At 46.0% G+C, this 288,358-nt stretch overlaps 1 protein-coding gene across 2 annotated transcripts; it reads right to left on the reverse strand.

Moving 5' to 3' along the window:
* Positions 1-17,455: 17,455 nt before the first annotated feature.
* Positions 17,456-143,789, reverse strand: CTDSP2 (CTD small phosphatase 2). 2 transcript variants are annotated; one of them, XM_078688831.1, is made up of 8 exons: positions 143,180-143,789; positions 65,361-65,509; positions 47,953-47,991; positions 46,226-46,327; positions 44,029-44,085; positions 40,590-40,682; positions 32,138-32,323; positions 17,456-20,220 (listed from the first exon to the last, which is right to left on the reverse strand). In XM_078688831.1, exons 1-8 carry the CDS (start codon positions 143,241-143,243, stop codon positions 20,095-20,097), a joined length of 816 nt encoding a protein of 271 aa, XP_078544957.1. In that variant the 5' UTR covers positions 143,244-143,789; the 3' UTR covers positions 17,456-20,094. The 2 variants fall into 2 exon arrangements, with proteins under 2 accessions (XP_078544957.1, XP_078544949.1); XM_078688823.1 differs by lacking the exons at positions 65,361-65,509; positions 143,180-143,789 and adding an exon at positions 60,412-60,676.
* Between the last annotated feature and the right edge of the window lie 144,569 nt (positions 143,790-288,358).

Genomic DNA, 288,358 nt, shown 5'->3' on the forward strand with positions numbered 1-288,358 from the left:
TCGGAATCTGTTGCCTTCACTCGCCCGACTTCGGTCGGACGTCGCGGCTTGGAGTATTCTGCCCTTATCCCCCCTGGGACGGGAGGCCCTGTTTAAAATGATGTCTCTTCCCCGGTTCTTATATGCTGTGCAAAATACACTTGATCTAGTGCCGGCTAGCTATTTCCGCGAAATTGAGGGCCTCCAAAGGAAGCTGGTATGGGCTGGCCGGCCTCGTATTGCGTTGGCTAAGCTCACGTTACCCTGGTACGATGGGGGCATTGCGTTACCTGATATACGACGGTATTATTGGGCATCTCAACTGAGTGCTGTGAATCATGCTATGTATGGTCCAGTTCCGAATCCTGCTTATGAAATGGACCGGTGGCTCTTGCCCGGGGGAAATTATTACAGGGCGTTCTATTCTCGGGGTGCTAGGAAGAACTTGACGGGACCCACTGAAGTGGCGGTGCGGGTATGGGGCAGCGCGACCGCGGCTACCGGATGGATAGATAGGCTGACCAGAGCGACCCCTCTGTTTGCCGCGGAGAGGCTGGGTGAGTTGTGGACCTCAAAAGGGTTTGATAGATGGGACCTCATCGGGATCAGTAAGTTGGATGACCTCTGGGTTAAGGACAGGGTTAAGTCCTTCGCTGAATTGCAACAGGAATATGGTTTGACTGATTCGGAGTTTTTCCGGTACCTTCAGGTTCGTCATGCCATTGGGTCGGTTTTTCCGGCTGGGTCTGCCATCCCGGAGAGCTCCCCCCTGGAAGACAGGGTGCTGGACGGACATGTGCCGGACAGCACTATCTCTCTTATATATAAGAAACTTATTAATACTCGGTCGGATTTGCTTCTTCATCTGCGTACTTCCTGTACTGATGATGGACTGGAGCTGGATGATGAGGATTGGCAGGCCGCGATATCCTCTCCTAAGGAGGTTGCGATTCCGGCGCGTCTGCGACTCGTTCAGCTGAAAATTCTACACCGGGTCTATGTCACGGGTCCCAGACTGATGCATATGGGTTTTTCAGAGGATGGATTGTGTCAGCGGGGCTGTGGTATGCTTGCTACCTTCCTCCATATTATATGGGAGTGTCCGGAGGTTGTATCTTTTTGGAATGGAGTGTATGCGGTGATGAGTGAAGTTACGCTTGTTCAGTTGCTGCCTGCAGCCCGGCGTTGTCTTTTGAATGTATGGGAGCCGACTGATTGTAATGTTGCTCAGACTCAATGGGCGACGTTGGGGAACATGGTTGCAAAGAGGGACATTGCACAATTGTGGGGATCTCAGAGGGCTCCATCGGTCTCCGGGTGGGAAGATAGTATGGACTGGTGCATGTTCAAGGAAAAGATTGTGTATGTCTCCCGTGGCAGGCCCAAAAAATGGGGTAGGATATGGGGCCAATGGAACTCGTTCCGTGGGGATGTCTGCGACCCCCCTTTCACTGATCCCCCTGATACTCCTTGTTCCCCTTAGCTGTGTTTCGGCTCTTTCCCGTGCTGTATTTTTGTTAGACCACTGGCGCTGGGTCCCCCCTCTCCCCCCCTCCCTTTTTCTTTTATCCTCTGAAGATTCTCCCGTCTTTCCCTATTGTTCTAGGTCTGACTCGCCCCGCATCTCATGAAACGGACGTACCAACTTGGGCATAGCCTTGTCTTTTTCCTTCTTCGTTTGTTTAGTTGTTTTTAAAAAAATGAAACCTCTTTATATCGTTTTGTGATTGATCGATGTCATGCACCATGGCTGCCGGACCCCTGGTTGTCGGCTGATGAGCTGTGTACCTTACCGTTGTTTTGAGATGCTGCACCGGCCGGCTCAGAGGGTTGTAGGCACATCTTTGTTTTTATTTGTCTCTTGCACATAAAGGTTTTTCAAAAAAAAAAAAAAAAAAGCGTTTAACAAAGATTGTAGACCTTTTTCAGTTCGTGAAATTAAAACTGCATCATCTGCATACAAAAGGATCGGAATTCCCCGCCTTCCAACTCTAGGGCAATCTGCCTGAACTCTCTGAAGCACGTTATCTAGTTCTTTGATGTAAAAATTAAAAAGGAAGGGCGCCGAGATGCATCCTTGGCGGACACCCTTTCCAATATTAAAATTATTCGTTACCCGCAGGTCTTGAGAATATCTCACATTAGCTTTGGTATTGTTGTGCAAATCAGCCAAGAAACCTACCAGGCCATCATCCACCCCCTTCTCCCTCATGGACTGCCACAGCCTTCTCCTGTTTACACAGTCGAAGGCTGAGGACAGGTCCATGAAGGCGAGATGGATGGTGCCCCTTTTCACCACAGTGTAAAAAGATTCAGGCACTGGGTTATTGTAGAACGGCCTTTACAAAATCCGTACTGAGCAATGGACATGATGTTCTGTTCCTCTGCCCAATCAGATAATCTCTGCAGTACCATTTTACCATAGAGTCTATTAATGAGATGGGTCTGTAACAATGTGGGCTTGCCTTGTCCCCCTTTTTGAAGACCGGGACGATTGTAGAAATACCCCATGATTGTGGACAGCCCTCTTTCACAGCAGCATTAAAAACAGACTCTAATATTGGTGCCCAGAAGTTTGGCTCGGACCTGAATAAGTTCGGTGGGATTCCATCAGGTCCAGGGGCTTTCCCAGCTGTTAGTCCAACAATACCCTTGATAACCTCTCCTCTATTGAAACTAGTCATTTCACCACCACTGACTGGGAGGGGTGTATTCTCAGACCAATCTAGCGAGCAACAGTACAATTTCTTAAAATGTTCTTCCCAGTCATCCTTAGAAATGTGACATTCTAGACCGTCACCTTGCACCTGGGACAGGAAAGGTTTCCTCATCAAAGCCCAGAATTTAGTACTACACTGCAGGGTTGAGGGATCAAGGATCTCACTTCAGGCCTCTTTCCTAAGTGAGTCCTTATGTCTGGCAGTAATAATTTTTTCGGCATAGCTGTACATTCGCCTTTATTCTTGGTTTAGCAGCCAGTGCTCCCCCGCTGTAGTGCGGAGAACGCCAATTTGATACACATGTTCTGGGAATGCCCAAAACTGGGCCATTACTGGACGACAATACATAGTGCCCTAGCCAGACTGGTCCCCTCCAAGCCATACACCGCATTGGAATACACATTACTGGGGCTGTGCCCTGTGGAGCGACGGAGGAGTGCTGGCTCCCGCTTCACTGATCTAGCACTGCTACTGGCGAAGCGTACTTTAACAATGAAATGGAAGTCGCCTAGACCACCTGACCCGGAGGTTTGGAGGGCGGAGGTGGTGAGATGGGGGAAAGCCGAAGGCATGACTCTGCAACGGGAGGAGCGTAGAGGGCTACGGAAGAACCCCATATCTTTAGATTGGAACGCATTACTGGGATCTTTCGAGGCAGGAGATGATGATACCTCTGACGACTCTGGGGCATTATTAGGACAGCAGTAGAGTGACATCACCGGATTGCATTGCCCACTATTAAAGTGGGCACCACACGGGGGTTGGAGGCTATACATATATATAGGTGCACAGAATGAACACGATGTACACGGGACTTATGTAGGTATTCCCAGAAAGTTGTAACAGTCACAATGCAAAAATTATGCTCCAAGAAAGTGGAATGTATCGCACGATTACTGAATTATGATCTACCTAGTGCCCAAGGTGGGAGGGAGTGGGGGGGTGGGAAGTTTTACTGGGAATGTTTAAATTACGTCAACTGAAAATATATAACTGATGCAAGAAATGGCAAACGTTTGCTAACCTGTACTGTAACATACACGAATGCGATTGCCATGACATGATACAGCTTACTTAACCTGTTAATAAAAAGATTTTCAAAAAAAAAAAATTGCAGCCAGTGCTAGTTTTAAATTTCTGGCTGCTTTTGAGCATTCCTGGTTAAACCATTTGGGTCCCTCGGTCATCATCTTCTTAGCAGGAGCTGATAACAGCTTTGAGACCTTGACCGTTAGGGTTTGGAAAGCACTAAGAATATTATTTGGCTGTGCGCCATCTTGCATACAGATCATAATCTCATCTGCACATGCAACTTTAATCTCTTTGTACAGAAGATCTGGGGTGATCATAGACCATCTCAGTCGCCTTCTCCCATCTATCGTGATCACCCTACCTGAGGTGTAATTCTGCCCTTCTTTAGCTATCAGCGGGCCCCTCATATGCACAGACAATGGGTTGTGGTCACTAAATTCGCTATCATCAATAATGAAAGAGTCCACAAAGGACTGCATTGGTGATGTTAAAAAAACATAATCGATGAAGGAACCCCCCACGTGACCCTTAAAGGTCGGTGTCTCAAATATCATAGTGGGGTCCACCAGAGCCATTGTCGCTGTTAAATCCAGATCGTTAAGCATATCATTTAAATGTTCCCCCTCGGTGGTGTGTTGAAGGTGAAAACCCTCAAACTGTACACAGTGAAGGTCCCTGATGCATTTAGAGAGAGGGTCTCCCCAAGGGTGAACATTAAAGTCCCCCATAATTAATAGATTGTGCAAACAATTCTTCATAGAGTTGCTAATAAAACCATTCAATGCAACTATCTGACTAGGAACACAGCTAGAATTAATTGCATTATAAAAATTTACCACACCGGTCGTACAATTATCCCCCTTTAGAACTAGACCAATGATGCCAGTATTACAGGTTGGAACTCTGAGAACTTTGCTAGATAAAGCAACAGAGATAAAAGTGACCATTCCCCCCTTTGGTCTACCTCTAGTGGTTGCCATTGCAGGGATGTAAAAAGCCGTGTACCCTTCAAGAAAGTGATTGCATTCAATAGACCAGGTCTCCTGCAGACATATAATTTGGTACTGCTTAATGTACTTGATCCAATTACAATCCCCCATCTTGGGGCCCAGGCCCGCAATATTCCATGAAATTACATTGTTCTCCCTCACTTTTGCACAGGATATCTCTGTACATCCCACTTCCTTCTCCAGTCTATCAATTCCCTGACCCACCGATTCCGATTCCTCAAGTCAATCACAGGCCTCTAAACCTGAGAGTGTATCATATCTATTGTGTTACAATGTTGAACCCATTTCCACACTGGTTACCAACATTGTACTGATATGCTCCATTCGGGGTCAGTGGCTGGTTAGAGACAAATGGACTAAGTGACCCAGGATTCAGTTGAGCTTTGATCAGGTGTGTGTAAAAATAACCAAGCGGACGTACAAATATACTGTTCGCTGTGTAGACTAAAGAAGCAGCTCTTAGTAGGACTGTGGCCACATGTTGTGGGTGTTTAAAGTTGACAATAATACAGTCTCCTTTCATTGTCTTCTTAGAGGTTCCAACCCAGCTGACCCTCCTTGTTGACAAAACTTGATCAGCATATGTGACTGGGAATCCACAGTTTTTGCTCAGCCAGGATACTGTTTTATTTTTTTATGAATCATGTGATTCTTCCTGGGGCTGAAGAAAGTGACACTCATTGGGGGGGACATTTGTAAGGACAACCACATATGGTGCACAATCCGGAGGAAGATTAACATGGCGACTTTTCTTTGCATGCATAGGAGCTGGCGTTCCCTCCAGATCTACGATTGCCTTTATGTTCTGGGTTATTGGAAGAACAGGCAAAGATGGGGGTGGCTCGATTACAGGTAATAGCCGACTAGTTTGCTGTAGGGACACTCTACCAACTCCTTGGCCCTCAGCAACTGGTGTCTTCTCCACCGCTATTGATCTGCCAACAGCGGCAGAGGCCTGTTGCAGAGCCAAAATGCCACCTTATCTCACTACTTCTGAAGCCATGGTGTCTAATTTAGAGATCAGGGGTTTCATCAGCTCTGCCATTTTTTCCTCTATCTTAACTTCCATCCTATGGATTAGTAAGGCAAATTGCTCCGAAATTATATTTGTGCCATCCGCAATTATCCCTTCCTGCTGATCAGTTAAATCTACAGCAGTATTTGCAACTGTGTGTTCTTTCACAGCTCTTCTTTTACTGTTCTTACCCCCCCGTTTGGTTTGCGGCTTTCTGCATGATCTAACTGGCCTAGGAGAAGGCAGTGACTCTTCTACAGTATCAATAGTTATATCAGGTCGGTCATCATTAGGTTCAGCGTGGACCTGTGCATCGACTGATATAATTGTAGTACCACCATTGTCTTGATCCAGATTCTCAATCAATACCAAGTTTGCTGTTAGGGAGGACGACTCCTCACGAGCATCACAATGGTTCCCTCGACCCAGTGAAGCCCTTCGCTCGGTGTTGATTTGGGTCACTTTTTTCACCAGATAATTATCCATTGTCCCAAGAGCAGGTACAGGTTTATTTGACTTCATCATAGACATAGTTCCACACAGCAAATCAGGATACCAGAACAAATAGCCACAGGCACTTTACTAAAATAACTTTAAATGGGACTCACATAAGATAATACTCCATGAAGTTGCAGCCAAAATCCAGAATCCGTGGCCCAGCCCAGCCTCCTCTGGCCTCTGAGGGCCTAAGAGGGCCCGCCCTTTGCCCGGCGTCCCGCGACGCGGAGGTGCGTGCGTCTTTATGCGCCTCCTGGCGCTCCTCGCCCGTCAATGACCCGCGCCGCCGCTGAGGCTGCCGGGCTTTGTGGTCCCGGGGTGGCTGCGGTGATGGCAGCGGTGCTACAGCGTTCCCTGTCAAGGCTGCAGGACTCTTGGCGGTGGATTCGGCAAACCGCAAGTCCCCCTTCACTCAGGTGAGCTCCCCCCGCTCTGCCGAGGTGCGAGCGTCTTTATGCGCCTCCTGGCGCTCCTCGCCCGTCAATGACCCGCGCCGCCGCTGAGGCTGCCGGGCTTCGTGGTCCCGGGGCGGCTGCGGGGATGGCGGCGGTGCTACAGCGTTCCCTGTCAAGGCTGCAGGACTCTTGGCGGTGGATTCGGCAAACCGCAAGTCCCCCTTCACTCAGGTGAGCTCCCCCCGCTCTGCCGAGGTGCGAGCGTCTTTATGCGCCTCCTGGCGCTCCTCGCCCGTCAATGACCCGCGCCGCCGCTGAGGCTGCCGGGCTTTGTGGTCCCGGGGCGGCTGCGGGGATGGCGGCGGTGCTACAGCGTTCCCTGTCAAGGCTGCAGGACTCTTGGCGGTGGATTCGGCAAACCGCAAGTCCCCCCTTCACTCAGGTGAGCTCCCCCTTCAACTACCTTTTTGCCTTCTGTATTTTTTGCTTTAGGCGGTATCTTGAATTGCTTCAAGCTTTTGTCAAAGTCTTTTTTACATTGAAAAATATTAGCCATTTTGGTTTCGAGCCTTTACCTCTATCTCGGCAGCGTGTGTTTCGGCATAGAGATTTTCAGCTTTCCATTTTTCAACTGTTGACGCTGAACCAGTCGTCGACACTTGTTTGGGGCTCTCTTTTTCGACGCCAAGGCATCCTTTTCCAGACTGTCGTTTGTGTCTTTGTCTTTTTGAGGACCTTTGCCGATCCGGAGTCCTTATCCAAGGATCCTACGGTGTGTTTTTGTTTGGATGCGGCTGCGGTCGCCAAATGCTTCGACGCCGAGGCTCCCTTTGTGGTCTAGAGTCTGATTTTCTAGACTTTTCTATCTTTTTCATGGTTGATGACTCTCTTACCTCCTTTGAAGTCTTCTACTCAACCTCCACAATCAAAACATCTCTGTCCACGTCGCCCTCTGGCCCTTCGGCGACATTATCTTCCTTCTCCCGGAAGAAGCCGAGGTCTCGCAGCGAAGTCGGTGGTCCTTTGCCTTGCATGTTGTAGTTGGCTCGTCGCTGCCTGTCTCTCACCAACAACATCTTCGGGGTGAAAACGGAGCAGGCGTTACAGTCATCGCTCTGATAATCCAGTGGCAGGCACAAGTTGCAGACCGGGTGCTGATCCTTCTGTGCGCATTGTGGTGACAGTTCTTGCAAAACTTGACCAGTGTCTTGTCCATTACCATGCACAGGGAGCCCCCTGCATGCACATCTTCCGATTGTCGTCAAAGATCTTGTTTTTCGACCCTTCGTCAAACTCCGGTCGTCTTGGGTTGAAAGTCGAAAAAAAAGTCCTAGCGGTGTTTCTTTTGTTTTTCCTTTATTTTCATCGATTCTTCTCTCCAATCTTGGGAGCTCCTTCCGTATCGATCCAGACCCAATGGCTGAAAAAAAAAATCTGAAGATGGCGACCAAAGGTGAGAGTCTCCAGAGGAAGCACGTCGACGTCACAGAAGGACACCAAATGGTGGTACGTCGACGTCCATCTAAAAAAAGAAAAAAGAAAAAAAAAAAAGAAATACTACAATTCCGGACCCAACCACTAGATAGCGGAATAATGCACAGCATGTGAATCCAGAAAAGATTCACACTGCAAAATTGAAGTTTGTACCTCTTGTTTGAAGCCATATATTTTTAGCCAGGCTTCCCTTCGTAATGTTGTACCTGTGCACATTTGTCTGCTGACTGTATCGGCTGCATCTAGCAAAGATTTTAGGCAGGTATTAGCTATGTTCTTACCCCTTGTATGATGGATTTGGCTCTTTTCTTATCTTCCTCTGGGAGCTTCCTCATGAGTTCCTCAATGTTATCCCATTGTTGGTGGCTAAACCTGTTAAGAAGAGCATTGGAGTTTGTAATGCATTTTGTGCTGGTGCTTCTTTTCCATTTTTCTCCCCACCATGTCCATTCTTTTGAACTCTCGCTCTCCGGAGGCGGGCCAGTGGAAGAGTGGGCATTGCCCCTCTTTCTTGCTGTGGGGACAATGATGGAGTCTGGCACTGTCTCCCTGGATGTATTTAGGATCCTTAGTTGAGGGTTTATATTTATTTTCCACTCTTGGTGTTATCCCTTTAGCTTCCCTGGATGTATTTAGGATCCTTAGTTGAGGGTTTATATTTATTTTACACTCTTGGTTTTATCCCTTTTGCTTAGGCGGGTTCTTTCAAGGGCTCTTTTCCCTGGTACAGGATGCTTGGTAGCATTGGCAGATAATGTGTCCCCCGGAGGATGATGTCAAAGCCTCTAGGAGAAAGAAGGAGTCTCCTTTGTCCTCCTCCAAGGGGACCATGAAGGTGCCAGCTGCTCTCTTGATGAGGCTGTTGTAGAAGGCTATGTCATTTGGTGGTGAAGTCTTCGAGGGATAGCAACAGACTTCTTCTGGGCTTTCTGTGTCGAAGTCGTTCCATTCTTCCTCGAAAGACTCAGAGGTTTCTTCCTCTCCTGGAGCGTCAAGTTCTTCTTCTACGTCTTCTTCGCGAGTTTCGGGGGTTGCCGGCGAATCGAGGATCTCTTCGGAATTCCTTCAGCGCTTCGTCAAACTCCTTTTTTTTCTTTGAAGGAGTGCGGTCATTTCTGCTTTGAGGCATCTCTTCTTTCTCTCCACCTCGAGGGCCCTTTTGGCTTCTTAGGCCGTGGAGATCCTCTTCTTAAGTGTGGTGGTTTCTGGCTTCGAAGGTGATGTATTTTCCTTTGTGGCCTTTCGTTCAGTACTTGCCTTGGGTGTTTTCAACTATCTTCCATCGTCGGTATCTCTGGGGTGGGATCTGTAGGGTTCTTTTGATCGCAGCTCATCCTCAATCGTCGTTTTTGACGTCTGGGGTGCATTTTGTTGTGCCTTCTTTTCGTGGCCCTTGTGTTCCGACAGTTTGGTAGTTTTTTTCCTTGTCCATCTTTTTCTCTGCGTCCTTCATCGCCTTCTTTGCGGTATGCCTTTTCTCTGCATCCCCCTCGAGTATCTCGACGTCGGAGCCTCCGTGTGTTGATTCTGTGGGCACACTCTGGTCGTCCTTGTAGCTTGGGAGGCCTCAACGAAGATTGTTTCTGGCTCCGTTGCATGGCTGCGTGTTGGTCCTCCCTCTGTTTTCGGCGTACCTTGAGTGTCTTTGACACAAATACCGCGCAGGCCTAACAGTCTTTAGCCTTGTGATCCTCTGGCAGGCAGAGGTTACAGATGTCAGCTGGATGGCGCAGGGCAAACATGCAGTGGCACTTTCAAATTCTGCTGTAAGGGGTATTTTCCATGGCCCTTACATTGCCCTCTGTTGATTCATGTGCGTCGCTGTTTCATCGGAGTTACTCAATGAAAAAGTGGTGGCTGGAGGTTTCTTCTATTCTGTGTCTTTGTAGTCGATGATCAATGGTATCTTTAGTCAAATTCTTTGATTCTTTCGGGAATTTCGTCCAAATCTCCAGAGTCTCCCTATGCTTCCAGGCCCAACAGGGGAAAAAAGAACCTGAAGATGGCTCCCACACACAGGAACTTCCGGGGCACCGTCTGATGTCACAAAAGGGATGAACCTACGATCAAATGGTGGTCGACGATGCTCCAAACAAGAAAAAAACAAAGACTATTCAGACCCAACCACTAGATGGCGGAATAATACACAGCATGAGATTCCAGAAAAAGATTCACGCTGCAAACCCCATCTTCCTCAATGTCCTCTGCGCCAGGGGTTTCATCCATTAAGATATTAAGGGTGTCCTCAGTAGAGTCTCTGTACAAATTATGATGGGCCCAGTGCCTGTCCCTCTGGTGATGTAGAGTCTTTTTGGACCTAAACAGCAGGCAGGCTTGGTATTGTCATGCAGCGGAGACACATACAAATTACACACATGGTGGTGGTCAGACCAGGGGAATTTTCGTTACACCCAGGGCAGTGTTGTAACTAGGTCTGTTCCATCATCAGCTGTCCATTCTCGAAAGAGAAAATGGCGAGAAGAGGCTTCAGGCTCCAAAACCTTAGCCGGGTCCAGCAGTGAAAAGTCTGTCAATGCTCAGTGTTGTGGAGGTGTAGGTAGCAAGACGGCAGTAGTATGTTGTTTTCTTCCCTGATCTGTGTTAAAATAAAACTAGGAAAACTAGGAGCATTGGAAGGAATAACTGAAGAAAGGATAAGGTTACTTACCCAGTAAGCATATGTTCTTAGCATGTAGAGCTGTAGATTTACATGCTTTGCACACTCCTGCCATCTAGTGTTGGGTCCAGATATTTGCAAGTTGTTTTTCTTTGAAGAAATTTTTCCTAGTCACAAGGTAAGGTGACTCCTTCTTTTCGGTGATAGTGTGCATGGGCATCGACTCCATTGTTAGATTGTTTTTTTCCACCATCAGGTTAGGACATGTATTGCTGCACTCCAGTTCGAAACAGTTCCTCAGATTTCCCTTGGCGTGCAATCCTCTCTACCCTCGACAGTATTGTTTCCGTACGTGTTTCCACTTCTCCACGTATCGTTTCGAGATCGGAATCGACCTTCCATCGGAAAGCTTTGTGGTCGGCCTTCGAGGCCTAACAGTGGACGGTCAGCTCTCCGTCGATGGATCGGACTCAGTTTAAATTCTGTCTTCGGTGCCAGGCGAAGTATCCGCGCACCATCTCATACGAAGTGTGCAAATTGTGCTTATTTCCCGAGCACAAAGAAGAAAAATGTGATGCTAGCAAATTGTTCCGGTCAAAAAAGACTCTCCGCGACCGTCGGGCTTGATGTTGAGACATACAGCGTCAAAGCATCAAAGACACACCGGACACATCTTCGGTGAAGATTCGAGCCAAGAAGACATCGAGGCATCAGCGGCAGAAGAGGAAGCCTTCTCCGAACAAGACTCAATCTTGTTGCTCAAGATAGATCTTGACGCTGAAGAACTGCCACAGGGACAAGGTAACGTGAGTACCGAAAACCTCTTGCCCCAACAAACACCGAAAAATCACATGGCTTCGTCACCACCTCCACCTTTTGGCCAAGACAGGCACTGAGACGACGTTTACGACGCCACGCCTTAGGGCCCGGCTCTGGAGCAGCCAATCAAGCCTTCCGGCTCCTTACCTGGTCGCCAAAAGTCTTCCTCGGAGCCAAAACCCTCTGGTTCCAAGCATAAGTCAGGCTTGGAGCTGAAATCCTCTGTGCCAAAACCCAAGCAACATTCGGAGCTGAAATCTTCCGCACTGAAAGGCCAGCCTCAGTCGGCACCAAAATAACCGGCACCGAAAATTCCCCATAATCACACAATGACGATGCAGATGATGGGGGGTTGAATATCCCAATAGATCCATGGACAGATTACACGATGAATCCACCAGGTGATATTGATCCAGACCTTTACCCAGCCAAACCATCTCCTCCAGATGACAATTCATCACACCACAAACTCATTGCCATGGATGCACGTTTCCATGGGGTTGAGCTGCACAAAGAATCACTAGAAGAAGATTTTTTGTTTGAGACTTCTACACAAGGTCATCACAGACACTTTCCATGCCTGACTTCTAGGGTGGACAAAAAATATAAGGCCTCTCCTACATATCCTATATTTATAAAGGGACAATTACCGTTAGATTCCACAGTAGTATCTAATGCTCATAAGCGGGCTAATTCTCAAACATCAGGAGATGCTCCTCCGCCAGATAAAGAGTCCAAATTAATTGATGCTTCTGGCAAGCTCATAGCTGCTCAAGCTGCAAATCAATGGCACAGTGTAAATACGCAGGGCCTCTTAGCCAGGTATGACAGGGACACTGGGACGAAATGAAGCAATTGCTCCAATATTGCCCAGATGAGCATAAGGCTAAGGCACAGGACTTAGTAAATGAGGGTAAGTTCATTTCTAAATGCTCTATATGCTGCGCTCTAGATGCTGCTGACACAGCAGCTAGAGAAGTTACCACCAGCATTCTGATCAGGAGACATGCTTGGTTAAGGATTTCAGGGTTTAAACCTTAAGTCCAACAATCAATCTTTAATACACCCTTCGATAAGGAACACCTATTTGGTCCTAACGTCGACCAGGCGTTGGAGAAAATGAAGGACACCGAGGTAGCTAAATCTATGGGAGCACTCCAGACTACCTCCAGCAGTAGTCCTTTTACAGGAGGATCAAAAACACCATCTCCAGATCAAAATACCTCCACTTACAAAGGAAACAACCAGTCCTCTCCCTCCAGAGGGTTTTTTCATGGTGGTTATAGAGGCAACAACTTCAAAAGGTACGGGTAAGGGCAACACACCCCGTAACTTCCCTTCCCCTAAAAAACAGAGACTTGCCCACGCTTCTCCCCGATTAGAGCACACCTGTCGGGGAAGACTTCAACAATTTCTCCCCGTTTAGTAGTCTATAACATCAGACAAATGGGTGCTTGGAATTATCCAAAATGGTTATTGCCTGGAGCTTACCAGCAATCCCCCAAACATTCCACCTCGGTCTCGCAAGTTGTCTCCAGAACACATACACTTGCTGAAACAAGTGGCCCCGTCCCTCTTACTGAAAGGGGCAATAGAACCGGTTCCAATACAGTACCAGGGCTCAGGGGTCTACTCTCTGTAGTTTCTCATCCCCAAAAAGGATGGTTCCCTAAGACCTATTCTAGATCTCAGAGAGCTAAACCGTTATATACTGTCAGAACACTTTCACATGGTGACACTTCAACAGGTACTCCCGCTTTTACAAACAGCATACTTTATGTCTACCCTAAATGTAAAGGACATATATTTTCACGTTCCAATTCATCCAGCTCATCACAAATACCTCAGATTTGTGATAGCGGACAAACATTACTAATTCAAGGAGCTTTCCTTCAGAGTGACTACAGCGCACCAGAGTTTTTACCAAATGTCTGGCGGTAGTCGCTGCTCATCTCGGAAGACAACATATTCACGTCTTCCCCTATCTAGACGACTGGCTTATCAAAGCCAGCTCACACCAGAAATGTCTACAACACACACAGATCACAATAGATCTACTTCATCAACTGGAGTTCACCATCAATGCTCAAAATCCTCACCTGCATCCGTCACAGATGCAGTCTTACCTAGGAGCCTGCCTAGACACAGTCTAAGCTCTAGTTTCTCTCAATGTAGCCAGAATTTGCAATATTCAGGCTATCACTCTACAATTTCAACCCAACCAAGCGTTTACCAGCCAGAGTGTTCATGCATCTGCTGGGAACGATGAAGTCTTGCATCGCAATTGTAACCCATGCAAGGCTTCACATGCGCCCCCTGCAAGAGTGCTTAGAACGTCTGCGGAATCAGTCACAGGGTCAATTAACCGGTCTAGTGTTGGTAGACGGCAGTACCCATTTCTCTCTGCAGTGGCGGAACCCACAAAACTGCAGGCTGGCCTTTTATCGAACCTATTCCACAGATCGTGCTCACAGCAGACGCATCTCTAACAGATTGGGGGCTCATTTCAAGGGTTACACAATATAAGGCCTGTGGAGCAACAAGCACTAGGCTATCGACATCAATTACCTAGCGCTTTAAGCAATTTTATGACACTCAAAGCTTTTCAAACTTACCTCATCAGCAACACTGTCCTTGTCCGAACGGACAGCGTGACAGCAATTTATTATGTGAAAAAGCAACACTCTCTCCAACTGTCAACACTTGCTCAAGCCACATAGCAGTGGGAAATCCATCACAAAATGTATCTTGTGGGAGATGGGAGAACATCTCCCAGGAGTAAACAATCAAATTGCCTACCTCCTCAGCAGAAGGAGACAGCAAATTCATGAGTGGAAAGTTCATCCCCAAGTTCTCCTTCCCTATTTTCAACAATGGGGCTTTCCGGCTTTGAACAAATAGATCTGTTGGCCACAGTCGAAAACGCAAAATGCCCAAGCTTCAGCTCCAGGTTCCCACACCCGCTCTCAAAGGGCAATGCCCTATGGATGAACTGGTCTGGGATATTTACCTACGCTTTTCCGCCCTCCCGTTCATTCTGTGTGTGGTTCGGAAACTCAAGCAAACATTCCTCACACTAATTCTAGTAGCTCCTACCTGGGCCCGTCAACCATGGTACGCCACCCTGTTGGAGCTGTCAATAGTTCCACATCAAAAGCTACACCTCACCTCCAGCCTCCTCACACTGAACCATAGAGAAATCAGACATCCAAATCTCAAGGTACTAAATCTAGCGATCTGGCGCCTGAAGTCATAGAGTTTGGTTATTTAAATTTACCACTAGACTGTATGAATATTCTAAAGGAAGCAAGAAGGCCTACCACCAGAGCTTGATATGCAGCACAATGGAAAATATTTGTTTTATACTGCAATAACAACAAAATCAATCATGTATCTGTTACCGGTTACATTTACACCGAACAGGACTGGCGTATACGTCTATTCGTTTGCACCTTGCAGCAGTAGCTGACTATTTGCAAAATAAGCAACATCAATCACTATTCAGATTTCCAGTAATTAAAGCTTTCATGGAAGGCTTAAAAAGAGTAATACCTTCACTGATTCCTCCTGCCCCAGTGAGGAATCTCAACATTGTTCCCACAAGGCTCATGGGCTCACCTTTTGAACCATTGCACAAGTGCCCTCTGCAATTCATCTCATGGAAAGTTAATTTCCTCAGATTGCCATCACATCACTGAGGAGAGTTGGAGAGCTACAGGCATTAACTTTGGCAGAACCCTTCCTTCAGCTACACAAAGACAGGATAGTTCTCTGCACCAACCCTAAATTCCTTCTCAAAGTTGTTTGTGCCTTTCACATAAACCAATCGGTTGAGTTACCAGTTTTCTTTCCTCAACCTGATTCTGTAGCAGAATGCTCTATTCACACTCTTGACGTTAAAAGAGCTTTACTGTACTACAGATAGGACAAAAGACTTTCGCACAACAAAAGTTGGTTCCCATGCGCAATGCACACATAAGGAGGAATTACTATATACCATATGACTCCAGATAATTTAGAAAAAAAACAAGTTGAAAATGTCTAAGTCCAACACTAGCTGACAGGAGTAAGCAGAGCGTAGCTACAGCACCACATGCTATGCACATGTTGTTATTATGATTAAATATTTCTCGGGAGTCCCCGTGTTCCCCTATCTGGGAGTCCTTTTTGACAGCAGGGGTACCTGGGGCCCACAGATACGGGCTAAAACCCTAGCGGTCACTAGAACATCCATGGCCATCTTAAGTTTCGCTAAAATGCTGGGCCATAGACCTATGAAGGCCATTATCCAGGTTTATAACAGCAAATCCCTTCCCGTGGCTTTGTATGGTGCTTCCTTATGGGGCTACGTACGCCTAGACAAAATCCAGGTAGCTGGGAATAGCTTTTTACGCTCAGTCCTGTCCCTCCCCCAATCCTCCCCGGTTTTTTCCATGCATTCAGAACTTGGTATGGATTATATCCAGGACAAACTGAGACTGGCCCCACTAATATATTGGCTCAAGACCTGGCTAAACCCTGAATTATCGTTAAACCACATGATCATGAGGGATGTGATGAGTCTGGAATATAGCCACATGATACCATGGCTGGCGTATTTGCACAAATGTTTCATTGAACTAGGACGCCCAGATTTATTCACCTCTCCCTCATGTATCACAAAGCAGGATGTGTGTCTTACAAAAAAAACAGTTTATGGCTAGGGCGTACATGTTGCGAGAAGAAGTTGAACTATCTAAACCCTCTGTTCGAATGCACTACTTAACACTTCAGTCACTTGCAATTGAGCCTTATTTATGCTTTGTCACAAATCCCTTCCACAGATTTTTGTTAACAAGATTCAGATTCAACATTATTCATTTTTATTTGGGCAATTTTAACAAATGGATGAAACCTGAGTTAGCACCACCTTGCACCTGTGACAATTTTTCTGTTCAAGACAGTTTACATTTTGTTATGTTTTGTGATTTCTTCTCCGCCCAAAGAAAAAAATACCTGCTACCAGTCCTAAGAGAAGCTGGCTTCTCCCAGGTGAGACCAGCAATGCTATATTTATTATCATTGGGCAACATTTGTATCACCTTCGCCATGGCCAATTTCCTGGTGGCAGCAACCAGAGTCAGAAGGAGCATGAATTTGGAAAACTGATGTACATAACGGGTCTCTTAAATATTTTAAATGCATTTATTTAATCAAATTAACTTGCTGATAAATGAAATTGTTTAATTCCTTTTTAACTGTAAATAATACTGTTTTTATGTACTTTGTATGATTTTATCAAATCGAATAAAGTTAATTTGACTGACTGACTGACTGACTAAATATTTTGGTAAATATTACCACAGCGGCCATCAATCTTTTCTGAACAGGACAACAAAGATGACTGCTCTGAGTGAACTGCTACACAGACTAGGATAGCACCAGATTACATGCTAGACAGCAAAGGAGAAATTTGTGGATTGGTTGGTTCGGAGTGTTGTACCTTTATTCCTGATAAATTGGGGAATATCCATAAAGCGGTAGATAACATCAGGAAAGACGCTGAAGAGTTGCCAGAGGTGTCCATCACAGAACTGGTCCATCTTATTTGGTATTTTGCCAATGCCTAGAAAAAAATTGAGAACTCCCCGTCCCCACCACCCCTCCGGTTAGAAAGTAGACGTTCCTAGTTCATCTGGGGGGCAAGCAAAGGTTATTGTACCTACTGAGGAAACTAATGCAAGACAAAAGCATTGCAGATTACACCAAGAGCAACAGATTTCCTAATCATTTCGTTAGATACAACATTCATTCTTCAGGTCCAAAAAGAAGGCTTTAGTGTAGAGATAAACAGTAAGATTAATACCAATTCTCAATTTAAAAAAAAACACCCCGACTTTATTTTTTTGTGCGTCTTTTACTGGCATATTATTTTTTTCTCAGGAACATAAAAGGTGAACCAATTTTTCAGAATTTCTTTACAGTACTGATGGTTTTAAAACAAAGTCTAAATCACTATCTCAGCCTTTAAAATGCCATTTGAGGCTAGACTTTCCCCAAGAACTTAAAATGGGATCACTCTTGCTGACCTTGGAGATAAAATAATCATTCTCAGAAATGTTGGTGCTTTTCCATTTTTTTAAAATCTCGCCATTGAAAAAGTAAACAATATAATAACGGTGGATGAACAATTCTCACTGCATAGGACAAAAAAACGAGGAAAGGTTGATAGAGTTCCACACTTCAAATTTGCTAAAAATCCAAATCTGGCATGTTGCTAAAAGACTAATTTTACCTACCAAAGCAACTTGAAGATTGCCATTTGAAATAGTCCATCGTAGATCTATATTTTCCAGGTCGTCACTTTGTAAATAACTTTGACTTAGATTTACTTATGTACCTTATATTGATACCTTATATTAATATTGTGAAGATGCCCTAAGGAGGCAGCTCACCAAACCTATAGGGTCCACCTGTAATTCTTAGTCTCTGATGCACCTGGTTCATGGACACACTGTCTAGCCACCATCTAAATAATCTGATCTTCCTGAAGTTTTTATTTCTATTCTTTACCAATATTCAGCAGTGTTGGCATTTTTTTATACACTACACATGCCTTCATTTTAGTTCTGTATACGTTCATACTTCCCCGTACACTTGACCATGGAAGCTTTATTTTTTAAATTCGCCTTGATAGGTTGTAGTACAAGTCTGAGCCATACAGTGTTTTGCTGGTTGAGTCTCAGCAAATCTAGGGCATTTTCCATGCAAGATTATGTAGAATACAAAACATTTCAATGTGAAAAATAAAATACCTATGAGTTTGATAATCTAAAAAAAGCAACAAAAAATGACATTAGAAAATACAGCAACAGTGAAAAAAGACAAATAAGAATTAGGATAGACTACTTGGCCCTGTATTGTTTTCTTTTTATCCCATTCAACACAAAAAGCAGTCAGGTAGGTATCCCAGAATCCGAAATACCAAAAATGCGTTGAATGTCCACTGGGGTCTTCTAAATGTTTAACCATGGCAACTATGGACATTCTGGATAAAGGATAAACATATTCTGATGACTTTAATAGTTCCGATGCACACACCAGTATTTCTTCCACTTTAAAAAGTTCTTTCAAGACATGGTTCACGGCCCATGTTTTTAACCAAAAATATGAAGCAAACGTTTTAAAATGCATCAATTCAGATTGATTTTGGTATGTGGGCGGGTTTAAAGTTCGCAGTATTTGTTAAAATGCAACCAATAGAAGGTATGGTTGCCTTTAGGTACCAGGAAGGAAAACATTTTTGTTTCATTATTATTTATACTTTTTAAAAAAAACAAGCGTTTAGAAAAGGATCTGTGGGACTGGTGAACAATATTCCCAGTTCCTCCATATTTCCCCCCTCCAAATGCGAGAACGTTCTCCGTTTAAAAATGTTAAAGTTTCAAAATAATTCTGGCATACTACGAGACCAAAATGTTATTTTACTGCTGCAGAGCCTCAGTCTGCTTTGCTATCAAATGGAATAAAGTTGTGAAAAATATCCTCAAAAAGTGCAATAAAAAATGTTGCACTTACAAAGAAGACCCTGAGATCTGTCAATGCAAGAGTCCGATTCCTGCAAAAGATGGCTGTTGTCTCGCACACCGAAGGGCCACCTGAGATGGAATTTCTTTGGCCCTAGGCAGCCCTGAAATTCACGGCTGTTAAGTGCTGTCCCTAGGAATCATACAAATTCACTCGAAAACAATGCTAAAATGTTTATCCATACCCATCCTCTCTCAACCCACTCATTCCCACTTTTCAGTGTATTAAAAAAATAAACCTTATAAAATCGAAGCCTTATATCTTTGGACCCTATTTATCTAAGCTGCAGTGCATACAGAAATAGGTCAAGCACCCTCTGCACTAGCAGGGTAGGAGATTGGGGAGAAGGGTAAGACGACCATGGATCACTCAAAACAGCTCTTTTCATACTTTTTCCCTACCATTGTCCTCCAACTCCACAAACATACAGTCACCTTCACTAAGATAGCACTGACCTGCTAGTAAACTGACTGATCTACGGGCCTAGTATTTCAAGCCACCTTCCTCCACTCTAAACATTCCGCCGCTATCTTTGTCTTGTGGCCAGGAGATCTATGATACAGTATCTTGAGAAAAAAAGTCCTTTGGGAACCCCTGGTCATGGCTGTACTCCAGCACACAGAAACAGCAAAATATTTAACTTTTACCATGCAATGCTGATTCCCCGTGTGATCCATAACATATGGTGTCCTATAACCCAGCTAGTAGATGACCAACTAGGAAGAGGTTCCTGGGACATTCCATTCAACATGAACTAATCCCACTCGACCCCTCAAAGCAAGCCCCTGTCTCCATGATGTCACACGCCTTCCCCTCTTTTACAACTTCTCTTCAACGGCTAAAACTTGAAGGCACTGTGAGTGATAAGTAGTCCCAGAAGAAAGGTTGCTTTTGTTGGCCTGGGATGATTCCCCAAAAGAAAGGTTGCCTTTGTTGGCTTGGGAGGGGTTTAGGGTCCGCGTAGCTGTCCAAGGCTGGTATAGATATCCTCAGTCTCGCTGAGATCTTCGAAAATTGGGATCAAGCTGAGCAATTCAGTGTCTGCCATGTCATCGAACCAGGACTGTACAGGCACCTAGAAAGACACCATGAAAAAACACACAGTGAAAAACAGCAAAGAGATGAGATAACACCATACAAAACTTTGATAAAGAACTTCTATTCCTGCCAGAAATGTATGTCAAATGTGTGCAGTCTATGGAAAGGGACCTCAAATCACCCTGCTTAGGATTATTATTATTATTTTTTTTATTTTAGGAGTTTTCTATAGCGCTGGCCAGACCCGAGGGTATCGGAGCTCTTCACATCAGGATGTGTAGAAGTCAAATACAGAGTCAGCGAGTAAAATACAAACAAACATAATCGATCGGAGAGTCCACAGGCGATGAGGGCTGAGGTGTGACGCTGATGAATAGGGCTCAGGGGATCAGAGGTCCTTGTTGAGTTAGAGCGGTCAGGGTGAATTCTTGCTGACGCGGCAAAGTATTATCCTGAGAGATTCTCCTAGTGGTGTAGACCCCATGCGATGGAGAGGATAGAGGGGATGAGGTAGGTTGAGGGTGCGTGCGGTCTGATAGCTGACATGTTAGACCTTGAGAGTTTCGTAATTGGGTTCGGGAAGGCACGGTTGAGGTAGAAGGCTTTTAGGCGGCTTTTGAACTTTAGAAAGGAAGGAATAGTTCTGATGTCCACGGGGATGGCGTTCCAGATTTTTGGAGCATTCCCTGCAAAGGAACGAGTAGCCGTTTTATGTTTGCGTGTTTTCAGGGGGATGAGAAGGAGGGAGTTGGAACTTCTGAGACTTCTAGATTGACCGGCTTTCTTGAGTTTAGAGGCTAGGTATTCTGGTTTCCCTGTGAGCAAGGCTTGCAGGGATAGCGTTGCTGCAATAGGCTGTTCAATGAATGAGGTTACCACACTGACAAGGAATTTTCCCAGTGGGATACCATGTTTCAGTTCCGACAATTGACAAAATTCACCATGGATCAGATCAAGATTATCCGGCATTGAAAGTGAATAAATAACGAACTTCGGGGTTCAGTATGTGATGTTTCTGCTCATTCTCCAAAGGGAAGAGCAGGATGCCAGCAGGTGATACCCGTATATGTTAGAGGAGCTTCAACTTCCACCTCTGCAGAGACACCCTGGAAAGGCTTGGTAACAGCAAGATGCTCCCTCTTCTTTGGGAGGGTCCTTAACAACGGTTTATGCCCATAATCCTAGAAATGGTGAGTTGTCCGCTGTGTAGTACAGAAACACCTCAGTGATGAGTAAGGCTCCCTGTTTTCCATTTTTTTCGGATTTCTACAGATAAATGCAGACAGAAAACAATGTGTTTTCTGTCTGCATTTATTTTTAAAAGTGGGTAATTACATAAAATGGTGCTCTTTTTAAGTGGCTCTCTGTGCTGTCTTTGATGAATTATAGGCCTGCAGCTGAGCATATGGACAGCATGGTAAATTAAAAAACAGGATAATATGAATTTAAATAATGGCATGTCAACATATATTTATAGTATAATGCTCGTATTTACCAGTGGATGTATTGTTATGTAATATTTGACAGCTTAAATCGCTAAAACATGACAGACATCAAAGTATGAGTGCGTGTCTATCAGTTAAATAAATATGGAAATGTCGTTTTCAACTTCATTTATACGCAAAACACAAAATATATATGGATAAATACAGATAAAATGGCCAAAAAATTGATATGGATAAATACAGACGGAAATGTTAAAAAAAATACCATAATACTGGGAGCCCTAGTTATAAGTGTGTGTTGTGCCTTACAGGTTGTTTTCGTACACGGGGGCTATAACATAAGATCATATTGCTATACATCAGTTCAGTAGGATTGCACATCCCTTGTCATCCTGACAGGAAAGGACAAAATCTCAGTGGGACCACAGTGTTACTAATATGACTAGGTTGCTGTAAATATTCACAAGTGAGGGTAAACGTGCTCTGGGGTCATTTAGTCCCCACTCAAGATTCCACCAAGGGGACTAAACTGGTCTTGAGCATAGCTTAAGTATCTATGGAAGAGTGGGTCACTTCTGAAAAAATACGGTGAGCATGGGGTACATTAAGACTGCTACAGAACAAAAGGATAAGGGGATGAGCAGTTTCCCCTAGTCATCGGTGATGCAGCTTGCAACTGGGCATCAGCTTTTAAGGTCAAGTACCTGCTGCTGGAGCTTTGATAAAGAAGGAAAGCTCAACTGGTATATCAAGGGAAGATGAAGAACAACACTTTCATGCATAGGTGAAGCTAATGGTGTAAAATATGAAGGCCACAAGCGTACTTACTTTCTATACCTACCAAGGGTGGCTGCATTGCCACACTGCACGTCACCTCAGAGTCAAACGACCCCAAATGCCAATGATGACCAGAAAGTTTCAGAATGTACAGACGTGACTTAACACTTGTTGAGAAACCAATGAATTTATGATCCCAGCTTTTATTTGTGTTAGTACATTGTTCTTCAGCAGGTTGGTAGAGGCTCTGTCATGTACTCACAGTGGTCACTGTCATGAGTTAGTGACAGACAGACACAAAGGTGCACAGTTTAAGCACCAGTGACCGACATTTAGGCAGAGAATACGCAGCCACCACACAATATTTTCAAAGTTCCTCTTAAATGATTCAAATGACAGAGCGAGCCCGCAAAACAGTCATTTTGGATTTGCCCTCTTCTGCCTATCCTTAAACTTTTGTGTTGTCTAACGTCCCAAAACGTAGGAACAACCTGGTGGAGAATTGATACGCAAAGCGCTATATTGTTTATCATTGTACTTGGATTTTGTTGTTTGCAATGTTAATGAGATCCATACAGTGAGAAGAATGGATTGGAAGGGGGGGAGAGGGGGGATTCCTTTAACAAATATATGATTGAGGATTCAAGCAACTGGTCAACACCCCCACCCAATACGCCGGCCACACGCTTGACCCCGTCTTCTCTTCCAGCAAGTACATCACCTTCAGCCACGCCACCGGACTCCACTGGACCGACCACAGCTGCGTCCACTTCAGCTTCAAAAGATCCACGACTCACCACCACCCGCCACAGGTACCTCACAGGAATTGGAGCAAGATCACCGCAGACCAGCTCACCACCTCCCTCAGCCAGAGCCCACCCGCCAACACAACGGACCCCAACGAAGCAGCCCGCAACTTCACACAGTGGCTGACCGCCTGCGCCGACGACCTCGCGCCACTAAAGAACCCTCCCAGCAGACCCAGAAGCAAGAAGGCATCCTGGTTCACCGACGACCTCAAGGACTCCAAGAAGACCTGCCGCACCCTCGAGAAAGCCTGGCTCCTCGACCGGACCACCGACAACATGACCGCCCTCAAACACGCTACCCGCAAGCACCACCAGCTCATCCGCACCACCAAGAAGAAATCCCTGAAGGAACGACTGGACAACAACGCCCACGACAGCAAAGAGCTCTTCACTATCGTCAAGGAGTTCTCCAACCCCAGCACCGGCACCAACGACATCACTCCGTCACAAGACCTCTGCGACTCCCTCGCCTCGTTCTTCCACCGCAAGATCGCCGACATCCACAACAGCTTCGGCGCCCCACCCACACACCCAACCGTCGAACCAACGCCCCCCACCGCCACTCTTCGCACCTGGACCACGGTGACCACCGAAGACACAGCCCGCACGATGAACACCATCCACTCCGGATCACCGACCGACCCCTGCCCACACCACGTCTTCAACAAGGCCGACTCCACCATCGCACCCCAACTCCGGAACATCATCAACGCCTCCTTCAACACCGCCACCTTCCCGGAGAGCTGGAAGCAAGCCGAGATCAGCGCCCTCCTGAAGAAACCTACAGCGGACCCCACCGATCTCAAAAACTTCCGCCCCATCTCGCTCCTCCCTTTTCCTGCTAAAGTCATCGAGAAGATCGTCAACAGACAGCTGACCGCCTTCCTCGAGACGAACGGATCCCTCGACCCCTCGCAGTCCAGCTTCAGAGCCAACCACAGCACCGAGACCGCCCTCATCGCAGCCACCGACGACATCCGGACCCTGCTCGACAAGGGGGAAACAGTGGCCCTCATCCTCCTGGACCTCTCCGCTGCGTTCGACACAGTCTGCCACCGCACCCTAGTCCAGCGCCTCAGCAACATCGGTATCCAAGAGAAGGCACTGGAGTGGATCATCTCGTTCCTCGCCGGAAGAACACAAAGAGTCCGCCTCCCCCCGTTTCGCTCCGAGGCCACCGAAATCATCTGCGGCGTCCCGCAAGGATCTTCACTCAGCCCCACCCTCTTCAACATCTACATGAAACCTCTCGCAGCCATCGCACGCCAGCACATCCTCAACATCATCTCTTATGCCGACGACACCCAGCTGATCCTCTCCCTCACCAGAGACCCCGACACCGCCAGAACCTGCCTACACGAAGGGATGAAAGACGTCGCCGAGTGGATGAAGGACAGCCGCATGAAACTGAACTCGGACTAGACGGAAGTCCTCATCCTGGGATCTTCGCCCTCCGCCTGGGACGACTCCTGGTGGCCCCCAGCCCTGGGCACCGCACCCAAGCCAACCGACCACGCACGCAACCTGGGCTTCATCCTGGACCCCTCCCTCTCGATGACCAGACAAGTCAACGCCGTCTCCTCATCGTGCTTCAACACCCTGCGTATGCTTCGCAAGATCTTCCGCTGGATCCCGACCGAGACCAGGAAGACTGTCACCCAGGCACTCGTCACCAGCCGACTGGACTACGGAAACGCCCTCTACGCCGGAACCACAGCCAAGCTACAGAAAAGACTCCAGCGCATCCAGAACGCCTCCGCCCGACTCATCCTGGATGTCCCCCGACGCAGCCACATCTCCAGCCACCTGAGGAACCTGCACTGGCTCCCCGTCGACAAGAGGATCACGTTCCGGCTCCTCACCCACGCACACAAGTCTCTCCACGACCTGGGCCCCAAGTACCTCAACGACCGCCTGACCTTCTACACGCCGACCCGCCAGCTACGGTCCACCAGCCTCGCCCTCGCAGCCGTACCACGCATCCGAAGAGCCACCGCCGGAGGAAGATCCTTCTCTTACCTGGCTGCCAAGACTTGGAACTCCCTCCCCATCCACCTTCGGCTGACCCAGGACCATCTCGCCTTCAGGAAACAACTCAAGACCTGGCTGTTCGAGCAGTAGCATACCCCTCCCCCCAAGCGCCTTGAGACCCTCCCGGGTGAGTAGTGCGCTATACAAATGGCATGATTGATTGATTGATTGATTGGTTGTTACTAATTGTAGGAATCCTATTTATGTGCGAAATTTGCTAGTGCTCCTCAACTTTCCCTTTATGAAACAATCCCAAATCACATCTTTGCCTTTAGAATATTTTTATAAGCCGACACGACCAGAAAATAATCCATGTTTACTATCCAAGTCCCATTTTTTTTATCAGCGACTGCCAACCATCTGTTACTGGAAAAAGCTTGCAGCTCATAACAGTTACGAAGCTTCAAAACACCAAGCAGCAGTCAATTGACTTAAGGATTTGTCTGTTGCTGAGTTTCCCGGTAATGAATTCTTAACTTTGACTGTGAAGTTTAAGTCAGATTCTGCCTTTATGATTAAAAATACAAAATATCCTATTGATATCCTAAGGGTCCTATTACGATGTCGTTTGGAAACTGTACCGACTGAATCGGTTCCGTAATCATTTTCGACTGAATCGGGTAGTGCGAGTCCGACTCACCGATTATGTTGCTTCCCAATATCGTTCGGTCGGGCTCGCATTGACCTCACTGGGAGCCTGTTTTCTGAACGAGAACACAGGCTCCCATTGAAAAAACGGGTGGCGAGGGAAAACCGTGCACCCTGTGGCAGGCACCCCATGGTGCCTGCCACATTGTGCATGGTTGGAAAGAGGGTCCCTTGGGTACCCCCACAGGCTCCAACCGGATGCCTTCCGGTGAAGGGGGGCCTGCAACGAGCCCCCAAAGACAGATTCAGACAGCCGGTTCGTGAACGCCTGACCGAATCGGTCATCATAATCGCTTGCTCGGAAACCGTTTCCATAGTGCTGTACGATTCGGCTCCTTAAGACTCGGCCTGTCCAAATTCCTTTCGAACCTAATTGGACAGCCCGAACGGTTTCCAGGCATCGTGATCGGTCGTTGGGAAATGTGTAGGATTTGGTCGGAAACAAGGGTTCTGTATCAGATTCTGAACCAAGAAATCCCATTTGGAGCCTTTCTGAACGACTTCGTAATCGGCCCCCAAGTTGGAACATAGCAGGGATTGCCACCAAACCTATCCCAGCAAAATTGGATATCTTTGACTGATAAACATGATATTATTCTTTTCCAGGAAAGTTGGGCCATTTGTTCCTTGCTATGTAATGGGTTCTCACTTTTTTAGGTCTCGTCTAGCGTTAGCAGCGCGCATGCACTGCCCTCGCCATGCGAGGGCTTTTGCAATCGATACGCTTTGAGAAGGGGACTTTAATCCACGCCCTTCTTTATTAATTGGCTCGCGTCAGCGCTTATGTTTAACGCTGGTACGTGATTGGCAATTGGGCTTACTTGTTTCTGCCTTGTCTTCTTTTAGTACGGCCCATTTCGACAGGCCGACACCATGTTTGTTTCTGTGACGTAGGGGGGGAGTTCCTTTCGGGTGAGTGGCAGCTGTGGGCGCTCTCTGCGAACCCTGTCTCGGACATTCTTTACTGTTTGGCTTGTTATCAGTGCATGTGTATTCCAGCTGTCTCCCTCGCATATGTCTCTTCACCCCTCCTCTGGGCACCATGTTGCTGTCGTCGGAGTGCTTCTACCCTACATACCCTCTGTGTTATGCTTGTCCTTATATGTTTCTCCGCCCACATTGCTTTCTCACCTATTTGCTTCCGCCTGCTCCACATTGCGCTCTCTTTACCCCGTGGGCTTCTGTTTCCCAGCACTCCACTCCACATTCCTATCTCTTACCCGTTTTGTATACTTCTCCTCCTGGCCTCTATGTTGCTTCCAATGTCGTCCTCCATGACCCTTCCCCCATCAGCGCCCTCCTTGTCACTTTCACCCTCACTCTCCTTGTTGCTTCCCTACCCCCACTTTAAATGAAACAAGCTTTGGAATTACCTTTTTTTATATTTTGCAATCCAACTTGCCTCGGTAAATAAGAACCCCCATGCACATTTCGTAGGTGCTGACATGCGTGGTGCATGTGCCAACAAAATGGCACGACTGTTGCGACTTCGGTTATTCTTTACCACTGCATAACTAAAAACCATTGGCAAAGCCAATAGTTGCCAGAGGTAAGACCTATTGGCTATGCCAATGTTAGTTTCCCCATATATAGGAGAGGGTTATAAAGTGTGGCCCCTCAGTTTACCTCTGTTCAGGGGAGGCAGGCAGGCTTGTGCAGTCAATGAGCTGCCTCATAGCACCATTTGCCCCCGAGCGCAGAATAAACACTTGCAGCATCTGGAAACTCCACTGTTGGCCCCTAGGCAGCCGCCTGTTTTTGCCTTTCCCTAGCACTAGCAATGCTTGTGCACAGGGCTGAGAGTGGGCTCTGGCTCCATTTTCACCATTTCTCCACAGTGGTGTAACAAAAGCTTCTGCAGCGCCTGCGGTGTGGAAGAGACCAGAACTCCAGGGGGGCCCTTGCCACTAGTACGAGCAAAGGGCGACTTGCCTGAGAGCTCTTGACTGGGTCCGAAGGTTGAACCCCCCTCTCCTCCCCCCTCCATGTACTTTGCAGGGGACCCCCCTCGGGTTTCGTTACGCCACTGCTTTTCAACTTCCAGTGTATGCCCGTAATGCACGTACTCCGTCACCACCCACTGCAGGCTGAGCTGGGAGCTGTAGCTGTGAACACAGCGTGACGCAGGACAGAGTTATGCTAATGAACTGGCATCTATATGGTGTGCAACTGCCGCTCATGAGGTATTGCTGAAACTCTCCGGAGACAGCCAGACCTTTACTTGTGGTTGGGGTGTGCCAAGTATGTCCGACCTGGGAGCATTAGGGAGTGATGTGCTGACAAGAGAATTCACGCACTGTGTTTATAACTGAGCAATGTTGAACTGTTAATCAGGGGTTTGTGCACCGGATTTTGTTTTCAGTAACTAGTGGAAGAAGTCGTTTTCAGTTGATGAAAATCATGTTCTTGCACCAATGAGTTAGACAAGATGCCATCTTACACTCGCTAGACAGTACCAATTCCTGTGAAAAACAAGCATTGAAAATGCAATAGGTCTCGCCTTTGATTACGTTTAAACCATTTGCTTTGCTAATGGTATTGTATAGCAAAGCAAATGGCTTTAACTTAATGAAAGGCGAGACCTCTTGCATTTTTAATGCTTGTTTTTTATTCCCGTCACAACATCCCCTTTTAGTTCAGGGCGGACAAAATGTGGTCCATCAATCTAGATCAAACATTCTCTAAATGTTAGGATAACCACTTTGGAACCTAGCAGCATAGAGATACAAGTATTTTGGGTGAAGGGTGCACAAAATGTAAGTTTTAACTTCATTTTTACAATAAGTTTGTTAACACAATTAATTAGAAAAGGCATATTACTGTTTAATATAATTGATGATCTAATATTGCCAAAAGACTGACCCCATTGGAATTCAAATTAATCCTCAGTTTATGCGCACAAATGAGCTGGATCTATCAGATAGCTCGTTTTCCGAATCAAGATCATGGTGTACCTCCGATCGTGGGGGCATTTTATTGAGCGGTTATATATTAATACATGACTTAAATAATATCAAATGAGCCAGAATGTAATAATGTGAATAGGATACTCTCATTCCATGGGAGGGGCCGTGCTTCATTTATTGACTACACATTCATTACACAAGGATTGTTAAACTACCTATTGGGGAGGCAATAATCTCACAGTTAATTTTGGAGATCATAATCCATCCAATGTCAATCAACGCAGGAGGGCAAAACACACAAATTTACCTTGGTGACTACAATCTTCATTGGAATGACTGCAGTGACGCAGTAGTTAATAGCATCAAAAATTTCCTTAACGCTTCTGACCTCACTCAAATTTGCAACGCCCCGACACATGACAAAGGCTCTATCCTCGACCTTGTCATCTCCAAAGAAGGCACCATTCAACTTGACTCAATCCAACCCTGTGACTGGTCAGACCATCATATTATCACATTCCTTATCAAGGAAAAAGTAAAACGCATCCCGGTGCAATATTCCATGCCCAAAGTCTGGAAAAGAGACATGAGGAAACTCAATCCAAACTCTCTTCCCCCTAACAGCTGCAATCTCCTACTCCCCCCTACCGACGTTACTGACGTTCAGTACCTAACTGACCACTATCTCAACCCCATGGCCTCAATAATCAATTAGGCCGCCCCATTGCAACTGAAAAGAGTACCCACTAAGATATCCAACCCTTGGTACAACGGGAGTCTCAATGAAGAGTGACGGGCTGTGCGAACAGCAGAGCGCACCTGGAGATCAGTTCCCTCGACATTCCATCTTAAAACTCTGAGGAAAAAGAGAAATGCATACTTCAGGAAAATAAAACGCTCAAAATCAGAGTTCTTCAGACTCCAGCTAGACCAAGCAAAAAACCATCCAAGTAAATTGTTCGAGCTAATCCGAGCACAATCTAAGGAACAACCCCCAGCTGTCGACATGTTGAGCTCTACTCCTTCCTGCGAAGATTTCTCGGTTTTCTTTAACAAAAAAACTGACAATATAAGGAGCGACCTCCTCAATGACGCAAGCCTTTACTCAATACCCAACTGCAGAACACCCAATAAACTAAAAAACAATGCGAATTGGTCATCCTTTGACACCTACTCTGAAGAAGATATTGACAGGATACTCAGCACCCTAAAATCATCCAATCACCTCACTGACCCTCTTCCGGCTAACGCCGTAAAAGACTTCATCCCTTTGCTCCTCCCACTTTGGACTAAAATTATCAATAGCTCACTACAACAAGGAACTATCCCTGACTCCCTCAAAGTTGGACAAGTTACACCTCTACTGAAGAAACCAACAGCCGACCCCACGGATCTAAGCAATTACCGTCCGATTACCAACATTCCCACTCTCGCCAAACTTTTAGAAAAATGCGTCCAACTACAATTGACAAAACACATAGAACAGTTTGATCTCCTCAACCCACATCAATCAGGCTTCCGAGCAGGGCACAGCACTGAAACAGCTATGACTCACATAATTGACGACGCCCTTCAAATCCTAGATCAAAACGATACCTGCCTCCTCCTCATCCTTCTTGATCTCTCTTCAGCATTCGACACAGTGAAACATGAGAACTTACTCGAACTCCTAAAGACAAGAATGGGCTTCTCTGGGACTGTGCTTCGTTGGTTCACCTCCTTTCTACACAACCGATCTCAAAAATTTAAGAGCAAAAACGTGTTGTCATCCCCAATACCGGTATCGTTAGGTGTCCCTCAAGGATCCTGCCTATCCCCTACTTTGTTCAACCTTGTTATGGAACCTCTCACCACCCTACTACAAGCATCCAATGTTCACTTTCACATGTACGCTGATGACACTTAATTATATCTCAAGCTACAATCCCCCAAAGACATCCTGAGTCTGAACTCTACGATCAGAAACACCCAATCTTGGCTGGCCGACAACCACCTCAAACTCAATGCTATGAAGACTGAGTTCCTCCTAATCGCACCTCCCACCAGAATATCCTCCGCACAAACATGGCTTAAGCACCTAACAGCACTCAATGTCCAACCGACCATCGTGAACTCAGCAAAATCCTTAGGCATAACACTTGACACCAACCTCAACATGCAGCAGCATATCAGCAAGGCAACTAAGGGGGCGAACTTCCAAATAAATACCTTGAGGAAACTTAAACCCTTCCTCCCAGCAAAAGACTTCCAAACCGCAGTACAAGCACTAGTCATCCCTCGCATAGACTACGGCAGCGTGGCCCTCTGCGGCCTCCCCCTAACTACAACGGCACCCCTCAGAGCGTCACTAAACGCGGCGGCAAGACTCATCACTGGATCAAAAAAACATTCGCATATCTCCCCTGACTTTAAATACTTGAACTGGCTACCTCTTGAAGCCAGAATTCAGCTGAAAATTGCCTGCATGACGCACAAGGCTATACACCTGAAATCACCCAGCTACCTCACACATAAGTTGACAATTTCCGGCGGGTCCAGAACTACCAGAAGTACAAACAATCTTCTGCTGAAACAGAGAAGATTCCGGAAGGAAAAAACGTACAAACGCTCCTTCTCAGGAATGGCGCCTAGGGTCTGGAACGCACTTCCTCCGGAAACCAGGCTCATCTCCTCCTCCCTTCTTTTCAAGAAAGAAGTCAAAAATATCCTTATGGCTAAATACACTTGAACAACTACGTTTGATTTACAATGCGTCGATCAGTATTGCCAGTATTATATTATTATATAGCCTATATATTCCTATGCACGGGTGTTTTGACTTGTATTAGACTAAAATGCTCAGAGTCCTGATCCCACATATATCTATTTTCCTCTATTTCTGTTTTATTTACATTGTTTTGGATGACCAAGTCCCAACTAGGCCATGCTACCTCATACCTGTACTATTTGTATTATTGTGGCTTTGTACATGAACTTGATGATCTACATCCTTACTATGCTCCCTGTTCCCCTACCCTTCCACCTGCCTCTGTAAAGCGCTGTTATCTGCAAAGATCTTGTTCGCGCTATATAAAACCTTCAAAATAAAATAAATAAAATCTCTAAATTAAATAAGCAGCGCCACCATGTGGCTGACTGTAAGAAAGGCAGTGTTGGCATTGGAAGATCATAATCCATCTCTAAATTAGATAAGCAGCGCCAACCTGTGGCTGACTGTCAGAAATGCAGTGTTGACAATTAAGGGCCGGTGCCAAGCGCCGGGTCAAATTAAGCACTAATTAGTACATTCTGTTCCCACCCATGTCATACTTGGCACACTCTGCGCCACTTGAACTTACTGCATTCTCGGGATGAAAGATGTAAGATGCAGGGGAGTTATCCAGAATGATTGTCTTTTTCAAGTCTCTCCCCAAGCGACTAAGATCTTTGACGTAGCAGCCCTGATGAAAGACACAGGATTCCCTGAAGAGACGCGATCGGAACACCCCACTTTTGTCCAGGAGGTCGGTCACTGGGTCAGCATACTGGGAAGGAAAGAAAAAGACACAATGGGATCTTGGTTAAGTCCTCTAAATAGGCATAGGGTCACTACTAAGAGGCCAGCCCGGAGACTTTTAAGAGCATATTTCTAATTCTACTGCCCTATGAAACACGATCTGTCCAGTGCCTAGACACAATACAATCATTTCCTAAAATAAGCTGGTTTTGCTAGGAAGATGCTGTGAAGGATGCAGGACTATAACCAACTTGGAAATACCTTTATTCGTGTAAATTTGCAACGGTTTTCGTCCAGGGAAGCCTACTACAAAATAAACGTGAATACCTGGAATTATCTGCAATCTTGCAGGAAGCTGGACCCCAAAACAGCAATAAAATCCACACCAGACACATTTGCAAATGTTGACATTCCCCCTTAGTTCAGCTTTTCATCATTTCTAAGACTATACATGTAGACAAAGGTCAACGATAAACTTAGGATCATCAATTCTTTGGGGAGCAGGCTCAAAGATCCTTTTAGAGAACCATATTTGCTAGAATATATGTTTTCAGAATCCATAGAACAATATAGAAAGAACCACGTCAGCGAAATCTGAACAAGCTGACAACCACAAAAACTGTAGCAATTCCACAGCAGGTTGGGGAGAGGATGTGGCCCGACGGCTAGGGCGGTCTACCTGAAACCTGGGAACCGGGTTCTAGTCTCAGCAAGGACGCGCAACTTCCTGTGATTCTGGGTAAATCACCTAGGGGTAGATGTATCAAGCCTTTTGCGAATCGCGAAAGGCTTTTTTGCATGTTTTGATATGTATGAAAAAATCGCAAAATAAGGAATCTCAAAAATTTGCGATTCCTTATTTTGCTTAAGCATTTAAGGAATCGCAAATTTTGCGATCCTTAAATGCGATGTATGTAGGTTTTTGAAATTGCGAATTTGGGTTAAGAAATCGCAAATTACCACCAACTTGTAGTTGGTGGTAATTTGCGATTTCTTTTAAAAAAGCCCTATTTGGCATTTGTGAAGGTGGCATGTGACGCACATACATGCCCATAATAATAATAATAATCCACATTTGTAAAGCGCACAATCACCCGTAAGGGTCTCTAGGCGCTGGGGGCCGTCGGGAAGATTAAGCAAGCTATTGCCCAGAGTCACATGGTGCTGGGCTAACCTGCCGCCGGAGCCGGGGATCGAACCCTGATCCCCAGATTCCAGCGTCAGTCGCCCTGTCCGCGGCGCCACACCTCTCCCACATAGGGCATGTATGTGCGCCATATGCACACACATGTAAATTTCAGGGGTGCAGCAGGGTGTCTTTGAGACACCCCTGCACCCTTGAAATTATTCTCAATTTGCGATTAGCAAATTGCGAATCGCAAATTGAGAATTATTTCACAATCATTCCTATGGGCCTCCTGGCCCATAGGAATGCATGGGAAATTATTCCTTAATTGCGGATTTGCAAATTGCGAATTCGCAAATAAGGAAGACTAAGAAATCGCTAAAAAATAGCAGTTTTCTACATACATTCCATTTTGCGATTTCTAAATAGCGATTCCTTAAAAATCGCTATTTAGAAATCGCAAAATGGAATCTTGATACATCTACCCCCTAATCTCCCTGTGCCTAACAAAAAAATGAATGTCTCCTCATGTAACGCAACTGGTGCTCATGTAAAGCGCTCTGATACCCAATACATTAGTTTCAAGTTTCTGCTATATAAAACTGCAAAAAATAAAAAAGGAATATGCTACTTACCAGTATGCATCTGTTCTTGGCATAGAGGGCTGCAGAGTGGTACATTTATGAATAGATCGCCATCTGGTGTTGGGCTCGGATGATTGCAATTGTTTTACTCTTGGAGAAGTCTTTTGTAGTCACGAGACTGATGACTCCTCCCCTGGGTGCTAGTGCGCATGGGCATCGGCTCCATCCTTAGATTGTTTTGCCATAGTAGGGTTAGATGGAGTAGTATGATATAATACAGAAAGAGATGCCCATGTAAGTGTATCTAAATAGGATAGTGTTGGAACAGACACAGGTTTCCGGGGAGGCAGGGAGGGCATGTACCACTCTGCAGCCCTCTATGCCAAGAACAGATGCATACTGGTAAGTAGCATATTCCGTTCGAGGCATATGGGCTGCAGATGGTACATTTATGAATAGATTATACAGCAGTTACCTCCCTAGCGGTGGTCACCAGTGTCTGTTGCAACAGTTTGAAATAAAGCTTTTAGTACAGCCTGGCCCACTCTTGCTTGTTGTGTTGCCTGCACATCAACACAGTAGTGTTTTGTGAAGGTATGCGGTGTAGACCAAGTTGCTGCTTTGCATATGTCATCTAGGGGAATGTTTCCTAAGAATGCCATAGATGCCCCTAGTTTACGTGTAGAATGAGCTCTAGGAGGAACAGTTAATGTTCTCTTTGCTTTTATGTAACATATCTGTATACATTTTACAATCCACCTGGCAATGCCTGCTTTAGAGATAGGCTTGCCCTTATGTGTTGGGGAAAAAGCTACAAATAGTTGTTTGGTTTTTCTGAAAGTTTGTGTTCTTTCTATGTAATACAATATTGCCCTTTTGACATCTAATGTATGTAGGGCCCTCTCTGCTACCATCTGTGGTTTTGGAAAAAAGACTGGTAGTTCCACTGGCTGATTGATGTGGAATGCTGAAATTACTTTAGGCAAGAATTTTGGGTTTGTTCTAAGAACCACTTTATTTTGGTGTAACTGTAGGAATGGTTCTTGTATTGTCAATGCCTGTAATTCACTCACTCTCCTGAGGGAGGTAATGGCTATAAGGAAGGCTACCTTCCATGTAAGGAATTGTATTTCACACCTATGCATAGGTTCAAAGGGTGGTCCCATTAGTCTGGTGAGTACTATGTTGAGATTCCAGATTGGGGAAGGTGGTAGTCTTGGTGGAATTACTCTTTTAAGGCCTTCCATGAAGGCTTTAATTGCTGGCACTCTAAACAGGGATAGAGGTTGCCTGTTTTGCAGGTACGCTGCTATAGCTGCAAGATGTACTCTAATGGAGGTGTAAGCAAGGTTACATTGCTTTAAGTGTAGTAAGTAGCAAATAATATTTTTTGTGGATGCGTCCAGAGGGTTGATGTTGTTACTGTTACAGTATACAGCAAACCTTTTCCACTTTGCTGCATTGCATGCTCTGGTGGTGGGACGTCTTGCTTGCTTAATGATTTCCATACACTTTGGAGGTAAATCTAAGTATCCAAATTCTAGGACCTCAGGAGCCAGATCGCTAGGTTCATTTGTTTGGGATCTGGGTGTATTATTTCTCCATGGTTCTGTGTAAGGTGCATGGGTAGGATTCTTAGTTATTGATGTGGCACTTGTGAGAGTTGCAGGAGTGTGGTATACCACGGCTGTCGTGCCCACGTGGGTGCTACTAGTATCATGGTCATTGAATGTTGTTGCAGTTTTCGAACCACTAATGGAATTAGTGGGAGAGGGGGAAAAGCGTATGCAAATTTGTTGGACCAATTAATCCATAATGCATTGCCCTGCGACATGTGGTGTGGGTACCTGGATGCGAAGCTTTAGCATTTTGCGTTCTGATGAGTGGCAAAGAGATCTATCTCTGGTTGTCCCCATCTTAGGAAGAATGGCTGCAGTATTTGGTCCTGCAGTTCCCATTTGTGTATTTGTTCTGACTCCCTGCTTAAGATATCTGCTATCTGATTTTGAACTCCTGGAAGGTGTTCGGCTAACAGATAGATGTTTTGAGGAATGGCCCATCTCCAAATTTCCTGCGCTAGCCTGGATAGTTGGAGAGAGTGTGTCCCCCCCCTGTTTTTGTATATAATACATTGCTGTCATGTTGTCTGTTCTGATCAGGACTGCTTTGCTGATAATCTGCATTTGAAAAGCTTTTAATGATAGAAACACTGCTAGTAGTTCTAGATGGTTGATGTGCAGTCTTTTTTGCTGTACACTCCATCTTCCCTGTACTGTATATTTGTCCATATGCGCTCCCCATCCGGTGAGCGATGCATCCGCTGTTAGCACCACTTGTGGAATTGGTTCTAGGAACGACCGCCCCTTGGAAATGTTTGTTGTGTTCCACCACTTCAGAGAGCAATGTGTGCGGTCGTCTACCAACACCAGATCTGTAATCTGACCTTGAGCCTGATTCCACTGTGTTGCTAGACATTCTTGGAGCGGACGCATTTGTAGTCTGGCATATGGTATTAGCAGTATGCAGGATAACATCATTCCTAATAGCTGCATGAACACTCGAGCTGTTAGTGAGTGTTGTGGTTGGAATCTTTGAATCAATGTGAGCATTGTTTGAATCCTGACTGGATTGGGGTATACTTTGGCTTTTTCTATATCTATAGTTAGCCCCTAGATATTGTTGAACCTTGTTTGGTTGCAGGTGGGATTTTGTGTAGTTCACCGTAAACCCTAGCTGGTGCAGCAACTGAATTGTCTTCTGTGTGTTTTGAAGACATTCTTGTTGTGACTTGGCCTTTATTAGCCAGTCGTCCAAGTAAGGGAAGACATGTATTTGTTGTCTTCTTAGGTGTGCTGCCACCACTGCTAGGCATTTTGTGAACACCCTTGGTGCTGTTGTAACCCCAAAAGGAAGGACTTTGAACTGGTAATGTTGTCCTTCTACCACAAACCTTAGGTATTTTCTGTGGGCTTTGTGAATTGGGATATGCAAGTAAGCGTCTTTTAGATCCAGTGTAGAAAGAAAGTCCCCTTTCTTCAGTAAAGGAAGTACTTGTTGGAGCGTGACCATGTGGAAATGTTCCAAATTTATGTATGCATTGAGAGGTCTGAGGTCTAGTATTGGCCTTAGAGACCCGTCTTTTTTGGGAATTAGAAAGTATAGAGAGTATACTCCTGTTCCCTGTTGATGTTGTTGAACCTTCTCTATGGCATGCTTTTGTAGTAGTGATAGTACTTCCTGTTTTAACAATGTTAGATGATCTTGACTCATTGGATGCTGTTTGGGGGGGATGTTTGGTGGGGTAGCTGTCAGTTCTAGGCAATAACCATGTTGGATAATTTGTCGCACCCACCTGTCTGATGTGATGTTTTCCCAGACACGTAGGAACTGTGATAGACGTCCCCCGACCGGTGTTATATGGTCTGGGGGGAGCTGTATGAAGTCACTGTTTTGTGGTAGGAGAGTTGCGGTTGTTGTTATTTCCACGACCTCTACCTTTGTTGTTGTTACCTCTGTAACTGCCTCTAGAATTACCTCTGGGTGATGTTGGTGTAAAAGAGGTTGATTGCTGGCTTGTGCCTGTATTCTTGGATCCGCCTCTATAGGTGGACCTACGAAAGGAACTCCTTTGAGTTGGCTGTTTAAATGCTCCCATTGATTTAGCCGTTTCTGTGTCTTTTTTCATCTTTTCTAAGGCCTCATCTGTCCCTGAGCCAAGAAGTGTTTTCCCATCAAAAGGCTGGTTTAACAAGGAGGTTTGTACCTCTTGTTTGAATCCTGAGACTCTGAGCCATGCATGTCTTCTTAACATGATACTGGTGTTTATAGATCTTGCTGCAGTGTCTGCTGCGTCTAAGGCGCACTTAATGGAAGTGTTAGTTATTATCTTCCCATCTTGTATGAGCTGATCTGCCCTTTTTTAATGTTCTTTAGGGAGATGTGTGATGAGTTTTTCTAACTCATCATAATGAGCTCTATCATAACGTGCAAATAGCGCCTGCGTATTAGCTATACGCCAGCTGTTTGGCGCTTGGGATGCTACTCTTTTTCCAGAGGCATCTGTTAACTTGGACTCCCTGTCAGGAGGAGGAGCTTCTCCCGTAGTTAAGAAATTTGCTCTCTTACGAGCGTTTGTGACTACTAGCGAGTCCAGAGGTTTTGTCCCTTAATAAATATTGGGTCCTTTGGGGCTGCCTTATATTTTTTGTCAATTCTTGGATTTAAAACCCTAGCTCTCACTGGGTCTTTAAATATGTCTGATGTGTGATTAAGGAGACCCTTAAGCATTGGTAGGGTCCCTGAGGTTCTTTGTGCAGCAGGTAGTGTTTCTAAAAGGAAATCCTCTATCTGAGGTTCTGCATGTAAGTCTACCTTGTGGTATTTTGCTGCCCTATTAATTAACTGTGCAAAACCTGTATTATCATCGGGTGGTGAAGGTTTTGAGGGATACAGGTCAGGGTAATTATCATTATCTGATCCTGCATTATAATCTTCCCATGGGTCTGTATCTTCTGGGGTAGTGTCGTTATCATCCCTAGGAAGTTCTCCCTCCCCTGTGTCACCTTCTACATCTGTTTGAGGTGTAGATGGGCGTGGTGTAGCAGGAATAGCTGGCAGAGTGTGAGGAAGAGGAGAAGAGGGTGTGTCTCTAGGTTGTGGAGAAAGGGGAGGAGTTGTATTTGTCCCCATTGTTTTCTTCTTAGGAGGAGGAGCTTTGTCGTCCAACTGTTCATTCTTCCTCTTTTTAGGTAGTTTTGTCACCACCTTGCCAGTTTGCGGATCAATAAACAAAGTCTTTTGTTTTGGATCTGTCTGATGCTCCTGTGTTGGTACCGAAGTTTTTGGTTCCGAAAGGTGCTTTTGCTTTAGACTTTCAGTGTTATATGTTTTCGGCACCGAAAGTTTGTTCGAGTCCGATCTTTTCGGTGTCGAGGAAGTCTTCGACGTCGAAGCTTGTTTCGGTTTCGACATGGAATGTTTCGACTGCGAGCTTTCCTTGTTATGGAGCTTCGGTGTCGATGTCGACCGTTTCTCGGATCCGACATGATGGGAGGCCGAGTGTTTCGGTTTCGGTGCCAAGCCTAAAGGCGGGGCGTCGGAAACTTTTTTCGGTTGTCTGACCGGGCTCGAAGGCGGAGTCGACACCAAACGGGGTCGGTTTTTTGGTAAAGGGACGTCGTCACTCACGGTTTGATGAACGTCGATTTCTTCGACGTCGGACTCGTCCGCTTCCGACCTCGACTCGTCCTCATCTTCTTCTTCCTCTTCTGGATGTTGTGCCTCGAACAACTCCGGGATTGCATCTGACTGCATTCTCGACGCCTCGTGTCTTCGGGCTCGACGGTTTCTAATCGTCGACTTGGAGGAGAATGCCACACAGGCTTCACAGTCCCTGGAAGGCTTCACAGTCCATGGATTCGTGTTCAGGTGAGAAACAGAGGTTGCACACCTCGTGTAAGTCCGTGTGTGGGAACTTAGCACCACACGTTGGACATTTCTTGAATGGAGTCCTTTCCATGGACTCTGGTCGGCGTAGAAGTTGTAAATTTTTGTTGTTGACGTCGAAGCGCGTCGAAATGGAAATGAACTCGCGCTCGATAACAATACCGTCGAATTGGAAAGGGAATATGCGCCGAAATATAACTTTTTTCTCGAAGTCGATCCGGAACGCTTCGATCCTCATCCGAACCCGATGGCGGAAAAAAACAATCTAAGGATGGAGCCGATGCCCATGCGCACTAGCACCCAGGGGAGGAGTCATCAGTCTCGTGACTACAAAAGACTTCTCCAAGAGAAAAACAAGTGCAATCATCCGAGCCCAACACCAGATGGCGATCTATTCATAAATGTACCATCTGCAGCCCATATGCCTCGAACATAAAGATATTTTGATTTGCCGCGGTGGAACCTCGAGAGTCTATGAATACATTCTGCTGCAAAGCGCACTGTGTCACCAAGGTAGCTAGCGCTCTCTTCAAATGAAAGGACACACTCAGATCTAGAATAGGCTTATGAGAAATGGAGACAATTTTGTACTAAGGCCAAGTCTTAAAGCCATTGATGAACCTCAGTCAGGTTGGAGGATTTCCCCTGGCCGCTGAACTAGATACTTGCGGTTCTTCTCTTCTGCTGTCATGAATACTGTAGTTCATGAGAAGCACAGCTAGAGGAACACAAGCTCATCATTTCAAATCTGGCAATAAAAATCAGTTGCTAACAGTAGGGAGCTACTGTACCAGTGGATGGGAAACGAGCAGGGCAAGGAAAGAAGGATCATCAAAGCAGGCACACTACAAGTCATTTGAACGGAGAACCATTACGGAATCGCTTGCACAGCATCTGTTAACGTTTGAGCAGGAATTCTTGACCTGCCTTCTTCTGAAGACCACTAATCCGGGAACTTGGGCCAGCACTTCACACTCGTCTACAGAGTATGGGCTCAGTGACGTACCTAGAAACTCCTGCTTTTACTAGTTTTCAGAAATGTTTCACCACTGGGTGCGGCTATCACGACCCGGCAGGCTCCCCTAAGCATGCACCAACCTCCGCCATGAGACGGACGTTTGTAAATCTCTCCACTTTACCTTTGCTAGGCTGGCAGTGAATAGGACGCACTCGAACAGTTCACCCATCCGTCGCAGGAACTCGTCTACGTAAGGCCTCTTTAAAACGTACACCTGAGGGGAGAAAGAGCACAGCAGGCTTTATAAGGTCTGTTGGGCTATGCAGTGCAATAGCACTGGGCTGCTCAGTGACCGACACCAACATGTGGAGCAGAGTCCAATTTCATACTGAGCAGAAACATTCAAAATCACACATTTGTATGATCTGGCTTGACAGCGCAGCTCACTCAGCCAATTATGTGAGCATCACCAGGGAGGGGTTTTGGCTCCGCCCAAATGTTAGGAGCCAGGCGTACATGTTTTAATTGGGCAAAAGTGTGCTTCCACAAAAAAAGTGCTTGCCCTCCTCACAGCTGTGACGATTTGCTTTATTTAAACAGCTGCCTAAGCTTGAAATTGAAGGGTCACACAGGTGATATGTGAGTGTCTTGGGTAACTAGATCATTTATGCTCTTTTCAGCAGCACAGATGGGAGGAGGCCAGTCATCAACCTACATTTTTTGTGCACCTGTCAACTGATCTTTTAACCTACACCAATATTATTCTACAGTTCTTTGTTTCTGCCCAAATACAGATCTATTCACATGCTTTTTAATTAAAATGCTTAATATTGTAATACAACATTCCTTTAAAGCCAGACATATTAGCTTTGGCAATGCATGCTGTTCCTTTCCATACTTCTCCAAACAGCCTGAGGTTCCCTTCAACAAGCCTATTTCCAGCAATAGAAGGTGCCAAAAGAGGGTCCCACCCGGTCAATCTCTCTAGATTTTGAAAGGCAGTACTACCCCTCAAAAAAACAAATATATATATTTGTTTTACGTATCCGGGCCCCAGCACCATTTTCTTTTTACCTAAACGAGTATTCCCTCCTTAACTTCGTCATTATTTTTTTATTACAGTCACAAAACGGGCCTTCCGTGCTTCACAAAAACATGAGGCTGGCTAAGAAGCAGATTTTTTTTACTTATATCCTCAAAATATGTTTGATGGAGATTAATTTGTGGCAGCAAGTGTTAGATGCTAAAGTTTGAATGCAGAATCATGAATGTGCTGCTACATCACTGCAGCTGAAACCACATATTTGTCCTGCTCACAGGAACAATGCAATATCATACAGTCTAGCAACACACTCGTGCTACGGGGTCATGGAAATTGCACAAGTGTGCTCTACAAGTACAAAGCAACAGACATTTTAGGTGCCTCAGGCCCTGCCTCCTGATCAGTCCTACAAGGAAAGGTATTTCTGCCTGGTGAACATGAGTCTAGACGATTAACAAGTTGGTGCAAGGCTCTGCAGAGACCGCAGCCTGCGTGGCTTCCTCTGAGAGCCCCTGGCCAGGTGCCATGAACCCAAGCAATCAAAAACACTTGTGGAATCCACTAAACATCTAAATTAAATTATTTGTTAAGCTCCCACAGCAAGTCCCAGCCCATCTTTCCACCCATGAGGACTTCATATATTGTGTCTCAAACTGCACCAATGTGTGGGAATGGCAGCAAACAGAGCCACGCGCCTCTGGTTAGTGCCAGAGGGTACCTGTGCTGGAGAAGCAGCATTTGTGCAATGCAACTCCAGCCAGAAAAGCACATTACCGCCACACTGTACTAAAAGTTTACAACACAACCTCGCCTTTTGGGGAACAAGTGCATTTTGACATATTCTGTGAAGATTTTTATACCAGTGACAGCTTGCACAGCAAACAGAAATGCTGTATGGGGTTAATCAATAGCATTAAATAGGACCTTTTCTGGCTTTTGGAATAAAAAAACAAATAAAGGGGTGCATCCCAGACTGGGAGATGGGACAAGACGAAACATCAGATTCTTCAAGTTATCATGAGATGCCGAGCTGAAATGATGGCTTTGGCGGTTGAGTTGATGAAGGAGAACCTTTTGTGATTCACTTTGAGAGCTACTGCAGGGGAGTGGTTGGATATCAGGTGTAGGAAGGCAGGGGGGGGGGGGGGGGGGCCCTTCACTGCGGTAATGAAAGGGAACGTGATCGCAGTTATGAAGTGTTGCAGACAGATTTCTTATTGGTAAGAAGTGCTTGGTTTCCAGCGGAAGGGGGACGACTTCATGTAAAGGGAAACTGCAGGAGTAGGACAGAGGCCAATGGAATGTTTTGACACTGGCACTTACCGGAAAGAAGCTTGCAAGGGAGTGAAGATCTGGAATGTTCAACAGGGTCAATTAAATTGTAATTGGATTTATGTATCCCTTACTACCCCTGAGGTATCTAATCGCTTTTTCGGCAGGTAGCACGCTACTCCGCAAACCAAAAAAGGATTTGTGGTGAATTAGTATAGGGAAATAAGAAATTAATGTGAGCAGTGGACATGTTAGCCAGTTATTTGGATTCAAAAGGAAAGTGGAGGGATAGAAGAGGGAAGGGTTTGTATTTATATAGCGCTTGCTACCCCTGATGAGGTATTTATATTTTAAAAACACAGGACTCACAAAACTGCCCAGCTGCTTCCAGAGACTCCTATTACAGGCTTCTACGTCAAAAGCATAAACCCGTAGTCATAAGAACCTCTTCTTTCTTCATATACCTTCTGAAGTCTTCAAGGCCAACTCCCAACAGCACAACCTTCCATCGTGGCACGGGGCTGCCTCCCGAGACAAGTAATCGAGAATAGGCCACACTGCGAAGAAACAGCCTATCCTGGATTACTTGAAGCGGGCCACAACCACTTTGAGATCACGTGCAGCAGACCAGAGAGAACAGAGCTGCTTCAAGAAGGGGACCGGGAGAAGAAGAGAGACTGGTGGATAACAAAGAGGAGGAAAAGAAAGGAGAGGAATAAGACAATACAAGAAGAAAAGAGAAAAGGACAGAAGAAGAAATGAGGGAGAAGAAGACTAGCAAAGTAATGAAGGTGTTGGGATGAAAGAAGGATGTATCAGGTGACCAGCATCTTATCACATCCATGCAAAAATAAATATTAACATAATTGCAACAGGTGTTCTGTTTTTTAAGCATGCATAACGAGAAGAACTACATTTAGCACGTGACAGGAGGTGCGGGGAGGTACCAGAATATCAAGTCTCAAGAGTTTAGGGTACGCAAAGTGCTGGTGGCTGAAAAAGCTAGGAATGACTGAAGGCAGCATACATGACCGCTATGTGGTGGTCATCGTTGGGGGAGTGTCTAATATTACTAGAGATCACATATTGGGTCACTTGCACCTCATGAAAAGAAGCAGGTGCGGTCTCGCATTTAGATTCGCGTTCTGCTTGAGGGAGCGATGGGCACATAGTGCGACCAGGGCTTCTTAGACTTAAAAAGGAATGCTTGCATACGGCAAGAACCCGACAGTGACCGTTATTGATACATTTCTGCATGCACTACATCTGCACTTAAAACATCCCAGGAAAAAACGTTCATCCTTACCTGATGTGTTGTACCTTCTATCTCTACAGGCACTATAAAGTCAGCATTGCTGATTGGCTGAAAGACAAACATAGCCTATTCAGGGCAAGCATACAGCAGAAAAAGACAAATTCAACAAGAACGCTGCATGGCAGCTGACCCCTAACATCCAATAAGTATTGTCCAGTTGCCTGACAAAACGACTAAATCACTGACGCCATATTGTTTTTTGCCAAAGAAATTACAGGAAGTATTTCAATTTGATGGCTGGGTACAAGCAGAGAGGACTTACATGATTGGATGACCAGTGAGTCACATCAGGCAAGAGATCCCACATTTGGGTTTTTTATCATTATTGTAACTGCCAGCTGACGCAAGTCATAAGAATGCTCTTCTACTAGTCTTGTCATCCACAGCACTGCATTTCTTTAAATTCGCTGGAAATCCAAATGGAATAGCAGCTGATTTCTCAGCCAATGTTGTGTTGACATTTGTGAAATAAGGACTCCTACACCAACCATGATTCTTAACAGGGGTAAACGGGGTTCACCACTATATGCACTATTACACCGCTATTACTTCTAGACATTTGGGGCATAGATTGCATTTTGGCAGCCAGAGCCGTAAACTAGTTATACTGTCCCCAAGAACTCCTTTTGTGTGGGTATATCGAAACAGGTGTCCAGTATGTCATCTGTCTCAACAAAGCCAATGTTTGATCACCAAGAGATGTCATCTGTCTACGTCGTTCCTCAATATCAGTAAAAAGCATTGGCCAAACCAACGTGTCTGACGTGCATGAATATTTGTAATACACAAAAGTGGACACACGGTGGCGCCAGAATTCCATATGTATGAAGAACTACATTACCCGGACATTAAATGGGACATAATGTAAAGTAAAGGGAAACTAAGTCTAATGATAATCTGCAAAATGGTGTGATGCTGTTGCCTTGTACGGATATCATTAGAGCTGCAGAAGACAAGTGAACCTGTCCGCAGCCACGTGCCAAACGGAGAGGAGAACAGGTTCCCAAAGAGGGCAGAGAAACTCTGACCAAGTTTTCAATCAGAAGTGTTTTCAGCTTTAAACCAGATTTTTTGAAGGCGGCATCAGTGACTTTGGGTGAAAGAACGATAAGCTTCGCTCCAGGCGTCTCTCCCATTTATGTGGCTAAGGGAGGTACAAATGCATCCAAATAAAATGATGTGGAGTGCAACATGTGTTTATAAAGGTTTTAGGTGCATTGTAAACTTTAGTTATTCGATCAGAAGAATCAAGCGTTCAAAAGGGAACCAACACTATCTTACTCCACTAGCGTAAGCTTTACACAGGCGACAGATATTTGAAGGCCACCTTGCTGTTTAAGGAATAAGAAAATATAGATACGAGGTGCGAACAGTTTAACTGGTTTTGGAGACATTCTCCCGTTCCCTAAAGTGCATTCTTAGCTCGACACATCGCCCCCACCAGACCAACCAGCATGAGAGCGTTCAGGTTCTCAATGGGGGATGTGCAGATGTTTGCGGCATGAGGGTAGCTGGTGAAGTACATGTGAGTGCACATAGGGTACATCTCTTTGTCTCATTCAGGCCTTTCCACTAAGATGGCCATAGGGAGCACGAAGATTGGGACTACTGCATTTCACAGATGTACACTATAGGGGAAACATCCTTTACAACGCGGTGTTTACACCGCGCGACCTTTACGATGCAGCCATTACAACGCAAGTCATTACTACGACTTGCGTTGGATGGCGCTCTTGCTTAAGGAATAGTTTGATTTTCTATTCCAACACCTTCCCTACTGTTACGTGGGCTGGAGTTGCAATAGAAAATTAAATTAATCCTCAATCCAGCGCCCTCCAACGCAAGTCGTTGTAACGACTTGCGTTGTGAAAACCGTGTTGTAAAGTACCGCAATCAAAATGATCGTGTTGTACTGACGTACATCCCTCTATAGGGCAGCGTCAAAGGATCCAGTCGTCTTTCTTTTGAGACTCTTGTGTCCATGAGTAGGAAGCTTAATGCAAATTTCAACCGACACTGGCCCAGAGCCCTAGCTGTTCTAGTAAGTTCAAATAGATTTCTGTCCTCCTACTATGCTGTTCCAGATCATGCCGGTGAAATAGCCACAGGTTCCCTCCTAACTCAAAAGACGAGACTTGAGCATGTCATCGTTGTTTCTCCACCGCTATCCAGGCGGAGATACACTCACCTTGAAAGAGCTGTGCACTAGCGTCTCGTCGAGGTCGATCACCACACAGATCTTTCCCAGGTCCTGCTGGATCACCTCGGGGAGCAGACAGGTGCCTGGAATCTGAAATAAGACAATGAGTCAAGGGGGCAAATCACCACAAGGGACAAATGCAGCCAACAACAAGCCTTGCATGAAGGCCGCACACTGCGTCACAAGACGTAGAACATTTACCCGAAAATGTGTTAACGATAGTTAGCTAAGTCCACACTGTACATGCGCAAGTCACTTTAATCAGACCGGTTTATATGTAAGGAAAACTCCTCCAGGGAGGTTACTTTTCAGGCACTTTTGCTGGTTTTCATTAAGTCTGAAGTTCACAAGAGACAGACAGAACAGAGAAGCAATGATTCCACTCAGCAAAGAAACATGTTGTTGAGCGCAATGGGGCTACTAAGGACTCACTAGTCCAAAGGAAAGTGCCTGAGATTACAGTACCTTTTAGCTATACTCTCCTCTGAAGGACACGGGCTAGGGTAGTAAAGTATTCCTTATACACCCTTTCGTTTCGTTTGGACTTGCACCGGACCATAAGCATCCCCCTACATCTAGATCTAGCATGTGAAAGACCGCTCCCCAAGAACTGCACACTGGACCCACGAAACACATGTACTGTGTGCTGGAAACGGCACCAGGCCTTCCTGTGTTCTACTAATAAAAGCCCAGTGACTAAGGTATAGATGCATCAACAATGCCATTTGCGATTCCTTATTAGCGAAAAATAAGGATTCGCTAATAAGGAATAGCAAAAGGCTATGCATGTAGGAATCGCAAAACAATAGCGATTTCTAAACATTCCTTACTTGCAACTCGCAAATTGCGAGTCGCAATTAAGGAATACCTCCCCATTCATTCCTATGGGCCTAGAGGCCCATAGGAATCAATGGGAAGACATTCTCAATTTGCGATTCTCAATTAGAGAATCGCAAATTGAGAATGCAATTTCAAGAGTGCCAGGGTGTCAAAAGGACACCCTGTTGCACCCCTGAAATCTGCATATGAGAATATCTTGCACACACACATGCCCCTAGGGCATGTGTGTGTGTGTAAAATAGAACTTTGAAAAATGCACTGTTTTTGCAAATTACCATGAAGTTTAACTTCATGGTAATTTGCTCCCCCTATTAGCGAAATCGCTATTTTTTTTTCTTTGATGCATTGCATTTAAGGAAGCTCAATTTGAGATTCCTTAAATGCAATCGCAATTTAAGTAATCGCAATTTTGCGATTTCTTAAATTGCGATTCTTGCATTTGGGATGATGCATCCCAAATGCAAAAATACTGGTCGCAAAGGGGCAGATTCTGAGAATCTGCCCCTTTGCGACCGGTTTTTCCTTTGATGCATCTATACCTAAGTGCTTTACCACATACGACGATTGTCATTTAACAATTGGGATTCAACAACTCTTCATTCCAAGTTTGAAAATGTCCAAGATATTTAAGGGTTTGCCATGAGCGTGAAGCTGTCCAGTTTACAGACAGTCAATGATGTAAACAAATAATGCCAAGGTACCAAACTCTTGATCACCATAAGACAAGCGCACTGTTCTACACAGCCGGCCTGTACTGGCCCGCCTAAAACACCAGTTCCATGTTTCCTTGACTGACATTCATAAGTCTGGAGTCGCACACCGACAAAGTTGCTTCAAGGTATTGCAGACATTACCAGGTTTGCGGCCATGCTTACCTGGTAAAACTGGTACTGGAGGCACTGCAGCAAGTCAGACTGAGGGGAGAAGAAGAAAAGTAGGAATTAGATGCTTCATCTCGTGAGAAAATTCAAAGTGGAAATGTGAGTGCAGGACTGAAGGAACACAAACACAGGAGCATTATGAAACGTGAGGCCTCCACCTAAGCTCACCCCTTCAACGCTCTCCATCTCAACGCGACCGCGTCACAGACCAATACAGATGTCCGTGTTTCATCACAGGAGAGAACAACCAGTCATTCAAGAAGCCACTACCAACTCTGTAAAGGTGAGAATGAGGAATGGGAGGTCTGGTTGCAGTGGCGTCCATCTACATGCTGGTGAAGGGATCCGTCGGGCCTTCTCTAGCTGTCTGGGCTACCACACTTAGGGTAGAAGCCACAGCAGGAGATCCTGGAGGACCCTGTAACACCCACCCCAGGCTTCTCAAACAAGGCAGATTACCAGTTAATCAGGAAGGGCATTTCATCTCTTTTTTCTTTATATACAAATCCCAGATAACCGTAGACCGGCCAATGCAAGGGTGAAAGAACGCGGATGGTGGTGGCCTCCTCACATTATCATAGCAGTGAGGCCCATCCATGCTTGCATGTCCGAGGGAACAGGCAGCCTTCACCTCTGCACCGCTGCCCTGGGCAGAGTCTGCTTTCCCTGGCTGCCAAAATGCCACAAAGGAAGAAAGAAATAATGAATGCAATGTCAAGGGCGTGTAAACCACTGCAAGGGGAGAAAACCAGAGTCTGGGATGGAATCTTGAAACGGGGCTTATTTATGGATGGCTCTTGATTTGGAAAGAAATCCAGGAGATGGCCGCCCTGACTGACATGAGGGAAGCTTCCGGAAGAAGGGTGGCTGATGCGACGTAAAGAATGCTGGAAAGCGACAAAGGACAAGGACATTTGCTAGACGGTGAGATAGGAAGGTGTAGAAGCGGGAGAAAGACAGAGATGCGAGGAGGAGAGACAGCATCAGACACAGAGTAGAAGAGACAGAGTGAACCAAGCGTATGACACATTAAGACTGGCACAGTGACACCATACTCTGCCATAGGGAGAATGGAGGTAAAATGGAGGTGAGGTGGAGCGGGCCTAGGGACATTTCGAATGAAAGCCAAGACGCGACGAACAAAGGATCAAATAAGTGAAACTGTGGTAATCTGGGGCAAAAGTTCGTCTACAGTTAGAGAATCCTAGGCAGAAAAACTGACACAAACACAAAGGCCCAAGTGAGTCCCTGCGCAAATGTTGTGTGGACACTGACCAAGTGTGAGATCCATATTAATCAATGTTATTATGATCCTCATTGTTAAGTAGGACAATTACAATTAAAGTTCGTATATTTTTTGCTGGGGTCACTGAGAGAGGGTTCAATTATTATAATCAGTGCAGCAATGTTCTCTCATACGATCATTATGCCTTAAACTAGAGATAGGAAAACGCCATGGGAAGCTGATCCCTGGCAGGGTTTGAAGGTGCTTCCATGAAATAAATCAACGACATAGTCAGTGGTTATCCGGATGATCTGGCATGGATCCTGCCTCGTGGACTTCCAGACAAGACACCCCTCTTCCAGAAGAACTCTGGGTGTTGTGTCGTGGCAAGTTCACCATTAGTTCTCTGAATTTAATTTTCGTGGGTGTCGGGTGGCGAATAGCTGCCAGCCTTAGGGGATGAGTAAGCCATCCATAAAATGCACCCAATGACCAGCCCATCAGGACATTCTTTCAGAAGCTCAATTACAAACTGCCTAATCTTTCTAATCCCTCTCCTGCTGCAAATGCAGGCCACCTGTTCCATTGCACTGTACTTCACCATTGTCCGCTCTAATGAAAATGGCATCTCAGAGTACACCACCACTAGCCACAATCACACAAAATGAATCACAACAAACTCTTAGGACTAGAAGGTAGCATGGAATCCCACTTAGCTCTCAAAACAGGTTTCCTTAAACCACATGTGAAGTAGCAGATAGATTAGGATGTCCCTTATTATGGACTAAGCCTGAAGAAGCGTGTAGAGGTCTATCCCGGCGGGAATTGGTTAGCCTGTATTATGATAACAAGCATTGGAAATGCAATAGGTCTCGCATTAGAAAAGTTGGAGCTATTGGTCTTGTAAATGACAAATATTTTATTTATTTGTTGGTTTTTAAAATAGCTAAATTGATAGCTTTGTCATTTACAACGCTAATAGTTATAACTTTCGCGAATGTGACACCTATAGCATTTGGAATGCAACATGTTTTGTATTTACGTGACTTAGATGGCAGCTCTGGTCGTTAGGCCACATCTCTAGAGAGCAGGAGAGTGCAGCCGGGGAGAAAAGCACAGCAATGCAATAGGTCTTGCATTAGGAAATTTTCAGCTATTGGTATTGTAAAGGACACATTTTTTTATTAATGTGCTTGTTTTGAAAGTAGCGAAGAAATTAATAGCTTTGTTATTTACAATGCCACTAGTTTTATCTTTCGCAAATGTGACACCTATTGTAACACAATATGTGTTGTAGCACTGAGTGGTGTGAGGGTGAGGGGTGAGGTTGGGTGAGGTTGTGTGAGGGTGTGTGAGGGTGAGTGAGGGGGTGTGAGAGTGAGGGGGTGTGAGGGTGAGGGTGAGTGAGGGGGTGTGAGGGTGAGGGTGTGTGAGGGTGAGGCTGTGTGAGGGTGTGTGAGGGTGAGGGTGAGTGAGGGGGTGTGAGGCTGAGGGGGTGTGAGGGTGTGTGAGGGTGAGTGAGGGTTAGGGTGTGTGAGGGTGAGGGTGTGAGGGTGACTGAGGGTGTGTGAGGGTGAGGGGATGAGGGTAAGGGAGGGTGAGGGGGGTGATGGTGAGAGGGTGCGAGGGTGAGGGGGTGAGGGTGTGTGAGGATGAGGGTGTGAGGTGGAGTGAGTGTGAGAGGGTTGTGAGGGGGTGAGGGTGTGAGGGGAGCGAGGGTGTGTGAGGGGGTTTGAGGGTGAGGGGGTGTGAGTGTGTGGTGGTGTGAGGGGGTGAGGGTGAGAGGTTTGTGAGGGTGAGGGGGCTGTTGTGTGTGTGTGTTGGTGTGTGTGTGTATATTTGCTATTGTGGAGTTTTAGTTCTATTTTTTTGGGTGTGTGTGTTGTGTATGTGTGTGTGTTTTTATATAAATGTGTGTTGTGTTTATTTTGTGTGTGTGTTGTGTGTGTGTGTATTAAATGAAAATGGCAGATGTGCTAATGTTCCCTAACGTTACTTACGTTTGTTAGTGTAGCGGTCTAGTGTTTTTTTGTGTTTATGTTCTTTTTTTGATTGACGTGTTTCACAGCCAATGAGATTGGTACGTTGTGTTACGTAGCGTCCTAATTGGAGCACGTAACTTTGGAAATCCCCTGATTGTCGACCGCGCCGTTCTTGGAAGGCGTGCCGGGTTTGCTGTCTGTTTGCTGCATCGCCTGACAGGTAATTTTTTTTTAATATTGTTTTGTGTTTTGGTATGTATTTGTTGACTTGTTTTTTTTTCTAGTTTAGTGTTTGTTTCGGTAAAAAAAAAAGTCTTCGTTAAAGTAAATTGTTTATTAGTTGACGGTGTCTCTGCTGCGTATGAACGCAATGTATAGCTTTTGGATGTTCATATTATTAATATTTTTGTTGTTTTGTGAACTATTCTAATGAATATATTGGCAAAGGTTATTATTTTGTCGTAATAGTGCAACATGTTGCATAAGTGCGTGACTTACCTTTTATATAGTTTGCCTGTCCTTAAGTTTATAATCTGTTATTTTTTATCTTGTGCCCTCGACTAGATCTGCTGCAGTAAATTTCCCTATCAGATGATTGTTACATGTATGTGTTTGAGTTTCGCTCAATTTTCTTGCATTTGTGCTCAGCGACGTTTGTTATTTTTCCTCGTACTTTATTTGTTTTTTGATCTGAAAGAAGATATGTGTTGCATTAGGTGAACTAAAGGAAGAGACATATATTGCATTCTCTGCATTAGAGCTGGTCTGTGTGGGTGGGTGAGAGTGGTGCGTGGGTGGTTGAGAGTGCGTGAGTGGGTGGGTGAGTGGGTGAGTGTGTGTGTGTGTGTGTGTGTGTGTGTGTGTGTGTGAGCGTGTGGAAATTGGTGTGTATGTTTTTGTATGCTAAGACATATTTTTTTTTAATCTGCAAATAAACATATTCTTTGCCTGTCCTTAAGTTTATAATCGGTTATTTTTTATCTTGTGCCCTCGACTAGATCTGCTGCAGTAAATTTCCCTATCAGATGATTGTTACATGTATGTGTTTGAGTTTCCCTCAATTTTCTTGCATTTGTGCTCAGCGACGTTTGTTATTTTTCCTCGTACTTTAATTGTTTTTTGATCAGAAAGAAGATATGTGTTGCATTAGGTGAACTAAAGGAAGAGACATATATATTGCATTCTCTGCATTAGAGCTGGTCTGTGTGGGTGGGTGAGAGTGGTGCGTGGGTGGTTGAGAGTGTGTGTGTGTGTGTGTGTGTGCGTGAGAGAGGGAGAGCGCAGCGCGCGCTGGAGAGGGAGGGGGTGGGCTGTCTGGGCAGTTTAATGCGTGTGGCAACAGAGAGAGAGCGTGGCACGCGCCCCGCCGAAAGGATGCAGGATTAAAGGAGGAGTAATGTCTAGTTTGTACTCTCCTGGCTCCGCTGTTCTGTTTACTTCTGACACTTGTTAATTGGCCCATTGTAAGGGAACAGCATGGAAGTGGCGCTATCGGCATGCCTTCACCCAAATGTCGACTTTGTTTTTTATTTACATATACAAACAAGCTTTGCTCTGTTGGTAGTGGTTTGCTCTCGTAGTGTCAACCTGCTCACCGCAGCCGTGAAACTGCAGGGAGAGAGAGGGGAGGTGCTGGCGGCTGGGGAGGGGGAGGAGAAATGCGAGCCTGGCTGTGTGCGGGGAGAGAGAGGGGAGGTGCTGGCGGCTGGAGGCTGGGGAACAGATGGCGAAGGCTGGCATATTTTTTTTTAAAAATAGTCTGTTTCACTGGGAAAAGAAAGAGTTGTGCAGGCTGAGGCGGTGGCGCTTGGAGTCGTGGAGTTTTGCAAGTTGCAGCCCGTTCCTTTCTGCTAAAAGAGTTGTGCAGGCTGAGGCGGTGGTTTTAGTATTCAATGCGAAGATCTCAAATGCAGGTTTAAGACGAGACACGGCCGTGAAACTGCAGGGAGAGAGAGGGGAGGTGCTGGCGGCTGGGGAGGGGGAGGAGAAATGCGAGCCTGGCTGTGTGCGGGGAGAGAGAGGGGAGGTGCTGGCGGCTGGAGGCTGAGGAACATATGGCGAAGGCTGGCGTATTTTTTTTTTTTTAATAGTCTGTTTCACTGGGAAAAAAAAAGAGTTGTGCAGGCTGAGGCGGTGGCGCTTGGAGTCGTGGAGTTTTGCAAGTTGCAGCCTGTTCCTTTCTGCAAAATGAGTTGTGCAGGCTGAGGCGGTGGTTTTAGTATTCAATGCGAAGATCTCAAATGCGAGTTTAAGATGAGACACAGCCGTGAAACTGCAGGGAGAGAGAGGGGAGGTGCTGGCGGCTGGGGAGGGGGAGGAGAAATGCGAGCCTGGCTGTGTGCAGGGAGAGAGAGGGGAGGTGCTGGCGGCTGGGGAGGGGGAGGAGAAATGCGAGCCTGGCTGTGTGCGGGGAGAGCGAGGGGAGGTGCTGGTGGCTGGGGGTGGGGATAGCTGTGGGAGGGAGCCTTGTCGCTTTCATGTGCACGCGCTTTTAATGTCAATGCGCTTGCGCATTGAGCTTAAATTTGACGGGCACTGCAAGGAATCGCCATGGAATCGCAAGTTGGTTAAAGTCTGTTTAAGCCCCTATAGTCTCGCAAGCTCAATGCGCATGCGCATTGACAGGCGAGACCTAAAAATATGTCTGCCTGTCTAACCAATGCCAAAACTGGAACATTGACAAGATCTTTTTGGGGTCAAAAGGACTACTATAAACTGGAGTCTGCTTTTGATATTATCAGCCCTAATGGCCATAGGAAGCTACATTTCCAATGGAGATATGACTCCCTACCGATAAGGGCCTTGACTTCACGCTGGCATCCTAACGCCCCCAGAAATGCCCTGCGTGTGGCGCTGAAATTGAGTCTGAGTTACACATGGTTTTCTTTTTCCCTTCCTATAAGATTTCTAGGAAGAAGTGGATCATTCCTATCTGCAAAAACCTGGGCATTAGGCAGTGTTCTCACTCCTATCGAATATTAAAAACTGATTTGTCGCCAATAATTGTTTTTGCGGTCACGAAATTCCTGGCGGCCATGTGGAATACCAGAAGAAAATATTTGGAAAAATGAGATGCAATATAGTTGTGTAATTGGTCTAGGTGTTCTGGGGTCTGTGATGATATGAGCCCTTTTCTGGGGGATTGCGCTATGATTTGTTGTTTAATAATGTTTTTTACAATAATTTTAACACTAATGGAACTTGTTTTCCTTTGAACAATTGTAATGGTATACGATGTATTTTATTGTGCATTCTTTTATGACATTTTTTATGTCGAAATAAAGATGAAAATGAAATGAAGTAGCAGAGGCTAGAAGAAGTAAAATAGAACGAAATGAAAATGCCAAAATTATCTACTTTCTTCTTTTACCAATAATGTTTTTATATCAACAGACAGTGGCGCACAAGGCTCAAATTATCTCTTGCTTACCTTTGGAAACAAACATTTCTGGAGGATACATAATCTTCCTGCAGATTCCTTGCCTTACGGATTATCCTTTCAGACTTCATTCAAACTTTTGCAGACGTTTTCCTCATCAATAAGTCTCCTTTGCCATCATGTGGTATCATGCGCCTTCAGCTGTGATTTGGATTCCCAAGTATGTCAGGCATCAACAGGTGCACTGGCATTTCCATGCCCCATTCAGGTGTGTGGAGAGGAACCAAAATAGCGCTGGTGACAGCAAGTAGATCACACAACAAGTTTGCAGATCTTGGGATCTTATTAATCAGGGCACTAACAAGGAAGGGAGTCGGGATGGTGGTTAGGAATCTGCAGGAAGATTATGCATCCGCAGAAATATCATTACACAGTGTAAATAACTTTTTCTTCTGATGGATACATCTTCCCATAGATTAAATGGTTGGAGGGGTTCATCCACCAGTTCTGATTGGATGCACCAACTAGAAAATCTGGACTCGAGCCAAGAGGATTCCTTGGTGCTGAAGCCATTGCCTCCTCAGACACCACTGGAGGGCTCTCATCTGCATTCCAGTGTCAGGTACTCACATGATGCCACACATCACAACACACGAGGCCAAAAAAAAACTACAGGACTGGGATCCAAGCTTCAGCCAGCCATCAGAAGTATCTCCCAAACTTGCAGATAAAAAAAAAACTACAGGACTGTGATCCAAGCTTCAGCCAGCCATCAGAAGTATCTCCCAAACTTGCAGATAAAAAAAAAACTACAGGACTGGGATCCAAGCTTCAGCCAGCCATCAGAAGTATCTCCCAAACTTGCAGATAAAAAAAAAACTACAGGACTGGGATCCAAGCTTCAGCCAGCCATCAGAATTATCTCCCAAACATTCATGATTTCTGAGGAAGGGCAAAGGCTTTCATGAGAGTTGCATCAACTATTGGAGCAATAAAGGTCAGCTTCTGTCTGGGAGAGAGATGAGACTTTTGGGTATTGCTGGTAAAGCCCGGGTGGTGATGAGGAGTCCTCATTCTCTGGAAAGGTCTCTGGACCAGCAAAGGGGACTCCACTTTCACCAGCAAGTCATCTATGTAGAGAACTCCATGGGCCCTTGATTGTCACAATGAAGCTGCCACAACCACCCGGGCCTGTAATCAGTACAAATGGTAGGACCAAAAACTGATATCACTGGAATACCACCAAGAACCTCAAGTAGCACCTGTGGGTGCAAAGAGCTGGAAGATGAAAGTAGGCCTGAAGGTCAAGGAACACCAGGTGCTCTGCAGAGTTCAAAACCAACAAAACCTGATTCAAGTATAGCATCCTGACTTTGTCATGTTGGCGAGCAGGTTCAGAAGCCAGAGATCCTTTATAATGTAGGCATCCATTCTAATTGGGAACCAAAAAGTAAAGGGGGTAAAATTCCATGCCCAGCAGAACACCACCTCTTTGACCCCCTTGTTCAGGAAGGTAAGGACTTCCGCCCCTAGGATTGAGCCAGATAGCACACTCTAAAGGATGGGATGGTCTGGAAGGGAGAAGATCGCCAGGAAGGCCAAAGCCCCAGCACATTAGCTGGAAAACCTATTGGTACACCCTCACTCCCACTAGAAGATGTTGTTATGAGGGGAAGGGGTCAGAGGGGTTTGGAAGCAGAGGAGCCTACAGAGAGCAGTGGGGACTGGATTTATGTCAATTGCTCCTGGTAATGGCATCATCTAGCTCCACCCTTGCCTTGAAAGGAGTGATCTAAATGCTTTTGCATTTGGATGGGTTGTTTTTTTTAGATTCCTTTTTTTAAAGTTCATATCGCTAGTTAACCACAAAACGTTCACAATGGCTGGTGGGTCTGCGGTGCTGCAAACACGGTGCTGCAACATTACAGCAGTACTGTTGAGTGAGCACCAGTGTCCGTAGAGTGAAACCCTGACTTTGGGATCTGTTCTGACGCATCCAGCCCATCACCAAGGAGTCTGTAAGCTGATTTTCCCTATAGTCTGGTAGGCTGAAAACTGTAAGCTTTGCCAGTTCCCCCCATGGCATGGGCATATCAGCCTAGAAGGCAGGTGGCATTAGCAGTGAAAAGGGCCAATGGCAGGAGGTAAAACCTTTGCAACACAAGGTATCAAGTATCTTGAATTCCCTGTCCATTTTAACACCAACAACACTCTCCAGTGACTGGCGAGAAGACTGACGGTGTACGTGACCAGAAGCAAATGTATGGTGCCTGGAAATCTCCGTATGAACTGCAGAGCTGGAAAGAATTTCTCCTATGCATCCACGACAGGGTCCAGGACAGCCTCGCGAAACTGAAGCAGGGCACCACTGTTGCTGCAGATGACTGACAAAATGTTTGACTTTACTTCAATTACAAGGCTTCTGCTGCTTTTCAAACAACTGCTGTAAAGGATGAAACCTCCTCCAAAGCTGAGCCAGAGAGGTAGGACATTTCACATTCTGGTGCAGATTCCAGGGCAGGCACATTTTTAGGTCCAATGATATGCCAGGATCAGTATTCTAAGCTGGCAGGAGGTGATCAGATTCAGAGTCATCATCTTTCGAGCAGCTAAGTCTTTATCCTCCATAGCAAAGGCATTGGAAGCTGAACTGAAAATGACCCCCAAATGGACTAACCTCTAAACCTTGGGCAGGTGTTGACTTTAGGGTATATTAAAAGACTGGCACTGACAGTCTCTATTTCCACACGGATGATACTTTCCTCTATTGATTCTTTACATAGTCTGCTCTGTGGTTGGCAATTTTATTGGTCCCTAAGAAGGACCTGAGCAAACACTGAAATCACCTTAGGCAGCTTTGACTTCACCGTAGGCACTAGAGCCTGGGGCGGTGTGGTGTCAGGAGGTATGGTGGTCAGAGGCGCAGTAGCCAAGTGGGCAGGAACAGACTCTTGTTCACTGACCCAGAGTGCTGCAGAGCTGTCCTGAAAAGATCCAGCATTGCTAGCCAGAATACCTGGACATGCATGGGGTTGGATCATAGACCAGAAAACTCCAGTCTTATTTTTGGGTGATGGGAATCTGCCCGACAAAAAGGAAATATCTGGTGTTAGGCAACGGTGTGGAGACCCTGATTTGTTCTGGCAGTGGGACTGTTGGCCAAAGGAAGTTGAAGACTTCTTTCTGGTGAGCTTTTTTTAAGGGTTTTTTGGGGAAAAAGCTCTCAGGAAAATATGTTCTGGATTGTGACCTACCTCAGGGAGAGGATGCTTGCTTTGGGGTCTCTCCCTGCAGGCCTTACACAAAAATATTTCAAGTAAACTTTCTCAGATGCTCTCCGAATGCATGGAGGCGCAGAAGTCAAAGACGGTGGCTCATAATCCAACCCAAGACACCACATACAGTTGTTGTGGGGGTCTGAAAGAGGTATCTATTTGTTGAACCATCGACAAGTTTCAAAGTCTGAGAACTTTTGTGGACACACTTGACCTATTCACTTTTGAAAGCTGCAGAATGTGTCAGTGAGACACTAGGAGACAGCTAACACCCACCATGCCAGTTGGCACTTGAAGTTACATGACATCCAGGGGTGGCAGCCGCAGCTTTCTGAAGCCGCCTGGCAGTGCTGGAGAGTCACTGCTGGAGTAAATGTTTTCAGAAAAGACGTGGCTTGGCAGTTCGGGCTGGACTGTTCCCATGAGGCACAGGGTCAAGGCTGATTTGCATATGGCCATGTCTGACCTGGGGTGGTGTGGAGTGCAAAAAAACGATGGATTTAGGCCCAGATCTCTGTACTGGGGTGAATGTATGACATTGTTCTGCATTCTGTCCATCAATTGTTGTTTTTGCATTTGTCACCCCGAGTGGGATGGGTATGCTCAGACGTGAGTCCCATGCTCTCCACACCACTGGAGTCAAGCTATCCAGGCTGATGAAGGCTGATAGCCAGAAACCGGTCCTTGGATGCTTGATTCCGGTCCAGGAAAGACATGGCTTGGCAGTTCGGGCTGGACTGTTCCCATGAGGCACAGGGTCAAGGCTGATTTGCATATAGCCATGTCTGACCTGGGGTGGTGTGGAGTGCAAAAATACGATGGATTTAGGCCCAGATCTCTGTACTGGGGTGAATGTATGACATTGATCTGCATTCTGTCCATCAATTGTTGTTTATGTAAATGTTTTCAGGACCAGTCTCAAGTAGCGTCTACTGCTACCTAGAATGTTGGCTCGTAGGTGGGTCAAGATGTGAATGCTTGTAAATAAGGCAGGAATACTTCTTTTTAAACTGCAACCTACCCTGTCCTATTTTGGGTGACTAAGTGGTCATATACCTTCCTTACAATAACACGACCACCCCCGACTGACCAACACAATGGTACACAACTGCATCAACTGTAGTTTGGCAGTAGCATGTCCTACTTATTGTACACTGTTCACTGACAAAATTGTGCTACCGCCCAAATAGTCAATGACCAACCTTTACTACACAAAGGGCAACCGCTCAGCAAACTATGTTAAACACCAGTCTAACAACTACTCTGCTCATTATAACCAGAAAATATTTTCATCCTATAAATCATACAGGTTTTAGGTAAGGGTCAGTACCTTCAAAAACACATTTAATGTAGCCACCGAAATGAACATTCACTAGCCATGGCCCTCGAAAATCTATCTGCAGTGTCTAGAACTCCAGGTATTCATATTCTGTAGCGGTTGCACGCACTGAGCTTACTTGTTGGGTGTTTTTATTAAATGCCTATATCAGTTAAGTGAACAACTTTTAACGACCTGTAACAAGTGTTTCACACCTTGAGATGCATTGTAGATTCATATACAATACAAGACGAAGCCCACCACCTATGTATGGTTGGGCTTCGAAAACGTACATTTTTTGGAGATCGAACTGTACTACGGCAAATGGCTGCCCTGTCAGCCTTCCAGTCACCAACTACACTGTGAACATTCACCATTAAAGAAACCTGTTTGCTTATATACCAGCGGCTTCAAAGAGCCCCCATCTCTCATATATTTTCATTAGAAGCCTTAAGACTCTGGTATCGCTTAATGCTCTGACGCGAGGATGTTTATTTCACTCAATGGTCCGGTGTCGCCCAACCAGGTCCTATGGTTTGGGCAATCAAAAATGGAAGAGAAAGGATTCTGCATGCCCCTATTAGAACGGAAAAGGAGAAATAGGACACACGGACATTCACATGGTATGTAACGGACATCAAAGAGGAGACTAAGAAAACATTCACACATGCTTGTTTTCACACCCCTGAGAAGGTTCAAATCGGGTTCAATTTAGGTTCAAGTGTAGCTCCTGTGACTAACATAACCTAAAATACACGACTCCTAAATACTGGGTTTATTTGGGAAAACTGTCCCGCAGTCAGCTACAAACATGAAACAAGCATTTACCATGCAATAGGGTCTTGCATTTACGAGAGTTTGAGCTAATGGGGTTGTAAATGACAATGCCTTTTGTTTATGTGTTGTTTTTAAAAAAGATAAATAAAAGGCATTGTCATTCACAATGCCAATAGCTTAAACGCTCGCAAATGCGAGACCTATTGCATTGCAAATGCGGTCATGGTATAAAAAAAATGTAATGCGCTGGGAGACAGCGTGTCGTGCCTGCTTTAAGCTATTTAAAAAAAGAGGGCTCGGAGGCTATAATTAAAGCCTATCGAGTAACAACACACGTACCGGGGGTGCTGCCATGGGAGGTAATAAAATTAGACAAGGAGGTATGAAGGAAAGACTACTAAGTCTATTGACCAATGAACAGCAAGAGTTTACAGTAGACAATGACACAAGCCAATGAAAAATATGGGCTTAGAGTGGGTGGAGCTTTAAATCCCTACCTGAATACAGCATGCTTCACAGAGCACCAAATGAGCTGCCCAGGCTCGACCTAAAAATATATATGGGCAAACATCAGAAGAATGGTTTGCAGTTTTAAATACTGGAACTATACAGTGAATAAAACAGCATGGAACTCTAGTTGCAACAAAAAAAATGAATATAGGATACAACTGTACATATCTGATGGGGCTACCTAGAAACAAACTGTGCAACATTATGTAATTCAGTTCATGGAGCCAGTACCGCCTGCCGCTGTAACAATTGCAGCAAACAGTGGTTACTCCATTTTTTTGAATTTATTTCTAGATTAAGGTTTCGAGAAGGGCATTCAGAGTATTCCCATGTGTATTTATTTGAGTGTCAAAATAGACTTTTTTGATTTAGCCCATTCTCATTCTTAACAAAACTGTCACCATATCAAACTTGCTGTGACATAAAAAAAACTACAGGAGGGGTTTCCCATTTTTGCAAACAGAAAAGTGTTTGGATCAGGGAGAGGAAAAGAGGGAGAGGAGAAGGGGAACACTCTCAACACACATGATTATCAGAAGCACTTAACTGAATGGAAAAGCATGCCTTATTATGAGAGAGGTGTAGAAAACCCAAGCGACAGACTTTAGAAAGAAAGAAAAGAAGAAAAAAAAAGAAACATTAATATGAACAAAGAAAACAAATACTGTTAACATCAGCAAAGCACAATCAATGGAACCATATAATCAAACAAGACAGCCCCGGAAGTACATTTGAGCAGCCGTCAGAAAAACTGATTTCTGAAGAAAGTACAGTGAATATTCCGTTTTTGAAACACGTAGGATATGTCACTTTGTCTATATATCTATTTTCAGATTTTTCGCTTCCAATGGCATCCATGTCTACAGTCGTGGCTGTTTATATTAGCGACCAATGCAGTCGGTAGTAAGAAATATATGAATATACTAAGCACAAAGCACGCCTTTCATTCTATACCACAACATGTGCGCACGTGGCCACTGTGTAAATGCAAGAAGAACTTCACAAAGAAATTTGGAGACCAAAATCAGACATTTTAGACACTCCTAACCCACTTTATTAGTTCTCTTCATTTCGTATAAGTAAAGGTATTCGCGCTGGGTTCCCAGTAAATAAATCCCCATCATAGAATGTAACAAAACTCTGATGACCAACCCTGCTCAATGGGGGCTGGATCCCCAGAAGGAGTAAACTTAAATGCAATGCATCTATATGAGCAGCATTTTATATAGCCCATGGCTACCCTGAAAATGTGACATGGATGCCTTCTCTTGGAAGCGAAAACTAGGAGCTGTGGAATCCAGAGCATCTGTGTGCCCCATGACCCGGATGCAAACGCTCTTCTTCCAGCCCTCCAGCGGCTCGAGGCTCGACGGCTCCTCCAGACGTGACTAACACCCTCCAATTAATTGACGGAGGTGATAAACCCTCATCGTTAACCGCTGTTAACGCTCCTCTAATTAGAGACGCAATTAGCATGTGTGACACTTTCCAAAGGAGCAGAAAAGCCAGAAGAGCCGGCAACCTAGAATTGTTCATTTACCATTACGGCCCCAATTGCCATTAGTTCACTGTTTGCAGAGTTGTCAGGGTGGAGGTGAAGCATGAATATTTCCACATTATTCTTGGAAAACTATCGCTTTAAAGAAAAAAAAATCTCCATGCACTTATATAATCTAATGTACTAAAACAAAACTCTTCTTCATGTTAATGAAATACACTTTAATTTTGAAGAGATTATCAGATTTTTAAAGTTGCAACAGGTCTTTAAAAACTGAAGGTGTTCCTAAATTTTAAATGGTGCCAGCACCTTAATTACACCCTTTAACTTCAGTTAGGCTGTAAATAAATGTGTGCCGTTTTATTTAACATATTTCTTAACATTAATACTGAGTCGAGACTTAGCAGTTCGGCTGGACTGTTCCCATGAGGCACAGAGTCAAGGCTGATTTGCATATAGCTGGGCTGAACTGAGGTTTGGAAGTGAGCTAAAGAATGATGAGGATTCAACCCAGATCTGTGACTGGGTGTGAGTGTCTTAAAAGTTTCAGCGCTCCAGCCATCATCTCCTTGTGTTTGCTTAGAGCTGCTGTTGACCTGGGGGCCGCATGTTAAGGTCAGGAGGGCCGCATGCAGCCCACGGGCCGTTCTTTGAGAATCAGTGGTTTAGAGAGTTACACATTTTTTCTTTTTTACCTGCGTTTTACCCATGTCATTATTTTGTTACATGTTGAACTCTGCCCTACTCAGTTTATGATCCTCGGCGAACAGCCCTTTTAGGAGCAAAACGATCTGTTTCAAAAGTGGATTTGTGTACTTTCCCTATATATATATAAATCTATTTAGAACATTAATTCCCATCATATATGAATTTTGGGCAGGGAAGTGAAACAGAAGAATGTTTCGATTAAAAAAAGAAATCCTGCATGTTATCTAGCCACAAAAGAAGTTACTTGCCTGTAACACTGACTTTGTAGCTTTGCATCACATGTAGACGCACATGCTTTGCATACTTCTTCTACCTTGTTATGGTAGGCTCAGAAATAATCCTGAAAAGTTGTAAAGACAAACTGCGAGTATCATCGATTAGAAGTTTGTAAAGCTGACTCTCCTGAGTTTGATGTGGTTCTTCTTCCCAGACCTGTGGAAATACTCAAATAAAACACTCTGCTTTATGAGTGGTGAATCTGAGGTCTTAGGGTAAGTCTGGTCAAGAACGTACCTCAGAAACTGCAACTTCTCTTCATTTTAGATAGGAACTGCAGGATGGGTACATATTGCCCACTTTGACACAGCTGGACCTCATCTTATGGGCCCAGTTGATGCTTATGCTTAGTGATTGGTAACAGTGCATCAGGGCTTTTTGTTTATGTTAAATCACCTACCTTGTGCATGCTGCAGCACTGTGCATTAGACCTTTGTAGGTCATTTAAAGTACTTTTCATAACAGAGAATATTTTTTGCCCTGAGATTTGGAATGCGCTCATCACGCATGTAATTTCAGTACATCACTGCCGTTCCCTGGCAGGGTGCTCCTCCACAACAAACACACTTTATTCTGAGAATTTTCAGCGCTAGTTTTCAAATGATTTAAGGGTAAAGTTAACTTGGTGCCTCAAATTATCCTGTCTGTGTCATGACATTATTCTCTTCGGGTTACTCAACATGCTTTAGTTCATTAGAATTCTCCAAATGAGAGGAACCGTGAGCTGTTCAGTAGGTCCTGCACACGTACTCCCAAACGAGAACTAAGTATAACCAGGGCTCGAGTCGGGGTCCCACGCGGGTGGACGGCCCCCCACTTATTTTACCGGGGGGGGGGGGGGCGCCGTCCCCCCTGCCAAAAAGCTGGACTTCACTCTTTAGCCTCTCTGGGACGAGGAGCTCGGCACCGTTCGTGACGTCACTTCCTGTCGTGACGTCACTTCCGGTGACAGCGTCCCCCCACTTCTTTTTTTACGACTTGTGCCCTGAGTATAACCGATTGGTGTGCAGTTCCTAAGTGCAAGTGTTCAGGTCTGTGAAAAAGTGTCCTCACACACCCCAAAGGATGTCATGCTTCATCATTTGGGCCCGCTCCTCGTCGGACTGGAGCTACAATGCCCAACGGGCACCCGCGAAGCGGTTCTTTGCCGGAGATCTTTTTGATGAAGCTGTTTGGTGCGTGTGGGTGTGTGGAATAGGTAGTGTAGTGAGTGCGGAGTGGTGTCTAAAATAGGTTTAAGGAGACCCTATTGCCTGCATTTTATTCCTAGGATTCACTAGCCTAACTAAAAACAAGGCTCCCTACCTGGATGCAATGATCCTAAAGGGCATGTGTGTTGTAAAAGGTTGACATGTTTCTTGCCTGTGGTATCCCGTAACGGGTCTTGTGGCAAATCATAAGGACCGATAGTTTCACACACCCACACGCACCAATAGGCTTCATCAAAAAAACCTCCGCCACAGAGCACCTTTGCGGGTGTCCGTCGGGGATTGCAGCGCCGGCCCGACGAGGAGCAGGCCCAAATGATGAAACATGACATCCTTCGGGGTGTGTGAGGGCATTTTTTCTCAGACCTGAACACTCACACTTGCACTTAGGAACTGTACACCAATCAGTTATACGTAGTTCATTAGAAGCCATTTAGCTGGAAGAAAGTGTCAGCTTTCAGCAGAAAACTTGCAGTAAGTCTTATATTGCACTCAAGGTCTACTGCATACGTAAAAATCCCTAACACCCTTCCAAATCTATGACAAGATCTCAAAGACAGGAGTACTTCTGCTAGTCTTAGGCCAAAAGATATCTGACAATGGAAAGAACTAGGGCTCATTTCAAACAATCCAAATGTGAGCTGGTTTGGTTATATCTAAATGAGGTCCCTGACACTTGCCATAAGTTTCTGGCCTTCTACACCCCGCTCAACCTAGCACACTCTCCTTCCCTTCTAAGTTGCCTCATTAGCAATCCCAGTCTCCAGCTACTCACAATAAACGTACCATCTACCTCACTTGCCTTATTTTCATTTTCACCTACCATGTCAACTTTATCTCCCAGTTTCACTTACGAGATCACCTGCTTCCTCAGCTCCACCAACTGTGCAGGCCTTTTTTCTGATTACACCTAACTCGTCTCCTTGGTTTCTAAACCTACATGTCTGTATTTTTCCACCATGACATTCTCTTACCCTTCCTCCCACCTCAGAAGCCTCTTCCCTAGATACCAGTAGCAACCTGCCTACACCATATCATAATCTATGCATATAATCATATGAATGAAGGAGACCGTCATCCAAACAGGGCAATATAAATATAGACAAACTATTTTACTGTCATTGGCTTGAATTGCTGGGTTGCCAGGCTAGGCAGCAGGCAGAAGTCCTTTGTGGGCTGTAGCTCATCTATGGTCCTATCTAACTTCTTACCACACGTGCATTTTCTTCCCGCACACATTTCTTACCTTGGCAATGGTGTTTGGCTCCTCCTTCTGGACAGCATGGTCACCCCCGCAACCCGACTGGCTGACATTCTGTGCACGGAGGCAACAGAATAGCGCTTTGAAGATATTCCGGCTGCGAGGCTTCTTGGGTGAGGACTTGGATGCTAATCCTAGGACAAGGCAGAAGAAAAAGCGTAAGTCCAAGAACTGTCGGCGTGAACATCAAAGTCTGCATTACAAACAGAACAAGATCCTCACACTCGCTTTGCGAAAAAATTTGACTCCAAGTCTATCATCAATGGTTTATAAACTAGAGGTTCTCTAAAAGATTTCATTTCACTTCAGTTCATATCCAGAATAATCATGAGGTGACTTCTAAGGTGGGACTCATTTAAATGTTTGTCTACAATAGATTTCAACATTCTTTTGACTAGGTTCCAGGTATCTCTTCTCTGGTCCTTGAATGTTGAAGGAGAAGATATGTGCCTGGGGGTCACAAACGAGTGGAACAAACTCAAGAAGCACACAGACACACACTTGTGCTTCTACATGTGACTCGCTGCTCCCTGTGCGTTCACCTCTCGCAAAGGGAAAAACAAAACCAGGAAGAAAATAGTGAAGAATACTTCTAGCATCAGAAAAATGTGCCGAGTTTGTATCACTCGTTTCTGACTCTGGATTCGGAATCTGCAGCGGCAAAAGTCTAAAATGAGAAGAGAGGCTACAAATAGATAAAACAATCTTCACAAGGTGTCCTTGTGACTTAAAACGTGTGTAGGCATTAGGAGTAGGAATCACTAGTCAAAAGAAAAGATAGAACCAATTTCATTCAAAATTTCCGTGAGCGGCACAAGGCACCACATTTTATCGGGAAACATCCTTTACGGCGCACCTTTTACCACGCAGTGCCTTTACAACGCAGGTTTTTCAACACAAGTCATTACAACGAATTGTGCTGGGGGGGCGCTCTAGGATAGGAGATTGGAGTGACTATCATCAACTATGCTGACGATACACAGCTGGTGGTAACGCTATCTCACCCCAAGCAAGAACCCTCCAACCTACATGGCTGTCTCTCCAAAATACACCAATGGATGAACGACTCAGCCCTCAAGCTCAATGGGTCAAAAACAGAGATTTTGCTCCTGGGACAAAAAGGGCTCTCCCTACCCCCGAACATCTGGCCCGTCTGTCTTGGGGAACCTCCTGCCCCCAAGGCGGAGGTCAAGAGCTTGGGAATATGGTTAGAAAAAGATCTCACCTTTAGAACACAGGCAAGGAAGACGGCCGGCGTCTGTTTGGGCCTTCTAAGGTCATGTAGGAAAGTGCTCCCCCTACTTCCTTTTAATTCCAGGAAACTGCTGATCCAAGGCCTGATTGTCTCCAGGCTGGACTACAGTAACGCCATTTATCTGGGAGCCCCCGAAGCTACCTTTCAGACCCTTCAGAAAATTCAGAATGCCGCGGCCCGGATGCTCACGAACACCCCGGCCAGAACATCCGCAAAACCCGCCCTGAAGAAACTGCACTGGCTGCCGGTCAGGGAAAGAGTGGTTTTCAAGGCCCTCTGCCTAGCTCACAAATTGCTCCACAATGAAGGCCCACCAATTCTCAAAAACTGTATTACCCCCTATAGACCCACCAGAGCACTCCGATCGGACCACGAAAACCTCATAGTGGTACCCAGAGTGAAAAAAGCCCGCTCAGGAGGTCGCCGCTTCTCGGTTCACACAGCGAAGCAATGGAACGCGCTCCCTCTGAAACTAAGAACAGAACCGAACCTCCTCCGCTTTAGGAAATCGCTCAAAACTCTTCTCTTCCCATAAGCCATCTATCTCTTCTGCACTCCTTCTCCTCTAAATTATGAGGTATAGCGCTGGGATACTCACGGGTGACTACGCGCTCTATAAAAATTTTAAATAAATAAATAATAAATAGGTAATAGTTTAATTTACTATCCAACACCTTCCCTAGTATCCACGGGGACTGGAGTTGGAATAGTAAATTAAACTATTCACTATCCAGCAACCCCCAACGCAAGTCGTTGTAACGACTTGCGTTGAAAAACCTGCATTGTAAATGCATGCGCGGTAAAAGCATGCGTTGTAACAATGTACATCCCATTTTATCATGTGTGGATTTAAACTGAAATAAACCACCTATATGAGAGTAATTAGTACATTCATTGGGCTGCCAACAAGTTGCCCTAAAGTTATGGTTCGATTTTTTTATGGCAAAGCATGTAGGCCAAGATTTATTTGCCACACACCGGCTTTTAAGACCACTATGCCAGATTGCAAAAGCTTCCAGCACAAGAGTGAAAGGCGTAATTCCAGAATGGCCGATGCAGTTATGCACTTGCACATTTTCCCTAAAGAAGACTTTATATCTCTAGCTTGCCAACTAGTGTTTGAACTGGAAAAAAACAAGTGCAGGTACCCTATACCAGAGTACCTACTTGCTTCTGAGAAATTCCCGTACCCGCCAATTCAAAGTACCACACCTCTGCTGAGAAGTGCAGGTACTCTCGCTGTCAAAATAAAGAAGTGCAGGTACTCAGTACCTGACAGTACTGGGTCATTTAAAGCCCTAGGCAGATAGTGTGGCCTGTCTGTTCAAAGACTATCCAGCAGTGTTTCCACAGGACGATTTTAGTCACTCTCAAGCTCAACACAATTTTTCAGTGGTCTACAAAAGTCAGAAGTCTGCAGTATACTTTAAAGTTCATTCAAAGAGAGAGGACTCGCATAGCAAGGGGAGCATTATCTTTTTTATTTCCAAAAAGAAAATCCCACTTCGGGATTTTCTTTTTGAAAATAAAAAAGAAAACTGTTTGGTGCAGGAATCCATCATGTTGACGGAGCCCTGTATCAGACAGTGAAATGCCTCGACTGGAACCTCTGTGACAGCGGTTCCTGTCAATACCTTATAAATGACCACTCGCCTGGGGGTATTTTTTTATAAATCTGGAGGAAACTAACAGCCTGATTCATCAAGCTTAATTGCGCTCGCAAAGGGCCAGATTCTGAGAATCTGGCCCTTTGCGAGTGCAATTTTTGCATTTGGGATTCATCATCCCAAATGCAAAATTCGCTATTAAAGAATTCGCATATTTGCGAGGAATTGCATTTAAGGAATCTCTATTTGAGATTCCTTAAATGCAATTCATGAACCATTTTAAAATACCGAAATCGCTATTTTGGGCCGCTATTTACAGCGAGGTCAAACCTCGTGGTAAATAGCGAAAATGTAGAAAAATGCATTTAAATGCATTTTTCTAAGTTGCATGTTACACACACACACATGTCCTTTGGACATGTGTGTGCGCAACACCAATGTAGATTACATTTCAGGGGTGCTACAGGGTGTCCTTTGGACACCCCTGGCACCCTTGAAATCGCTATCTTATTTGCGATTAGCAAATTGCTAATCGCAAATAAGGAATAACTCCCCATTCATTCCTATGAGCCTTTAGGCCCATAGGAATGCATGGGGAGTTATTCCTTATTTGCGATTAGCAATTTGCTAATCGCAAATAAGGAATGTGTAGGAATCGCATTTCTTTTTGCAATTTCTACATGAATCCCGTTTTGCAAGTCCTTAATAGCGATTCCTTATGAATCGCTATTAGGGGCTCGCAAAACGGGAGAATGATTAATCAGGCTGAATCTCCACCAGGGCAATGGAGACATTTACTCCGTTGTCCTGGTGGGACAACTAGCCATCCGCCAGGTTATAAACAGATCATTGTGTTTTTTTTGCTCCTAGTAATGCAAGCTCTATTTTTGTCAGTGCATCCCAATACTCCAACTGAGGCCACGAATCGTCCATACTAGACTTAGTTTGCTAAAACTTACACTGTTTCCTCAAATAAAGTTACCAATACAATTGTTTAGCCTCCAATTTGAAATTTCTTCCCATTTACAAAGTGTTTTAATATGTTTATTTTTTTTATTTTTTCATGTATATACTTTCTTCTTCCTCTACTACTATTATTTAATTTTCTAAACAGATACAGACCTTCTGAGTGGTTGTCGTGGACCCCCAGTGCTTTGCTCAACACACCTCGAGAACTATCGAGTTACGGGAAAGAAAGCGATTTTCCCAGGACCACAAATGTGACGAAGTGATGACGACATGTTTCACACCTGTAAAGATTTCTACTGCATCTAATCTGCTCCACCAAACTCAGAATGCTCCCTTCTCACGTCAATGCATTTAGAACCGTAGCCTTGTGATTTTGCCCTCACACTGCTTTATACAAGATTATATGCTCATTTGCTTATGTAGTGTGCATTTACACATGGAAATGAAAATGGAACATTCATTTCTAACAACAATGGCAACCTTAAAGTTTCATGCTATTTGCAAGGTCTTCCATTCATAACAGGTGAACTGCATAAGTAACTGTTACTGGCGACCACGGCAATGTAGGCCACGAGGCGAGGGCGCCCGCAAGGACATCCCTGGCAAGGCCTGTCTGGGACTCCTCAGGAGTCATAACTTTACACGGACCTTTATGAAACGGAGTTGACAGCTCATCTTACAAGAACGCATCTGATTTGACAGCTCAGCTTACAAGAGCACATCGGTCCCTCCCTTTGGTTGTCGCTTAGGGATTTATGTGGCCCAGAGGTAGCGCCCAAAACATGTTAGCACCTATTGCTGGCAACTAAGAGCAAGTATTATTTTTTTCTGCTGATCCGCCGCAGTGTAAAAAGCAGCGAGGCGTGGAGTGGACACTGGACATCGCTGCAACACAGCACGTACAAATGTGAACGAGAAGGGAGGTGAGGAAGAAATGGGGAAAATGGTGCAGGATTGGGGCAAACCGCCACGACTATTCTTCGATATCCGGTTTATTTGATCACCACCAGTTTTAATATTTGCTTCACCAACTACGTAAACGGGATCCAAGCGTCCCATGCGATCGTCGCTAGATGGCGCTAAAGCCTAGGACGTCGAGGAAATGGCAGCAGTGGCAAACACATTAGGTAAAATAAGGCATCACTGCTCGGAGTGAGAAGGCATCGAAGTATACATGTAAGACACGCATAAGCAGGCCTAGCTAGAGAAAATAAGAGTGTTCAATGAGGGAGGGGGGTCTGGCCAACTGAAGGCGGGGGTGGGTCTGAAGCCTCGCTGCTAGCCTAAATGGGTGTCCCAGGCTCTACAACATCCCAACATAAAATCACAAACGTCTCTCCATGAAATGTCACTTTGGGCTAATGAGTAGGTGGAAAGGCCACCGTGTTGGTGGAAAGCGCACCCATGTCACTTCCTGTGTGTATCAAATGCTCCAGAGGCTGGCTCCTCATATCTGAGAACGTAGCCCAAGAGGAATATAAAACGCCCCTCAAGTGGCAACCCATCTGCTGTGTCGCCCCCAACAAGACTGAAAAAAAGTAACTCGGATATCATTTTTATGCAGTGCTTTCCGCCGAGGTCAAAGCAGTGAGCAAACCAACCAGCTGTCTCTCATTCAACAGAAAATCGTCCTGTGCTCTGATCCAACCACCGGACACAGAGGAGGCGTGCTGGTGCCGGCTGATGCAAAACGAAGAAGCTTGGGCTAAAACTCTGGCACTTGCAAAAAGAACAATTGATGGACAGAATGCTTAACAATGTCAAATATTCACCCCAGTACAGAGATCTATCTGGCCCTAAAGCCATCGTTTTTTTGCTCCTCACACCATTCCAGTTTGGACCCAGCCATATGCAAATCAGTCTTGACCCAGCTCCCTAAGGGAACAGGCCAGCCCGAACTGCCAGGCCAGGTCTTCCCTAGACCAGAAGCAAGCTTGATCCTGGTCCAGGGAGGACCTGACCTGGACTGTTCCCATGAGGAGAAGGATCAAGACTGATTTGCACACGGCTGTGTCTAAACTGGGGTGGCATGGGGAGCAAAAGATTAATGGATTTAACCCAGATCTCTTGACTGGGGGAGAATGTTTGATTTGCTCAGCATTCAGCCCATCATTTGTGTGTCTCAAACTCGGACACTGGCCCCCAGTGTGTTTGAGGAACAAGTTCTTAATGTTCAAAGTGTCTTGTGCCGGAGTCAAAAATATCTCCAAAACATACATACCTCAGACCCGATTCAGACTGGAGACTTTTTTTTAAGCAGACATTGCTTTATTTTAGCTGTCTCCCGCCTGAAATGGCTCTGCTTCAATAGAAGTAAATAGGCAGAAGACATCCCATCAACTTTTTTTTTTTTGTAATCTTCCCGGTTCTAAAATATTGGCACGTATGAAAAAAACAGCTCACCACACGCTCAAAGGACACCTGTCCCTGCAATGGTACACCGGACTCTCCTGAGTGCCAATCAAGTGTGGAGGCTGGACCTGGACATCCCAGGGTCTGTGGCTGCCCTGATCCTACCGGAGACAAACTACATCAGGGACCATATTACAGAAAGTGCCCCGGGGGTGCAACTGGTGTTTGCGCCCATTTGCGTACCCCTAGAGGCGGTTTGGTATTACAGAAGGGGCTGCAGACGCTAGTGCTGGCCCTTCTGTAATACTGATAGTTCTGGTGCACTTAAAATGCCAGCATTATCTTCAGGGGGCACTTCCTCATTTGCATGGGGGTGTGCCTCATGCAAATAAGGGAATCCCTTTGCGTCTGCGCCCGCGCCCTATTACAGACGACGGCACAGAGGCAAAGTAGCACTCAGGGGCACACTCCTAGTGCGCCTGAGTGCACCCTCGATAGCAGCCCTCAGCTCACTGACTGCACCCGCCTGCAGGGGGATCTCTAATCCTCTTTAAAAGTGCACGTGGGCTGCCACCAGCACTCTGAAACACAGAGCGGCTACTTTAAAGCCGCTCCGTATTTAACTTGAATGCACTGCCCCCAAGGCAGCCAGCACGAGTTTCCTGGGGGCGGCGCATTGTTATGCAATAGGGCACACTTTCTCATTTTGCACACAACGCACCTATTTTAAAGTGCACCAGGCACAAACAGGGAAAGTGCACCCTAATACATAATATGACCCCAGGTTCGGTAACACATAAAAACAACATTTCTGCAGGTCGCCTGCACGTCAAGTGCGCACAATTGTGGACAGCAGCCGAAGAACACTTCACACACTGGATTCGAACTACCCTCCCTGCCCCCACCGACCTCCCCCCTGACATCGTGTCAGCAATACCAAGCACAGCGCGCTAGAACATGTTACATAACGTGCCAATCGCCGTACAGTGTCAAACACTCCCTCCCAGTTACACTGGCTGCCACTAGATGGCGATAAGGCTTCGCAGAAAGGCCAGCAGCACGCAGGAAGTAAACAAGGCACACCTTCCGCCATTAAGGCTGCCTGCTGTCGAGAGTCGGGGCGCTGAAGACATGTTTAATAAAATGACATTCACGGCAAGCTCTCTGTGCTGTGGGAAGGGGGCGCTCGGGGTAGGAAGGTCCCGCTGAATGTAAGGGAGGGGTTTGAGCCGCAAAGGAAGGGCATGCACAGCTGAAACCAGGAGGCCGATGGGACCTTCCTACAGGAGGCCCCACCCGCGCTTCCCACGGGCAGGCGACAGGAAAGGAAAACCAATGCACAGAGTCATACTAAATCTCTTTACTTCTAAAGCCTCCAGAGTTGTTGGTTTTTTATCCGTCTTCTGCGCCGTGTGCGCAGACCCTCTATTGTTATAACCGTTTGTTTTTCTTGCATGTAAAGCATGAACGGTTGTCACAATGAGCGCGAGGAGGTGCACAGTTTAACGACACTCATTGTGCCAGGCTGGGAAGGATGAAAGTGGGAGGGCGCCCCTCACCCGTCCCCCTGGTCACCCCAGGTTTCCCGCCCCTCTCGCTCTGCCACGGCGCTCAGTCCAAGGAGCTGTCTCACCAGGTAATGCGGAGGCAGCCCGTGCTGCCTTCACATGGAAACAGTACACGTTCAGCACCATCCCGACCGCACCCCGCCTTCAGGGGGAGCTGCGAGTGAGGGGCTCACAAGAAGTATCTACATAGAACAACGTGGGGACATGGCATGGCTGACACGAGGACAGGCCGGGTCTGGTGGCTCAGTGGACTAATGCATGTACTGCAGGGGCCTGTGTTCAACCTCATGGTCACAGGTTCAAACCCCTGCAGGTCCACTCAGCCTATCATCCATCTGGGGTCGATACAATGAGTACCATTGAGTTGGGTAACAACAAACCCATCTGTTATTCAGCGTCAAGATATGTTATGGCATGGCTGACAATAAGGCATGGCTGACACGAGGGCATGGCATGGACACGAGGGCATGGACACGAGGACATGGCTGACGCGAGGACATGGGTGACACCAGGGCATGGCATGGGTGACACGAGGGCATGGCTGACACGGGACATGGCTGGCTGACACGAGGGCATGGCATGGACACGAGGGCATGGGTGACACGAGGGCATGGGTGACACGAGGACATGGCATGGACGCATGGCATGGCTGACACGAGGACATGGCTAACACGGGACATGGCTGAAACGAGGGACATGAATGACACGAGGGACATGAATGACATGAGGGCAGGGCATGGGTGACACGAGGGCATGGCATGGCTGACACGAGGGCATGGGTGACACGAGGGCATGTGACACGAGGACATGGGTGACACGAGGGCATGGCATGGACACGAGGGCATGGCTGACACGAGGACATGGGTGACACGAGGACATGGGTGACACGAGGGCATGGCTGACACGAGGGCATGGGTGACACGAGGACATGGCATGGACGCATGGCATGGCTGACACGAGGACATGGCTAACACGAGGACGTGGCTGACACGGGACATGGCTGAAACGAGGGACATGAATGACACGAGGGACATGAATGACATGAGGGCAGGGCATCGGTGACACGAGGGCATGGCATGGCTGATACGAGGACATGGGTGACACGAGGGCATGGGTGACACGAGGGCATGTGACACGAGGGCATGGCTGACACGAGGGCATGGCTGACACGAGGACATGGCATGGACACGAGGGCATGGCATGGACACGAGGGCATGGCTGACACGAGGACATGGGTGACACGAGGACATGGGTGACACCAGGGCATGGCTGACACGAGGACATGGGTGACACGAGGGCATGGCTGACACGAGGACATGGGTGACACGAGGGCATGGCTGACACGAGGACATGGGTGACACGAGGGCATGGGTGACACGAGGGCATGGCTGACACGAGGGCATGGCTGACACGAGGACATGGGTGACACGAGGGCATGGCTGACACGAGGACATGGCATGGACGCATGGCATGGCTGACACGAGGACGTGGCTGACACGGGACATGGCTGAAACGAGGGACATGAAAGACACGAGGGCATGGCATGGACACGAGGACATGGCTGACACGGGACATGGCTGAAACGAGGGCATGGCTGACACGAGTACATGGCTGATACCAGGGCATGGCATGGGTGACACGAGGACATGGCTGAGTGACCAGGGACGATCACAAACGGCGTGATGAAGGACCAGTCAAAATTTCCTTCTTGTTTGGGCACGTTTCTAGAGACATCTTAACATATAGCTCACTAGATAGCCTCTTATCAATGGTAATAGTCCCAAGTCTGCATCCCAAACACCGTTCTGAAAAAAACTTTGTCAATATCGGGCATCTCAGCAAATATTTGTTGAATGCTATTTCAGGTCATATAACATATTAGTTAAGACGTATTTACAAGTAATCTGTCTAAATTATTTATTTCTGTTTAATGAACTGCGGTTGGAACACTGCGCGAATTAAGCCACACAAACGTAAGCTTGAAAATGTAATTCAAAAAGAAAAAAAACAGCATTCACCCCCCCATCCTGGATATGTCATACAATTTTATGGTGTAAACCTATATCTCGAAATCGTTTACTTTGGGCATACATATATGACTTGTATTTCCTATGGAGGTTAAAAAATATGTTTAAACTACAAATGCATATTTATTCAAACCCCACTCTCTTAAACTGCACGAGGATTCCCAGGCCCAAGCTTTAGATGTACACAGGCAGGCGTGAAACGTACGTTCCTATTTAGATTCAGGACTTTAAGTGAGCCGGGTCCTGCCGGTGTTCAGCACCGATAGTTCTAACAAGCAGGCGCTGAGACGGGTCTCTATGGGGCTCTCCATGTTTGCCCTAGGCCCCGGGGTGAGAAAAAACACAAATCTTAACTCTGAAGAAGTACCACACTTCACTGCCTTTGATGGAGCTTCCAAAATGTGCCCCTCAAATACAATCCTCGAAAAGGGATTCCTGATCCACGGTTTGTCAGGGCCTCAGATGTAAGCCTCCATTTGGAGGACACAAAGGTTTCAACCATTCCGCCTTCAGTTCTCGGGACCGTCTCCTATCCGCAACCATCCTGCTGCAGAGGTACGCTACCCTCTAGTCTAGGGCTTCTTTCACCCACTAAAGAATTCTAGCGCCACATCACACAACCGCTACACGACAATAAAAACCTCTTGTCGTGACACTGACATGGCTCGGGCACCACATATCTAAAACTGACATTAGAAGAATAGTTGTCACGCCCAGGTCTGGTCACCAAAATTGCCATGCTGATTTGGAAGCCTCTTGTACTAATGGTAAAATATATGGTGAAATGTATCCCTCCACAACTGCACAGGACACTTCGAGTGCGGCCTTCGGACCCTTGCACTAATGGGTTACATATGTGGGGAAATATATCCCTCCTCAACTGCACAGGACACTTCCAGTGCGGCCTTCGGACCCTTGCACTAATGGGTTACATATGTGGGGAAATATATCCCTCCTCAACTGCACAGGACACTTCCAGTGCGGCCTTCGGACCCTTGCACTAATGGTTAAATATATGGTGAAATGTATCCCTCCGCAACTGGGGGCACTAAGAGGGCCGCCTTCCGAGTCGTGCACTAATGGTTCATATATGGTGAAATGTATCCCTCCGCAACTTCACAGGGCACTTAAGAGCGCAGCATTAGAAGCCGCACAGGACCCTTCACCAAGGGCCTGTCCAGTAGGTACAAGACAGCCTCCTTTCTTGATTGGCTTGTAAAGTGCCAGCCTGTGCGTGCGAGGCCGCCATTCTGCAGTGCTGATGGCTATGAAGGCAGTTCTCGAGTTAACCATCTTTGCAGGGATGGAAAGTCTGCAACAGCAGAGGGTCGGGGAGGTCACATGAATTTTAAGAACAGATGTCCAGAGAGGCGAACTGTACTCTGAAAGGCCCTGCAGCTCTTTCGGAAAGACGTTTAGTTCCAGTGGTGTCAAAATCGGATGGAAGGGCTTCTTTGAATCGGCTTTTCTTTGTTTTTTTTGTTGAGATCTGCCATGTTTGTTGGATTCCCCAGATCTCCGCCCAGTGTGTTCCCCAACACCCAGATGGACGGCCTGCGTGAATCTGCGGATCTATCTGGTCTGTGCAAGCTGGTGAGCATTGCTGGACCTCGGGTTCTGACTGGTCGTGGAGTCTGGGGATAATGTACGTAGTAGGTCCATGGTCCCTGTGCCTGCACACCCTCGCGGTGATTTGCCACCTTCATAAATCCCGATTGATTGACTGACTTGCCTATCTTTGAAGATGGTGCAGAGAAGTTTGAACTGAAGTTTCTCCACCACTCGGAACCAGTGGATGCCTTCGACAGCCAGAGTGGTATAAGCCGATTTCTCAAGGTTAGGACGTCTGCCTGACTCGTAATGCCGTAACTGGAGGGGAAACGTCGTTTACAACGCGGTGTTTACACCGCACGACCTTTTCCACGCAGCTATTACAACGCAAGTCGTTACTGCGACTTGTGCTGGATGGCGCTGTGGGATAAGGAATGTTGTAATTTTATATTCCAACACCTTCCCTACTGTTACGGGGACTGGCGTAGGAATATAAAATTATAAAATTCCTAAATCCGCGCCCTCCAACGCAAGCCGTTGTAACGACTTGCGTTGTAAAATCTGCGATGTCAAGTACCGCGATCTAAAAGATCGCGTTGTACTGACATACATCCGACTGGAGTGTCACCCTCGCTTTATTTGCGGCACCAGTACAGACGATGCAAATGTATCTATGCCATGAGGTTAGGGAAGCAAGCAGCAGAAGGATCCTTCTCAGGAACAGGAGACAAACGTCAGTGTTCTTAACCCATGTCTTAAGGACAGTTTTGCGTCAACCTCCACTCATAGGATCATTTTTCACTCTCGAGCAGGTGCTAGTCATCTCAGCCACCGAAATGTTTGTGGTTGAGGGTTAAATGAATGTCTTCCTCATAGGAGAAGTCTTGCTTTATAACTGAAAGTTCCACCACTTTGTACTAGAAGGTCAAGTCTTCTTCCATGGAGACCCACCTCAGAACTGTAGGTCCCCAATCGCAGCAGAACATTTACGCTTGTACCCTGAGACCAACCTTGCACCAAACAGGTCCAGTCTCACAAAGAAGTTCCATCTGTATGAAAACAGCAGCTTTTAACCTGGTGACTGTGCTGGGGCCTCCATAGCACAATACAGATTGTGTCCAGGGGAGTAGGGGGGAAAAGGCTCAAGATGGAAGTAAACAGGAGGGCTGGAGATCCCCTTCATGAAATGCATAGCTAAGCCTGCAGAGAGGATACATTTCCTATTTCCATAATTGTGCAAATCTCCAGTTCAGCCTGTGGTGAGACATTTGAAGCGGTGCCCTCTCACAGCCAGCAGCTGAGCATTACATGCAAACAAACAAACAAACAAGAAAGCAAAACAACCACTCCTGGCCTGCTCCGCCCAAACACTGGTTGTGTTGTGTTTGCTGGCAGCCAGCCGGGACTCTTGCTGCTTTTTCTGTGGTGTTCAAACTGCAAAGCAAACACAGCGGCAGGACCACAGGGGCGTTTGGCAGCAGGCAACGCTAGGCCAACAGAGCACAGGATGCACAACCAGTGCTCAGAAATCAATAGCAGCCCATTGATAATGTGTGATGTGGACGCAGACCAGCCTGGCGCAACGTCCCCTTAAGTGACCTCCCCCCCACCTACTCACGGATTACTGCCCACTGTGGCTTTGGACTCAGAACCCAATGAACCTTCCCGCAGAAGCAAAGAGCCAAGAGCCAAATGAGGTTTTTCTGTGACTGAGGTCAGCAGCTAGAAGTTTCGATGCAATTTTTCTGTGCGCTCACCTCTGCCGCCATAGCCATCCAAGCCATGCTGCTCCCCGGTTTGTCACTTGGAGCACAGACTCTTGCACCCGAAATTCAAGCAGAATAATCTGATAAAGAGAAACCTCAGACATAGAAAGCGATTCAAAATAAAGCTAGGATCATTTGCTTGTTTTTCTCTACCAGTGTTGCACATGGTACCGCAAAAAATGTATTTTTAATGGCAATCCAAAAAGTCCTTTGAGGATTTCACCAGGCCCACGTGGAGCACTCAGATGGGAGCGGAAGTAGGTGGGTCTAGTTGCCCATTTTAATATCTTTAATAGACCACAAGGCCCCACTCTTCACACTTTGTAGGATCAGCTGATGAGTTTGTGTTCAAATTAGTCACTTAACATAGAATAATAAAGTTAGCACTGTTAAAAGTTGGAAACGTGCAGTTCGCTTTATCAAATGCTGGCCAATTGACTGACTGTTGTGATGGGTTTCTAAAGACTGTTTTATTTTCCGCCGCAAGTTGTACAGCACACACTGTACACAACACTTTTTCGAGGTGAGTCTCTGTACATGCTACTCTTTCTGTTGGAGTATATCCTGGTGAGGCTCCACAGAAGGGTCAATCAATATAAAGTATTTGGTATCTTGAACCTTTCTACTATTAGCATCTACAATAACTTCTACCGTCTCGCCCATGCTTCTCAATGGTGCCTCTGTCCAAAGCTGGTGTCAAGTGGACTGTATCTCTTTTCAAACAGGATGGTCGTCCTTGCATTTCTTTTGTAGTTGCCTTTACTCTAACTCCTGCTATGTGCAACTGGCAGAGGCAAACGACCACATGTTACTTAATTAAATTCCTTCACAACCACATCCTCGTACAGTTTAAAATGTTCATGATCTGTGGCTTTGTTTTTATTTGTCTGTGCAGTTCATAAACCTGCTAATTCCATCCAAAATATTCAAACTTTGTCAAAGAGATCTGAATAGAAAACATATTAGTGGAAATGTGCTTGTTCTATTTTTTGTCATTAAATATTCAATTTCTTTGCTTCCTCACAGTAACAAGCGTGCTTCTTTTTAGAGGAAGTAGCAGTAGTACTTTTTCTATTCTTGTTTGTTGGGATGATACATTGGTCGGTTCTTCGGGACCATTGCATGTTTGAAAATTGTGTTGGTCTTGAGAGCCAAATGTGTGATGGTGAGCAAGAACTTTGGAGCACCTCGGCCACCAGCACAAACCCTCAGTAGATGATACGAATTAATGTCGTGGACGACTACTGAAGGCCCATGAGCAGCTGTCATGGTTGGGGGGAGAGAAAGGTTGCCAGGGCCTTGCCGGACCCAATCGTGGTGGGTCATGTCCTCATGTGGTAAGGGAGGATGTCCCCAAGCCCAGGAGTTTGGACAGGGAAGCATTTTATTTGTCAAAGACTAACAAGTCCAGATGCTGCTAATAGGTGGATCACTACAAGACCTCATGGGGTAAATTCGTTAAGGGGCCAAGGCTCCAGTGCAGTAGTGTTAGCGAGGAGAGTATGGGCAAATATACATCTAGAATATTCGCAATATAGATGCTATTCAAATCTAACACAGTCCGCAAAAACCAAATCTCCTATAAGCTTTTTTGATTAAGAACACCAGTATGAAGAGAATGAAGGAGCTTCGTAAAGGACCCATGGCTCCTAACCCAGAAACCTGGGAAATTTAATTTCATAAGAACACTCGCGGACACGCCAAAATAAAGCGCTGATGGCAGCGGAAGTCCTTTCTGCTCAGTCTCCTAGGAGTCATGGCTATACCAGGGGATAGAGCTTCCATAAACATCCTTCTGGAGGGCTGGTCTTCTGTACGAGTCATTACTATTGGCCCACGCCAATAGTAATGACTAGTACAGTGACGCCATATGTTTTTACCATAGCATTTAACATGTTAGAGGTGTAGTGTATATCTTGCAACTGGCAGATGAACGTGTAAAATGTCTTATGTAAGGAAGTTTAATTAATGTTTGAAGGGGTGACTCTGGAGCGCAACTCTGCCTTTGTGCGACCAAACTTTCATAGGCCCCAACTTGTCTTCCTCCCATATGCTTTTATAATAATAGCTTTTTGCATAATAAAGGCATTTAATACAATATTTTTCTTAACACTGGGAGGTTTCCAAGAAGCTAAAGGATTTTGGAGCTGTAGTAAGTTTAAGTGGAAAGGGATCACGGCTGGAGTCGAAGGGTGACCCCCTCCTCAGCCTGTTTACTCTCCCCTCTGTCCTTGGGCAGTCACTTGCAGGGTGACACCCTAACAGGACATGGAGCAGGGTGAGTAGAGGGTGAAAACATTGGAGTAGATAAAAAAGGGGGCGGCCTGGAACGCACGTCTCCTTGTACAACCCCAGCAGGCAAAATTAAAATATGAAGGTGACAACGCGACAGCCTGGTCAGTGTGCACTGACGCTCACAGGAGGCTACAGGTGGCTTAGCAAGAGTAGACAAGGCCACTCCCAGGCAGGCTGCAGGCACTGTGGGTCAATGACGCTGTTCTGTGCCTACCTGTGCTTAAGAATCGGTACAAATCTTTCGAAACTGCCATTAAACCCAGAAGTTCCCCGTTTTAGACATGCATACTTCATATTAACCTACAACTCGCTGGCACGGTCACTTGTAAGTTTTCTTAATCTCAGCCCCTAGACACGGGTTTCTCCAACCCGTCATCACCACCATACGCAAGATAATGGTTTTTCGGGACAGACTGCTCATAAAAGTTTATTCCAGAGGCCAAAGAACGGTCAAAGTAACTGCCCTGTGGCCAAGTGGCCCGCGGACTGACGCCTATAGCCCAAAAGTCAACGAATTACTAGCCACTCAAAAAAAAGGAAAAAAAATGTATGGAGGATGTGAAAATGTGTTCGGTTGTTTAACGGGTAAACAAATCGCGTGGCATTTTAAAAGTTTCAACTTTTCATTTAAGTAAAAGAAACGTGCACCCTATACTTTCCCAATAGTGTGACGTCCTACTGCTGTAACTCACTGGCGTCCAATAGTTCACTCGTGGACAGAACTCATTCAACAAGCCCAGAATGATAACAGACTTAGCGGACATACGAAGTCCTGGAAAGGGAGGGGTTGACTCGAATCTCTGCAGCGAGCACATTAACCCACGTCAGTCAGGGTCGTTATCTTTACGTGGCGGTTTCCTAAACTTGCACCCCTTTCCTAAGTCACTGTTAGAGCGCTTAGAAAAACGATTTAACGCACTACGCGCTCAATAAAGCAGGGGATCCACTTTCATTGATGGGAAATTGTAAAAGTGAAATCATTATAAGGGGTAACTGGATGCTCGTTTTAATTTTTTCTTTTTTAAGTCTTGCATCAAAGTGTGCGTCCGCTCAGACCTGCCAGCTGGATCCGCCCTTCTGCAGGAGGAATGCTTGGCGGGAACAGTGTCACCGCCCTGTCGCCGGCACCATAGACGTGGCAATGAAAACACCAGGGCGTCCCTCATCCGAGTCAGATCCGGGGTCAGTCGGGAGGCCAGGCTGCCGACGGTGCAGAAATGTATTTATTTTATTTATTTATTGAATGCTATTTTACATTGCGTGAACATTACCCGAAGGTGTCAGAGCGCTTTACATAAGAACCAGTTGCGATACATAAGGACTTAGGATTACATGAGTTACATAAAAGATACAAACAGAAACAATTGCAAATGTACAAGTTGTAAAGTCACACAAGGTAGGAGATAGAAACAGAAAAAAATTGCAAATGAACAAGTTGTAGAGTCACACAAGGAAGAGATACAAACAGAAAAAAAATTGCAAATGTATAAGTTGTAAAGTCACTCAAGGAAGAGATACAAATGGATACACTCTAAGAGTTACATAGGAATGGTAGAGAGTACAAAGGTCTACCACATATACTAGTGGTTAGAGTTATCTCTATATACATCTATATCTCTCTCTCTCTCTCTCTATCTATATATATATATATATATATATATATATATATATATATATATATATATATATATATATATATATATACAAATAGTAGATTTTCTCAGGTCAAGACCCAAAAAACCAGGAGAGCAGAGTTCCATTAAGTGGGGTTGGAGGGAGGACGCAGTCACAGCACCAAGGGAGGGCAGTAGAATGTCTGCTGTTTCGCAAGATGGTGGACCAAGGACAAGAGCGACAACAGGAGACGGTCCCAAATGGATAATCACACAATGGCGCCATGCTCCCATGGGGACGCCATCTTGTCACAGGCCGGCCCCAGCTGCTCCGTTCTTGGCCTGGCGTTCTCCGGCACCCGGCAAGCCTGCCCCTCACCCGACTGTTTCTTCAATACGACTGTTCCCACAGGTGTGACGCATCTAAATATTTGCAAATAACTCAGCTTAACATTTTCCAGTCTGTCTTTAGCCCCGGGAGAGGATGCCCTCGTCTTTGCTGAATCGTGGCATACCGTCTCCCAAGAGTCCGCTCAGTACGGTGACATTTTCACAAGCCAGGTTCACTCAAGAGAGGCCGCAGGAGAACTGCTGCCATGTTTTCTATGTATTCCTGCAGGTGCCTGTGTGCACGGCCTTTCTCTATTCCTTACTTTACAAACTAAGGGACGGAAGAGGTCAGCACAAGCGTGTAAAACCACTGACCCCTTTCCCAATTGACTTATAGTGCAGGCGAGAGCTCTCTGGGTGAGGTCAGGTGCAAAAGGGCAGAACATTCGCCCAAACTTCCTATAATAAATACCCTGCAATTTACAGAAAAGAGTATGGTGGCATCAGACCGAGGATCACCGCCTGCTAGAGTCAGGAAACCCGTGTTCGCGGGTTGGTTGTCAATTAACAAAAGGGTGAAAAATCATTCACTTTCCCGGCAGTGAATATTGGTGAGAGGCTAAACAAATTGACTGCCCAGAGCATGTACTGACCAGGCTCACCCATCAAGAAAGGTCGAACAAACAAACGGCAATCCCAGTTTGAACACCAAGGGGGTTTCAACAGTGAGGTGGAATGATTTTTGATGTTAGTATTACGTACATTTTCAATAGAAGAGAAAGATCAGTGGTCCCCGTTCATTGTGGCGCGGGGAGGCCGCCATTTACAGGTGCGCAGACATGGCTGCGTCACACAGTGGCACATGTAGGTATGTGCCAATGCCACCAGCATGCGCGAGGCGGGTCTTTAGCAATAAACTACTTTGTTTCCATTGGCTGTATCCAGATTAAGTCACTGGAATTGAAAGCTGGACTACCCTATGCAGGCTTCTACTTTGTGTATTATGTCCTGGAGAAAATAGGGTCTGAAACCTACATACATGTTTGTGACTTTCTGCAGAACCTTTACTTGAGCAAAGGCCGCTGGTGGGACTAGTCTGTGGGCAAGTTGTACTCACTCGCGTTGTAATACCATACATCCGGGAAACATCCTTAACATTGCTGTCAGTACACCGCGATGCTGTTACATCGCCGGTGTTACGACAAACGCGATGTAACCACGCTGTGCCATTACAACGCAAGTCTTTACATCAAATTGAGCTAGATGGCGTGCCAACATTACAAATAGTGTAGTTTACTATCCCAACACCTTCCCTACTGTTAAGTGGACTGGAGTTGGAATAATAAATTACACTTTTCTAATGTTAGCACGCCATCTAGCGCAAGTCGATGTAAAGACTTGCGTTGCAATGGCATAGCATGGTAACATCGCAGTCGTTGTAACAACCGCGATGTAACAGCACGCGTTGTACTCACTTGCGTTGTAACGTCATACATCCCAGCCCTCCGCATCCGGGCTCGGCCACACAACTGCCCTTCTGAGTGGCCTTGGGTAGTGGTGTGGATCGAGCATTCGGGGCCTGAGCGGCCATAAAAGTGAGGTAAACCTTAGGCTGCCACCACTGTCTGCTCTCAAACTGCAAGAAAATGGCAGAAAAATCGACCGTTTTAGAAATTAATGGGGAGTCCAACTGCAACAAAGTTCTGTTTTTGCGAGGCGATGAACATTCTTGCATTGCTCCTGGGATGTGCAGGTTGTATATAACCTGAATCCGGAAGTGTGTTTTGGAGATATGCTTTTATATCCTGAAAGGACTGCCACATAAAAGTCGATGTAAATTACTCAAAGTGTGCAGCTTGGTCTTCTCTTAATTCTGCTGAGCGCCAACAGATCTAGCACAAATATTTTTTTTTATAGGTCAAGCTTATTGTGTGTTGCAAGTAGGGTGACCAGAATTTTAAAGCCAAAAACCAGGACATTTCCCAAGAACAGAAGAAGGACTACAATTTTACTACAACCCAGCACAGAGAATGGCAGTGCTCCTTAGCAGAGAATTACAGAAGAGGCAGTAAGAACATAGATAAAATGCCATTTTTTAAGCCAGTAGCATGCCTGTTAATTAAATTGCTTGCTTATAACAGATGCTAACTATCCCCGCTTTGCAAAACATAAAAAGATACCTCCTAACGTTTTCAGTCGACCCTCTGTAAAAACCGGGACATGAGCTTAAGTTCCCTGAAATCTGCTGGGACAGCTGGTGAAAAACCGGGACTGTCCGGGCAAATCCGGGACGCCTCGTCACCCTAGTTGCAAGGGTATTGTGGATTACCAAGGCCACAGAGGGTCTGGAGCCCGCCCATTGCTTACCACTGGTTGGCTTTCCTTGTCACTCTCATTTGCCTGCTTCCTATTTGCTTCCCAGCTTATTAATCTTCTTCTTGTCCCTCCCAAGGATCATGGCCTCTTTACAATGTCTTTGATTGGCTGGCATTGCTGCTTTCACTTCTTGCTTTCAAGGGAGAGGATGTAGCCTAAGGGCAGAGGGGTCAATCTCGAAGCTGGGGAACTATTTTCGAGCCTCGGCAAGGGACAGATGCTCAACATCCTGCGATTCTCGGCACATAACTTCATCTCCCTGTGCCTAACAAGATGAATGTGTCTTCATGTAACGTAACTGGTGCGCATGTAAAGCGCTCTGATACCTTTGGGTCAAGTTCGAGCTATATAAAACTCCGGGGGAAAAAATACCACTTCTTTTTCTTTTTCGTGAAGTACTCCAGTAGAGAGTGGGTTTTCAAGCCACCTTCCTTGTGTACGTCTTTCCTCTGCACTCAGTGTTGTTCTGTGTTGACTGACAGCTTCTCCCAGCCCCTCACTTTTGTTGTGCTCACCCATCTGCTGTTTCACATCTCCTCACCTGCGCCCTTCCATGTTGCTTTCCCCCAAACCCTGTGTTTCTTTTGCTCCCACACAGTTAAAAAAACACTGGCAAACTCAACAGGTCACAAAAGTGAGACCTACTGACTTTGCCAATGCTTGTATTCATTGTTGCTTTTGCTGAAGGGCATTAGGTCCCGCTGCCCGAGACATATGTAAAGCCAACAGGTTCTACAGGACAGATCCAGGGTTTGGCCAAGAGTCGCAGCTCCAACAGCCTTGATGCATGCGTCACACAGAGAACATCTGGCAGCCCAGCACCACACTTGCTAAACAGCAAAACCCGGGGGAGGATTTACTTGTTTCCAACCCTACCTGGCGTTTGTTTCGGAGATACAAGTACACAAATAGAGGATGAAATGCTGCCCCCTCCAGAGGGTACAGTGGGCTTCTCTTTACAAGCCGGTGCTCCACAGCGGATGTGCTGTAATAATAATAATAATAATCCACATTTGTAAAGCGCACAACCACCCCTAAGGGTCTCTAGGCGCTGGGGCCGTCAGGAAGATTAAGCAAGCTATTGCCCAGAGTCACATGGTGCTGGGCTAATCTGCTGCCGGTGCCGGGGATCGAACCGTGATCCCCAGATTCCGGAGTCAGTCGCCCTAGCAATGTGGTAGTGGGGAGAGCCCCTCAAGAGCAGCTACATGCTCTGCCCCAAGATGTGGTAGGATTTCCACCAGCTGCCGGGTGCTTCCTTTGAGTCTTGTGCGATATCCAAAGAGCACTGGGCAAGTCCTATAGGGTGCATTCCATAGGGACGCTGTGCGTTTTCCCAACTATCAGCGGTCTAGCCTTTAAGGTGCTAACGCATATAGATACAGTCATGCACAAATGAGTGCAGACTATTTGTTCCTCCCATCCGTGCACCCCACCTTTTTTTCTCGTCCAATGGCTGTGCACAGTTTCAGTCCCATGCTTGTGGTGCCATGTGGGAGGTTACTGATATATTTCCAATATCAGCTAATGCAACGGAGGTTACAGAGAGACACTGCACAGAGATGTATGTTATGTTATGTTATGTTATGAGTTTGCTAGAGCGCGACAGCTGCCCCAGCAACGGGGCGTCCCGGCGCTGTGAAACATCACAACGCATGCTTTTACTACGCATGCCTTTACATCGCAGGTTTTACAATGCAAGTCGTTACAACGGCTTGCGTTGGGGGGCGCTGGATAGTGGAATAGTTTAATTTACTATTCCAACTCCAGTCCCCGTGGATAGTAGGGAAGGTTTTGGATAGTAAATTAAACTATTCCCTATCCTACAGCGCCCTCCAGCGCAAGTCGTTGTAATGACTTGCATTATAAATCCTGCGTTGTAATGGTAGTGCGTCGTAAAAGTTGCGTTGTGATGGATGTTTCCCCTGCACAGTCTGTATAATTGGGCACGCATGTTTGCATGTAGTAGGATACTAAGGCCAGACCTACTGTCTGAGTTTTTTAAGTACCAGATAATAATAAGAATATGGCAGCAGTAAGCACTATAAAACAACATATTACAAAACGATTTATCCAGAACCCCGAATGATGCTGGGGGCGACTAGCGCACTCACTCACTCCTTGTGAGAAATACCTGTTAACATGTGGAGATGAAAAACAGGCCCCCTCTCATACTTACAAGCTTCTAACTACAACAGGGGTGGGAGGGAAACTCCCTTTTCTAAAGTCTGAGTTACAGATATCTCTAGACGACAAACAATGCAGACATACTAACTACAACAATGTTGTCACACACCTGGGAGGGAGACCAGGGTACAGTGTTTGCATGAAACTCTTTATTTCTTGTAACAATACATTTTCACTCGGTTGCATTGGTTACACATCTATGTATCTCATTGGGGTACTTGCAATATTGTTGTTATGCGTTGTTATTATTGTCTTTATTGTGGTCTTTGATCATATTTCATATTTGATTTTTTTCTGTTTATATGAAGGTATTTGATTGTTGATCATTATTTGTTTAATTTTGAAAAATGTCATAAAGAATTGAGGTACAAACTACTGTACCGATGGCACTGCACCCCCACACGACTGGTAGCGATGGGACATCAGTGGAGAGAGGTGAGGGCGACTAAGTGGTGAAAGGAGGGCCGTCGCGCATTATCATCTGATCCTGCCTCCAGGTAAAACCTTTTTGGAAGAAGGTGCAGCAAATAACTGAAGAGACTGCAGGTTCTCAGCTGGCTGGCTGCCCGGAAGTGGCCATCCTGGGCACACAGTCGACTCAAATATACCCCTTATATGGGAGAAAAGGACGAGAACTTATTTCCCATCAGCTCTTGGCAGCAAAGCAGGCTATTTTGGCCCTGTGGGGACAGACGACGGCGCCCACTGAGAACAAATGGTTTGACAGACTGCGGTGGGTGTTTCGGATGGATCTGCCCACAGCAAATCATTTGAATTCAGAAAACAATGAGGCTACTCTTGAGCTATTTTAGGAGAGACTTTAAAGAATCATCGCGCCACGAGAGACTTCGATCGCTAAATATCCTTGAGGACTCCAAAACAGGCCACTACTACCACTTGATACAAGGAACAGGCCAATTAAACCACCACCCATGATCTGTACAAGTACCATGTATTGCAGCCTATACAACTGGATAACGAGATTAAGCAACAGGGGTGGGCTGGGCGAGGGCGTGAGTAAGGAAAAGGGAGTGGGTGGGCAGGGAACCTAAGGGCGGGGGTTCTCTTTTTTCATAATTATTGGACATTTGGAAATGTTTGTTACACAAAAGTCAAATAAAATGTATTGAAGCAGAGGCAGACTGAAGACGTTTAGGGCAGCAGTAATGTCAATATATGTTAGTGCCAAAGTCATACTTCAAAGGCAAGGAGAAAGAAACAGAAATGTAATTGTGTCAGTCTTAAGGAAACCATCTAATTAAAGATTGGATTTAGCCCAGATCTCTTGGCTGGGTGTGAATGTTTGATTTATTCAGCATTCAGTATATCATTTGTTGCAGCAGAAGCATAAAGATTATTTTGAGCAGGGAAGTGGAGGATATTACCCCTAAAACGAGGGGATAAAAGTATGCTTGAATAACGTTGATGGTGTCACATCAACAAATCCAGAAAAAAATCTTTTTAACCCCTTCGATGCTGATGACGGAACCGTTCCGTCATCAGTCACGGCTGAGCTGTGCTGATGACGGAACGGTTCCGTCACGACCGCGCCCTGTTCTGGAATGTCCTGCACAGGGCGCGGCTACGGCGCCGCGGTCAAGGTGTTAAACCCGTTTGCTGCTTAGAACGTTCAGCGCCAGTGCTGAACGTTTGAAGAAACGGGTGCGGCCGCTGCGGCCGTTGGACGTGCGCAGCACCAGGGAGCTAGCTTGCGCGACGTCCAACGGCCGACGGCAGCAGCGAACGGGTTAAAGACCCAGAAATTTACTAGGCTTAAGTATAATTACATATATTAATATTTTTCAAATGTGCATAACAAGCTGCAAATATTATTCAAAATATATGTAGCAGTGTTGCAAACAAACACACTAAGGAAGAGAGATTTGTGATTGTCGTTCAAAACGATAACAAAAAGTAGACAAGAAAAGGAAGAGGTGGCGTTTACTATCACAATTAATTAAAAAAAAAAACAATACGAGCCAGAGTGTATAGCTTTACCAACAAAAGTGTTAAGGAAGTCTTATTTGGCAGCTTAACTTTTATCTAGGCAAATGAACAACAAAACAATATAAACAAATTAAAACACAATTCAATACAATTGTGGACTAAAAGTGAACATGAACAATTATCTGGAGGGCTGGCGGCCTAAAAAATAAAGGAAGAAGGGCCTGGGTAAATAAAGACCCAGGACCAAGAGCTCCAGATCATAAGAGGAAGAGAGAGGAAGAAACACCACCGAGACGAGGGGTGGGCGAGGGCAGGCAAAGCTAGGGAAGAATGAAAGAGATCAGAGAGCACAGGGGAAGAGGAGAGATAACAGAGAAGTCAAAGAGCGAAGAACAGAGACGGAAAACAGCAAAGAACACAAGTAATAAGGGGCTGCACTGGAGTATTTTAGTAGCGCTTACAAGCCCTATGTAAGTTGTTCAAGCTCTTGACGGCACGGGTAGCACACTACATCAGGTAGGGTGCGTGGTTAAAAGAGTGCCACACTTTGTTTTGATACTATGAAGAAAGTGTTTCCAAGTTGCACTTAATGACCATTATCGTGTTATAGGACGCAATGATGGAAAGGGCAGGAAGATACACATGCAGTTGTGGTTCAAGGCATGCTGGCAGCTTGGATCAGCTCACTTCATGACCAGTATGAGTTACTTGCATACGCGGTCTAGTTTGCTGGTTACAGCACCAGATCAACCACTAGGATCTTATGGACCGGGGGGGTGGGGGTGGGGGGGGGAGAGAAGGACCAACCCCTCGGATGGAAGCTTTAAAGCCATCCCATAAGAATGCCATCAGTTATCAAGCAGTGATTGGAGGATGTAGCATAGTGCAACATGGTGGCCTATGTTAGTGTCCTCATGTGGTCAGGGGTGTGGAGCAGACTTCTTCAGTCATTATGTGCCTGCCCAGTTGCAATGAATTGATTGCTAATGTTTTTCAGGAACACTGTGGACAAAAACATGGACCTTTTGTTGTCAGCAACAGCTATTCACCGAGCCCAAGCCATGCAGTCCCTTGGTTGGTCCGAAAAGGACATGGCGAGTAGATTTTTCGGAACAGGGGACAACAGATCTTTCATTCCCGCTTTGAGTGTAACTTTTAGATGTAACTAGCGGGAATCTGGAAGAGAGACATCTCTCTAGAGGGCAAAGAACTTAGGAAGAGAGTGAGGCGTCAAAATGTCATTGGAGTTTTTGTCTCACAACTAGAAAGTAAAAAAGTCACGCAAAAAAGGCTTCTGGTGAAGCCGCGCACGGAGCGTCAATGATGTATATAGATGGCCGAAAGTGCGCAATTTACTCAGCAGCTGCTTAAAGAATGCAGAAGATTCCTGCACCAAATAGCACACACTGCATGCACATTACATCAGAAGTTTCACAGAACACTGTAGAACTGTCAAAGAAAACCACAGAAAGCTCACCTAGGATTGTGCAATGAGTTATTCATTGGCAAATGCGAATGACCTCTGGGCAGAAGAGGATTTCCCCTACTACAGTGATGTTGGCCTGCAGCCCCTTGAGGATCCCATTGACGGGAAGCTCTACGTGATGTACCACGGGACCACCGTCGAACAGGCGGAATCCATTATTAAGTCAGGATTCAGAAGCTCGAAGGATGGAATGCTGGGTCCTGGGGTGTACGTCAGCAGAGCGATTGAGAAAGCAAGAAGATATCCAATTGGCATGGAGGGTCGAAACGTCGTTCTGAAACTTCGAGTGAATGTAGGCAGAGTGAAGAAGATTGATCGGCAGGGACACCCTCTCCAGAAATCATGGCGCAGTAACTACGACTGCGTTTGGGTGCCCCCCAACTGTGGCATGGTGCTCAGTGGATTAGAGGAGGATTGCATTGCAAACCCAACCAGAATCAAAGTAATTGATGTGGTATTTGCTCCTTCAAACGACATAGTCCGCCTGAAGCAATTAGTACAAAGTAAAATGAAAAAAAGATAATGAAGAAGGGTAACTGATAGAAAAGAAATCTGACATGGTTTGAGGTAATATTAAAAGTAGTGGAAATCCTCTTCCTGATTAAAGCCATGGTTTTCTTATTAGATATGTCCAGGGCCATTGGAATTATATGATTCTGTGGCTATGGAGATTTCCACATAATTAGAGAATTACTGATCTAGTTCCGTAGATCCCCCTATTGCTGCATAAATTACATTTTTCAACAAAAAAGTTATTTAGAGCTCCAACAGATTAAATATTATTATAATTATAATTATTCTATATAAGTGCCACAGTGGGTGCCATGTTGTGATGTGAAACTTAGTTGCCACCTATTTGTATTAATTGACCTATTGATTTATCTGTTAACCATGCTCCCTCATGTACTTCTCTTTGTAAAGCGCTCTGATATCTGCAAGGATCTTGTCCGCGCTATATAAAACTTTCAAAATAAAATAAAATATATATATATATATATATATATATAGTGCCACCATTAGTCATGGGTGGACAGCATGAGGCCAATGATGCGCCAGACAGTAGAAGAGAAACAACAAGAGCGAGCAAAAACATTAAAAGGGCAAGAAAGAAGTGTATGAGCACTACTCCAACAATCAAGAGTAAGACTGTGCCGACAACAAATGCAAAACCGGAGAGCTCGTGTTCTCGAACACTGGCTTCAGATATATAATGAAGTCTGGAATAGGGGTCTCCTTTCATGCATAACACATTTTTAATAAACCTCTATAAGTAAAGGTATTTTTTTGCAACCTGGATATTGCATTCACTGAGCATTTTATTCAGGGTGTTGTTATACCTTCGCTGTTACACTATATAAAGTCTGATCAACCATATTTATCTTTAAATAAGTAACATAAATCGCTGTGTCGGGGCAACGGATCTATAAATTGCAAGAACACTGTATCAAAATGCCATGGGTCAGATTACTGCAAAAACAACAAGATGAAGGAAGGGATCTCGGTCACTGGCACCAGGCGGGTCTTAGTGTAGAAAGGCACGCACATGGCAAACAAAATATAGTCTGTAATGTGACCTGAGTGAATGCCAGTGGATGAGATTAATTCAATATTCCTTCTATCACCTTGGTGTTTTTCCAGGAGATACCCTAAATGTGACAGGTATACCCAAACATGGGGCCCGTACCCACTGTGCTGTAGGACTAGCGCTATGCATCACTGATGAGGTCCAAGTCAGTTTAAACCAGTTGCCTGGGATTCCATCTAGAGGGGACCTAACCTGCCACTAAGGGCTGGACTGTTCCTATTGGAGCAGGACTAAGACTGAATTGCATATGGCTGGGCTCTGTCTAGAATGGCATAGTCGACTAAAAATTATGGAGTTGGATGCGGCCCAAGGCTTTACTAGCAGCTAGGATTAGTTCAAGCATTCGTTTGATCGCCCTGGTGCTTTGTACCTTGGTTAATACAATGTCCTGCTCAGTTAGCGCATTGGTTATGAGTGGGTGTATGTATGGTACAGTACTGGTTATGCAACTGGCTCGCTTCACAACAGGGCTTTAGTTCATTCTAGAGGATTTGGGTAGGTCAGAGCTCCATTTATGCCACTACTGTTCTTCACCCTGGTTTCCGGGCGATGCAAGCTGGTTTGCTCGAAAGCATGCAGCTTCCACAGTGAACACACCTGTTACACAGATCCAGTGGCTTCAGTAATCAACTGGACAGGGCAGACCACGTGTGCCGCCTCTGGCACAGGCAGATCGAAAGGCTGGACTATCCTGGAGAGGATGTGGTGGAACGGCTAGAGTAGCAGACTCTGAAGCTGGGGAACCAGGTTCGAGTCTGGCGGGTGGCTCAAACATCCTGTGATTCTGGGCAAATCACCAAGTCTCCCCATGCATAAAAAAACATGAATGTGTCTGACTGTAATGCAACTGGTGGTAATACAACTGGTGCATCTGTAAAGCGCTCTGACACCTACAGGGTCGAGTTCATACGATATAAAACTGCAACAAAAAAATATATATGAACCGGCATCTTCCTACCCAGTGAATTTGTAGCGACCTGAATGAATGAGGACACCCACATGCTGTTTTAATCAACAGAAAATTTCAGGACCTGCAAGGGCAGTGGACAGAATCAGGAAAGGCGTTTTCCGCCAGGAACTGCATTTACGGCTGCAAACACAACCCCATAAATGTCTGGGTGTTTTGAAAGGCCCTTCTGAGTGACTAAAACCATCTCGGGGAAGGGATGAATTATGAAGAGAACCCGATTCACTGCTTGCTTGCAACGTACATTATTCAGCAGCAACAACATCTCAGTGTGGGGAAGCGGGCGGAGTCTACTAGTTACATAACATGGCGGCCATCTACCGGCTGGAGTTCGGGGGAGTTCAGCACGCGCGCTATCAATTGTACACTGGGTGCGCCAGGTTTCACTCCTCTCCCAGACCGTGGAAGGCGCGCGGGGAAAGTAATCAGGAACGTGGCCCCTGTGGGGGAGACAAGCACGTAGATGACGTGCGCGAGTGACTGCAAAGCCTGGCGAGGAGCCGGGAGACCCGAGCCCCACCACCAAACGGATGGCATGACTTGAGTTAGTTAGAAGTGTCGGACTACATTACCCAGAAACACATTGACTAAAGTCTATTGCCTCCTACAACTCCATTTAATTGGCTATTTAATTCGTTATTTTTATTTGACAAAAGTATGCATTGGGCAGTAGAACCTTAAAAGTAATAGAAAGTAAAAACGGTTCTGTCAAAAGGTGCCAAAAAGGCATTGAAAAAAAGCACTAAAAACATTAAATGAAATTGTAGAAGAGGGAGGACCCCCAAAGTCTTAATAGCTATCAATCAATCAATTAGGATTTATACAGCACGGAATCGCCTGATAGAGAGTATCCAGGTGCTTGCAGGTCCCTGAGGCTTATTCAAACAGCCGGGTCTTGAGGGCCATTCAGAATTTCTGAAGTGAGGTGATGGTGTGAGGTGATGGTCAGGAGGTGCGTTTGAAGGTTGTTCTAGGACCTTGCTGCAATGTGGGAGAAGGCACGCCCTCCACTGCTGATGATGTGGGGAGTATGGCCAAGTGAAAGGGAGGTGGAGCGTAGTCTTCGACAGTTGGTGGAAGTTCAGGCAGTGGTTAATGTATGCGGGTCCTTGGTTCCTTGTGTGTGTGGGTCAGCTGCTTGAACTGGCATTTCTTCTGTATAGGGAGCCAGTGGAGTTGCCTGAGGTGGGGTGTGATGTGTGTTCATCAGAGAAGGCAGAGGAGTAGTCTATCTGCAGCGTCCTGTATGGTCTGAAGTCTCTGTAGTAGGTGTGCGGCGATTACTACGTAGAGGGTGTTGCTGTAGTCCAGTCAGCTGGTGATGAGGGCCTGTGTCATGGTGCATCTTGTGTGTACCGGTAGCCACCTGAAGATCTTACATAGCATGTGAAGAGTGAGGAAGCAGGCATAGGAGACAACGTTGATCTATAGAACTGCGGACAGACGGATTGTGGAATCTGGAGCACTGTTGTGCTGCAGTCTCTGCTGTGGTTGCCAGTGGTGGGGCTCTGCGGACTGTGGCAGGAGAAGGCTGGGGCTGCTTAGAGACCGGGCTCTTTTGCGTCAGGGGGTTGGGACACAGAGTTGAGGGAGTACCGGCATATGAAGTATTAGCGATGAGTATTCCGGCCTCCCCCCATAAAAGAAGATTGCACCCCGTGGAGGGGGCTTACCACCCTCTTGATCTCTCCCTGGTGCATTGCTGTCTGGTCTTGGACAGTGTGGCTGGGAGAGTGTTGAGGCAGACAGCCTGTGAAACTTCAGGTGCCTGGACAGGTTAGCCAGGACCTTGGCGGATGCATACAATTACGCTCTACAACAGAGGTTAGTGCTGCATCAAAAACACTGGTGGGTGCGGTGCTCTGTGCCTTGCCTGCCTTCAGCCTTACAACATCCTGAATGCTGGCGTCTGAGGGGCGCCAGTGCTGGTTTTGGCGCTCAAGTGCTTCTCACATCGCACTGCCTCTGCCTATAGCTCAGAATTGGTGCCAGTGGTAAACCGTGCCCCCAGTGACACTAAAACATGGGAAGACTGACAAGTCGCAGTCAAGGCTACCAGTTGAGCCGCGGAAATCACAAATGCAGCCGGAATAAGATAAGAACCCTTCAGAATCAGGCTCTGAAGCCGGCGACAGCGCCCCCAATGCAGACATCACGCAACTCATGGCTATCATGCAACGCAGTCTAAATAAGATAGATGCCCTATCCTTCAGAATGGACAGGAGGTCTGAAAGGTTGGACAAAACAAGCGGGCAGGCTTAACACTGTTGAACATCGTGTATCTGAAGTAGAAGACTCCATAAATTCAGCGACCAGATCACAGGCAGCCATGGAAAAACAATCCCAGGCAGTGCAGGCCAGGGTGGAGGATTTGGGAGATCGCTCCCGGCGTAATAATCTTTGCAGCATCGGGATTGCGGAGTCCACAGACATCCCTAATATGGAGCAGTTCGCGGAGCGCCTACTTACCACAATGCTGGGCTCGGATTGCTTTTCTGCAGTGTTTGTGGTGGAGAGGGCGCACCGATCGCTGGCCCCTAACCCAGTCCCAGCGGCTCCATCGTGCCCAATAATAGCCAGACTGCCCAACTATAGGGACCGCAATAGTGCACTTTGGAAGTCCAGAGAATTGCAAGAGCTACACAATGAGGGGATGGCGGTGTCTCTATGCCTGGATTTTACACCTCAGGTCCGGGAAGCACGTAGACTGTTCACGCCTGCCAAAAGGAAACTGTGTGAACTCCACTTGGAGTACAACATGCTGTACCCGGCAAAATTACGAGTCACGGCGGATGGCAAAACACATATCTTTACGGATCCCTCCCAAGAGATGCAGTTCATCAAATGCAGGAAATTACTGGTTCCAAAACATCTCAGAGACTGTTAGCGAAGACAAGACTCATTGGCTTGTACAGCTTCTAATGTTGGAACGAGGAGACCGGCGGTGGATCTGCTCTGGCCCGGGGCAGACATTGTGTAGAGCGGATGCAGCAGCGGCCAGACTGCAGTACTAACCCAGGCACTGTTACTGTACATTCTTTGGCCACAGGCGCTGTGCTGGCCCATGACAGGGTCCGTGTGGTGACATCTGTGATCCACAGAAGGGTGTGCTTTATTTTAGTCTACTAGGTTTTAATTGGTTCTACAGGGTACTTAAAGGGTGCAGTGGAAGTGGCTTCGGTTATGCATGGTTGGGGTTTGCATAGCATGGGTGGGGGGATGGCGGGAAGGGCGAGACATACACTGATCTGCAGAGGACTGCAAGGTGCATATGAGTATGTTGTGGCTAATAATCTTGAATCCATTGCAGGAAGAGCTGTGACACACAACATCAATGCCATTCCTGCTGATCATGGGTAGCACAGTTCATCTCCTCACGTGGAATATCAGGGGGCTCAATGATCATAGGAAGATTAGGAAGGTTGTTGCATACTTGAAGCAGCATCACATAGATGTTGCGCTGCTACTGCAGTCTCACTTGTCCCCACAGAGCAGTATGTTAGCACATAAGATGCTTCAGGTAAGGGTTTCCGCTGCAGGTTTCCCGTCACATGCTAGGGGAGTCCTGACATTGGTGAACCCGGTGTTGGGCATCACAGTGCAGACACTCGGGGCTGACCCTAATGGCAGGTATGTTATTGTGAGATGCCAGAAAGATGGTCTCAACATCACAGCTGTAAACATTTATGGGCCTAATTATGACGACCCACAATTCTATAATAGCCTAGGTAGCAGGCTGCTCTGCTACAGGGACTCCTCAATAGTAATAGACCGGGACTTCAATTGCATCCTAGATCCCCGTAAGGACTGCTCAAAGGGTCTCCCTCGCCACTGTTCGGCGGCGGCCGGTGCGATCCTAGATCTCATGGAGGGCTTAGAATTGAAAGACATTTGGAGGCTCTTCTACCCTAACATCGCTGGCTTCACTCACTACTCGATTACTGGCTTGCCTCAAAGGGCCTTATTGGCAGATCACAAAATGCTCTCTCCACTGCGTACTCTCTCTGACCATTCCCTCTCTACAACTAGATTTGCATTGCCCAGCTAGGCATGTGCGAGTTTTCCTTTGGAGGTTCCAGCCCTACTCCCTTCTCGATCCAGTATTTGTAACAGAAATCTCCACAGACATTGAGACATACTTCGATAAAAATATGGGGTCAGATGATAGCTTCTCTACCATCTGGGAGGCTTTTAAAATGTATATCCGGGGTATGGCTATAGCTAAACACTCTGGAGTGCTCAGATATTGAGGAACCGACTGACTGAACTTGAGCAGGACATTTCATCTTTAGAGCAGAGGTTTCAGGGGACACAGGACATCAATATATTGGGCGACATTAGGGGCTCTATAGAAAAGTACCAGGACACAGCAGATAGGGAGGTTAAACACCTGGTCAATTATGCCACAGCCAGGGTTTATGGTGAGGGTGACCACCCAGGGGCCACGTTGGCAGCATTTATGCATCCCAATCTTGAAGTGGACACTATCTCCGAAATACTGGATGAGGGAGGTCAGCTAGATGACCTGGTTATCGAACGTGCACAGAGTACTTCATGACTTCTCCCATTCCTCAATGGCGGTCAAGATGGCCATCAACTCCATGCAAATCGGCAGTGCGTCCGACATAGACGGGCTGGGTTCACTGTCTCCTTCTATAAGACATTCCAAGATTTGCTGGTCCCGCACCTCATGACTTTGTATGAACATATGGCTCAACTCTGCATTATGCCTCCCTCCATGAGAGAAGCACTGATCATCATGTTACTGAAACCAGGGAAGCCATCAGAGGCCTGTTCCTCGTACAGACCATTGTCCATTATAAATGTTGATACCAAGATATACATACGCCAAAATCTTAGCTAATCAATTGGCCCCACTGCTGCCATTGATGGTTCACCCTGAACAGTCAGGTTTGTCCCTGTCGCGCATCCATACTTCTAATTTACGTACCATATTTGCCACAATTCAGAGGCTTGATCCAGAGGTCAAAGCGCCATTGTTTTTTTAAGATTCCGAGAAGGCTTTTGATTCTGTTGAGTGGGCCTTCATGAAGGGAGTGCTACAAAAAATTGGGGTTGGAGATATTTTTGTTCAAGTAGTAATAACTCCATATGCGCAGCCCACTGCTTGTGTCCGGCTTGGCAGGGATGTTACGGACCCTATACATATAACAAGAGGGACTAGACAGGGCTGCCCACTGTCCTCGCTCCTGTATGCTCTGGTTGCGGAGCCAATTGCCTGTGCGCTGTGAGAATATAATTCACGCAGGGGACTGGGATTCCCGGGATATCAGTTAATAATTTCTGCCTAAGCAGGTAATACTGTGCTGTATGTTCGTGACCCAGTGAACAAACTCAACCCAGTTCTGGCGGAGATGGTTCAATTTGGAAGTATGTCGACCCAGCTGTTGTCATAGCGGAGAATTATAGGGAGGCCATTTCTAAACAAGAGGACGACATCAACCGGTGGATCTCTCTCTCATTTCCTTAATGAAGATGGTTATCCTGCCCAGGTTCCTCTTCCTCAATATCCCGATATCTCTCTTTGGGTTGCTTCGCAAACTATTGATTAGACTGGCCTGGTGCGGGAAACAGCCAAGAGTCAAAAGGGATACATTGACACTTCCATACGCGTCTGGCGGACTGGGGGCACCAGACTTAGAACTTTATTACAAGGTGGCACAGGCTTTGCATGCGTACGGACGGCTGCATGGCCCTTACGATCTCCCACATTTGTTTCTGGAGCAGAACGCAGCGGGCCCCTTGACTCTCCCAGTTCCTCTTTACCCCCCAATCCGGAGACACGGGTAATGGATTCCCTAAATTCCACAATACATGCATGAGGCAGACTGCTAGATCTTCAGGCGGGGGCGCTTATGTACTCCCCGCTCACGCCTTTAGATTGGTGCGGTTGGAACCCGACATGCAGGGATCGGGCTGTCCTCAAAGCTATGGCGCATATAGGCAAATTCCAATATCTTAAGAGTTCGACATGCATGGCAACAGCAGCCGGGGGAAGATATGCAGCAACCGATGGAGTTCCCAGCTCTCACTTACATTATTATGGCTAATTCTCCAGCGAAACTTATTCCCTGGCCTAGGAGATTCAGAAACTACAGCCCCACAGAGCTAAGACAGGATGGCAAAGTAACCTGGGCACAGTTATTGATGAGAGGTGCTGGATGTACTGTTGCGAGGCCATGAAGTGGGTGTCCCTGAATGGCAGGCACCATCTCATCCATTTCAAATATCTTAATAGAGTGTATTATACCCACCGCAGGCTAGCGCGATATGGACTGAGGGAGAATGCTAAATGTGACCGATGCGCAGAGCGGGACACTAGATTCCTCCATGTCGCGTGGGCCTGTCCTAAGATCTTGGTCTTTTGGGAAGAAGTATTTTCAATGCCGAGGAAGATTGCGAGACACCGCCTAACGCCCAGCCCGTTAGTTGCCTTACTGGGATACCTCAGGGATATCCAGACCGACTACAGGAAACTGGTTTATTTATTTATTGCTATGGGACTGCTAATGGCCAAGCTCAGGGTTGCAATGCAGTGGGCTAAGGGCCCCATACCACTTATTCATGATTGGAACTCAGATATGTTATACTGCAATACACAATCTGATGTATATAACGAACTTCTTCCCCCGCAGTGCCGCCCTAAAGGATTTTGGTGCCTATATCAGCAATACTTAGTTGGGAAAGAGAGTGGCAAGCTGGAGGGGGGAGATAAGTGGATTGCCGCCTGAGGGGAGCGGTTTCTTGTTACTGTCACTGTTATTAAGGACACTGTGATATCAGTCGTTGGGGCACTGTTGTACATTTGGCTTATTTCCGACACTTCATAGATTATTTGTGGGACCGTGCATTTAGGTGCAATTGTATACTTATTGTCAGGTCTTTGAGGATGTAACTTGCCGCAACTACCTCAGCAGTTATAAGGGGATGTATCTCCTTGTTGGGGGGTTGGGGGGCGAATCTGTTTCACTGTTCAAATGTACTAGCTATAAGTCACATCAGCTGCGATGGTACAATTGATGCATGTTGTGCAATGTTTTTAAATGCAAGATTTTTTTTATTCTTTTTAAATAGTAATTTTTTTTTGGTTGCTTTTGGTTGCTGTTACTATGTTTTCCGTTACTGATTTTGTGTGACTGGTTTTCCTGGATTCCCTGCCGAATCTTTGTCTTTTAAAGCCTTTCATACTACTACATGTTGGATAAACCATGCTAATATAGAAACAAACACACTGGACAACCCAACACAACGAAATCACACAAAGGGAAAATAAAAAACAGACAAACTAAACACCCTCATTCGTTGCACCTTACATTAAACAAATCAAGAAAAATCATCTTAAAATGGCATATATCCAGCAAGCAGCCAATGACACCCACTGAACTTTGTTTAATTAGTTACTGACTAAAACTTACAAACTAGTCACAGGAGGTGAAAATGCCTAGAGGAACGACTGGGCAACAGGCCTTTCATTGGGTACCAAGCTCTCAGAATACAGGGTTGAAAGGAGTTTTTGCAGTGTATTTTAGAAGAAGCGGTTTCTTTGCAAACGTTTAAAAGTATCTGCTAAACGACCACAGGGCCCTGTAGGTGCAAATACTATGTGGACCTAGCAGTGGATCCAAAGATAGGAGAAGAAACTAGCCTGGAAACAAATAAACAAGTTGATATGAGAACGCCAATGTAAAGGTAGAAATCCTATTTCTTGACAGAGAAACCAGATTCAGATTAAGCACTGGATTCTATGCCTATAGGACAGATTTCAGCATGAGATTCTTAGGACGAGGCAGCAGTACTCTGGTGAGAAAAATCAAACATAGAATCCTACCATAGAGTCCTTCCTTTTACCGTTCAATTCAGACTGAATCAAACTCAGTGACCCAACTGCATGGGTTGCTTGTTCTTGTCCTCCTGTTCCCCTACCATCTCGGTCTTTCTTACCTTCTCACTCTCTTCCGACAACTTCGCCCTCGTCCACCTCTCCTGGTCCGCTCCCTGCTCTCCTCCATGCCATGATTTTGTCCCTGCTCCTCTAACACAGCCTGTCCTTAACCCCCTTTCGGGTTTCTTCACGAATTTTCCTTTACTATCCTGCCCTCGATTAGCAGCCGGTAAAATGAGAAGAAGAGGGTGGTGGGGCCACACATACACTCATCCATCAACAAGCAGAATCACACTAATACACACGCACACATACACCCACTACTCACAAGCACACACACACATCCAATCACAGTATGCACACAATACATATACATTCATACACACGCACCCACCACACATTTAAATCAAAATAAATAAACATCGACCGCAGTGGTGCTCTTGGGTGGTGGGAGGGAAGCCTAGATGGTTCCTGGTGGGATTGGGTCTGCCGCCGCCTCTCACTGGCTGGCCTTGTTATGGGGGTTCAGGGAGATGAGGCAGTAGTTAGCCACATGCATCCAAACAACCCTACATCTTCACTGATATCTGCCCCACTTCCTGTCCCTTAGCTCTTTCATTCCCATATTGTCCACTAGTAACACTTCCTGCTGTCTCTCCCCCTCATAGTTAAGTCATTTCCTGTCTCTACCCAACTACCTTGCCCCTCTCAACTTTCCCTCTCCCATGCAGGTTGTAACTGCACGAGGCGCTTTGCCAGTGTGACACCTCCAGCCTTTCTTTTTAACACAACTTACCATGCTGGAATTGTCTGAGCCCACCCAGGATATAATGTGCTGCATAGCTAACCACTTATATGGTCCCAAAGGCGAGACCTATTGGCTATGCCAATGCTTGTTTCAAAAAGGTGGGAGCGGGATCCGTCGCCGTTAATGAGGGTTCACGCCTACTGCCATTTCCTACCTGTTTTCTTCCTATTGTCTAGCACTTGCTCAACTCACCTTTACACACACTCCTGCCACCCACCTTCCTCTCCATTCCTCTCTTCTTACGGACACTTCCTGTTGCTCTTTCTTTCCTTCCCCTTCTTCTCATTCACACGTCCATCCCAGCCCTGCTCTCTTTCAGTCTTTCAGATCACTTCCCCCATTCTTTCCCTGGTTCATTCTGTTTCTTGTTCAATGCACAAACTTTGCATCGCGGTTGTTGTTACTATGTAAAATGCACCTACATCTTACGGTGCTCCTAGGCTATATAAAATAGTTAAATGAATCATATGGGGTAAAGCTCTACGGAAAGTGGGAGCATACAATGCTAAGACAGACCAGTTAAAACCTCTGAAAAGAAAAAGCCCCAATGAACTGCATGGGGCTTTCTTAAATGCCATATATTTAACTGAGGTGTGGATGTCATCCTGTCAATATTCAAGCGATTCGGGGTGATAGTATGCCTCCGAGAGAGACCTATGTTTAAGGTTATTATCGGGGTCAATTTCTAGCATATTGGGGTGACCTAGCTAGTCGGATGTATGACGTTACAACGCATACTTTTACATCGCATGCCTTTACAACGCGGTTTTTACATCGCATACCATTACAACGCATAATGCTTTTAGGCGCTGGATAGTGATTTATTTAATTTACTATTCCAACTCCAGTCCCCGTGGATAGTAGGGAAGGTGTTGGATAGTATATTAAATACATTCCCTATCCTAGAGCGCCCCCCCAGCGCTATGCGTTGTAATGGTTTGCGTTGTAAAAGTTGCGTCGTAATGGTAGTGCGTTGTAAAAGTTTCGTTGTAATGGATGTTTCCCAGCTAGTCTATCTTGGACTTTCCCTTTGCATAACAAAGAGTTAAAGGAAACCTTGCAAACTAGAGGGCATTTATTGGTTAAACTGGTGTTCACATGGAGTAAATGGACAGATTGACACAAACACCCGCTCATGTCTCAGTAAATGTTTGCACACTCAATTTTCTGGTGCATTGTTCTTGGGGTTGAATTTCACGAGGTGTGGTGACTACACGCTCATGTGCTTAAACAGTTTGTGACGCCTTATTTTCCTCAACTGAGGCATCAAGTTGACAATCCTGTTTGCTGGAGTCGATCTTGCTCACCCACGCTCTTGCTACTCACAAAAAGTAGGTCAGATCACATTGAGGTTACTCATACACTTCCTCAATCTATAAACAACCTTTTCTATTCCATGGCCAACTGTGGATACTTTCCTTCCATTCAAAATGGAAGACAGTGGCATGAATCTGAGACACTTCCTTTAGAAGGACATCACTCTGGTGTTTTCCAGGGATCCTGTATGTTGCATCCAAGAACTTCGGCAAGCCTATATTCGAGTTTTTTGTAGCGTGCTATCACTTCGACGCATGGTCTATGACGAACTCGTAGCTGCTTTCAGAGTTTGGAGGCAATTCACGAACCAATCAGAACTAAAAATGTGTTGAACTGCCAGAAGGCACAGGCAATCCAGGGTTCCTTGGCTCAAATTTTCACATACATTTTCTTCTTGAGAACATGTTTCAACCCCTCACTTGTCAAATCTTATTGGTCTTCGAGTCTCCAAACCGCTTCCATGCTGCAAAGGTATTTTCAGACCTGATCTAGGCTGCTAAACAGAAGTTTTGTGTGCAGAGTTGTGCTTCCTTACTGGTTTTGAACTTATAAAAACAAAATCATGGACAAGAATCACCCTTTCCCTTTACATGTTTACTGTATGTACAAGAACAAAATTTTAGATGGGAATTTATTGGGAAGTTAGGTGAAATAAAAAGCATACAATAGGAAGCACAATAAATGTCACATTTGCATTTGTGTCCTTTTTTAGTGCTACAGTGAAATATTGTACTGTGTTGTGTCCCTTATACAGAGCTTCATGTGTCAAGTACTCAGATTTGCGTAGGGATCCTGAGTGCCCTTTCGGAGTTCATGGTTGAAAAGGGTGTGGCTGCAGTTTAATCCCATGGGGAGGTCTGTGAAGTTCGGAAACATGCTCTAAACATGGTACCACGGTGTCTCTGTGCTCACCCATGCAGTGCTGCAGAAATTGAGAATAGAAACAGTTGTGCAAGCAGACACTTGCCATTTTTAGGTTGAGCAATCGAGACCTCTTGTATATACTTTAGTATATACTTATTATTAGGTTGAGCATTCAAGACCTCTTGTATATACTTTAGTATATACTTTATATACTTATATGTGTATGTACTATGTGGGCTCTGGGGATCAGCTTCTGCTTAGGGACGTTTTTGTATCTGTTCAACTGCCTCTATTTAATTGTCTTGATAGAAAACGACCAGCAGAGGTCAGTAAAATACCAGAATTGCTTTCTGCTGAGAGACTTTTTTTTTCTTCTTCTGGCAACTGCCTCTATTTAATTTTCATGATAGATAACGACCACAGGGGTCAGTAAAATACCAGAATCACTTTAGCATTCTCTAGATTCCAGTCCATAGAATTTGTCTTTCACGAGCACTTGTAAACAATAATATTTTTTTCAAATCTTGTATTTTCAGTGATATGACCACCAAAGTCCCTGATTTTATATTAAAAACAGAGCTTTGGACTATACCATATTCAGCTGAAAGGCAATATTTCTCTATATGTGTTACCTTCCCTGGCGTGTCACACAGTTTGGTGCTTACTTTGTCTCCATGATAAAGAACAGTAGATGTTGCAGCACCCAGGCTAATGTGCTGCATAGCTAAATACATCTAAGGTCCCAAAGGCGAGACCAATTGCATTGCAAATGCTTGTTAACCTGGTCTGGAGCTTACATTAGCAGCTGCAATTAATGTGGACCAGTGGGTCCACCTATGAGTGATCAAGTCGAATATCTGGTAACACAGAAACAACACTATATAGAGTCCAAGCAAAAAAAGCCAGAAGCGAAGCAAAGAATGTTACATGGAGTAAGCGCAGGGAGGGCAGAGGAGAGGAGGTAACCTTTATACAACCGGCCAGGGCGTGAGCTTCTGGGAAGTCAATCCCGAGGTAGCAGGAGCAAGTCAGTATCTATTGAGCTGGGATTTCTGGGATGTGAGGTCCACAGGGGGGAGAATGGGACCTCCCAACCCCCCAGGGTGAGCTGCGTTGTGGAGCCCAAAGGGGGATGCAGTTATTCTTACTGGCAAATGATGCCTTTGGTTACCGAACAGTACAGGTGGGGGGAGACAGGGAGGGTCAATGAAGGATTCAAGGCAGGCAAACAGGTTCTGAAGCTAGGCCGTATCCAGTCAGAACAGGCGCGTTGCCACAAAGTCTCACACAACCGTTACACCCTTTACCTGGAAGCCCTAATATGAAAAGTTATAAATGTTCTGCAAGTGAGCGTCAACGATTGGGCAGACGGGAAGGCCTCCATACATAGGCACCACGGTCAGGTGACAAAAGCCCGTGGCTCTACTTTGCATGTCAGAACTGCTTCCGTCTCAAAGGCCTGTGCTGGATACCTACAAGTGCTGTGCTGTCTCTACACCGAGGCACCATATTCAGTGGCACTCCCTTGTCTCTGCCTGGGGTGTGGGTGCGCATGGAGACTGCACCAACACCAATGTCCTATGAATGCTTTGTTGACCTGCATCAAGAATGAGTCACAACGCCTGGCCCTTGGCTTGGAGATCCGAGAGAGAAAATATCCTGAAAGAGGGATTCTCAATTTAGATGGCCTTTCGTATGGTAAGAGTGACCGGTACTAATAGGAATCTACGCCCTGAAGTCACTTTTGCAGTCGTAGGCGCAATCACCATTTGCTTATATCCCACTAGCACGGGGCTAGTAGTGCAGACTGTGGGGCAATCTGGTGGTCAGTGCTGGGGACATCGGAAATGGGCATCCGATTAGAACTGGCTTTATTCTGCTCAGGGGGCGCCTTCTACCACAAGAAATCCTAAACGTTAAGAGGGTTTTAGATCCCGAGGTGAAGCAAGATTTCAACCTCTCCTGCCCCACATCCCAGGCAGGAGGCGACCTCCACTTCAGTAGGACCCTTAGGCCTCTCTGACCCTTTTACCGCCAGCAGCCAAAGCGGCACGAGAAGATTCGAGCCCAGAGTGTGTCGCGGCGCTATGGAAAGAGCCGATAACGTAGGATAGATGACGTTTCACTGCCCCGGATACAGCACCTATTGGCTGTTTCCTGGCTCCACTCCCCAGGAAGCGAGCAAGACAGGAGGCGCCAGCCCGCTGCCAGCTGCTGAAAGCTGCAACTGCTCAAGTCCTCTGGTCTGAGCCAGTGGGAACCACAGCACGGTCACAGTCACAGAGGCTCCGGGACTCACTGCCAGCGATTAGTGTCTCTGAGACTCCAATTACCCATGTTAAGTCAGAAACAAAGCACTCCACGCCAACACACTACCAGCCACAGCAAAGAGGGAGCTCAGAGGCAAAACTCCATTGCTGGTTTTTTAATGGCATAGTGGGCCTTGTGAAAAGGCACCGTGGTAGATGTTTCACAATGGGGACACACGTCAACACCTGCATGTGTACACTCGACACGTACTACGTCTGCTTGCACAAACAACGCAAATAGACAGTCGCAGAAACGAAGAGTGAAACACAAACGGACCACAGCAGCAGACGTGCACCAAACATGAAACAGACAGAGTAACTGAGGCGCAGAGAACTACAACATATACAAAATAGACACATCAGCATGGACAACACAGAATAAGATAATGCACATAAAGCAATGCCCGCGCTCATGCGCAACACAAACCAAAAGCCATGCACTACGAGTTAAAGAGACCTAAGCAACAGAAGGGTAACACTGACAAAAAGGAACAGGAGCAATGAGCCACAGACTGCCAAGTGTGGACCTCCAAGCCGTCATTCCATAGAACTCCAAACATGAAGCCCGCCACGACCATATATACACAGGGCCGGGTCTGAATGCTAGCTATCTCAGTTCCAACGGGTGTCCCTAACTGGTATGGCTTTCCTTTGAAATGTGTATGCTCAGATGTCTATGCACACCAATAGGTTCACCAACTCTCTTGGGTGGCTAAGACTCGGCTCTAGCTTCACAGGGTGGCAAGCTCTTCATCCACCACCCACTCACGGAGGGGGCATCTCACATAATATCATAGCAGAAACTGCTGCCAGCCTAGGACAGTAACACACAAATCGTTGCTAGCAGGCATGCTAGTCACCAGTTCAATAGAAACAAACCAAGACTACAACAACCACAATTCATGAGGTTGTTTCAGGAAATCCCAGGACTGGAAACTGTGTCCGTGATGACATCACCGGCCAGACGGTCATTGCTGCGAGGCCAATGTATCAGGTTGGGAGTTCGATCTTGCCGCCATGCAATAATGGCCGCCCTAAATCCTAACACCAAGTTAAACATTGGGCTTACAAAATTCGTTAACAAAACGTCAAAGCCACTGGAAGCCACATCCACAACCAATCCCTCCTCATCTTAGCATGGCGGCAAAGTTAAAAGGCCCAACAATCGAACTAGAGACTGCATTATCAGAAAACCAGAGCGAGGTCCTCCAGAAGAATATTATTAGCCCATAATGATCCCCTTAACTTTTTCGTAATTTAAAACCCACCGTTTTTAACATCTATTATTGTCACTTTATATTGTTCCAACCAGTTGTGTTTTAAATTGTAAATGGTTTTCTTTTTAACCAATCAATAAAGAGTGTATACAGAGACTTCACTTGAGCTTCACAACACACTGAATGTGTAATACAGCCTGGCACCAAAAAATGATTAAAAGCCGACCCAGCCCGGACGAGCTGGCCAGAACTCACGGTAAATGCTGAATAATTAATGCTGTATACAAGAGAAGGCACAGGGGTTTATGGATTCGCAGGGTTTTATCTGAGCCGAGCAGCTGCCGCCGGTGAGACGTGCAGGCGGGGTCCGTTATGCCCCATTAGGGCTCTGGAAGACGCTGCTTGGGAGGAGGTAATATCTGTCTGGCTGGAAACAGCGACACAGAAACACTAGTCCTTTTTCTACAAATAATATTAATAGCAGAACGGCTAGACTGCGGGGGGTGGGGGGGGCGGGTTTGTAGGAGCGAGCACGCACCGAACCTCAGAGCATGGGCGGCTCAAATCTTGAATCTGATTGTAAGAAAAGTCAGCAAGAACAGAAGCCTCGTTGGCACCGGGCACTCCCCCGGTGCGCCACAAGGGTGGGGGCTGCAAAATCGTCCCTGCAACAAAATCGGCCGAAAATCGGCTCCGGCAAAGAGCTTGGTCGCACCCCCAACCTCTCCCCCCCCCCAGCACTTTGCCGGGGCCGGTTTTGGTTCCCAGTCCGGCCAACCAGGGGCCCGAAAGCGAAACAGTGACTACTTAATTGAGGTGCACTATTCTAGACCTTGAACTCTGACCTGCCCAGGGTGAGGTCAAAGGGAAAAGGGAGCCAAGTACAGAACGAGCCTACGTTGTCATGGCCCGGCCTCGGAGGACGTCACAAGGCACAGGTGTGCCAAATACTGTGGTACTGAAGTATAGTGATGTATTAACCTTGTATATGTATAGTGCTGTGCACTCGAGCGCCTCCTGGTGTCTGTGTGAATTATGGTTTTGAGTGGGTGCTTATAATGGGTCACAAACTAGAGCTTTGGTATCGAGATTGAACGCACTGGGAGTTTCTCACAGTGCCCGTCAGTGGGACTCAAAGTTGTTCAGACTAAATTCTTATCCAATCGTGTGTCCCTGCAAATTGAACACAGCAATGGTCAGGTGTGCCAATTGTGTAATTCTATAAGAAATTGCGCCAAGGAGGTACACAAATAAAATAAAATGCAGTTCTTACAGGCAAAAGAGAGAGAGAGAGAGAGAGAGAGAGAGAGAGAGAGAGAGAGAGAGAGAGAGAGAGAGAGAGAGAGAGAGAGAGAGAGAGAGAGAGAGAGAGAGAGAGAGAGAGAGAGAGAGAGAGAGAGAGAGAGAGAGAGACAGAGTGTGAGTGTGAGTGTGTGTGTGTGTGTAAGTAAAAGAAGCAAGAACAGGGATGGAAGTACTTGCAGGCATATGAAAGGAGGGTGCTGAAGGGGGAAAAAAACGAGGAGTGTGATATGCAGGAAGATGAGGGGAGAAGAAAGGTGTAAAGGTCAAACAGAGACTGCATAGAAATGGGGTGCAAGGGAAGAACAGAAGTTATTCAGACACTGCAAACAGCACTACCTTTTCCACAGGTCTTAATAAAGGTCTAATTCGGTCTCATATCAAAGCTAAATTATTGCTGTTACTCAGTTATAGGATACTGCTAACAAGCATTGGAAAAGTCAATGGGCGTTTGTTTTGTTTTAGGTCCATGTCAGTTAATGGGTGTGGTGTGTTTTTTTGGATGCAATAACAGGAAACTCACAGAGATGCAAAATATTTTTTTTGCTTCAAGCTGTGCATTTATTTATGTTAATTATATAGGCCACACATCTTGGAAAGGATCCCTAGGTACTCTCTTTAGGTCACGCCCCTTGAGCGACCCCCTTCCCTCGTAAAGCCCGCTTGTAATCCTGATTGAATAATGAAATAAACTTGACTACAAACCCCAAAGAAAAACACAAACCTGTAAATGTAAATGTGCTGGATTTGTAAAGCGCACGGCTGCCCGTGAGCGTCCCGGCGCTTGCTTAGGGAACCCGTCCTGGTATTCCCCTGTGAGAAACCCCGGCAGGGTGTCCACAAGGTGAAAGCCAGGCATCCCGCCGCGAGGGGCCGTAGTGGAGATTAAGCAAGCTATTGCCCAGAGTCGCAGAGTGTGACCCCGTGAGTTGAGTAGGCACCAGAGCGAGAATTGTCGAGTTCGTGGAATTTTTGAGCCCGAGACCCGCCGAGGCGGGGAATCGAACCCTGGTCCACGGTCGATCTCAGCTTCCGGGTCTGCCGCCTCTAACCACTGAGCCACGCTTCTCCAGCTGTGCGGGATGAGGTACTCACGCAGCTGAGCAGCACTCTGGAGATATCTGCTCCCACAACCCTCACCAGGCAGGCAGCCCCACCTAGTCTCCTGAGGGGATGTGGAGAGATGCTTCTGTACGGTGCCTAATCGCATCAGGTTGAGAAGAGGAACTTGAAAAGGTTGATGCACCTTCTAAGTTTACGTCAGTAGGGATGATTTTTACACATGCAAACAATTGGCAAGTGTCTCCCTACACATTGCAATACTTTTTGAAGTCTGCAACAATGTGCATAAAATCTGAAAACAGCAAAACTTCGGAGGTGCAAAATAGTGATTGTGAACCGCAGCAGCCATCTTGATTGCTTTTTATGCAGAGGTGTGGCAGGGCAGGGCAGAGGAGAATAAGGCAAGATGGCTGCCACAGTGGGCTGCGCACAGCATCTATATGCATAGGGGGAATGATGGTAGGTTTCTGTTTAGATTGCAGAATACAAACCCAAATTCTGCAACAAAAAAAACGGTTTAATACACCCAAAGGGTATACTAATAAGGGTTCCATTGTGTTTTATAAATCCATCCAAATGAAGGCATTTTTAACCTATGCTCATGGATTCCGTATGGTGAAATACCAAAGGGCAGAAACTTACAGCACAGAACCTGTACGCAGAGGCAGGGCATGCTGCATTTCTGAAACAGCGTCACCAACTTTACCAGCTAACACGAGAGAGTTTTCAGGCAAAAAACGATGTGATTGTTCAACATTCTCAAAACATAGCAAGTAACAAGCAAATCATTTCCGAGTCAGCACAGCGAAAGTCTAAGGGGGCTGATTATGTTGGCGAGCAGACTTTAGTCCGCCCACGATCCCAGTGAAAATGGGACTGGCCCCCCAGACATGCGGCAGTCCCACAGCCCTGATTAGGATGCGACCGCCACCCAGGCGGTCGCATCCTGCATGTTTGACATTGCGGCGGGTGCTGCGTACAGCAGCACCCGCTGCAATGCCAAAATGGCAAGTTGTGCATTTGCATGCACAAGGTGGCAGGCACCACGCGGTGCCTGCCACCTTGTGCATGCAAATCCAGGGGTGTACCGTGGGTACCCCCCAAGTGCACCCCCCACCGCCCCGGAGCCCACATAGGGGCCCAAAGAGCATTTCCACCAGCCTTTCCATGGCGGCGAAGTCGCCAAGGAAAGGCCTTCACAACACACCATCCTAATATGGATGGCTGTGCCTGCTAGGCACCGCCACCATATTAGGGGCCAATTTCGCCCGGCTGGCAATCGGAACGAATGCCGACCAGCAGAAAAGCGGAGGAAGCACTTTGCGTCCACCGCGAAACCCCCGCCTTTGTAATATGGCGGGGGGTTTCACTCGTTACGATGTCGTGGCGGTGTCGAATGTCACGTCATCTTAATGAGTTCAGAGGCATGCTTTTTTTTTTATTATTCATAAATACAATGTTTCATAATGTGGGTTAACCTATTTCCAAACGACTGACCGAGAAAGTGAAGCAGACCCAGATAAATGAAGAGCAATACATCATTGTTTGAACAGCGTTAGCTGGGATTACATTTCACATAGTTGGCAACCTATTAAATGTCTAAGCACACACTTCTTTTTAACTGTACCGGGAATCTCAACCAGTGGCGGCTCCTCCGCGACAGCGGAGGAGAGTCGCCCCACTGCCTAGCTCAGAGCCAGCAAATGTAAAATAAAACGATGCTCTTGCATCGTTTTAGTTAACATTTGCCCGCTCTTAGCCAGCGGTGTTGGGAGGGGTGGGGCTTAGGCATGGGAGTGCGACGTCCACTCCACTCCCTAAGTGCACATATGTATTTTGACCGGCCATCTCAGGATGACCAAAGCACACATGGGCACTTAGGTTGTCTCCAACCCAGCTGCATTGAGCAGCCGGGCTGGAGAAACCCCCCAGACTCCCTGGTATGAGCAGGGCTTCTTTCCTGCCTGCTCAGACCATTCCCTGCACTGCTCTGCAGCTCGGGGATTGGATGGGAATCTGGGTCCCAGGGGCTGCTGGGAGGCAACGAACACCCAACGCAACTTTGGAGACGGCCGGCAGCGGCAGCAAAAGATTTTTAAAAAAAATATTTTATCGCCCCCCCCCCCCCCCGTGAGGACTCCTACGAGACCCCACCTGCCCAATCACCCTTTGGTTAAGACAGCTGCCGCTGATCTCAACCTGTTAACTTTGAAGTGCCTTGAAAATGTGGATTGCTGGCTTTTCTTTCACCAACACACCCAGAGGTATGTATGATTCTGTCTGCGTTTTCAAATGGTTACAAAAATAGCCTAAAGGTGTTAAAGTTGTCTGACGCTTTAAAAAAAATACCCATCTTGTTTAGGTCTGGGCTTTGACCCTAGGGCTGGCTGTCTAACAGACCTAATACTACTAACATACACAACGCAGGCTTTGGGAACCCGTTTCAACCATTGGATTTCTTCGACGGGCGCCTTTCTGCCATTTGCTAGCTTGAGACTTTGTTAATCACGCCTTGGCCCATGGAGTATCCATCTCTCACCCACTGCATTGGGTGTATCCTTCCACATCCACTGAAGTGCTTGCACTAAGTTGCATCAGATATTCTTTTATAAACATGGCCCTTTCTGCCCACCACTTCAAGCTCCCTCACGTGTCTCTAGTCCCAGTATGTGACCACCACATGGATTGCCACATGAACCCCAGATACACTGGCTTTGCCAATGCTCTTTTTTAAACGGCCTGAAAACGATTGTATTTGTTAGTATGATTAAATATTTGTGTTGCGTTGTTAGAAATACAGTTATAAGAAGGGTCTTGCAGATAACCGGATTCAAAACTGGCAATACTGGTCAACGTTAATCCCATGAAATCCCAGTAAAATGTAAAAAAAAGTTAGGACAACCACAGATTATGTTTGAGTTTTAATTTATCGTTCTTTCATCGGCACTAGCACTCAGTATCGTTAAGCCACGAATGCAATGCATTTTACAAGAAGCAGCAGCTCACATACCACACAAAGCACGTCATAACAGCCGGCACTAAACGAGGATTTTATGAATCCGGACACAGAGCTCTAAAAAGTCAGAGAGCCTGGCACGATAGCTGCAGTTCAACCCTGAAACACCCATCTTCTATGTGACGCGTTTCCAAATCCATGACAAACTTCACGGCAAATATCCTACCATTCTTATCAACCAAGCCGGGCAGCACATTTCAACAAAACAACCTCCTTTCATCAGGCCAGATAAGAACCAGGCACTTGAAAGTGCACACCTTAGTGGCACTTAGTAGGCGAGCACCGTCTGACCACACACGGTTCTCGAAGCCATTTCCAGACTGAAACGGGCACAAGTACACGTGAAACACGTGACCCGACAAACAAACGCGCACGACATTTCCTGTACTGGCGCCAAACCTCTAAGCATTCCAGAGAAACGCTCCAATTCATTTTTCTGGTCGGTCAAGAGACTATATGGCCTCTGTTACAGGGCATGATGCCAATCCGTGGCGCCCTCTGTCAGGCCCTCGTTGGTGGTGCGTGCCCACCTTCCGTGGCGCCCTCTGTCAGGCCCTCGTTGGTGGTGCGTGCCCACCAGAGTGTGCCAGCTCCCAGTTCAGAGGCAGCAGGCCACAGAACATATAGCAAACACAGCCAGTGGTAGGGAGCCAGCAATAAGAGCGGGAAAAAACACGCTCGGTGCACCAGGGACAAGTTAATGATAATTTGTGTATGACCTGCCTAACTGAAAGCTGTCCCCACTGCTACAGTTTATCCAGAATAGTGTTTTGGGCAAACGTAACAGTTCTCTGTAATAGATATGGGGCAGCGCCTCCAAACTCAATTTTTAATAAAGTATTACCCACCCCCAACACTGATAAATTATCTGTGAACATGAAAGGTTTGGATCGCTTTTATTAAGTTTTCAGTCGGATCATGAATCACGATAAAAGAGTAATAAAAAAATAAATATATATATATATATATATATACACACACACACACACACACACATATATATACACATACACACACATGAATAGACATACACACACATAAATACATGCAGACAAATATATAGTCCGCCAGAATGTCCTCTGGGGTAGCAGTGCACTTAACAAGTAACCATTTCATTCATTCCTTCATATATATGCACCTAAAACGCATCAAGAGACCAGTTTGATCCAGGTTTTGCAAAGTCCCATACTCTTGATAGAGGTCTGAAATCTTGGGAGTTTTCAAGAATCCTTCAGCGCACATGGTCATGGAGGTTTAACCCGTTGCGTGCTAATGACGAGCTCAGCTCGTCATGAGGCACGGTTGAGCTTCACTCATGACGAGCTGAGCTCGTCATGGCCGTTGGAACGTTCGCACGCGGGGATAATTTCCCCGCTGTGCTGAACGTTCGAAAAACGGGTGTGGCCGTGACGAGCTCAGCTCGTCATGAGTGCAGCTCCGCTGTGCCTCATGACGGGCTGAGCTCGTCACCAGCACGGCGGCGCCGCGCGCGGCCCCCCTCTCCCCCACACAGGAGGTGAAAAACCCACGCAGGGAAGGGGTTAAGGTCATGGTCACATCACCTGAACCCACACACCTCATTGCAAGTGTTTGCAAATGGAAGGTCTGCAAGTGAAGGCTCTACCCTGATGCATGACCATGCTGCTGCTATTGAGCGCGCATGCTGTTGGCCTTCGCCTCTCCGGCCAGTTAGTAAGACAAAAGCAGGCAGGCCCAGGCACTGGATGAATCGAAGAAGTTAGAACAAGTCACACCTTCCTATGATTATCCAGGTGAGAAGTAAACATCAGCACTATCCTTATCAACAAAATTGATTCCATCTGCAACAATCAAGCCGCTCCAACACTTAGAACCAGCTTACCGCAGTAATCCCTCATACCTCCATGGACACACCTCATGACACATCTTTCAACCACTTTAAGCTACCTGACCACTATTCTACACTTTTTTAAAGAAGCATCCTAACAACCACTGGCAAAGTCAACAGGTCTCGCCTATGAAAGCTATTGACTTTGGTAATGATTTGTAGCCATGCTGTACAGCACCATGATACAGCCAGCCCTTTTAAATAAATACATAATGATTTTTTAGTACCATTATTAGCTCCCCTATCCCGCTCTCCTTTTCTCCCCCCCCCCCCCCCCTCCCCACCCAGCCGAGTCCTCCTTCCCTGCCTTCCCCGACCCTGAAAGGGAAGGCAGGAAAGAAGGACACGGGTCAGGTGAGAGGGAATAGAGAGCACATGGACAACAGAGGGAAGGTGGGAGGGATGAGCACTGGAGCTGAGCTCGTCATGACCACGCACGTTTTCGTGGAACGTTCAGCACAGCAGGGGAATTATCCCCGCGTGGGCATCCCGCGGCATTCAAGACGAGCTCAGCTCGTCATGAGTACAGCGCCACTGTGCCTGATGACGAGCTGAGCTCGTCATGAGCCCCGAAGGTACTAATGAGTGATACAAATACGAGCAGATTACCCTCAATCTACAAAGGTGTCTGAATACCCCTTGAAGCCTGCAACAACTTCAAGTCCTTATGCATCATTTCAAAGCATTTTATACCAAAACTCCTCGATGCGGTTGATGAACTCACACTTGCGAGCCGAGCTACTAATGCATACATAAAAGAACAAAGCAAGGAGAAGAAAATGATTGTCCTCCAATAAGATGCTGTGACTGGCTGTGTTAAATGTCCAGTGGTCAAGAGCAGAAACACGTACTGTATGGTTTTTATAGTATCAATCTGAAAGAGCAAGTACCATCTCTAGCATTTGTGATAAGGACTGAAAACAGGCATCGTGCCATAAATAAAGTAAACAAGAGGTGTTGTGCCTTAAATGTGCCTTCTACAATCGGGTTCAAGAACTATAAACGTGATATCAGTAAAGGCCTGTGGTCACAGTGCATGAAAGGGGCCATCAGCGTGGAAATGCCCATTAAACGCCTATCCAATACATAAATGTAGACAATGTCACCAAGTGAGCGACATAGCCCCCACCCCCCCAGCACTATATGAAGGTGCCGTCACTAGATTTAATATTAACAGTGAAATGGGATACCTTCCATGGCGGGGGCGGGGGGGATAAGTACTAAAGTTTACTAATTCCAAAGCACCATAAAGCACGTGTGGTCCCATAATGAGTCGTTAGTGATGTAATACATGTATGGTCCCTAAGTGTGTGTCATCAACACTAAAGTTCACCTACAGTCCCCATGCGCTTAGTACTAAAGGTAGAGGCTGTCATTTAATGTGCCATTGATAATGAAATGAAAGCACTACATCTTTAGGTGTGATCAGTCCTGGGACCATATACATTTCCCTTGATATCAGAATTAAATACAGGTGTGGTCCCTGAATCTGCCATCCATGCTAAAATGAGGGTACTGTCCCTACTTGTCTGTGCCGTCACTACTGATGGCCATATACAGCCCAGGAATTTTATGATGCAGGAGTGGACGTATGTGCCGCCATTAGTACTAAAATGCAGGCAGGGCCACTTACAGTGCCATCAGCCCTGAAAGTAGGTCTGCCCTCTAAATAGTCGGTCAGACCGGAAAAGCAGGAGGCTCCCTTGGACATCTGAGTACCGATGCAGTTACCCAATGTTGCAACCAAACAGAAGGGCAAGTGCCAAAAGGGCAGCCTCGCAATGAGGTCATTTCCCTATTAAAAAAATAGGATCTTTGTCTTTCACTTGTTGAAGTCGTACTTCTCGGCGACGTTTTAAGGCATGGGCAAAGTGGGCTCTGGCCCAGGGCCCCAGCCTTTCAGGGGGAGCCCTGATAGAGCCACCTCTGTGCTGCACAGAGGCTTGCCCTGATGAGTCGTGTGTGTGAGAGTCTATTTCAGACATTTTGCAGAGAAATGTTGTGTTTATATTTCATGCAACACCCATAAAGAAAGGCTTCTTTTAGACCACACTAAGGACCTCACTCACATATGAGAAATGGAAAGGTGTCAGGGAGATTATCGGAGTAATACTAGTAATGTGCTGCTGTGTTACATTATTGAAAACAGATACCACTGTCCCTGAATATAAGATGTAAACGCATTTAGAATTTGGACCAGTGTACCGTCAGTGATATGGCCAATGATGGCATGAAAGAGCTGAAATTGAATCAAATTCAAATCTGTCCCCCAAAATAGGTTTGGCCCAGGGCCCCCAAAACCCTTCAGATGTCCTCGGTACTTCTGTCTGGAGAAAGTCCCCACTTGAAAGATGAAAGAAGGACTTTTTAATCTAGAGTTGTCCTTTGAGAGTCCAACACTTGCTCCCTCAGCCTAAGCACGTTTGAGGTTTGAAACATCCAAGGTCTTTGGTGGGAGGAGATGTAAGGAAGCTGCCCTGCAGTGGATTGTCTGCATGTCCGCACATGCCAACGAGAAACAGCTGCCTGATAACCGATCACAGAAATATGAAAAATCCCACATGTGGGAGGCCTGGGAGGAGGTAGAGACAGCCGACGCTTAAAAGGAAATGTATCACCGTCGGTGACAGCTTTTATCCAGGGGCGGAAGATGCGCGCGGTCAGGGACAGAGACGGCCGCCTCTACTTCTGAAAAAGAAATGCTGTGGCACCTTTGGCTTTTTAGACTAGTTTTCACCCGCAAAATTACATGGCGGTAAACAATGCTGGCCCACCCGCCTCTCTGATGTTAGGAGAAGCTCCTCTTTCCTGCACAATATTCAGGGCTCGAGTAGGGGTACCACGCGGGTGGACGGCGTCCCCCCACTTATTTTACCGGCGGACACCGTCCCCCCTGCCAAACAGCTGGACTTCACTCTTTGGCCTCTCTGGGACGAGGAGCTCGGCACCTTTCGGGACGTCACTTCCTGTCGGGACGTCACTTCCTGTGACAGCGTCCCCCCACTTCTTTTTTTACGACTTGTGCCCTGACAATATTTAACAGGCAGTAGTCACGGCTCTAAAGCTGCACGTGCAGTGCTGGGGTGCAAAACTCATTTACTGCACGAGTCCAAACAACCCGATTCTATTTCATTGTACCATATTATGGGTCGGATTACAACTTTGGCGGTGTGGCAGCGGGCCGCCACGCCAGCGCCCTTCTGCCTCACCGCCAAAGTCATCAGCCCGCCAGATTAGTTTGATCCTGGTCTGGCGGGCGGTGCTTTAGCTGTCCCAGGCGGTGAGCCTTAGAAAAGGCACCACAATGAGAATGCCAAACCACGCTCCTGCACAGACTGAAATGCACAATGTTGTGCATTTTGTTCTGTTCAGGAACACGGGGGCGCATATAGACAGGGGAGGGGGGGCGGACATGCATCCCTGTGCACAGAGGCACCAGATGCCTCTTTGGGGCCCCCCTTCATTTCCTCACTGCCACTTTTTTCATGGCAGGCTCACCGCCATGAAAATGAGGGCAGTGAGGAAACTCATAATATGCTTGGCGGTGCTGCAGCTGCACCACCATCATATTATGGCCTCTGACCACTGCCACAGGATCAAAGATCATGGGTTTGGAGGTCCTAGGAACCCTACCTGGAACAGTGTGATACTGACACACCAAGTTTGGGATATATCAGAGTTCCCGCATTAATGTTTGCAGATGACACGCTACTGCTTTCAAAATCAATGAGGCTGCAAAAAATTATCAAGCAATTTGATAGTTTTTGCATGGAAAGGGGCTTGGAGATCTATGTAGGAAAAACTAAATACATGGTGCTTAACCCGTGCCATACTACTAAATACAATCCTACTCTAAGAGGCCTCTCCTGGAGCGTTTGCATACCTTTGATTATTTGGAAATCACCTTAACAAAGCAACTTGAATGGCAAACCCACATTGCACAGCAAAGGTTCAATTTACAACAAACGGGAGGAATAGCAAAAACACACTGAAATTCAACTTCGCCCTATTTCTCCAGCACTCCAAATCTATAAACATCAGGCCCTAGGAGCAGCACTTTATGGTGCAGTGCTGTGGGGTCACAGGGATGCAACTGACCTTGCGGCAGCCGAAAATTGATTCATGGGACAATTGACAGGTCTCCCTATTAGTACCCCATTGCTCCCTGTAAGGCTAGACTTCGAGCTTAGATTAATCTCTTAGAGAATGGGAAGAAGACCCATCCTCTACTACACCCATATGGTATTATATTTCATGTTCCATTATTGATATTGAACACAGCTTTTTTCTGAGTAAGGCGGACTAAGACTGCCACATGCCTAATATGAACCTTTGCCCATTTTTGAAGCTGTTTTAACCTAATGAAATGGAATTGATATGGCTATTTTTCTTGCTTTAATATATTAATTGCATGTATTTACTTTGGTTTTAAATCTTGAATTTATCTTATGCTCTGTCGCGATATGATGTTCTTATGTAATTTAATGGCAAATGCTGAATAAAGTTATTTGATGATGATGGTTTAGGCACACTATTAATTTAAGTGCACATCAAAAGAATGTATGATTTTACAGGCAAAGCAAAGCTAATACCAACAATGAATTACTGTAACCTGAAAACACAAATACACAGCATGACCTAAAAAACGATACAGAATTTAAATGAAAATTTAAGTGGCAAAATTAAGTATTTGCACGTGTACCATTTCTTTTTAGGCAGATGTTGACATGTGTCGTTCCTCAACTGACCGGACGTAAAGCTTGAATAACATAAAAATAGACAAATGGAAAACAATGGATGAAGACGGCTGAGATTATATTATACACATGCATGCATATAATTCTTAAGCAAGAAATTCCAGGTATTATACACAGCTTGGGGCTTCTGGGCACGTATAAAATTTGGGAAGGAAATTCAAGGCGACGATATACATCTTGGGGTGTAATTGTGGGTTTTCTGTGGGCTTCCACGACTCCTGAGTAAATGGTCATTAACTTCCAATGGATCTCAAATTATTCCATCAAAACTCAGCAAACCAGCGATGTGGATATGAGGTTTGCTCTAACAGACCATGACAAATACTAGGTCTTGTAATGCTGCAGACAAATCAAACCACACTAATGGACAACTCTTGTGGCACCCCACGTCAGACTCTTTAATAGGATTGTATGTTAAAAACAGACCAACAAGTATCACTTTGCAACATTACAAACAAAATAAAACTGTGCAAGTGGAAAGTCTTGTGTGACTAATGGTTTACAAACATAAGTTATATTGACCTTTTGGGAACATTAGAAAAAAGCTGTTTGCAATTATTATACTTGAGGTCTTCCCAGGAATAGGAAGTGAACATTTTTTATTGATCAAGTTCGTTATTGTGGCCATATCCCCAGAATGTGAAATTAGATCCAGATACTATTTTTCGCCATTTTGCATAGCTGCTTAAGAACCAATTTAAGAAATTGAGGTTGAGTATAGCAGAGAAGAGCAGAAAAATTGATGCTATAAACAGGACCACCAGAGACAATAACTAGGAGACTCTCAGGATACCAAAGGCCCAAATTTAGGTTTGTTTCAGGTTGCGCTTACCTGGCTAGCTGTCCTCCCGGATTTTGTTAATTTTAAGGCAGTTATGCAGGAAAACTTTTTTTGTGCAAGTTCTGGGTCTTCTCTACAGTACCTCCCTGTGTTAAACGGTTTCCCAGATTATTTTTAGGTCTCGCTGAGCCTTTGCATGTGCTGCTCTGCGAGAAATTTAGTGAGTGGCTTTTGAAAGTGCTACCAGAGGCTTTTGCTGGCCTCCAGCTTGCGGTCATGCGCGAAGCCGCCAAGTGGGTTTCTGTCAAGGCTCATTAAGTCTTGCATGCCTCTCTCGCCTTGCTTGCTTGTGCTTCAATTCCCTCCCCATCCCCCACCACAGATCGCGTCACTCTGCTGGCCTCCACTCCCCCCGCCTCTCTATACTGCAGCAGGGCTTAGCAGCTTTTTAAAAGATTTTTAGCGCGTGCGCACACACAACTCCCAGGCTTGTTTATTCCGGGAGCCCTGTCCGGCTGGTCCTCCCAGGTTCCAGCAATCTTTCACTGTCAGCAGACACCACTTTCACGGCTGCAGGACGAATGCTTGTTATTTGAAGCTGATTGTTATTACCTGCACCCAAGCACATTCCTCAACCGCTGGCAGGAAAATCTGGACAATCTTACTGTTGTATATTCCCAGTCTATACAGTTCCAAGATATTGTATACTACTGTGCTATGCTACCACGTTGTCCTTGATGTGCAATATGTCTTGCAACCTGCACAATGCCCATGTTAAGTTTTTTTTTTTAAACTATGCCAATAAAAATAATATTAAAAAAATTATGAGAGGCAGAGTGCAATTTGATACACAGGGTGAACTCAGACCTAGAATTCTTCGGTCGCTCCAAACTAATTTAATAAAATAAATGTTCTCTTCTCACGGCCATGTTATCATTCCATTATCACCCCATGTGAATAAAGCAAGCCAGATTTGTACATTCATCACCTCCCCAGAGCACGCTTATCTGCAGGGTGTGACAGGATGAGCTCTGGCCCCTGGACACCACTGTGAGTTCACTCTTAGAGCTGCTGCTTGGCTCGCCGTTGAACGTGCCTCTGTAGATATGCGCCCCCCCGGCGATGAGTTCGAATTTAAAAGTTTTCATCGTTTGGTGAGAACTGATGTATCCGTGGATTGGATTCACAGCACAGCAGTGGGTTCGGGCAGTGACAAAAACAGACAAATGGGATCGGCTGTTTGCCCCCAGCTGCCTAGAGAGACTGGCAAATCATCTTTATTTATATGGAATAAACATGAGCTGACCTGCCTAAGCAAAGCATGTGGTGTTCTGTCAGGCTGCCGACTTTAGAACTGGGGAACCGGGTTTGAGTCCCGGCATCAGCTCAAACATTCTGTGATCTTGAGCACATCACGTATTCTTTCTTTGCTGAATAAGTGAATGTGACCTCATGTAACGTAACAGGTGCTCATAGAAAGCGCTCCAATGCCCTTGGGCCGAGTTTTCGCCATACATAAACAAGCATTGGCATAGCCAATAGGTCTCGCCCGTGGGACATTATAAGTGTTTATGCAACGGTCGATGTTGCACCAAGGATATTGTGCTGAATAATGAAATACTTATAAGGTTCCAAAGGTGAGACTTATTGGCTATGCCAATGCTTGTTTATAGGAGCTACTGACTATGGGCAAACCCTCGAATGGATAAACATGGCTGTGCTGAAAATTCCTTCAGTGCCTTCTGGAGGGTTCTTGAACTGGATTATAAACTGGTGATGTGATGTTCCACATTCTTCACTTCAGCTAAAAGCGCAATTGAAACGCTTCCACAACATGACCATAGTGGGCAGAAAGGTTTCATGGTATTCTTTTCACTCATTATGGGTCATCCACTGTGATAATGCATCATCGCACTAGGAGTACGCACTATAAAGTACCCAGAACAAGGCTTTGAAGCCATCGAGGATATAGCATTGGCCTGACTCTAAAGCACTCACACTGGCTACCAGTGGCTAACCCTGGTGGAATTCGGTCATATCTGCCTACAGCATCTGCCAATCGGGGCCATGCTCTTGACTCTTCATTTTTAATCAGCTGTTGGGTCCTCAATTAAACACAAACTGAACAGATGGTTCTTCAGTGTCTATTTCTGCAGCCACTCTCTGAAACCCAGTGCCTTTGAGTGTCAGGTGCAATGAAACTTAGTATGTCGCCGTATGTTGAAAACCTTTCCATTTCCACATTAACCTGTTTGGGCACCATGGACACATTGTCAGGTGATTCAACTGAGGTAGTTGAGCTTTCTTTATGAGAACTTTCCACTTAATTTCAAATAAACACAAATCTTTAATTTTGTTGTAAACACTGTGGGCCTGATTCACAAAGAGCCTTGGCACTCGTGGCGGACCTACACTTGTGGCGGACCCACATTCGTGGCGGACCCGAACTCGTGGGGGAGCCTCGGCCCTTGGGGCAGAATCTTCTCATTGTGGAGATTCCACCCCAAGTGCGGAGACTCCCCCACGACTGCAGGGCCTCCGTCACGAATGGGGAGGCCCTTTGTGAATCAGGTATGTATATTTTGAAGCTACGACTATTCAAAGGAAATCTTTCTAGCCAAGCAAAAAAAGATGGATAAATAACGGAACAGTGCCCCAGGCATGCGTTCACGCACATATTAGAGGGCAAGTAGAGCAAGTCCGCACTGGACTCCGTTTTTAAAAGAGAGACCAAGTGTGGAGGGAGAGGCCTAGCGGGGACAGGACTGGCTGCAGTCATGTGCCATTCCCCTTCACAACGCTTAGAGAAGCCCTTCACTCCTGATACCACCTGATGAACTATCATGAGGACATGTATAAAATGGGCGTGGCTTTCACAACCTAGTAGATTTTTCTGCGATACCTGCATGCCTGAAGCAAGTCCTCTACAGAGCAATTCTGAAACTGTTGCCCACGGAGTCCTGTGGTATGCAACACCTATTCAGGTAACCCTTAACTGTTTAATAAATGTAATAATATTAGAAGAGTAAGAAAGCATATTTACATTAAAAACAAAATTGCATTTTTTAAAACGCTCTGCGTGAAGGAATTTGAAATTGGAGGCCAAAAATTAAGTGACCGCCCTCATCTTCATTTGTGGGACCTTCGCAAGTACAGCAAAAGAAAACTAGTATGGTCAATCGGTGGCCCCAATTGACACAGACAAAAAGAGGGGATGTGTTTTGAGAAAAACAGACAAAATGATGTTCTGGAGTACAGCATATAACATTGTCTTTTAGAAATAAAACTACATTTTGAAACCAACCTTCTGGTTCAAATTCAAATTCCGATTTTTGCATATGTATCTGATGCACACTTGCTACTGAATTTTTGCGAATTGTTTTGAGGTTTATGTATATAGAAATTGATTTGGGGGGGGCACCGGTAGTGGTAACTTTCAGTAGTGATACAGTTGGGGTCCACAGCAGCCAAAAGGTTGGGAACGCGTCTCTATGGGATGACGAGAGCATAAGTCTGGCCTCGTGCTCAACACCCAACTCTTGCCACAGATAATATTATAACACTTTCTCAATGTAATCGACGGACAGACCACAACGCAAATAGCAGGGTGGATCCCCATCAATGAAATAGTTAGGGTACAAATTTAGAAAATACTAAAAGGTTTGTTTACGGTTCAGGGAAGACCTGGCTTGGCAGTTCAGGCTGGACTGTTTCCATGAGGCACAGGGTCATGACTGATTTACATATAGATGCTTCTGAACTGAGGTGGGGAAGTGAGCTAAAGAATTATGATGATTTAACCCAGATCTGAGACTGGGGGTAAGTGTCTGAAAAATGTCAGCGCTCCGTCCATCATTTCCTTGTGTTAGCTTTGTTCGCTCTAAGTTGGCGGGTCCCTTGCTTACTTTGCCACTGGATTCAAGCTAGGCAGGCTGATGAAGGGTATTACCCAGAAACCGGTTGCAGGATGCTTGTTTCCGGTTCAGGGAAGACCTGGCTTAGCAGTTCGGGCTGGACTGTTCCCATGAGGCACAGGGTCAAGACTGATTTGCATATAGCGGTGTTTGAACTGAGGTGGTGAAGTGAGCTAAAGAATGATGATGGATTCTACCCCGATCTGCGACTGGTGGTGAGTGTCTGAAAAGTTTCAGCGCTCCGTCCATCATCATCTCCTTGTGTTTTTCTTTAGTTTATCGTGACAAGACGCCTCGAATAAGAAAAAAACATTTGTTCACTAAGCGATGTCGGTGCCAGTGCTGGGCTGCGAGACCCGTCGAAAATCTCTCTTAAAGTAATTAAAAGATTGCACTTCAGTGCAGGAACACCCCCGTTTTATTGTGCTATAAAATAACGATGAATGTTGCTTCCAAGAAGCCTGTCCTTGGAAGCGAAACGCGTCATTGTTTTGCAGCGCAATAAACTTGGTCGTTCATGCAGTGCAACGACATCTTTAAAATTGTTTTTGAGAGATGTCCCTTTTCCTCCAGGGTTTGTGCCACTATTATTCACATTCCACTTTCTCCGACTAAAGTATGGACACACGGTAAGCCCATTTCAGCTTTTTTGAACCATGACAGCGTTTTTCCTGTTCATATATGAATGACTGAAATATTTAAACCGCACGCGCACAATAGGGGATGTTGGCACTGGGTGTGATATTGGCGGAATAGAACAACTTAACAGGAAATGTGTGCTTTCAAGGCTCTCCCAAAGGAGGTACGGTTAGTAATGGTGCAGAGGGGAATGTACAATGTATGCCATAGTTTTAGTGCTAGAACATACAAGACTGCCCCCATAAGTCTGATGCGAGTGGCAGCAGTAAGTGAAGAGTGCAGGACAGGACGTACTCAGACATTCATGGCTCGGCGGCAGGGTCACCGAAGTGTTTCCCGCCCGAGTATCCAGACCCTCGGCTTTGAACGTGGCCTCGGCTCGGACTCGCTGGTATACAGAGCAAGTAGTAGAAAGGACCGAACGTGCGCAGCCCGGAGGCCCGTCTGAGGTCCACGCTTTGCAACATTGTCATTTAGACGAGGTTTCTGGACTGCAGACCCAAGTAACAAGTATTGGCACAATCTATTCTGCAGAGAAGGATTGCGCCGACCGAGAGGGTTGCATTGCATCGTCATAAGAATACATAGAACGAACATCTCTAGAATGGAAAGACACAGCTTGGCTGCTGAGTGTACCTGATTTTCCAGAAGATATATATTTTTTCAAACTAGAAACGGATTTTTGTTCCTTAGGTGCGAGGGTGTTTGGGAGCGGGGGAGGGGGGATCTTTTCGCCCAAACAGCTAAACCAGAAAATAGCACTCCCATATTATCTGAGGCGGACGAACAGTAGGCGCTTGAAGTGTTGTATTGTATTTGTAGAGCGCTTACTACCCCTGCCAGCTAACGAGTATGTTCAGCACAGGACAAAGCCCAGGCCAGAAGATCTGATGATTCAAGGGCCTCACTCACATAATACATAGGTCAGTGACAGCGATAACTCAGGAGGGATTCTTTTTTTTCTATTTCAATGTATTTTTTATTGTTTTTACCACATAAACATGAAAATGTATAACGCAAAATACAGGAGAGGACTGAGAGGAGGCCAAAATAAGAGCTGGGCTCGTCCTAACTGAAAAATACCACAATGCGTGAACAGTCCACAAATGAGCTGCCCTCCTATTAGTCAGTTTCTGTATTCTGGCCTCTGGTTCCGCTGCCTTATGCTAGGTTCGCTTTATCGAAAACCACATACAATGAGGGACTCGGGAAAGGGCGGAGCAGCTTGTCCTCCCTCAGCCAGCCGGTGGAGCAAGAAGGAATGACGGACGGTGAAGAATGTGACAGAGAGAGCCAATTAGATAAGACAGAGGAATGTCTGACGTGCCGACCAGTTCCTAATGTGTTTATTACCTAGACAAGGGCAGTTTTAATAACTACCACGTGGGCTGTAACTAGTACATTGTGGTTCTCTAGAAAATTAATGCGCCATTGCACCGGATATTTCTCTCCCAGTTTGGCCGTGATGGGGAGCAGAGACACAGACCTTTCTTTTTTTTTTTTTTGTATTTAGAATTTTTTTTTATTGGCATACAAAAGAAGGCCGTACAAAAATATATATATACAGGTGTGCGTACAATGATGGCGGTCGTATCTATAACAGTCCATTCGTGGGGCGCGATTGTTCTCTCTCCACTGGAAGAAGAAAGAAAGAAAAAAAGAAGAGAAGGGGGGGGGTTGTTGTCCTTTACTGGGCCTTCCTTAGGTGCTCATCGAGCGGGTCCCACATGTGTAGCTTGGCTTTATGTTCTTTTGAGAAGTTGCCTGTGATGTTGTCGGCTCCTCTCAGGAAGGTGACCCAATTGATCCATGTTTTGAAGTTTGCTTTGGCTGTGTTTTTCCAGTTCGTTAGGATTATTTTAAGGGCTGCTGTGAGGAGTAGGTCTAGGAGTTCTCTCTCTTCTCTACTTTTTAGATTCGCTGTTAGGTGTTCAGTCGCCAGGCTCACGAAGCTGATTTTCAGATCGGTTTTGAGCATATCGTTCAAGAAAGTGTTGATTTGTGTCCAGAACCTCTTGACTTTCACGCAGGTGAAGATGAGGTGCTCGAGGGTGCCTTCCTCTTTCTGGCAGTTCCAGCATTTGTCTGAATCTGCGATGCCGACCTTGTGGAGTTTGGATGGCGTCCAGTAGGCCTTGTGGAGTAGCCAATATTTTGTTTGCGCTAGCTGTGGAGTAATTTTGTTTGTTGTCGCTGAGCTCCACATTTTCGCTCGTTCTGTTTCATTCAGTTGCCTGCCCAGGAGCGTCTCCCATGTATTAGTGGCTTTTTTGTTCTGCGCCAGCTTGGATGGGCTCAGGAGTTTATAGATCTTTGCCGTTTGGTGACCTGCTGCGTTGAGGAGCTGCAGGTATTTGATGATTCCCGGCTCTCCTCCGCATAGGTTGGCCTTTGTTATTGCTGTCTTGATCTTTAGGAAGTTATAGAACTCTTGGTTCGGGAGGTCATGTAGCTGCTGTAGGTTCTGAAACGTCAGCGGTCTTTGCCTGGTCTCTGTTTGGCTGGGGGTGCTGATGCCTTTTCCGATCCAAGTGTCGTTATGCAATGTCGCTCCCTGGTAGGTCACTTTGGTGTTGAACCAGATGGATTCCCATGTTGTGCCTTTCAGTTTCTGCGCCATGTGCCTGTCCACTTTCAGCAGGGCGTCTCTCGTGTGTTTTAGTATGGCGTTGGCTTTTAGTGGGTGCCTGTTCGCTGTTAGGAGTGCTATTGGCTTGAGCCCTCCTAGGATGTCCTGCTCGACCTCTAGCCATACTGGTATGTACGTTTGTGTGGCATCTATCCAGGCGATACCCTGTCTCGCCAGACATGCCGTTTGGTATGTCTTGAAGTTCGCCAGGTTAAGGCCTCCGAGGTCTCTTGACAATCTTAGTTTTTGAAGGCTTATCCTTGGTTTCTTGTTTTTCCATAGAAAGATGTTTATGAGTTGGTCCAGTTTTTTGTGGAATGTCTCTGTCATTGGGAGTGGTAGCATTGTTAGCGTGTAGTTTATTGCCGGTGTTATCATCATTTTGATGGTTTCAATGCGTCCCCACCAGCTGATGTACTTTGGTGACCATAGCTCCAGCCTCTCTTTTATCTTTTTCAGCGTGAGGTCTTCGTTGTGTTGTAGCGTTGATGTGAGGTCTCTCCCAAAGTGGAGCCCTAGATATTTCAGTGGTTTCGTCTGCCATGCCAGGCCGGATTCGCCTAGGACTTCTCTTGTGGTGTGGACATTCATTGGCTTACACTCCGATTTCTCCTTATTGAGTTTGTAGCCCGAGGCTTCCGCGTATTCACCTATTGTTGTCATCAGAGCTTTTATTGACGTGGAGGGGTTTGCTGTTGTGATTAGGATGTCGTCGGCGTACGCCGCTAGTTTGACGGTCTTCCTCTTGAGCTTGACGCCTGTTATCTCTGTGTTGTCCCTGATTCTGGCTAGCAGGGGTTCTAGAGCGAGCAAGAAGAGTCCACACGATAGCAGCAATAACTGATCGAACGAACACATCCCAAACAACTAACAAAGGAATACTAGAAGTCTTCAGACAATTCTACCAAGAACTGTACACTGAAGATCAAACCCTAAGCAAAGATGCAGGACGAGATCTACTCAGTAAAACCAATCTGCCGAAACTAAGGGAGGCGGAGAGGGAGTCGCTCGAAGCCGACATATCGGAAGAAGAGATTGAAACAGCCATAAGCCAACTGAAACGGAACAAAGCGCCAGGACCGGATGGCTACTCCGCAACATTCTACAAAACCTTCAGCGAACACATTAAAACGCTAATGGCACAAACGTATTCCACATGCATCCAGAACGGGAAGATGACAGAGTCCATGTGCGAAGCCAACATCACAATAATTCCCAAGGAGGGGAAAGACCCACAATATCCCCAGAACTACAGACCAATATCGCTAATAAACGTCGACTGCAAGATCTACGCAAAGGTCTTAGCCAACAGACTAAACAGGATCCTGCCAAACATCATCCATACCTCACAAGTGGGATACATAAAAAACAGACTATCGCAGGACAACACAAGGCTACTGTGCCACCTGATCAACCACACAGCAAGTAGCAACGAACAGGCGGTCATGATAGCGCTGGATGCGGAGAAAGCCTTCGACAGAGTTTCGTGGCCCTTCCTGGGGAACTGCATGGGAGCTTTTGGTCTAGGCGAGAAGTACACAGCAATGGTCATGGCCCTCTACAACAAACCGAAAGCAAAAATAGTGGTAAACGGGAGTGCATCCGAAACGCTCACGCTGGGAAGAGGCACCAGACAAGGAGAGACACAGACCTTTCAATACCCTCAATCCTGAGGTCGAGATTGGGTTCTTTTGCAAAGGCTCAAGAACACACTTCCACCAACAGGTCGGCTTAGAGCCGACGAAAAGGACGTGGCAAGGAGCAGAGAGCAGATGGCGAATTGTAAGACCCCGGTCGAAAAGATGTCATCAGGAGAGCCTGAATTAATTAAGAATCAGATCTGAGGAGTCTGGAAGTCTTCAATAGGTGGGAGGCCTCCTCTAAAACATTCCAGTTGGGGGTAGGAATGGATACTTAGTATCGTCCTTATCATGATCAAACAGGTCTGTTCTGATATTATAATTGGAAGAATTAATCAAAAGACAGATCAGGAGTTTTTGCCATAGTGAAGGTGCTCCTTGTAATAGGAGTTTGATATTATAGGGCAGAAGTACCTCCAGCAAAGGCACTTTCTCATGACCTCCGTATATGGAGACATTCTGCCCTTAGTTAACCCATGACCCACTGAGTTCCAGTTCTTGTGGGTGATGTCTTTTTGGTTGAAGTAGTGTTGATTTGATTTGATTATCAGATTTGTAGAGCGCACGAATGCCCGGGGGCGTCTTGGCGCTAGAAATGACTGTGTCTGCCGGAGAGGGAAAGTGTTGTGTGTACACAAGAGCCAGGACTATGCTGAGAAGAGCCAGGTCTTTAGGTTCTTTCGAAAAGATAACATTGATGGGCTGTTTTTTTTTGTTTCTGCTGGTAGCTTGTTCCAGGTTTTAGCTGTGTGCAGTAAGAAACCTCTCCCCCCAATCTTAGTTGTTTAAATCTGGGAGTCTTGAGGAGATTAGCACTGCTGGACCTTAGAGTCCTAGGTGGTTCATACTGTACCAGGTTGGTTTTAAGAAAATGCAGGCCTGACTCATGCAAGGCTTTGTATGCCAGGCAGGCTGATTTAACTTGGATTCTTTTCTCTACCGGGAGCCAGTGGAGACTTCTCGGTCTGAAGGCCACCGGCTCGAACCTGGGAATGTTCAATACCAACCTGGCAGCAGCGTTCTGTAGACGCTGAAGTTTTAGCAGTAAGTGTTTTTGAAGCCCTGAATATAGAGCGTTCCCATAATCCATCTTGGACAGTGCCAGCATAGTTACCAGTGTTTTACAGGTGTCTGATGGAATATATGGCAACAGATTTCGGATCAACTTCAGCGTAAACCAGACGGAGGAGGCAAGTTTATTAATTTGGGCCTTAAACTGACAAACAGACACTCGACATTTGTTGAATGCAGGGGACACCCCTGCAGGGCTGGTGGTAATGGCCACCAATGCTCATAAGTTTCTAAATATTCATACTGGTTCATTGGTTTCAATTTTAGTTCAAGGTCGAGTTCCAGAATGAATGGGACATGGGGCTGGCATAGCAGGTTTCTTAGGGACGGTGATAAGGAATAGGATCCTATTCCTATCCATCACCTGGATACCCTCACCGGGGATAAGTAGTGATTTACAAATCGATTGATTGTTTAATGACGGCGTGGCCCATCCACTATAGAACAAGAGCAGATGCAAACTTGGTGGAATAAGCGAAGGCACACATGAAAACCATTATGTGTCTGCCTGGAAGAGTAGCATTAATGACTTTATTTTCAGCGCCAAGGATTAAGATATATGCCACAAGGTCCCTAATCTCCCCGTGAATGACGACCAGAGAATGTAGAGACCGACCTCTTACCGGCTTATGCTGTACGTTTTGTTATGTTGCAGACTGCTACGGCGGCTCCTTTAAGGGGGAGGGTTTCCTGGCTTTGCCTTTAACCCACAAGGATGACGTGGCCGCCGCGTCCCTGCTAATAGGAGCGGATGAAGAAGGGACGGAAATTTTAATCCCGGAAGTTCCTACGGGCTATGGAGACTGGGAGTATCAGAGGAGACACTGCCGGTCGCGTGGAAGGAAACCGACGTCCCAGCAGAGGGGTAGTCAGAGGGATGCTAGGAGGAGCAGACCCGACTCAGTCTCGGACGAGACAACGGTGAAGACTATGGCAGTGGACGAGAAAAGGGAGACCGATTCAAGACCCCACGCAGAAGCAACCATGTTCCAGGAGGAGCGTGGCTCAGACAGGTACGGGACCGCTTAAAGGATTTAAGGTGGATGCGGGCTTCTAACGCGACATAAAGTCCTAACTAGAGAGGGAGGAGAGGGATATGAGTTATGTGCTCGGACGGAAAAAAGACACTGGCACTGGTAAAGGATTACTAAGGTGTAAACCCGTCCCATCACTACCCACCCAACGACCCCTAAGGCCAACGCAAAGGTCACTCACCCAGGTTTCTCTTTTTTCTGAGGTACTCCCGCCCCATGGAATATTCCAGGTGACAACCCAGCGACGCCAGTCAAAAGGAGCAAGATAGACGAGACTCTGTATATATGCACTGTTAAGAATCACTATGAAATAAAATTGTGAATAAACCCAGATACTCTCCTTCTTTAAGCCAATTCCCGACAATATATAAACAGGATTTGTAAAGTGGACTGTTACCTTTTAGGTAGCACAGCGCTAAATCAAAGGTTGTCGGGTTAGCATCAACTAAAGGGATTTCATGCCACAGATTGAAACCGCTTAGCACAAAGACATTTTGGAAATGGAATGCTAAAGATCCAGCTTCTTCTGAAAGTTTCTCCAGAAAGACTACTGGGGTAGTCTGTCAGTAGAACACAAATAACACAGGCAGCTGCTAAAGAGAGCCGCCTATACACCAGGGCCTCATCGGGTCCATGACTTAACAAGTGGTTAAGTTCAAGTTGAATTTTAAAGAGATGACCCCAAAGTGGGGTGAAGGGGGGCAACAGACTTGAGCTTGTGTTATGTCACAGTCATAAACCAGCAGCATACTCCATGCAGATGGGCGCCTACAGGCTTCCATTGGTGTGCCTGCTGCACTCAGCCACCTCTAAATAGGACGCCCATGCCCAATACGGCCCCAACAAGTAGATCAACTGATGCAAATCAATGCTTCCCCCAAAATGGTGCTGGACAGTGATTTGAAAAAATACTACATGTTGATGACCTGAATGTGCACCAGTAAAGGAAATGTGCTGTTGGAATTTCGAGTTAATAATAGGAGCATGGTCACTTAAAAAGCAGTGCCAATGCCACAGATAGGCCAATGCTCTGTTCTCATTAGTTATCCTTATAATTTTATTAGTCATTCTTGGGTTTTTAACTTAGGTCTTCAGTACTTCAAAACAGTAGTACGTTTTCTGTGCATCTAGAATATATCTATTTTTCTAGTGATAAGCATTACAACTTTAAGGAATCTCACCCTTGCCAACCAGGAAGCACCCCTACTGTTGCAATAAAATAATATGCATTTTTTAATAAAACATTTTATAGCCAACATATGGTTGCCATTTTTAGGCGGTGGCATGTTATTCTTTTTGCTTGTGACGTGGGCTTACGATTGAAAAAAATACATGTTATGTAACCATAGCTTCTGCTTGACTATAGGTTTCCCAATGCCTGATGTAGATATGAGAGGGAGGATTTGAGCAGATACATCTACTAATTAAATTTCCTCCGAACATCTTTTCTTTGGAACAAAAGACAGAATATGATCTGGCAGCTTGTAGATATTTGCCTTTTATGGAGGAGTGTGCATGCAGGCCAAAGACCCGAGGCAGCAAGGAGATGACTGTTGGTGAAATCATAAGATTTTCCGAGCCATAGCACAAAGCTCACTTCCTGCATTCAATAGCCGAGCGGCCTTCACAGAGAAGGGCGTCCTGACAGGTTTCCCAGTGCAAGATCTCTGGGTAAGAATACCAGAGGTTCTATCGTCTTGAGGCTAGTGAAGAGAAGCAGGTCTAGAGGGTGCAAAAATCATAGGGCGGCGATGAAGGCAGTAATTCAATTCAATTTGTTAAAGTTTTGGAACTCCAATGAGGTCCACTTAAAAATTACACATTAATTAATACATAAAGTGCAAATAATCCAGCGCTATGAATGAGAATCTGGCTCTGCGGTCAATGAATGTGTGTGATGAAGCGGTTGAGCATTTGCTTCCAAATCAATCACTTTAACCTCAAACCCAACATGCTAATTTGGGTTACCATTTAATAGCAGCAATGTATGATGGTAAATGTCAAGACAATTTACAATTGACTCCCGACCTTTTCTAGTAGTGCTGCAGATTCGGAAAGATAGAAAAACAGAACCAGGAATAGAAGGGTTTGCCCAATGTTAGAAGTGCAATGCGGGCCAAACCTCAAAGTTGGGATTAGAAAAGTTCTGCCGCCTGGATCATAGCCAAGGCCTTGGCTACATGATAATATCTGCCCTGAATACCTTTTTAGGTCTCACATAAAATGACACATAATCTGTCTCTGGTCAGGTCTTGCCTAAGCATATGCGCTAACCCCTGCAAGACCTTCTGTTACCTAACAGTGGGCACAGAGACCGCCTTGTGCTTACTTTATGGTCCCTCTCATTTCTTGCTTTTAGTCAATTTTGTTGTATTTCCTTCCTCGTTTTGTGTTTACCCCCTCCCCAGTGTAAGAATTGGCTTTTGTAGTCTGGTCTGCCCTGTTCCCATGATGCACTGGGCCAGGGACAGACTAATTTGCATACAGCCAGGTTCTGAAACTGGGATGGTGCAATGAGCTAAAAAACGGTGTTGGATCTAGCCCTGATCTCTTGACTGGGTGAGAGTACTCTGCTTAATTCAGAGACTCTGTCCATCACCACCCCTTGTTGTAAATTACCCCCTCCCCTTGAGCATGAATCATTACTGTGTCCTTCTATTGCTCACTTTCTTAGGTGCTTCTTTTTTCTTCTCGTTTAAGCACTCTACAACAGTGTGTGTTTTCCAGCTGGCCACATTGTGCACTTCTCCATTCATCTATTGTCTATGTGCTGCCCCAGCCCCTCCCATCCACCCTTAATATAAGTGTGTTTTTCGCAGCACCAGACGCCCACCCTCCATTGTCTGTTTGCTTCCCCATCCTCTCCGCCTCACCCTCAGTTGTCCCTGTGTTTGTCTGTTTGCTTCCCCAGACCCTCCGGCCAATCCCCCGTTGTCCCAGAGCTTCCCCATGAGCCCCCTTCACCCACTCTCTGTTGTGCATGTGCTGCCCCAGACATTTCTGCCCACACTCCATGTGCTTGCCCCACCCCTTCCTGCCCATACTCCCCACACACCTGTACTCTTCCCCCACCTGTGTTCTTCTCATCCACCCTCTCTCCCTCTGTGTCGGCTCATCCCCATCCAACTCTTATTGTTTGTTTGTATACACTGTACAGCATGGCTACAAACCACTGAAAAAGCCAATAGCTTTCATAGACCAGACCTACTGGCTTTATTAAAGCCTGCTTCCATAACTTTGCCACTGGCACCTTCGGGTGAGGAATAACAAGTAACTGAGCAGCTGTTTCATGTTAGATTGCATATTTTCAGTGGCATACCTGTGTTTTATCCCTAAACACGTAATATCTAATGTTAAACACTCTAATGCACATTCCAGCAAATTTGGCTGCACAACACGTCACTGCAGCTCGAGAGGCATCCTCGTGAGGGCGCATGCCATCAAATGCCCTCCCTGCGCTTGCTCTTGCCCAATGGGATGCAAGACTATAAATGTACAAGACACCCATGTCTGATCTCATGAAATCTGGGTTCAGAAGACAAGGAGGCTTCGTCGAGTCCTAAGAAGTTGAAAGACAGAGGCAGCTACCACTATTTACAAGTCAATACTTTTACATCACTGCAAACTTTGTCTCTATCCGCTGTGGTCTGATGAGAGCAGGATGACCAAATACAGCTCAGAAATGCAGAAGAACTCATAGAGTGTGTGCATCTCGAATAATTACATAAAAAAGTCTTGAAAATGACTTTGTAGGATTTGTCTTCAACCGTCGGATTCTCCAATGGATCAAATAAATGAAACAAGTGATAAAATAGTACTCATTTCGACTGTTATGCGAGTGGCAGTTTTAGGGTTTCTCACGCAACTCCACTAAAAAGCAGAAACAAAACAAAACAAAAACAAAAACAAACTCCCTGATATAGTTTGTTCAACATTCTAATAAACCTCAAAGGCCAGGCTTGCAACATACATCACATAAAAATAGCTGGATGTAACAAGCATTTGGTCGTTTTCTATCAAGAAAGTTAAATAGAGGCAGTTGCCAGAATTATTTTTTTTTAAAGTCCCTCTGCAGAAAGCAATTCTAGTATTTTGCTGACCTATGCTGGTCGTTTTCTAGCAAGACAGTTAAACAGAGGCAGTTGAACAGAAAAAAAGTCCCCAAGCGGAAGCAGACAAGTCCTAGGGCTGATCTCCAGAGCCCACAAAGTACATACAAATATAAGTATATACAAGAGGTATTGAATGCTCAACCTAATAATAAGTATATACTAAAGTATATACAAGAAGTCTTGAATGCTCAACCTAAAAATGGCCACCCGACAAACGTATCCAGTTCTCTTTGTTAAAGCAGTAACAAGCAGGGAAGAGGTACCCAAGTCAGATGTGCGATACCCGTGAACACATCAGCTGGAACACTAGCATACACCACCAAATAGAGGCCTTCACTCACTACTGCACCATGGCTAAGATCTCCGCTGATGGTATGAATATAAAAATAACAAATGCAGACGAGAGGTCTTTCAGAATCACCTCTATACTCACTACAAAGGTGGGTGCATGGAAAAACCTTCTGTTTCATTACATCTAATAAGTAAATATGGGTTGTTTTGGGGACTTCAGAACCTCAAGATCAGCGAAGAATCACCATCATCACTCCCTCAGCACAGCATCGAATCGTGGGCGGATGATCTTTGAGCCGGGAGCACAAAACACGGGTAGGTACTAGGCTCTCACTGCATGACAGGGTGACGTCACCCTGGCCTAAGTGATAATGTGATGTTATCCAGGAAGGATTTATAAATCCCAGGATGCTTCCTATAAAACTAGGCCAGTGTGCAAGTAATTCATGACAAGTGGGCACCTGACTAGGCCTGGGTGGAGTATGTGGAGTTCCGCTATGCAGAACTCCACGAAGGGACCCAAAAACTCAACCACGCTACGCAGAGTTCCGCAAGCAGCAAAGTGTATTTGGTCATGCCGTTTGTGTATATTTTCAGCACTGAGCGTTTGTCTAGCGCTCTAAAATCATTGCAAACTGCACCATGCGCAGCGCAAGATTTTCTACCCAGGCGGCAGCTATCTCAATGCGAATGGAAGATTTCTCTGCGCGAGCGATCGCAACCACCCGCGTTGAGAAAGCTCACCGCTCGTGTTGAGACATCTTCCCGGGAGATGGATTTTCCCTGCGTGCGCTTGACAACTTGACGTTGGTGAGCTCGACTTTTTTGGAACTGCGCATGCTCAGCAGAGTGCGGAAAACTCTGCAAACGGATCGAAGTTCACCACCCAGGCCTACAGATGACACCTCTGTGTACACTGACTAAGTGGCAGTCTGCATTCAGTGTCATTACCTTTCAGAACCTCACTCCCCTTCATTGGCCTTGTAGCAAAACCATCCTCCATCATGACTGACAGAATGCCAGAGTGTAAATATAAGTAACTTTATTTTTCAAATTGCTCTCCAATAAAAACACAGGGAACAATACATTCTAGTTTAACCACCTTTCTAATTGTGTGTCATAAGGAGATCCATATACATACAATACAAAAGATTAAACATCGAGGTCACGGAATGACATCACATGGCGGGCGGTTAGGCTGCTAGCACAGTAGGTGTAGAATCACAACTTCCCCTCAAACGATTTCGTATAATGTTATGGTTATTGGGAATACCTGGGGTCAGCTGTCATAGTCTTAAATTCAGTTCATGCTGTTTTAGATCCCTCATAGACAGCTTTTATGTATTTGTTGTTGAAGACCTAGTGTGTACATAATCTATACTCACAGCGGGCTTTGGGTCACTCCATTACTTATCATTGGGTTTGCTTTTGTATCAGTCTCGGTTCCTTGCTTCTCATTCAATGGCTCTGCTTCCTCCTCTTGTGTTTGTCCCTCCCCTGGGGACTAGTTTCCGTACCTTCCTTTTGATTGGATGGAATGTATCATTGCATGGTTCCACATCAGGGAATTACTTTCATCCCTCAGTGAGGCTGCATGTGTTTTCTTGTTCATTCCCTTGTGTGCTGCTTCCATATCATACATCACCAACCCTGTGATCTCCATGTTGCTCCCCATCCCCCTTCCCACTCAACAATTTTTTGACTTTTGTAACCCCAACCCCTCCTCATTGTGCTCCTATGATGCTCACCTGACCTTACTTTTCCCCACTGCTCTTGCAACAGCACCCAAAGTGGGGATTTCAGCCACGTGTGGAGGAATACAGACACTGGTGTAGACTGCCTGGGGATGACTTACGGATATAGAGTCCTGGAATTTTCACCTACAGAGAGCTGCTATCAGGAGTACTTGTCTAATCAGGTTAATTGATGACATAACTACAATATCCAGAATGCATGAGATAGCCACGCTAAAGCCCAGAACGGAAAATAATGTCGGTAACAACAAGGGTTAATGTGGTCACCTCAAGGTGGTCAAAGATACACACACAGGGGGAGTCTCACACTTAGTTGAGAGTAGACCAACTTCACCTTCTCAATGAAACACATTGGATGAGAAAATGCTTCAGAGAGTCCATGCACTAAACAGCCCATTTAATCGGGGGTCACTTGTAACCTTGTTTGCTGTGTGGGGCAGAAGGTGTCTTTTTAAGGAGAGGCGAGGGGTAATAATGTCTTGTTAGCCGCTTGTTATCCCTAGGTCGCTCAGTGGACTCTACAAAGAGCTTAACGAGCGAGATCAAAAAGGAAAGGCTAGCAGAAATGAAAAACGTGAACATAATGTTGAAACATTTAGCAAATTGTCCATAAAGCGAGAGTCCTTAATTTGGCTGCCTAGCCATCATTTTTAGTTGATAATAAAAAAGAGGCTATTTACGCTTTTGTCATCTAACTATTCCTCGTCCCATTAATTCCAAATGAGAATTTATGAAGGACCATATTTTAAAGGGACCCTAAACATAACTGAGAGTACCCCGAAAATATGGGGTCTCGTGGAGACCTGATGTCACCGAACAAGAATAAAACAGCTTTTTTATATACACCAAGTTCTGGTGCGACAAGCAAATCCACTGAAGTCTTCCTGTTCGAGTTGAAACTTATTTTGTTAGCAACAAATGAAATTAGGGGTTACACCTCAACCTATTTATTTTCATGACGATCGTCTGTTGTTAAACATTGTAGAGAAGGCATTTCAAGGGATCAAGTGATTTACCCATGATCACTAAATGTGACTATGAAAATACACTCGGGATGAGACCAAAGACCAGAGGGTTCTAATTTCAGAAAGGCACGTTCAAACCGCCGGACACAGGAAAGAGCCACTAAGGTCCTCTCTGTCACTGCCAGGCTCACGGGCTCCACTAACGGGAATTGAATTATGGAATCGCTTTCGTTTGTAATACCCTAGCTAAACTTTTAGCAGCAGGAATCCCAAATGAAGCTCCTGTCAGCTCTGGTGCCTGAAGAGGGAAATTGTGGTCGGGCACACGAAGCTAAAATAGATAGATGGATAAATGACTAAATAAAAAACATAACAAAAGAAAAACACTCCAACTGCAAGGCCAGAAGATTGTGTCTATGTTTATGTGACAAGAGTATCAGCGAAAAGAATTTACATAAGGTCTTTTTGGGGTATACAAAAATTTACACACAAAAAACAAGGCCTGTGCAGAATTCACACAAAACTCACAACGACTAACAACCGTTGCCTAGGGTGTATTTCCTCAAATTATTCATGGGTGCGTAACTTAAGGGCGAATAGTTCTAACACTAGTTTTATGCCTGTTGCCTTGTCAGAGGAGGGTTAGGCGAAATCAAAGACAAATATGATGAACCCCCACTCAGGTGGCTTCGTGCTACTCCAGGACTCCATGTATTTGCATTCCTCACACCTGTTGGGGCATGTGTGTCTTGAAATGCAAGTAAGAAATCCCACTGCCCTGATTTTGAGAGGACTGGAAGGAAAGGAGTCCTTTTCGGTAAACATGTTCGACTGAATATAAAGTCAAAATAAGCATTTTTCAAATTGCTTCAAATTAAAGACGTTGGCATAGGAAGAGAAGTTTAGGCGCCCTTTATTTGTTAATATCATTCACTTTTGTGAGTTCCTTCGTGCATGCACAAATTACACCAGACTAAGTAGGAAAGGAGCATAAATGGCATAGAAATGGGTGTAAAACACACTGCAGTGTAACTTGCATAGCGGTATAGGCTTCACCTATTTTAGTACGCCGGGCCCCCGATATTTACTTAGCCCTTAATCATATTTTAAAGAGCGTTCTGTTAGATTTGTGTCTTTGTAAATAAAATGTTGCCTATTTCTATAACACGAGCCGGAGTGTTAACTTCTCACCTTCAAGTAACAGGGCTTTGCTGAAGGTGCACTAACCACCAAGCTATCATACAGAGAAACACAACGAGGATGCAGCCAAATTAAAAGCAAAAAAAAAAAAAAAAAAGAAGCAGCTTTGGAAAGCCAATTGAGGGATTCCATAAAAAACACTGCTACTGTAGAAACCAAAACATATAAAACGACGGTATCTATAATTCGAGTCAAATAATTCAATGAGCAGCAATTTAGTGCATTTCTTAGCTGTGTGCACTGTAATGCAAGAACTCGATCGTAGGTGGAGGGATACACCAAAGAGCCAACTGGATGACGCATTACTCCTATTAGAGGAGCAAAAAGTCAACTCACTGCATGGGATGCATATGTTAAAGCAATGGTAACAATAGGCACCAATCAGCAATCACTCTCAAGTCAGCCCTAAAGAGGCAGCAGCAGCCCCGTGCCGCCGTGGCTGTAAATCAGAGTCTATTTTGACATTCTACGTCAGGGCGGAGCGCGCGGCACGGCCTGCACCGTCGCTTATACTGTTAACCCTCACGCACCAGCGGATGGCCCATAGTCTGCTGTCACTCGTGGCTTTTCTGCGTTGTTCAGCTATTAGACATTTTATGTTGAGATTTGCGGAAGTGTCGGAATATTAAAGAAAAAAAAACTGAGACTGAATGAAACGCTCAAGTGACGGTGTTGACCTTTTGCGCTCGTCAAGTTTACCGAGGGTTAGGATATTTTACAAAAGTGACACTGTGCGCAGGAATAAGCTACGAACACAAGCGGAGCACCGCCGCTCTCGTATCCTTCCTGGGGCCCGGGTGACACTGCCACACATACATACGCCATCCACACCCAGGCGCCACCGAGCACGCCCACGGGTCACGTGCTCCGCTCCACATGGGGAGGCGCGCGCGAGAGAAACCCTCAACGGCAGACAAGCCCTGGGGTCACGGAGGGCGCGCACGCGACCCCTGCGATCGTGAGGGGCCAAGCAGCCAGCCACGCGGATAAAGGGAAAGTTGCGGACAGAGAACACAACAAAAGCACCGGCGACAATACCGACCACCCACGAATCACAAGAGGAACCGAACAGGCCGCCAAGACGAGCGGGGAGCGCCGTACACATGATGGATAATTCAACACTGACAGGAACCCTCGCTCCTGGCGCGTACTAATGGCGTACATACACGACCCCTAGGAATGAGACACGAGAGCAGGAGTACGCGAGGATAGTCGACCCCCAGGAGTACAGAAAACATGGGAGCAGGAAGGAGTACAGCCCTGGCAGTCAGACCACGAGAGAGGAGAGGCGCGTCCGATGGGAGCGGGAAACCCGACTGACTCCATGCCAGTACTCCTTCATTACCAAAGGCGGCCGCTGAAAGGGTGTACACTCCGCGGGTCAAAACTACGGGACATAGACCGGGAAGTGTTTGTGATCGGCGGCCTAAAACCACCACTAACAGGCATTAAGAGAAAAAAAAAAACAATACCCACCTGGAGCAAAGAGGAAACATTTTTGCTGAAAAGTTTAACTTTTTTTAATACCCTATTTCTTTATATAAAAAAAAACAACATTCACAGCCAAAAAGTGAAAGCAGAGACCACACCAATGGCGGTGAGCTGACCACTGAGCACTTAAGAGGCAAATACAGTTGTTGCACACGAACATCCGCACCCTCTTCCTCAAATGAACGTGGTGTGCTTCCTGTCAAAAATGACAACTGCAAAGACATCAGTGACAGCCAAAGCAGAATAACAACAAGAAATGCACTGCCTACCGGTGACAGTGGTGCACGTTTTTCACTGCCGTCAATCAAGCCAAAATGTTTACGGATTTCCACCAAAACCGGGTCTATTGAGGCCCAGAAGTGCACAATAATTGGACTGTAGGGGGTGTGACCAAGCGGGTTTTCCCAAAATGTAGATAAGAGAGGGAAAGTAATGTGCCCAAGTGAAATTCAAATAAAGCCAATTTGGCCACTCGGACTGGCCAGCCACCTCTTAGGCGTAACACTCATAAACAAGTGAAGACTAGCATTTTTTTTTAAAGATAAAAGTTGCAGGAAATGCGTTTTGATAAACGCGCCAGTGTTACGCCTATTTGAGAATTATTGATCCTGAGGTCCAATGCCCTCTTGTAAATACTGTTTTCTCCTCAAAATAGTATCATCACCTTAATCTGAAATTCATAGGCTTTTATTTACCTCTAAAAATGTTTCCTTTAAATGTCGTTTCTTACGTGTAATCTGTCCTCCCGTTATCGAGAAGCGTACACGTAAAGCGCCCGGACACCCTAGGGATTATGAGGTGCCACATCAAAAACTATAAATAGAATATAAATAAGATGGCTGTTCTTGTTGCTGCTATCAAAGTCAGAATCCTGGCAATGCTTCAGAAACGCACACTCGTGACATGCATCAACACGTCTGCAGTTCCACCGACACGAGAAAGATTAGACGGGTGTTAATGATTGATTAATTGTATATAGGTTTCGATGTGCTTTCCATTGGTTTTGTGTGCACACTATTCCTCATGACCCCGCCTCCCTCTGCTTTTCAGCGGAGTGTACCATATGCCGTGGTGTTGGGGGTTGTTTACATTCAAATCGTGCCGGCTGTTCTGGCTCCTAAGAACGCCAAAGTTTGTGTTTTTTATACGGTTCGAGTCGTACACACACACACTTCTTGCAATTCGTCAACGTGGGCTTCAATGAAGCACACCCGTGGCACCTACTGGCAAAATGTAGGCCACAGGGAAAAAGCAACGGGTGGGTGGGGTTAAAAGATGATAGACACGACAGTGGTCGGGTGTGTGGCCATTCCACAAACGAAATAATGTATGTTTATGATAAAACTGCTCCGCCGTTCCCTGCGACATAAAAAAAAAAATGAAAGCAAAAAAAAAAAAAAAAATTGGCAAGAACACCAACGGGCGACTGAGTAACCTGATCTGTTTTGATCATTGCATGCAGGCTCGCAGACAGAGTTTACAATCAAACCATAACAACATGAATGTATATCTTAGTCAATTACAAATTATATATCCTTACGAATGTCAAAATAAAACCAGGACCTCCAATCAATTCGGTGGCAAGGTGAAAGAACCTTTCCTCAACATTATGAATCATAAAAAGAGGAAATGCCACGGATTCGAAAAATGTACTAACAATAAACAAGGGTTCGCATCCTGTTGATCGATTTATGTCACAAGGCATCAAAACAACACTGCTGAGAAACTCCCGGGGTCGGAAAAAACGCTAAACAATAAAACACAGCTCTTTATTTCAGATCCCCTGCATGCAAATAAAATGGAGGGAAAGAGAGGCAGAGGGGTGTGTACAGGGACATGTGTGGGGGAAAGGGAGGAGTAGCAAAATGATTTAAAGTCACTGCCTAACATTCAAGTGAAAAATTGCCCCTCTCCAAATATGTTTCTCAGGCTTCCGCCCCCCTTCCGCTCTGTGCTACAAAGTTGTCTGGCATTTCTTACCTTGCTTGGAAAGCACAAGCGCTTCTTCCCGGTGCACTTGGGTGATGATGGAACCGCTTTCCATCTAACAATGACACAGACCCAGGACCCTTCGCTTGTCTCTCTTTTGCTCGAAGATCCCCTCTATTCCCCCTCCTCTTCTTCTTCTTCCTCCCCCCTTTGATTTGGAAGCTCCGATCTTCAAAATCGGCCAGAAGGAGAAGGGGGGAGTTCTTTTCCTTCCCCGTGTTGAGATTTCTTTTGGGGGGGCGGAGGGGTTCTAGTGCACCAGGAGGGTAAGAAGGCAGGTCCCCAGGTCTCAGAATTGGTCCAACATGGAGAATCCGAGCTAGAGCAGCAAAACAACAGGGGGAAATGGGACATGGGCAGTTTCAAGGCCCCCCTTCCTTCTACTACAGATAAACAAGCTGCTCTTGATCCGGCCTCCCTCACTGAGGCGTTCCCACCGACGGTCCCCGAAGGTGCTCGCCTTGCAAATGAAAGTCAATGCAGCTCCGATTGGCAGGAGGGAAAAAATGCGAAGCTTTTAGCTGAAATCCGACGTTGTTTTTTGCAGCCCATGGGACTGGGGCATGGAGGGGGCGCTTGAAACAGCAGGGCTCCTATGATTGGCTGCCAGGGCAGTGGGCGGACGATGGAGGGAGGCATTTTTACTATGCACTGTTTACCTAACAGCATTCCTGGGCAGAGCTGGGGGAGGGGGGGTAGGGGCCAGAGAGGGGTGGCAGGGACTTTCGGGCTTCATGTTTACAGTGCAGCGCTTGAGAAACGAGCAGCAGAGGCTGGGCTCTGGACGGGGTGGGAACGCTGGGTGGTGGCGAAGGAGGAAGAAACACGACCCAACATGGCAGCTGCAACCGAGTGCAAACACTCTCGGCGAGCAAAGGCACGGATACCCGACGGCTTAAGTGCATGAGAAATCGCAAATATAAAAGTTACGTTTCCTTATTTTTCCAGCCGGTCCGCAACAGACTGACCGCCTCCACTATTCGCCAGCTCCAAGAAATCATTTGGGTCGCGATGAGCGCTATTTATTTATTTAATGCATTTTTATAAAGCGCGGACTTTACCCGAAGGTGTCAGCGCACTGTATAGTAGAACCAGTTATGTTACATGAGAGAACTGTTACAGGAATGGAACAAACAAAAATAGCATGCCATAGAATCAAAGCGACGCAGGCATAAGGCGCACAATCTCAAGCACAGACTGAATAAGCAAAAATATGAATATATATGACAAATTTTACAATGACTAAAGAACTTCCTGGTGAAAAATAGCAGGCCATAGAATCAAAACAACGCAGGCAAAAGGAACACTATCAAACGCAGCAAGCACAGGATGTACAAACAAAAATATAAATATATGTGACAAATTTACAATGACTAAAGTACTTCCTGGCGGGGTCTGAGAAGGAGGGAATTAGTTCTGAAAGTGTCTTTGGAATAAAAGAGATTTGAGGTCCGCTTTGAAGATCTGGATGGAGGTGATGGCACGGAGCGAAGGAGGAAGCGAGTTCCAGATTCTCACCGCTTTACCTGAGAACGATTGTGCCATCAATTTTTCCCTTTTGAAGCAGGGGGGCTCAAGAAGGAACTTTTACGCATTCCGAGAAGGTCTTGAGCCTCCAGACAATTTCAGTTTATTCGCCAGATAGCGAGGGGAGGAAGAGTGCAGAGCTTTGTTGGTGATGCATGCCGTTTTGTAGATAGTTCTAGCCTTGATGGGAAGCCATCGGAGAGAAGACAAGATAGGAGTGATGTGGTCACTTAGTTTGGACCCTGAAATGAAGCGAGCTGCTGAATGGAGGACGGATTTGAGGGGGGAGAGGTGAGATTTTGGAAGCCAGTCAGAAGAGAATTACAATAATCCAGTCTAGAGAGAACTAGCGATTGGACCAAGGTTTTTAGGTCATTCTCCGGGAAGAACCGACGAATCCCCCATAAAAGGCGCAGCTGATAACGTGCGCTCTTGGCCATGGAATTGATGTGTGAGATTTGGTTGTCTTTTGTCAAGTATGACACCTAAGGATTTAGCGCAATCCAAAATAATGGGTTTACTGTTGAGTAGATTCAACTGATCCATCCAGGATTGAACAGGAGGCGGGGAGAGAGAGCTAGATAAGAGGAGGAATTCTGTTTTGGAGGGATTGAGAATGAGTTGGTGCACTAACATCCAGTTGTGAATAGCGTTGAGAGTAGAGATGAGTAGTGAGAGATCATGAGTGGAAGACACCTTGAGGTAGATTTCGGTGTCATCCGCATAGAAATGGTAGAGGATTCCAGATTTGCTTAGGAGGTTCCCAAATGGTTCCAGATAGAGATTAAACAGAGCGGGAGCAAGGATAGAACCTTGAGGGACGCCTTGACCAACCACCAGTGGAGACGAGAGACTGTTCGCAATCTTAATAATTTGGGATCTGTCCGAGAGGAAAGAGGCAAACCATTTGAGTACTGTGCCTTCCACGCCCATTCTCTGTTGAAGAATGTTAAGGAGGGTGTTGTGATTAACAGTGTCAAAAGCTGCAGAGAGGTCAAAAAGAATCAGAAGGCACGATTCCCCCGAATCGAGAATATGCAGCTCATCATCGATCACTTGCAGCAGGTCTGTTTCAGTGCTGCAATTTTGAATAAAGACCGACTGGAACATGTCGAGGAGATTATTGCCATAATGTGTTGGGAAAGTTGTTTTGCTACACATTTTTCTGTGATCTTTGAAAGAAAAGGGAGATTGGTGATGGGGCGGAAGTTATTGAGGTCATTTGCACTGCAGAGGTTTTTTTTTTAGCAAAGGGGGCGTGGCTTAGCCGGCAACGATGGTGGTCGTGTAGAGCGAGAGCTCCGACCAGCCTAATATCATCCTGAGCAAATATCCTTGCCCCGGACATCCAAAGAGCCGGAGCGGGAGGCGGCGCTGTAGCGTAGGGGTCGTGAAGCAGGTGGTGGAACTGCCAGGCGACAGCTCGCGCTGGCACAGCAGCAGTATACTGCGGTATTGATGGATGAGGCGCGGCAGGCATGGCTAGCCACTCGCAGTCGTATATACCAGTGGGGTGACAAATCAAGCAAGATGCTGCACCGCTTGTGCCAGGGTACATTTCACGCCCAACCACTTCCCCAAATATTATATCTGGAGGGGGTGCCGGTTCTTGGGCCTCCTGCCGTCGCGGAGAGCTTTGCGGCATACTATGAAGAGCTATACGCGCCAAGGGAATGGAATGCCTGGCGGATGATGTTATCCAGCGGTTCATCGACGATCTTCCCCCGCGGTCAGTTTTTGTGCAGCTGGGCCCACACCTCCGCCCGCTGTGGAGGAGGCATGTGAGAGTGGTGTGCTCCCCCCGGATTGGCGGCATGCGAAGGTGGTTCTCTTCTTAAAGCTGGGTAGGCCCCCCGAGAACCACGCGTCCTATCGCCCTATCTCCCTACTCAATACTGAGGCTAAGGTCCTTGCTAAGGCTTTGGCTAATATGCTCAAGCCCCACATTGCGGATTTAGTTCACCCAGGCCGCGGATTTAGTTCACCCTGGCCGCGGTGCCACACCTCAGGGAGAGGTGTGGCACCGCGGCCAGGGCGACTGACGCTGGAATCTGGGGACCACGGTTCGATCCCCGGCTCCGGCGGCAGGTTAGCCCAGCACCATGTGACTCTGGGCAATAGCTCGCTTAATCTTCCCGACGGCCCCCAGCGCCTAGAGACCCTTACGGGTGATTGTGCGCTTTACAAATGTGGACTTTACTTTACTTTACCCCGATCAGGCGGGGTTCATGCCTCGTAGGGCGACTCGCCACAATATTAGACGTGCCCACATCGCGGTATCGGCTTGGAGGAATCTGGGGGAGTAGGCAGCACTATTCCTGGCAGACATGATTTGATTTGATTTGATAACAATTTATATTGCGCATAACAATAACCCGCAGGTATCAAGGCGCCTAACAATCAGATCAAAGTGGGAATGTACAACCTTACATATAGGCTTGCAGGAAAAGGCGAGTTTTAAGGGCACTACGGAATATCTGCAGGGACGGTAGAGACCTGAGATCAAGGGGAAGGTCATTCCACCATTTAGGGGCAAGAGTAGAAAAAGCCCTGCCACCCCACTTGGCTCTGCGTATGCGGGGGACTGTCAGGAGTAGTTTCTTGGAGGAGCGCAGGGCCCTCCCAGGGGTGTAATGGGAAATGATGGAGCCGACTCACATGGCACTGTTCTTTGCAATGGCTCTGTAAGTCATGCATAGGACTTTGAAGCGCACTCGGTGTTCTACCGGCAGCCAGTGCAGCGCTTTTCTGGCCAACGTGGCCGAGGAGCGTTTGGGGATATCTAAAACAAATCTGGCTGCGGCGTTCTGGACTACCTGCAAGCGCTGCAGAAGGCTCCTATTTAGGCCCGCATACAGCGCATTGCAGTAGTCCAGTCGTGAGCCAATGAGAGCGACAGCTATTTGTTTTCTGGACTGCAGGGAAAGATACTTCCTAACTCTTCTGAGGGTGTGAATGATGCCCCAACAGGTGGAGATGGTTCTACTAACCTGTCTGCTCATGTCCAGGGCAGGGTCTATCATCACCCCAAGGTTCTTAGCAGATGCCGTGGGGGAGGGACATATTCCTAACGAGTCAGGCCACCAGCTGGCTGACCATGTGTCCTCTTTCCCTCCGAACACCATCACCTCCGTCTTCTCCCCATTCAGCTTAAGTGAATTGTGGATCATCCACAGACCAACCGCCTCCATACAAGATCTAAAATTGGAGGCGGTTGGTACATCTGAATGGGAAAGAGAGACGAGGATTTGGGTGTCATCAGCGTAAGAAACTACCTCCATCCCGAAAGATCTAATTAATCTGGCCAGTGGGGTCACGTAGATATTAAATAGGGTCGGACTAAGAGCCGACCCCTGCGGGACCCCACACAGCACAGGTCGGGATGGAGATAGAAACTCTCCCAGCTTCACTCTTTGTTCCCTTCCAACAAGGAAGGAAGTCAAGAGATCTAAAGCTGCGCCCTTCACTCCCACTTCCCTCAGACGAGATGTAAGTACTGAGGGGGAGAGGGTATCAAAAGCCGCAGTTAGATCCAACAGGACTAGGAGGGTGGTCTGGCCCCCATCTACTTGAGTGCGGATCTTATCGAGCACAATAGTAAGGGCCGACTCAGTGCTGTGTTCCCTCCTGAATCCATGCTGGGAGAAGTCCAGGCAGCCCGAGCTATCCACAAAGGCGGCAAGATGCTTGTTTAGATGTAACTCAAGCATCTTCGCAGGGGCTGGGAGCAGTGAGATCGGCCGGAAGTTTTTTAGGACCTCCGGGTCGAGGGAAGCCTTCTTCAGCAGAGGTTTCACTACTGCACTCTTCCACTCCGAGGGGAAGAGACCGTCCCTCAAGGCTAGATTCATAATTTCTAGTAGAGGCGGTAGGAAGGTTTCTCTACACTGCTTGATGATCCTCAGTGGGCAGATATCTAGGGGGGAGCCAGATTTAGTTTTATTGAGCAAAATCTCCAGGTCTTGCAGAGTGAGCAGGGGGAAAGAGTCCAGGGTGCTCCGTGGGGAGATGTCTGACGTGGTCATATTTGTCTGAACCAAGGCAGGGGGCCCACTGAATGAGGCTCTTTGTACCTCAAGTGCCAGATAGATGTCCTGTATCTTAGAATGAAAGAAGGACGCAATATTATCGCATAGATCTTGTGAAGGTGCGACGGGGTCAGGTATTTGAAGGTTGACTAAAGAATCAACGATTCTAAAGAGCTCCTTCGGTGAGGAGAGCGAGGTTGTCATGGCCACAAAGTAATCTTGCTTGGCCTGCACAATCTCAGATTTGTATTTTCTGACCAGAAGTTTATGGGCTTCCTTGTTCCTAAAGTCCCAACTCGACTGCCAGAGCCTCTCCATCCTCCTCACTTCTTGCCTGAGGAGTCTGAGGGATTCCGAGTACCATGGGGCAGAGGGTCTCTTCCTAGCTCGGCAGCGTGTTTGAAGTGGGGCAAGTTCATTCAGGGCCTCAGTGATGACCTGTTCAAAGTGACCGACCGCAGTCTGAACATTGTCCATGCTGATAGCGGAAAGGCTAGCCACCCATGGGGAAAAGGAATCATCGCCAATATTCCTAAAGTTTCTGCCAGTTTCCTTAGTGTGCTTCCCTGTTTTATTTCCATCCATCCGTGGATATTCCAAAAGAAATGGAACCGCAAGGTGATCCGACCAGGATAGATGTACCGGATCCATGATGGTCAAACGCTGGTCATTAGAGAAGATGCCATCTAGTGTATGGCCTGCACGATGAGTAGCGCCGCTGACTCACTGCGTGAGTCCACAGGAGACCAGGGCATCGATAAGACAAGAAGTGTCAGATAGATCTAGTCGTTCTAGATGATAATTAAAATCTCCCAAAATGGAGAAGTTATCACGACCAAAGTAAGGTTCCAGGGACTGGAGGAGGTTGTTTGTGAACTCAGTCCTCGAGCCCGGAGGGCGATACAACAGAATTCCGTTGAAAAAAGGGATTTGCCCTTCCTTTACGGTGAAGTGGAGGGCTTGAAAGCTATCCGGAAAGTCAGATATAGATACTGTGTGGCAATACAAGTGGTCTTGATAAAGGATCGCTATCCCCCCTCCCACTCGCCCCTGTCTGTCCAGTCTAGTCAGACAGTACCCTTCTGGGACCGCTTCGATCAGGTCAGGGCCAGATGACTCTTTAGCCCAGGTTTCCGTAATAAACACTAGAGCCGGCTTTCTATCGAGAACCATCTCCCTAAACATTATATTGTTCTTAACAAGGGAGCGGGCGTTGATCAAGATGCCTTCTACTCCGACTGTCATAGGTCCAGTGACAGCGGGGCGGTCAGCTGAGGGGTGAGGGGGGGAGGAATTGACAGACAAACATGTGTGGCAACAGCCACATCGCAGAGGGCGAAGAAGTTCGTATGGTTCGTAGGTATGCGAACAGATAAGGCTACGGGGTTTCAGGCGTACCATCTCATGGCGGGTATACTTAAAAGGGGAGACAGAGGCATCTTCTAAGTCCAGGGTCCAGCCGTCCAGCACGTCCACGGCGCGGATGGGCGCAGACGGGCTGGACTCTGGCGTGACTCCGGCGTCACTGTGGCGTCCACGCTGCGCGTACACGCTGCGCGCCATACCCTACTAATTATGTAGGGCTCTAGCGAGTCCACGTGTCGGCTTCAGCGAATGGCTGAGGAGTGCTTCTGAGACCGACCCAAAATGGCGCCCCAGGAAAACAAAGCGCGGGGACCGGGCCGCCCAAATGGCGGTGAATGCAGCAGGATTTTATAGTGCAGCAATGCGATCCGTGTCTAAGGGCACAGGTAGGGCAACTATGAATATCTAAACAATTCTAATCTGTAATTAAAACCAAGGTAAAAAGCGAGCAAAATTAAATAAACCAAAACGACAAAACGGGGCTTTTAAAATGACTGCAGGCTTCCAGCGCGTAGCGCTATATGCAAGGCGATATTCAAACAGAAGTAAAAACATGGACAGGACCTTTGATTCCCTGAGCTGGGTATATCTGCTCGCCCTGCTGCGGCGCCTCAACTTTGGCCCGCGCTTCATGGCTTATCTACAATTGCTATACACCAACCTCACGGCGTCTGTACTAATGGGGGGAGCTGTCTCTCGTTCATTTCAGGTCCGGCGGGGTACACGCCAGGGCTGTCCCCTTTCTCCCTACCTATATGCGCTCGCCATGGAGCCCCTGGCGGCGTCTGTGCGTATAGACGCCAAGCTCAAGGGCTTTAGGTGGTCGCCGAGCCTCACTGATAAAATAGCACTCTATGCCGATGACGTCTTGTTCTTTCTCACCGACCTGGACCGGTCGGGACCGCGGTTGCTACGTATCTTGCAGATTTTTGGTGAAACCTCCGCCCTATACATGAACCCGGGCAAATCGACGCTGTGGGTATTGGGCGGGCAGAGGCGGGTGGGAGCGTGGGCCTCTGGTCTTCAGCTGGCGTCTGGAGGGATGAAATACTTGGTGGTGTACCTGTCGGAGGAAGTGGCTGCCTCCCGGGAGCGCAACTGTGTCCCGGTATGGCACCGCACACGCGAGGACCTGAAGGCTTGGTCCCAAATGTCCCTAACGATATATGGCAGATCTGCCATTTTTAAAAAAATGGTGGCGCTCCCTCGTTTACTGTACCAACTACAGAATCATCCATACTGGATTCCGCCCTGCTGGTTTCAGCAGGTCAACTCGGCGCTGGGTGGGTTTCTGTGGGAGGGGGGGACAGTACGGATGGTGTTGCGAATGTGTTTCTTATCTTCCTATACTGGGGGGCTTGCTACATCTGATGTTCTCTCGTACTATCAGGCGGCGCACTTGCTGGTGCTCAATGAGTGGTGGTATGGCGATAGGTGTGATCCGGCCTACGCGGTTGAGCGACACCTAATGGGCTCAGCGTCCATACATACGCTGTTGTACTCCGCTCCGCTGCGGAGGGGCATTCCTTCCGCCACGCAGGTGGTATTCCATGTCTGGAGGCAAACGTTGGCTAGGATGGGGTGGTGGAACGTGCTCACCCGAGAGACTCCTCTCTGGCGGAATGGTCGTCTTCCCCGCCTTGATGCTTTACAGGGTTTCCGGGGTTGGGACGCGATAGGCATCTCCTCTCGCATGATTAGCTCCCCCGATTGTCTCCGGTGCGGCACAGAGGAAGGTACACTGTCTGGGGGTGTTCGGCGCTGCATAGATTCTGGAATGGAGTGTTTGCTTGCTTGGGGGTAGGTATTAGCGTGGGAGCTCCCGCACGCGCCGAAATTCGAAATTGGCTTTGTTGCACGTGATGGATGGGATTGGGGGCAATAGGTGCAAGCGCCACCTATTATTGCTGGGCCTTACATTGGCAAAGAGAGACATTGCCAGGGCGTGAAAGGCGCTTTGGACTCCGCCATTGGCTGCTTGGAAAAACGTCATGGACTTCTGTATGGGTCTTGAACAGCCTGTGTTCGTGGCCAGGGGGTGCCCTCGTACGCACTTTAAGATCTGGAAGAGGTGGGCGGACTACCGTGGTCTGGATTTGGAGCCGCCTCCCGAGAGGGCTGCCCTCCCAACCCATTTGATGGATGGTTTATTGGTTGTGAGATTGGAGTGTCTCGATGGACTTGGCATGCTTTATTATGTTTTTATACTGTAAATATGTGGCAGCATCAGTGCAAATGGGGGAGGCGGTGGGGGGAGGGGTGTTCTTCGTTTACCTACAAAAAGTCTAAGATGTTATTGTCAGTCTATTAATGTGTACAGTAGACTCCGGTTCCCGGAGCTATGCAATATATGTGAACTATGACAAATAAAATCTCTTTTAAAAAAAAAAAAAAGAAGGGGGGTAACCAGTCCTGTTTTGAGGAAAACTGGGAGGGATCCTTGACTGGGGAAGAGGTTGACTAGCCTGGTCCAGTAGGAGAGAGTGTTAGTATAGAAATCAATGGCGATGCCACTGGGTATGGTGTCAGAAGAATGGTTGGAGGGTTTGGTTTCGCGGATGCATTTGAGGAGATCATCCTCCAAGATGGCGGCAATGTTCTGCCAAGTGACTAAGGATTTTCGCTCCATGATGGGGGTGGGGTGGGTGACCTGTTCCACCAGAGATTTAACCTTTTAATCGAAGAATATAGTGAACTCATTTTATGCGACCCTGCTGGCATCGAGTTGAAGACAAAAACGATGCACTGTCCAACCAAAATACCCAAAAAGCAAACCTGCGCGTGCGTGTTATGCACCTCTGCTGTTCCAGACTACATAACAAGCTTCCTGCTAAGGCTGCCCACCCGGCCTTAAAAAAGAGCTTGAAAACTCACCTCTTCTAATCATCGTACCCCTGCAATGCGAGGCCCCGGCTCCTGGCGCTATCATCCAGGGGTGCGCTGAGTCCTCCCGGACCTGGAGACGGTACCAGCACCTGCAGCCACAGAGTGAAGGTGAGGCCGGTGGAAACCAGTGTGCTGCGAAGGTCAGTGCTTACATGAGCGACGAGACGAACTGTCACCAGCCTCACTTAGCACTTTTGGCCCATTGATTGCGGAATGACAGACGCTACCTTAAAGATTTTGACACTAAATGTGAAAGGCCTGAACAACCCCGTTAAGCGGAGGGCGGTGCTTTCTTACCTGGAAAATTCAGGGGCTGAGATTTGTCTGCTCCAGGAAACTCACCTACTCACGAAAGATTGGCATAGGATGAGGTCCCGCATATTCCCACTCCAATTCTTCTCCACACCGGAGGAAAAAGCAGGGGGTGCGATTTTATTGTCTAAACACTTTCGAGGGCAGATCAAAGACAAGGTGGGGGAGATCAGGTGCAGATTGTTAGCTTATAGCATACTGATAGGGGGCCAGCAGATGACAGTGGGGTCTCTATACGCACCAAACACAGGACAAGAGTCATTTCTACGGAACGCGCTTTCAGAGGCACTGCGCTCTTCAGATCCCCTTCTACTTTTAGGGGGAGACCTAAATTTAGTGATGGACACTAACAAAGACAGGTCTGGGCACAGATACCGTAGCGCTGGCGCCATCTCTGGGGCAGGCAAGGACTGGCTACAGTATAGGGGGCTAGTGGACTTATGGATGGCTAAACACCCCGGGGCATCACAATATACCTTCTACTCACATGTACCCCACACCTATGCTCGGCTAGATCACTTTATCGGGTCTTCGGAACTAGAGGCCCGGGTGGTAGACGTATGCATCACTCCGGCAGCTATTTCAGATCATGACGCGGTGGAACTTACACTCGCAGTCCCAAAGGTTAGAAGACCCCCGGGCGGGTGGAAACTAAGAGAACCCCTCCTGCAGCGCGCAGATGTAACCCAGCAGCTCCGCAAGTGTAGCACCGACTATTTAACTATCAACGACATCCCGAGACGCCAGTGTCAGCATTATGGGGGGCCCTGACGTCGGTGGTGCGCGGGGAACTCATTGCAATAGCGGCGGCAGAGTCCAAGGACAGTAAAGTACAACGCGAGGCCCTAACTGCCCAGGTCGTAGAGCTGGAGAGGGTTCATAGTCGCACTGGGGCTCCCAGGGTCTGGAAGCAACTAAAAGCGGCCAGGGCTCAGTTGGCAGGACTAGATACAGATAGAGCCGAATATGCTGCCCTTCACCTCCGCCATATTTATTACGTAGGAGGGAACAAGACCGGTCGACTCCTGGCCAGCGCACTGAAAGCGAAGGTCCAACGCTCGAAAATTCAGACCTTGCGTGACGGGAACGGTGATGAAATCAAGGAGGAGGCGCAGATCCCGGAGGCATTCCGCAATTATTACGCTTCATTATACCACGCCGAGACTGTCCCGGGAGCAGACGCCGACGCCTATTTGGAAGGCACCGCCACCACGGCACTATCCTCAGCGAACGCTCCCATCCGCCTTGATGAAGTGATAGCAGCTATCTCCCGACTCCAACCTCTAAAGTCAACGGGCCCGGACGGCTACTCCGCCGGTTTTTAGAAGACCTTCTGCCCGCTGCTCGCCCCTGTCCTCACTAGGCTTTTTAATTCTTTCCAAGGCTCGGGCTCCATCCCATCGGACATGCTGGAAGCAGAGATTGTGGTTTTTCCAAAACTGGGCAAGGAAGCTACACAATGCTCGGCATTTCGGCCCATTTACTTGCTTAACGTGGATTAGAAGCTGTTCACTGGCGTTTTGGCTACGCGACTTGGGTCGTGCTTACCCGGGATTATTGAGCCAGATCAATCGGGCTTTGTCCCGGGCCGGCAGTGCAGCGACAATACTAAACGAGTTCTCCACCTGATTGACAACGCCCACTTCCAGCAGTCGGATTCGTTCCTACTAGCAATCGATGCTGAAAAACCATTTGACCGTGTCGATTGGAGTTTCCTGCAGAGAGTCCTAGCGCATTTCGGAGTGGGTGAGTGCTTTCAGGCATGGATTGATCGTTGCTATCACCGCCCCCAGGCGCGGGTTCGCCTGGGTGGCCTGCGCTCTAGCCCCTTTGAGATCCAGCGAGGTACAAGGCAGGGGTGCCCCCTCTAACCTCTCCTGTTTGCGCTATATGTCGAACCGCTGGCACAAAAGGTACGTGACAACCCGAACATACGAGGCATTACCTTCGGTGGGGAATCACATGCTATAGGTTTATATGCCGATGACATCCTGGCTGCTCTCGATCGACCGGAGAGCTCAGTACCCGCGTTTCGAGCAGAAGTGGAATCATTTGGAGAGGTGTCCGTCTTCCGGATGAACAAGGGGAAATCATTGATTCTACTGCTGGGCAAAAACGCTCGCTTAACTACTGGCGCACCCGTATATGGCGGGGGATTACTGACACATCCACAGCTCCTGTACCTGGGTATCACCCTCACCCCGTCAACAGAGAAAACAGTTGCCCTCAATTACACCAACCTCACGTCCCAGATCCGTAAGGACTTGGCGCGCTGGTCCAAACAACCACTCTCCTTGTTAGGGCTGATCGCAGCGGTAAAAATGTCGGCCCTTCCCAAGATTTTATAAATTTTTCAAACTGTCCCAGTGATCCCGCCGGCCGGGACTATCTCGAACCTACAGACCGACCTCCATCAATTTATATGGGGGGGGAAAGACCGCGCCTACATAAACAACTAGCGTATCAAGGGATGGATGAGGGAGGCCTAGGGATCCCCAATCTCCAACAATACTTTCAAGCAGCACAACTGCGCTACTTAGTTGAATGGCACAGACCGGAATCAGAGAAGAGGTGGCTCTTCCAAGATAGGGCCATGGCCCAGACGTCACTATGGAAGATACCGTTCCTCTGCCGCACTCATAGGCCACGCTACATCCAGAACTCACCCATTACCCGCACCATTCTGAGGGTATGGGACATGGTCGCTGTTACACGGGGCCTTACAACCTTCCCTACCCCGCTCACTCCTCTCTGGGATAACCCTGAATTCCCACCTGGCACTGACCCTCACGCTTTCCCACAATGGCGCAGATCCAGCTGTAGATCGGCTGGGCACCTCTTCGATTTACAAGGCTTTCTCCCTCTTTCAGAACTGCCCTGGGGGTATGACATCACCTCGCCACGGCTGTTCCAATACTTTCAGCTCCGGCACTGGCTCACACAATCAGAATGTGCTCCATTAGTTTGCTGATGCATGACCGACTTTGAAAAGTGGCTGTTCACGAAAAAATCAGATAAGGGGCTTATCAAAGAAATATATAAGATGCCCACACCCCCTCCCCGAGATACATCACGCAGCAGGGCAAAGACAATGGGAGGCGGAGCTAGGAAGAACGTTGTCACTCCGTGAGTGGCGTTCGATCTATCACAGGGCCAATCAAACAGCGCGCAATGCAGCAGGCAGGGAGACAGCGGTGAAACTGGCCACATATTGGTACCTCACTCCGGTGAGGCTTAACAGAGGCAACCCGACACGTAGTGCATCCTGCTGGAGGGGCTATGGGGAAAAGGGTACCCTGACTCACCTACTCTGGGATTGCAGGGAAGTTAGGGAATATTGGACGACAGTACTAGATGACATGGACAGCACATTTGACACACAGATCCCAAGATTTCCGGCCTACACCCTTCTCGGTCTTCCAAATGCGATCACCTTTCCCTTGAAATCAATAAGAGGGCGCCAGATGGGTATTGCCATGCAGGCTGCATCCCAACACATCTTACCACTATGGGGGACGAACACTAGACCTACCGACACAGGGTGGCTGCACAAGATATGATTCACACTGGGAATGGAACATGTCCAAGCCACACTCACACAATCAACAGCAACATTCCACAAAGTCTGGCTACCACTGCTTACCCTTCTCTCTAAAGAATTCAACGAAATCACATGCCCTAGATACCTCCGCTTGCTATGCTTGACAGAGGTCAAAACTGACCCCCCTGGGTCTGCTGAAAAAACACGCTGAGAGCACTGCGTATACCAAGATCTTTACTCCCAGAGTCCGGCACACTGGTTGGGGAGGGGGGAGGCTGGGGGGGGGGGTTCGTTTGGTTCTTCCTTTTATGGCTGTTTTTGCTCAACAGGCTATGCGAGGGCTTTTTATTCCTCAATGACATACAAGGGCCCATATACTCTGAATATTATATTGCTAACAGGATGGACACGATTGCCCGGATTGCACTTTCTTCCCTCTATGGACTTTCATATTGCATTGTAATGCCTGTGATTTCTACTGAAACCAATAATAATAAATTTAAACAAAACTGACAAACACGTTCCCGGAAGTGGGGGAGGATAGATAAGTAAATATATTTAATATGTATATAGTATAAAAATATATATACACACACTTAATCCCCAAGAATAAATAGCACGCTTTACATCATACCGATTAGAATACATTTTAAAGTTAAATAAAATGCTAAATGTTATTTGAGCTTTTATGGTCGTATGTATTGGCCGAATAAAGATATTTTGACTTGACCTGAAAGTTAAAAGCAATCTAAACTTACCAACAAATTACTCATCCTGATATTGCACAGTATCCCAATACATATTCAACCTCCAGTTTTTAAAAACAAATTCTCATGATATTTCTTCATATTAATCTCAAGTTAACGTCAAAAAGATGTCTTCTGAATCCACATAAAAATACTTTGCAATTGTGGTTACCATATCTAAAGTCTTTCTTCAACATAAAGTGACTGGTGCTTCATTCCTAGAACTTATACCATGCAGCCTAAAAATAGGTTGAATAACTTTTTCCTCTCACTCAGCAAGAGGGAACAATCTACCAATTTTTATGGGCTACACCGAAAGGTTCCCAAACTCAAAATCAAACATTTTCAGAGCATTTATGGTAGCAAAAAGTGAGGTTCCTAAATTTGGTATATGTTTGTCCCATTTTAAATTACTCATGAAAGTAAGACCAAGATATCTATAGTCACTAACCTGCTCCAGCGGGACACTATTTAAATACCAAGTAATTTTTTTGCGTGCTTGGAGAAAATCAGTCTTAGTTTTTTCAATATTAACAATAAGCCTGTTAGAATCACAATAAGAATTGTGTATTTGGTATTTGTTAAGCGCGTATATCACCCATAGGTCTCATTGCGCTAGCTGATACTCAGAAAACCAGAAGAGGTGGGGCGACAGAGCTAAAATAGCCAGGTTTTGAGGGCTCTGCAGAATTTCTTGTCATCGGCTTCCAATCGGAGATGTAGAGGGAATGTGTTCCATATTTCAGGAGCAATTCTGGAAAAGGATCTGCCACCGTTCCTTACTGTGCGGACCCTGGGTACCAGTTAGGAGTTGTTTACTGGTGGAGCAAAGGTTTCTAACTGGTTGGTGTTTTATCAGTTTCTGTGCTACATATTGTGGCCATTTACTGTTAAGTGTTTTGTGTACCAGACAGCTGAGTTTGAAGTTGATCTTCTTTCTGATGGGGAGCCACTGGAGGGTCTTCAGACTGGGCATCGATTCAATGGAGAGCGGGGGGAGGTTTAGGACCAGCCTGGCCGCAGTGTTCTGCAGGACCTGAAGCTTTGTCAGATGCTCTTCATTTATGGATGCAAGTAACTCATTTCCGTAGTCCAAGTGGCTAATGATTAGTCCCTGTACGAGGGGCATGCGAGTGGACAGGGAAATCCATTAGAAGATTTTTTTAAGATTGCGCATTAGACCGTAGCTGGTACGACCTACATAATTAATGTGGTCCGCCACGGAGAGTTTGTTGTCTATTATTACTCCAAGATTGCGGGCTGCTGTCTTGAGTGGCGGGCAGGGTCCCAGAGAGGGCGGCCACCAGTCATTGGTCCATAGTTTCTGTGCATCACCAAAGAGCATGGTTTCTGTTTTACTAGCGTTGAGTAATAGGTGGTTATTTATCATCCAGTCATTTATGGCCGTCGTGCATTGTTTGAATCTGTGTTTAGTGCCGTTGGGATCAGGTCAGAGGGTAATTAGTAATTGCGTGTCATCAGCGTTTGACACTGTTTCTAAACCATAGGCTCTGATTATCTTAGCCAAGGGCGACACATATAAGTTAACAAGCATTTGCAATGTAATAGGTCTCGCATTAGGAAAGTGTGAGCTATTGGTATTGTAAATTACAATTTTTTTAAATATGTGTTTCCTTTGAAAATATATAAATTAATAGCATTGTTATTCACAAAGCCATTAGCTTACACTTTCCTAATGCGAGTCCTATTGTCAATGACTATGCTTGTTGTTAGCTAGCAAGGACAGTGCTGTTGTGGTGCTGAGTGATGCTGTTGTGCTGAGTGATAATGTGGTTGGGCTGAGTGATGTGGTGGTGTATTAGAGTGATGTGGTGGTGTCCCAGAGTGATGTGGTGGTGGCCCTGAGTGATGTGGTGGTGCCCCTGAGTGATGTGGTGGTGCCCCGGAGTGGTGCCCCTGAGTGATGTGGTGGTTTCCCTGAGTGATGTGGTGGTGTTCCTGAGTGATGTGGTGGTGTCCTAGAGTGATGTGGTGGTGTCCTAGAGTGATGTGGTGGTGTTGTGAGGCGTGCAGCAGTGTGTGGCGTGCAGCAGTGTGTGTAATGCAGCAGTGTGCAGCGTGCAGCAGTGTAGCAGTGTGAGGCGTGCAGCAGTGTGAGGCGTGCAGCAGTGTGCAGTATGCAGCAGTGTGAGTAATGCAACAGTGTGCAGCATGCAGCAGTGTGCGGCGTGCAGCAGTGTGCGGCTTGCAGCAGTGTGCAGCGTGCAGCAGTGTGTGGCGTGCAGCAGTGTGTGGCATGCAGCAGTGTGTGACATGCAGCAGTGTGAGGCGAGCAGCATTGTGTCGTGCAGCAGGGTGCAGCATGCAGCAGTGTGAGTAATGCAGCAGTGTGTGGCGTGCAGCAGTGTGTGGCGTGCAGCAGTGTGTGGCATGCAGCAGTGTGTGGCGTGCAGCAGTGTGAGGCATGCAGCAGTTTGGCGTGCAGCAGTATGAGGCATGCAGCAGTGTAAGACGTGCAGCAGTGTGAGGCGTGTAGCAGTGTGAGGCATGCAGCAGTGTGAGGCGTGCAGCAGTGTGTGGCGTGCAGCAGTGTGTGGCATGCAGCAGTGTGTGGCGTGCGGAGTTGTGCAGCATTCAGCACTGTGAGTAATGCAGCAGTGTGAGGCATGCAGCAAGGTGAGGCATGCAGCAGTGTGAGGCATGCAGCAGTGTGAGGCGTGCAGCAATGTGAGGCGTGCGGCAGTGTGCAGCATGCAGCAGTGTGAGGCGTGCAGCAATGTGAGGCGTGCGGCAGTGTGCAGCATGCAGCAGTGTGAGTAATGCAGCAGTGTGAGGCGTGCAGCAGTGTGTGGCGTGCAGCAGTGTGAGGTGTGCCGCAGTGTGAGGCGTGCACCTGTGTGTCATGCAGCAGTGTGCAGCATGTAGCAGTGTGAGGCGTGCAGCAGTGTGAGGTGTGTGGCAGTGTGAGGTGTGCAGCAGTGTGAGGCGTGCAGCAGTGTGAGGCGTGCAGCAGTGTGCAGCATGCAGCAGTGTGAGTAATGCAGCAGCGTGCAGCAGTGTGGGGCATGCAGCAGTGTGAGGCATGCAGCAGTGTGAGGCGTGCAGCAGTGTGAGGCGTGTAGCAGTGTGAGGCGTGCAGCAGTGTGAGGCGTGCAGCAGTGTACAGCAGTGTGAGGCATGCAGAAGTGTGAGGCGTGCATCAGTGTGAGGTGTGCAGCAGTGTGAGGCGTGCAGCAGTGTGAGGCGTGCAGCAGTGTGCAGCATGCAGCAGTGTGAGTAATGCAGCAGCGTGCAGCAGTGTGGGGCATGCAGCAGTGTGAGGCATGCAGCAGTGTGAGGCGTGCAGCAGTGTGAGGCGTGTAGCAGTGTGAGGCGTGCAGCAGTGTGAGGCGTGCAGCAGTGTGTGGCGTGCAGCAGTGTGTGGCATGCAGCAGTGTGAGTAATGCAGCAGTGTGCAGCAGTGTGAGGCGTGCGGCAATGTGCAGCATGCAGCAGTGTGAGTAATGCAGCAGTGTGCAGCCGTGTGCGGCAAGCAGTAGTGTGAGGCCTGCAGCAATGTGAGGCGTGCAGCAGTGTGAGGCGTGCAGCAGTGAGAGGCGTGCAGCAGTGTGAGGCGTTTAGCAGTGAGTGGCGTTTAGCAGTGTGTGGCGTTTAGCAGTGTGTGGCGTTTAGCAGTGTGTGGCATGCAGCAGTGTGAGGTGTGCAGCAGTGTGAGGCGTGCAGCAGTGTGAGGCGTGCAGCAGTGTGAGGCATGCAGCAGTGTGTGGCGTGCAGCAGTGTGCGGCGTGTAGCAGTGTGCAGCATGCAGCAGTAAGAGTAATGCAGCAGTGTGCACAAGTATGAGGTGTGCAGCAGTGTGAGGCGTGCAGCAGTGTGAGGCGTGCGGCAGTGTGCAGCATGCAGCAGTGTTAGTAATGCAGCAGTGTGCAGCGTGCAGCAGTATGAGGCGTGCAGCAGTGTGAGGCATGCAGCAGTGTGAGGCGTGCAGCAGTGTGAGATGTGCAGCAGTGTGAGGCGTGCAGCAGTGTGAGGCGTGCAGCAGTGAGAGGCATGCAGCAGTGTGAGGCGTTTAGCAGTGTGTGCAGCAGTGTGTGGCGTTTAGCAGTGTGTGGCGTTTAGCAGTGTGTGGCGTGCAGCAGTGTGAGGCGTGCATCAGTGTGAGGCGTGCAGCAGTGTGAGGCATGCAGCAGTGTGTGGCGTGCAGCAGTGTGCGCGTGCAGCAGTGTGCAGCATGCAGCAGTGTGAGTAATGCAGCAGTGTGCACAAGTATGAGGCGTTCAGCAGTGTGAGGCGTGCGGCAGTGTGCAGCATGCAGCAGTGTGAGTAATGCAGCAGTGTGCAGCGTGCAGCAGTATGAGGCGTGCAGCAGTGTGAGGCATGCAATAGTGTGAGGCGTGCAGCAGTGTGAGACGTGCAGCAGTGTGAGGCGTGTGCATCAGTGTGAGGCGTGCAGTAGTGTGTGGCGTGCAGCAGGGTGTGACGTGCAGCAGTGTGTGGCGTGCAGCAGTGTGTCATGCAGCAGGCAGCAGTGTGAGTCATGCAGCAGTGTGTGGTATGCAGCAGTGTGTGGCGTGCAGCAGTGTGTGGCGTGCAGCAGTGTGGGGCGTGCAGCAGTGTGAGGCTTGCAGCAGTGTGAGGCGTGCAGCACTGTGCAGCATGCAGCAGTGTGAGTAATGCAGCAGTGTGCAGCGTGCAGCAGTGTGCAGCAGTGTGTGGCTTGCAGCAGTGTGAGGTGTGCAGCAGTGTGAGGCGTGCAGAAGTGTGAGGCATTCAGCAGTGTGAGCTGTGCAGCAGTGTGCAGCATGCAGCAGTGTGAGTAATGCAGCAGTGTGCAGCATTGTGAGGCATGCAGTGAGGTGTGCAGCAGTGTAAGGCATGCTGCAGTGTGCCGCATGCAGCAGTGTGAGTAATGCAGCAGTGTGAGGCGTGCAGCAGTGTGAGGCGTGCAGCAGTGTGGGTGGCGTGCAGCAGTGTGAGGCATATAGCAGTGAGAATCCTGCAGCAGTGTGAGGCATGCAGCAGTGTGTGGCGTGCAGCAGTGTGCAGCATGCAGCAGTGTTAGGCGTGCAGCAGTGTGTGTCTTGCAGCAGTGTGTGTCATGCAGCAGTGTGTGTCATGCAGCAGTGTGTTGTGCAGCAGTGTGCAGCATGCAGCAGTGTGAGGCGTGCAGCAGTGTGCAGCATGCAGCAGTGTGAGTAATGCAGCAGTGTGAAGCGTGCAGCAGTGTGGCGTGCAGCAGTGTGTCGTGCAGCAGTGTGAGGCGTGCGGCAGTGTGTGGCGTGCAGCAGTGTGTCGTGCAGCAGTGTGCAGCATGCAGCAGTGTGAGGAGTGTGGCAGTGTGAGGCGTGCAGCAGTGTGAGGCGTGCAGCAGTGTGAGGCGTGCAGCAGTGTGAGGTGTGCAGCAGTGTGAGGCGTGCAGCATTGTAAGGCATGCGGCAGTGTGCAGCATGCAGTAGTGTGAGTAATGCAGCAGTGTGCAGCGTGCAGCAGTGTGAGGCGTGCAGCAGTGTGTGGCGTGCAGTAGTGTGTGGTGTGCAGTAGTGTGTGGCGTGCAGCAGTGTGTGGCGTGCAGCAGTGTGTGGCGTGCAGCAATGTGTTTTGCAGCAGCATGCAGCGGTGTGAGGCATGCAGCAGTTTGGCGTGCAGCAGTATGAGGCATGCAGCAGTGTAAGACGTGCAGCAGTGTGAGGAGTGCAGCAGTGTGAGGCATGCAGCAGTGTGAGGCGTGCAGCAGTGTGTGGCGTGCAGCAGTGTGTGGCATGCAGCAGTGTGTGGCGTGCGGAGTTGTGCAGCATTCAGCACTGTGAGTAATGCAGCAGTGTGAGGCATGCAGCAATGTGAGGCATGCAGCAGTGTGAGGCATGCAGTAGTGTGAGGCGTGCAGCAATGTGAGGCGTGCGGCAGTGTGCAGCATGCAGCAGTGTGAGTAATGCAGCAGCGTGAGGCGTGCAGCAGTGTGTGGCGTGCAGCAGTGTGAGGCGTGCAGCAGTGTGAGGCGTGCAGCTGTGTGTCGTGCAGCAGTGTGCAGCATGTAGCAGTGTGAAGCGTGCAGCAGTGTGAGGCGTGTGGCAGTGTGCAGCATGCAGCAGTGTGAGTAATGCAGCAGTGTGCAGCAGTGTGAGGCGTGCAGCAGTGTGAGGCGTGCAGCATTGTGAGGCATGCAGCAGTGTGAGGTGTGCAGCAGTGTGAGGTGTGCAGCAGTGTGAGGCGTGCAGCAGTGTGAGGCATGCAGCAGTGTGCAGCATGCAGCAGTGTGAGTAATGCAGCAGCGTGCAGCAGTGTGGGGCATGCAGCAGTGTGAGGCATGCAGCAGTGTGAGGCGTGCAGCAGTGTGAGGCGTGTAGCAGTGTGAGGCGTGCAGCAGTGTGAGGCGTGCAGCAGTGTGTGGCGTGCAGCAGTGTGTGGCATGCAGCAGTGTGAGTAATGCAGCAGTGTGAGGCGTGCAGCAGTGTGAGGCATGCGGCAATGTGCAGCATGCAGCAGTGTGAGTAAGGCAGCAGTGTGCAGCCGTGTGTGGCATGCAGCAGTGTGAGGCGTGCAGCAGTGTGAGGCGTGCAGCAGTGTGAGGCGTGCAGCAGTGAGAGGCGTGCAGCAGTGTGAGGTGTTTAGCAGTGTGTGGCGTTTAGCAGTGTGTGGCGTGCAGCAGTGTGTGGCATTTAGCAGTGTGTGGCATGCAGCAGTGTGCAGCAGTGTGAGGCATGCAGGAGTGTGAGGCGTGCAGCAGTGTGAGGCATGCAGCAGTGTGTGGCGTGCAGCAGTGTGCGGCGTGTAGCAGTGTGCAGGATGCAGCAGTAAGAGTAATGCAGCAGTGTGCACAAGTAAGAGGTGTGCAGCAGTGTGAGGCGTGCAGCAGTGTGAGACGTGCGGCAGTGTGCAGCATGCAGCCGTGTGAGTAATGCAGCAGCGTGCAGCAGTATGAGGCGTGCAGCAGTGTGAGGCATGCAGCAGTGTGAGGCGTGCAGCAGTGTGAGATGTGCAGCAGTGTGAGACGTGCAGCAGTGTGAGGCTTGCAGCAGTGACAGGCGTGCAGCAGTGTGAGGCGTTTAGCAGTGTGTGCAGCAGTGTGTGGCGTTTAGCAGTGTGAGGAGTGCAGCAGTGTGTGGCGTGCAGCAGTGTGAGGCGTGCAGCAGTGTGAGGCATGCAGCAGTGTGTGGCGTGCAGCAGTGTGTGGCGTGCAGCAGTGTGCGCGTGCAGCAGTGTGCAGCATGCAGCAGTGTGAGTAATGCAGCAGTGTGCACAAGTATGAGGCGTGCAGCAGTGTGAGGCGTGCGGCAGTGTGCAGCATGCAGCAGTGTGAGTAATGCAGCAGTGTGCAGCGTGCAGCAGTATGAGGCGTGCAGCAGTGTGAGGCATGCAATAGTGTGAGGTGTGCAGTAGTGTGAGACGTGCAGCAGTGTGAGGCGTGTGAGGCGTGTGCAGCAGTGTGAGGCTTGCAGTAGTGTGTGGCGTGCAGCAGGGTGTGACGTGCAGCAGTGTGTGGCGTGCAGCAGTGTGTCATGCAGCAGGCAGCAGTGTGAGGCGTGCAGCAGTGTGTGGTATGCAGCAGTGTGTGGCGTGCAGCAGTGTGAGGCGTGCAGCAGTGTGGGGCGTGCAGCAGTGTGAGGCGTGCAGCAGTGTGAGGCGTGCAGCACTGTGCAGCATGCAGCAGTGTGAGTAATGCAGCAGTGTGCAGCGTGCAGCATGTGCAGCAGTGTTTGGCTTGCAGCAGTGTGAGGTGTGCAGCAGTGTGAGGCATGCAGAAGTGTGAGGTGTTTAGCAGTGTGAGCTGTGCAGCAGTGTGCAGCATGCAGCAGTGTGAGTAATGCAGCAGTGTGCAGCACTGTGAGGCATGCAGTGAGGTGTGCAGCAGTGTAAGGCGTGCTGCAGTGTGCCGCATGCAGCAGTGTGAGTAATGCAGCAGTGTGAGGCGTGCAGCTGTGTGAGGCGTGCAGCAGTGTGAGGCATGCAGCAGTGAGAATCCTGCAGCAGTGTGAGGCGTGCAGCAGTGTGTGGCATGCAGCAGTGTGTCGTGCAGCAGTTTGCAGCATGCAGCAGTGTTAGGCGTGCAGCAGTGTGTGTCATGCAGCAGTGTGTGTCATGCAGCAGTGTGTGTCATGCAGCAGCAGTGTGTCATGAAGCAGTGTGCAGCATGCAGCAGTGTGAGGCGTGCAGCAGTGTGCAGCATGAAGCAGTGTGAGTATTGCAGCAGTGTGAGGCGTGCAGCAGTGTGGTGTGCAGCAGTGTGTCGTGCAGCAGTGTGAGGCATGCAGCAGTGTGAGGCGTGCGGCAGTGTGTGGTGTGCAGCAGTGTGTCGTGCAGCAGTGTGCAGCATGCAGCAGTGTGAGGCGTGCGGCAGTGTGAGGCGTGCAGCAGTGTGAGGCGTGCAGCAGTGTGAGGTGTGCAGCAGTGTGAGGCGTGCAGCATTGTAAGGCATGCGGCAGTGTGCAGCATGCAGTAGTGTGAGTAATGCAGCAGTGTGCAGCAGTGTGAGGAGTGCAGCAGTGTGTGGCGTGCAGTAGTGTGTGGTGTGCAGTAGTGTGTGGCGTGCAGCAGTGTGTGGCGTGCAGCAGTATGTGGCGTGCAGCAATGTGTTTTGCAGCAGCATGCAGCAGTGTGAGGCGTGCAGCAGTGTGTGGCGTGTAGCAGTGTGTGGCGTGTAGCAGTGGTGTGGAGTGCAGCAGTGTGTGGCGTGCAGCAGTGTGTGGCGTGCAGCAGTGTGTGGTGCGCAGTAGTGTACAGCATGCAGCAGTGTGAGGCGTGCAGCAGTGTGAGGCATGCAACAGTGTGAGGCATGCAGCAGTGTGAGGCATGGGGGAAAAATGCACTGAGAAAGAGTGGGGGAGCACGAGCCGATGAAAGAGTGGGGGAGGGGATACTTGAGCCGACGAAAGAGTGGGGGGAATAAAGCTCGAGCCGACAAGAATGGGGGGGGAAGCACTAGCAGACGAAAGAGTGGGGAAAGAAATGCACGATCCGACGAAAAAAGCTTGAGTCGAAGAAGAAAGTAAAATATGAGCCAGAGAAAGACAGGAAATAAGTAACGAGCCATGTAGAAAAATAATGCTCTTGCCATTGCTGTGGTGGGGCGGGGGAGTGCATTCCTTTCAAGTCTGATGCGGGGGTGGGGGAGCGGCAGCCTTTGAAGTCTGATGCCGAGGCACAGACAAATGGTGGTGTGTGATGTGGCTGGCGATGATGTGCACGCGCATAGCTCACATGAACTGTATGCGATCCGCAGCTAGGTAGACTTTTCTTTTCCGCTTACTATAATCTCGCCTATTTATCCCTGCGGGATAGAATAGGTGAGACCTAAAAAGTGTGGGGCTTAGAATGGATCCCTGAGGGACTCCCTTGTCGATCGTCTGGCTCTTGGAGGATAAATCTCCTATTTGGACCTTGGAAGACCGATCTGTCATGTAGCTCTTGAGCCATTTCAGTGCAGGGCCTTGGACTCTAAACTCCTGTAGGTGCTCCAAAAGGATGCCATGTGAGATGGTGTCAAAAGCAGCCGATCGATCAAGTAAGATTAGGATGGCAGATTGTCGTGCGTCGAGAGAAAGCCTGATGTTGTCGACTACCTCAAGTAAGGCAGTTTCGGTGCTGTGGAAGGCCCAAAACCCTGATTGGGATGTGTGTAACAGATTATTGCTTGCTAGGTATTTAGATAGTTGGTTGTTGACCAGTGATTCCATGATTTTACCAAACAGGGGTAGGAGAGAGATTGGTCGGTAATTAGAAAGCTGTTTAGGGTCGGCTGTCAGCTTTTTTAGGATCGGTCTTAATATGGCCTTTTTCCAGTGTGTCGGTATAGTGGATTACGATAGTGAGAGATTGAAAATTCTGGTCAGATTGTGGAGAAGGGCAGGTCCAATTTTGGATAAAATCTGGGAAGAGACAGGGTCGGTCAGTGAGCCGGATTTAATCCTGCTTAGAGTGGCAGATACTTCTTCCTCTGTGACTGCGTGAAATTGTCTGAGAGAGTTTATGTGCAAGGGAGGAATCTCGGTATGTCTCTGTTTTGGTGGTGTATTGGTTGGCTGGGGAAAGAGTTTGTGAATGTCATTTATCTTATTTACAAAAAAGGATGAGAGGGAGTCGACCCACTCCTGGGAAGCATTGTGCGTTAGTTGGTAGGAAGGGGGTTGGTGAATTCCTTCACGATTTTGTACAGCTCTTTATGAGAGTTAGAGGCCTGATTTATTATATTTCCTAGGTAGACTTTTTTTAGCTGTGGCTATATGCTCCATATACTGCCGTTGTGTTGTTTTGTAGTGCTGTCTGTCTGGAGAGGATAGGGTTACGATACGACCCTACCAGGGTGTAGTACAAGTCATCAACATACATTAGACAATGGAAACATACGCCCCCATTTGAGGAGCAAAAGTGTTTGATTTGGTAATGCCACCAGAAAATCAGCGTTCAAAATGTTAAATAGCAGGAGTAATAAAACACACTTGTTCCTTAGCCCATTTCCACTGGGATTTTTTTTACAATTCCCAAACTATTTAGATTTACATGAACCCTGTTACTGTGGGGGAAGAGTACACACTGAGAATAATTTTTGCTTGAAGGCATTTATTGAATGAGGTGTTGAAGGGGCTGGGACACTAACAGTGACAAAGCAGAATGGGCAAACTCATGAAGGGATCCCGCAGCGTTGCTCAACCTCAAAGCATGTTCATATATATGCTAAGAGGCCACAGAAATGGCTGAAATAATTTATGCAAATAATTACCATATTAAATGTTTGACTTAATTTATTGTAAAGAACACAGCCGCATAAACATCCATATTACACTGGGACCTGTAAAAAATGGATTAAAAATCTTTCGTTTTTACTGTGGAAAGTATTTCATAGGTCCATGAGGGTTTTATTATCAATATCACAACCCAAAACCACTCTGCAGGGCTTTAATATTTTCAGTTGTTTAATTAACATTAAATTCATGAAAGGCGAGAAGCCTTACAAAATATGAGGCTCTAGTAAGTCTGTTAAAATTTGTATATATTTGTTAAAAAAGTTTCCACGCATCTGACCATGCATGCAGCGGAAAATGTGGGTTATACATTTACAAACCTTTGCAATAACCAAACACTGAGAGCACATTAAAATGAAGTTCCTGTGGCCCATAATATGTCACATAAGCAACGTAAGTCATGAATGGTACACATGTCATTCTATTGTACAACAAATTTTAAAGTTCACAAACAGTAATAAAAGTACCCTTAAGGGACTTAGAAGAGGAAGAAGCCCTAGCCAGGAGCCAGACACTGCCTGTTTTTTTTCTTAGACTAAGAAAAAATTAAAACAGTGTCTCGCTCCCCCCGGATGGAATCAGACACTGTTTAGATTTTTACCATATTAATCCTAATAACCTCTCCTTTTTGGGGCTCTCTCACACACACCTATACACCAGCAAGGAGCCAAATATTGTTTTGATTTGTTCTCATCATTTGGAAAATTCCAAATAGTGTCTTGCTCCTGATGGAGGCAGGATTGTGGGGAAAAAGAGCAATGGGTCACAACAAATTCACCTGTACATTTCTTCACAGATGGCAGGATCTCAAAAGTAATATGCAATTCTGTCCCAAAGACACTTCTTGTAGTAGACATGCATGGTGTTTGTGGTTTGTTCAAAAGTCCACAATACTGACAGCCTACAATCGAGTTATAGTCTACAATATGTTTTCACTGTGCAGAAAACATGAATCAATTGATCAGGAAAAATCCAATGAATAGAAATTGGGGGTGAGTGACAGCTGCGTATTTTTTAAATATCAGTTTAGGACCATAGGACAGTAGTATCAACCTCGAATTCTGTATTACCTGTAATGCTAGGAGATTCTGAGGAAGTTTATGCACAAAATATTTTTCAGAACACTGACTTACAATAGGAAGCAAAATAGAGAAACTCAATTGCTAGTAATACCTTTTTTTTTACCATTGTGCATTCTCTCGCTTACTCTGATTAAAACAGTCGCCCTTAAGTGTATTGCCTGGAATGGGAAGGACCCAAAATGAGATGGCGAGAAGCACATGAAAGAGCCTTGGAATTAGGTCCATTTTTTGGATGAGGCTAACTATGCTATTTGAACCCGGGATGCACCTGCATCTAGCAAAACCTACCAACCTCACTCATTTCTGAATACTAGACATCTGGAGGAGTCCTAGTTGGTGTGTTTTTAATAAATGCCACCCTGTTATTACCCAAAATGCCCTGCAAAGTTCAAACAGTAAAAAAAAAATGTGACATTAAGTTTCTAACGAACAGCAAAATCAATCAGTGTTCCTGCACTTCTCCCTCAGTACCTCGCCTGTTTATCTAACAAGAACAGACTGAATCTATGACTGTGTGAAGTCGCTTTAGTGTCAATGTTGGTTTCACATGGTCACAAATTTGGTCAATTCCTGCCCTGTAAATCGTAAACACAAACAACTGCTCCTTGGGTGCTCTCAGTTATAAACGTGCATTGTTGCATCAATACGAATTGATCAGCATTTACCACTGAAGATAAGTTAAAAGAGACAAAAGCAAGAGGACATACAAAATCAAACATTGTTTTCTATTTATTTCTAAATGGCTAGATGCAACAATGCACAATTATAACAAGACCGCCCAAGGGCCAGTTGTTTGTGTTTGTGATTTAGTGGTTACCCCAGCTCATTCTCATCAAATTGAAGGGTGCACCCTACTTCTGTTCTTCGCAATAATTCCATTCACTATCTCCAGGTCAGCCAATCAGTGTGAGGGAGATCTGATACCCAATTATAGATTTGTATATGTTAGAAATACATAATTGTGGTATGTTTCAGTAGAAGTCAATTAATTGTGAGAACACACACTACGATAGTAATCTACAGCTGTAGGATTGTAGCGTGCTTCAAGAATATCACTCTATGATCAAAGAGTGTAAACTAAATAGGCAATAGGTGGCGTCTCCTGAATAGTTGATGTCCCCCTGAGCACGGCGTGGGCCCTGCAAAACGCAGGATTTATAGATCTTAATTGATGCTGTGGTAAATAAAATGTAGTAGATTCGCAGCTTGTTGAAATGTTTATTATTTCGATATTATAGCTTCATATAGATAGCAGTTCATAAAAAGATGCATTAAGCCATCCTGTCATTCAAAAGTGTCTCCCGATGCCCTTTTGGGCAATAATAGCCCTTCATCAGGGGAAAGTATCTAAAATGTAAAATGAGCAGAGATATTTTTGAGGACGCCAAACAAACCAGAAATAGCCCTTTCCTTTAAAACCTGGTGCTCAACGTGTGAACAGTACCATAGACCAAGAAGAGAAAAATCTGAGTGCTTGAATGGAAAAAATCTAAGAAGTGAACGTGTAAATCAGCAATGTTGACTAAAACCAAGAATAAACATTTCAACAAGCTGCAAATCTACCTCATTTTATTTACTACAGCATCTATTAAGATCTATAGATCCTGCGTTTTGCAGGTCCCACGTAGTGCTCAGGGGGACGTCACCTATACAGGAGACGCTACCTATTGCATGTTTCAGTAAAACCCAGGGGTGATACTTGTGACCAAAATGACATGTAGCGTAAACCAATGTATTGCTTGCAGTTGCTCCCCAAAGCTCCAAAATGCACTGCACCCATTTTATAACCTCTTGGTCACCCTGCACCCATAGAAAACTTTTAAATGCCTGGTACTGTAATCTTAATCAGTCCCAGAGAATAAGGCTTAGGATCAATCATTGGCAGAGACGTGTTGCTGCACAAAGGAGCATGGTGGGAATTACCATGTTATGAAAAAATAAATACTATGAAAGCGTACAAATGTCATGTTCAGAGTCAACTACATGATAGCCAGCCAGGTCACAGAAGCTCATACTTACAACAATAGATTTCCATAGCTTTATACTTTTTATGTAGTCAGATGTTTGATATTTGTCACCAAATGAGCAGTGCACCAGAGAGAGCAATTCTACCACAATTTAGTTAACTTTGCATAAATAATTGTGCAGACTACATTCCTTGGGGACATTTGAAAGTGGTGCGGCGTAAAACAATTGTCGTACTTCACTGCGGCAAGCGAGCAAGCCTAAACCACCTATGGGTGCTCGGGGGGGGGGGGGGGGGGGGGGAGTGTTTTCCCACCAAGAAAATTTGGAAAAAAAGAGTGGGCAAATGGTGCATTTTCAAGCAAACCAGAAGGTGCGGCAGGCAGAGGTGCACCTTCAAAAGCTGGCAGAAATAGTGGCAGGCAGGCAGTGAGCGGCGTAGCGGGTGGAGGCAGGTACACCCAAAAGGATGCAGTCAGAGGGCAGGTGCCAGGCAGTCAGAGGTGCACCTTCACAGGCATGCAGAAAGAGTAGCAGGCACGCAGTGATCGGCAGATGTAGGCAGGAACACACAAAGTGATGCACTCACAGTGAGGAGCTGCCAGGCACGCAGAGGTGCACCGTGACAGGCAGGCAGATAGAGTAGCAGGCAGCACTGAGCGGTGCATGTAGGGAGGCACACACAAAGTGATGCAGTCAGAGATACAGGGAGCAGCTGCCAGGCAGGCAGACTTGGGTGCCAGGACGCAGCACCAGCAAACAGAGCCTCAGAGAAAGGCGGGTGGAGAGAACACATCAGAGGGTGAGGCGGGCTGAGACTAACAATACAGGCTTGCTGGCTGTCATGGAGTAGGGGCATGTCTCGAGGTACACATAAGTGGTTACAGGGCTGCAGGCTATAGACATTCATAAGAAGGCGTACCCTCTCTCTCATGCAACTGAATTAGCACCGACCCCGCGTGCTCACTCTTACAGCCGTATATCTGTGGTCAACCCCCTGCACCCGAATATGTGCCCTCCCCTGCACCCCTGAATCTGTGCATACTACTATTCACACACTGAACTGCCCGCATCTTCTCGCCTTGTTACCCGAAGCGTCACCACTGCACCCGGGCCCTCTCTTCCACATCCCTGAACCTGTGCTGTGCGCTCTTTTCTGAGCAGTGTCCATGGCCTTCTCCTCCAAATACCCAAATCATGTCCCCTCATGCACTCCAAAAGCTCTGCGCCCTCTTTTCAGCACGCCTGGATGAATACCCTCCTGTGCACCCCTCTGCACGACTGAACCTGTGCTCTCCCCGAATCCCCGTCGTCAGCCAGTGCCCTCCCCGCCCCCCTCAAACTGCGCCAGCCGTCTATTATCTGTTTCCAGCTCAAGAACAAAGCTTCACACAAAAGTAGCAGCATTTATTTTCTTTTAATTTAAAATTTTGGGTGGGGGAACCCAGCACTGGCGAACCAAAGGCAGTGAGTAAACAAGCATTTGCAATGCAATAGGTCTCGCTGTTGTTAGAGTTAGAGCCATTAGCATTGTAAATGGCAATGCCTTTTATTTATGTGTTAGTTTTTAAAACGTAAATAAAAGGCATTGTCAATTACAATGCCAATAGTTTAAACTCTCGCAAATGTGAGACCTATTGTATTGCAAATGCTTGTTTTCTCATCCTGACACTCACTACGGCTCTTCGGCTCTGTCTGCAACTTCTCCAGATCAGATATGTTGTAGGGACCACGGTGTCAAAGGTGAGAGTATTGTCTTATAACTAGGAAGCGCTTCCTTGACCTTCTGGTATAGGTTGGACAAGAAACAGCTGACACAGATGGTAATAGTTTGATTTAGCCAGACACTTGATTACATAATTATTACACGAAGCCGAGTGGTCGTTATCCTCGCACAGGATGTGTGTTCTCTACAAGCCACAGCCGCTTATGAGGTCTGTGTTGGCAAGACTGCTGTTCAAGGACTGTTGGTGTCATGAACCATGCCTGCAACCCCGACTCACCTTTGACCCGAGACACTCCTCTTCATGCAGGAACGCAGGGGTTGTGTTTGTGTTTTTCGCCGCTTATGAGGTCTGTGTTGGCAAGACTGCTGTTCAAGGACTGTTGGTGTCATGAACCATGCCTGCAACCCCGACTCACCTTTGACCCGAGACACTCCTCTTCATGCAATAACGCAGGGGTTGTGTTTGTGTTTTTCGACTTCTCTTTTGCAAACAATACGCTAGATGTACTACTATGTGTTATCGGCGAACAGAAACTTATTTTCCACAAAAGAAAGCTCACGAAATCAATATTTAAGGTTGGTAACAGCGACTGGTCACAATCATGGGGATAGTGAACTACAAGAGTCCCCAAATAACTGTGGCCGGTTTTAAATAAAAACAAGGTTTGTGTGGCAGAAAATGCAGCCGGAATCCCGCTGTGCACGCACCAGAAGTCAGGCAATGTCGCCTGTGATGGGGGCGGGGCCGCGTCCGGACCGGAAGAGGAGGCAGGCGGAGTAAATGCGTATCGCGGCCCGGGGCTCCTGTGAGCGGTGGAGAGCCCCGGGGCCGCCAGCAGGAGGTTGCTCAAGTGTTGCGGGGCTCCCTTGACCAAGAGGGAGCCCCGGGAAATGAACTGGCAAGAGCCGCAGCGTGAACTCTGCGGAGGGGCCACGAGGCACATGCCCGGTGCCTGCCCCTGCCGCGTGCTGAGGGCGGAGTCCCCCGAGATTGGCCCGGTAAGTAAAAAAGGGCTGGGGGGGGTCTTGGTGCACTTGTGTGTGTGTATGTGTGCGGGGGGGGGAGTGCACTCATGTGTGTGTGCACGCGTGTGTGTATGTGTGCGGGGGGGGTGTCTGTATGTGCGTGCGTGCATGGGCGCTCGTGTGTGTGTCTGTGTGCTCCATTCTATGCTTGCTTGTGCCTCTGCTGTCCCTCTACTGTCCACTAGTCCTTGCCTACCTTCTGTTCTTTGTATGTACCTTTGTTCCCTGCTTATGCTTCAATAGTATGCTTATGCCACTGTTTTCTACTTGTGCCGCTATTCAATGCATGACTTGTGCCGCTATTCAATGCATGTCTCTATGTTCTCTGCTTCTGCTTCTGCATTTTATTAAACAACCTGTCATCTTAAAGCACATCTCTCATCTCTGCCTCTGCACACATTAAAGCACGTGTTTTTAAAGCAAACACGCAGCATTTTCTCAAATAACGTCACACTATATAACTACGTCTTTATAAACGACGTCGCCATTTAGCTGCTTATGCTGCTTACCTTATGATATAGAGCATTTTCGATCATGCCATGAAACACGCTGCTTTTTATTAAAGAACAGACCCTTTAGGCAAACACGCAGCATTTCCTTAAACAACGTCGCTCATGTCCTGAAACACGCTGCTTTCGGAACACCTTATGATATGGAGCATTTTCGATCATGCCATTTAGCTGCTTTCGGAACACCTTACGATATAGAGCATTTTCGATCATGCCATGAAACACACTGCTTTTTATTAAAGAACAGACCCTTTAGGCAAACACGCAGCATTTCCTTAAACAACGTCGCTCATGTCCTGAAACACGCTGCTTTCGGAACACCTTACGATATGGAGCTTTTTCGATCATGCCATGAAACACGCTGCTTAAAAGAAACTGAATTCGGAACACCTTACGATATGGAGCATTTTTGATCATGCCATGAAACACGCTGCTTAAAAGAAACTGAAAGTTACACGTTTAACCGCACTCTAAACGCGCATTGCCACACTCTAAACGCGCATTGCAAGAAACTTGCAACAAAGTCAATTGAGCGCTCGTACTTGTGCGCGTGCCAGTTTCAAATCGCCTCCAAGGAGATGCGCGCGGCCAGGATTGTCTCCTGGAAAGCAGACACGCCGACAAAAGGTCTCTGGCGAGAACGCGCTTCCGCGCTTAGCCGAGACCTAAAAACACTCACAAGTGACAGTCTGTAAAAAAGCGCTCACCTTCCTGGATTTTTAAAGCTGTTTTTAAATAATTAGTTGTTAATTAAGTGATAATTTCTCCGTACACGTTTGGGACATTGGCCTTCACCTAAACACCATATAAAATGAGAGAAACTATTTAAAGTAGTGTTTCTAACAGGGATTCTTTGTAAAAAAAAAACACATCGCAATGGCAGTGTCTCTAACACAGGACATGGAGACTCGTTTCGGTCCCAGAGCACTGTGCAAAATGCAGACATGGACTATTTTGGAGCCTAAGTCAGCGCGCTTTGTTCCTTTTGCAAGTTGGATGCAAACTGCGCTCGCTCAATTTATGCCCTTTGAGTTGCCATCAGCTACAAACAGATGGTGACGGCGAGAAATGGATGCAATAATAGCAACTGACATTGCTTGCAGCTTTTCTATCCCATTATTTGGGTGGTAGTAACATGCCCTTTACATTATATTTTAAAAAGCCCTTTACAAAGATCAATGAAAATCAGTCGCGGCTCACAATACTCGCATGGGGGGGGGGTTGCGTGGGGGCCGGGGTGTTAAAAAATAAAGTAAAAAAAAGAAAACTTACCTGACCCGAGCCGCCTCTGCTGCTGGGATCCCGCGTTGGCGCCTTCAACGTCTTCTGTCACTGCAGTGCCTGGCAACCCCTCTCAGCCAATCCAGATGCTGCACCAGCACTGCCAGGAATGGCTTGAGCAAGAATAACCCCCGCCCATTAGGAGACCGGGAGCTGCGGGATGAAGCAACATTCGCTCTCCTAAGGGGAAGGCTAGTGCGCATGTTTGGGCTAGTTGTAAAAATGACCAGCCCAAAACCGAACATGAGCACTATTGCTGTCTAGTGCACTGTCACTCAAAACCTGAGTGCTGCCACAGCCCCACCCCCTTAAGCATCCCTCATTCTACTCCTAACACTAATTTCAATCAGGAGTCCTGATTGGAATTAGCGTCAGAAGTAGAACGAAGAATTTGTTATTTGATAATTTGTAATTTATTAAAACGATGAATGGTGCAGTGGCTTAGTGGGGCAATGCCCTAACGCCCCAATTGGCGCACCGCCACTATAGAGCAACATTTCCATGGTTAGGGATCCAGGATTTATGTTTGTCTATTTAAAGAATGCAGCAAAATATTGAGGAAATTTGCTAAAAACTATTAAAAATACTCTGCATTGTTTTATTATTTTTTTCAGAATGTAATGATGAGGTGTTTGCAGTACTACATAGCTTTGATAGTTCAAAAACATAATTTGTAAGAATGAAGAAAAAGACCAAAGAGGTACATGTATATAAAAAACCTAAAGGCGATTTGTTTTTTAAAACTATGGCAAAGGGGCGTGGAAACACCTCATCAGAGAAAATGTTAAGTTGAATAAAGCACCATTTTTTCAAAATGCAGCTTTGCAAAACTGCACTCCACATTCTGCAAAATGTTACACTTGCATAGCACCATTACAAGCAGACACATGAGGCAATCCTGTTTTGCTTAATACTCCTCAATACAATCATTTACATTTGCTAGCCACATTGTTTTTTCTTTCATCGCTGTTTAGTAAGGCATCACTCACAACCTCTTGTGAATGTTGGGAAGATAACTGTAGGAAAGTAGGATCTGCTTTCATGTTCACCCCCACTTTTTGCTGGTGTCATGTTTTCTGTCTAGTCTGACTGGAATCAAGCTAATCAGGACCCCGGTCTCTGTGCTTCTTCCCTAAATTTGACATGGTGAGTACTTAGGAACACCTCAGATTGGCTACTGATGTACCCCTGTATGTCCCTAGAATATGGTACTAAGGTACCCAGGGCATAGGTACACCAGGGGTCGCCCATGGGCTGAAGCATGTATTATGCCACCCATAGGATGCCACTCAAACTGTGACTACAGGCCTGGCATTGAATCCTGTTTAAGCTGGTGCTAGCACCACTTACAACAGATATATGTTTCCTTATAGCTGAGGTCACTACACTTACAACCTATAAGTCACCCCTAAGGCAGGCCTTTCAATCCTGAAGGCAGGGTGCTTGTTTATAAGTGTGAGGGTGCCTTTGCATGAGCAGGACACCCCTACAATCCACGGAGTCCTTTTTCCCAGGTTGTAAGTGCATCAGCCATTACAATATAAAGAGTGGCCATGCGTCATTACACAATGGCTAACTGTAGACTGGCTATAACAAACCCTGTGTTGTTGGATATCAAAGATGTTGGAATCATACTCCAACACGGTATGATTCAATGCCCTGTAAAGCTTCTCCAGGAGGCCCTCTGTGCTCCGGGTACCAGTCTCATAGACCCAGACTGCAAACTATGGCTGCTGCCGACCAGAGACACGATTCTGCCCTCCTGCTGCTGAGTCTAGCTCCAGCAGGGGAAGGCAGGACAATAGGTTTCCTGTCACAGGGAGGTGTGCCCACCTCCCAGACTGGACATGGACTGCTTTGAAGGTCACATTTGGTGCCCTCCTTGCATACTCCATTGGGAACCAGTTCAGGGAGCCGTTGGCTCCCACTCTGTTGCGAAACTGGACAAAGGACATGGGAGTATCATCCCCACTGTCCAGCCGCTCCTTAGGGTACTTAAGGGCTTACCTGTGGGTGGTTCCTTAGATTCGTCGTGGGACAAGATTCAGATACAAAACCACTTTATCTTCAACCGTCAGGTACCAAGGCGAGAAGATGCTGGACTTTGCTGGACTTCACCTTGGGAATCGAGGCTGCAACTGGGAAGACCCCTGCTGCTCCTGGTCTCGTCGTTCTGCCAGTCTTCTGAGTCATCTGTGCCTGTGCTCCATACAGGTTCTTCTACAGGCCTGTTGACATCCAAGACACTCAAAGGAATCTCCCTTTAAGTGAAGGAGTCACTTCCCTGCATCTGCAGGCACCGCAACAAAGTTGATCTGTCTGCTGTTCCTGAGCGCCAGTGGACTCCAAAAGGTTCAGCAAGACAAGTGGTGGTTCTGCAACTCCCTCGAGGCCTGCACTGTCTACACAGCAAGTTTGAAGCGAGTATCCCTCCTCGGAACCCCTGGAACAGTACCCCTGTGAACTTCGTCGATTTTCCGTTGCCAAGGCTTGTTGACTGTCTTCACCAGAGATCTTCGGGCTCCAAGAAGCTCTAGCCTCAAGCATCTCCTGCAACCAAGACCTTTGCCTGCACTGCATCCTCTGCACCGTGGGCCTTCATCCTTTGGTGAGCTGCTCGAGGTCCTCTTGCGACTCATGTGCTTTCGGCCTGTGGGTCCTCTTTAGGGTCTTCTTTGGCTCCAGTGGGTTCTTCTGCTTGCTCCAGCCTGCTCTCACTTACCTGCTTGTGGTGAGTCATTTGGACCTTGCTGGTTCCGACACTTTCGCCTGCCACGTTTGTTGCTACTGCCAAGGCTTATTGGGGCTCCTGCCGAACACCAACCACTTGGCTATTGACATCCCACCTGGGACAGCTCGTGAACGGCTCCTGGTCTTCCACAGCATTTCCTAGTCCACAAAGCTACAGCGCCAAGGTCACTGTCAACTCCCCTGCATCTTCCAACATTGGTGGGCGTTCGTCTTCCGTGCCTCTTGGTCACTCCTGAGTGGAAAAGACTCTGTCCCCTCTGCTTGAAGGTATTTCTCTTCCTGAATCCACTCTTGCATTCCACCAGACTCTTTCACCTTCTTCACCAGCGGTATCTTTACTGAAGTCCTCCTTTGTGGTCTATGGCTGTTTTTGACGTCAATTTACACCCATGCACCCGGCTTCCCTCGTGTAGGTATCCTGGTTCGCAGGGTATCCACGGGTGGGGTGACTCTCCAACCTTCCATCAGGGTTTCTTCAGGGTCCTCTGCGAATGATCCTTCTTCTTGAAAAACGGTAACCGCGACTCCCCGTTGACTTGTATTGAGCAGGTGGTCGTGTTTCCATTCTGCACACAGACTCCATGGGGTTCCTGAGTACTTACCTTGGGTGGTTCCTAGTGTTCCCAGCAGTGTTTCTGCGTTTGTAATGCAGCAGTGCGTGTTCGAGAACGAAATGCAGTAAGAAGCACTTTTCCCGTGAGAAAGGTTTCTTTCTTTCACTATTTGCCCTCACCTTCCTATACTCTGCTGGATTTGCAGGTTTTTTACTTTTCTTTTCGGCGGCCGCAGTTTTTCTTCCCCTCTCCCATGTGCCTCCCTTCCGGGGGCGTGGAACGACCTGGGCCGGCGGTTCCTGACCGGCTGCTGCTGCAGACGGGTCTATGGCCTTGGAGCAGGGCCGCCCTGGAGCTCCGGCGCGGTAGGTGGGATCCACGAGTCGTAGCTGGAGGATTGACCGCTAACACTTTGTTAGTGTCACGGCGGCGGCGGCTACAGTGGCAGCACTGGTTGGACCAACAACGCGAGCAGCAGCAGCAGCACTCAAAGAGAAGGTGAAAGGGAAGGAGGTGGGGGGTAAACCCAGCGAAGTTACAGAGGTTGTGGCGAAGTTCAGAGGACCTTGGGGGCCCTTCAGCCCAGCGACTATCAGCCAGAGGACAGGGGGGACAGGGGGGGCGGATTCTCTTGAGCATACACCCGAGCCCCTTTCAGCATTAGTAGAGCGATCCTTTAAGTTGCCACATATTTCAGGCACGCCTGGGTCCACAAGCCAGGGGAAGCTGGGGAAGGTAGTAAGAGGGGGCCAGAGTCGAAAAAAGAAGGGGGGTAGCAGGGACTTGAAGCTGCACCAGCCTGCTTATATCTCGGCGCAAGGTGGCGTTCCACAAGGCAAGTTTATGCCGCAAGAAGTTCATACCCCTATCAAAACCTCTTCCTTTCTTTCCAACGAGGTGAAGGCTAAACGAGCAAAAAAGGGCAACAAGTCTGCTAAGTCTGGGAAGCTTATACTCGACTCTGGTTCTAGGATAACGCCTTCCCTGCGCTCGTACTTCAAAGCTGTCCTCCTGGTGCTTAAGCTGGGCACCCCTCAAACAGGCATCCTTCCAGTGCCGGCTCATTGGGTAGCCCGGATTGCTCAGCGGTCTTGGGCTGTGTAGATCCCACTAACACCGCGACACCTCTGTGCTCTTCGGTGGTTTTCCAAATTAGTCCATCTTTAATTATATCATCAGTTCTTCCTCCCGAGGAAGGTATGGAGGAGGCAATACTTGCTATTCCCGCCACAGTGGGCGGTGAGGGGGGAGTGTCTGGTCCGATTTTGAGCCTAACTGAGCAGGGCAGTGGTTCTGCATTGCCAACACAGTTACTAACACTACTTCCTGGCCTGAACGAAGAAACCCCCTTAGTAGAGACCTCACGGGATTCCTTGCTCGAAGAAGTAGGTGCTGTGGACTGCCCTACCAGCTCCGGTGGTGGTCACATTTCTCCAACTGCTTCAGTCACCACCTTAGATTCTTGTAATATGGAGGTTTCGGAGCAGCAATTAATTAATCAGAGGGGTAAGATCCAGCCCCAGTCTCAGGTTCAGGAAGAATGTGTGAGTCTCGGTATTCAACGTAGTACACAGCAAGTTTCTCTTGTTTCTCCCCCTGTGCCAGAGGACAGTTTTGTTTTTAATACTGCAGCGTGCACTCCTGCCCCCTCCTTACACCAAATGTTTTTGACCTTGTCAGCCGACATTAAAAGGGGGTTTGAAGAATCTGGGTAATTCAGAGAGAGATCAAGAGTTATTGCGAGGCCTTGGGCAATAAGATAGATGGACTCACCTCTAGAACAGGTGTACTGGAAGAGACCATGGGCGTGCTATCTTTGCATTTAGATAACGCAAAGGAAGAAATCTCGAAACTTAAGAAGGAAGACATTGCAATATCGGTAAGGATGGAGATTTTGGAAAATCACGCCAGGCGCAGCAATATCCGAATCCTCAATGTACCGGAGGGCAGCGAGGGGTCGGACATTAAAAGCTTCGTTATTCCACTGCTAAAGCAATCTCTAAAATTGGACCAATCTGAAGATGAATTAGCAAGAGATATCCAACGCATACATAGGGAGCCCTTTAGGCGGAACCTCCAGAGGTCTAAGCCGAGGAAGATCCTAGTGAACTTTCACACGTACTCCCTTAAGGAGCAAATCCTTAACTTAGCACTAAAACAAAAATCTCTAGACTATAAGGGCTTTGCCTATCAAATACGGTCAGATCTATCCAGGGCCACTCTCGAAAAACAGTGGGAGTTGGGTAAGAGAATGGAAGCTTTTCGGAAATCTGGAGCCACAGTACAGATGGGGTTCCCTGCCTTACTAAAAATAATGATTAACAATAAGATGTTTAACATCCGTTCGGTCCAGGCAGCAGATGAGCTGTTGATGACCTTGCAGGGCGATAAGGGCGCGGCAGGTGGTTCAGGTTGATCATCCATGTAGTTAGCGTCATGTTGTGGACCGCCTAGGGGAGTAGATTATTGTGCTTTTATATTCTCCCTGCTTCCTTTGGCTTTCCATTCTTCCCTCTCTGTCCCTGTTCCCCTCTTTTCCTCTCCAATTTCTGGGATACGTTATATGGCTTGATTGTAAATGGAGGGGTAAGAGGTCATCATAGTTTCGGGAAGGCAAATGTCTGCTTTTCTCTCTCTTTTTTCTTTCCTTTCTTTTTCTTCGATATTTAAGGAATTCGATGGTAAGGAATCTGGAAAAAAAAGAAAAAGAAAAGGGGGAAAAAAAAAGATAACTATATAACAAAATTAAAAAAAGATATATATATATTTTTTTAGATTTGGCCCTCACTTTGCAGGGGCTGGGGTAGGGCAGGGGGGTACCATCAACCGGATCTGCTCCGGTTAGATAGTACAAGGGTTCCTCAGGGGAGGGGGGCGGGATGGTTGGGACACTGGGGTGTAGGGGCTCGTGTTAAAAAAATAAAAATAAATTCCTCATTTTCAGACTGGTTCCTAATTGGTTTTCTTTCATATAGTCATCGTAACTGCTTCTCCTTGGGTAGTTGTTTTAGGAGGTTGAGGTGGGTTTTTTTTTCCCAGCTGGTTTTATAGGAGGAAATATGACACATGAGTAATCTCAAGATTCTCTCCTGGAATGTTAATGGCCTGCGCACCAAACCAAGGGCTAATAGGATTTTACAATATCTCCGTGACATGGATGCGCAGGTCATTATACTCCAGGAGACACATCTAATTGAGGCTGAGATACTCGATCTTGTGAAAAAGAATAGGTGGATGGACATATCGGTATCAACCTCACAATCACTAAACACAAGGGGTGTGTCTATTTTGTTAAAAAAATCTATTAGCTCAAGAATAATAACTCAGTAGGTAGACCCTGGAGGTAGATGGGTGATTACCACAGTAGATGTTGGTGGTGTACACCTGACTTTTGTGGGCTTTTATGGACCCAACCAGGACGACCCTGCACATTTGGAGCTCCTATTTTCACATCTCTTACATTTTACTGAGCCTATTATTATAGCTGGGGACTTTAATATTGTGCTAGATCCCGTTTTAGACAAGTCCCCGAGCAGCAGACAGCGGATACCGTCCAAATCCAGAGCGTTTCTGTGCAGTTGTATGAACCAATATGGCTACGTCGATATCTGGCGGGTAAGAGCAGGCAAACAATCTGGTTTTTCTTTTCGTAACCACAAATACCACCACCAATCCAGAATCGACTATATCTTGATAAGTCGCGACTTGGTTGATTCAGTCAAAGACATTCACTATCTACCTTCCCACCTGTCAGACCACTCTTCTGTTTTTTTGGAACTTACAGGAGTAATTAGACCATCCCCTAGATCTTGGTCTTTCGACCGGTCTCTTCTTTCTTCAACGCAAGATGTACTTTCTATCAGAACTGAAGCACTTGAGTTTATGCAAATAAATATTGGTTCTGCAGAACCTAGCATAGTATGGGATGCGTTTAAGTGCTGTCTCTGAGGCATAATTAAGAGTAAGGTTGTATATAGGAGGAGACAGTATGCACAGGAAGTAGCCTCTATTGAAGCTGAACTTCTTGCAACGCAAACTGAAATTGACGCTAGCTGCCTAGACTCTAACACCAACCTTTTAATACTACAATCCAAACTGCTTGCCCTTAAAGAAAATCTGGCTTCCGTGTTAAATCAACGTATCTTACAAAAATGGGAAGTGAGCAAATTGGCTCACTTCGATTATGGAGAAGGGGCTGGGAAGTTACTCGCCAGGAAGTCAAAATCCGACCGGGCACGTAATATTATTGACTCCGTAACAACTAGTCAAGGAACCGCCTCCTTAGACATAGATATTAGAACTTCCTTTAAAGAATTTTTTCAAAAAATGTATCAGGAAGATAAGAACATCAACCCTGAAGACATAGAAAGGTGGCCAGATGGTATCTCCCTTCCAAGACTATCTCAAGAACAAAGGGCCATATGTATCAAGCTAATTAGCATTCGCAAAGGCCGAAATTCTGCGAATTTCGGCCTTTGCGAATGCTAATTTGACAAATGATATGTATCAAACATGTTTGATGCAAAATAAGGAATAGCAAAATTTGCAATTCCTTATTTTGCGATTGCACTTAAGGAATCGCAAATTTTGCGATTCCTTAAATGCAATGTATCAAACAAAAAATATTCAAAAAATGCCATTAAGGATTCGCAAATTACCACCAACTTCTAGTTGGTGGTAATTTGTGAATTCTTTTCAAAAATCTTTTTTCCAAAAAACAAAAGGTGCTATATGACGCCCATACATGCCCTTAGGGCATGTATGTGCGCCATATGCCCCCAAATATCTTTTTCAGGGGTGCAGCAGGGTGTTCTTGAGACACCCCTGCACCCTTGAAAAAATTCCTAATTTGCGATTAGCTAATTACCAATCGCAAATTGCCCCTTCATTCCTATGGGCCTCCTGGACCATAGAAATGAATGGGTAATTTGGGATTAGCAATTTGCTAATCGCAAATTAGGAATGGTAAGGAATCGCTATTAAATAGCGATTTTGTACATACATACCATTTTGCGAATTCCAAATAGCGATTCCTTAAAATTCGCTATTTGGAATTCGCAAAACGGAAGTATGATACATATGGCCCAAAGTGTTCTTCTGGAAAGGGAGGTCACCAAGGAGGAGGTAGAGATGGTCATACGGGACAGCAAAGGGGGCAAAGCTGCAGGGCCAGATGGCCTGCCAGCAGAAATATATAAGAGTCTGGCAGAGGAAATATCTCCCTTCCTTACAATCTTATTTAATTGGATTCTACGGGAGGGGGCCTTTCCGCCATCCTCTTGGAGTAGTGCATCCATTACACTTATATTAAAACCGAGTAAACCTGCTTCCAACTGTGGCTCCTATCGCCCCATATCAATATTAAATGCCGATTATAAAATCTTTGCATCTCTATTGGCAAAGAGGTTGGGCCTGGTTGTTCCTGAAATCTTGCATCCTAACCAGAAGGGTTTTGTCAGGGGTCGCCAACTCTTCGTGTTAACCTATGACTTAATAGGCGCCATTGACATGGCGACCTCAGACTCTGCCCTGTTGGCCATTCTAACGTTGGACGCCACCAAGGCCTTCGACAGGGTCAACTGGTTGTATCTGTCGGGGGCCTTGGCTAAGTTCGGTGTGGGTGAGGGCTTCCGTAGAGCTGTGAAATTGTTGTACCACAGTCCAACTGCATGTGTACTTGTAAATGGGGGTTTGTCCGAAGCTTTTGCCATCACTAGAGGAACTCGACAGGGCTGCCCTCTATCTCCCCTGCTTTTTGACATCTATATTGAGCCTTTTGCTCAAAAACTAAGAGAGGATAACAACATCAAGCCTTTTATATATAGAGATTGGGAGAAGAAGGTCGCGCTGTATGCTGACGATGTCATGATTTTGACATCCGAGATCAGCTCTGCGTTTCCGGCAGCTATTAGGTTGGCAGAGGAATTTGGAGAATTCTCCGGATACGAGGTAAATGCCTCAAAGACAGAAATAATGGTATGGAACGACGAGGCTAGTGGCCTCAATGAACAACTCAGTACTAGCTTGCGCTACTTAGGGCTGAACATTCTTAAAGATATCAACCTGATTGCGTCTTCCAACTTCTCTTTAGTAGCGAAAGAATGTCGAAAATTAATGGGAGCCTGGATGCATCTTCCCCTTTCCTTACTAGGCAGAGTAAACCTGGTGAAAATGTCCATCCTACCGAAGGTTTCTTTTTTATTTAATACAATCCCCCTCTGTTTTGATTCTTCTTTGTTAGCCAAGTTACAGGGCGAGATAACCTCATTTATTTGGAAAAATAAAAATCCAAGGATAGCCTGGAAAAAGATTAGACGTCGTAGGGAGAAGGGGGGCCTGGCCGGTCCAGACTTGCAGATCTATGCGTGGGCATTCCAGCTATCCCATGCGCGCATGCTCCTAAAAACTCCCACAGGAGAGGGCATTGGGAGCATGTTTGAAGCACTATTGAAGGGCGAAGGAATTGGCCAGTCAGGATTCTTGTTTAAGTTTGGCGATCCCAAATTCTTTAAAAAGGTGAAACTGAAGGTGCTACAGGGCTTGGCAAAAACTTGGGCTACGATAAGATCTTCAACACAACTGGGGTATTACTCTAGTAGAGCACCAATTTGGGATCTTCCGGGGGCCCCAGGTTGGGTGGGGGATACTTTAGCAGTCCCACTCAGAGAAGCTGGGATAGCAGTCTGGGGAGATCTCTTTGTGGAAGGGTCTTTGCTCCCCTGGGAAGACCTAGCTTGTAAAATTGGGCCTAACCTTTCAAGATTTAAATATCTACAAATATCTAGTTGGGCTCAAGCATTAACAACACAAGCTACACGCTTTAATAAGCTTCCAATAGGGGGAGGTAGCTATCTTGAATCCCTTCTAGTAGATCAACCACCTGTAAAAAAAGAGGTTTCTCTCTGGTATACATTAATAATGGATGAAATCGATGGGGAATTCTATCTCCCAGAGCAATTGTGGGGCACCTTGATCTCTGATCTTAATCTAAACGATCTCTGGACTATGTCCTACAAGGTATTGTAGGACTTAGTTAAGCCAGCTTGGCTTCGTAGGAACCATCTGTTCACCCTGCACAGGGCATACTACTCTCCACAAAAGATTTCCAAATTTTCATCAGGGGCCCCAGTGGCTTGTGCACGGTGTGGTCTAACAGAGGCCCTGGATTCACATATGTTTTTTGAGTGCCCTCAGTTAACTTCTTTCTGGGATTCAATAAGCAGCAAGCTCTCGACTGCCATGGGATGCACAGTAGTGATAGATCTGCGTCTCGCAATTTTTGGAATAATGGATCTGACTCGTAGCACTACAAAGAATCTCCTGTTTTATTCCATCCTGGTGGCCCGTAGAGAAATATGCAAACGATGGAAAGAGTCTTCTGCGCCTACATTTCATGATTGGTACACAGCGCTCCTATGGATTTCGAAATTAGATCTTGCTAGGGCAGGGAAAAAAGATAAGAGATCCTTCTGGCATCTACTTGACTGGTCTCATTGAACAAACTGTTTTTTTTTGTGGTTTTTTTCCAGTTCCGATGATTATGTTGCCTAGTACAACCTCCCTGCTATTTCATCTGGCCACTCTCCCTCTTCCGCTCGGTACATGGTTTGTTTATAGCAATCGAGGCAACCAGAGATTGGTCAACATCTGCCAACTGGACAATAGGGGTCAAACTAAGGGGGAGCCAGCCGTTGTTGTTGGGATCGGGCACGCACAATTTGACCTCCCTACCAGTCTCGACTGAGGCAGGACGGCGGCACCCTTCTCTTTTTATTGCTCCTGTCTAAGTTGTCAGTTGTTTGGAACCTTGGCAGCAAATGAGGATAAAAAAAAAATAAAAAAAAAAAATAATCAGTTGAAACCATTTTTCCAAATATATCTTTAAGGAAATCTTCACAGATATGAATACAGTGGTGTTTGTAAGTTGTTTATCATGTTTAGGATTGGATGGAATTAAAAATACACCATATGCTTCCACAGGTTCCAGAAATTGTTTGGTACATCATTATCATCCATAAAAGAACAAAATACGACCTCAGAACCACACTTTAAATAAAAAGGAAGAGAATTTTTAGGGGAGGGTAGAGTTGGCAGTAGCCCGTATGTCCCTTGCTCACCTAACTGCATCTTCTGCCCCTCAGACAGAATTTGTGAGTGACCCAGAGCTAAGGTCTGCCAGATTGCCCCTCTAGAGTAATCAAATATGACCGCATGTTAGGGGAGGGAATCAGTGAAAATGCACTATTTCTAGAGCAGCAGAAACCTAGACATAATTTTCTGCTTTTCTGGACTTTCATGAGTAGTGGCCCGACCTGGTCACAGTTTACATCTGACTTTGGGTTGTCACTACTTGCAGAGCATTCTTCAGTTAATGTGGATAAAACACCTTCCTCTCTGTGACTTGGTCCCCAGGCACCAAAGCACACCTCTTTCCTAGGGAGCGCAGTTCTTTGGGCCCATAAAACCTTTCTAAAGGAAATACTCAACAGCAGTTTTTTGGCCTGGGCTCTGTATCCCCATCTACAATTAACTGCTCCTCCATTCCCAGTGGCAGACCCTCTGCTTCACCCCATAGTAGAGGACAAATGTAATAACACTTCCAATGGACATCCCAGTTGGCCACCATATAGACCGAGGTACACTCTGGGACTGGGTAATACTGAAGACATAATCACCAACTGGGTAGGAGAACACTGAACTAGCAAATCAGAAGGATATTGTCAAGGAATTAATGTAATTCTGGCAAGATTTCATCAGAACACACAAAGGGACCTCATAGATGCAATAGCTGACCAGAGCGAATGGAAGAAAAATCTAAGACTTCTCACACAGTGGCAGTGGGAGAATACTGCGGGAGGAGCTAAAATAATGCATTTCAACCTCCAAAGAACGATTTCATGAATGGGCCCTGACCAAGATGACACAAGCATACCACGTCATTGAGGTAAAAGGTTACAGTGAATGTAATTACGATATAAATAGAACCTGAAGCAGAACAGAATGCAGCCAACTACTAACAGACGAAGCTGTGTTAAAAACAAGTTAAAGTATTGTTTTGCTACAAAAGGAGACAACTTCACAGCCATTATCTGATAAAATTTCAGGAACATATTTCACAGCCATAGTTTGATAAACTTTATAAACAAGAGAAATTCTACTAGTCAAATGAGCATCTGAGAAAGGTTCATAATTTCTTGAATTTCTTGATTAATGTATTGACATTATTATGAACAGAACGATATGTATGTGAGTCTAGACCACCCACCCTCCATTGTCCATAGGCTTCCACATCCCCAGCCCTCCATTGTCAGTGTGCTTCCCCATTGTTGTTTCTTGGTTGTCCCTTTCTCCCTCACCTGCATTCTTCTCTCCTGCCTTCACCTCCATGTTGTCTCACACAAACCTGCTCCCCTCTCCAATCCACTACTATGCTTGTGTTTTTAAACACACATTAGCACTATTTAAAAAAGTCCATTAGTCGATTTCCAATCCATATTATAAAGGTAAATAAAAAAAAAAGTGCTTGCCTCATTTTGCAGGCAGGCGCATCCGTGTTGGTGTGCTCCTTAAAAGTGATGTGACAGCAACATCATCCTGCTTTTTTCACATTCTTTTCAGCCATACTGCACAGCAGCTTTGCAGCTATACAGCATGGCTGAAACAATACTGCCAAAGTCAATAGGTCTCGTAAGCAAGGCTCTCTGCATGTTTCTACACATTGTGAATCGAAGCATTGTTTACTTACACTTACATTAAACTGATTCAGATATCTTTTTGCAAAAAAAACGACTAACTGCTATTTGGTGTGTTTAACTTTGCACCACATATTCTGTTTTTATTCTGCATGTCTGCAGCTAATGAACTTGAAATAATAGGACACCATGGATTTAAGTGTTTTATAGGAAGTGTGATGCGTAACCAGGCATGGGGACCTGTGGTGTGGTTTTTGTTCCCCATTGTGTATAAGCTCCACTTTGTAGGAAAAATGTCTGGGAGATACGCCTAGTATGAAGCATCTTCACTATATGGCGACCAACCACCAAATTAAATGACCCCTTAGACCATGGATACTTTACTCAAAGTACGGCCCGGGTGGCGCATGTGCCCCCCTTACCTTTACATGCAGCCCCCTGATCAACAGGAGCAATGGGCTGCTGTTTACTTCACAGGGCACTAATAATAAATAACTTATTAAATAGGGAGGACATTATTTATTTCAAGGTTAATTGATATCAAAGAAACAAAGTAACTTGGGAGTCCTGCCCTTAATTTTAGGAACACCTTCACTTTTAAAGACATATTTCAACAAAAGTGTAAAATGTCGAGTCTCTTCAAAATTCAAACGTGTATCTAATTAACATGTAGAACCTTTTCACCGTAGTCTCATTAATTATATCAGTGCATTGAACAGTATTAATTTAAAAGTGAGAGTTTTCAAACATGAATTTAGAAACAATAATTCTTCCCCGACCCTGACAACAACGCCAATAGTGAACTAATGAGGCAAGTTATGTGCACTTTTTGGTTAGCCTGGGTTCCTATTGTACTTGAACATTATAGTCAATTAAATCAAACATAGGAGCACGTTTTGTACAGCACACACACTGAAATCATTTATTTTGACGTCCTCATATACGTGGAAGGTACAGAAGGTCTCAGAAATACAGAGGGAGAGAAAAGAAAATAGCAAATCTCTCTATTGGGACCTAATAGTGTCCTCTTTACCTGCCCAGAATACACAGTTAATCTGGAAACAACCAAGAAAACAAAAACAAGAGAAGATGCACAAGGAGAGGAAAAAGATACCCATCAGCCCACTCATAAGTGGAATCTCGTCATCTGGGTATATGTTGGTAAATGGTGTCCTCTAGGGTCTGCCTTGGAAACAATCCATAGGACTGCCTAGTGATGGACCCAGAACATTTCACCAACAGATGACAGTATATGAGCGGGAGGGGTTGAGGTTGCAGTGCTCAAAGAAAAAGAAGAAGAAAAGGAAAATAATCCAAGTGATTCTAAAAATACCTACGATGATGTCATGAAATACTTTATTAGGGCTGACCATCAAAGTGGTATGGTTAAAAACAGTATGCTGATAGCATGTAAGGAATTGCTACCCACCAATGTTGTTATTCGGTCAACATGTTTCAGCCTCAAGGGCTTTCGTCAGGACCTATGGTGCTACTGCAACACTTACTTAAGTGATGTGAAAGTGGGATCTACATCTGCTTTCCAAACTGAAAAGAGTGTATCTTCTCCTGCATAGACACAATACAAAAGACAGAAACAGGGACAAATTATGTCAACAAAAAGAAGTGCACAGACTGCAAACTCTCGTTTCTATGGTCTTTATAATATGGCTATGAACACTTGAAAGACACTCACCCTTATTGTGGGGAGAGAAAACCTCACCTCACCTGGCCACTGCTCAGGAAGAAAGGGAGGCCACGCACTGGAAATAAACAGAACACTTAGAAAGTTATAACCAGTGGTAGTAGAAACACAATCTACAGACAAGAAAAACTGGATTCAAAACACATAAATCAGAGACACACATGGTGACACAATGTCCAGACTGGTTTCCTCTTGCATCAGGAAAGTATACCACAAAGCCTCACTGACTGCACTGCTTGCACAAACCTGTAGACCCAGGTAGCCAGCCGCAGTCACTGGGAATAGAGGCGCCTACTCCTGTGCTTTCCACCTAGTACTCAAAGACCAAAGACCAAAGCAATAATGCTATTGACTGTACCACCACCACTGACCTCTCCGTCGTTGCCTCGGAGTGAAAACTGAGCCGAGGTTGAGGCGACGACTGATGGTCACACGCGATGTTAAATACACTGCAGTGGACCTGAAAGGAAACTCCTTTGTTTCAAAATTTGATTGGCTCATGTGCAGGCCAATGGGAATCGGCTCACAGGCAGCCAACCGTGACCTACACTGATAAGCCTGCAGTGGACCTGAAAGGAAATTCCTTTGTTTCAAAATTTGATTGGCTCATGTGTAGGCCAATGGGAATCGGCTCACAGGCAGCCAACCGTGACCTACACTGATAAGCCTGCAGTGGACCTGAAAGGAAACTTCTTTGTTTCAAAATTTGATTGGCTCATGTGTAGGCCAATGGGAATCGGCTCACAGGCAGCCAACCGTGACCTACACTGATAAGCCTGCAGTGGACCTGAAAGGAAACTCCTTTGTTTCAAAATTTGATTGGCTCATGTGTAGGCCAATGGGAATCGGCTCACAGGCAGCCAAACGTGACCTACACTGATAAGCCTGCAGTGGACCTGAAAGGAAACTCCTTTGTTTCAAAATTTGATTGGCTCATGTGTAGGCCAATGGGAATCGGCTCACAGGCAGCCAAACGTGACCTACACTGATAAGCCTGCAGTGGACCTGAAAGGAAACTCCTTTGTTTCAAAATTTGATTGGCTCATGTGTAGGCCAATGGGAATCGGCTCACAGGTAGCCAACACTGATAAGCCTCAGCCACATTAACAGGCCGACCGTGAGACATACCTCATGCGCATATGCACACCAGTCAAATCGTAAGGCAGTAAGATGGTGTGTTGTATTCTATCCAAAGAAGAGCCATAAGAAGAGCTAGGTGTGTTTATTTATTTATACTGCTAGAGGGCAATGTTTGGAGGTCGCGCGCTAATTTAGCCGTTTGCCAACTTCCAGTCGGATAGTACCGGGGGCTTAAACTGATATAGACACTGGCTACATATATTCAATATATATAGAACATGAGAAGGGGAACCCTACCCAGCGAGGGTGTTAGAGCTCAGTGGAGGTAACCCTTATGCCAAAGGCTGTTAGCACAAGGACTCTGTGTTCGGAAAAACAATCTGCGCAATCACAGCTGCATCCAAGGAATGTCATCATTCAATCCTTCTGTGTCACTATGAAGTTTGAAAACCCACTTCTGTTCTTTCCTCAATAGGAAAAGTGAAACATCCGTGACGTGACTAGGTATGTAAGGTTGTTCTAGAACCAACCATCTCAGTTCATCTGGACTATGTCTCTTGTCAAGGAAGTGAGTGGTGAGCCGTGTTGCCTGTTTTCTGCGTCTCATGGTGCTCATATGTTCCTGCACGCGCAATTTGATTTTTCTTGCGGTCATGCCGATATACCTTAGTCCACAGGGGCAGGTAATCTGGTATATCACTTTCTCACTGTTGCAATTAGTGTGGTGTTTCAATTGCCATGGTCGCGAGGTCCCAATGTCCACTTCAAGTGTTTTGCTGGTCAGTGGGCATACTGAGCAATTCCCGCAGGGATGATGTCCTCGTACCGGGGGCAGACCCCATAGAGTTTGCGGGGGTTCACATACTTCTTGCCGAGGTCGTGTATGCACAAGAGAGTCTCTCAAGTTGTTCCCTCTTTTAAAAGAAAAGAGTGGAAGGGGAATGGTCTCACCGGAGCTGTTCAGAATGCGCCACCTTTTCCTGATCATCTTTTGGATTTTAGAAGATGATGTGTTGTACGTTGTCACGCACACCAATCTGTCTAGTGGTGGTTTGACAACTGGAGGCTCAAGCAGCGCTTCGCGATGGTTGTTCGCAGCGCGTTTCATTGAAGTCCGAACAAGGTTATTCGGATAGCGTCTCACTTTCAACTTCATGGAGAGATCTTTCGCTTTTCGGCGGAAGTCTGGAATGTTTGAACAATTCCTCCGGACCCTCAAGAACTGTCCAAAGGGGAGGTTCTCACGGAGGGACCGGGGGTGATGGCTATCGAATCTCAGCAGGGAGTTCCGAGCCATGGGTTTCCGATACAAGGAGCTCGCCAAATGGCCATCTTCTGGAAAGATGACAAGATCCAAGAAGGGGAGCTCTGTTCTACTATGCTCAAGGGTAAACCTCAAAAAAGCATTCTGACCATTCAGCCACTCTTGAAACAACAAGAGGGAAGGTACATCGCCACGCCAGACGACAAGAATGTCGTCGATGTACCGCTTCCACATCATCAATTGATGATGATGAGGGTTGTTGGTGCTCAACACGTGGTGGGTCTCAAACTGGTGGACATACAAATTAGCCAGGCTGGGGGCAAATTTGCTGCCCATTGATGTCCCCGAGGTTTGTAAATACAGGGAATCCTCAAAGGCAAAAAAGTTCTCGGTCATAGCAATCCGAGCTAATTCCATGACAAAGTGAGTGGGAGTTGTCAAGGTGGAAGGGAAAGCCTCTAAAAGTTCTTGTACAGTTTGTAGTGTATCCATTTGAGGAATACAAGTGTACAAAGATTCGACATCAAAACTAGCTAAAATGTCAGTATTAATGTCGAAGGTCACCTCAGGTAGAATGCGCAGGACATCTTTGGTGTCCTGAAGGTAGGTCGGCATTGTCTTAACAATGGGACTTAAAAAGATGTCAACAAAGGAGGACAGAGGTTCGAGCAAAGATCCAATGCCCGAAATGATCGGACGGCCCGGAGGGGGTCTCGCAGGCTTGTGAATCTTTGGGAGGATGTAAAAGTAGGGAGTGATGGGACACTTGGTGACTAAAAAGATTGCCTCTTTCGGAGTAATCCAGCCTTCTGCGCTGGCTTCCTCTACCAGATGTTTGATCTCATTAGTTAGTCTTGGCGTGGGATTTTCAGCAAGGAGGGTGTAGGACTGTGCATTGCCTAGTTGTCTCAGGCATTCAGCTCGGTAGTCAGTAGTGTTGAGAATGACTATGGCACCCCCCTTGTCCGCTGGTTTAATCACTATCCCCGTGTCTTTCGAGAGAGTGTCCAGGGCTGATCTGTCTCTTTTTGATATATTCTGGTAGTTCCCCTCTTTGGAAAAGTCCATAGATTTGAGGTCTTGTAGTATTGCAGCCTCAAAAGTGCCAACTTTGGATGGTACTTGTTGCAACAGGGGCATGAAAGTGGATCTAACTTTAAGACCTGTGTTTGTATCTTCAGTCGGGGTATCTGTTTCTTTGTTTTTGAAGAAATAGTGCAGCCTGATGGTTCTGAAAAATCGTTCGATCTCCCCTCTTATCAAAAAGGGTTCCCCACTGTTGGTCGGGACAAACCCTAGGCCTCTGTTTAGAACATCCTGTTCAGTAGGAGTGATCACTCGACTACTTAGGTTCACTACCAAGTCTTCATCCTCTTGTGACTCGCTCATTGCCCTTGTTTGTTGTGTGTTGTTGTCGAGTCCTGGTTGTCTGACCACTGAACTTGGTTTTGGCCTCTCCGCCTGCCTCTGTTCCAACCTCGGCCCTGTCCTAAAAAAGCCTGGTTTTCAAAATACTGAGGCTGCATCGGGTAATGAGACATTGGTGGGGGAAACTGGGGATAAACCCACGGGGCTGGTGGCCACCATGACCCCGTCTGGTACATGTTTCCACGATTATTGTATCGACGATTCGGTCGATTACCACGGCCTCTGCCTCTGGGTTGGCTATTGTCTCCACTCTCAGAGCCAGAAGACTCAGTCTCAGATGATGTGGCATATGAAGAGCCTGCAGTGTGTTTGGGTTTATTGGTATCAGTGGGAGTGTAATTATCACTGGTGTAGGGATACACCTTCTCATGTGAGAACTTAGCCAGGTCTTTCTTGAACTTTTCTATCTTGGCGAGAAAAATTGGATCTTTATACTCCTTGTTTGCTTTGTTGGAGTCTTCTAATTGTTTCTCAAATCTTTTGGTTGTTAGGGTGGTCTTAATTTGCCCTTCTAGAATTTGAATCTCGACCAAGATGGCATCTGCAATACGTTTGGCTGTAGTGATAATTAAAATCAGCCAGTCTCTTGTACAGCGCCAGGCTATTAAGGACCAGTCTTTGACAAAGACCTTGTCAGTGAGGAAGAGCCTAGGCGCGTTGGTAACTATGAGACCTGTGGGTGAACATTTGCCATGTAAATATTCTGCCATTATTTGACCGTGTATGATGGTACGTGAGTGACTTTTTTTCAGGTTTAATATCGTTTCCCAGTCTCCCACAATAGCTGGAGCTGGAGTGGGGATCTGGTCTAGCATACTAGGATTTTCAGATAAAATCGATGAAAGGAATTCATCGTCGAAACCAAGACCGCCAAAGTCCGCCATGGTGTCGTCAAATCAGAATGTGAAGAATCCAGGGGATGCACCAAATGGTCAGTGCCTTAATTCAAGATGAAGGACCCGCAGCCAAGGCTGCACAACAGAACAGAGAGATAAACGGTTAAGGGGGGGGTGGTTCGAGGGGAAAAAAATTATTATAGACCTACTGGTACCTAGTCCCCCAACTAGACACTAAAACACACGGAAGGTACAGAAGGTCTCAGAAATACAGAGGGAGAGAAAAGAAAATAGCAAATCTCTCTATTGGGACCTAATAGTGTCCTCTTTACCTGCCCAGAATACACAGTTAATCTGGAAACAACCAAGAAAACAAAAACAAGAGAAGATGCACAAGGAGAGGAAAAAGATACCCATCAGCCCACTCATAAGTGGAATCTCGTCATCTGGGTATATGTTGGTAAATGGTGTCCTCTAGGGTCTGCCTTGGAAACAATCCATAGGACTGCCTAGTGATGGACCCAGAACATTTCACCAACAGATGACAGTATATGAGCGGGAGGGGTTGAGGTTGCAGTGCAATCCAGTTTTTCTTGTCTGTAGATTGTGTTTCTACTACCACTGGTTATAACTTTCTAAGTGTTCTGTTTATTTCCAGTGCGTGGCCTCCCTTTCTTCCTGAGCAGTGGCCAGGTGAGGTGAGGTTTTCTCTCCCCACAATAAGGGTGAGTGTCTTTCAAGTGTTCATAGCCATATTATAAAGACCATAGAAACGAGAGTTTGCAGTCTGTGCACTTCTTTTTGTTGACATAATTTGTCCATGTTTCTGTTTCTGTCTTTTGTATTGTGTCTATGCAGGAGAAGATACACTCTTTTCAGTTTGGAAAGCAGATGTAGATCCCACTTTCACATCACTTAAGTAAGTGTTGCAGTAGCACCATAGGTCCTGACGAAAGCCCTTGAGGCTGAAACATGTTGACCGAATAACAACATTGGTGGGTAGCAATTCCTTACATGCTATCAGCATACTGTTTTTAACCATACCACTTTGATGGTCAGCCCTAATAAAGTATTTAATGACATCATCGTAGGTATTTTTAGAATCACTTGGATTATTTTCCTTTTCTTCTTCTTTTTCTTTGAGCACTGCAACCTCAACCCCTCCCGCTCATATACTGTCATCTGTTGGTGAAATGTTCTGGGTCCATCACTAGGCAGTCCTATGGATTGTTTCCAAGGCAGACCCTAGAGGACACCATTTACCAACATATACCCAGATGACGAGATTCCACTTATGAGTGGGCTGATGGGTATCTTTTTCCTCTCCTTGTGCATCTTCTCTTGTTTTTGTTTTGTTGGTTGTTTCCAGATTAACTGTGTATTCTGGGCAGGTAAAGAGGACACTATTAGGTCCCAATAGAGAGATTTGCTATTTTCTTTTCTCTCCCTCTGTATTTCTGAGACCTTCTGTACCTTCCGTGTGTTTTAGTGTCTAGTTGGGGGACTAGGTACCAGTAGGTCTATAATAATTTTTTTCCCCTCGGACCCCCCCTTAACCGTTTATCTCTCTGTCCTCATATACGTGACAATGAAGAATAAGGAGGGAATGTGAACTTAAACAATTGCCTAGGATTATTTGGACAATTTGGAAAAGTGGGGAAGCCGGGATTAATTTCCAGGTTTTCTGGTTGCATCTTGTTCAATCCAGCCACTACATGAATATCCTTTGCTTCGCCTACACCCAGTGGTCGAAGTGGGCGGGAACAGCAGGGCACGGCGTGCCCCTAATTCTTAAATTTCTTACATTCTTAAATTTCAAAGAGTTAATCCCAAGGCCGATACTTAAGGCTCAGCTTTTGGGGATGGGCGGAACGGGCAGAGAAGGAAAAGGACTCTTTCTTTTCCTTTGTGCCCAGAGAAGACAAGGACAGTGTCCAGTTCTCCTGCTGCTGGCAGCAGCCCCCACCCTCACCTCTCTTTCTGTCTACCTCCTCTTCATTTAGTGAAAACCGAGACTTAAAAAAACAGGTATTACCGTCTCTTTCCTCCTTTCGTTTGTTTGCTCCCCCATCAAATGGATCCAAATAAGAATCATTTTTGCTGGAAATCTTTTTCTGACATTTTTCTATTTCTAATTGCAGTTTCAGGGTGGAGAGAAATAAAACATTCAAACTATGAAAAATAACTAAGTAAAGCAAGACAGAGTGGTTGCAAGGTGGCCAGATTGATTTAGTCACACCTAAAAACATTAGCGCCACTTTACAGTGTTTGCCAGTGAAGCACTACTTTTGTTTTCTCGTCTCTTTCCCTGGATGGGAAAGTGCACTATTCCTGGAGGTACTGAAATACCTGCTTGATTGGTGAATTGGTAAACAAAATGTGTACCGCGGCCCTGTGTTCAGTGATGTGGTCTTTTTAAACTATACTGCTTATGTTTTGTAAGGATATAACCAATGGGCATTGAAACAGGTCCCTTCTGGGCCCTGTGGTCATGGCCTTAACTTTTCAGGCAAAAAAGCACTCTAATTTCTGAAGCATGAGCGTAAAAAAGAAAAGGGTAACCATGTTGTTCCTCCTTACATTTCAAATACATTACTTAATCTTGCATTCCCTATGAGTCTGCTTTTTCTAGGATGTTGTTTTTTTGGCAGCATATTGTTCTTGTCTAGTGCACCATTTGAAATGAGTCACATCCAGGTGTTTATAGCGGGTCCGTGAAGTGCAAGTTTCTATCAGTGGTGCAGTATGGTGTTCAGTGGGGGAAAGGATGTGGAACTATGGTCAGAGCTGCTGAATTTGGAACTGGGAACCAGGTTCAGCCTTCATGACCAGCCCACCTGACCACTACCCATGAGGGAGCACATTCGCATGCTAGACCTTAGAAGGCCCGCAAGATCTGAAAAGCCCTGGTGTCTTAGCACCAGCAGGTGGACCCTAGCAGTGGCAAGTGTGGGTTAACCTTGGAAGCCTGTCCATCACAATTCATTCTAAAGTTCACTTCCAGTCTTGCAGGCAGGCGTATGAAGCAGCACAACATAGAGTGACAGTGACTCTGTCACTGAGGTCACAGGACCCTTGAGAGGGTGGCTCTAGGGCAGTGCGACCGCAGCAGGCGCTGACCAGCCGCGATCCGTGCCGGTAACAGTGATGGGGCAGAGGGGCCGGGTAAGGGGGGATTTCAAGGGACTATGCAAAGGGAAAATTAAATAAATAATTCATTTTCCCTCTGCATCTTCCCTCGAAATCCTCCCTTACCCTGGACCCACCGCTGTTACCTTCACAGACTGTGGCTGGTGCTAACTTCAGGTGGGGGCATCTTGTTTGCAAGTATAATATGGTTTTAAAAGCACTTGCTGCCTCCTTCCTGGCCTCCAACATTTATTAGCTACAATAAAAATTTCATGATAACTTCAGTGATTAATGTTCTTAGTAGAGAGAGATGGTGTTTTGTCTAGTGGATGTTTCAACTCATGGAAAGGAAGCGCATAGAGTTAATGTGCCTGCTGCTAAGAACATCTACCATGCAGATCACGAAGTACACATAATATAAATAGGCCAGTGGGTTACTTCTTTTGTCAGAGAGACCCTATTGTTACTTGCAGTGTTGTATAGCATTTTAGGACCCTAGTGTAATTTTCCCGATTCATGCCCTTATATAGGTATAAATCACCTTGTCCTTATATAGGCATAGAAATCATAACCATATTTAGACATAGCTCATACAGTCCAAATACGGCATGGCTACTTCCACTAGTTCCGAAAATCCACAACGATTTCTTGGAAAACTCGGCTTCATCAGTTAGGGACTTCCCCTTGCTTGAATATTGAGTTGTCCAAGAACTCATGGAGTTTTCAAAGAACTGAGACTCTTTGATGACGTTATTATGTCCACCTTTACGTCAGCAACCACACAGTGGTTTGGAGCAGTTCGACTATCTACTTGCCTGACATAGCTCGCTACAGCAAGTACCGAAGGAAGCCAACCCTCTAGCAGACGCACTAAGAGAGAGCCACTGTCTTTTCTCTTGCTGAGAAATCCAGCTCCAGTGTTTCCAAGCTCCCCTTGTGGGGTGTTGGGAAATCAAGTCCTGAGACAGAGAGATACTAGACCTCCTTCATTCTAAACCAAGGTACGGAGCTGATTAGACCCTAAGAGAAATCTTGGATAGATTCTTGGCATAAGAATACTAAACTTATGCTACACCACACTTACTTCTTCCCTCTTAGTAGACTTAGGTTAGGTACATCGGGGTAGGCGTATTTTAGAAGCACCATTTGAGTACTTTTAGTCTTTATTTATTCATGTATGTATTTTATGGCTTAGAAACCATAACATGCTTGTACAGTATTATTTCATAATACACTTCTTGCTGTACGCATTATACTTTACAGCCAGTATTACAATTGTAGCAGTTCATTTCTACTGCATGAGAAAGAAGACTGTTCAATAACTACTTTTTATTGAAAACGCCCGTCTCTCTATTTCTTTGCACCTCTGATGAAACGAAGCATGCACGATTGACTGAGTAAAATATCTATCTATTGTTTCCACGACTCTGAAGATCAGTTTTATCTTCGGGAAACAAAGTTGTCATGTTTATGCGGTTGTCAGTAACTAATCCCTTCTTGTTTATTCGAGAACGTTTCTAGTGACCTCTGAGCTAGCTGGCACTCACACTTAAGTCTAATATATTCGATAGAGACATAGTAGACAAAAGTCCTGCGTCAAATCTATAGGATATATTATTCCAATGCGCAGAGCCTATTGGGAATATAGGAACTACACTACATGGCCCCCAACGTTTGGTAAGGCACTAATTTAACGCTAAATTCTAGAGTAACTCAGTCGTGCTTTTCACAGAGACCCCTTTCCCCCTAAAATACCCCAATAGACGTCTGGAGTGGGTTAAAGGATAAAATATCCACCATAACTGAGTAGGACGAAAATCCTATGTATTCGTTTTTTGGTTGTTCAACGTTGAAGGATACAGTGTTCCAAAAATATTGTGCACCTTATCTTTGATTCCTTGAAACTTGCTCTCCAAGACTTTCAACACAATGTTGGATACCGACGAAGAGAACCGTAGATCCGCAGGCAATAATGCCCAACCGGGTTTAGACGTTACAGGTCTCCAACAAAATGACCCGGATGCTATAATCATCCTGGAAAACTTAAGGAAAACAATACCTATAAAGCTTATAGAAAATGACCTATCACCAAGAGGTGGTAGAGTTATATTTGTTATAGAGGCACGCGAATATCGGCAGACAGAGGTATTCTATTCATGGATTATCTTCCCTGAAGCAAATCCAACAAAACATGTGTTCCACTTCTACAAGATAGAGGAACCTCCAGTGGAATACGTTCCTTTCGAGGACATTGAAATTCCACTAACTTACCAAGAGCATCAGCTCTGGTTTAAAGGCGCCCTACAACATCAAAATCACATTAACAGGCTCGTTCCACTAGGTAGACCAGGAGTGACATGGCCGGTACTAGCCAGCTATACACGACATCCTGCCATTGAACAAATGACAGTTCTAGAATTGTTAGCTCAGCTAAAACAATTAATTGAAATACATAGACAATTGGTTCAATATGTCATGCGGACTCTAACAGTCCAACAGACTATAAGAATTCCACAGCAAACCCTTCATCTAGGGAACACAAATAAAATTACACCACATACTATACAATCAGTCATTAGTAAATTACCCACAAGAGGGAACAAATTCCATTCTGGTTAGCTCAAAAAATTACTCAAATCGAGGCAGTATTTCCCGATAGTACACCTCATGAGAAACACAGGATTCTAACAATCTGTTTACCAATGGGGATCGCACCACACCTGGAGGACTGTGACACTTGGGGTACAGTCTTTGCTGCAATCTACACAAAAACACATGGTGTTCCGTTCATGGCGGTGATACCAGACGTCCTGAAACAGATTCAAAATGAATACATGGTAGAGCCTGCTTTAAATCTTGGTATGAAATTACTGAAAGATTTCAAGCAGGTCTCAGCTATAATATTAGCTAATATTAAAGGTGAAGCAGCATCAGTGGCAATCCGCCAAAAACTAAAAGAACTTGATGTAACTGAGTAACCGTATGAACTTGCCAGAATAATAGAAACATCCTATCAAGAACTAGGTAGAGATAGTTTGGGAGGGAAACCGGTAAAACCTGAACTAACAGAAAACCCTGAAAAAGTTTTTATTAAAAACACTCTCACTACTCCTAAAAAGAAGTGAGAAAATACTAGACAGACACTTCCTAATGAGAAGCGTTTTCAATCCAGAGGTAGGTCTCCTCAAAAGGAGCACTCTGAAAAGAGATATAATCTCAGAAATAAGGATAATTTGAGAAACCCTGATAGATATCAGGATACTGATACACGTTCCTCTCGTACCTTTCAGACTTCCTTGCAGAAATCCGAAAGAAGAGGACAATCAGAACACAAGGAAGAACGTGTGAAGTCCAAAGAGGATCAACACGTTCCAAAAAATAAGAAAACTCAATTCACCAAAAAGAAGGTAGCAAGTCTTAAAATCAGACATGCCAAGGATCTTGAGGACACAACTCAAGAATGGGGAGTGGGCCCAGACAATGCTGGACAGCGCAGCAGAAGTTACCATAGCTCACAAAATCCTGAAGGATCATCTGGAGACAGTGGACCTGAATGAATACATTCAGGTAGAAACTGCTGATACCAGGGTTAGTGTACCCCATAAATTATATGAAGTAACACTCCGGATAGAGGGGGACATAACTAGAAAAATAAAAGCACTCTTTTGGGAAAACTATCTAAGGGTTATGACATCCTTCTGGCTGAAAAAGACTGGCCACCAGAATTTGTCAGGGAGTGCCCACATGGCGAAGAAATCATTATGCCAGCCTTCTCCAATGATATTTCTATTCATAAAAAATACACCCATGCCAAAAATGGGCTGTAGACCAGGCTCCAGCATTATATAAAAATCATGTGGGACGGGATGAGGACTCTCCTCACCATAAGATCCAGTTACAAAATCAACTTACTGCTCAGAGGCAGTATCCAGTTAAGCAAGAAGCTAAAAAACAGGTCAGGGAGATCCTAGATCAACTTGAATACCAAGGGGTGATTGAAACATGCTCCTCATCCATGAACAATCCTTTGTTTCCTGTCTCCAAATCATACAATACATATTGTCCAGTTTTGTACTACAGACATTTAAACTCTTGTTGCAAAACTTTTGCAGTACAAAATGCACACAGTGCAGCACTGATGAACAACATTGTGCGCACAAAATATAAAACCACATTAGATATTTCAAATGGTTTCTTCTGTCAAAACATTGCACCTGAAAGCAGGTACTTGACCGCTTTCTCAATCATGGGGACATAGCGTCAATTCTGTCATCTCCCCCAGGGATTCAAGAATAGTCTAGGGTTATTTTCAGCCAGAGTAACATGAGTTTCTACAAACGTATGATGATGAGGCATTATCTTATGTCGATGACATCTATCTTACAGACGATGATTTGGACAGGCACTTGAACAGGGTGAACACCATAATACTTGGTTTCGCCTCTGAGGGGTACAAATTCAACTTTAGAAAATCAAGAAGTGCCCACCTCAATGTCCTATTTTTAGGATACGAACTTTCGAGTGAAGGCAAAAGGCCTTGCAGCAAACTTTTTAGAGAAATGTGCGCTGCTACAACCTCCAAAAACACTGAAAAACCTAGAGTCAGTTCTAGGATTCCTGAATTTCAGAAGGACTTACATTCTAAACTACGCAGAGAGGGTTAAACCTCTCTACGAACTAATCAAACCTGATTTCAAATCAACTATTTGGACTAAAAAAGACACAGAAATTTTGCGTTCAGTGCAAACAAACATGTTAGCAACAACACATTTACAGACACACGAATACGTACGTAGCTTGTGATCCGAATCATTCCAGGAAGATGCGGATTCACATACCTAAGCTTTAATGAAGGTGAAAAGGTACTAATAGCTTATAAATCACACTTGTACACACAAGCTGAAATGAAATTCACTTCAACAGAAAAAATTCTGACAGCGGTTTAAACTGCAGTAGCAAAAGAGAGAGCCCTCGCGCAGGGAAAACGCATAAAGGTCGTTACTCCTGTACCTGCCTTAGAGGCAGTGACAAAAGCGAGCATTCCGAATGCAAAAGCTTTACATCCAAGATGGATACAATGGGTTAATTCTCTTTTTTTTTATTTTTTATTTTTTATCCTCATTTGCCTTGCCCACCTCTTAAATAGCCTCCAACTGCCATGTGCGTCTTAAATCAAAGTGCGTAGTTGTGGCTGCACCAGAGGCCGCGATTAATGAGAATGAAAATCGGCAGGAGATGACCCGAAGAGGTACAGGGAATGACTCCATACTTGGTATTAAAACCTGTGGAACCAGCCATAAAACTGAGAGGGGGGGCCTGATTCTTGGAGTATTATGGCATAATCATTAGACTGGGGGGAAAAAAACAAAAAACCCCGGCTATTGTCTCCACTGAACCAAAAAATCCCAAAAAGCCACATTACGTGAGCTGCACGATCTCAGCATGTCTGTCTTAGATGTTTCATACAGAGATGACAACCAGTTTGCGTGTGTTGGTGCCGTATTTTCTATCCAAACCGTACATATCTCTCTTCTTGCGAGTAATACTGCATAGAACAAAAATGTCCTTGCATGACCCTTTATACTTTGTCCCATCCAAATATAATAAGAGATAGTGTAATGGACACCGAGATGTTAAGAATGGAGTCCAGAGTCTCTTTCACTCCATTCCAGAACTGTGTTAAGCTGGGACAATCTTTGAACATATAAATGTCCGAAGCCGCAATATAGTTGCATTTATTGAATTTTTTTCCTGGAATGAATTTAGACAGTTTTAGGGGGGAGAAATAGGCTCGATGTATCGTAAAAAGGTGGTTACGCCTTAGCCATGCAGGTTTAACACTTTTATATAACAGGGTGCAGGATTTCTGCCATATGTCAATACTTTGGGCCCCAAGCTCTAGTGGGTTAATTCTCTTGCTGCAACAGACGTTGAATACGTTTTTGACCCCTACTTGAAAACTCAAGAATTTCTACAATACAAACAAGAATGTCCTCTGCCCACTGAGATTCTGCCTCTAGAACATTACGGATGTATAATTTATACAGACGGATCAGCACAACCCGCAATTGGGGGAAAACAAGCATATAGTGCAGCGTGCATGATTGTTAAAGGTCGCTGGCGCGATGGTAAATTCAAACCGATGGTCACAAAAACTCAATCACTAGGAGACTGTACAGCTCAGCGAGCTGAACTACTGGCTTTCAAGATGGCGCTTGAAAATACCGATCGCGAATTCCCCACACTCATAGTGTGCGATTCGTATTACTGCGTCCAGTCTTACAATGAATACTTGCAGAATTGGGTTCAAAACGGTTTCAAAGACGCAAAAGGTGGCACAATTAAGCATAAATTGATTCATACACTGAGTCATCAGCGTGATGGCATTCACGTTGCAGGGAATTCATTGGCTGATGAAGCCGCAAAGGCAGCTGTGCAAACGGCTTCCGTAGCTGCAATCACTCGTTCAAAAACAAAAATAGACGGTGAAACAATGTTAGCTGTCAATGCCACGAGCAAAGGCAGCGGTGCAGCGTTACCTCTAAACTATCCTCTCGAGTATACATACATAATTAATGACAACTCCGTTCCTATTGGTCGAATCCATGGAGTGGGCGATAGGGTAATTCCTAACAGGAATCGGAGAGGTGCTTTGATTCAAGAAGCACATATGGTAGAGGGTCTGATACATCAAGGGATCTCAAAATCTCTACTAGAATTAAAAGAGATGTGCTGGTGGCCAGGGATGAGCGCCCACATTTACAAATTTGGAATTAATTGCGATGTCTGCTACAGAGATCACAGCTTGGAGCGCCACCAGATACCTGACTACAGTATAGCCAGCCTAGTACAGACACCATTGTTAGACAGCATTAGACTTTCTACACGCAGACGTCACGATGGACAAATGCGGTCCGACAACTATTAAGACAAGATTCATTTGGATGTGGCCTCAGCGCTCGGATGACGCCCGAACTGTTATAAAAGATTTGCGAGTCTTTATCGGCACATATGCAATCGGCACGCTACATTCTGACCAGGGACCTGCGTTTAGCTCTCAAGCTTACAAAGAGGCCATGGCCAGCTTGGCCGTTGCATTGCGGTACTCGAGTCCATTCCATCCTGAGGGAAATTGGGTTGTGGAACCGTGACATAAAGATATCTATAACAGCTAGGGTATTAGGCTCGGGTGACTGAAGTACCGGGTTATTTAGAACCCAGCGGTGCCAGGGGACACACCCAAAGACTTCGGATTCTCCTGTCTCAGACTACAGAAACGCAGAGACTTCTTGGTGACGTCAAAGATCAGATTTTATTGGCTGCAACCAGTAACAGGTATCCTAGAAGTACAACACGGTGTATGTTCTCAGGAGACTGCTCAACTTTACAAAGCTGGTCAACCCTTTTATACCAAATATTATGCTTCAGGCAAACACTCCTTATTTACAGTTGACCATTCACATATTTTCACGACAAAGAAAAAGCAGAATCATGATGACAAGCCCATATTTCAGTTTGTCCAGCCCACAATCAATTACCCGGCAAGGCCCAACACTTTTCATCAGATAATCGGTCGGACCCCTAATAAAATTGGGCACCTCCTCATCGTAAAGCAGGCCATAAAGAAAGGAACAGAGACAGGTGTGAGTAAGATTAGACATAGTTGTGTGCAATACAGGGTTTATGGCATGTTGTGGCTTGATTTCTAATCTCGATCGGCCACTGGAAAAGGAACTGGCCGAACAGGTTTGGCTTCGGGCAGTGGAGTCAGCTTGCCCAGGTCACACAGAAGTCAACAGAGAGTGTACGTGTTCCTAAGACTCGTTCGGCCTTAGTTATCGGCCTATGTGAGGGCAACCACAAAATGGCTGCCGTACACAAAATGGAATCCGAAGGTTCAGAACGGAATCCCTGATTTCATGGTGATCTCGCCACTCAAATGTGACGAAAAATACTCGCACACCTTACACTTGTCATTTTCGGTCTGATGTTACCAAAATCGTCATGATACGGCGATTCATATGACACAGGTGCAGAATTTCAGTACCACAGACCCTCCTTTTGCCCTTACATAGGCAATAACCTACACTCACGCTAATCTGAGTCTAGGTCTATATTCATAAAATCATTGAGATGTTGCTGTAGCATCATCCTATTACTTAGCTCGTCTCTCGATATAGGTTTCCTTACACAGGATGTAGCACAGAGGCCACATATAGTAGTAGCACACTGTATGCACAGACAGAACAGAAAAAGAATGGCTAAGATCATCCCAATGACCATCAGCATCTTCCATCCCCAGGCGGATATCAGTTTCCAGAACCACCCCATTAACGACCAATCTCCTTTATCCACAAGTATAGAGTCAGAGATCTTATGCAGTTTGGAAATGGCCTGGTACACTGTCGGGGCATTATCTGGAATGAAAACACAGCAACTTGATTGGATCACTTTACATACCCCACCTCGGTCTGCAAGTATGACATCTAATGCAACTCTGTTCTGGAGTGTCATAAGACGATCCGACTGGAGCTCAGCAGTCAAGTTACTAAGGGCACCGGCAGTTTCAACTACGGTGGACTCGACCACCCTTGTCAATTGTCGTATGTTCCTGCTGTTAACCATAGGTCCCCAAAACGGCAGAAAACCCTTCAAGAAATCTCCTAATTCTTGTCCTGCAGTATCTTCCTCAGTGAAGACACCTCTAACTACCCTTGTCTTGTGGTAATCTGTCACGGCTGTGTAGGTGGGAGGCAACAGGAACTAAACAAAACATGTGCCAGAGAAATCACGAGGCAACCATGTGTATGCTCTATCATAGCAGATGAAATAGGTACCCTTAGCTGCTAAGAACGAAGGGGAAGTCTGGGACGCAAAAACATATGTCTCTTTGCAGATACTCTTCCCTAGCTGAGCTCTTGGATTCTTGCCATTACCCTGCAGACAGTAGTGACCCTGATGGGGTACAACCCAAATCGGAGAGGATCTTTTTGCACGCTGGTTCTCACTCAGACTAACTCCATATCCGGTTATATTCCATCCAATGTATGCCAGTATCTCATCTCTCGGGATAGTCTCATAGGAAGTAGTTCCTCTAATCATATCTACTACACCCTTAACTAGAGCACTACTCTTTGGACTATCTTTTACAGAACATAGGGGATGGACTTCAAGAGCATAGATGAATATCATTCTGTGTGCCCATACAGAACCATTGTAGCTGAATGGCAGGACCAGGTAGGGAATACCTTTATCAGTAGTATGAGGCATAAGACCACACACCCAACAGTTAGTTGTGTTCACTACTAATTGGTGTTGGTGCAGAAGCTGGACGAAAGAGTTATTAACGAATTCCAATCTTCTAAAGGATTCATGTTCAGGCAGAGGGTGAAAAGAATGTGAGGAAACAGTAGAAGAAGGTATAGGCTGTGCAGTGGGTAAAAACGTCACTCGAAAAGAGAATAAAACATATCCTATTAAAAACATCAGTACGCTAAACATCATAAAAATGCATAGTATCAGAAAACGTTTTCTAGTCATCATTGTACATATTTTGGCTCTAAAGTTCATCTCTTTGGCAGGTCTCTCCATCTCGAAAAACTCCATCCTCTAACCTTGCTGCTCGCGGAGGTAGGGTGTTCCATGCTAAGGAATGCGCCTGTCAGTCCAGGGAACTCCCAAGGACCGACCAGAACCGTCGACCTTGTGTCTTTGGCTTTCACTCCAAAGACTTGACCCCGCGACCCTACAGCTGAACCCGGATGGTGGTTCGAAAAACAAAAATCAAAAAACGTTTCTCAGATGAGAGAGCTGCACTTTCAAAGATAGCAAAGAAAAGGAATTTTTATCTATTTGTCCATAGTTCTCGGCCTCAGATTATAACGGCTTTTTCCTGGTAATGTCTCATTTCGAAACAGCAGGTCAGGCTCAGTGGTGTCCAATCGAACTGCAGATGGCATGGTTTCTTGCAGAAGATCGTCGCTTTCACGCTCAGAATTTGTCCCAATTAAACGTGCATCGCTAAAAGGCAGAAAACGAGGCACAATCTCAGTTTCAGAATCTGCAATACCTTCCTGGACCCACTGGTCGTACGGCAGAGGCAAAGGGACCCTCTTACAGTGTACGCCGTGGATCCAGTTCTTCATTCCCTGCACTCCCACTGCATATCTCGTTGATAACAGGACTAAATAGGGGCCGTTCCAGCGGGGCTGATCATTCTTTGTCCGCTGAAAGTTTTTGACTAAAACCCATGAACCAGGATCGATGACGTGTCCTGGATCTTCAGATGTCTGAGGCAGTGTATCGTGAACCTGTTGGTGTAAAACACGCAATTTAGCCGTCAAATCATACAAGTAATCGAGCAGTACAGGGTGTTCAATCTCGCTGAATTTCATCGGCCTTGGCACTCCCCATATGTTGGCCGGGCGACCAAACACAATTTCGTAAGGACTAAGTCCCACTCGTGAATGCACAGTCATTCTTGTCGATAAAAGTGCTAGTGGCAACGCATCAGGCCATTTAAGACCAGAGCTCGCTTGTATCTTGGCCAGTTTCAGTTTTAACGTGCCATTATAGCACTCTACTAGTCCAGCTGATTGGGGGTGATTTGCAGCGTGAAATTTTTGCCGGATTCCTAGCCCTTCACATACTCTCTTCATCACTCGACCTACAAATTCACTCCCATTATCACTCCAGACCATTCTCGGCAAACCAAATCTGGGGAAGAATTCTTTGACAAGGGCTTTAGCTGTGGACATGGCAGTGTTATCTTTCAGGGGATATGCATCTACCCATCTCGAAAAGGCACAAACAACAACGAGTACGTATTTCAAGTTGTTGCACCTCTCGATGTGGATGAAATCTAGCTGCAAAACCTCGAACGGATACGTTGGAGGGGCAAAATTACCAGCTGGAGTTGGGGTTCTCCTACCAGGGTTGTATTTCAAACAAACCATACAATTCTTGAACACATTCTCTGCACACTTAGGAATTCCAGCATTTTGCCATACTGGAGCCAACAACTTACAGATCCCTTTCACACTGATATGGGCCATTCCATGCGCCATTGTAACTACTGCAAGCACGTACGCATCGGGTAACAACCATTGCTGATGTTCTGACAACTCAACCCAACAACCATTCGCATCCAATTTACCCGTGCTCTCTCTCCACACACTCAACTCTTTCTCTGTAGCTTCAGCTTGAATAGACTTCACATTCTCCATCGTATCTTCACACGTTCCAACGTCACCAATCCATCTTGCAGGGCCCGCCACATACATTCGACTCATCACATCTCTTGCTGTTGCTTTCGCCACTTCATCAGCAAACGCATTACCGCGACCAATGTCGTCAGTAACCTTCTTGTGTGCACTACATTTCACAATTGCAACTTGCAATGGCAAGGTAAGTGACTCAAGAAGCTCATTCACCAGCTGACCATGCTGTATCTTGGCTCCATGCGAAGTCAGAAACCCACGCTCTTTCCACAATCGTCCAAAACTATGAGCCACACCAAACGCATACTGGCTGTCAGTATATATGTTCACTTTCATTCCTTTCGATAATACACACGCTCTCGTAAGTGCAATCAACTCGGCTGCTTGAGCTGAATTATGTGGGATACGTGCAGCTTCAACAATCGTATGTAAAGTCGTAACAGCATATGCCGCAGTCGTATCCCCATTCGGAAGCTTGAAGCATGAACCATCCACCCATAAGGTACCATCACACTTCACAAGAGGAGTGTCTTTAAGATCTACTCTCCCTTTCGTTTCTTCTTCTGTTCTAAGAAAGCAATCATGCTGTTCAGAAACATCTGTCTCTGCTACAATCGGCAACAATGTAGCTGGATTCAACGTGTTGCATCTCTTTATGTGCACATGACTCGCTAAAAGTGTTAACTCATAACCTGACAATCGAGCACTAGTTAAGTGCTGTGTCTTGGTCCTGTTTAACAAAGTGTCCACTGCATGGGGAACCATTACAATCAACATATTATTCATCACTAAACCAGCAGACTGTCGAATAGTAACAGCTGCTGCTGCCGTCGCTCTCAAGCAACTCGGCAACGCTCTAGCCACCGGATCTAAAGTTGACGAAAAATACGCACATGGACGCTGCTTGTCCCCAAAAGACTGTGTCAGTACTGACAACGCACAACCTTCTTTCTCATGGACATACAGTGTGAAGGGCTTACTGTAGTCGGGGGTACCCAACACAGGAGCCGAACACAATGCATCACGTAATTCGGAAAAACTTTTCTGACAATCTTCAGACCACGGAAGGGGATTAGGCGTATCTTTACAGGCCAATGCCACCAAAGGTTTGGCCAGCAAGGAAAAATTCGGTATCCATTGTCTGCAATATGACGTGATACCCAAGAAGGCTCGCACTTCTCTCTGTGTAATTGGCACACTCAACTTTGCAATCGCTTGAATTCGTTCTGGGGTCAATCTTCTTCCTTCCTTCGATAAGAGATGACCTAAGTAGGTCACTTCTTGTCGACAATACTGTAATTTAGGAAGGGACACTTTATGATGCAGATCAGACAAATGACGCAACAACGACAAGGTGGCTTCTTTACAAATCTCCTAAGTATCTGCAGCGACTAGTAAATCGTCGACGTACTGAATAAGGGCAGCACCATCAGGGAAAACAATCGTATCAAGCTGTGTCTTCAACGCCTGACTATATATTGATGGACTCTCACGATAGCCTTGGAGAGCGCGTTTGAACCGGAAGCTTCGTCCTCTTAAACAGAAGCCGAAAATATCCCTACTCTCCTCAGCAATCGGGATGCTGAAAAAGGCATTTTTCAGGTCAATCACCGAGAACCAAGTGGCGGAAGCTGGAATCATCGTTAATAAGGCAGTGATATCAGGAACAACTGGAAATTGTGGCACAACTATTTTATTCACCTCCCTAAGGTCAATCACAAACCTGTAAACAGGTGGCTGAGAAGAGTCAGTTCGTTTCAGAACAGGCAGAACAGGGCTATTGCAAACGTTACCTCTTGTTTCTTCAATTACACCTTTCTCAAGCAGGTCATGAATGATCGCTAGCAACGCTTTTTCGCCTTCACTAGAGATCTTGTATTGGGGAATACGTGGCATTTTAACATTCGCTTTCAATGTCACAACATATGGCGGAATCTCCAAAAGACCCACATCATTAGGACCAGTAGCCCAAAGAATATCAGGAAGAGACGACAATTCTGTCGGAAGTTTATCCTTTGACAAATACATCGAGGAGACCACTTTCTTACCCAGTGTAAGCTGTACTCCCGAAGGAGAACAATACAATGTCGCGTACAATCTTTTCAACAGATCCAATCCTAACAAGTTCTCACCACAACCTGTTGTCAGAATAAGGGGTGCATCGAATTCACAAGGTCCGACAGAAAGAGACATGGGACTAGAAATCGGGTTCCTAACCGGGGCGCCAGAAAAACCTACTGAAACATTCATTTTGCCAGACAAAGGTGCACCAGGGAGTTTAGAGTGCATAATAGAACTCTTTGTAGCACCAGTATCCACCAGAAAAGGCTCTGACACACCTGATGTAATTACCTCAACATAAGGCCCACTCTGATCTACTGGAACTGAAACAACTCCCTCTCTTTGTCTATGGCTGCCCTAGCAATCATCACCTTCCATATTCTCACCTTCTGCATAGTAGTCATCAGCATAGTACTGAGTCGTTCTACCAGACGCGTTATTCTGCTGATCAAAATTATTCATTGAATTCTGTGGAGGAAAGGGACGTGTGTTCTGGGGAGAACCTCCACGTCCTCTACCTCTAGGAGCTTGTGGAGCACCCCGACCTCTTGCGCTAGAAACACCATTCACACGTTGTAACAAAACAGGGCAGCTACTTTTAAAATGACCCTCTTCTTTGCAATATGCACACTGATTAGGGCCTACAGGAAAACGTTGCTGAGAAAACTCGAACCTTTGCGAGTTTCTCTGAAACTGCTGAGGTTGCTGATAATCACGCTAGCTACCACGAGGTGGATACGCCTGATGCAAAAGAACCTTCATCTTCATTTCTTTAGTTTTCTTGTCTGCTCTATCCTTCTCGTCTTTATCTCTATTCTCGTAGTACTGTGCAGTAGCCAATATCTGTGCTGATGAGGAAACGGCCCACGAACTCTCTGAATCTTTCAATTTCTTACACAACTCAGGAAGTAAATTGTGCACAAACTTGTCAACGAACAACCGTTGACCACCTTCTGTACTCATGTCTTGACCACTGTGGTCGATAAACGTCTCTTCAAACCTGGTGAAGAAATCAGACACGGTTTCCTCTTTCTTCTGCTTACATGCAGACAATTTATCCCAATTTACACGCATCGCAGGCATTAAAGTCTTCATATAAGTAACGATCTTACCAGGGAGTTCTGCTACTACAGGCTCAGGTTTAGCACCACCAACTTGTCGGCCATCTGCAGCAGCAATATTAACCCAGGTATCCCCTAACTCCTGCGCATGGTCTGTATGACGAATCAATCCTCACAAAGGCTGTGGAACCACATTTCCAAACAACATGTCTATATCAGCTAGATTCATAACACATGAGTCTGCAGTCTGAGATAGTTCCTTATAATACCCTGCAGGATTTTTCCTGGGGTCAGGTAAAGTCTGCTTAAGAGCCAAGACCTCAGCTCGCTTCCATGGAAGATGTACCCAAACACGCTGAAAATGTGCTGGCACAGCTGGGGGGTTATTATTTGCACCAGCAGGTACTTCTTCCTTCCATACCGGAGGAACCTCTCTCATTGGATATTGTCGCGCTTTACTCCTAGCAGAGGGATCAGGTTCAAACAACGACCGAGAGATAGCCTCAGTCCTAAATGACAACAATGTCGCAACTGCTCTCTCAACTTCGGAACCCACAATCGTGCCTTTCGCAAATTCGAACCGTACACGACATAACTCAGGTGGATTGGGTTCCAAACCATTATCCTCCAATTCTTCACAAAGAAAAACACACATTTTGTCAAAAACATATCTCTGCTTTGGTGCTTCCTATTGACGAAAAACATCCATAACAGACTCTAGCTCATAGCTTGTGGGATCAGTAACCCATTTATGTGCCAAATAATCCAATGTTTCCCGTTCTCTAGAATCAGGCAGTTGACTGCGCAACTGTTTACGTGTTGAAACAGGGGTCATACTTGATGCCCCAAAGAAGGGAGATAGAAGACTAGCAACAGTATCAGTCATCCTCTGTCGAACAGAAGGAGAAGTCGACAAAAGAACAGGAGGGAAAACAGGATGAGACAAGGCAGACGCAGAGGCAGTATCGGAAGGAATATCGGAAAAAGTAGTCGATACAGTAGGCAAAGTCGTAGGAAATACAGGTGGAGCAGGTAGCAAAGTCGGCGGCCCTTGAGGAGGCTGCGCCATAGCAGTGGGAGCCAACTGAAGAAGAGCTGGCGGTTGTGGAAGAACCTGAGGTAAAACAACCGGAGGTTGCACAACTAAAGGTTGCGGAGGTGGTGTAGCACTCTGCGCATAGGGGAGTGGCGAGCTCAGCAAATGCGACATTAAAGGATCTTTCTCAAGTTCCTTTGCTGCATCCTGCTGAAGAGGCGGCAAAACTGGATAGCATTTATCAACTGCCATTTTTAGTTGCCTGTGCAACTGCTCACTCGCTTGTTCTTCTTCATCATCTTTATACTGCATTATAGCTTGCATTATCGAGATACCCTTTTCTCTTTTATTCCTTTTTTCTAATTTAATTTCTTTCTGTTTGGCTTCCTTTCGCCATAGGTGGAAAGAGTCAAACATCGCTGGCCGGGCTTTCTTCTTAAAAAGTCTAACCTCTAGATTGTCTAAGATTTCTGTGTCAAAACTACCATATTGGGGCCATTTGAGGACACCGTCCTTCCTCGTGTATCGGATCCACACTTCATTATATGTGATGGGGCCCACGCCATGCTTCACATAGAGTTCATAGGTTGGAGTTCCAATCGGAGGAACCGGACACAAGTCCTCCTATCGGGAATCCCTATTTCGACCACAACAAAACAAATTTCCAAGTCTGCTAAGACCAGGCATCTTCGCTCACTAGTCTAGCTTCAAACTTCAAAGGATTATCAAATACGATAGTCTCGTGAATACACGAGTCCCTCGGCTTTGGTACTTGCAAGTTCCAAATCAAAGATCTCAAGGGGATACCCAAAAACTAAGGACTGGGAGACGCTCCACTCATACTTAACTGAGGTATCGATGGCGTCACCAGAAGACTCGTCTATCGTCACGCTCTACAAATCATCAAAGGGTCCATGACAGGGCGATAGTCAGGGCAGCAGTCCTTCGTAGCCGTTGGAAAGCGGGGAACCTCGCAGCAAAAACTTTCGGACCACAACAACATACAGGGGTCGATGAAGTGGTTGGCCTTCCTTCAGAATTTTCACACGAAGCTCCTCACGAACCTCTGGCTTGGACCGGTACCGCTGAAATCGCCCTACGTTGGGCGCCAAATGAAGTACCGGGTTATTTAGAACCCAGCGGTGCCAGGGGACACACCCAAAGACTTCGGATTCTCCTGTCTCAGACTACAGAAACGCAGAGACTTCTTGGTGACGTCAAAGATCAGATTTTATTGGCTGCAACCAGTAACAGGTATCCTAAAAGTACAACACGGTGTATGTTCTCAGGAGAAAGCTCAACTTTACAAAGCTGGTCATCCCTTTTATACCAAATATTATGCTTCAGGCAAACACTCCTTATTTACAGTTGACCATTCACATATTTTCACGACAAAGAAAAAGCAGAATCATGATGACAAGCCCATATTTCAGTTTGTCCAGCCCACAATCAATTACCCGGCAAGGCCCAACACTTTTCATCAGATAATCGGTCGGACCCCTAATAAAATTGGGCACCTCCTCATCGTAAAGCAGGCCATAAAGAAAGGAACAGAGACAGGTGTGAGTAAGATTAGACATAGTTGTGTGCAATACAGGGTTTATGGCATGTTGTGGCTTGATTTCTAATCTCGATCGGCCACTGGAAAAGGAACTGGCCGAACGGGTTTGGCTTCGGGCAGTGGAGTCAGATTGCCCAGGTCACACAGAAGTCAACAGAGAGTGTACGTGTTCCTAAGACTCGTTCGGCCTTAGTCATCGGCCTATGTGAGGGCAACCATAAAATGGCTGCCGTACACAAAATGGAATACGAGGGTTCAGAACGGAATCCCTGATTTCATGGTGATCTCGCCACTCAAATGTGACGAAAAATACTCGCACACCTTACACTTGTCATTTTCGGTCTGATGTTACCAAAATCGTCATGATACGGCGATTCATATGACACGGGTGCAGAATTTCAGTACCACATGACGAGTGGGTCAAACATCTAATAAGTGTGCAACGTAGTCTTAACAATCTGCCAAGAAATTCTCTGGGTGGAATCACTCCATATGAAATCCTTTTTGGTACTAGAATGATGGTCGAAGTCCTCGATCGTCATACTTCAGTGGTAGAACAGAACCCCTTTGATATCAAAGACCGTTTGGCTGTTTTGCAGGACTTAAATGAAACGGGAAGAAGTCTAAGCAACACCATACAGAAGCCAACAACCACTGAAGAAAAACCACCTGTCCCAGCAAGACCTGTCTAGATTCCAAAGATTGGGGATCTAGTCAGAGAGAAAATAGCGGATAAGTAGGAATTTGGGCCTTCTTACAGAAAACCAGTACCTGTACTAGCAGTCCACGGATCAAGAACAGTGTTACTGCCGCCCCTTGCTGGAAGAAAGGAGAACCGGTCCATATCAATTGACCTGGTAAAATCACACCATTTGGCCGATAAAAAGTAGTAAGACCAGTGGACTCCAAAGATGTAGCAGACGACCAAATCTTGCTACTATCCAAGAGGTTCAAACTGAAAGACTCATCACCTTGGAAGAATCTGCTGTAAGAAAAGAAGGACTATGCAACAAAGCCATGGAACTTGTGCCTCTTAAAACCCAAACAACAGTTTGTCAAGACACTCCTGTCTACAATGATGTAGCATCTGACTATACTAATATGTCAAGGGAACAAGCAGCTCCAGCAATTTCGAATAATCCGGATGCGAAACCAACAATTGACAGAACTGCCTCTGGCTATTTCATTAACTTTGATATGTTTTCTGAGGATCCCAGTGAGCCTGCAATGACGCCAGCAAATAAAACTTTCAAGGAACAAGTAAAAGAACTTTGTCACCAGCTTGCAAATACTTATCTAGTTTCACCATGGGTTGAATTTTGGATTGAGTTAGGTGTACTTTTTCTCCTACTATGGCTCATTCTTGTTTTAAGTTTGGGAAAGCTGATAGATGGAAAATATAGTAAAATGGACACAGCAAGTAAGAACATCAACTTGCTCCTAAAGCCACATAAATCATCTCATCGTGAGCCAAGAGACCTGTCATCAGTGAACATCACAGCTGTTCCTCTACCTGGTGGTATAGCATGGGACAGAACTGATTATGACATTTATGGTCCTGTCGAGCTGCTGAAGATTCCACAACAATTTAAGGTTTCCTTGAGTGATTTCGTTTCACCCAGCACAAATTCGGATGATTGGGACTTTGAGACTGTTAATAACATGATGGCAGACTTAGAAATGTCAGCAACATTTGCAAGACATGAATACTTGGAAGGTTCATCAAGTTATGAAGAAATGTATTGTTTTAATCATTTTGGTCATCATTTTTTGCACAAATCTACAAACCCTAGAAATGTTTTAACTTATAATCAATGGGAACATTTTCCAACGCCACCAAAGGGTAGCTCTAGAACATTCTATGAAAAATGCCCATACTTCTCAGGCTTTAATGTCACAAATCGAGAAGCATTGTACTTTAAAAATGTCAATAAGACAGGCATGAAAAGTATGTTGACTAATACTAAGCAAATTTATTCTGCGGCATTTTATTCTCGATTGTCTACATTAGGTTTTGACTTTTGGAAAGACAGCATTGAGACAAAAAACGCCTGGGGCACAAAAGACTGGCAGGTTTAGAAGCCTTATTATGGCCTGCATCATACCAGAACAAATAATGTTTTTAAATGAAACTGTTCAACAGGCATCTTGTCTTGGCCTGGCTAAGATAAACGACTTAAACAAACCGTCCATACCTAAACCCACACCTGATAGTAATGGAACTTCAGATGAGGAGGTAGACGTAAATTCTATTTTACAACAAAACAGAACTAATCCTGATTGGAAGAAATGGTTAATCTGGCCCACAGACACAAATAACTGTCAAGATAGATTCCTGAACAAGACACAAGGGTTTACAGTAAATAGGCCAGATCCAAGATATATCCAGAGACAACATCCAGGGATAATAACAACTTACAGTGTAGGAAAACAGTACCTTGAGTGGCTACAAAGATCCGCGCTCCCATATATAAAACAACACTTAACTTTACTTAAAGATGGCATTGATTTGAGAGAATTCTTACTAGGACCTCGCAAACATCATAAATGTTTCATATATGCCGGTATATACGCTGCTTATAATGACGCATGGAAAGTCATACAAATGGAAACTGCAGAACGAATACAAGAAATTGATCGTATTAATTTTGGGAAAGCTCTCTCTGTAGTTGACAATGGTTTAACAACTCTGTCATCCAGAATTTATTCTTTGGACAGCATTGTATCCTCTGCCATAGACATGATGGAACAGGACTTGCTCATGTTACAACATGGCCAGTCTCAACTACGATCTATAATGCTGCTAGGCTGGACGTTACAAAATCTGCGTTCGGGCTATGTGCCTTGGCATCTAATCAACACCACGTCATTGTTTACTGGATTTAACCTTACAGATAAACAAATCTCTTTGGCACAGAGGGGAGCAGACTATACAGTGCTGAGCGTAGAAAAACTGGAAAGATTACCATTAACCGTTTCTGAGAAACCAGCTGTGGAATGGATAATACATGGCACCATCACAATACCAGTGACGATTTTCCAGTTTCAGTATTGCTTAAAACACATACCAGCAGGCCTGTATGAAAGGTTGGGTAAAGAGTACATAAAGTCGACCTGGCATTTACCGTACACACACAAATGTTGGAGTGGGGAAGAGGAGGTATTTCTTAGTGGTAAAAACTGCAAAACCACACTAAGCGGTACACTTCTATGTCAAGGCATTGATTTGCATGGAGCCTGCGATGGTTTTTCAAACAACTTATCATGCCACCTGCAGGGTTCTCCGGCAGCGGTGATAGATCCAATTTTTATGCAGCTTTCCAATGGGAGCTACATAATGTTGAATGATCACAGCTGTTGTGAAATGATGCCAGGAATAGCCTATCTCGTTAGTGTGTCAGCCAGGGTCACTTGCTATATGCAAGTGTTGTTTCTTAAAACTAAGACAGACGGGGAGTCGCCACTATGGCCTTCACTGAACATCTCTTCTATATGAATTGATACTTTAAGCAGAATGAAAGCCATTCTTTTACAAAAAAACTGTGCCACTGACCTCGTCCTAGGACAGACGTATGATCTGCAAGTTGCAAGGTCCTCTGCAGAGATACATGCCCTGTTATCAACAAACTGCCCAATACATTTTGCAGAAATGTTAGGTCGTATCTTAAACATGTCTGATACCAGTGGTATTGTACATGTATTTAAGATGATTTTTTTGGGACTGTTAGTACCCTTTGAAGCAGTCCTAGGCATTTTTCAAACTTCGTGCACTTTGTGTTCGGCAGCCTGCCTCTCATCTTGGGACTCGTAGCAGGGATACTATTTTTGTTCCTTCTGCTCCGTTATGGCAAGTCCAGTCACTAGCGATACCCAGAATACCATGGAGAACACACTTCTGGCCATGCAGTATCGTGAATGCATAACACAGATTCTTGGCTTGGCTCGTTTGAGAGATCTGAATACTACGTGGTTCCTATCATTCAGACCAATCTGGCAAGATTGCATCTTACCTGTTCTACGATGCCTGCTTTGTGGAGAGGAATGCGTGCTGGATATCTGTCTAACACTTCCATCAGCTCTGCCAACGGATGTTGATGCTTTGCTTGGTTCGGTAACGGCTCATGCATTGTGTTCCCCCCAACGGCTACCAATCCCGATGACGACATTCATTGAGGTCTCACTGGCAATTCCACCTGAGGGTGAGATACGTGGACCAACAGGCACACGGTACACAGTCAAAATATCGAGTTGAAAATTTCGACCTACCAAAATATCGTGTTTAAAATTTCGAAGGTACAGAATATCTATGTCAAGAATATCGTAGGACAGAATATCGACCCTGAGGTAAGTAATATCGAATTCATTCATATCGATGTAAGTAATATCGAAGTTAGTAATATCGATAGCATAAATATCGATGTAACTAATTTCGATGTTATTAATATCAATATTTGTATTATTTTTTAGATTTTTATTATGTATGTGTTATATGTTTTTGTAAAGTATTTAAATCAATTTATATTATATGTGTATTATTTATATATATTCATAAATTTATTTTTAAGTAAATTATATGTTTTAGTACCGGAGCGGGTTGTGGGTTTTAGGGGAATAGGGTGGGAAGTAATTTAATTGTAATAATCAATTGGTAATTAATTATTTTAATTGATGAATTAATTATTTAATTGGTAATTAATGTTAATTTTTATTAAATATTATGTTTTAGTACCAGAGCGGGTTGTGGGTCTATAGGGGAATAGGGTGGGAAGTAATTTAATTGTAATTAGTAATTGGCAATTAATTATTTTAATTGATAAATTAATTATTTAATTGGTAATTAATGTTAATTTTTATTAAATGTTATGTTTCCGTACCAGAGCGGGTTGTGGGTTTATAGGGGAATAGGGTGGGAAGTAATTTAATTGTAATTAATTAATTTTTTTTATTTACTTATTAATTGGCAATTAATTATTTTAATTGATAAATTAATTATTTAATTGGTAATTAATGTTAATTTTTATTAAATGTTATGTTTTAGTACCAGAGCGGGTTGTGGGTTTATAGGGGAATAGGGTGGGAAGTAATTTAATTGTAATTAGTAATTGGCAATTAATTATTTTATTTGATAAATTAATTATTTAATTGGTAATTCATGTTAATTTTTATTAAATGTTCTATTTCCGTACCAGAGCGGGTTGTGGGTTTATAGGGGAATAGGGTGGGAAGTAATTTAATTGTAATTAATTAATTTTTTTATTTAATTAATTGGCAATTAATTATTTTAATTGATAAATTAATTATTTAATAGGTAATTAATGTTAATTATTATTAAATGTTATGTTTTAGTACAAGAGTGGGTTGTGGGTTTATAGGGGAATAGGATGGGAAGTAATTTAATAGTAATGAATAATTGGCAATTAATTATTTTATTTGATAAATTAATTATTTAATTGGCAATTAATGTTAATTTTTAGTAAATGTTATGTTTTAGTACCAGAGCGGGTTGTGGGTTTATAGGGGAATAGTGTGGGAAGTAATTTAATTGTAAATAATTACAATTTTTTATGTGTAATATATTTTGAAAATATTTATTAATTGGCATTCCCTACTGTTGAACCCTTTGGAGTTGGAATAGTAATTTTTCTCCCTACGCTATCCAACGCTTTCCCTACTGTTGCACCCTCTGGAGTTGGAATAGTAATTTTTACCCATATGCTATCCAACGCTTTCCCTACTGTTCCACTCACTGGAGTTAGAATAGTAATTTTTACCCATACGCTATCCAACGCTTTCCCTACTGTTCCACTAACTGGAGTGGGAATAGTAATTTTTACCCACCCGTTATCCAACGTTTTCCCTACTGTTGCACTCTCTGGAGTGGGAATAGTAATTGTTACTCTTACACTATCCAATGTTTTCCCTAATGTTGCACTCATTGGAGTGGGAATAGTCATTTTTACATACCCGCTATCCAATGCTTTCCCTACTGTTCCACTCACTGGAGTTGGAATAGTAATTTTTACCCACCCGCTATCCAACGTTTTCTCTACTGTTGCACTCTCTGGAGTGGGAATAGTAATTTTTACTTTTACGCTATCCAACGCTTTCCCTAATGTTGCACTCTCTGGAGTGGGAATAGTAATTTTTCCCGCTACGCTATCCAATGTTTTCCCTACTGTTGCACCCTCTGGAGTTGGAATAGTAATTTTCCCACCTACGCTATCCAACGCTTTGAATACTGTTGCACCCTTTGGAGTTGGAATATTATTTTTTACCCTTACGCTATCCAATGCTTTCCCTACTTTTCCACTCACTGGAGTTGGAATAGTAATTTATACCCTTACGCTATCCAACGCTTTCCCTAATGTTGCACTCTCTGGAGTGGGAATAGTAATTTTTCCCCCTACGCTATCCAATGTTTTCCCTACTGTTGCACCCTCTGGAGTTGGAATAGTAATTTTCCCACCTACGCTATCCAACGCTTTAAATACTGTTGCACCCTTTGGAGTTGGAATATTATTTTTTACCCATACGCTATCCAATGTTTTCCCTACTGTTGCACCCTCTGGAGTTGGAATAGTAATTAGCCAATCTACGCTATCCAACGCTTTCCATACTGTTGCACTCATTGGAGTGGGAATAGTCATTTGTACATACCCGCTATCCAACGCTTTCCCTACTGTTCCACTCACTGGAGTTGGAATAGTAATTTTTACCCACCCGCTATCCAACGTTTTCCCTACTGTTGCACTCTCTGGAGTGGGAATAGTAATTTTTACTCTTACGCTATCCAAAGCTTTCCCTAATGTTGCACTCATTGGAGTGGGATTAGTCATTTTTACATACCCGCTATCCAATGCTTTCTCTACTGTTCCATTCACTGGAGTTGGAATAGTAATTTTTACATACCCGCTATCCAATGCTTTCTCTACTGTTCCAATCACTGGAGTTGGAATAGTAATTTTTACCCACCCGCTATCCAATGCTTTCCCTACTGTTGCACTCTCTGGAGTGGGAATAGTAATTTTTACACTTACGCTATCCAACGCTTTATCTACTGTTGCACCCTCTGGAGTTTGAATAGTAATTTTTACCCTTATGCTATTCAATATTATTTATATTTATTTATGTATTTAAGATGTTACTTAATGTTGTATTTTATTAATTTTAAAAATATTGAAAGTATATTTAATTGTTATTTATTAAATATAATTATTTATTATTATTTATGTTATTATTTTATGAGTGTTGATGTATTTTTAAATTGTAGTATTTGTTAATATTTTATAATTATTTAAGAAATAATGTATATATTATAATTATTTAAGTATATATTATATATTTAATTATTAATTTTAATTACATGTTTAATAGTAAATATGTATTATTTAATCATTTTAAACATTATAACACATTTTAACATAAGTTTAAAATATATAAGTACTATTTACTTAATTTTACCTTTGTTTGAAAAAAACAATATTTTTAATTACGATATTTTTACCATCGATATTTTTGTTTCGATATTTTTGTACTTACCATGTTGTAGATAGGGTGTCGATATACTTGCCTTCGATATTCCAACGCCGATATTTTGTCTGTCGATATTTTCAGCCTCGATATTCTGTCAGAGATCCCAGGCACACAGGTACCATCTACTGCGAACATTGCTAATGCGACTGACGCTGACGGCGATGCTTCTCATCTGTGTACGATTTATCTGCTTAATGAAGTGGTTCAACTTGCACCTACTGTGGTAGACAATTTTTTTGCCAGCTTCGAAGATTTAAAGTTTTCTCCTGACACAGAGAATAATTTTTTTAATTAGCACACAGCGTTATATGAACTCTGAATTCGACCTTCGCTTTTTCAAAACAAACATTTCTAACTTTGGAACTCTATTTTTCTACGATTTGATTTGACTTTTTCCAAAACTGAACTTTGGCACAACGTAATCTGCTTAAAGTAGAACTATTAATAGAGAACAAGAATTCTTTGAATACTTCCTAGAAACAATATTGACCTAATCCACAAACAAAAAAAGGTTAATTTATTCTGCTATGGGATGGTCTTGACTTTTTTTCTGTAACTAAGAGCCATTTCATAAATGTAATTTTCTTGATTCATTCGGTTAGCATTGCTAATATCATATCATATGCTTACTGTACAAATGCTCATTTTATGTGTACAACCATTTTCAAATGCATTTTATGTATTTTTGGTGGGATTGTAAACACATGCTTTAGATATGTTTTAGTGCTTGAAATTTAGAAATGTCGAACATAATAAAGTGGAGTGGGTGTTGTATAGCATTTTAGAACCCTAGTGTAATTTTCCCGATTCATGCCCTTATATAGGTATAAATCACCTTGTCCTTATATAGGCATAGAAATCATAACCATATTTAGACATAGCTCATACAGTCCAAATACGGCACGGCTACTTCCACTAGTTCCGAAAATCCACAACGATTTCTTGGAAAACTTGGGTGACTTCCCCTTGCTTGAATTTGATTTGTCCAAGAACTCATGGAGACTCTTTGATGACGTTATTATGTCCACCTTTACGTCAAACTTGGCACCTTCATGGTATAAATATGCCCACACTTGCCCTAGCAAACACACAGTGGTTTTGAGCAGTTCGACTATCTACTTGCCCAACGCAGCTCGCTACAGTAAGTGCCGAAGGAAGCCGACCCTCCAGCAGACGCACTGAGAGAGACGCTGTCTTTTCTCTTGCAGAGAAATCCAGATCCAGTGTTTCCAAGCTCCCCTTGTGGGATGTTGGGAAATCGAGCCCTGAGACAGAGAGATACCAGACCTCCTTCATTCTAAACCAAGGTACGGAGCTGATTAGACCCTAAGAGAAATCTTGGATAGATTCTTGGCAAAAGAATACTAAACTTATGCTACACCACAGTTACTTCTTCCCTCTAACTAGACTTAGGTTAAGTACATCGGGGTAGGCGTATTTTAGAAGGGCCAGTTGAGTACTTTTAGCCTTTATTTATTCATGTATGTATTTTATAGTTTAGAAACCATAACATGCTTTTACAGTATTATTTCATAATACTCTTCTTGCTGTACACATTATACTTTACAACAAACGAGGGTCCCTGATACTACTAATACTAGGAAGAGGAGGCAGGGAAAAAGAACAATCAAGAACAGAACCTCACCTAGACACACAATAGTTCTAAAGGTGGTACATCCAAAAATTAATATATATCAACACTGTCACAACTCATTTAGAAAAACATAATTCTTATTTATTTTTTATCAATTTTAACAAAAGCAATATTCATGATAATTTTCACAGGAATTCACAATTAAACAAATACATAAACAGTAAACCCCCAATCATCCCAAGGTCACCATACATCCTCACACTCTACCTAACAGTCATACACAATACACACAATGTGCAAAAATTAAATAACAACAGAAACACAGTGAAACAACAATACAATGGAAATTAATAATCACAGACAACCAAACAGACAAGCGCCGACGCGCGTTTCTGAAAGGAAGATGATCCACAGTTCCTTTGTCAGGGCGCAAATATACTTTATGTATGATTCCTTCTGGAGTGTGTAATTTCTTCAAAATAGTCCAAACAATAAGCAACCAAGGGGGCTCAGTCTTGAGATCAATATGTACAATATATACAATTTCAAAATCCTCATAAAGAAAGTGTATGACTGTTAGGTTGAGTGTGAGGATGTATGGTGACCTTAGGATGATTGGGGGTTTACTGTTTATGTACTTGTTTAATTGTGAATTCCTGTGAATATTATCATGAATATTGCTTTTGTTAAAATTGATAAAAAATAAATAAGAATTATGTTTTTCTAAATGAGTTGGGACAGTGTTGATATATATTAATTTTTGGATGTACCACCTTTAGAACTATTGTGTGTCTAGGAGAGGTTCTGTGCTTGATTGTTCACATTATACTTTACAGCCAGTATGACGATTGTAGCAGTTCATTTCTTCTGCATGAGAAAGAAGGCTGTTCAATAAATACTTTTTATTGAAAACGCCCGTCTCTCTATTTCTCTGCACCACTGATAAAACGAAGCATGCACGATTGACTGAGTAAAATATCTATCTATTGTTTCCACAACTCTGAAGATCAGTTTTATCTTGGGGAAACAAAGCTGTCATGTTTATGCGGTTGTCAGAAACGAATCCCTTCTTGTTTATTCGAGAAAGTTTCTAGTGACCTCTGAGCTAGCTGGCACTCTATAGGATATATTATTCCAATGCGCAGAGCCTATTGGGAATATCGGAACTACACTACAGCAGTTAATGAGTTAAAATCCTAACATAGACGGGGAGGAGCTACGCTAGCAAGCAATATGGCTGCGTAAGCTCCCGGCTCCGCCGACCTCCGCCTTCAGCTCGTATTGTGATGTATTTACTAAGGGTACTGTATCGATCCCCCTATTTCTGACCCTTGTCTGGTTAATAATTAACTAGCAGCCATTCAACTGCACAAAAACCCGTTATCTGATTAGCCATGCAACGGCACAGAAACCCGTTATCTGATTAGGTCATAGCGCATGCCATCTCATTAGGCAAGCACTATTTCTCCAGCCCCCTAATAGGCATACGGTGTTCTCAAAACAAATCAAACCTACCATGACCTGGGAAATCCCCGCAGCCATTGTTTTGATTTAACCGAGAACTTCAGTAAAGAATGTGCGAACGACCAGTTCGTATGACATCCTTATTGACGTATTTATGTCCATCCTTACGTCAATCTCGGCACCTTTCAGGTATAAATAATACCGACATTGCCTTAAGCACACACACGAGGTGGTGACAAGATTGGAGCAGCGAGACTTGCCGAGGAGCCCAGCTGACAGCGAAGCCCACAGACGCTGCCCCTCCTTTTTGACGCGCTGAGAGAGAGACGCTGCCTTTTCTCCTGCCGAGAAATCCAGCTCCGGCGCTTCCAGCCGCCCTTGCAGGCAGCTGGGATATCAAGCCCTGAGATAGAGATACCAGCCCTCCAGCCTTCTAAATCCCAGGTACTGAACTGAATAACCCCTTGCAGAGAATTCTTGAAGCAGACCCTTGGCAAAGCAAACTTAACTTAAACTGCTACTTATCTACTCCCGCCCACGTATTAGGCTTAGGTCAGGTACATTGGGGTAGGGTTAGTTAGAAGCACCAGTTGAGTACGATTAGTCAATGTATATATGTATGTATCTATTTTATCCATTTTAGTATCATATGGCTAAGAAACCATATCAATGCTTTTACAGTATTATTTTATAATTCTGTTATTACTGTATGCACTTTACTTAACAATAAGTATTGCAATAATAGCGATTCATTTCTCTTGTATGAGAAAAGAGACTGATCAATAAATAACATCTTTTTATTGAACACGCCCGTCTCTTCCTTTTCTCTACAATCTGGTGAAACTAAGAATGCACTGAACTGACTGAGTAAAATAAGTTGTCTTTTGTTTTCACACGACTCTAGAGATACACTCTTGATTAGGGGAGAGCAAAGTTATCATGTTCTATGGTTGTCAGAAACTAAATCCCTTCTTGTCTATCCAGGGAGGTTAAACTCCTCCTTGTCTATTCAAGAAAGTTTCTAGTGAACTCTGAGCTAGCTGGCAAACACTAAACTTTAAGTCTAATATCGACAGTAGAAGACCTAGTTAACCTCTGTCCTACGTCTATACTATTGAAGATATTATTCCAATGCGCAGAGCCTATTGGGATAATAGGAACTACACTACATGGCGCCCAACTGTTTGGATAGGCGATAAATCTAACGTAAGACATTAGAGTAACTCAGTCGTGCTTTTTCACACAGACCCCTTTTTTCCCATAATACTCCAAAGACGTCTGGAGTGGGTGAAAGGTTATATCCGCCAAACTTAGTAGGAGGAGACTCCTATGTATGGTTCTTGGTTTATTCAACGTTGAAGGATACACTGTTCCAAAATATTGCGCATCTAATCTTTGTTTCCATAGAAACCTGATCTGTTGATAAACAAAATAACCTTCTTGACAGTAGAATGTCAGAAGCTGAAGAAGAAAGGGAGACAGCTAGACTAGCAGCTCAACTCCTAGCGGATGACACAAGTCTCCTACAGCAAGACCCGGATGCAATACTCATCCCGGTCAACATAAGAAAATCTATAACTTTAAAACTTATAGAAAATGAGCTGACACCGAGAGGTGGTACAGTCATATTCGTAATTGAGGTACACGAATATCGGCAGACAGAGGTATTCTATTCATGGATAAACTTTCCAGCAGCAAACGCTGTAACAAAGGACTTCCACTATTACAAAATAGAGGAACCTCCTAATGAGTACACTCCTTTCGAGGAGGTGGAAATACCACTCAAATTCCAAGAGCACCTGCTCTGGTTTAATGGCGCCCTAAAACATAATCATCACATCACCAGGCTCGGTCCACTAGGTAGACCAGGAGCAACGTGGCCTGTCCTATCCGGATACACACCACATCCAGACATTGAAGAAATGTCTGCACCAGATCTTTTAGCACAGCTAAAACAATTAATTAAAATACATAGACAATTAGTCCAATATGTAATGCGGACTTCAACAGTCCAACCAGCTATTAAAATTCCACAGCTGATCCCTCATCAGGGGAACACAAATAAAATTACACCACAGAACATACAGTCCTGTCTAGGTAAAGTACCCACAAAACGGGAACAAATTCCATTCTGGTTAGCACAAAAAATCACTCAAATAGAGGTGGTATTTCCAGATACCACCCCGGTTGAGAAACACAGGATTCTGACTATCTGTCTTCCAATGGGAATCGCACCACATGTGGAGGACTGTGACACTTGGGGTACAGTCTTTGCTTCCATTTACACAAAAACACATGGTGTTCCATCCATGTCAGTAATACCAGATGTGCTAAAACAAATTCAAGATGAATACGGTCCAGAACCTGCTTTAACTCTTGGTATGAAATTACTAAAAGACTTCAAGCAGGTCTCGGCAATATTACTAGCCAATATAAAGGGAGAAGCGGCAAATGTGGCGATCCGCCAGAGGTTGAAAGAAACAGATATAGCAGACCAACCATTTGAACTTGCCAGAATCATAGAAAAATCCTATGAAGAACTAGGAAGAGATAGTTTGGGTGGAAAACCGGTGAAACCCCAACTTATTGAAAATCCTGAAAAGGTATTTATTAAAAATAATCTAAACACTCAAAAAAAGTGCTGGGATGGAAATAAACAATCCACTCCTAAAGAAAAAAGATTCCAGTCCAGAGGAAGGTCTCCTCGGCGGAGTGAAAGATCTCCGGACCAAGGACACAAGTCTCCCCAAAGGGAGCCCTCTGAGAAAAAATACAACCTTAGAAATAGGAATAATCTAAAAAAAACTGATAGATATCAAGATATTGATACACGTCCCTCTCAATCTTTTCAGACTTCCTCGCAGAAATCGGAAAGAAGAGGACGGTCAGAACACAGGGAAGAGCACGTCAAGTCCAAAGACAAGGAACCTGCTCATCAAAATAAAAAATTACAGTTTCAAAAAAAGAAGGTAGCCAGTATTAAAGTAATCAACCATGCCGAGAATACTGAGGACACAGCTGAAAAACGGAGAATGGGCTCAGACAATGCTAGACAGTGCAGCAGAAGTGAGCATAGCTCGCAAGATCCTTATGAATCATCTGGAGACAGTGGACACGAATAAATACATTCAGGTGGAAACTGCAGATACCAGAGTTAGCAAACCTCATAAAATATATGAAATAACATTGCGTATAGAGGGGGATAAGACTAGGAAAATAAGGGGTCTCTTCTGGGATAATCTCTCCAAGGGCTATGACATCCTTCTCGCTGAAAGAGACTGGCCACCAGAGTTTGTCAGGGAGTGCCCTCATGGTGAAGAAATAATTATGCCTGCCTTCTCAAATCAAATTCCAATTCATAAAAAATATACACTTGCAAGAAAGTGGGCAGTAGCACAAGCTCCTGCATTATATAAAAACCATGTGGGATGGGATGAGGACTCTCCTCCTCACAAAATCCAGTTAAAATCACAACCTACTGCACAGAGGCAGTACCCAATTAAGCAAGAAGCAAAAAAACGGGTAAAAGAGATCCTAGATCAACTTGAATACCAGGGGGTGATTGAAACTTGCACCTCACAAATGAATAATCCTTTGTTTCCTGTCTCCAAACCAGACAATTCATATCGTCTTGTTTTGGACTACAGACACCTTAACTCATGTTGCAAAACCTTTGCAGTACAAAACTCGCATAGTGCTGCACTAATGAATAACATAGTGCGCAAAAAATACAAAACAACATTAGACATCTCTAATGGATTCTTCTGTCAAAATATAGCACCAGAGAGCAGATATTTGACCGCGTTCTCAATAAATGGCGCGCAAAAAAATTTCTGTCGTTTGCCCCAGGGGTTCAAGAACAGCCCAGGATTATTCTCAGCAAGAGTAACAGAGTTACTACAAATATATGATGATGAGGCATTATCTTATGTCGATGACATCTATCTAACAGATGATGACTTGGATACTCACTTGAAGAGAGTGAACACCATAATACTTGGGTACGCAGCAGAGGGTTACAAATTCAACTTTAAAAAGTCAAGAATTGCCCATCTAACTATCAAGTGAAGGCAAAAGCCTGGCTGACAATTTCCTAGAAAAATGTGCTGTAATCCAAGCACCTAGAACACTAAAAAACTTACAATCAATTCTAGGTTTCCTAAATTTCGGAAGAACTTACATTATAAATTATGCAGAGAGAGTTAAACCTCTCTATGATCTTATAAAACCAGATTTTAAAAAAATCAATTGGACTCAAAAACACACAGAAATTTTGAGATCTTTACAAACAGATATGTTAGTTAAAACAAAATTACAAACACGTGACAACACACGCAATCTTGTGATCCGAGTCATCCCAGGAAGATGCGGATTCACGTACCTAACCTCTAATGAGGGAGAGAAGGTACCAATTGCATACAAATCACACTTGTACACAAAAGCTGAAATGAAATTTAGCCCAACGGAAAAAAATCTAACCGCGGTACAGACTGCAGTAGCAAAAGAACGAGCCCTAGCACAAGGTAAACGAATAATCATCGTGACACCGATACCAGCCCTGGAGGCGGTAACGAAGGCAAGCATTCCGAATGCTAAAGCACTCCATCCGAGATGGATACAACGGGCTAATTCTCTTGCTGCAACAGACGTGGCATACGAATTTGATCCCAACTTAAAAACACAAGAGTTTCTCCAATATGAATTCGAATGTCCTCTGCCGACCAAAATTCTGCCTCTAGAACATTACGGCTGTATAATATATACAGACGGATCAGCACAACCCGCAGTGGGGGGTAAGCAAGCTTACAGTGCTGCGTGCGCGATTGTTAAAGGTCGCTGGCACGAAGGAAAATTTAAACCAGTGGTCACTAAAACGCAATCTCTAGGAGACTGTACAGCTCAAAGAGCAGAACTACTGGCATTCAAGATGGCGCTTGAAAATACCGATCGAGAATTCCCCACACTCATAGTGTGCGATTCATATTACTGCGTCCAATCTTACAATGAATACTTGCAGATCTGGGTTCAGAACGGTTTTAAAGATGCAAAAGGTGGCACAATCAAGCATAAAATGCTTTGGGAACAAGTAGTTCTTTTGCAAAAGGAACTACAAAAGACTCACGTGATACATACACTGAGTCATCAACGTGATGGCGTTCACGTTGCAGGGAATTCATTGGCTGATGAGGCAGCGAAGGCAGCTGTGCAAACGGCTTCCGTAGCTGCCATCACTCGGTCAAAAACAAAAATAGACAGCGAAATATTACAGGCTGTCAGCGCTACAGTAAAAGATGCGATAGAAACACTCCCGAAAGGCTTTCCAGTAAAGTACTCATACATAACCCGTTTGCTCGAATCCCTGGAGTGGGGGATAGGGCAATTCCAAACATGGAACATAGGTTAGGACTCATTATAGCGGCACACGAAGGGCTTGCTTCTGTACATGCTGGCGTTTCAGCCACAGTATCATTATTAAAACAGAGATACTGGTGGCCACAAATGAGACGACAGACAAGGAACTATGTTCTAGAATGTGAAATATGTCAAAGAATGAAAGTATCAACAGTGAAACGACCAGCACAGACGCCCCTTCTAATCTCAGATAAACCATTACCATGTGTTTACCTGGACCACTGTGGTCCCTTACAAAGGGATGGTAACTATAAATATATCTTGGTCGCAGTGGATTCATGCACGAGATTCATATGGATGTGGCCCCAGCGATCGGCTGACGCTAGAACTGTTATAAAAGATTTGCGAGTCTTTATCGGCACATACGCAATTGGCATGCTACATTCTGACCAGGGTCCTGCCTTTAGCTCTCGAGCTTATAGGGAGGCCATGACCAGCATGGGCATTGCATTGCGGTACTCTTGTCCATTTCATCCTGAGGGAAACGGAATCGTAGAAAGAAAAAAACGTGACATAAAGCAATCTATAACAGCAAAGGTATTAGGTTCAGGAGCTGGGTGGGTCAAACATTTAATAAGTGTCCAACGTAGTCTAAATAACCTGCCAAGAAATTCTCTGAAAGGACTCAGTCCGTACGAACTATTGTTTGGGACTAGAATGTTAATCCAGGACTTAGATAGTCAGACTTCAGTGGTAAAAGAAAAATGCTTTGATATCAAAGATCGCTTGGCTATTTTACAGGACTTAAATGAAACAAGAAAAGACCTGAGCAACATAAAGTCGAAACAGAAGCCAACAACCACTGAAGAAAAACCACCTGTCCCAGCAAGGCCTGTCTGGATTCCGAAAGTCGAGGATCTGGTCAGAGAGAAGATCGCGGTAAAGAAGGAATTTGGGCCTTCTTACGGAAAAGCAGTTCCTGTCTTGTCTATCAACGGGACAAGATCAGTAGTACTACCGCCCCTTGCTGGTAAAAAGGAGAACCGAGTCATATCCATCGACCTGGTTAAACCACAATCATGTGGCCGATAACAAATAGTAGGCCAAGTGGACTCCCAAGAAGTAGCAGAACACCAAGTTTGCTACATCAACAGAGGTTCAAACTGAAAGACTGATCACATTTGAACAATCTACAGTGAAACAACAAGGACTATGCAATGAAGCAATGGAACTTAAACCTCTTAAAACCCAAATAAAAGCTTTTCATCGAGAAACAACGACCAACGATGATGTAACTACAGACTTTTCTAATGAAACAAAGCAAAAGCCAAAAGCAAAAAGTAATCCAGAAGCAATTGGAACAATTGACAGAACGGCATCCGGCTACTTCATCAACTTCGATGATTTTTCTGAAGATCCAAGTGAACCAGAAGTAAAGCCATCAACAAAAACTTTTAAAGTCAAAGCAAAGGAAATTTTTAATCAACTAAAGGGAACCTATCTGACCTCTCCATGGATTGAAATTTGGGTGACATTAGGTGCATTTGTCCTCATACTTTGGCTCATCATGGTACTATGCTTGGGACACTTCATTGAGGGAAAATATGCTAAAATGGACACAGCAAGCCAGAAAATCAACTTGGTCCTTAAACCACACACATCTTCACACATCAAGAAAAGAGAACTTTCTTCAGTAAACTTCACAGCCAATCCTATACCAGGCGGTGTAGCATGGGACAATACTGATTATGAAATCTATGGCCCGGTTGAAATCCTGAAGTATCTACATCAATTTAAGATCTCGTTAAGTGACTTTGTAAAACCAAGCACATTTGCTGATGATTGGGACTTTGAAAGTATTAATGATTGATGTCTGACCTAGTAATGTCTGCTAAATTTACAGAACATGATTATTTGCAGGGTTCGTCTAATTATGATCAAATGTTCTGCTACAACCACTATGGTAACCATTATCTCCATAAATCTGCACAACCTAGAAATGTTTTAAATTATAACCAATGGGAACATTGTGCTACTCCTCCAAAGGGTAGTTCTAAAACATTTTATGATAAATATTCATATTTTTCAGGGTTTAACACAAGTAACGCAGAAACATTTTATTTCAAATTGTTGAATAAGACAGGTATGAAGACCATGCTTACAAACACGAAATTGATATATTCAGATTCATTTTTTGAGCAAATGAATACATTTGGTTTTGATTTCTGGAACAATAACATTGAAACAAAAACTGTTTGGGGTACAAAAGATTGGCAAGTACAAGGTATAGAATCATTGTTCAGAGCCTGCATGATCCCAGAACAAATTATATTTTTGAATGACACTATTCAACAAACTACCTGTCTTGGCTTAGCCAAAATCAAAGACTTAAACAAACCGTCTATTCCAAAGCCAACAACGAACAGTAATAGCTCTATAGATGTTGAGATAGACGTGAACCATATTTTAAACCAAAACAGAACACATCCTGATTGGAAACAATGGTTGATCTGGCCCACTGATACAAATAACTGTCAAGACAGATTCCTGAACAAAATACAGGGGTTCAAATTGACCGGGCCAGACCCTAGATATTCCCAAAGACAACATCCAGGGATAGTAACTACTTACAGTGTGGGCAAGCTCTGCCTTCAATGGCTACAAACATCCACACTGGCAGAAATTAAGCAACACCTAACTTTACTTCAAGAGGGTGCTGACTTGCGTGATTTCATTATGGGACCACGCAAACAGCGTCAAAAACGTTTCATAGCGGCCTCTATATATGCAGCTTACAATGAAGCTTGGAAAGTAACTCAAATTGAGACAGCAGAAAAAATACGGGAAATTGACCGTATTAATTTGGAAAAATCACTTTCTGTTGTGGACAATGGGTTAATGACTCTGTCCTCCAGAATATATTCACTGGACAGTATTGTGTCTTCAGCAATCGATATAATATCGCAAGACTTACTGATGTTACAACACGGTCAGTCCCAATTGCGTTCTATTGTACAACTTGGCTGGACGTTACAAAATCTGCGTTCAGGCTATGTGCCTTGGAGTTTAATCAACACAACGTCACTATGTAATATCTTTATCCTTACTGATAAACAAATCAGTTTGGCACAGAAGGGTGCTGACTATACAATTCTGAGCATTGAAAAACTTGAGAGATTACCATTGACAATGTCAGAACGACCTGTCATTGAATGGATAATACATGGGATAATAAATATTCCGATAACAACTTTCCAGTTTCAATACTGCCAAAAATATATACAGGCAGGCCAGTATGAAAGGTTGGTTAAAGGGTACATTAAGTCAACATGGAACCTGCCCTATACACACACATGTGTTAGTAATAAAGGCCAGAATGTGTTTCTTAGTGGCAATAATTGTGCGAGATCACTAAGCGGTACACTTCTGTGTCAGGGTATTAGTTTGCATGGAGCCTGTGAAGGGACTGCAAATAACCTTTCATGTCACCAGCTAGGCACACCTGCAACACAAATAGAACCATTCTTTAGGAGACTCTCGAACGGGAGTTACATTCTAATTGTAGATCGCAGATGTTGCAGTCTGCTGCCCGGAAAACCTTATCTCATAACCGTGACTACGAAGGTCATGTGCTGTGAATGAGTATTGTTCCCAAACGATGCTCGAGACAGGGAGGCAAGGTTATGGCCCAGTTTGAAAATTTCTTCTATTCGAATTGATACTTTAAGCAGAATGAAGACTGTGCTCCTACAGACGCCAACCCAGTTAACGTCATCAAAAGAAACGTATGATCTCCAAGTTGCAAGGACAACTGCTGAGATTCATTCACTGTTATCAACCAATTCCCCCATACATTTCACAGAAATACTGAGCGAAATCTTAAATATTTCTGATACAAGTGGAATCTCGAGTGTATTTAAGACAGTGTTTTCGGGAGCTTTAACCCCATTCAAAGCCATCCTGGGTATTTTTCCTGATTTTGTCCATTCCATCTTTGGCGGACTTCCTCTCCTTTTGGGACTAGTGGCAGGCATCCTATTTTTGATCCTGTTACTTCGCTATGGCAAACCACGTCACAGACAAGACACCAGCGACAATGGAAGAAACGATCCTAGCCATACGCTACAGGGACCGCATAACTAAAGTCCTTGGAATAGCCCGGCTTAGAGACCTGAACATGACTTGGTTTCTTTCATTTAGACCGATGTGGCAAAGTTGTGTTATGCCTGTATTAAGGTGCTTGCTATGCGGCGAAGAATGCGTGTTGGACACCTGTCTGACACTACAATCGGATGTGCCAATGGACGCAGAGACTTTGTTGGGTCCGGTAACGGCTCATGCATTGTACTGTCCCCAGCGGCTACCAATCCTGATGACAGCATTCGTGGAGACTTCACCACTACGATTGAAGAGTAGTGAAGTACAAGATGAAAGCAGCATCAATCAGGTACGACCTTCTGTCAGCTATGCTGATCGAAACATCAATGAAGGCAATCATGCTCATGAATGCATGTTACAAAATTTTTCCGAGTTAGTGGAACTTTCGCAAGAAGCAGTTGACAGTTTTTTCGAAAGTCTCAACAATATGATGTTTTCACCAGAGCAGAAAGAATGACTTTGAGCGGACTAGCACACGGCGTTCCCTACACCCTGAATTTGGCCTTCAACTTTGAAAATAAAGCAATAAGAAATTTTCTCACCAGTTTTTACGGAGAGCGAGACATTTTTTTTTTCCCCTTCCATTTCCAAAAATATTTACGATTTTTTGGGACACTTATCTTCTGCTTAAAGTAAAACTATTCCTAGAGAACAAAATTTCTATATTTAGCTACTCTAGAGACATTAGCTACCCTCTGGCTTTCACGAGTATTTATGATTTTGTGATGAGATGGTCTCGAATTTTTTCTTCTGTATTAAGAGCCATTTCATGTGTAATTTCCGCATTTCGTTCATGCTGATTTCAAAATATGCGTTTAGATTTAGCATTATTATACTGCTTGAAGTGCATATAGTAACTATACTCATCTTTTCGTGTATTTCGCTTTTTTCCAAATTTCAAAATGCATTTGATTGTATTTTGGGGTGGTTCGGTATACACATGCACTACTAGTTTTTGTTTACTATGCCTAGATTTGTAAATATGGACATAGATTACGTGGAGTGGGTGTGATGTATTTACTATGGGTACTGTATCGATCTCCCTATTTCTGACCCTTGTCTGGTTAATAATTAACTAGCAGCCATTCAACTGCACAAAAACCCGTTATCTGATTAGCCATACAACGGCACAGAAACCCGTTATCTGATTAGGTCATAGCGCATGCCATCTCATTAGGCAAGCACTATTTCTCCAGCCCCCTAATAGGCATATGGTGTTCTCAAAACAAATCAAACCTACCAGGACCTGGGAAATCCCCGCAGCCATTGTTTTGATTTAACCGAGAACTTCAGTAAAGAATGTGCGAACGACCAGTTCGTATGACATCCTTATTGACGTATTTATGTCCATCCTTACGTCAATCTCGGCACCTTTCAGGTATAAATAATACCGACATTGCCTTAAGCACACACACGAGGTGGTGACAAGATTGGAGCAGCGAGACTTGCCGAGGAGCCCAGCTGACAGCGAAGCCCACAGACGCTGCCCCTCCTTTCTGACGCGCTGAGAGAGAGACGCTGCCTTTTCTCCTGCCGAGAAATCCAGCTCCGGCGCTTCCAGCCGCCCTTGCAGGCAGCTGGGATATCAAGCCCTGAGATAGAGATACCAGCCCTCCAGCCTTCTAAATCCCAGGTACTGAACTGAATAACCCCTTGCAGAGAATTCTTGAAGCAGACCATTGGCAAAGCAAACTTAACTTAAACTGCTACTTATCTACTCCCGCCCACGTATTAGGCTTAGGTCAGGTACATTGGGGTAGGCGTAGTTAGAAGCACCAGTTGAGTACGATTAGTCAATGTATATATGTATGTATCTATTTTATCCATTTTAGTATCATATGGCTAAGAAACCATATCAATGCTTTTACAGTATTATTTTATAATTCTGTTATTACTGTATGCACTTTACTTAACTATAAGTATTGCAATAATAGCGATTCATTTCTCTTGTATGAGAAAAGAGACTGATCAATAAATAACATCTTTTTATTGAACACGCCCATCTCTTCCTTTTCTCTACAATCTGGTGAAACTAAGAATGCACTGAACTGACTGAGTAAAATAAGTTGTCTTTTGTTTTCACACGACTCTAGAGATACACTCTTGATTAGGGGAGAGCAAAGTTGTCATGTTCTATGGTTGTCAGAAACTAAATCCCTTCTTGTCTATCCAGGGAGGTTAAACTCCTCCTTGTCTATTCGAGAAAGTTTCTAGTGAACTCTGAGCTAGCTGGCAAACACTAAACTTTAAGTCTAATATCGACAGTAGAAGACCTAGTTAACCTCTGTCCTACGTCTATACTATTGAAAATATTATTCCAATGCGCAGAGCCTATTGGGATAATAGGAACTACACTACAGTATATCCTGCAATTTATCCTTACCTCGCACCAGACTCCCGTGCACATGAAGTGTTCCTGATTCTTTAGGTGCAATCCCGAAATTTCCATCTTATCGGGTGACGAAGATACGCCGTGTTCCATTCTCGGCCTAACTCAGTGTGGAAGCCGGGGTCTCGATTTCTTGCCCATCCGGGTTAGAGTGGATCAACATCGGCTGCGGGACCTGGGCTGCGTCCGGTCTCCCGAACTGGGACACAATTTGCTTTTTCGAATGGCTACTCTGTGAACTGTTTACATTGAGGACACAGCAGAGTGACGCACCGGTTGCTGTGGTCGGGGGTCCGACGCCCGGAGACTCCGCTAGCCTCCCGGGGTGGACGGGCTCGGCCCTCCCTAGCAGCGAAAGTGTCGATATCGCAAGGCGGAGAGCGCCCACTGTTGTCATCGGCTTCGTGTGTGCCTGTTACCCCGGAGTAGTCGACTTCCGGGGTTCAAGTCCTGCTTTGTCGCTTCGTGAGAGAGGATGGAGGGGATGGAAGACACACCATCGCTGCAGACCGTAATGGCCGCCATTGGGGCACTCCACTCGCAGATCACCGTCATGTGCCAGAAACTGTCTGTAACAATGGACAATATCTGTCTGAGACCAGACGACGACGCTTTGGCATGTTTTCAGCCAGCTGTGGTACCCGTGGAGCAGTGTACGCTTGAGTTTGAGGTCCCCGTGCGGAAGCCTGATTTCATATGCTTTGTTGATTCACGCATAACAGATAGCACGCCTGTTATCATCGTCGGCTTCTCCTGGTCGATCCCTATTCCGCCAAACATCGCCATGGACAGTCTTAATTGCCGCAACAAGTTCCTCAATGACTATTGGAGAGTTTCGCTATCCTTCCTCACCTTTCCTCGCCTGATTTGTGGATATTGTGAACTTTTATCCTGTTTTCGATCCGCTTCCATTGACTTGAACTTTTATGAACGCTCTGATTTTTCCATTGTGATTGTGGTTTGGGTGATAAGGGCTCTTATTAAGAACCGTACTGGTCAGGGTTGAATCTGACTATTAGGGCTTGATAGAATATCTTGATCTGATGCCGGGATTGTGACCTATAATGTAACGGGAGTTGGGTGGTGTTTACTGCACTCCCCCGGTTTGATTACTTACTTTGCTTCATATTGTATTGGATATGTTTTGGGGTGGTTGCTTTTAGCGGGGGGTAAGGGAGACCGGGAGTGTGTTTTAATTCTCCTCCTCCGCTTCTTTCCTTCCTTTAGGGCAAGTTTCTGGGCGACAGGCACGCTGCTAGTGGGGGAGGCCGTAGCCATTGCAGGGGTGCAGGGTGGGCGGTTGGGTGGGTTTAATATTTTGCCTTTGTTTTGTTCTATGGTCCTATTTTCTTTCTTTTTTCTCCCTTCGGGTGGCGGGCTGTTTATCCTTCACTGATTTTTACCCGTATATGTGTCTACACTGGCTTTGATTCTCCTGTATCCTGATGGGTGGGCCTTGTGGATGGTACTCGCTCTAGATTGCCTACAAGTTGTTTATCCTTTTTCATATGCGTAACTAATGCGTAATTATGATGGCGTCGTATGTTCCTTTATAACCGATTGTATGCGAAGCTACATCCCCTCACCTATACTTGTGCTGTATTTTATTGTTTGACACCTGATATTTGTAATGCCACTCTTGTTTCTTTAATAAAAATATATATTAAAAAAAAAAAAAATCCTAACATAGAATAGTGAGCTATTAACTGTCATGTAAGAGCTGCAGTCAAACTGCTAGGTATAAATTACAGCGTTATGGATTTTTCCCCAGCCTTTGATTATCCTAATGTTGTAAAAAAGGGTTCATTTGGGTAGAAATCAATTCTGATTATTAAAGAGAACCCCCAACCATAGTATTACGTTTTAAATTCTGAGTTTGTGTTTCCCCAGACTAATCGCTATTAAACTATGCTGCCTACTAGTATGGATGACATGCGACTCCTACACCTTGTAGTCCTTTGTCATATGTAACATTTTCTATACAGTGATTTACACACGTATGATTGATTGTCTCTGTGTAATGTGTGTGATGTAAAGTTCTCTGACACCCTACACTGGTATTAGTGGTGCTTTACACTTTCTGATACTTTATTATTTTGAAATTTTTACCGAGGCTAACAGTCTTTGCAAAGATTTTTCCTTATTAGTACCAGTGGAACATACAACTGCAGCAGAGAGAAAGGTGACCACTCAACCTTTGCAAAGGGCTCGCCACTTCACAGCAGCACAAGTCACATTTTTTATGAACTTTTGATCCATTTGAGCTATAAACAATTTACTAGTTAAAATCGTCAGATTATGCAGCAGATGATGTATTATGTGTAAGGCTCGCTATTTTCCGTTTTTACTGATTTTTACAGATAAATACAGACAGAACGCATGTATTTTCTTGTCTGTATTTATTTTTATATGTGGTTCCAAATACTGTCTGCCATGACAATAGCTGTATTTATTATTGGTAAGGGGGCAAAAAAGAAAAGACATTTTTGTAAAGAGGATTTAACAGCAGTGGATATGCACAAGGTTGATACTGAAATGTGCATATTTTCTTATAAGTGCATTGATTTATCTTCTGCGTGTGTTTACAGCAATGAAACCTAGTAGGCATTCAAGCATGAGTGCATATTTACCGGTTAAATAAATGTGGAAATATACCAATTTCAGCTTAATCTTTCCACAAAACCCAAAATAAATATGGATAAATACAGATAAAATTAGCAAAAAATAAATATGGATAAATACAGACTGAAATGTAAAAAAAAAAAAATACCATGAAACCGGGAGCCCTAATTATGTGGCAAATATGGCAGAGCCATAATTATGTAGCAAACATTTGCAAACTAGGATATTTTGCCATACATGTTTGAACTGTTCTTTTGGAAAGAGGGAGGAGAAGTGCTGATGACAGAAACTCCATGGCTGGGAGACAAATGGCTTGCGATACCACTTTTAAGGATATTTTGGACATTCTGTGATTGGAAAGTACTCCACTTTGTGAATGTATTTTAATGTCAATAACTCATATTAAACCTTAAATACAAATGTGTATCCATTGGTTAAACTAATAAACGTAATAAGCTGTAACCGGGGTTGGGAAACAAATACAAAAAATGGGAATGGAAACAAATACAAAAAATTGGGATATTTTGCTCTGTCTGCCACACCTCTGATCGGCCCACTGACCCAATCTACGAGTAATTCCTGTCCTCTAATTCTCCGCCGACAGTTCCCCTACTTTTTACCCCCACTTCGACCACTGCCTACACCTACCTTACCGCCAATCCCCCCGACCCCATTGCCTGACCACCAACCAACTCGCATCAACGTGGCCCTCGGGCACATCACAGACCAAACTTTTTGTCTCTGGGAAAATGTTTGCGAGTACCCATGCCTTAGACCATCATTTTCCATTTTTACCTGCCTATGCACATCTGTTTGTACCTTAACAATGATTGAGGAACGCATCCACATGTAGAATTTCGTACTACGTACCTTTTGATCTTGTTTTTGACCATTGTAAATCATGCACATATTTTACAAACTGGTTTTATCCCCAAACTTTTTTAAATTATTGGTTCTATTTGAATAGGCCTTTTTGAGTCTTAAAATGTGAGACAAATTGTGTTAGGAATAGGATCATGTTTCCTATTTTTGTGATATCCATGTACTACATATGCTTTGCTAGTATTGTTTCAAAAATGTTTGTATTACTTCCATTTCTGAAAAACTCCAAGTCACAAACCCTGGAACTCGCGCAAACCCACAGGTCACATGCCTTATGTTACCAAAACCACAATGCGGCATTCTAAAGCCCAAATGACCTATTTGGGCATATTGCTTATGTTACGCTAAAAGAAAACTATCATTAAAATACGTTTTCAACCAGTCTCTGGACCCCTTCGGTATTATTTTTAGACGTTACTGTAATTAACTGTATTTTAAGAAAATCAGTTTCATAAATTTCACCTGAGGCCATATGGGGCCCAGGCTATGAAACCGATGGAATGATTTCCCTTCTCTTGCAGTCTCCCAGTCTGTGTTTTTCTGAAACTGCACCATCCTTTGCATTTCGTGTGAGCATTCAAGCCAATATTTACTAAGATGCGACAACGGAATACTCTCGCATTGCGCGAACAACACAAAATTGCCCGTGATGTATTGATTATGAATGGCTTGTCAGGCCTGTCATTGTCCATGCTGGAGCTTAAAATGGAGAGATTGGGCAACAATAACCAAGATTTAGCATTGAGGTACGGTTAGCAAGCAGTGTATTGTATAAGATTTGCACTCGAGTAGCATACATAACACGTCAAAATGACACCAGTTTTCTTTTGCCAATTTCTGTGCTACTACAACTAGCCCCTGAGGAAAGAGTATCTCTGACTGTGTTGTCTGAGACACACAACACTAAATCTAGATGAGCCTAACTCATTACAGAAGAGTGAGTGACACCTGATTCCCGCACTATTGTTTTCTGAGTCACCCAAGGACCATTCAATGTCCCAAGTCACAGGTCACTCATCCACCAGCTGCAACCCTTCCACACATGGCTCTACCTGAAAGACGTCCAACAGTCACACAAAGTCTCCAAAGCATGGACATACATCCCCGCGAAGCACAATAACACTTTATCAAAATGCCCAAGCAAATTTTCCAGCTCACTTGCACAGACCAAACACACATTACTTAGGCACATAATATAATTTCTTTGGAGATGCTACTAGTCGATGCATTGTCCCTTGCATACACAAAGAAGACAAATTCTTGCATAGAACGACTGAATGAAAACCTTTTGATAGATTGCACTGTAACTCTTACAGGATGGTGTGATAATTGTGGAATCTGCAGTAGATCCAGGTCTTATTTTGTTTACAAGACAGTGACAGTGAATGGTTGCTAACAGAGGGCTGTTCTGAAGTGAAGAGTTTCGATGTTTATTGGCAAGTAAAGTAAAGATTTCCCGCTGCAGCTTTCTGTAACCTGGGACTCTGAAGAATACAGAAGGCGGGGCCCAAAGATCTAGAGGGGGTGCATCACCTGAATACATGCTGAAGACAAAGAAGTCCAGATTGTGATAAACCCAGTGACACAGGAATAAGGCTTTAAAAGTAGAAAGTTTGGCCATAGAAAGACAGTGCAGAGTGCCAGGATTTTGTGAGATGTAGAAAATGGTAAAAGAGACACAATCAGGTGAACTGCAGTTTTTTAAATGATTTCTAGGCTAAATATAAAATATATGGAAACGCCAAGGTATAGGGAATTACAGTAATCAGTCCCAAATAAAATACGTAATTGAATCAATGACTGTCCTTGAGACAAAAGGGTAGAATCTTACAAAGAATGCAAGGATCACAGTAGCAGGAAACAGCAACCGTTGTAATATGTCTCAAAAATAGAACAGAACTGTGAACAAGCATTTACAATGCAATGGTTTCGCCTTTGGAAAAGTTAGAGCTATTGGCATTGTAAATGACAAAATTTGTATTTATGTGTTGGTTTTGAAAACAGATAAATAAATGGCATTGTCATTTACATTGCCATTAGCCTCTGCAGTCACTCTGCAGTCCATAGCACTCCATAGCACTCCCTAGTCACTCTGCACTCCCTAGCCCTCCATAGTCACTCTGCACTCCCTAGCACTCTGCACTCCCTAGCACTCCCTAGCCACTCTGCACTCCCTAGTCACTCTGCACTCCCTAGTCACAATGCACTCCCTCGCACTCCCTCGCACTCCCTATCAGTCCCTAGCAGTCCCTAGTCACTCTGCACTTCCTTGCACTCTGCACTCCCTAGCACTCCCTTGCACTCTGCACTCCCTAGTCACTCTGCACTCCCTAGCACTCCCTAGCATTCTGCAGTCACTCTCTGAACTATGCGCTTAAATCGCTCCTTGTGTATTTTTTAATGTCATGGCTTCTTTCTAGTCCCCCCCTGGACAATAGTTTTGACAACCCGCAGTTTTAAATGATGGTTAATATTTAATAAACATGTGCGTGGTTTGTTTTACAGAAGAGGGCACGTTTCACAATGGGCAGTTATCGTTGATGCTTCCAAATTTTGCAGTGTTTTTAAATGGGCCAAAAATAATAGAACATTATTGCAATGTATGCCATCCCACATTCCAAGCGAAACAGCACCAATATTGAGGGGTACAGAAATGCTAAGCCCCCTGCCTCTCCTCACTCTGCAGTGCGGCCTGTCTCAGTGCAGGAAGCATCACTCTGGAACCCTATTAACTCTTGTAGAAACAAGCGTTAGAACATTTTCTGAAATCCCAGATTGTGCATCCAACCTCTTCTGGTGGGTCCAATCGGCCAGAAAGCTTCGTCATGTAAAAAAAGACACGCGGACGCCAATGTGGGGACCCCCACAGCGAGTGTTCTGGGACGGTGGACCCCAAGAGCTCCACATACAACTAAACCGAAGCATGCGTGCAATCGTCTCCGCGTTACAAAGTAGCCCTTAGCTGCTTCTGCGTCCGCCAGATTCCGTAGTGCCTTGTTTTCCATCTAGATGTTTTCGCCCCGTATAGATAACTTTTTTCTTTTCCTGGCGAAAAGGAGGGCTGCATATCTCGCGTCGTGCAAGAAGGCACAAGTTCTTGGGAGGGGGTGCCTTGAGGTGCAGGTTCTCCCAAGTCCGGAATGATGCAGCTCGGAAACTTCTGGACAACTAATGCAGGCCCGCCACACTCTGTCGACCCGAAGGACAGGCAGAGGCCTTGATTGTGAACGGCATTTCCAAAACTTTACCTTTAAATTCAAGTTTTCTTTTGCCTTGGGTGGAATCACGCATTGAAATCCAAGGAAACACCTAAAACAGCAGATCGGAATACAGGTGGGCCGTGAGATAGTACTGTGCGTGTAGGTTCATGTCCCCGAAGCTGCCTGCAGTCAGGGGGGGTGTTCCCGAACCTCTAAGTTGAAGGGGCACTTCCATGCCCCTGACTCCGGCTTCTAACTCGATAACCGGCCGTGTCTTCACCCGGCCTTAACTTGCCCCCTTCTCACTCCTGTAAGTTCACAGAATACGAACACCCCTCACCTTTGCACAGACTGACCCTTAGGGGCTGCTACCAAAGATTCAAATTGCAGCACGCGGAGAAGCAGCGACTTTTACAAACATAAACAATCCGTTTGCCGCCTCCCCGCTCAGCAGTTTAAATGGCACTTCGAGGCACCGGCAGCTGCGGCCCCACGCGAGTAAAACAAAACGAACCTGCAAAAAAAGTACATCCACGAATAAGAACTCTCACCCCATGTTCAGCAAGCCTTACCCACTCAGGAAGAAAGTGCCATCCCCCAAAAGACAGTGTGCTCCAGACACGGGGAGGAAGCACAACGTGTGACACGGAAACACAATCCAGCTCTAAGCTCACAGAGCCAGCCTGCACCCCATCACTTCTCCGTGGCCGTGCAGGCTGCATCCCTCCCCGCCCCCATCTCCGGAGCAGCAGAACTCTCCAGAGATGGATGGGGGGTGTTAGAACCGGGAGTCTCTGGTTGGCAAAGGTAAGTACCTTGGCCCAAGTAGGGACCCCTAGCTCCCGTCAGGCCGACGGAATAACCCTCTGAGATAACCCCTGCTCACCCTCTAGGTAGCATGGCGCGAGCAGTCTAGGCTAAACTCGGAGACAATGTGGATAACATTTGCACTTAACACAACAGCAATTCCCAATCCACCACAAACTGAGACCACACAGGTAAGTATATTTAAAATATAACTTTATCTAGTTTCAGCATGTAAATGAAGCAGTTGCATGATAATCACTTCTTTAGAACACATAGCATTTCTAGCTTAAAGGTTGCATGTAATTCTCTAGGATGGTACTTGTAAATAGGCAGTTCTGGTCATTCAAAACAATAGTCTCAGGTTCCTAATCATAAAATAGTCTCTAGTCCCTTAAATCAGCACTGAAGAAAATATGGCCACTGATTTGTACCTCTGATGCTCTCAACATGAGCAAAGACTACAAGGCCCACGTGTACTTGTATCTGTGGGCTTCATGCACTGTTGAAGTTCCCTCGCGAGGCCCAGGGACTCTTTCTCGTCCCCGGGGCAGCCTCGCGTCTTCCTGAGATTCAGGCGCACCACTGCGCACCAGCCGTGCAGACTGCACGCGTCCCCGCCCCGGCCGGTCCCCTTTCCTCTCCCGCCCGCTCTCGACAATCCAACGAGCGGCGGGGGAGGCGGTGAAGCTCACCTGATGGAGGGACGGCGGGCCAGGGGTGCGGGACGCTTCCAGGTCCCTCGGCGGGGTCAGAGCTCTTCCCCGGTCCCGGCGGTGATTTTGGGCAATCCTTCGGTACCTCCCGCAGCTTCAGCGGAGGCAGCCAATCCGGTCGTGGCCCTCAGTCGAGCCCCTCTGAGCGCGAGGCCGCCAACCAATGGCAGCGCGGCCTCGCCGATGACGCTCCGCGGGCTCAGCCAATCACGGCACACCACAGCTGATGACGCTGCGCCGCGCGGGCCAATCCCGTCGCGGCGTTAGTGAGGGGGCTCGGCTCCCTCAGCCAATGGGGTCGCGGCGGCTTCGTTCTTCGCCGCGGCCGCTCCTGGTCACGAACAGCAACTTCCAGGGGTGATCCTGGCCCCGGGCTGCGACGGTGATTTGGCGGCAAAGGGTTTTAAAGGGCGCTGGTCAGAGTGAGACCCCCCTCTCGACCTTGCCACCACCTGGGAGCAGATTTCACGAGGGGAGGCTCCACAAGCCTCCAACCCTCACGATTAATGTGCCGATGAGCACACCGATCTCCTCCTCACGCTCCGCAGTCCAGCACCACGCGTCCCGGGTCCCAACAGCACGATTTTGCCGCTGTTTCCTGGGATAGCTTTAGGAACCTTTAGCCCTGGGTTCCAAGCAGGAGGCCAGCTCTTCTCAGGCCCTTGGAGATTCAGTTGTAGACACAGCACACAGCAGAGTCTTGGCAGTTTCAAGTAGGCAGGGTCACAGCACACAGCAAAGCCCCTTTTCTTCTCCTCAGCTTCCAGGTAGACAGTAGAACAGGTCAGCCCTTAGAGCACACAGCAAGGCAGTCTTCCTTTAGTTCCCTAGCTGTCCTCCTTCCAGCAAAGGTTCCTTCTTGGTTGCAGAATTTCAGAATCTAAATCTCTGCAGACAGGGGTCCTTTCCTTATACCCCCCAATGTCTTTGAAGTTCTTTGTGCATGGAGGCCCTGGGTCCAGTCTAAACCAGTTCTGGGGGTTGCGGAGCACTGAGGTGTCTCTGGCTTTCTTCTTCCTGTCAGCTTCAGGGCCAGTGGGGTCAGTTGACCATCAGGAGAGAGCTAATGTGGGGGAGGTAGGCAGGCACAGCCCAGCACTTATCTGGCATTCCTTCCTCCCTCCTCCCAAGCAGGCAGATGTGCCCTTTCATCCCCGGGATGGCTCCGACCCTCTCCTCTGGGGCTCTGCAGCCCCTTCCTGTCACATCCAGACCAGGCAGACATTCCACAAACCCAGGCACACAGAAAGGTTTAGACAAGAGAACAGCCACTTTCTAAAAGTGCTATTCTCCAACACAGGATTTAAAAACACCCTTCACTAAAAGATGTGTCATTAAATTCTGAGTCCAGGGATATCTTTCACTTATGTCCCATCTTGTTCCTATGGGGAGATAGGCTGGTATCACATGGGCCCAGCCCCCCTCCATGTTACTCTATGGAGCAAGATAGCCTTACAGCAGTGAGCACACAAAATGGCTGTAGCCCACTACCAGAGCATAGTACCTGCACTAGCACATGCTCTACCTTATCCATACACTGCACCCTGCCCAGGGGGGTACCTTGAGCCTTCCATAGGGGTGACTGATGTGCACAGACAGGGAAGGATTAGGCCTAGCCAGTGGGGACACTGGCCAGGCTGACATGGCAGTCATTGACTGCACACAGGCCCTGCGCTGGCAGGCCTGAGTCACCTTTTAAAAGCTACTCATGTGGGTGGCGCAATCTGCGCTGCAGGCCCACTAGTAGCATTTGTCATCACCAGCCCTGGCACACACAGTGCCCTCTACTAGGGACTTCGTGGTGATACAAATATGCCAATTAGGTATACTCAATCAATATTACAATTTACAGAAGGAGCACTTACACTCTGACACTGATCAGCAGTGGCAGAGTGTCCAAAACATCTAAATCAGCAAAAACGAAATCCAGCACAGCATCAAAACACATGAGTCAGAGGCAAAAAGATGGGGGAAGAACCACGCCAAAAGGTGTCAGGTCTAACACGTGTCCCCTCCAGCTGAAAGTGGGGAGAACTACCCAACCTCTTGGGAGTCCTCATCACTAAGGCGGAAGAATCTGGACAGACCGTCAGCGTTGGCGTGTTCTGTACCAGGGCGGTGCTCCACCGTAAAGTCCATCCCCTGTAGGGAAATGGACCACCTCAACAATTTTGGATTCTCACCCCTCATCTGCATTAACCATCTGAGGGGCCTGTGGTCGGTCTGAACACGGAAGTGAGTCCCAAACAGGTAGTTCCTCAGCTTCTTCAGAGCCCAGACCACAGCGAAAGCTTCTCTTTCAATGGCACTCCATTTTTGTTCCCTGGGGATCAGCCTCCGGCTAATGAAAGCCACAGGTTGGTCTCCTCCCTCATCATTGATCTGTGAGAGGACTGCTCCCACGCCTTGCTCTGAAGCGTCAGTTTGCACAATGAACTCACTGGAAAAGTCAGGTGCCTTAAGCACCGGTGCTGTGCACATGGCAGTTTTGAGGGTGTCAAAAGCAGTTTGACAGGCCCCAGTCCAATTCACTTTTCTAGGCTGATTCCTAGATGTCAGCTCTGTCAAAGGGGCCACAATGGTGCCATAACCCTTGACAAACCGTCTGTAATACCCGGTGAGACCTAGAAAGGCTCTCACCTCAGTCTGGGTCTTGGGGGGTTCCCAAGCCAGAATGGTATCAATTTTTGCCTGTAGGGGCGCCACCCTGCCGCTCCCCACCTGGTGTCCCAAGTACACCACCGATCCCTGCCCTATCTGGCATTTACTGGCCTTGATAGTGAGGCCTGCCTTCTGCAGAGCCTTCAACACTTCAGTGAGGTGTTGCAGGTGTTCCTCCCAAGTGGAGCTGAACACCGCAATGTCATCCAGGTAGGCTGCGCTGAATTGCTCCAGCCCTGCCAGTACCTGGTTGACCAACCTCTGAAATGTGGCGGGGGCATTTTTCAACCCAAAGGGCATGACACGAAACTGGAAGTGTCCTTCTGGCGTTGAAAATGCGGACCTCTCCTTTGCCCCGTCAGTTAAGGCAATCTGCCAGTACCCTGAAGTCAAATCAAAAGTACTCAGGTACTGGGCAGCTCCCAACCGATCCACCAGCTCATCAGCTCTGGGGATGGGGTGCGCGTCAGTCTTCGTGACCGCATTGAGCCCACGGTAGTCCACGCAGAACCGAAGTTCTGGGGGGCCACCGGGGGTAGCAGCTTTCTTAGGCACTAAGACCACTGGGCTAGCCCAGGGGCTGCTGGAGGGCTCAATAACCCCAAGCGCCAACATCTTGGAAACTTCTTCCTTGATGCTAGCTCTGACCTTGTCAGCCACCCTGTAAAACTTCTGTTTCACAGGCATGCTGTCTCCAGTGTCCACGTCGTGGACGCACCACTTGGTGACACCTGGGGTCAGGGAGAACAGTGGGGCGAACTGACCCAAGACTTGGCGACAGTCCTCCTGCTGTTCTGGGGTCAGGGTGGGGGAGAGGACCACACCATCCACTGACCCATCTTGCTCCTTGACTGCCAGGAGGTCAGGGAGAGGATCACTATCCTCCTCCCCTCCAACATCTGTAGCCATGAGCATAGTCACTTCAGTTCTCTCAAAGTGGGGTTTGAGGCGGTTCACATGTAGCACTCTCAGGGGCTGCCTGGGAGTCTTCAGGTTAACCAAATAGGTAACCTCGCTCTTGCGCTCCACCACCTCATATGGGCCAGACCACTTGTCACGGAGCGCACAAGGCTCCACTGGCGCCATCACCCACACCTTCTGACCAGGTTGGAACTCAACCAGAGAAGTGTTCTGGTCATACCACCTCTTCATTTCCTCCTGGCTAGCCTCCAGGTTCTCTTGAGCGAGCTTCCTGAAGCGCTTGGTCTGGTTGCGGATGGCCAGCACATAGCTGAACACATCCTGAGGGGTTTTCCCACGGGATTTCTCCCACCCCTCTTTCACCAGAGCCAGAGGCCCTCTGACAGGGTGGCCATACAGCAACTCAAAGGGACTGAACCCTAAGGATTTCTGAGGCACCTCCCTGTAGGCAAACAACAGGCATGGCAACAAGACATCCCATTTCCGCCTCATGGGCTCTTCCAGGCCCATAATCATGCCCTTCAATGTGCGGTTGAATCTCTCAACCAAACCATTTCCTTGAGGGTGGTAAGGAGTGGTGAATTTGTATGTCACCCCACACTCACTCCACAGGGACTTCATATATTTAGAAATGAAGTTTGTCCCGCGATCCGAAACGACCTCCTTCGGAAATCCCACCCGGGAAAAGATCCCCATCAGGGCACGGCCCACCACTGGGGCGGTGACTGTCCTGAGCGGAAGGGCCTCCGGGTACCGAGTGGCATGGTCCACCAAGACCAGGATAAACCTGTTGCCTAGGGCTGTCTTGGGATCCAGGGGCCCCACGATGTCAATGCCCACCCGCTCAAAAGGGGTGCTCACCACGGGGAAGGGTTGGAGGGGGGCCACGCGCTTCCCTCCACTCTTGCCACTGGCCTGACAAGTCTGGCAAGACTTAAAAAAGGCAGAGACATGCGTCTTCATCTGGGGCCAGTAGAAATGGATGACAAGCCTGTGATAGGTCTTGTCTTGCCCCAGATGTCCTGCGAGAGGCACGTCATGAGCCAGACCCAGTAGGAAGTTCCTGAAGCGCTCCGGTACCACCAGCACACGGGCTGCGCCGGGCTCAGCGAACTTAGGCTCACTATAAAGTAAGTCATCCGCCCAATAGATCAAATGCTCCTTGGACCCCAGGCCTGCGGCCTGGTCGGCAGCCTGCTGCCGCACACCAATGAGAGAAGGGCACTCCTTCTGAGCCTGGCAGAATTCCTCCCTGGAGGGACCACCCTCTTGCTGCCACTGGGACAGCTCAGGCAATTCCCCTAGTTCGGCCACCTGCTCCCCTGTAGGTTCCAGGGCATCCCCTTCCGGGTCTGCCTCCTCCTGGACCGTGGGAACAGTGGGGGCCGGTTTCCCGCGCCCTCTACCCCTTCCTCTCTTGGCAGGTCCCTGGGCCATTGTTCCAGGCTCCAGCTCTGTTAGACCGCCCTCTCTTGCTGTCATTGCACGGGTGGACACACAGATCCACGCAGGCAAACCCAACATTTCCAAGTGAGTCCTGTGCTCTACCTCTTTCCAGGGGGAGCTCTCCAGGTCATTACCTAATAGACAATCTACAGGCAAGGCATCACTTACAACAATCTCCAAAATACCGGAGACTCCTCCCCATTCAAATGAAACTTTGGCCAACTTGCAGTAGCGCACTGAACTGTCAGCTGCCACCACAGGCCGGAGTACCTGGGGAACAATTTGCTCTTCAGACACCCACTGACACCTAACTGATGTCACGCTGGCCCCTGTGTCTCTCAGAGCCTCCACCACCTGTCCATTGATGGTCACCTTCTGCCCGTATTTCTTAGTGTTTTGGGGCAGCAAGGTTTCCTGGGCCATCTCTTGGTCTCCTAGAGAGACAAGGGTCATCAATGCTAACCCCTCCTCCCCACTAGAAATCAAATCCCCTCCCAAAGCTACACTGGCTATCGCCGGAGCTGGAGCTGGAGCACCAGTGGGTGCAGATTTCTTCTTTGGACAGTTTGGAGCAATGTGCCCCACCTCCCTACATGCATAGCAAGTGAGGGTCTTCTTGTCCTGCGGGCCCTTATGGGGCCAGGACTTCTTAGGCTTGGGGGGTTGAGACACCTTCTCCTGGGAACTACTTTGGGGCCCTTTAGAAGACTCCTTTTGATTACCCGTGTCCCCCCCACTCTTCTGTTGGGGACCCTGTCCACCTTTGGCTGGGGTACTTACCACCCCCTTGTGGACCCTGGTGCTAGTCCACCGGTCCGCCTCTTTAGCAAGCTCACTGGGATCAGTTAACTTACTATCCAAAAGATGCTGGCGCAGCTCTGGGACACACAAACTACTTAAGTGCTCCCTACTAATCAAGTGACACAACCCCACATAATCAGTAACTTTGCTGCCCTTCATCCAACCTTCCAGTGCACGCGTGTACATACTCACACACTCCACCCAAGTACTTGAATCAAGCTTCTTGAAGTTCCTAAACTTCTGGCGGTACTGTTCTGCAGTGAGCCCATACCTGAGGCACAAAGCCTCCTTCATGGCGGAGTAGGATAAAGCATCCTTTGCGTCTAAGGGTGCCAAAACATCCCTCCCTGAGGCCTCAAAATGCTTCCACAATCCTGCTCCCCAATTCTTCTCAGGCACCTCATTCATCTTTAAGGCAAGTTCATACGCTCTGAACCACGCATAAATATCCTCACCCCTCTGATAATTCTGTACCAGATCCTTTGGTATGTATACCTTACCCGCCTGTACTGGTTGTGCGCTGCCACCATTAGAACTGGACCCCCTCTCTTTATATTTGAAATCCAATTCCTTCATGCTCCTCTCATGAGCCAATTGGAGCTTCTTTTCCTCCAAAGCGAGAGCATGCCTCCTCTCCTGCGCCGCTCTCTCCTGCGCCTCTTTCTCAACTTCTAGGCGCAGTCTCTTCTCGTCGGCGTCCGCTTTGAGCTTCAAAAGCTCAATCTCATGGGCCCTAGCTCTCTGATTCTCCTCCACCTCCTCTGGAGAAATAATCCTACTGGAGTGGGTGCTGCCGGCCCTAGACCAATTCACTGGGCAAAAACCCAATCTCCTGTGCGCCACCCTCTTCAATAGTAGCTTCTAGTTCACCATGTTTGGCCTCCCACCAGGCCCTCAGAGCTGTCCGTAGCTCTTCCTTATTTGCGCCGCCCCTTACTGGGCATTCAAGCTGTCTGCTGAATTTTCAAGGTTTCACCAAAAAGAAAAAATCTTGCGCAACCTGTTCCGCTAAACTAGACTAGTGATGTACAAGAAATCACTGCAGGTCAAGTGCAATTATTAGTTCAAAATCCGCACCGCGAGCCACCAATGTTAGAACCGGGAGTCTCTGGTTGGCAAAGGTAAGTACCTTGGCCCAAGTAGGGACCCCTAGCTCCCGTCAGGGCGACGGAATAACCCTCTGAGATAACCCCTGCTCACCCTCTAGGTAGCATGGCGCGAGCAGTCTAGGCTAAACTCGGAGACAATGTGGATAACATTTGCACTTAACACAACAGCAATTCCCAATCCACCACAAACTGAGACCACACAGGTAAGTATATTTAAAATATAACTTTATCTAGTTTCAGCATGTAAATGAAGCAGTTGCATGATAATCACTTCTTTAGAACACATAGCATTTCTAGCTTAAAGGTTGCATGTAATTCTCTAGGATGGTACTTGTAAATAGGCAGTTCTGGTCATTCAAAACAATAGTCTCAGGTTCCTAATCATAAAATAGTCTCTAGTCCCTTAAATCAGCACTGAAGAAAATATGGCCACTGATTTGTACCTCTGATGCTCTCAACATGAGCAAAGACTACAAGGCCCACGTGTACTTGTATCTGTGGGCTTCATGCACTGTTGAAGTTCCCTCGCGAGGCCCAGGGACTCTTTCTCGTCCCCGGGGCAGCCTCGCGTCTTCCTGAGATTCAGGCGCACCACTGCGCACCAGCCGTGCAGACTGCACGCGTCCCCGCCCCGGCCGGTCCCCTTTCCTCTCCCGCCCGCTCTCGACAATCCAACGAGCGGCGGGGGAGGCGGTGAAGCTCACCTGATGGAGGGACGGCGGGCCAGGGGTGCGCAACGCTTCCAGGTCCCTCGGCGGGGTCAGAGCTCTTCCCCGGTCCCGGCGGTGATTTTGGGCAATCCTTCGGCACCTCCCGCAGCTTCAGTGGAGGCAGCCAATCCGGTCGCGGCCCTCAGTCGAGCCCCTCTGAGCGCGAGGCCGCCAACCAATGGCAGCGCGGCCTCGCCGATGACGCTCCGCGGGCTCAGCCAATCACGGCACACCACAGCTGATGACGCTGCGCCGCGCGGGCCAATCCCGTCGCGGCGTTAGTGAGGGGGCTCGGCTCCCTCAGCCAATGGGGTCGCGGCGGCTTCGTTCTTCGCCGCGGCCGCTCCTGGTCACGAACAGCAACTTCCAGGGGTGATCCTGGCCCCGGGCTGCGACGGTGATTTGGCGGCAAAGGGTTTTAAAGGGCGCTGGTCAGAGTGAGACCCCCCTCTCGACCTTGCCACCACCTGGGAGCAGATTTCACGAGGGGAGGCTCCACAAGCCTCCAACCCTCACGATTAATGTGCCGATGAGCACACCGATCTCCTCCTCACGCTCCGCAGTCCAGCACCACGCGTCCCGGGTCCCAACAGCACGATTTTGCCGCTGTTTCCTGGGATAGCTTTAGGAACCTTTAGCCCTGGGTTCCAAGCAGGAGGCCAGCTCTTCTCAGGCCCTTGGAGATTCAGTTGTAGACACAGCACACAGCAGAGTCTTGGCAGTTTCAAGTAGGCAGGGTCACAGCACACAGCAAAGCCCCTTTTCTTCTCCTCAGCTTCCAGGTAGACAGTAGAACAGGTCAGCCCTTAGAGCACACAGCAAGGCAGTCTTCCTTTAGTTCCCTAGCTGTCCTCCTTCCAGCAAAGGTTCCTTCTTGGTTGCAGAATTTCAGAATCTAAATCTCTGCAGACAGGGGTCCTTTCCTTATACACCCCAATGTCTTTGAAGTTCTTTGTGCATGGAGGCCCTGGGTCCAGTCTAAACCAGTTCTGGGGGTTGCGGAGCACTGAGGTGTCTCTGGCTTTCTTCTTCCTGTCAGCTTCAGGGCCAGTGGGGTCAGTTGACCACCAGGAGAGAGCTAATGTGGGGGAGGTAGGCAGGCACAGCCCAGCACTTATCTGGCATTCCTTCCTCCCTCCTCCCAAGCAGGCAGATGTGCCCTTTCATCCCCGGGATGGCTCCGACCCTCTCCTCTGGGGCTCTGCAGCCCCTTCCTGTCACATCCAGACCAGGCAGACATTCCACAAACCCAGGCACACAGAAAGGTTTAGACAAGAGAACAGCCACTTTCTAAAAGTGCTATTCTCCAACACAGGATTTAAAAACACCCTTCACTAAAAGATGTGTCATTAAATTCTGAGTCCAGGGATATCTTTCACTTATGTCCCATCTTGTTCCTATGGGGAGATAGGCTGGTATCACATGGGCCCAGCCCCCCTCCATGTTACTCTATGGAGCAAGATAGCCTTACAGCAGTGAGCACACAAAATGGCTGTAGCCCACTACCAGAGCATAGTACCTGCACTAGCACATGCTCTACCTTATCCATACACTGCACCCTGCCCAGGGGGGTACCTTGAGCCTTCCATAGGGGTGACTGATGTGCACAGACAGGGAAGGATTAGGCCTAGCCAGTGGGGACACTGGCCAGGCTGACATGGCAGTCATTGACTGCACACAGGCCCTGCGCTGGCAGGCCTGAGTCACCTTTTAAAAGCTACTCATGTGGGTGGCGCAATCTGCGCTGCAGGCCCACTAGTAGCATTTGTCATCACCAGCCCTGTCACACACAGTGCCCTCTACTAGGGACTTCGTGGTGATACAAATATGCCAATTAGGTATACTCAATCAATATCACAATTTACAGAAGGAGCACTTACACTCTGACAATGATCAGCAGTGGCAGAGTGTCCAAAACATCTAAATCAGCAAAAACGAAATCCAGCACAGCATCAAAACACATGAGTCAGAGGCAAAAAGATGGGGGAAGAACCACGCCAAAAGGTGTCAGGTCTAACACGGGGTGATCGGGTCTCCCCCTCCTCCCGGCAGGGGGAGGACCCAGGCAGCAGCGGCAGGCTTCGCCCCAGCGCCTGCCTGCCTGCACAGCCCCACAGCCCAGCACACACAGAGGAAGGTGAAGAAGGGACCTACCTACCCATAAACCCTGGAGCTGCACAGTCCACTCAGGTGCCGGCTGCCCCCCCTCTCTGGCTTTGTCGGGATATTGCAGGGTGGGGGAGGGGAGGGGGTGAACCGTTCTTTGTTTGGGAACTCCGGGGCATGTGATCCCACATGGGCTCTCTGGTGGGCAGCGGGAGGGAAGGGGCTCGCACACGCTGGCAGGCTGCCAGGGCTGTCTGGCTTGCACAGCCTGCACTTCTGCTCTCGTCCACCCCCTCTCATTTGGAGAGGGAGCTCTTTCGCTTTTGGCCGAGGGCGGGGAGGTTCCATAACTGTGCCCGTCTGTCAGCGAAACTCCCACCCTGATAACGAACCGGAGCGGCAGAGTGCCGGAGCCATACAACTTGAGGCACACGCACCTCAGCGGGGGCTGTGCCCCCCTCGACCCCCCCGAACACACGCAAAAATGTGCTATTCACAAAAAATGGACATGATGCCACAATCAGCGCCCTGGGCCGCCCACTTTGGACGTGTCGGCGGGCCTCCTTGCCCTGAAATTCTCTGAAAAGTCATATAATCGGAGATTGGGACAGGGGAGGTCGCACAGGTTTCTTTCCGATGTGAGCCAAGGGGTGGGTTTAATTGAAGAGCCGAGAGGCGTCCCGGCAGCACTTCTTCTTCCATGTGCAAGAGTCCAATGTAGCTTTGGGGCGCACATTACATTACTGCCAGCAGGGCACCCCAATCGCGGTGTTTATACAAGTCACTGCTCCACAGCCGAGAAGGTTGTGGAAAACGCGGCAATGCAAATCTAGCTATTTAGCTGTTATTGAGAACTTTACACCAAACATGGCTTCGGGGCGCTAGAGTCAGGATGCATTAATTCACCACACTGAACAGCCAGCTGAGCGGCTCACTGACGGGAAAGCGACTGGACGCAGCGCTAGTGGATGGAGTTTCCGAGCTGCAAGAAAGAGGAAAACCCACTAACACCAAAGAGAAGCACTCACACCTGGTTATGATGGAACATTAACATACTTTAAAAGGAAACAAGCACTCACCTGGACTTCCTCCGAAAACCCACTAACACCAAAGAGAAGCACTCACACCTTGTTATGATGGAACATTAACATACTTTAAAAGGAAACAAGCACTCACCTGGACTTCCTCCGGCGGCGGACGGCCGCGGAATGGCCAAAACAAACCTGGACGCCCCAAAAAAATAAGCCCTGCCCACCGCCGCACTGACGTGACCAAAGGGGCTGGATGAGAAAAACATCCCAGGAACACCCAAGAGTCGCCTCGCAGGATGACGGACGCCTCTGTTTGCCAATGGCTAGCGTCCATTTATGGAGCTAGCCAATGGGAAACAGAGGCGGTGCCGAACATCCATACTGTTGACAAAAGTTTTCGCCCTGGGCGGAGCACTTCGTGCTCTCGCCAGGTCGAAACCTAAAAAGCACCCCAAATTCCAAGCAGATGTTACCGGACTGGAGGTGTGTCTAATTTGCTATAACACTTAAGGGACGGATACACAGAGAGAGGACATCAACAAACCAGGATCTCCTTTTCCACACTCTGAAACTTAAATATACGGAGCTTCATTGATGTAGAAAACACAGCTCATGACTCTTAAACTAGAGTGAGTAAGAACCAGATCATATTTAACCCCATTGCTGCTGGCGACGTCCAACGGACGTCGCGTGCACTGCCTCGGTAGTGCTGCGCACATCCGTTGGACGTTGCGGCCCCAACCGCGCAATAGAACGTTCCGCACTAGTGCAGAACGTTCAGCGCAGGTAACGGGTTAAAACATACGATAACTCAAACGTCATCAGCATAAGACATCAATAGATATAAAGGGCGATAGGATGATTCAAAGATTAAAAAAAGTTAAACTAAGTAAGGATGCCTGCAAAACACCTCAAGGTATTGACTTAAAGGAGGAATGGCATGAGAGGATGCTCAGCACCTGTCTAAAGCATGATTTAGCCGCGAGAGGGAAGCTCGGGAATGCCAGCTAGTGACAGATATGAATCAAAACCTCCTGCGAGACTGTGTCAAAAGCAGCACTCAAATCTAAGCGAATGAGAGCAGCTCTACCTTCATGATCTAGGTTAGCACAGAGGTCTTCACTTATATCAAACAAGGATAATTCAGTTCCATGGATTGGATGAAATCGAAATTGCACTGGGCCAAGCAATTTGAAGTTCTTTATGAAGAGAGACAGTTGGCAATTAACCTCTTTTTGTAAATGTTTGGCTTGTAAGTGGAAGAAGGGAGGAGGATCAATATGAGTCAGTACCTTATGTCTGCATAAGGTTTTTAAAGCTGCTAAACAATCATTGCCTGCTTGTATTGCAAAATAACTGTATAGCAGATGAGAGAAGAGTTGCCTGGATATTGCAAAGTTACAGACATCATTTTAAATGTTTTGATGTTATCGGTTGATAACTAGGGACTTTTAAGGATGCCTACTCAACTGCATATAACAATGAAGTTCATCATAAATGTTTGGCTATATTATGTGATGATTTTCACTCACTGCAAGGCTAGCTAGATTACATTTTACTTCAATGTGTTTTTAGGCATTGAAAAGTCTTATACTTAAAAAAGATATAATACTGCTCGGATATCCTATTTATTGTGTGCCATTCAAGTGGTATGTGCCTCTGAGTCTCTACCCCACTACCTTCAAAAGTAAGCCTTAGCTGTTCTATCGTGTTACCTCCGGTAGGCAAACTAACAAGCATTAGAAATGCAATCGGGCTCGGATTTATTTGAGTTTGAGCTAATGGCATTGTAAATGCCAATGTCTTTTTGCCATGTGTTATGGAGTGTGTGCATGTGGTGTGTAGTGGAAGTATGTTGGTTGAATTGTAATTTTACCAATGGTGGCATGCTGTGCTTTATATGAATATGTTTAAAAGTAAAGTGTACCATACTGCGATTGCTTGGTGGAAAAGTGCACTGCCGGCTGGAGGTGTGTGTGCCTGGTGGAAGGGTGCACTGACGGCTGGTGGGTGTGTGCTTGGTAAAAGCGTGCACAGATGGATGATGGCTGTTGGTGTTTGTGCATGGTGAAAGCATTCATTGACGGCTGGGGGTGTGTTGTTGTGTGTGTTGTTTTCTGTGTGCTGGTGAGTGTGTGCTGGTGAGTCTGTGGGGGTGAGCCTGGGGAGTGAGTGTGGTGGTGAGTGTGTTGTGTTGAGTGGTGACAAGTGTGTGGTGTTGAGAGACTGAGGTGTGTGGTTTGTGTGTGCGTTATGTGTGTGTGGTGTATGTGTGTGTGGTGTTTTCTGCACACTCACACACTGCCCCGTAACATTCACACACTGCTCACCCGCACACTCCCAATGTCACCCTGCATAGTCACACACTGTCACATAGTCACACACTCAGCAGCACACAGCACTCAACAACACTCTGCCCTCAACAGCACTCTGCCCTCAACAGCACTCTGCAATCAACAGCACTCAACAGCACTCTGCCCTCAACAGTACACAGCACTCTGCCCTCAACAGCACACAGCACTCTGCCCTCAACAGCACACAGCACTCTGCCCTCAACAGCACACAGCACTCGGCCCTCAACAGCACACAGCACTCGGCCCTCAACAGCACACAGCACTCGGCCCTCAACAGCACACAGCACTCAACAGCACACAGCACTTTGCCCTCAACAGCACACAGCACTCTGCCCTCAACAGCACACAGCACTCTGCCCTCAACAGCACACATCACTCTGCCCTCAACAGCACACAGCACTCAACAACACACAGCACTGCACTCAACAGCACTCTGCCCTCAACAGCACTCTGTCCGCAACAGCACTCTGCCCGCAACAGCCCTCTGCCCTCAACAGCACTCTGCCCTCAACAGCACTTAACAGCACTCTGCCCTCAACAGCACTTAACAGCACTCTGCACTCAACAGCATTCTGCACTCTGCACTCAACAGGATTCTGCACTCTGCACTCAGCAGCATTCTGCACTCTGCACTCAACAGCACTCTGCACTCAACAGCATTCTGCACTCAACAGCACTCTGCACTCAACAGCACTCTGCACTCAACAGCACTCAACAGCACACTGCACTCAACAGCACTCTGCATTCAACAGCACTCTGCACTCTGCACTCAACAGCACTCTGCCCCCAACTGCACTCTGCCCCCAACAACACTCTGCCCCCAACAGCACTCTGCCCCCAACAGCACTCTGCCCCCAACAGCACTCAACAGCACTCTGCACTCAACAGCACTCTGCACTCAACAGCACTCTGGCCTCAACAGCACTCTGGCCTCAACAGCACTCTGGCCTCAACAGCACTCTGGCCTCAACAGCACTCTGGCCTCAACAGCACTCTGCCCTCAACAGCACTCTGCCCTCAACAGCACTCTGCCCTCAACAGCACTCTGCCCTCAACAGCACTCTGCCCTCAACAGCACTCTGCCCCCAACAGCACTCTGCCCCCAACAGCACTCTGCCCCCAACATCACTCTGCCCCCAACAGCACTCTGCCCCCAACAGCACTCTGCCCTCAACAGCACTCTGCCCTCAACAGCACTCTGCCCTCAACAGCACTCTGCCCTCAACAGCACACAGCACTCATCAGCACCCAGCACATAACAGCACTCAACAGCACACAGCACTCATCAGCACCCAGCACATAACAGCACTCAACAGCACACAGCACTCAACAGCACACAGCACTCAACAGCACACAGCACTCAACAGCACACAGCACTCAACAGCACACAGCACTTAACAGCACACAGCACTCAACAGCACACAGCACTCAACAGCACACAGCACTCTGCCCTCAACAGCACTCTGCCCTCAACAGCACTCTGCCCTCAACAGCACTCTGCCCTCAACAGCACTCTGCCCTCAACAGCACTCTGCCCTCAACAGCACACAACACTCAACTGCACACAGCACTCAACAGCACACAGCACTCAACAGCACACAGCACTCAACAGCACACAGCACTCAACAGCACACAGCACTCAACAGCACACAGCACTCTGCCCTCAACAGCACTCTGCCCTCAATAGCACTCTGCCCTCAACAGCACTCTGCCCTCAACAGCACTCTGCCCTCAACAGCACTCTGCCCACAACAGCACTCTGCCCACAACAGCACACAACACTCAACTGCACACAGCACTCAACAGCACACAGCACTCAACAGCACACAGCACTCAACAGCACACAGCACTCTGCCCTCAACAGCACTCTGCCCTCAATAGCACTCTGCACTCAACAGCACTCTGCCCACAACAGCACTCTGACCACAACAGCACTCTGACCACAACAGCACTCTGACCACAACAGCACTCTGCCCACAACAGCACTCTGCCCACAACAGCACACAACACTCAACTGCACACAGCACTCAACAGCACACAGCACTCAACAGCACACAGCACTCAACAGCACACAGCACTCAACAGCACACAGCACTCTGCCCTCAACAGCACTCTGCCCTCAACAGCACTCTGCCCTCAATAGCACTCTGCCCTCAATAGCACTCTGCCCTCAACAGCACACAGCACTCAACAGCAACCAGCACTCAACAGCAACCAGCACTCAACAGCACACAGCACTCAACAGCACACAGCACTCAACAGCACACAGCACTCACAGCACACAGCACTGCACTCTGCACCCAACAGCACACACCACTCTGCACTCAACAGCACACAGCACTCTGCACTCAACAGCACACAGCACTCTGCACTCAACAGCACACAGCACTCTGCACTCAACAGCACTCTGCCCCCAACAGCACCGTAGCGCTGCTCTTTAACGTAAACGACAGACGGGTGCCGTGCACAGTATGTTCGCTTGGGAGCCTTGAGATTACCGGCTCAGGATTATCCCTCCTGGTAGGTTTTGCATATGCACCCTTTAAACACAGTGTTTAAAATATTGGGGGTTAAGAAGGGTCCTTCATTTCTCTCCGTTGGTTTGCGGTAGCCTCATTTACGTTCTGTTTACAGAGGTGGGGCTCCTCCTCCACATTGGATGTGGCTGCCTCATCCAGCACGTAATGTTTACAGAGGTGCCCCCTCCCGCGTTGCCTGTTGTCTGAGCCTTGATTTACACAGCACAGATGGCAGACACCATCGGAAGCAGTAGATCAGTGGAGGCTTGCGCGCGCACTCCCCTCTCGGAAACGCAAGTTACATGCATAATTAAATATCGTGTTAGCCTCGTTTTGCACAAGGTGCTTGTGAGGATGGGTCTTAACAGTTCGCATCTGTGTTGAGCTCTTCTATTTTGACTTCCCGAGTCACCTATACCAGGATTATACTTTGTGTTTCATATATTGTTTGTTTACGAATGCGCTGATTATCGTGGGCTAGACTTGTTTCCTGCAGATCATAATGTGTTCTGCTGTCATTTGTTTGGCCGCAATGTCAGTATAAACCTGGCTTGGAAACAGCACGCATATAGGCAATTCTGGCTGGTGAAAGGTAGCTGTCTAGTCATACCAGGCTTTTAGAAGAGATGGTTGGTTTATCATGCTCAAATTGTTTTCAGTGAGTGTTATCTTGCAACACATTATTTGGTACAATATGTATGCATTTGCAGAATGCATGAGGGTAGCTAAAGGGTTGCTGTGTGTTGCGAAGTGAAACAGATCCATACGTAATATTAATTTTACATTTCACCGGGGAAACCACTATCATGGCACGCATTATTTGGAGAAGAAACAAATAAAATAATACTGTGAATACAATTAACAAAGGCACACTGTTGCCTGAAGTCGTACTTAAACGAAAGTGCACTGTGAAATTTTTTCAAGCTGCTTAACTAAAACGACTACGAAATCAAACAAAGGGAGCTGCGCGCTGAGCGCTGCTGAATGGTGAACGCGCCCGGACATCTGGATTCACTTACGGAGGCACCCTGACAGCTCCTAATTATAATTAATGTACTTCTTTGCGCGAGCACGAACGAAATATGCCCAAAATGGCGGAACAAAACTACATTTACCCTATCACTTCAAGCCTATTAAAACAAAAACACAAGGAAGACGAATCACTGGCCAGATGAAAGAAAACGCTAAGGAATGTGTGGAATTCCTCTCGCCAAGGCCCTAAGGATACTTCTTCTTTTTTTTCTTATAACATTAGGATCTCGAAACTCCTCCCCCACTTACAGTGGGGAGGAGTCCGAGCCCTAAAAATCAGATTGTTGACCTTCATTGAGCTGACAGTAGTAAAAGGCTTGTGAGGGTCTAGAAACAATAGGCAAAAAACATTGTCTATTTCACCTGTGTTTTCTAAAACCCAGAGAACCAACTCAACATCCATGACCCTAACAACATATTGCGAGGTTGCATAGTTCGAGTGCGTCTCCTTATTTATTTTTTATGGTTATTTCTTGAGACACATCTGAGAGCCAGATTGGCTGCTGGCGTTTGTGTCTTGTGCTTGTTTCCTAAATCCACAGTCTTACAGAATCAGTGCTTTAATTAACTCTCTGAAAATATTTTGCCAATGATCATGTGTGTCAAGGACAATCTTGGATTGACATGAAAAGGCGCAGTGCCTCTACAGTGGTCTTTTAATGTTTCCTAGGGCAACTCCCTTTACAGATAGCCGTCCCTTGGCTGGATGAAGCTGGGATGCCTCACACTCCTTTGTGCAGAGGATTCTGATCTGTAAGTGAGTGCCAATGCCTTCATCAAGATGAAGAAAATTGGAGCAGGACAGTATTTATATTTATGCTAACTACTCCTCCCATGGGCTTCTTAACCACTGGAGTAGGACCTATGTTTTGTTTGTGCCATTGATTGGGATAAATTATCTTGAGGTTGCCGACTCGTGTGTCCAGATGTCTCAGCCTTCTCCTATGCCTCCTGCCACGCATAACACAGGCCGAAACAGTAAAAGAAAAGGACACAGTAGCAAGATAAGTCCCACACAGACAGCTATATAATATGTATGCTCTGCAAACTTTAATTCTTGATTATTTATTTTGTTTGAAATCTTTGGATGTGACATAGATCAAACTCGCAGAAATGTGGGAAGAAAAAGGGGGCTGGACAAAATCCAACCTTGGAGATACATTTGACTTCTACCAGAAGCACCTCCTATGCCAATGGTAATTTTAGTAGATGCACAAAAACGACTATTTCGTGAAGCTTGGTTGACTCTAGAATATTCTTCAATGAAAACATGTCTACTAGACCTGGGTAAGCATTTCGCCTGAATTCCAAGGATGACTGGCCTTTTGAGTGGTTAAACAATTGACACGAGGCAGCGTTTGGATGCTAAACGATAACGGATAAGGAATATATAGGACAATTAAGAATTTAGAGTCAAGCTTTATGAGCTAAGCCCTAATGTGCAATGTAAATAAGCTGCCTAGTGAGAAATTGCTGCCATGTTACTATCACCATTGAACTCGGGTTGTAGCAGGACACACAGATAAACAGTTTAATATTTTAGTTTTTGTACATACATTAGGGTAAGCTAACTGAATACCTGACAACACAATTAAAAATGGGCTTCATCGTGAATTTTTTTTTTATTACAGAGATGCCATTTTGAGGCAGTACGTACTTTTAGCCAGAAAACGACTTTCTGGTTAGGACACTGCCAGAAGTCTGCCAGTGGGTACGCCGTCTACCCTTTCCTTAGATTATGTCAGAGTTTTATGTGATAAACCAAATGTTGCACACTTTCACTGATTTTTCTTCAGTACACTTTAGTGAAACTGCCTGTAGCGCTGATTTGACCCAATAAATTATGTAAATATTTAATTTTCCTTTATCCCACTGTGCAAATCGCAGATAATTGCCGTTAGCATACGCTGAAGCCATTTTTGTTGTGGAATCCATTTTGTTAGCCATGTGATTCTTCCGTCTTCACTGTTGCTTGCCTTTCTATTCTGCTTGAGTCATCAACTGTAGTTAACTCTTTCAGTACTGAGCCAGAGCACTGTGTAATGTCAGAAAGTCCTGTAGCTGCTAGAATGCACCTGTTTTAGAATGTAACTGTCAGGCTATTTCAACTGATGTAAGTAGATCTGTCTCCCCTCCCACTTCTGATTAAGTGATATTTGTCTGACCATGTTAGTCGATAGCTATTTCTGTGTATGCCTGTACCTTCTATTTGAGTCTCCATGCTTACTCAGAAACAAACCCAGTTTATAAGACCCATGATTTCTGTATTCCATGGACTACCTCCTCCAGTGCCTGAGGGTGTTGTATTGATGTAGTCCCACTCATGAGTGATTAATAAACTTGTTATTTGATATTCCAACTTCAGTGCCAATCTTTACTTTGTTTCGTCTAAGGACCCGTGGACAGAAAAGGATGAACCCCTGCCCCTAAAAAGGCTCATTTCCACACCACTAATTATTACCTTTATGAAATGTGGCAGCTAGTTGCCTTTTGTTGGGTTTGACTTATAGCGCTCATTTTTAATATTAGTTAAAAGGAGAATTATGTGTCAACCAAGTAGTTGGGACTGGTCGTACCAGGCACGGGGCGTTTACCCAGTGGGCTGGATTTGTTACAGGGAGCCAGTTTTGCAGCAGTGCTGCAATATGGGCCCCCTGTAACAAAAGTGCAAGCTGTACTTCTCACTAGCACACCCGCCCCTGCTCTCGGAGCCGGTAGAGCAGCACTCCGTCACGGCTGGTTTCTGTTCCCAGACCAGTCGTGTTGTCTATAATGGAGTATTTGGGGAAACTAAAAGTGTCTTCTCCACTCTTCTTTAGGATATTAGCAACTAACTTCAAAAACTAACAGTATATTGTCTCAACTCCATAGCAGCATGATCATTCCTACGTAAAAACTTCCCTTGGCCTTTGCTCATCAAGTTTTCAAACTTTTTAAATCCTGTCTTTAGTATTGCATGTTCAGCTCTTATTTGTTAATTTTTCTAGAGTCACCCTGAGCTTATATTTGAGAAGGAGGAGATGTGGCAGTAATTTCCTAGTGCTTCACAAGGTATATTGTAAAAACACAGACACATTGTTGTCTTCTGAACAATGGAGGAAAGTTTAGAGGCAGTGAATGGATTATTCACACATAAAACTGTCACTTTACAAAAATGTATTGCTTTCTTTTAAAAAAGGACAACATTGGATTATTTTTCAGAAATATAGCACACTTATTGGGAAAATAAGGTAGGTTTAAGAACCATATGCGTGAAAGTGAGCAGATCCAATGTATTCTTTTTTAAACAAATCTAAACATTTATTTTTGTGGGTATGGTTGGCTCATACCATTAAGGAACTAGTCATATAATGCCCCAGTTAGCTTATTTTTTTTTAAAACCTTTATAATTACTTCGCATAAATACAAACACGGGCCTACAACCATCCTGGCCGGCCGCTAGTCAATGTGGAAGTTCAGCAAAGCAATATAGAAAAATACAGCATCCCGTAATTCGGGGTCAGGTAAGTATCCAGGATGTAACTTGTATTCGAGCGTACAGCGTGGTAATCAGGATTCAAAAAGGTTCATTTTACAGTGAAGAAAAAATAAAACAGAAAAAATAGAATAATTGCCATACGGTCATACATGGTCCTACAATAGCAACATGAAACAGAATCCGTGAAGAGTGCGAATACCCTTGAAGACATGGGGGCAAGGCATACGAGTCAGGATAAATGTAAACAACACATACATGTCGTGTCGAACAGCACCCCAGCCCTTAAAAACAAAACAGACTGTAGGAAACATGAAAGACGACGATAACGAGAAAAAGAAAAGACAAAGGGCCATAGAGACAAAGAAAGAACAAATAAACAACCCCCTTCTCCCTACCCCCCACCCTGCACCCCTGCAGAAGGCTACGGCCTACCCCCCCCCCCCCCAGCAGCGTGCCTATCACCCTAAATGAGAGACCCGAAATATAGAGTAATAGAAAAAGAAAAAAGAAGGAAAAAATATGGAGAAGGGCCATCAATCAAACTACCCGGCCCCCCCTCACCCATCGCGCACAATGAAACATCGAAAAAGCAAGGTCAGAATAGCCACAGTAAGCAATAATTATCAATTCAATCAATAACATCCCCGTTGTGCGTCCCACTAAACACCGTCAGCCAACAACGTGTTCCACTATGTCCTAGACGGTCTCACCCCTGGCCTTCCCTATCAATAGTACCCACATACGGCCACCCATCAGTCGGCATACAAAGCAGTGTGGTGGGTCCAACCGATCCGGGCGGACCGGGCAGCGCCAATACTCCATGGGACAGTAGCCCCCAAAACCCAGCCGAAGACGTATGGCGGAAAGCCGTCTGTGTCAGTATCGATACCGAAAACATCCCCCAGTCTGAACACAGTTTCACCAGCCAGGAAGAGAAGATCACACAATCCGGTACTCGTTGAAACGCCGCCGGGGCAGCCCAAACCATGGATCGATGTTGCTTCTTCAGCCGCCGTACAGATAAGGGCCCCGACGAGTCACTCACATTTACAACAGAGCAATCCAAAGCGGTATCACAGACCGGGTCTATCAGCTTCTCCACGAACGTAGGCGCAGCTGGAACATTCATCACTGACGCAGAGGCGAGCACATCGGCGTTTCCTTGTGATTCAACCATGTCCATGTGGAGCGGCGGGACAACAATGGCGGCCATCCTCCTTCCCAGATCCCCAGTTAGCTTATTAAATTGTCAATAGGAGGTAATACATTCCTTCCATTTTCAGTATCTTGGAATTTCCCACCAGAAACATGACATTGGCACAATTTCAGACCAAGAACTTGCACCACAATCCTTCCATTGAAATTAGTCACAGATCAGCACCGTAAAAGCGACCATATAATCAACACCAAGGAGTGGCCCATCATGTTCATCAGTGTGAAATTCCCCACATAATCAACCTACTGGAATTGCTCCCACAATCACAGCCTTGAATGTTTTCTTAACTAGTGACACAAAGTTTGACCGCAATCAGGACCATGATATATCCTTTGCATCAAAAGTGATACATCATAATTTTTGTTATAGAGTTTACTATACAAAAAGCATACATACACAAAAATAACTGCCATATTTTCTGCAAATCTAAATTGCCTCCGCTGATCAACACCATGAATGTAACCTCACAATAAACACTACAAAATAAAAGTCCTGTTTAGCACCATATACTTTTCCTCGTAATCAGAATATTTGCATGGTTTACAAAACCATATCAGTTCCAAACTTTCAAAGGAAATGTAATAAGAGAAAAATCATACAGATGTAACCTGTTGCAATGTGTTTATAAATGAGCCTATCGTATATGTCTTGTGCTTTTAACTCTTCTTGAATCAAGGCATTCTAGGTTTTTAATCATACTTCAGAAAACAAGTCTTCCAATCTGATGGCACAAGACTCAATTGTGAAAATAAAATTTGACCTCAATCTTGTATTGAGTGACATATTGGTGCCTCAAAAAGTGACTCTCCTGACCCGCTCAGAAGAGGTCGCTCCCCACGCTCCCAAGGCACTGTGACATCGTAGCGCTCCAATCTGCTGACGAGGCTCCGTGGTATCGTAGCGCTTTCAGGATAATTTAAAGCACCGCTCGCTCTGCTGCCATTGTCTGTACCTGTAGAGCTATCTCAGTGCGATTGTGCGCCATTGCCTGCATTGTAACTGTAGCGCTCGCATTGCTCTGCTCGCATTAATTTAATTTTTGAAGTAATCTTTGCCCGATTGTGCATCTGCCCATACAGTCAGCTTAGTTTGTGCCACAGTATCGCCCTGTTTCGCTTTCCTTTTGTTTCTGCCATTTTGTTGTTGTTGTTGCCTCAGCCCGTCTCTCCACCCCGCTACCGCCTCCCAGCTGCTCCTCCCACCCACAGATAGTTACTCACCGGTCCGCCTACCCCCGCGTTGTGACTCTCCTGACCCGCTCAGAAGAGGTCGCTCCCAAGGCACTGTGACATCGTAGCGCTCCAATCTGCTGACGAGACTCCGTGGTATCGTAGCGCTTTCAGGATAATTTAAAGCACCGCTCGCTCTGCTGCCATTGTCTGTACCTGTAGCGCTATCTCAGTGCGATTGTGCGCCATTGCCTGCATTGTAACTGTAGCGCTCGCATTGCTCTGCTCGCATTAATTTAATTTTTGAAGTAATCTTTGCCCGATTGTGCATCTGCCCATACAGTCAGCTTAGTTTGTGCCACAGTATCGCCCTGTTTCGCTTTCCTTTTGTTTCTGCCATTTTGTTGTTGTTGTTGCCTCAGCCCGTCTCTCCACCCCGCTACCGCCTCCCAGCTGCTCCTCCCACCCACAGATAGTTACTCACCGGCCCGCCTACCCCCGCGTTGTGACTCTCCTGACCCGCTCAGAAGAGGTCGCTCCCCACGCTCCCAAGGCACTGTGACATAGCGCTCCAATCTGCTGACGAGGCTCCGTGGTATCGTAGCGCTTTCAGGATAATTTAAAGCACCGCTCGCTCTGCTGCCATTGTCTGTAGCTGTAGCGCTATCTCAGTGCGATTGTGCGCCATTGCCTGCATTGTAACTGTAGCGCTCGCATTGCTCTGCTCGCATTAATTTAATTTTTGAAGTAATCTTTGCCCGATTGTGCATCTGCCCATACAGTCAGCTTAGTTTGTGCCACAGTATCGCCCTGTTTCGCTTTCCTTTTGTTTCTGCCATTTTGTTGTTGTTGTTGCCTCAGCCCGTCTCTCCACCCCGCTACCGCCTCCCAGCTGCTCCTCCCACGCCCCACCCCCCTCCACCATCCACATATGACAGATGCTTTTGCGCGCAGCGTTCACGCGCAGCGGTCGCGCCCCATGCGCGCCGAAGGTGCGCCAAAGGTAAGCCCATCTACGCCCGTCCGCGCCTGGACCGCGCCCAGCGCCAGACCCCCTGGTCCTCGCAAACCCCACTCCTCCCGCATAACGTATGACGCCGCTACCCTCTTTGCCCTTAACCCCGGACGCACACCACAATGCTGCGAAGCTGCCCCATGACACACCCATGGTCCATTCGCCTGCCACTCCTGCAAGTTTGCCTGCACCAGGACCCACACCAAATCCACGACCTCCAAACACAGCTCCAACTCCAACCACCTGAAGTGCATCCTGCTGAACACCCGCTCGATCCGCAGACACGCCACGGAACTCTGGGACCTACTCGACACTGCATCGCCGGACGTCGCCTTCCTTACAGAAACCTGGATGAACGCTTCATCAGCACCCGACATCGCCATAGCCATCCCGGACCCTTACAAGATCATCCGAAAAGACCGCACCAACCAAACAGGAGGAGGCATCACCATCGTCCATAAGAATACCATCAGAATCACGACCAGCGCCGAAGATAACCTCATGACCGCCGAACACCTCCACTTCCAGATCCACACCGACCCCAGGACCACACTTAGAGGCACCCTCATCTTCAGACCACCAGGAGCCCGCACACAATTCAACGAAGACATCACCGACTTCATCAGCCCACATGCCCTCACCTCCGAGAACTACATTCTACTGGGAGACCTCAACTTCCACCTGGAAAAGAAAAACGACAGCAACACCACCACCCTTCTGGACAACCTGGCCAATCTCGGACTCAAACAACTTGTTGACACCCCCACCCACCTTGCCGGACACACGCTCGACCCTATCTTCACCTACAGCAAACACATCTCCTTCGATCACACCACAGCTCTCCATTGGACAGACCACAACTGCGTTCACTTCAGCTACAAAAAGATCACGACCCACAACCCCCCAGAACGTATTCCTCGAAGAAACTGGAACAAAATCACCACCGACCAACTCTTCACATCGCTTAACCAAAACCCTCCTGCCATATCAGCGGACCCAAACCAAGCTGCCACCAAACTCACACAATGGATCACCCACTGCGCTGACGAATTAGCACCCTTGAAAAACCACCAGATCGAACAAAGTAGCGAAAAGGCCCCCTGGTTCAACGATGACCTTAAGAAATCCAAGAAGTTTTGTCGTACCCTCGAGAAAACCTGGAGAAAAAACCCAACTACTGACAACCAGACCTCCTTCAAGGACGCCACCCGCAAACACCACCAACTGATCCGATCCACCAAGAAATCTGCATTCAAGGATCGACTCGACAACAACGCCCACAACAGCAAGGAACTATTCAACATCGTCAAAGAATGTACCAACCCCACCGCCGGCACCAACGACATCACCCCCTTTCAAGACCTCTGCAACTCTTTATCCTCTTTCTTCCACAACAAAATCGCCGACATACATAACAGCTTTGAAAACCAGTCCGATGAACAGCCCACTCTACCCACCTCTGAACCAAAAGAGCACTCTCACAACCTTTTCGCCTGGAACCCAATCACCACTGAGGACACCATCCACCTGATGAACTCCATTTACTCAGGATCGCCAACCGACCCATGTCCCCACCACATCTTCAGCAAAGCAGACTCCATCATCGCACCCCATCTCCGCGATGTCATCAACTGTTCCTTCAACTCCGCTACCTTCCCGGAAAGCTGGAAACATGCCGAACTCAGCGCCCTCCTGAAGAAACCCACAGCAGACCCCTCTGAACTTAAGAACTACCGCCCCATCTCACTCCTCCCATTCCCTGCCAAAGTCATCGAGAAAGCCGTCAATAGTCAGCTCGCCGCCTTCCTGGAATCCAACAATTCCCTCGACCCTTCACAGTCCGGCTTCCGTGCCAAATACAGCACCGAAACCGCCCTCATCGCAGCTACAGAGGACATCTGAACGCTACTGGACAATGGAGAAACAGTTGCCCTCATCCTTCTCGACCTCTCCGCCGCCTTCGACACAGTATGTCATAGCACCCTCATACAACGCCTCAACAGCGTCGGAATACAAGGAAAAGCTTTGGACTGGATCATCTCGTTCCTCGCCGGAAGAACCCAGAGAGTCCGCCTCCCCCCATTCAAATCAGAGGCCACCGAAGTCATCTGTGGTGTACCACAAGGATCTTCACTCAGCCCCACCCTCTTCAACGTATACATGAGTCCCCTCGCATCCATCGCACGTCAACACAACCTCAACATCATCTCCTACGCAGACGACACCCAGCTGATCCTCTCCCTCACCAAAGACCCAAACTCCGCCAAAACCAATTTACACGAAGGAATGAAAGAAGTAGCCGAATGGATGAAGAACAGCCGTTTAAAACTAAACTCGGACAAAACGGAAGTCCTCATCCTAGGATCATCCCCCTCTGCCTGGGACGACTCATGGTGGCCACCGGCTTTGGGTACAGCACCCATACCTACAGATCACGCACGTAACCTGGGCTTCATCCTAGACTCCTCCCTCTCGATGACCAGACAAGTCAATGCTGTCTCATCTTCATGCTTCAACATCCTACGCATCCTCAAAAAAACCTTCCGCTGGATCCCCACCGAAACAAGAAAGACAGTCACCCACGCACTGGTCACCAGCCGACTGGATTATGGAAATACCCTTTACGCCGGGACCACAGCCAAACTACAGAAAAAACTCCAATGCATCCAAAACGCCTCAGCCAGACTCATACTGGACATTCCTCATCAGGCTCACATTTCCGGTCACCTGAAGGATCTCCACTGGCTCCCCATCAACAAGACAATAACGTTCCGTCTCCTCACCCACGCACACAAGTCCCTCTACGACATAGGACCCGAATGCCTCAACACACGACTGTCCTTCTACACACCCACCCGCCAACTACGATCATCCAACCAAGCCCTCGCCGCAATTCCGTGCATTCACAGATCCACCATGGGAGGAAGATCCTTCTCCTACTTAGCAGCCAAAACGTGGAATTCTCTCCCCACTCACCTCCGACTTACACAGAACCACCTCTCCTTCAGAAAGCAACTAAAAACCTGGCTATTCGATATGTAATGCACCCACCCTCCCTCAAGCGCCTTGAGACCCTCTGGGTGAGTAGTGCACTATACAAATTCCTGAACTTGAACTATGTTGACTCTGTGGCAGAAAAATTAGGTCGAGCCCAAAATCACTTCACGCCGTATTTTCCAAATTCCCTGAAATGCTGTCCATACAATGTGGTATGGGGCAAAACAATATCGGGGAATTAAAAAAATATATCTAGAGATGACATAATTCCAAAATTATGCCTTTGCTTGACACCACTATAGATTAGTTATGTGTATGCAAACAACCATGGAAGGTTGTTGTTATATCCAATCTGGTCAGGCAAATAACAAGAGAAGAGGGGGCTTTCCATGAATTCCGTAAAACTGCATAGAAAGCTGCACATTTTGCAGTATTATGGAATACATTAACCAGCAATAAGAAGTAAAAAAATGCAGTTTGGTATTAAATTCTGGGTGTAAAACCAGAAAGTTCCTCGACGTAATGAGGGATAACCTCCGGGTATCACAATTCTAAAAGAGAAGGCAATGACAAACAAGATGGCTCAAGTGGGAACGCCACACATTGCACCTACTACCTTTAGTATCCATAAAAAGTGGACCTCTGGCAGTGCCCACTAAGGCCTACCTTTTGTATCAAAAATCCCTCCTCTATCTCTAATCACACTCTGTGTTTTCACTTTAAGGTTTACAAGTACCATCATTCCATACTCCAGTGGCGGCTCGCAGAGGTAACACTGTGGGGCGGTGAGGCAAGGCGGGGCTGGGTGGGGGGTTATTTGAGTCCGACATACGACAGAATATATATATTTATTTATGTTTACCTTTACCTTTGCCGTCGTATGTCGGACTCCTCTACCCCCCCACCCAACCCCGCCCCTCCACCGCCTCAGCGCCCCACAGCGTTATCTCTGCGAGCCGCCACTGCCATACTCCATTCCACTGAGGGCAGACAATGTGTGGTACTCCATATCAGAGTGCCTGCTTACAAGGGATGAATGACCCAGGAGAACCTGTAATGTCAGGAATTCTCTGGAATGACATAACTGTATATGTCACTAGAGCCATGGCATGAAGTTTGTCGCATCGTTGGGGGATGCAGTAAAAAACAGATGCATCATCTCCCCATGCAGTAAGAAATCCACGCATCACCTCCTCACCGGTAAAGAACAGACGCATCACCTCCCCTGCGCTGCAGTAAGGAATCAACGCATCACCTCACACGAAGCAAGAAATCGGCACATCACCTTCCCTGCGTGTAAGGAACCGACGCATCTCCTTTCCTGCGACCATTTTGTTTGTTTTGCGTGACGCATCCAAGGTACTTTGTGAGAAAAGTGTCACATTTACAAATTGCTTTGAACTAAACTATTTCTACCATTTTAAAGCCTTATTTTTAATACTGTGTTGTGGATTTTTGTAGTTTGGACTTGTTTTGGTTTAGATAAAGATTAGTTATTAGGGCTCGGCTGAACGCGCGGAAGCGCGTCTCCGCCGAGGCTCTATTGTCGGCGTGTCTGCTTCCCAGGAGACAATCCTGGCCGCGCGCATCGCCTTAGAGGCGATTCCAAACTGACACGCGCACGCGAACGAGCGCTGCGGCCAGGCGCTGTCTCCTGGGAAGCACACACGCATGCGCATACACACACACAAGCGCCCACGCACATACATACAGACACCCACCCCCCTCACATACACACACGCACGCACACACACACGAGTGCACCCCCCCTCTCCCCCGCCGTCGCACACATGCATACACACATCCATACACACACACACACAACGAGGGAACCGTGCCCCCCCCCCTTTTCACCTTACCAGGTGAATTCTGAGGGACTCCGCTCTCCTTCTGGCGTCGCGAGACGCTTTCACTCCGCCTTCTCTTCCCGGACGTAGCCCCGCCCCCGTCACAGGCGACTTTGCCTGACTTCCGGTGAGGCTGCTGGGCTCGTGAGTAACAGTGTCTTCCTTGTTTTTCAAGTTCGCGCACTGAAAACTTGGAAACTTGAACCCAATGGAGGCGTGGTTATTTTTTCTTTTTCACACGCCCATATATTCTCGTGCTATTTGATATGTTTAGGATTAAATTCCTGTCCTACGCGCGTGACAGGATGTAAAATATTTCTCAGTTATTTCTGTCCACTCCTGTCATCCCCAAGCATGTTTCTTCGCTTTTGTTGCTGCTATGAAGTTGTATTCCTCCTCCGAGGAGTTCCCCGCAACCTTTGTCCAACTCCACCTCCTGTCACCCTCCTCCCCTGTCCTCCTGCCTGGTCCATCCCTCTCTATCCACCTCTCTCCACTCTGTCCCGCCCCCATTCCTCCTCCCCCGGGCCCCGGTCCATCCCGCCCCTCCTCGGTTCTCCTCATCAGGCAGAAGCTTCACAGTTTGTTTGTCCTCCTCCCGCCCGGGCTGTCTGTCTGTCCCTCTCCACCCAAGGGCCCCCCAGGGACTCCACCCTCCCAGGACCATGGCCGGGGCCCGCCCGGGGGTGCACGCGCTCCAGCTGAAGCCAATCTCGGTGCACGAGACCCTCAAAGGGCAGCAAGTTCATCAAATCGGACGAGGTGAGTGAGTGAGAGTGGGCATCTCGGGGGCGGGGGCTTCCGGGACGCGACCGGGGCAGCGACGGGAATGACAGGGAAGTTGCGAAAGAGGGGTGCGCGAGCAGTTCGGAGTCGAAAGGGGTAAATAAGTGGGTGGGAAAGGCAGGGTGAGGGGGGAGACAGGCTGACGGGTTAGAACAGTTCAATAGAATAGTTCAAAATATGACTGAGGGTGGGAAAGTATCGGGCACGTTGGAGGAGGGCAGGGAGGTGACAGAAGCAGCCAAGCAGTGGCAGACAGGTGGGTGACAAAGACAGATGTGGCTTACAAGAGGCAGGGAGGAAGATGAGAGTTTCGGCGGGGATTACTGGGCAGCAAGGGATGCTACCTGAACACAAATATGTTGAAAGGACAGGAAACTGGGGAGTGGTGAGGGTGCATGGGTGCAACAACGGGTTGAGGGGACGCCTTTCGAGCTGGAAACGTTACATGGATATATTGAGGGGAAATTCCTTTGCAAATGAACGAGAAGGTATTTGGTTAGGTGGGATTGGATTGCCCATTTACACCGAGGGTGTTACACTCACGATACTCTGCTCTTTGGTTAGGGTTTTCCTTCCTCTGGGGGCTCCTTGTATGGCTATCGACCCTTGCATGGAGGCTTTTAAATGACTGGGGTCATCCTAGGGCGCCTGGTTGTAGCCAGAGTGTAGAGGAGTACACCAAAGCGCCTCTGGGGTAGAGGCACACATGCCTACAAGGTGCTGAGGTGACCCATGGGGTGTGGCTGTAAAGGGGGCACAGAAGTAGACACTGTTGGTTGGATGTTGGGTTCAGAGGTCACCACTGGAGTTTGGCAGTGATATGGCCACATAAGTAAAGATTGGTTGCATGGTATAGCGGTCACCATAGAAACGTGGGAATAATATGCGTGCAGAGGTACACCTTGAATGTTGGCTGCAGGGAGTGAAAGGGTACTCGTCAGGAAGCTACTGTAGTTTGCCATACACATTAGGCGACTTTGAGCTATTGGCATTGTAAATGACAATGACTTTTATTTATGTTTTGGTTTTTAAAACATAAATAAAAGACCTTGTCATTTACAATGTCAAGACCTTAAACTCGCGTTCATTTATAATGCTAATAGCTCTAACTTTTGCAATGCCGAGACCGTTGCATTGTAAATGCTTGTTTTTCTAAACTGGTGTGATGTCCATTTGTAGTGTTTTCCCTGTATTACTGTTTGTGTTCACAAATGCTTTACACACTGCCTCTGAGATAAACCTGTCTGCCCGTGCCAAGCTACCAAGAGGGTGAGCAGGGGTTATTTTAGGAGTGCATCCCCCTTACCCTGACTAGAAGCAAGGGTCCCTATTTGGACATGGGTGCAAACCATTGCCAACTAGAGACCCCCATTTCTAACAAATGGAAAGTGAGTTATAAGGGTCAGCGGCCAACATGCTGTTGACCAACACCAGGATACTAATACGGCTGGTCTTCCGCCACGCTTCGCACGCCGACTACCCCTAGGGTGGGGCTATGAGCTGAGAACGTATTATCCAGGACTGTCACAGTCACTCAGTTCACTATGAAACCAACCTCAAACCCAGCACTCTGTATTCATCTTGATGAAACATGTGGCAGCTTTTCCAGTGTTTTCTCTTTCTTTGCTAAAACTGCCCCCAAGTTCCCACCCGTGTTTCCCAGAAAACAAACATTTATTTTCTCTGTCTGCCCATAATCAGTTGCACATGTTCCTATTTTTATTTTGAAGTATAATATATTGTGTGCATGTCTTTAATTACTCCTCGCTCTTGCGATCTCCTGCCAGGGCCCGCCTTTGAAAGAAACCTTTGTCTCACTGGCCTTCCCCCACGCCTCAATTCTCTGCTACAGTTTGATACATTCTCAAAAAAATATTAAAAGGCTGAAGCTGCCAAAAAAACGCTGGAAGTGTTGAATGAAATTTCCAAACACCCCCGGAGCTTATACCATATTTCTTATTCCAGATCTCGGTCGTCTGGCTGAGGCGCGTGAACTTTTTAGTGACTGAAGGTGGGTGAATTCCTGGTGGCTCTGCAGATGGGCAGCAGCACGCTGCAAGCCCTCCTCAGGGACAGTCACTCAGTCTTGTGTGCCAGAATACTAGTCTCGTGTGCTGAGCGAATAGTAGGAGAAAGCCGCTGGTAGCCCCCCCCCCCCCTATAAGCAATTCTAAAGGATTACTGTGCAAGTTGTGGTAGGGAAAGAGAGTGACCTACTGGGATGGTAATAACACAGGAGGGGGTCTATTTACTAAGATTTAACGCTGTGTTTGTGTCACAATGCAAAACGACCCTAAATCTTATTTTGCAACTCTACTTTCTACTTTTTTTCACTAGTCTACTTTCAAACACTCGAAAGTAGCGCAATGCAGCACACAACGCTGCTTTCCATTACTTACCGCTAAGTGGGCGTACCATGGGTGGTGCATGGGTTTTCGCATGCAACCACCCAAGGTGTCTGACGCTAAACTGTATTTACTTAAAAAAGTAGATAGGGTTTAGTGCCCATTTCAAATAGGTGCTATGAAGGAGAAATGCTTTCATTTCTCCTTTCTTTTCTGACTTTGTATGTGTCCTGCACACATACAAAGTGGGGAAAAGTTTGAAGTTAGTCTAAGCATAGTATTTTGTACTGGAAGGGTATCCTTCCTATACAAAACTTTGACTCGCGACCCCCAGCGCCTTGAGACCCCTAGGGGTGATTAGTTTGCGCTTTACAAATACCGGATACATACGGACACCCTTGCACTATAGTGCAAATGTGTGTCCGTGGCGCACAGCAGCATATTTCTGCGCCAGCATTAGGGAGAGGGGAGGAGAGTGCCATATTTCTGTAAATATGGTGCTGTCCTGATCTCTCCTTCTCACGCAGCGCAGCATTTGCGGCTGATGCACTGTGCTGCATGTGCAACTAGTAAATCTGCCCCAGGACCGCAATATATCAGTTGGGAATACATGGACGATCAGTACTTTTAGACTGATATACTTTTGCAAATTAGCATATAAATATTGCATAGATCTTTTCAAACAATTTTTCCTTTTCTCCTCAAACACTAAGGATGACTTTTTGGTTGGTTCAGCCCAAAAGAGGAGATATCATATCAAAGTCATCTCCAGTAGTGGGGAGTGCTGGGGATTGTTTACACAAACTTATTGTGATTTATGCACACTAATTATAAAGCAACATTACTGCTTACTACCATTGTCAATTGCATCCTATGAAACTTTAATAAAGATTGTTGTAAAACATTAAAGTAATCTCCAGGAGAGTACCCAGTGTGTCATGGGCCCTAGTGAAAGGGAGGAAATCGCCCCCCTGGTTACTGTTAGCACTGTAAAATATACCAATACTCAGGGTTCATTGGGGACCTCTGAACTCTGTGCCACTGCACCTCCTGCACCAGTGGAGGGTACACCCCTGGTAATGTCCCTCTTTGCTTTTAGTCTGAACCTCTATAAAAATACCCCAATGGCTAAATTTTCCTAAAACATTTTAGTCCTTAAAAAAAATACTTACTTTGTGAATAGGTTTTATAAACCAGAATGGCATAGTTATGTACTTCAGAAATAAATGTATTGCCTGAGCTATAAACGAAGACTGCCAGGCAAAACAACTTTTCCCAAAACATAGCTGAATTCTAAGCTTTTTCTCACATGGCCGCAGTTTTTTCATCTTATTCACCTTTGCAATCCTGATACTGAACACTAGTGCAGCATCATACAGAATTCAGGGTACCAACTTATGGATATTTTGTATTTATTTTATTTTTATTTATGAAGTTTCATAAAGAGCAAACATGACTAAAATGTTGGTGTCAGAGCGCTGTACAACCTAATAAATAGCATCAAATATACAAAGAGCAAAATATAGAATATACAGCATGAAAAGATAATACAATGAGACATAGTGAAACACCAGCAATGAAATCAAAATGCCATGGATAGTCGCCTCAGATAGGAAGGAGATTATTTAGTAGTCTCATTTTTACTTTATTTTTATAAAAGAACGAATGTTGGGATGGTCCAGATCTCTGGGGGAAGAGATTTCCAAATTTTTGGGGCAATTCTGGATAAAGATCTATTATAAGATTTCTTTTTGTGACATTTTTGGGGTTTCAGCAGTAGGGAGCATGTACTACCACAAGCTCTATTCTTACAGGACAGAACCAGTTTCTGAGCCAGGCAGCGAAGAGAGTTGTGGTGGATGGCTTTGCACGCCATGCATGCTATTTTTAGGTGGATCCTAGATTTATAAGGTAGCCAGTTCAGAGAGTGGAGGGCTGGGGTGATGTGATCATTTTTCTTTATGCCTGTGATGAGCTGTGCAGCCGCATTGAGGCAGCCCTCAGCGGTGCTAGTTTTATTTTCGGTAGGCCAACGAGGGTAACATAGTCAAGTTTGGAGATCATGAGAGCCTGAACCGCCTTCTTGAGATCTGCATTTGACAGGAAAGGCTTTAGTTTTCTTAAGACGTGGAGATGGAAATTAGCCCCTCTGGTTGTGGAGCTGATGTGGTTCAGCATGGAGAGGTTGTTGTCTAGTGTTATCACTAGAGATTTTGCTGAATCAATGATATGTGGGGTACAGTTCAAGGCGGTGAGTAGTGGAAGCCAGTCTTTGATGTTAGAGGTGGGATTGGGAGGCGAGATGAATTGGAATTCAGTTTTGAGGGTGTTAAGTTTGAGGTAGTTAAGTGTTATCCAGTGTTGAGTTTTGTTCAAGATGTTATTGCTGTTGTCATTAGGGGAGGTAATCTTAATGTACAATTGCGTATCATCAGCGTTCATATGGTAGGAGATGTTGGAGTGTTTGAGGATTTCAGTCATGGGTTCCATGTAAAGATTAAACAGGGTGGGGGAAAGTGAAGAACCTTGGGGAATGCCGATAGTGACCGTTGTCGGATCGGATAAGCCATGATTGATTAGGACTCATTGAGATCTATTTTGTAGGAATGAGCAGAACCATTTTGAGACAGTATCAGAGATACCCATCCTAAGTTCTAAGAGGTTCAGGAGGGTTTCATGTTTGACTGTGTCAAATGCTGCTGATAGGTCAAGAAGGATTAAAAGGCAGGATTCATTATGATCCAGAAAGCGTAAAGCATCGTCGACAATGAGGACCATGGTGGTTTCAGTACTGTGACCTAGTCTGAAACCAGATTGGCAGTGGTCTAGGAGTAGGTGCTGGTCAATGTGATTGCAGAGTTGTTGATGTACACATTTTATAGGAGCTTGGCTAAGGATGGGATGCTCGAAATGGGGCAAAATATGTTGGGATCAGAGAGGTTCGCGTCTGGCTTTTTTAGGATATGTATGACTTGTCCACTTTTTAGACAGTCTGTCATGGTGGTGCCTGGCGTAAGAGAGGCAATGATAATTCTGGGCCATAGGGGTATCAGTAGGTGTGAAGTTTCCTTGAGGAATTTAGAGGGGAGAGGGTCATTGAAGTGGTTGGAAAGTTTAGTGGCAGACAGTAGTTTTGAGATGTCAGAGTCCGCAAATGTCTGAAAGATGGACCACGAGGCATTGTTTTTAGGTTTAAAGAGATGATTGCTAGAACAAATTTCCTGCGAGGTGGAAGTGCATTGTGTCGGGGTTTCAGGCAGTAAGCAATTCACACCAATGCAAGTTCATTGTCAATTGACTTAATTTTCTCAAAAAAAGAAGGAGGAAAATGTTTTACAATTAAGGTAGGGTTGAAGTGTCCAAAGTGGATGATTTATGTTTCCCATTAATTTGTTGTTTCACCAGTTCAATGAGTTTTTTGGGACGGTTGAAGGCTGTGTCCGGTTGCTGAAGAAAAAATTATGATTTGGCACTTCTGATGCACCTATTATAGTTCCTTCTTTTTTTGCACAACAGTTTAAGGTTTGAAAGAGATGGGGTCTGTCTCCATTCTTTCTGCAAGTCTAAAGGTGTGGCATTCCTCATTAAGGCTACAGTTCAACCAGGTATTAGTTATTCATATCGGGACTCTCTTTAGTCGTTTGGAGGCAATGGAGTTCATGAAGTGAGACATAGAGCTAAAGTAGTGCTTAGTGAGGTCTTGAGTATCAACCATATTGATGGGAGGAGACAAGAGGTTACGGTTGGTGGCAGAAATCCTGTGTGGATTGAGATTTAGAGTGTTTCTGATCTAATGTTTAGTTTTCACATTCTGGCCTTTACGGATGGTTGCCTTTTCAGCAATGGAGAAGGTGAGGCATTGACGATAGGTCCAGTAGCAGGGTGAACTAGAATCCAATAGTATGGTATTTTCCTTTGCTATTATTAAGTCTAAGATGGCTCCTTTTATATGAATAGGTCAATTACAGACTTGGGTAAGATTGAGTTAGTGGAGGAAAACCTTAAAGCAATTCACTAGTGGATCCTTAGTGTCGTTCTAGTGAATGTTGAAATCACCTAGGAACATCTGGTTGTTGTATGGGGTAAGGTTGGTGGAGAAGATCTCCATGATTTGGTCGATGAAGGTAAGATTATCATCTAGGGGACGGTAGAAAGTGTGCAGAGTGAAGGTGGAGTTGTCTTTGGTAGAGATATTGATCATCAAATTTCACAGCCAGATGTTGGAGAGGAAAGTGATTGTTAGACAGAGAGGTTTGATTGATAAATACAGGCAATACCTCCCCAAGACGGATAGCACGATCCTGACGGATGATACAGTAGCTGGGTGGAAGCAGGATGTCTAGTATAGTAGAGGAGGAATCATTTAGCCAAGTTTCAGTGAGAATTAGTAGATCCAGGTCCAAGTTGAGTATTAAGTCCTGTATGTCGGCAGCGTGTTTCACTGCTGAACTGCAGTTGAGTAGTGAGCATTTTAGGTTGGTTTCAGTATTGGTAGTGGAAGAGTGTGAGATGGGGACAAGTTTGAGGTAGGATTTATTAATGAGTCTGGGTTTTGTATGCAACATCCTTGGCATTTGGGTGATAATGGTTTGAATCGTAACTGGAGGTGGGACATGGTGGGAGGGATCATAAAGAGAGCGAAGGGATCGGATATCTGTGGTCGAAAGGTATTTGACAAGCCTGTTGGGTCGGATGGAATAGTCTAGATTAGGTTTGCATCTCCATCTAGGTTGAGATCTAAAGAATGCACAACTAATTGGGGGGCGAGAGGGACGATTACAGTGCTGGTAGATCGAAAGGTTTGACATATTGAGTTCTAGATTAGAGGTGATGTGTAGAAGACTAAGGATATCAGCTTGCAACAACTGTATAGCAGATTGTATAGTATCAACCGTAGAATAGAGTATGGGGGTATTAGTGTGGGTGGTGTTACAGCAGAGAAGTGACGGGGAGTGGAGTTATCTAAAATATTGTGTTTGTGAAGGAGGGGTTCTTTAGTTTGGAGCAATAGTTAGTAGTTTTAGGAGTATCCCGACCTAAGGTGATGGGATTATGGACAGACACTGTAATGTGATGAGGCGTGAGGGGACGCAAAGAAGAGAGGTAGTAGAGACAAAAGGTGTACAGAATGTTGAGAGGCTGCTGTCCAGAAGTATTGATATCAGAGAAGGAGCATGTTAAGGCTGAGGAAGTGGGAGATATGTGGTTTGTGGGAGACCCTGCATGTGTAGTGATAGTGGTTCGCTGACTGGGGAGATGTGGATCCCAAGCTGAGAGGGAGCAGTGTTGTGAATTATTTTGTTATTAGGTTGGATATGAGGGTAGATTAAGTGAGGGATGGAGGAATGGTCGATGCCAATCCAAGTGAGGGTACTATTCTGAGATGAAGAGACATCAGGTGTGGTAGTGTGGGCAACCGTCCGGGGCGAGCAGTGGGAGGATGAGTGGGTAGGAATGGATGGGCAGAGTATGTTATTGGGAGGGGGTTGGGAGGGTGATCCGAAGTTAGTTGGGATTAGGTGGGGTGAGGTAAAGTCAGTGTTGAGTTTGTCCTTGAGGAATGGAAAGACATTGTCAAAGAGTTCCAAGTTGCGGTTAGAGGACTGAATGAGCACTATGCCAGTATTATAGATGGAGATAGTCACTTCTGCCTTGTAAAAAGGGGAGGGTGAAATAGTTTGTGACCGTGAGTTTTTTTTTAATGGAGTTCTATATAGCGCGAACTTGACCCGAAGGTATCGGGTATCAGAGCGCTTTACGCAAGCATCAGTTGCGTTACATTAGGACACGTTCATTTTTGTTAGTCACGGTGAGATTAAGTGATTTGCCCAGAATCACAGGATATTGCGCGTCTTTTGCGAGACTCGAACCCGGTTCCCCAGATGAGAGGTCGACTGCCCTTGTTGTTAGGCCAACTCCTCTCCATTTTCTTAGTGCAGGTGAGTTTGAGAACTGAGGATAAGCCGTTTCTCCACTGAGCATGATGAAAGGTGAAGAAGATAAGGTCATTAATTAATGTACCCTTGTTAATGCAAAAATATTAATCGAGAAAGAGAGTTTCAGGATGAGATTTGAGAGCTTTGTGCTTGAAGGTTTTTGTGGCGTTTTGAAAAGATTGGGGGAAAGATAATGACAAGTTAGTAAATGGTGCGTGGAACGTTAGCTAAGCAGAAGTAAATTCTTATGTTAAATAAAAGGTATGTTATTGCAGAAGGGTTGACAAACATAAAAAAGAAGACCATGCAGCTGTATTAAGAGATAGACTAGTAACTTGACTGTGTTCATGGAGGGAACAGAACGAATTGGGAAACCTCTACCAGAGGACAAGATGGCTGTCCTTTTGATCAAGAGGACATAAAAATCTATGAGGATCCAAACACAAAAAAATAGGTTGGTAACTGGTTAGGGAGTTCTCTGACTACATGTTTTTATATATTTGCCCCTCGAATATAATTATACTCCAAAATGGTGCTACCATAACAAACAAGCATTTGCAATGCAATAGGTCTCGTATTAGGAAACTTTGAGGTATTGGTATTGTAAATGACAAATTTTTTATTTATGCGTTGGTTTTGAAAATAGTGAAATTAATAGCTTTGTCATTTACAATTCTAATAGTTAATTAACTTTTGCAAACGTGACACCTATAGCATTTGTAATGCAATATGTATTGTATTTACATGACTTAGATGTATTAATATTACAAATAACAACGGCTTTTATTTTTTTAATAATTAATACTTAAATAAAAGTTATTGTAATTTATAATGGCAATAGCTTAAACTTTTGTAAATAACTTTTGGGAAGATTATGTTCAGTGTATTTTATTGTGATGAAAATCCAAGAACAGTAGTGAAATATTAACATCTTTTTGTGACATTTGTAATAAAGCTTGAAACATTGAGAGAACATATTAGAACCAGTTGTTGTTGAATGGTTGCACCGAGTGATGCTGTGGCGTTCAGTGATGCTGAGTGATGCTGTGGCCTTCAGTGGTGCTGAGTGATGCTGTGGCCTTCAGTGGTGCTGAGTGATGCTGTGGCATTCAGTGGTGCTTAGTGATGCTGTGGCATTCAGTGGTGCTGAGTGATGCTGTGGCATTCAGTGGTGCTGAGTGATGCTGTGTCATTCAGTGGTGCTGAGTGATGCTGTGGCATTCAGTGGTGCTGTGGCGTTGAGTGGTGCTGTGGGTTGCTGTGGCATTGAGTGATGCTGTGGCATTCAGTGATGCTGTGGCGTTGAGTGATGCTGTGACGTTGATTGATGCTGTGGCGTTGAAACATGCTGTGCGCCGAGTGGTGCTGTGGCGTTGAGTGGTGCTGTGGCATTGAGGGGTGCTGTGGCATTGTGGGGTGCTGTGGCATTCAGTGGTGCTGAGTGATTCTGTGGCGCTGAGTGATGCTGTGGCATTGAGTGGTGCTGTGGTGTTGAGTGGTGCTGTGGCGTTAAGTGGTGCTGTGGTGTTGAGTGGTTCTGTGGCGTTGACTGGTGCTGTTGCGTTGAGTGGTCTGAGTGATGCTGTGGCATTGAGTGATGCTGTGGCGTTGAGTGATGCTGTGGCGTTGAGTGATACTGTGGCGTTGAGTGATGCTGTGGCGTTGAGTGATGCTGTGGCGTTGAGTGATGCTGTGGTGATGAGTGATGCTGTGACGTTGAGTGGTGCTGTAGCGTTGAGTAGTGCTGTGGCGTTGAGTGGTGCTGTGGCGTTGAGTGGTGCTGTGGTGTTGAGTGGTTCTATGGCGTTGAGTGGTGCTGTAGCGTTGAGTGGTGCTGAGTGATGCTGTGGTTGCGCTGAGTGAAGCTGTGGTGGTGGTGAGTATTGCATTGTTTGTGGCGAGTGATATTGTTGTGGTACTGAGTGGTGGTGCAGAGTGATGCTGTGGTGGTGCAGAGTGATGCTGTGGTGGCGGTGAGAGATGCTGTGGTGGTGGTGAGTGATGCTGTGGTGGTGGTGAGTGATGCTGTGGTGGCGGTGAGTGATGCTGTGGTGGCGGTGAGTGAAGCTGTGGTGGCGGTGAGTGAAGCTGTGGTGGTGGGGAGTGATGCTGTGGTGGTGCAGAGGGATGCTGTGGTGGCGGTGAGTGAAGCTGTGGTTGCACTGAGTGAAGCTGTGGTTGCGCTGAATGAAGCTGTGGTTGAGCTGAGTGAAGCTGTGGTTGTGCTGAGTGAAGCTGTGGTTGCACTGAGTGAAGCTGTGGTTGCACTGAGTGAAGCTGCGGTTAGGCTGAGTGAAGCTGTGGCTGCGGTGAGTGATGCTGTGGTAGCCCCGAGTGATGCTGTGGTGGCCCCGAGTGATGCTGTGGTGGCACTGCGTGATGCAGTGGAGGCGCTGAGTAATGCTGTGGTGGCCCTGAGTGATGCTGTGGTGGCCCTGAGTGATGCTGTGGTGGTGCAGAGTGATGCTGTGGTGGTGCAGAGTGATGCTGTGGTGGTGCTGAGTGATGCTGTGGTGACGGTGAGTGATGCTGTGGTTGCACAGAGTGAAGCTGTGGTGGTGGTGAGTGTTGCATTGTTTGTGGTGAGTGATATTGCGGTGATGCTTTGTGGCTGCTGTGGTGGCACTGAGTGATGCTGTGCTGGTGCTGAGTGATGTTTTTATGGCCCTGAGTAATACTGTGGTGACCCTGAGTGGTGCAGTTTTTGGCCCTGAGTGATGCTGTTTTTGGCCTTTAGTGATGCTGTGGTGTCACTGAGTAATTTTGTTGTGACACTGAGTGATGCCAATCCAATCCAAAAATTCTTTATTTCGGTCTTTTAGACCATAAAAGATACAATAAATATTCCACATTTAAAACATCATAATTATAAAAACAATTTACGTAAAAGTACTTTTCATGATGGTCCAGGCGTGAATAATAGTTACAGAACAATTCATATCTACGTTCATACATTTAGTTACTTTTTCCTTATCTGCCACATGGCCATTATGAATTTAGCAACTGCAAAAACTATGTGGGGCGGAGTACTCGTTTTCAATATTCTGTACGCATACAAGTAACTCCTAAATCCCAAGTTCCTACATAACGGCACCAGCCAATATTTCCTTGGTCTATTATATGCTGGGCAGAAAAACAGAAGGTGAATTTCCTCCTCATCATGATTACTACACCCTGGACAGATTTTGTCATCCCCCTTTAGCCATTTACAAGTAAGGGTTTTAATAGGCAGAGTGCCTAACCTCCATTGTATAAACAATTTTCTTGCTAAAATGGGAAAAATAATATCCATAAAACCTTCAAATTGGTAGGAATTTTTGGATTCCAGAAATCGATCAGTTAAAATACCGTTGTTAGGTGCGGACACCAAAAGAGCTAGACTTTTCTCCTTATATATTTGCACCAGACTTTTGCGAGAAACCCTTTGGCAGCCTTGTTCAGGGGCCTCCCATAACTCAGGCAATCTTATACGATACAGTTCTTTCTTTATAAAAGCCAGCCATGGGATTCTATCACGCTGGTTCAAGTTCATTACATGGGAAAGATCTTGCCTATAATGTACGAGCTCACTGGTAGTCCAGAGCCTATGCCAAAATCTTAAAGGCTTTGATTCCAAATCTTCAGCAATAGAAGGGAGACCCACATCCAGTCTTAAGGGGAGCAAAGGCGTGCCACGGGGGAGAGCCAGAAGACGTCTGAGAAAATTATTTTCCACTCTGACAAGTTCCGTCCCTGCTTTATACCCCCATAGCTCGCTGCCATAGGATGCGGCCGCTTTAGCTTGGGTTTTATACATTTCTACTGCTGGGCTGATGGGTTTAAAAGTAGAGGTGTTTGCAACCTTCAAAATTGCGCCTGATAGTTGGGACAGCTTTAGCCGAGATCTTGCTATTTGGGGGTCCCAGGATAAGTTCTCATGTAGGGTTACCCCCAAATACTGGAAAGTTTTTACCCTTTCCAGACTGGCTGAACCCAATGTGGGGTTTGGTCTAGTTTTAGGGGAAGGATTGAATATCATGAATTTGGTCTTCTCTGTATTGATCTCTAGACCATGTTGACTACAGAAAAGACCAAATCCATCTAGAATGCGTTGAATCCCCATCGGGGATTTGGAAAGCAGGAGGGTATCATCAGCAAACATAATAGCCGGTGCCCTCCTGCCTGCCAAAAACGGAGCGTCATTGTCCCTAACATTGTCAACATGGAATATGACACTGTTGACAAAAAGGCAAAACAGGGTTGGCGCCAAGACGCAACCCTGCCTTACCCCTCTGAGAACAGGGAACCTTGATGACAACGCTCTATCCCTCACACACTGAGTGATGCTGTGGTGGCCCGAGTGATGCTGTGGTGGCCCTGAGTGATGATGTGGTGGCCCTGAGTGATACTGTGGTGGCCCTGAGTAATGCTGTGGTGGCCATGATTAATGCTGTGGTGCTGAGTGATACTGTGGTGGCCCTGAGTAATGCTGTGGTGGCCCTGAGTAATGCTGTGGTGGCCATGATTAATGCTGTGGTGCAGAGTAATGCTATGATTAAGGAGAGTGCTATTGTTGTGGAAGGCTTTGAATCCAAAGTGGGAGCACACTGCTAATATTACCTTGGACTTTTATCTGAATACAAGCAAACAAAACCAGGTTGCGTGTGGAGTGCGCTTGGAAATATTACCATTTTCGATTCACTCATGCACGCCTATGTTTGGAATTTGTCTTAGTTACAAGCATTTGTCTTTGTCCTGTGCATCAACAAATAAAAAAACTGACCCAATAGCGCTACATTTATAGTTAATTAGGCTGTAAAGAACAATATAACATAAATAGCAATAAAAGGTGGGGAAAAAAAGAGGCAATAATACGAACAATCCAAAAACTCCAGAGAGTGCACAAGGTAATAATAAAAACAAGTTTGGGCTA

This window comes from Lissotriton helveticus, chromosome 1_1 (genome assembly GCF_964261635.1).
Source record: "Lissotriton helveticus chromosome 1_1, aLisHel1.1, whole genome shotgun sequence".
Taxonomy (NCBI): domain Eukaryota; kingdom Metazoa; phylum Chordata; class Amphibia; order Caudata; family Salamandridae; genus Lissotriton; species Lissotriton helveticus.

Bases quoted from the DNA above. Each gene is read 5' to 3' on its own strand.
- CTDSP2 (XM_078688823.1), bottom strand. From the start codon at position 60,627: ATGTTGCACAGTTTGTTTCTAGGTAGCCCCATCAGATATGTACAGTTG. The intron at 44,086-46,225 runs GTGAGTGTATCT...TTTGTCTTTCAG, and splicing joins TAGTGCACAGCTCTTTCAAG to CCAATCAGCAATGCTGACTT. The intron at 20,221-32,137 runs GTAAGTTCAAGT...GTGTCTTTCTAG, and splicing joins TCTTTCATCCCGAGAATGCA to GTGCCTGTACAGTCCTGGTT.